We start from the raw sequence: 288358 nt of genomic DNA, 5'->3' as shown, positions 1-288358 counted from the left end.
CACATGGCATAAAAGCACCCTAATAGGTGGGCCGAATGCCTGGGTCCACAACCAGTGTCTGCGGATCACACCACTGCCTGTGTTATGTGCTGGCCCAGGCCCTGTCCAAGACGCAGGCCTGGATGCCTAGTGCCATGCACCTGGACCTTCGCAAGCACCATCAGCTAACACATCCACTTGGTACAGATGTCTATACCCCAGGCCTTTGAACGAAAGCGCAGATACCCAGCCACTCATCCACAGACCATAGCACTAAATGCGCACCTTTCCAAATTGCTGGCCCTGGAAATCTTGTCATTTAGGCTTGTGGACACTGAGGCTTTACACAGCCTAATGTCGGTGGCTGTCCCATGGTAATCTGTCCCCAGCCGCCAAGATTTTTCACGGTGCAGTCCCAGCCTTACACCAGCATCACCCGTAACATCACCTGTGCCCTGACCAACGCAGTTATTGGGAAGGTCCACTTAACGACTGACACATGGACAAGTGCTTTTGGCCAGGGACGCCACATTTCCCTGACGGCACACTGGGTGAACGTTGTGGAGGCCGGGAGCGAGTCGTACCCTAGGATTACTACTACCTTTATACCATTAAAACTTACAAATAACTTCTCATCTCTCATTCCTGTGGTGGAGAGGACGAGCAAAATGGTGCAATACCAGAAGGTCCTTGTGGAAAAATTGCTCCAAATATTTCCAGCTGACAACGCTGGCTGCAGAGTGCGTAGTTCCTTGGCCAATCGAGGAGGGGAGATGAGGGGAACACACAGCAGTTCCAACAGAGGCAGGGCAACACTCTTCAAGGCCTGGGACAGTTTTATGACACCCCGCCAGCATCCTCAACCTGATGTGCGGCCTAGTGTCACAAGGAGGGAAATTTTTCGGAAGATTGTGAAAAAGTACGTAGCAGACCATATCAGCGTCCTCAGTGATCCCTGTGTGCCTTACAACTATTGGGTGGCCAAGCTGGACACGTGGCACAAACTGGCGCTACACGCCTTGGAGGTGCTGAACTGCTGCCAGCGTTTTGTCAGAGCGCGTATTTAGTGCTACTGGGGGCATAATAACTGATAAGCACATCCGCCTGTCAACTGAAAATGCTGACCGGTTAACTCTTATAAAAATGAACAAGGCCTGGATTGCCCCTGACTTCTCTACTCCACCAGAGGAAAGCAGCTGAACATAAAGGCACTCTAAATGTGGCTTTTATGGTGTTTTGAATACACTGTATTCCCATGCACCCCTTCCACCACTAAAAAGGGTATATGGTTCAATCTCCCTTTTCTCGTCCTTCTCCTCCTCCATCATATCAAAATGCTTATTAGGCTGCCCTCCCTCCTAATGTTTTATAGGGTCAGCTCAGCAGCGGGCCCTCACCCATAATGTTTTAGAGGGTCACCAGCAGGCCCTCACCCATAATGTTTTTGAAGGTCACCAGCCGGCCCTCAACCATAATGTTTTAGAGGGTCAGCTCAGCAGCAGACCCTCACCCCTAAACTTTTAGATGGTCAGCTTGGCTGCAGGCCCTCGCCCACAATTTTTTTTAGATGGTCAGCTCTGCAGCAGGCCCTCGCCCCTAATGTTTTAGATGGTCAGCTCGGCAGCAGGCTCTCGCCAACAATATTTTTTAGATGGTCAGCTCGGCAGCAGGTCCTCACCCCTTATGTTTTATATTGTCAGCTCAGCAGCAACCTTCACCCCTAATGTTTTAGATGGTCAGATCAGCAGCAGGCCCTTGCCCCTAATGTTTTAGAGGGTCACCAGCAGGCCCTTGCTCCTAATGTTTTAGAGGTTCACCAGCAGGCCATTAATCATAATTTTTCAAGGGTGTGTATGATGCCCTCCTCCTAATTTTTGGCAGCCCTTTACCTTAGTGCATGGGCTTTATAAGTGTAGGAGTCCCACTACCTGAACAATTGTACCACAATGTGAATGAGCTTCTCCTTTATGTGATATACAGGTTGTATCGGAGTGCCTCCTCACTGTAATTTTTGGCAGCACTTGCACTTTATATACAAGTAAATATACAGGAAAGAATGTTTCCTAACAATTTTTCCTCTAAAATCGATTTTATCTTCGGTTTGGTGCGTATTATTGTCAGTCTGTAAAAGTGGCGTACTACTCGGACAGCATCGTTCCCAGCAGCGACCTGGGAGTCCAAGATGCATCCAGACATCCTCCCCATGCTGTTCCAGAACCATTTCAGTGGTGTTTCCATCAATTTATGACCTTTTCCTATGAACCAGACACCCTCCCCTCTTCAGAGCAGGGGGTGCCTGGTTTAATGCTCTGGTTCTCCCATTGACTTCCATTGTGCTCGGGTGCTTTGTAGAGCACCCAATCATCCTAAAGTGTTCTATTCGAGCATCAGAGCACCCAAGCACTTTGGTGCTCGATCAACCCTATCTATTAACATTTTATATAGATATACTTCTGGCAGTGGGTTGGCCACTCCCTGAAAATCGATAACCATAGTGGGGTGTGCCACTATATCTGCATTATATATAGCATTCTGCAATTACAAACTTTATTGAGATTATACACATTATCACAATAATGTGACTTATTAGCCATAATCCTAAAAGGGTGAATTGTCAGACCTGCCAGTATTGGATTGGAAACGTATAATTTCTTGGTAAATTTGGCATACACATACTGTATCATACAGACTGCACTTCCTAATGTAGTGTAGGTTAGATAGAGATATAGTATAGTGTAAGCTTTTGCTGTCTGTTTCGTCTGTGAAAAAAAAAAAAGTTTTTTTCTGTGTTTTTAGTGTTTCGTGTGGGTAGTGATTAGTGTCAGCGTCTTAGGCTACTTTCACACTTGCGTTCGGGGTTCCGCTTGTGAGCTCCGTTTGAAGGCTCTCACAAGCGGCCCCGAACGCATCCGTCCAGCATTTTACACATGAGCCCAATGAGACATCACCTCTAAAAAAAAGAAAAGAGGTCTGTTCTAATGTAAATACATCTCTACATGAATATCGTCATTAGTTTTTTTTTGTATAGTCACGCAACAACCCTGAATATCATAATACACAACATCTACAATAACTGAGAAAACCATGTATCCACACATAACAGATTGTGCATTTGCTATTTCCATACACGTTTGCTCTATTCCACAGTAATATCACTAATAAATAAATGCATTTACACATCTGAAGCTGGTGTTTAATTGACCTACTATTTTAAGAACATAAAAATATCTCTGCTAACATGAAGCATGTATATTACCCATTAGGGTCACCTTCAAGCACCTTGCCTGTTTTAACTATATAAAACATGATATACTAATATAAAATGATGTATCTCATATCTCTAATAATACCAAAGTAGTATCAATAAAGACAATTTATTGCAAAAAAAAACATAAGAAATATAAAAGCTGTCCACAGATATCTATGTTTGTGTAAACTGATTGTGTTGCTTGGTTACAGTCTGTTACTATAGTCTGAATTTATTATTGTGTACTTTTTGTTCTCTTTCTGGCTTTGTGTGCCTTTGCTCATGTGAAGGCAATGAAAGCATATAGCACTTTATTTGTAAAACGGAGGTGGCTATCACGACATCTGTTCATGTGTTCCATTGTATGCTGTGTGGGTTGGTTGCCGGATACTGGATGTGTGTTTTTAGGGTCATGTGTCGGTGTGGCAGTGCACATCTGCCTCTGTCTCATGCGTACTGGCCGTGGATACTTGTGATGTCACATGGTATGCCATGTGGCCCGGTTGCCATTTTGTCCATACTGGCCGCGGATACCTTGTGGTGTGAACATGACCATCATGTATGTCTCTCCTTTCTATGCAGCAGGGCAGGGGCTAATCTCCTCTTACTTGCTGTGTGTTCTGTGTGCCATGTAAATGTTAACCTCTTCCCGACATGCGCCGTACATATACGGCATACAAGGAAGTAACAACCCGACATGCGCTGTGATTAGGTGGGTGCAGAAACTGGCACTATAGCTGGAAACGCTGATGCAGGCAGATTAACCCATTGGATGCCATGGTCAAATCACTTTACAAAAAGTCAAATGTACGCCAAAATGGTACCAATAAAAATTAACTCAGCCTGCAAAAAAAGAGCCTCCATACTAGACAATCGTCAGAAATTTTTTTAAAACTATGAAACTATGTCTTTTAGAAAATGCTGACACCAAAACAATGTTTTGTTTTTTTCAAAAATGCTTTGTGTAAAAGTGGTAAAAAATATATACTGCATATATAAAATTAGTATCTTTCTAATCATACTGACCAGCAGAATAAAAATAACATGTCATTTTTCCCACACAGTTCCCAAAAGGCAATGGCAGAGTTGTCGCCTTTTCTTTATCCTGCTTCCCAAAAAGCTAAATGAAAAGTGATCAAAAAGTCGTATGCACCCCAAAATAGAACCAATGATGATTACAACTCATCTCATACAGCAACATCGAGAATAAAAAAAATAAAATGTATGGCTGTCAGAGAATGGCTGCACTGGTACTACAGAGGCTGTTCAAAAGCAACATGGTGCTTATTAACCGATCCATCAAAATCTGCGCAGCACAAGCCAAACGGTGGTTTTTGCCTTCTGAATTATGCAGCGTACCCAAACAGCATATTATCTTTATTAGGTTACTGAATATTATGTTAGGACGATCAGAAAACTTTTTGTCACCTTAATGTTGATCTAGGTGCTCAGGTCCACCCAAGCCATCGAACAGATGTGAAGCAACTTTGAGGTTTACTGGCTCTCAGTCAGATGACAGCTGGTTTGGAATGTCTTATAGGTCTCAAGTACCACAAGGCTGCCATTGTAAGGTATGCTGACTGTTATCTGTCTCATGGATAGGTTGTTGGCTTGCACATACCTGGCTTTTGGCGTATAGCCTTTGTGTGGCTGTCTATTGTATGTCATAGGTAATAGGAGTCCAAGACACATCTAGCCCTCCTCTTAATGCTGTTTCCTAACCATTTTGATGGGGTTTCCATTAATTTCTAACCTTTTTTTGTGAACCAGATACCCTGTCTTCTTCAGAGGGTATCTGAAGATACACTGCGATGTGCTGAGCATAGCAATGCTCACTCAACACTATTAATATTTCATGTTCACAGTCAAGTGTTTCTAAGTTCTACGAAACGTTTGTTGCTTTAAAGTGCTCACTAAACCTCTAGAAAAATGTATTTGAGGATGTAGTTTCCAAAATGGGGTCATGAGTTTCTACTGTAGAGATACCTTACGGTCTCTGCAAATGCGACATGCTTCCCGAAAACCATGCCAGCAAAATGTGCCCTGCAAAATTATATGGCACTCCTTCTCTTCTGAACCCTGTGGTGTGCCCATACAGCAGTTTACAATCACATACGGAGTGTTGTCGTATTCAGTAGAAATTGTGTAACAAATTGTAGGGTCCTTTTTCTCATGTTACCCCTTGTGAAAATGAAAAATTGTTTATTCATTTTTAATTCTATGAAATGCCTGTGGGGTCAAAGGGGTCACTACACCTCTCAATAAATTCTATGAAATGAATAGTTTCCAAAATGGGGTCACATATAAGGGGTTTACACTGTAGTGGTACTTTAGGATCTCTTCAAATGTGACATGGCACCCAAAAATCATTCTACCAAAATCTGCGCTCCAAAAATCTTCTGGCACTCCTTCCTTTCTGGTCCCTGCGGTGAACCCAATCAGGAATTTGCAATCACACATTGGGGGCTGCTGTGTTTAGGAGAAAATACTTAGCAAAATTTGGGGTGCTTTTTCTCTGCTCAACCCTTGTGAAAAGGAAAAATGGGGGGGGGGGCTTATGCAACATTTCATTGGAAGAAATTACATTTTTCATTTTTTAAAAGCCAAGTGTTTCTAAATTTTATGAAACACCTGCATGGTCAAACAGGTCAATATATCTCTTATTAAATTCCTTGAGGGGTTTAGTTTCCAAAAGGGGTTTCTAATGTAGGTGTACCTTAGTGTCCCTTCACATGTGTCTTGGTACACAAAAAGCATTCCAGAAAAAAACATATCGCACTCCTTTCCTTCTGAGCCCTGTGGTGTGCCCATACAGCAGTTTACGACCACATATGGGGTGTTTCTGTAAACTTCAGAATCATGGTAATAAATATTGAGTTTTGTTTTGCTGTTAACCCTGTTTCATGTGTCATGAAAAAGCAATCTCAGAATTGCTAGGAAAAAGTAAATGCCATCCAAACTTATTACCGCATAAAGTGACGCATGTCAGATTTGCAAAATTTGTCTGTGTCAGGAAGGGTAAAAATGACAGTGTCCTGAAGGGGTTAATCCCTCTTTCTGTTTGTGTGCCTGTCTAGTCCTTGCCAGTCTGTAGTGTCCGTTGTCATGTCTGACCTTACCCTGTCTGCGTTAACTGACACTGAACAGCTGAAAAAAAAATTTCAAAGCATCTCTTCTTAATGATCCGTGAAACACGGATGCAACACGGATGGCATCCGTGTTGCATCCGGGGTTTTTACGGACACATAGACTATAATGGACGTGATAGAGCATGCATCCGTGCTAAAAACACTGACCCACGGACCGCGCTAAAACACTGATGTCTGAATACACACATTAAAATGAATGGGGACGTGTGCTGTCCGTGGAGAACATGTACAGCACATGTCCGTGAAACACTAATGTGTGACTGAGGCTTTAGAGAGAGTTCACATAAACGTTATTTATCCGTTTTTCAGATCCATCAGAAGAAGAGAAAAATAAAGAAAAAAAAACTGATTCTGTAAAAAAGAAAAAGGATCCTATGCATCAGTTATTCATCCTATGCATCAGTTATTCACATTTGGCATCTGCTTGAGCCATTACAGTTCTGTCTCAGATCCATTTCTTTAGATAGAATTAAAAGTAATGCATGCAATAATTTTTTTTCCATCTAAAAAAATGGATCTCGGATGGAAATGGCTCAAATGGATGCCAAATGTGCATACAGTAAGTATCCGCGGCCAGTATGTAGAAAAAGGCAACCAGCCCGCACGGCATACAATGGAACACATGAACAGATGTCAAGACAGTGGCTAAAATGGTACGTTTCCAAAAAGCCTACTCTTCAGTGATGCAGGTGTAAAGCTAGCAAGTTTTCCGAATTTTATCCATTTACCTCTGAGAACCAAATTCAAAAGCAAGAAACCCATCAGATCATGCAGTATTATAACATTGCGGTACATGTCTGCAGCCATAGGTGCTGTAGATGACAGCCTTTCATATCAGGAAACCATTCTGCTACGCTAGTAAAAAATTGATTTAGTACATTTACGTGTTAGTAGCAGAGTTACTATTGTTTTATTTCTCTATTTGTTTGCATAGTGGAAGTGTCTGGTAACAAGCAATCTGTGTCGGTCATTATTATAGAAGGGTAAATAAAGCATGATAAATTTGCTTATCGCGGCCTGTCATCTCACAGATGTTTAGAAGTGAAGCAGAGCATGAATAAGGCATTACACCCGTGCCAAAGACACATACAGGACAAATGTGAAGAAAAAAAATGTATAGAAGAAACAGACAGCACTGAAATTAGACATGGGCACACTTTTGGGAAATTAGTTTTGTGTCGGATTGCAATCAGGTCTGAATAAATTGGACCCCAAATCAAAAGTGTTCAGACTGCCCAGAGGCAGGACTGTATACAACCACTATCCAGCTCTAAGCCAGCATTAGAAATGTCAAAGTGACAGCAACATACATAGCCATGGGTAAACAGATGGTAGCCGGTGGTAACAAACAGCCTGTTTAAGGCACTGCATTGCCATATTTATATATATTTTTTTAATAAAACGGTCAAAAAATTATCCTATTTTGGTGGCAAGAGGGCTTCTTCTCGGTCTTCTAACCTGTAAAATGGTGGCTGCAGTTTTGAGTGATTTGTCTAATATGAATTGCAAACATTTGAGATTCTCTAGAATCCGAATATTTGGGGAATTCATAATAAATTCAACTTATATATAATTGAATTGGTTAAAATGATGCACTCATATGATAACTTGCATCACTCGTTCTGTGCCATCTGATGCAAGGCATAAAAGATTTTCATTGAGAGGAGTAGGTATTATTGTGCCCGTTGAATGGGTCTGCACTGGTCCCTATTCTCTGGCTGAGCATCCAAAAATACCCTACCACAAGCATATGGAGGCACTGTAAACATCAATTTATCATAGAAGCAGTTGCATCTTAAAGAGGACCTTTCACCGATTCTTACCCTATGAACTAACTATACAGACATGTAGAGCGGCGCCCGGGGATCTCACTGCACTTACTATTATCCCCGGGCGCCGCTCCGTTCTCCCGCTATGCCCTCCGGTATCTCCGCTCACTAAGTTATAGTAGGCGGAGATACCAGTCCCTAAGTTATGGTAGGCGGAGTCTGCCCTAGCGCTGGCCAATCGCAGCGCAGAGCTCACAGCCTGGGAGGTTATTTTCTCCCAGGCTGTGAGCTCTGCAATGCGATTGGCCAGCGCTAGGGCAGACTCCGCCTACCATAACTTAGGGAACGGAGATACCGGAGGGCATAGCAGGAGAACGGAGCGGCACCCGGGGATAATAGTAAGTGCAGAGAGATCCCCGGGCGCCGCTCCACATGTCTGTATACTTAGTTCATAGGGTAAGAATCGGTGAAAGGTCCTCTTTAACTAGAGATGAGCGGAGTTCTCAAAAATTCGATTCAGTTGCTTCACCGAATTATACAAAAGAATTTGGTTTGTGATGAATTACTAAGTCACAAAGTGCATTTTTGTGTAAGTAGCAGGTGCAATGACAGGGAACGGCAATTATTCCCAATCAGTTCCTATGGCAATCCGGGGACTTTTGAAAGCTCTCATGCCTGCCAGTCTTAACTGCCTGTTAAGCTCTGCTGCAGAAAGACCATATAATCCACACAGACTTTCCTAGACAGCCCCCTTCCCCAGGGGACTAAAAATAAAAGTAAAAAAATAGAGTTCTTAAAAATAAAAAATAAAAAAGTATTAAATATTTATATGCAGCGCCAACCTATTTCACAATACTTTACAAGTTGGAAATTTAAATAATCCCCATTTCCCAATTTTACATATAAAATACATAACATAAACATTAGTGTTGCTCGAGCACCAAAGTGCTCGGGTGCTTGAGTAGAACACCTCGGGATGCTCGGGCGCTCTACAGAACACCCGAGCACAATGGAAGTCAATGGGAGAACCAGAGCATTAAACCAGGCACCCCCTGCTCTGAAGAGCGGAGGGTGTCTGGCTCATAGGAAAAGGTCATAAATTGATGGAAACACAACTGAATTGGTTCGGGAACAGCATGGGGAGGATGTCTGGATGCATCTTGGACTCCGAGGTCGCTGCTGGGAATGATGTTGTAGTAGTACGCCACTTTTACAGAATGACAATAATCCGCACCAAACTAAAGATAAAATCGATTTCAGAGGAAAAATTGTTAGGAAACATTCTTTTCTGTATATGTACTTGTATATAAAGTGCTGCCAAAAATTTCAAGGAAGAGGCACTCCGATACAACCTGTATATCACATAAAGGAGGGCCTCATTCACATTGTGGTACAATTGTTCAGGTAGTGGGACTCCTACACTCATAAAGTGAAAGAGCTGCCAAAAATTACAAGGAACCGCCACTCCAACACATGCTTTATTACATATAAAGGAGGGCATCATACACACCCATAAAAAATTATGATTGATGGCCTGCTGGTGAACCTCAAAAACATTAGGAGCAAGGGCCTGCTGGTTACCCTCTAAAACATTAGGGGCGAGGACCTGCTGCTGATATGACCATCTAAAACATTAGGGGTGAGGGTCTGCTGCTGGGCGGACCATCTAAAACATTATGGGTGAGGGCCTGCCTCCGAGCTGACCATCTTAAAAATTTTGTGGGTGAGGGCCTGTTGCCGAGCTGACCATCTAAAAAATTTTGTGGGCGAGGGCCTGCTGCCGACCTGACCATCTAAAACGTTATGGGCGAGGGCCTGCTGCCAAGCTTACCATCTAAAAAATTTAGTGGGCGAGAGCCTGCTGCCGAGCTGACCATCTAAAAATTTTGTGGTCGAGGCCCTGCTGCTGAGCTGACCAACTAAAAATTTTTGTGGGCAAGGGCCTGCTGCCGAGCTGACCAACTAAAAAATTTTGAGGGCGAGGGCCTGCTGCTGAGCAGACCATCTAAATAATTTGGTGGGCGAGGGCCTGCTACTGAGCTGACCATCTAAAATATTTTGTGGGACAGGGCCTGCTGCCGAGCTGACATCTAAAAAATTTTGTTGGCGAGGGCCTGCTGCCGAGCTGACCATCTAAAAATTTAGGGGTGAGGGTCTGCTGCTGATGGAGGAGGAGAAGGAGGACGAGAAAAGGGAGATTGAACCATATACCCTTTTTAATGGTGGAAGGGGTGCATGGGAATACAGTGTATTCAATACACCATAAAAGACACATATAGAGTGCCTTTATGTTCAGCCGCTTTCCTCTGGTGGAGTAGAGAAGTCAGGGGCAATCCAGGCCTTGTTCATTTTGATAAGAGTCAACCGGTCAGCATTTTCAGTTGACAGGCGGATGCGCTTATCAGTTATTATGACCCCAGCATCACTAAATGCACGCTCTGACAAAACGCTGGCAGCAGGGCAGGTCAGCACCTCCAAGGCGTAGAGTGCCAGTTGGTGTCACGTGTCCAGCTTAGACACCCAATAGTTGTAAGGCATACAGGAATCACTGAGGATGCTGACACGGTCTGCTACGTACTCCTTCACCATCTTTCAAAATTTTACTCTCCTTTGTGACACTATCCACACATCAGGTTAAGGGTGCTGGTGGGGTGTCATAAAACTGTCCCAGGCCTTGGAGAGTGTTGCCCTGCCTTTGTTGAAACTGCTGTGTGTTTTCCTCGTCTCCCATCCTATGTCGCCCAAGGAACTATGTACTCTGCAGCCAGCGTTGTCAGCTTGGAGCAATTTTTCCACAAGGACCTTCTGGTATTGCACCATTTTGCTCGTCCTCTCCACCACAGGAAAGAGAGATGAGAAGTTCTCTTTGTAGCAGGGGTCGAGAAAGGTGAACATCCAGTAATCGGTGTTAGCCAAAATGCATACAACGCGAGGGTCACGAGAAAGGCAGCCTAACATAAAGTCAGCCATGTGTGCCGGAGTCCCAACAGACAAGACTTTGCTGTCCTCATCAGGAGGATGACTCTCAATCTCCTCATCCTCTTCTACCCATCCACGCTGAACAGATGGAATCAAGCTTCCATGGGTACTACCCTCTGTAGCGGAGGCAACCGTCTCCTGCGCCTCCTCCTCTTCCTCATCATCATCCAATTCACGCTGAGAAGACGAACTGAGGGTGGTCTGGCTATCACCCTGTGTACTTTCTTCCCCCATTTCCACCTCTTCCACATGCAAAGCGTCCACCTTAATTGTGAGCAGCGAGCGTTTAAGTAGACATAGAAGTGGGATGATTACACTGATAATAGCGTTATCACCGCTCACCAGCTGTATTGATTCCTCAAAGTTGCAAAATACCTCACAGAGGTCATACATCAATGCCCACTCGTTGCTTGTGAAGATCAGAAGCTGACTGGAAAGGCTACGACCTTGTTCCAGCTGGTATTCCACTACTGCCCTCTGCTTCTCACAAAACCTGGCCAACATGTGGAATGTGGAGTTCCAACGTGTGCTCATGTCGCACAACAGTCGGTGAGCTGGCAATTGCAAGTGCTGCTGCAGTGTTGCCAGACCGGCGGAAGCTGTGGATGACTTGCACCTTCACCTGTAGCTCAGGCAAATAGGGGTAGGTTTTGAGAAACTGCTGAACCACTAGGTTGAACACGTGGGCCAGGCATGGTATGTGTGTGAGCTTGCCGAGCTCCAAAGCCACCACTAAGTTACGGCCATTATCAGACACAACCATGCCTGGTTGTAGGTTGAGTGGCCACCTGCCACAGCTCTGCGGCGGTGTGCTGTTTGTCACCTAAGCAGATCAGTTTAAGCACGGCCTGTTGCCATTTCCCCAATGCAGTCCTACTCTGCTTCCAGCTACTGACTGATGGGTGACTGGTGCTGCAAGATGATAATTCTGAGGTGGAAGTGGAGGAGGAGGCAGAGAAGGAGAAAGGGGGTTGCAGCCACTAACAAGTCCCTTTGAGCATATTTCCATACTAGTTTTTCACCCCTATATGAATAGCTAACCCGGGTCTGAAAGCCCCACAGGGCCATTTCCCTGTTACTACAGGGTCATCTAGGGTTATCCATTTTAGGGCTAGGTTCCGGACGGGGCCACCCCTTGCGGGGATAGGACCCGTGTTAGGAGGCACTTTAGGGCTTAATAGGCCAAGTAGGGCATTACCAGGGACAGACTTTTCCCTGTGGCCCTCTTGTACAAAGTGACCGCCAACTGGAGGACGTATCCAAATGTGAGAACACCTCCTCCTGGGTACTGGACTTGAAGGTCCTCTCGTCCACCACCGGTAAGACCCACCCTTATCTCGCCTTACGGCATGTCTATAGACCACGGCAGACTTACCACGGTCTCCATTTTTTGTTTATGTCTATAGGTCATACAGTCCACCTCCCGCCTCATTCGGAGACGTGAACGTGTATCTGACCCTCAGGCGACCTGCCACTTAAGGTCCCCTGTTGTGTGTCTTGTTTGTCTGTTAGGAATTCTCTTCCCATCATTGGGACCTTTAATTATCCTAATAAAAGTTAGGTTTTAATACGTCACTACCCCTTTTATTCACATAGTTCCAATTAACGAGTAGTTATCTGGGGGGTGCTATCGCACCACCCCTAAGGGACCACACTTTGTATTTCTTTAAAAGCACTTGTCCATGTGTCAATCGTTAAGTGGACCTTCCCAATAACTGCGTTGGTGAGGGCACGGGTGATGTTACGGGACATATACTGGTGTAAGGCTGGGACTGCACCATACCACGGGACAGCCACCGCCGTCAGGCTGCGGAAAGCCTCAGTGTCCACAAGCCTAAATAGCAACATTTCCAGGGCAAGCAATTCGGAAAGGTGGGCATTTAGTGCTATGGCCTGTGGGTGGGTGGCTGGATATTTGCGCTTTCGTTCAAAGGCCTGGGAAGAGTAGGCAGTGGTGTGACGCGCAGACACTGGTTGGGGACCCAGGTGTTCGGCCCACCTATTAGGGTGCTTTGATGCCATGTGTCGGATCATGCTGGTGGTGGTAAGGTTGCTAGTGTTCACGCCCCTGCTCATTTTGGTACGGCACAGGTTGCAAATGACAATTCTTTTATCGTCCGCACTTTCCTCAAAAAAGCATCAGACTGCGGAACACCTACCCCTTGGCAAGAGAGATTGCCGCAAGGGGTGCTTCGGGAAACAGTTGCGGGCCTGTTTGGTGTGGCCCATCTTCTCCCTTTTGCCACCCCACTGCCTCTTCCAGCCTGTTGCGGTGCTGCGGATCCCTTCTTCTCTGTACTGCTGTCCTCGCTTGGCTTGCCACCTTCCCAGGTTGGGTCAGTGACTTCATTGTCCAGCACCTCCTCTTCCACTTCCTCACTCTGGTCATCCTCCTGACTTGTTGACCTAACAACAACCTTACTTATTGACAACTGTGTCTCATCCTCATTATCAACCTCTTGAGACACTAATTGCCGTTGACTTATTGGCAACTGTGTCTCATCATCATCATCCACCTTGTGAAACACTAATTGCCGTTCCCCACTGTCATCTTCTTCTGACTGTGGATGCTCCAGAGTTTGGGAATCAGGGCACAAGATTTCCTCATGTCCCTCTTCAAGTGGGCTTGGTGAGAGGCTCAAATTAAGGAATGGCGATGAAAACAGCTCCTCGGAATATCCGAGTATGGGATCACTTGTTTGCCAAGACTCTGCATGGTCAGGGCCGTCTTTACCAAGGGGCAAAAGGGGCAGCTGCCCTGGGCCCAGTTGCTCCTGGGGGGCCCAAGGCAGCTGCCTCTTGAGCCCTGCTAGCTACTGCCCCGGGTGTCAAGCTGTCAGCTACACAGGGGTGCTGCCGTGCTTGCTTGCACTGAGTCCAGGCATCATGATCGCACTGTGTTAAAGTTGTGATCAAGGACCTTAATGACATCATCACCATGTGACCAGTAACCTAGCAATTACTGGTCACATGGCTATGAGGTCATCACAGGTCCTACCAGGAGTGTTCTGTGGAGCTTTTTTGTGTGAAGATTACATCAGAAACAGGTGACAGGGGCTGTTATGTTAATATACTGTAAACTACTGTATAGTGGTGGGCTGTATACTGTGTGGGGGCCTGTATACTGTGGGGGACTGTATATTGTTTGGGGGCTGTATACTGTGTGGTGGGCTGTATACTGTGTGGGGGCCTGTATACTGTGGGGGGCTGTATACTGTGGGGGGGGGCTGTATACTGTGTGGGGGGGATGTATACTGTGGGGGGGGCTGTATATTGTGTGGTGGGCTGTATACTGTGTGGTGGGCTGTATACTGTGTGGGGGCCTGTATGCTGTGGGGGGTGGGCTGTATACTGTGTGGTGGGCTGTATACTGTGTGGTGGGCTGTATACTGTGTGGGGGGCTGTATACTGTGTGGGGGCCTGTATACTGTGGGGGGGGGGGGCTGTATACTGTGGGGGGGCCTGTATACTGTGGGTGGGCTGTATACTGTGTGGTGGGCTGTATACTGTGTGGGGGCCTGTATACTGTGGGGGGGCTGTATACTGTGGGGGGAGGCTGTATACTGTGTGGTGGGCTGTATACTGTGTGGTGGGCTGTATACTGTGTGGGGGCCTGTATACTGTGGGGGGGGGCTGTATACTGTGTGGTGGGCTGTATACTGTGTGGGGGCCTGTATACTGTGGGGGGGGGGTGGCTGTATACTGTGGGGGGTCTGTATTTTGTGTGTGACTGTATACTGTGTGGGGGCCTGTATACTGGGGGGGCGCTGTATACTGTGTGGTGGGGTCTGTATACTGTGTGTGACTGTATACTGTGTGGGGGCCTGTATACTGGGGGGGCGCTGTATACTGTGTGGTGGGCTGTATACTGTGTGGGGGCCTGTATACTGTGGGGGGGGCTGTATACTGTGTGGTGGGCTGTATACTGTGTGGGACTGTATACTGTGTGGGACTGTATACTGTGTGGGACGGTATACTGTGGGGGGGCTGTATACTGTGGGGGGGCTGTATACTGTGGGGGGGCTTGTTTACTGTGGGGGGTCTGTATACTGTGGGGGGGGCTGTATAGTGTGGGGGCCTGTATAGTGTGGGGGGGCTATACTGCTGTACTGTATACTGTGGGGGTCTGTATACTGTATACTGTGGGTGCGTTTTAGTGTGGAGTGCTATAATGCTGTACTGTATAGTGTGGGGGGCTGTATCGTGTATAGTTTGGGGTGCTGTATACAGTGAGGTGTTGTATACTGTGAGGTGCTGTATACTGTGGGCTGCTATACTGCTCTACTATATACTGTGGGGTACTGTATAGTGTGGGGTGCTAAACTGCATACTGTGTGGTGCTGTATACTATAGGGTATATACTGTGGGGTGCTGGGGTGCACTGTAACACTAGGGTAAGCCGAGCCCTGGTCTCCTTCCTGCAGAGCGGTGCCCACCTCCAGCCTGAGCCCAGCTGCCCAGAGCACTGATCCTGAGCCGCTGGAGTCTTCAGAACTTGAAGTATTTACAGTCATTCACTGTACTCTACCAGATGTGTGAATTTTTTGTGTGTGTGTTGTGGTGGAGGGCGTGATTGCCTAAGGTGTGGGAAGGCGGGATACAGTGGGCCCAAGTAAATTTTTGCCCAGGGTCCAATCAATATTAAAGACGGCCCTGTGCATGGTGGGTGGAAGGAGTATCAGGGTGAGGATTCTGTTGACCAGACTCTTGTCTACTGAGACTGTACTTTGTGGAAGACAGGGTGGTGCTTAACCAACTGGAAGCATTATCTGTTGCAATCGGACCGACCACCTGGTTGCACTGGTCTGACTTCGAGAGTGGTGTCCTCCGCTGCCCTGCAAACTGGGACATGAAGCTAGGTATCTTGGATGAGTGTGTTTCTTATCCTCTGGTAGCAGGCACAGTTTCACTGCGCCCAGGGCCATGGCCTCTGCGCATCATCAGCACGGCAACTTCCCCCTCCCAGTGCTCGCCTTGCGCATATTAAATGGTATATATCCTTGCAAGTGTGTCACACATACAGTAGTGCAGGTTTTGGAAGTGTATGCTCAAATAAAGTACACAGAATGTCTCAGATATTTTTAGGATGCGCGCAAGTTAAACAGGAGGTATAGCGCAAGTAATGTCGCTGTCACCACCGCCTAATAAAAAATTACACTAAATGAATGTCACTGATATTTAGGTTGCACAAACGTTATACAGGAGGTATAGCGAAAGTAATGTCGCTGTCACTACCGCCTAATAAAAAATTACACTGAATGAATGTCACTGATATTTAGGATGCGCACATGTTAAACAGGAGGTATAGCGCAAGTGAGGCTACTTTCACACTGGCATTTTGGTTTCCATTTGTGAGATCCATTCAGGGATCTCACAAGCGGTCCAAAACGGATCAGTTTTGCCCTTAATGCATTCTGAATTGATAAGGATCTGCTCAGAATGCACCAGTTTGGCTCCGTTCCGCCTCCATTCCGCTTTGGAGGCGGACACTAAAACGCTGCTTGCTGCTTGCTGATGAAACTGAGCCAAACGGATCCGTCCTGACACACAATGTAAGTAAATGGGGACGGATCCGTTTTCACTGACACAATATGGCACAATAGAAAACAAATCTGTCCCCCATTGAGTGGTGTTCAAGACGGATCCGTTTTGGCAATGTTAAAGATAATGCAAACGGATCCGCTCTGAACGGATGCATGCGGTTGTATTATCTAAACGGATGCGTTTGTGCAGATTCTTGACGGATCCTCACCAAACGCGAGTGTGAAAGTAGCCTTAGGCGGTGGTGACAGCGACTTTTGGGTCTAGTATAAAAGCTAAAATATTCCTATTTCACTCCCTACACTATCTCTTCCTTCTGCCCTCCAGCTGTCCCTGACTAAGACTGAGCCGAACACGTGTCATTGTGTGCTATATGGCACCCGATGAGGCGTTCCGGCCAGCCAATCACTGTAATGCCAGTAGTCAACATGGCTACAGCATTACAGAGAATGGCAGTACTTACCTGCACGTTTATTGACTGCGTAGCAGCCAACAAACGTGCAGGGAGCAGACTCGAGCATCACCCTCGAGCACACGCGGTATTCGGCCAAACACGAGTAAAATTTGTGTTCGGCCGAGCATGCTCGCCCAACACTAATAAACATACATACATTTACATAACAAATAATTATATCTCAGCATCCAAAAATGTCTGCACTATTAAAATAAAGCATTCATCCTGCATGGTCAATGCTGTATTGAAAAAAAAAGTAAAATGGTCAAATCACTATAATTGTTTTGTCACCTCACCCACTAAAAAAACTAATAAAAATGATCAAAAAGCTCTATAAACCCAAAATCTTACTAATAAAAACAAAAGCTTACCCCTCAAAAAAGAAGCCCTGACAAAGATCTTTACACTGAAATAAACTTATGGGTTCCAGAATATGACGATGCAAAGAAACGTTATTTTAAGTAGCAAAATATAATCCAAACTATATAAATTTGGTATTGTCATAATTGTACAGACACAGAGTAAAGTAGTTACGGTATGTCACTTTCAGCACACAGTGAAAACAAAGAATTTTTTTCCCTAATTTTGAAAAAAATATATGGTAAATTAAATAGTGGCATTAAAAACAGCTTTTTCAGTTAAGAAAAAAAAAAAGTTGGATTTCTGTACGACTGTCACATTGCAGTTGCAGCATGTCGCAGTGCAACACCATTGACTGTCATTATAAGAAATGTTGTGCGACAAATGTCACAATGTAATTTTATCCTTTTTGTCGCGAGACACATGACGCTGTGTAGCCCGAGCCTACAGGTTTAATGACTACTTGAGTTTTTAGAGTCCTGATAATCTTTCTTGGTGTTAAAACCATTGGAACTACACTGCTCAAAAACATAAAGGGAACAATTAAACAACACAATGTAACTCCAAGTCAATCACACTTCTGTGAAATCAAACTGTCCACTTAGGAAGCAACACTGAGTGACAATCAATTTCACATGCTGTTGTGCAAATGGGATAGACAACAGGTGGAAATTATAGGCAATTAGCAAGACACCCCCAATAAAGGAGTGGTTCTGCAGGTGGTGAACACAGACCACTTCTCAGTTCCTATGCTTCCTGGCTGATGTTTTGGTCACTTTTGAATGCTGGCGGTGCTTTCACTCTAGTGGTAGCATGAGACGGAGTCTACAACCCACACAAGTGGCTCAGGTAGTGCAGCTTATCCAGGATGGCACATCAATGCGAGCTGTGGCAAGAATGTTTGCTGTGTCTGTCAGCGTAGTGTCCAGAGCATGGAGGCGCTACCAGGAGACAGGCCAGTACATCGGGAGACGTGGAGGAGGCCATAGAAGGGCAACAACCCAGCAGCAGGACCGCTACCTCCGCCTTTGTGCAAGGAGGAACAGGAGGAGCACTGCCAGAGCCCTGCAAAATGACCTCCAGCAGGCCACAAATGTGCATGTGTCTGCTCAAATGGTCAGAAACAGACTCCATGAGGGTGATATGAGGGCCCGACGTCCACAGGTGGGGGTTGTGCTTACAGTCCAACACCGTGCAGGACGTTTGGCATTTGCCAGAGAACACCAAGATTGGCAAATTCGCCACTGGCGCCCTGTGCTCTTCACAGATGAAAGCAGGTTCACACTGAGCACATGTGACAGACGTGACAGAGTCTGGAGACGCCGTGGAGAATGTTCTGCTGCCTGCAACATCCTCCAGCATGACCGGTTTGGCATTGGGTCAGTAATGGTGTGGGGTGGCATTTCTTTGGAGGGCCGCACAGCCCTTCATGTGCTCGCCAGAGGTAGCCTGACTGCCATTAGGTACCGAGATGAGATCCTCAGACCCCTTGTGAGACCATATGCTGGTGCGGTTGGCCTTGGGTTCCTCCTAATGCAAGACAATGCTAGACCTCATGTGGCTGGAGTGTGTCAGCAGTTCCTGCAAGACGAAGGCATTGATGCTATGGACTGGCCCGCCCTTTCCCCAGACCTGAATCCAATTGAGCACATTTGGGACATCATGTCTCGCTCTATCCACCAACGTCACGTTGCACCACAGACTGTCCAGGAGTTGGCAGATGCTTTAGTCCAGGTCTGGGAGGAGATCCCTCAGGAGACCGTCCGCCACCTCATCAGGAGCATGCACAGGCGTTGTAGGGAGGTCATACAGGCACATGGAGGCCACACACACTACTGAGCCTCATTTTGACTTGTTTTAAGGACATTACATCAAAGTTGGATCAGCCTGTAGTGTGTTTTTCCATTTTAATTTTGAGTGTGACTCCAAATCCAGACCAATGGAGGGTTGAAAAATTTGATTTCCATTTTTTTATTTTTGTGTGATTTTGTTGTCAGCACATTCAACTTTGTAAAGAACAAAGTATTTCAGAAGAATATTTAATTAACTCAGATCTAGGATGTGTTATTTTTGTGTTCCCTTTATTTTTTTGAGCAGTGTATAAAACTCGACTCAAGGCTCATTTTTTGGAGTGTCTGTCATGGTTTGTGCATGTTTTCTTTTTTTGCAACGAATTTACACCATTTGTTAAATTGGCCACACAAAATACCTATAGATTTTTCAATCTAAAGACTAATCATATTTATTATATTTATTACAAAGATTTTGTCAGTTTGTACTCCATCAGTGACTAGAGTACACTTGAAACATTTTAGTGACTTTTTCCAATGATAAATCTGGCTAAAATGTATCTATTGCACAAAACATCTGAATGTAAACTTCCTGGCATGACGCACACCTTCCTAAAAATGGTGCAAATATGTCTAAAATTTGACACACATGCCTACTCCACTGACAAAACAGGCAAAAATCACTCCACTATTTTGGCACAGTGCACTTGCTGCCTTACCCCCTGAGATACTTGAATTGTGTGCAGATAATTGGGTTCATTTACTAAAGACATGCTTGTCTTGGTGAAAATCTTGCTGGATGAAAACGGGAAGAGTTTATTAAGAGGTATGCAACTTTTGCTGCCCATGCACCAGAACCAAAAACTTCTCCAGCCAGGATCAGATTTAGGACTCATGGGACTCATGCACATGACCATGAGCGGCCCTGGAAACATAGTCCATGTATCAGCCGCAGCTCCCAAACTGACCGAGTAATTTATGATAGATTTCTGATCTTTGGGCTATTACATTGTACTCACATCATCATGTAAGTTCACTGCAGTAGCCCAGTCTTCAAATAGGAACTGACTGAATCATAAATAACTATAATACAGTCAGTTTGGGCCAGGAACATGCGGCCGGCACAAGGACTGTGTTTACAGGTACGCTCAGTCATGTGCATGAGCCTTAATGGTGTAATATGCACCAGTTTTCTGGCGCACATACTGTAAAATCAGTCGGGCCACAGAGTGTTAAGGATGTTGGAGAAAGCTAAAAAGTCGCAAATTTTGTCTCAAACTAGCACTTGCAACCTAATTTGTGAGTTTTCTATTCTAGAGCACTGCTGAAGAGCCATAATAAGTGTCCCCATTGTGTCATGATCAAAGCTAAAGCTTTAAAATGTATAGTACCTCTTTTCTATGACATATACCTGATGGCATAAATGTCTGTTGTCAATTAAAGTGACACTATGATGAATGACAGTCCTGGTGCTGGGGATGCTACTTTTTGCAAGATTCTTTGGAGAATTTAGCTGAGGCTGATCAGAGGCTATGAATAAGTTACACAATGAATAAGGTTTACCTTAACTAATTAATTAGTTATATAGAATAACTTACACAATGAATAAAGTTTAACTACCTCAGGTAGCCCAATGGTCAGAAGAAAAAAAGTTGTCACAGTCTCTTTACTGGCACACCACTATCCATGCCCATGACAGCCCCTATACACACAAATTTGTTCTGGCATTTCTTGCTCTCTAAAAATGCCATAGAAACTGCTCAATTTTTTTTTCATACTGAACACATTTTGTTATTGCATTTTTTAGCAGTGTTTTCTTTTCTAAACAACTGGATATCTTTTGGTTGAACTTGATGGACTTATCTTTTTTTAACCGTATTAACTATGTAACTATGTAACTGTGTGAACCATGTTTTTTCCACCAGATTTTCCTAAGAGAAAAGATGGCAAAACTTCAGAAAAAACTTCAAGAGCTCCAGCACACTGGGTTTTTAAAAAAATTAAAAAGGACCGACAAAAACGCAACCTAATTAACAGAAATTTAAGTTTAAAAAAAATGGTTGTGTGTGCCATGTTGCATGTTTCTCATGTACTGTACTTTTCACTACAATCTGGAGCTGGAGTTTTTACCACAAAAAATGCTCCTAAAAATACAAGTGCCCAGTGCTCCCCAACTTACTTGCATCTGACTCCTCCCCTCTGTATGATCCAGCCAGCCCTGTATCCTTGTGTCATCATTCTCATCTCCATTGTTAATCCAGAGCCTTATCGTTACCATAAATTATATAGTTCTACTCCCATCCTCTGCACTGGCTCCTTAGGGTTCAAACACATACAATTGTTGAAAATGTTTACTCTACCAGAAAAACTTTTTTCTGGTGCAGCACATTGCATTTCTGGTGCAGCTCCAAGTGTGGAGACTGAGTATTCAATCACACTGCTGCTGTGGGCCTCCTCTTGCTTTTAGCCCTCAGGCAGTGGCACAGAGGCTGAGTGATCACCTTGCCCCTGCTATCCTTGTGCTATCTGTGGCGTTAAATAGGAGTCGGACTGCAGGTACATGATACTACTCAATCTGCGCTCTGCAACTGGTACTATTTGGATGTAAGGATTAACAAAAATAACAGTTCTTTTGTTTAGACCATGATAAATATGGAATTTCTCACCATGAACTTTATCCTTTTCAGAGGTAGGTATCTTCCTCCAAGGCTGTACAGTATTTTTCCTTTCTTCCACTTCACTGCCTAGACACTAAAGGGGTAATTTATTAAGACTGGCATTTTAGACTCTGGTCTTAATACCCCTTTAGCTGGTGGTGGATTTGCTGAATTTATGTAGAGGCACTGGCCTGTCTAAATCTATGCCTGTTTCCTTGCTGGCGTAGATTTAGACCATTTTCTCATCCACACCATGAACCCCCTTTTTAACCCTGGCGTGAGCAGGGAAAAGACTTGCAGTGCTAATAACCTTTGCGTATATGTGTTTGTAAATGACCCCCTTAACTCCTCACACTAAGTTCTAACCACAACCTATGGGGAGAGTGAGAACAGCCCCGCCTAGTGAGCTAATGCAACGCCCAACAGCGACAAAGGGTCCCTTGAAGAAATATTCGTGACGCCTGTTGCAGTGAAGCAATAACGGGACAGAGTCCCTTAAAGAAATGGTGTTGGTGGTGGTGTTTTGGATCTGGTCAAGGTACCAGGTACATAGGTTGATGTACTGCTCCAAATTAGTAGAAAATTGTCTTAGCGTGCACGGAGAAATCAAACTCTGACACACCCATTGGAGTCAAAAGTAAAAATATCTACTTTATTGTAAGTGTTCACACAGAATATACCCTCCCGGTGTGAGGTGACTAAATGTGGTGCATTTTATTGGTTACTGTTTATTGGTTAATCTTACACTTCCTTTCCATCAGGCTGACTTAAGAAATCAGCTAACAGCGCAGCTCCGCAGCCCCCTCTCACTGACATGTACCTAGGGCTTTGGAATGCGGTCCTTCCCCCTCCCATCTTCAAGATAGTGGGAAAGCTGTGTGCGTGCCTGGTGGTCCATCCAGGAAGCAGGATGTTTCTACTAAGCAGTGTCTGAGCAGTGTGACGCAAGTGTATAAAACAAGCAAGTATCCCTACTGTCTCAATAGTCCATAACAGTCCCACCTTGGAAACTTGATTGTAGGCTTTCCCTAAAGTCTAACAAATCCACTGGCCTGCCCTTCGTATCCTCTTCACCTGCAGTGGCAACAACTTATCTCTAATAGATAAGCTCCCAATTTCAGGGCTTATGATAGTACCCCGGGATTCATCTTACCCTGTCTCTGCACGGCATCATAGCTGGGAGGGGGAAACCATGTTGAATTGTGTTTCCCTTTATTCTTCCTCATCGTAGAGAAGCATGATAGGTTGTTCTTCAGTTTTCTTCATTCTTTTTGAAAGACGGGTCACACAAGTAAGAACAATCTTAATTACCATATATATCACCAATAGTATTAGGGCTACCTGTAATATTCCTTGGATAATTCCCATGAGCCAACCCCCAATACCTTTAAACCAGTTGGCGGGGTTAAGGAAGGAGAAGGTCCACCATATATCTTTATCAGCTTTATGTGCGTCCAGCCATTTATCCCTTAGATCCGCGATTTTCTCTAGACCCACCTTACATTGCAAATTATCCTGCGGGTCTATGTAATGGCAACAAGCGGGTCCCACAACCTGGCACATACCTCCATCTTTAGCTGTACCATAGTCTAGAACTAATGTGTGTTGGTTGGTGACAACAATCAACTGGTTCTGCACGATGTTTGAGGTATTCATAAGTCTCATGACTTCCCATATTTGATCATCTAGATAATCAGTTGCTACCACCAAATGATCCCACATCTGCATTACCATGAGATATATGAAAAGGGTACTGAAAACTTTATTGGGAATGCTCATTTCTACAACATGTGGCTTACCATTTGGTCTGGGTGTGTTATATTTGGCCCTACGGTACAAGGTGTGTTTTAGGAATAGCATTTATGTCAATTCTAGAGTGTGGTACTATAAAGGTGGTAGGAGTAAGCCTGGCAATGGTGCACAGTTCAGTGACATTCTCAGATAACCATTTGTACGGTTTGTGTCCACAAACTAAATATGTGTCATCTGGAACTGCCACTGCTGTGCTATTGAATAATTGGGTAATTCATTTGGCTAATTTTATCCCTTTCGCCAGCTCATATTCTTTTAACTGACCTTCGGTATTGTTAGCTAATGTGCCTGTCAGGAGATCCTGTACAGTACGGCGGTTACAGGGTAGGTCTTTTCCGTTCTCGGCATCTACACCAATACACTGCACATGGCTGTCTGTTTTTGAGTCATTGCAACCTGAGTGTATGTGTGGACTAAATGTCATGGTTTGTACTTGGAGAAAATAACAGTGTGTCCAACATTAGCCCAGTATCCCTCTTGCCAGAGGGTAGAGCTTTGATCTATCAAGGGTCCTAATCAGCTTATCATGAGCCATGGGGCATCTGCCCACCCTGCGACAGGCAAGGGCACTTCCCTGTCCTTGTCTTTACTGGATTTAACTTGGTATATGTTAGTGAGAAAGATAGTAGAGTTAGACAGGTCAATCAGTTCAGAAAGGTCCAGGGGTATTGCAAAATAAGGCATACTGGCTGAGCTCACGGGACTGTGGGTACAGATCCAACAATCTCTCAGAGTTTCAGTCTCCTTCAACCCCATGACTAGAATTTGATGGTGTCGTATCAGTGAATTGTTCCATTCATCACCCAGTGGCGTGAACACTGCAGATATGCCTACGGTCAAAGTCATGATAAGTAGGTGGATTCTCATGGCTTATTGTTCCGGGGTTGTCAGGACAGCCTTTACTCTTTTAGAATGTGAGGCGTGGATCCAGATGGGTCTCACTTCGTGTTTCACGGAAGTTGGGGTAGTCAACAGCACTTGGTAGGATCCCTTGTATCGTGTTTTGAGGGTGCTTCTGATGTGTTTCTTGACTACCACACACTCTCCATATTTCAGAGTGTGCCTTCCTTCTAGGGAGTCTGGATCTGGAATGGAAGAGAGAACTTGTGCATGTATGTTAGACAATTGTTTGCTCAATGCTATCACATATTTTGCAACAGATTCATAATGCATTTGTAGCTGCTACAGAAAATACTGTCCCATTCGTGGCCCTGTCCCAAATAGGATCTCGTATGGGGTCAGTTTGTGTGGGGGCCTTGGTGTGTGCCTAACTGAAAAGAGTGCTATAGGCAAGCACTGAACCCAATTAAGCCCTGTCTCCCTGGTCATCTTCAGCATTTTTGATTTCAACACCCTGCTCAGTCTTTCAACTTTGCTGCTGCTTTGGGGTCAGTAAGGGGTGTGAAACGCTAGGTGTGACCCTACCATCTTCCAGACCTCTTGTGTTAGACTAGCAGTGAATGCTGGGCCCTGATCACTCTCAATGACCTCAGGTACCCCGAACCTGCAAACAATTTCCTGCATTATTTCTTAGCAGTGGTGGTTGCTGTCTGGTTTCGGACGGGGTAGGCTTCTGGCCACCTAGAGAGCAAGTCTATCACTACTAGCACATATTGAAACCCTTGGCACATTGTCATCTGGATGTGGTCTATTTGGATCCTTTGGAATGGGTACAGAGCTCTGGAAAGGCACTTGGTTGGCGTGGGTTCAATCCTGCCTGGGTTGCACTCGGCACAAATGAGGCAAGACTGGTTATGTCTTACCAGGACCAGGGTGATTCCTGGGGCCACCCATATTTTGTCAATTAGTTCTTTCATGATGGTTTTGGATTGGTGGGTGGGCCCATGGGCCACTGAGGCTATTAAGGGATAGAGGGCTCTGGGTAGGCACACTCTCTTTCCTTGTGTCCAGACTCTTCTTCGAGGGCTGATCCTTTCAACCAGGTTTCCTTTTCCATGGGAGTGGCCTGTTTCTGCAGCTGTCCACAAAGAGAGTCCAATGTGAGTTTGTCAGAGGAGTGTCTTGGACTGATGGTGGTGTTCCTACTTCAGCTTCCATCATTGTGATGCAATCATGATCTGGTTCCTTGTAAAGAGAGTCGGTTGAGGTTCATAGTTCTTCCTGAAGATCCTCTTCAGCATGTAGATCAATAAAATCTTCAGAATCTCCAGTATACTGCCCCCTTGGAAGAGGAAGGAGTGCAGCAGGGTTGAGGATGTGGCATCTCTGAATGTTGACATTATCTCGCATGAGCAGACTACACTGGAGCCGGGGGTGGCGCTGTGCAGTGAGGTGTTTAGGTTGAGTCTGCTGAAGGATGGCAGAAATGTCATGGGGAGCCAGAATAGTGAGGGGGTGACCAAGCACAACGTCTGATGTGACATCCAGAAGAGAGCTGGCAGCATGGACGGCTCTGACACAGGAAGGGACGGCTCTGGCTACGGGGTCAAGGCGCTTAGAATAGTAACCCAGGGATTTATTACGGCCACCATGAGTTTGAGTAAGGACTCCAGTCGCGTGGCCCTGACATTCCATGATATACAGTTGGAAAGGAAGTTTGTAGTTGGTAGCTCGGAGATCCTGAACCATGCAGTAAATAGGAGGCTTTCCCTCCTCCCTCTTCTTCCAGACTGGGTAAATGGGCAAATTCCAGGGAAAGATAGTGATTTTGATTGCCCTATTCTGCAGGAGGGCCTGCACTTGGAGTGTAATAGCATCCTGTTGTGAGACAGAAAGCGGATATTGCGCTTTGTATGGCAGGACCTTCAGGGTCACAGTGACTGGTGGGACATTGAGGCGTTCGAAATCCTGGGGTCCTTTGGCCCATAGGGTATCGGGGATGAGGGGCAATATGGTTTGCAGCGAATATGAATCAGTGACCTGAAAAGTTGTTAATGCAATGAGGAATCAAGTTTCTTCCGGGTATAGGTCTGTACCAAGGGTGACCATCCTATCCTCTCTGAACTGTATGTTAGCTTGGATTTTCTGCAGAAGATCAGAGCCTAACAGATTGAAGGGGCATGTTTGGCTGACAACAAATTGCGACATGACTCCTGTTGGAAGGCGGAGCCGAGGGCTTTTGGTCTGGGAGAATCCAGGGCAAGTGACTGAGAGTGGCTTGGCAACGGAGTTATTCTGCATGACCCCTTCTAGTCCAGAACAGGGTAATTGAATGTCAGTGAGCCAAGAAGGAGGTACGGCAGCCTCACAAAAAACACTGTGGGCTGCAGCAGTGTCTACAAGGAAGGAAAGTTCCTTCCCTGCCACCTCGAGGATGAATCAAGGGGCGGGACCGACAGGAGGGGCAGAGACTGCCATACATGGAGTGTCCCACTCTCTGCACTGGTTTGACAGCATCCTATTGCGATGAGGGAGGCAGAGTGTCTCCCTGTCGCTGTTGACTGGTTGGCCACAGATGTCTGCTACGGCAGTAGAGATGTCCTAAACTATTCGCCAGCGAATAGTTCCCGGCGAACATCGCTTGTTCGCGTTCGCCGCGGCGGGCGAACATATGCGATGTTCGGTCCGCTCCCTATTCGTCATCATTGTGTAAACTTTGACCCTGTACATCACAGTCAGCAGACACATTTCAGCCAATCAGCATACCCTCCCTCCCAGACCCTCCCACCTCCTGGACAGCATTCATTTTAGATTCATTCAGAAGCTGCAGTATCACAAATTTGACTAAGTTGTAATCGCGATGCGATTAATACAGGTTATATTAATCGCATTGCGAATTCAACTTTGCTGGGTTCCTAATGGTTGGCGTTGCTATGGCTGGTGTCACCCGGTGCGGTAGAAAATGGTGTCACCCCTGCCCCCCCCCCGAAGCCATAATAAAGAGAAAGTCACTAAGTCATCTCCAGTCTTGGTCTATGTGCTGATATTTGATTGGAGCTGACTTCTTATTTTCTCTTTTGCACATAAACGTTTAAACTATATTCCTTAGTAAAAATGACCAGTCCACACCATGTGGGTCTATATTTATGAGGGCCCCCCTGAGCAAAGATTAGTAAATGTGGCCGGGTGGCCCCAGCCCACAGTTCAACCCAACCCCTTATGTCTCCTGGCCTGGGGCCGTCTCTATAATAATCCACCAGTAATTTATGAATGGGGTTAGGTTATTAACTTATTATTATTGGGGTATTATTAAAATAATTTGGTCTATAAAGTCAGAGCCGCTCTACCTACCTCCTCCTCCCGGCACCAGAGACTCCTGCAGGTCAGCTGCCGCGGCGCCCCACCACTCACCAGGCTGCAGTGAGTCACACCCCTGTCCCCCTTTACCACGTGACGGCGCGACGTGCTTGCTTGCTTGCGAAGTTTAGAAGTTGAACTTGTGAGTGAGAACTCCTGCGCCGGCGGGCCGCGGGTGACACCCCATCAGACTGGTGTCACCCGGTGCGGCCCGTACCCACTGCACACCCCTCGCAACGCCACTGGATCTAAGTTGTAATCGCAATGCGATTAATACAGATTATATTAATCGCATTGCAATTACAACTTAGATCTGAGTTCCTAATGGCTGTATTGCTTTAATTGACGAATATAGCACTATATTCTCAAATCTTCATTATATTCTAGCAATACAACCATTAGGAACTCAGCTCTAAGTTGTAATCGCAATGCGATTAATATAACCTGTATTAATCGCATTGCGATTACAACTTAGATCTGAGTTCCTAATGGATGTATTGCTAGAATTGACGAATATAGCACTATATTCTGAATCTTCCTTATATTCTAGCAATGCAACCATTAGGAACTCAGCTCTAAGTTGTAATCGCAATGCGATTAATATAACCTGTATTAATCGCATCGCGATTACAACTTAGATCTGAGTTCCTAATGGTTGTATTGCTAGAATTGACGAATATAGTACTATATTCTCAATCTTCCTTATATTCTAGCAATACAACCATTAGGAACTCAGCTATAAGTTGTAATCGCAATGCGATTAATATAACCTGTATTAATCGCATTGCGATTACAACTTAGATCTGAGTTCCTAATGGTTGTATTCCTAGAATTGCCGAATTCAGCACTATATTCTCAATCTTCGTTATATTCTAGCAATACAACCATTAGGAACTCCGATCTAAGTTGTAATCGTAATGCGATTAATACAGATTATATTAATCGCATTGCGATTACAACTTAGATCTGAGTTCCTAATGGTTGTATTGCTAGTATTGACGAATATAGCACTATATTCTCAATCTTCGTTATATTCTAGCAATACAACCATTAGGAACTCAGATCTAAGTTGTAATCGCAATTCGATTAATATAACCTGTATTAATCGCATTGCGATTACAACTTAGATCTGAGTTCCTAATGGTTGTATTGCTAGAATTGACGAATATAGCACTATATTCTCAATCTTCGTTATATCCTAGCAATACAACCATTAGGAACCCAGCTCTAAGTTGTAATCACAATGCGATTAATATAGGTTACATTAATCGCATTGCGAAATTAACTTACCACACTCTACGTCAACTACGTAATTTTCCATGGGAGTTTTGCCATGGATCCCCCTCCGGCATGCCCCGTCCCCTTGAAACAACTTTTCCATCACTATTGTGGCCAGAAAGAGTCCCTGTGGGTTATAAAATTCGCCTGTCTATTGAAGGTCTATGGCGGTTCGCCCGTTCGCGAACAGTTCCGGAAATCCGCGTTCGTGACATCTCTATACGGCAGTTCCGTTTGATGTGTCCGGGCTTGCCACATCCATAACAGACACGAGGTGGCGGGCGTTCTCCAATATCTTCTCCTGTCATTACGGCTATCACAGCCGCTCGCATTTTCTTAGTGTTGCTTTCCAAGCCCTTTGCAATTTGTTCCAAGACTTCCAGGGTCAGGAATTTCCACTCAGGACGACAGGTCACAAGGGCTTTGTTTATCTCTGGTCGCAGACCATCGACAAACTAGCGGGCCAGGAGTCTGAGGTGTACAGCTTCATTCTGTCTGAAACTCATGTCCTTGTAATTCTACTTGACTCTCTGAGCAAATCTCTCAACAGTTATGTCACATCGTCTCTCGCACCTACTGGGGCCATCTAGAGAACTCTGCATAGAGTAATCACTGGACCTGATGAAACTTTGAGTCCCAGACAAGCAAACTCTGGGGTGCTGCGGACCGCTCTCCCCCTTCTGTGATCGAGTCAGACAACCGGGCTGCACTCCGATACAGGCATATAGGAGAACTCTCTGTGTCTCAGTCAGTGAACAGAGTCTTCACAGTTTTTAAATACAGTACATCAAGGCTTTAAAACACATGGGGTTCTTACTTACATGCCCTCGAGGACGCCCCAAGCTGACACGGCACCCCTCCCTCAGACAGGCACGGATGGACTACACCAAAGGACACATGGAGGTAAGGTAACTCCTACCTCTTATAACGGGCTGCAGTCCCGGTGTCCGTTATTGAGGTCCTCCTTGTCTGGTCATTGGGGGTACTGGATCAGGGGGTCATGTCTTTCGAGCTTCATGTTGGGCAGCCCTGTTTTGGATCTGGTCAAGGTACTAAGTAGGTTAATGTACTGCTCCAAATTAGTAGAAAATTGTCTTAACGTGCACTGAGAAATCAAACTCTGACACACCCATTGGAGTCATAGTAAAAATCTCTACTTTATTGTAAGTGTTCACACAGGATATACCCTCCTGGTGTGAAGTGACTAAATGTGGTGCATTTTATAGGTTACTGGGAAACAATAGCAAGCATTCAATGGATTAATCTTACACTTTCTTTCCATCAGGCTGACTTAAGAAATCAGCTAATAGTGCAGCTCCGCAGCCCCCTCTCACTGACATGTACCTAGGGCTTTGGAATGCGCTCCTTCCCCCCTCCCATCTTCAAGATAGCAGGAAAGCTGTGTGCATGCCTGCTGGTAAAGTATATCCAGGAAGCAGGATGTTTCTACTAAGCAGTGTCTGAGCAGTGTGACGCAAGTGTATAAAACAAGCAAGTATCCATACTATTTCAATAGTCCATTACATGGTACCCAGGTGTAGGAATGGCCGAGTGGTAGAGGGTGGTCTACAATGTCCCTTACTGTTTTGTATGTGTCACGGTGCTCCTACCTTGATACCGCTGGACCTCAGGCGTTGTCTTCCAAAGCAGCAAATAAGGGGGGTATTTAACTTGGGGATGAATAATAAATTGAGTCCAGACCTTGTGATGAAGTTCAATAACAGCTTTACTTGGCATAAACATTTCTCCAAATGGTTTACAGACTTTGTCTTGGTTCCAGCAGGCTTTAGCATTAAAACTCTGGCAGGCAAACTCGTCTCTGCTACATCTGTTGCTCTCTGGCTTTGCTGTACTAACAGGGTAGCTGTATAATTTAGGCTACTTTCACACTAGTGTTACTTTTTTCCGGTATTGAGATCCGTCATAGGGTCTCAATACCAAAAAAAAACACTTCCGTTTTGTCTCCATTCATTGTCAATGGGGACAAAACGGAACCGAACAGAACGGAATGCTCCAAAATGCATTCAGTTCTGTTCTCATACCGGATAGCAAACCGCAGCATTTTGCTTTCCATCCTGGTATGCGGAGCAAGACGGATCCGGCATAACCCCCAATGCAAGTCAATGGGGACGGATCAGTTTTCTCTGACACAATCTGACACAATATAAAACAGATCCATCCCCCATTGACTTTCAATGGAGTTCATGACGGATCCATCTTGGCAATGGGCAATGTTAAAGATAATACAACCGGATCCATTCATAATGGATGCAGATGGTTGTATTATGTCACGGATGAGGTATAGGAGGAAACACCAAACAACCAGGAGGGAAAGCCACTAGGCCTCAATGCTAGGGACAGGAAATGGTCACCTGCTAGTAACCCTACTCCTGGCCCTGACTCCTAACCGTATGGGCACCCCTTGAAGGTAGAAATGCCCATACTTTGGACCCTTGAGACCCTAATGAGCCCTAAGAATATTGCCAGGGCTGAGTCAACCCATTTCTTCCCCGATGAAGGAACAGGCATCTCCCTGAGGCCTAGTAACAACAAGCAAGGAAGGGAAAACAAAACACAAACAAACGCGACACTTAACTTCTGTAGTGATGGACGAGCAGGAAGGCCAGAGACAACCTCACACCAGCACAGCCAAACCCAAATGACGCTATCTACCGCACAGTCAGAAGGGTGGGGCAACACTAAATAGGGTAAAGTAATGAGTACTAAGCTACACCTGAAACAGGGGATGAGGTCTCAAACAAACACTGAATTAAGAGTAATAAAAGAGGCTGTTAGATTCCGCCATGCTCCGCCAGTCTCCTTGATCTCCTGAAATCTGTCACAGAAGGAACCGTGACAGTACCCCACTTCAACGGGTGACCTCTGGGCACCCAGGACCGACCTTATCAGGATGAGCTCTGTGAAAGGGCTTCACAAGACGATTAGCATTAACATCGGCCGCTGGAACCCACATACTCTCCTCTGGTCTGTACCCTTTCCAGAGGACAAGATACTGGAGGGATCTATGGAGAACTCGGGAGTCCACAATCCTGTTGATCTGAAATTCTAAATTACCGTCCACCATGACAAGAGCGGGATGCAAGGAGGACGGCTCAACAGGTTTGACACATTTTTTCAACAATGACTTATGAAATACATTATGAATTTTTAAAGCCTGAGGAAGATCAAGACGGAAGGCTACAGGGTTAACAATGGCAATGATCTTATATGGACCAATAAATCTTGGACCCAACTTCCAAGAAGGTACCTTAAGCTTAATGTTTCTTAAGCTTAATGTTTCTAATTCTCCACACAGAATCACCCACTCTCAGGTCCGGACCATTCATACGTCTCTTGTCAGCCACACGCTTATACTTGTTGCCCATCTTTTTCAGGTTATTTTGAATTTTCCTCCAAATAGAAGACAAAGAAGAGGAAAATCTTTCCTCCTCAGGAATGCCGGAAGTTTGGGAACCAGAAAATGTACCAAACTGCGGATGGAACCCTTATGCCCCAAAAAACGGAGACTTATCAGTGGACTCCTGTCTACTCTTATTAATGGCTAACTCAGCTAACGACAAGAATGAAGACCACTCCTCCTGATTCTCCAAAACAAAACATCTCAAGTAAGTCTCCAGATTCTGATTAGTGCACTCAGTCTGTCCGTTCAACTGAGGATGAAAAGCAGAAGAAAAGGACAATTATACCCCCAGTCGAGTACAGAACTCCTTCCAGAATCTGGATACAAACTGAGTCCCCCGATCAGACACCACATCAGAGGGAATGCCATGTAGTTTCACAATGTTATCAATGAAAACCTGTGCAAGTGTTTTGGCATTAGGTAGAGCAGATAATGCTATGCAATGCACCATCTTACTAAAATGATCAACTACCACCAGAATCATGTTTTTTTCCCATAGAATTCAGTAAATCCGTGTTAAAATCCATGGACAAATGAGTACAAGGTCTTGGCGGGATGGGTAACGGAAGAAGGGATCCGGAAGGCCAAGTATGTGTCACCTTAGCATGAGCACAGGTACCGTACAACAGGCTGACACATAGTCCTTAACACACTTACGCAGCTCCGGCCACCAAAATCTACGAGAGATGAGATCGACAGTGGGTCTGCTCCCAGGGTGTCCAGCAAGCACTGTACAGTGATGTTCCTCGAAAACCTTGTGACGTAATTCGGGGGGAACAATTTACCCGGAGGACAAGAGTCCGGTGCATCCTCCTGGGCCTCTAACACCTTTGCCTCAAGATCAGGATATAGGGCAGAAATGACTACACTTTCGGACAAAATAGGACTATGATCTTTAGAATCACTCCCTTCAGGAAAGCTGTGTGAAAAAGCATCTGCCTTGACGTTCTTAACCCCAGTGCGGTAAGTGATAATGAAGTTAAAGAGGACCTTTCACCTGGAAAAACATTGTGAACTAAGTATGCTGCCATGGAGAGCGGCGCCCGGGGATCTCACTGCACTTACTATTATCCCTGGGCGCCACTCCATTCTCCCGTTATGCCCTCCGGTATCTTCTCTCACTAAGTTATAGTAGGCAGTGTCTGCCCTTGTCCTGTGGGCGTCTCCTTCTCCTAGGCTGCAGCGCTGGCCAATCACAGCGCACAGCTCACAGCCTGGGAGGTTTTTTTCTCCCAGGCTGTGAGCTGTGTGCTGCGATTGGCCAGCGCTGCAGCCTAGGAGAAGGAGACGCCCACAGGACAAGGGCAGACACCGCCTACTATAACTTAGTGAGAGAAGATACCGGAGGGCATAACGGGAGAACGGAGCGGCGCCCAGGGATAATAGTAAGTGCAGTGAGATCCCCGGGCGCCGCTCTCCATGTTAGCATACTTCGTTCACAATGTTTTTCCAGGTGAAAGGTCCTCTTTAAATCTGGTGAAAAACAATGACCATCTGGACTGCCTTGGGTTCAGTCGCTTAGCCGACTCCAGGTAAGTTAGATTTTTATGAGTAGTAATCACCGTAATAGGATGAATTGCTCCATCTAACCAATGAGGCCATTCCTCAAAAGCCAACTTAATGGCCAGCAATTCTCTATTACCCACATCATAATTTCTTTCAGAAGTCAAGAGTTTTTTGGAGAAAAAAAGCACATGGGTGCCATTTACTAGGTGAAGGACCCTGCGACAAAACTGCTCCCACCCCTACTTTGGACGCGTCAACCTCTACAATAAATGGCTGTGACACGTCCAGTTGCACCAGAATAGGGGCTGAAGCAAAACATTCCTTCACAGTAGAAAAGGCTTGTAATGCCGCATCAGACCAAACAGCAACATCAGCACCTTTCCTAGTCGTGTCTGTTAAAGGTTTAACCACAGTCGAATAGTGAATTTACGGTAGTAGTAGTTAGTGAACCCCAAAAACCACATAAGCACTTTCAGATTTTCGAGTCAATCCCAGTCCAATATGGCACAGACTTTCTTGGGATCAATATGAAAACCTGAGGATGAAAACATGTAACCCAGGAATTGCACTTCCTGAACTGCAAATACACACTTTTCCATCTTAGCATGCAACTTATTCTTCCTTAGGATCTGTAACTCCTGTCTCATATGATCCTGATGAGTCTCCATGTCTGGAGAATAAATTAGTATGTCATCCAGATATACAACAACAAACCTCCCCACTAGATGATGAAAGATGTCATTGACAAAGTGTTGAAAAACTGCTGGAGCATTGGTTAACCCAAAGGGCATGACCAGATTCTCAAAATGACCTTCAGGGGTATTAAAAGCCGTCTTCCATTCGTCCACCTCCTTGACCCTTACCAAATTATATGCCCCCCTCAGATCCAATTTAAAGGACACCTTGGCACCGACAATCTGATTAAACAAATCCGGAATTAAAAGAAGGATCATGGGCGGTAATACGGTTGAGCTCACAGAAGTCCAGACATGGCCTAAGAGTACCATACTTTTTTTTTACAAAGAAAAACCCAACATCCACTGGGGATTCAGATGGTCTGATATGTCTCTTCACCAAACTCTCAGTAATATACTCTCGCATGGCCTTTCTTTCGGGTTCCGAAAGATTATACAACCGAGATATGGGCAGTTTAGCTCCGGGAATTAGATTGACGGGACAATCATATTCCCGATGCGGAGGAAACTCCTAGTTACCACTCTCAGAAAATACATTAGAAAATTTGTAAATAAAGGCGGGTACAGTTTTAGTGGTAACCACAGAGAATGATGTATTAAGACAGTCTATGTAAAATTCACTCCAATCGAGAATCTGTCTCGCTTGCCAGTCGATGGTCGGGTTATGTTTGCTTAACCGCTTCACGTCCGCCCATAGAATATAAACGTCCTATTGGTGGACGTCTATTTCTGAAAGCACGTTTTAGAACGTCCTTTCAGAAATAGCAGCTGCACGCTAATCGTGCAGCTGCTGATCGGGTTGCCCGCTGTCAGTGACAGCAGGGCAACCCTAAGACAAGGCAGGGACAGTGCCCAGGTGTCCCTGCCTTCCGGATCGCTGCAGACACAGCGCTCACCGAGCGCTGTGTCTGCAGAGAAGGAAGCGATATGCGCTTCCTGTTCCGGCCCGGCAGTCATGTGACCGCCGTGACCGGAGTGTGCAGGAGCTGTGTGAGGTCTCTCAGAGACCTCGATCAGCCCTGCTCTGAGGCTGTACAGCGCTGGATTGCTGCTGTACAGCCTCTCTAGGGGTGCATTTGTCCTGTAACTGGGGCTACTATGTCAGCCCCAGTTACAGGAGAAATCAACAGTGAAAAAAAAAGTGAAGCAAATGTCCCCCAGAGGTCTTGTATGACCTTATGGGGGACGAAAAGTGTAAAATAAAAAAAATAAAAATAAAAGGTTGAAAATAAAAAAATAAAAAAAAGTTTCACATGTAAAAAAAAAAAAGTCCCCAAGTAAGGAATGAAAAAAAAAAGTTAAAAATAGAAAAAAAAAAAAAAAGTATACATATTAGGTATTGCCGCGTCCGTAAAAACCAGCTCTATAAAAATATCACATGACCTAACCCCTCGGGTGAACACCGTAAAAAAAAAAAAAAAAAACTGTGTCAAAACAAGCAATTTTTGTCACCTTGCATCACAAAAGGTGCAGCACCAAGTGATCAAAAACGCGTATGTCCCACAAAATAGTACCAATAAAACCGTCACCTCATCCTGCAAAAAATGAGCCCCTACATACGAAAATCTCTCAAAAAATAAAAAAACTATAGCTCTCAGAACATGGACACATTAAAACATAATTTTTTTGTTTCAAAAATGCTATTATTGTGTAAAACTTTAATAAATGAGAAAAAGTATATATATTAGGTATCGCCACGTCCGTAACGATCTGCTCTATAAAAATGTCACTTGACTGAACCCCTCAGGTGAACGCTGTAAAAATAAATAAATAGAAACTGTGCTAAAACAACCAATTTTTTGGTCACCTTGCCCCATAAAGTGTTATAATGAATGATCAAAAAATCATATGTACCCAAAAATAGTACTAATAAAACTGGCACCTTATCCCCTAGTTTCCAAAATGGGGTCACTTCTTGGGAGTTTCTACTGTAAGGGTGCATCAGGGGGCTTCAAATGGGACATGGCATCTAAAAACCATGTGGAGTTCCTTTTCTTCTGCGCCCTGCCGTGTGCCCATACAGCAGTTTATGACCACATGTGGGGTGTTTCTGTAAACCGCAGAATCTGGGTAATAAATATTGAGTTTTGTTTGGCTGTTAACCATCGATGTGTTAAAGAAAAAAATTGATTAAAATGGAAAATCTGCCAAAAAAGTGAAATTTAAAAATTTGATCTCCATTTTCCTTTAATTCTTGTGGAACGCCTAAAGGGTTAACAAAGTTTGTAAAATCGGTTTTGAATACCTTGAGGGGTGTAGTTTCTACAATGGGGTCATTTATGGGGGTATCCACTATGTAGGCCCCACAAAGTGACTTCAGACCTGAACTGGTCCTTATAAAGTGGGTTTTGGCAAATTTTCTTATAAATGTGAAGAATTGCTTCTAAACTTCTAAGCCTTCTAACGTCCTAAAAAAATAAAATGACATTTCCAAAATGATGCCAACATAAAGTAGACATATGGGGAATGTTAAATAATAAATATTTTATGAGGTTTCACTTTCTGTTTTAAAAGCAGAGAAATTGAAATTTAGAAAATTGCGAATTTTTCAAATTTTTGGGTAAATTTGGGATTTTTTCATAAATAAAGGTGAAATATTTTGACTCAAATTTATGATTATCATGAAGTACAATGTGTCACCACAAAACAATCTCTGAATGACTTGGATAAATAAAGGCGTTCCAAAGTTATTACCACATAAAGTGAGATATGTCAGTTTTGCTAAATTTGGCCTGGTCAGGAAGGGGGCAAATGGCCCAGATGGCAAGTGGTTAAGAATAGTAAGCCTAAAACCAACGGAGCAGGCAGACCCTCCAGCACAAAACATGAAATGGCTTACTTATGAAAATCACCCACTTTTAAATGGATGTCATTCACCACCTGCGACAAGCATTTTTGGGTAAGAGGTGCTGAATCGATTGCAAAGACAGAAATACATGTCTCTAATGCACTAGTAGTCAACCCATGAATATGAACAAACTGTCCACCAATCAGGTTAACCCCTGCCCTACTGTCGATAAATACCTCGATTTCCACAGATTTGGACTCTAGTGCCACCTCGGCAGACAGAAGAAATCAGGTACTACCAGTAAATGACAAAAGTAAGTTTTCTTGCTCCCCACCCACACCACCAATAGTAATTTGGGGATTAAGCGTTTTTTTTGTTGTTGTTTACACCTTGACGCTGAATGTACGGACAAATATCCCCTTTTTCCACAACAAAAACAGACTCCCTTCCAGGGTCGTACATAGAAATCACTGAGACCCATAGCAAGAATCTGAATTGGGCCCCCCTAACCCTGCCCACTACCCACCCATTGCCCATCCCACCTCCTGTCCTGGCTCCTACCCTGCCACACCCCCATTTGCCAATAAAGAAATGTATACATGACCTACTGAATCTTTTTTTTTTTTCTTTATTAACCAACTTTTATCATCCTTAGGCTACATGCACACGACCGTATGTTTTTTGCTGTTCACAATTTGCGAATCCGCAAAAAAAAACGGATGACGTTCCGTTTGGCACCCATTTATTTCGCGAATCCATTGTAATAATGGCTATCCTTGTCCGCAAACTAGAAAAAAATAGGACATGCACTATTTTTTTTGCGGGGCAACGGAACGGACATACTGATGCGGACAGCACACGGTGTGCTGTCTGCGTTTTTTGTGGACCCATTGAAATGAATGGGTTCGCATCCTATCCGCAAAAAAAACGTAACGGACACGGAAACAAACAACGTTCGTGTGACAGTGCTGTATGGGAGTAAGGATCTCACTGGGGCTGCAGTGAGCCATGTACTGCACACATTATTGCTCCTGCCTGTCTGCTTTGGTAAAGCTGGGCATAGATGGGCTATGTCGGGCTTTAGCAGAGTGGGCACAGGACAGTGGACACAGCGCTCGATATGTACGCGAGCACAGCTGAACGAGTGCAGGGCAGGTGCCCGCATACATATCGCTCCTCCTGCCTGTGTCCACTGTGCTAAAGCCTGACATATCCCATCCCCACATCTTAACCCCTTTTCTACCAGCGCCATTTTGTGTTGAGTGCACATATGAAGCCATCATATTGTGTGGGGACACATAAGGGGCACCATACTGTATTGGGGGCACATAAAGGAACATCATATTATGTTGGGTGCACATAAAGAGGCACTATACACTGCGTGCAGAATTATTAGGCAAATGAGTATTTTGACCACATCATCCTCTTTATGCATGTTGTCTTACTCCAAGCTGTATAGGCTCGAAAGCCTACTACCAATTAAGCATATTTGGTGATGTGCATCTCTGTAATGAGAAGGGGTGTGGTCTAATGACATCAACACCCTATATTAGGTGTGCATAATTATTAGGCAACTTCCTTTCCTTTGGCAAAATGGGTCAAAAGAAGGACTTGACAGGCTCAGAAAAGTCAAAAATAGTGAGATATCTTGCAGAGGGATGCAGCACTCTTAAAATTGCAAAGCTTCTGAAGCGTGATCATCGAACAATCAAGCGTTTCATTCAAAATAGTCAACAGGGTCGCAAGAAGCGTGTGGAAAAACCAAGGCGCAAAATAACTGCCCATGAACTGAGAAAAGTCAAGCGTGCAGCTGCCAAGATGCCACTTGCCACCAGTTTGGCCATATTTCAGAGCTGCAACATCACTGGAGTGCCCAAAAGCACAAGGTGTGCAATACTCAGAGACATGGCCAAGGTAAGAAAGGCTGAAAGACGACCACCACTGAACAAGACACACAAGCTGAAACGTCAAGACTGAGCCAAGAAATATCTCAAGACTGATTTTTCTAAGGTTTTATGGACTGATGAAATGAGAGTGAGTCTTGATGGGCCAGATGGATGGGCCCATGGCTGGATTGGTAAAGGGCAGAGAGCTCCAGTCCGACTCAGACGCCAGCAAGGTGGAGGTGGAGTACTGGTTTGGGCTGGTATCATCAAAGATTAGCTTGTGGGGCCTTTTCGGGTTGAGGATGGAGTCAAGCTCAACTCCCAGTCCTACTGCCAGTTTCTGGAAGACACCTTCTTCAAGCAGTGATACAGGAAGAAGTCTGCATCCTTCAAGAAAAACATGATTTTCATGCAGGACAATGCTCCATCACACGCGTCCAAGTACTCCACAGCGTGGCTGGCAAGAAAGGGTATAAAAGAAGAAAATCTAATGACATGGCCTCCTTGTTCACCTGATCTGAACCCCATTGAGAACCTGTGGTCCATCATCAAATGTGAGATTTACAAGGAGGGAAAACAGTACACCTCTCTGAACAGTGTCTGGGAGGCTGTGGTTGCTGCTGCACGCAATTTTGATGGTGAACAGATCAAAACACTGACAGAATCCATGGATGGCAGACTTTTGAGTGTCCTTGCAAAGAAAGGTGGCTATATTGGTCACTGATTTGTTTTTGTTTTGTTTTTGAATGTCAGAAATGTATATTTGTGAATGTTGAGATGTTATATTGGTTTCACTGGTAAAAATAAATAATTGAAATGGGTATATATTTGTTTTTTGTTAAGTTGCCTAATAATTATGCACAGTAATAGACACCTGCACACACAGATATCCCCCTAAAATAGCTAAAACTAAAAACAAACTAAAAACTACTTCCAAAAATATTCAGCTTTGATATTAATGAGTTTTTTGGGTTCATTGAGAACATGGTTGTTGTTCTATAATAAAATTAATCCTCAAAAATACAACTTGCCTAATAATTCTGCACTCCCTGTATTGTGTTGGTGGCACATAAGGGGGCATCATGCTGTGTGAGGAGCACATAAGGAGTCATTATTCTGTGTTTGGTGCACATATGGGACATTATATTGTGTGCAGGGCACATAAGGGGGCATTGTACTGTGTGTGGAACACATCAAGGGTGTGTGCGTCACATAAGAAGATAGTTATAGATTGCAGGAGGTAGGTATATACTGAATGTCTTTGATTAGAGCCCCACACATAAGTTATCTTGGTGTGCCACAAATGCCAAATCTACCCCTGACTAACACAAGAATTGTGCTCGCTACAGACATTAACATTTTGACAGAAAGATCCACAACCATTCTAATGTATATGAGGTCTCACAGACAGTCCGGGAAGACCTACTTTTGAGATTACAGAGGCTCCAGAGCGGTCCTTCAGTCTGGGCCGGGGCTGGACTGCACTGACTGGCTGACGTGAGTGTCGAGGGCCTGAGGCAGATGGCGGGCAGCAGTGATGGCCAGTTCACCGTGTTCGCCTGCAAACACATGCGGGCTGCCATCTTAAATCACAAGTCCGGCGAGGCACAGGTAAGCCGCAAGCCGGTCTGAAACAAATGCGGTCACCGGGAGCAGGCAGTTCCGAGAACAGCCAACGGGGGCCTTCATCGGGTTATTCTCGGAACTGCCTGCTCCCGGTGACCGCATTTGTTTCAGACCGGCTCGCGGCGCAGGCACAGAACACAAGTGGGCGGGCCACGGGCCACCTCAATACTGCGTACCATGAATAAACTTTGTCTTGTGCAGAGTGGGAGTAGGGGGCGGGGCCTTCCATGCTCTGCGGGCCCCCCTATGCCGCGGGCCCCATAGCAACGGCGTGTTCTGCCTATATTGGCAGTACGCCACTGCTCCCTTCATATGACCAGAGCTCTTACCAGCAATCCCAGGAGTAGCTCCCCCCAACTGCATAGGCTCATCATAAGGCATAACCACAGGTGTCTCTTTACCATAAGTGTCAAAGGAAGCTGCCACCTTGTTTAACAGTACGTCCTGAGGGTGAGGACCCTTAGATCTCCCCCTCAGGCATCTATCCAGAGGTACAGCAAGGGACATAGCTTTCACAGTGTGAGTGTACAGTACAACAACGCTTATATAGGACGCTGTGTATAGCATATCTGCCCACTCCTCTCCCTGCAAGTAGTTTTGTCTCCTCAGTGGCCGATTTTCATTTGCAGATGCATCACATCATAAATCATAGTATTGGTGGATGCCCTACAATTGATAGGGGTTTAGTACCTTGTAGACTATACTTTTTGGCAGAGACATCTCCTCTATTTGTCCCGTACCAAGGGATAGGGGTAGGAGGATACCATTGACCAAGTCTGGTGCCAATTTGTTGCATTTATAGCTGCACAAGGTATAACCCCTATTGAGATCATTATCTTGCATAGTGATTCACTCTCGTTCCAACCTTTTAATGTATATCAATAAAGTTCAACATTTTAAACTATATGATATCATTCAGATGCTCAAGAAAACGCACCTTCAGTTTTCTGGTTGTACTGCCTATGTAAGCTAAATTGCATAGTGTGCACATGATCATATACACTGCCTGTGCAAAAAAATAAGTTGCCACCATAAAAAAGCCTTTAGCTTTGATTACGGCACGCATTCGCTGTGGCATTGTTTCGATAAACTTCACAATGTCACAAGATTTATTTCCATCCAGTGTTGCATTAATTTTTCTCCAAGATCTTGCAGTGATGATGGTAGAGTCTGACTGCTCCACAAAGCCTTCTCCAGCACATCCCAAAGATTCTCAATGGGGTTAAGTTCTGGACTCTGTGGTGGCCAATCCATGTGTATTAAGCAATGTATTGCTGCATTTGTGGGAGGGAAGGCTGATTACAAGGCTAATTATAGGCACCTGTGGGCCCAGGCTGGCTGATTACTAAGCTGATTATACGCACCTGTGGGCCCAGGCTGGCTGATTACTAGGCTATTTATAGGCACCTGTGGGCCCAGGCTGACGATGATTCAGCTGATTTCACTACTTCTGAGTCAGCTCTAGGATACAGCAGCATGGTGTGGAGGCTCCTTACGGCTGGGCGATGGCAGAATGTCTCAGGAGGGCGCTGGTATTCATGGTAGGATTGGAGTTGTTTGTACGGGACCCACGCTGCGGTCCGCGACATGTAGCGCTCTGGGATGAAGCAGAGTTTGGGCGCTGATGGTCGAACCATGGTTGTTTGTATTGTTTGTCCGGCTATTCAGAGGCCTGGTGGGGCCATTGCATACAGTTATTGGGGTAGCATGTGCTTAGAGTAAGCATGGTTGTATGTTTTCTGATACCTGGTTTACATGCGGGGCGCGTGTCTGCAGTTGGCTCAAGCAGGTGTGCTGGGTTTAAGTGATGGTAAATGTGGATCAATGGTCGATTAAAAAAAAAGGGGGGGGGGACTTAGTATAGTCTGTCCAGCTTGTGGGGGGCTATTACATATGGTTATTGGTGTAAGCATGTCCCTAGAATAGGTATGGTCACATGTTTTCTGGTGCCTGTTACATACGGGACGCATGTCTCCAAGCTACGCACGCTGTGTTTAAGTGATGGTATTTTATTCATTTGGAAGGGTCATGGATCAATGGAAAAAAAAAACCTCCTGCAGCATCATGTGGAGGTTCGTTTGCGCCTGGGCAATGGCAGAAGGTGCCAGGCGAGTGCTGGCATTCATGGTAGGATCGGACTTGGTTACACGGTCCGTGACTTGTGGCGCTCTGGGGCGAAGGGGGTTGGACGCTAAGGGTCAAATGATCGTGGTTAGGATTGTTACCTTCAAAGCTACGTCCGTGTGTCTTCATTTACATTTTGTCCTATACACCATTCACTACTAAGAGCTGCGGTCATACGTCCGCTGTTGCATTACATTAATACTCTGCTCACTTTCAGATTACATTCACACGGCTGCTTTATACCATGCTCCTCATGCTCATACTCAGAGCTGTGCCCATACCATGTTTTAGGCACCACTCACATCCAGAGCTGCATTTACCCACTTGTTCTTACATCATGTGTTCTACTCTGCTTCCACTTAAAGCTGCATTTCTTTTCATCGTTACATAATGGTTATTCTTACTAGGGCTATCAGCACACCGCTCTGATACTGCTCTTCCGATAAACATAGCTGCTTTCGGTTCTTTCCTCGGTGGTTTGTTACATTCCTTAGGCCTATCTTTTTTTGGTTTACTTGGGGGGGGGGGGGGGGGAATTGGTGGTGTTCTTTAGTCCTGGTTTGCATTCACTCAGACTGGTCTCTTTTACTTCTCGTTCGCATTCACTCAGATTGATCTCCGCCCCAGTTAACCAAATAGCTCCCTAGCGGTCAGTGGGCCAATAGGAGTAATAGGAGTAAGTTCCTACTATGTTTTCACAGTTGTTCATTCGTTTATCACGACAAGGGTCTTTTCTTAGCGAATTGCAATACCTCTGGCTCTTGTTTTTCTCCCATCTGTTTCAATTTCATGGTTCGCGGTTGATTTAAAGGGATTCTGTCATCAGTTTTCAACCCTGTCCGCTAAACATATGCTACTGATCAGGGCCTCTTCACGATTCCTAATGTGTGCTTATAAATGTCATCTGTGGGCTTATTTAGCTAAAAAACAGCTTTTACTAACCTGTCAGTCAAACAAATAAGGTGCCCAAGGGGATGCGAAGCGATGCCAGGTGCCAGCCGCACCCGCCGCCGTTCGTGCCCAGCGCCGCCTTTCCGGACTTCTGCGCCGCCTCCTAATCCTCTGTGCTGCCTCTCACTCTCCCTCCCTCCCCCCTCCTCCTGCTGTAAGATCTCGCGCATACAGGGGTTGAGCGAAGTGCCGGCACATGCGCACTTCGCTGTAAGAAGCCGAATGGAGAAGTCCGCACGGGCGCATCAGGCAGAGGCCTGTGCGCACGCGCGAGATCTTACAACAGGAGGAGGAGGGGGGAGGGAGGGAGAGCGAGAGGCGGCACAGAGGATTAGGAGGCGGCGCAGAAGTCCGGAAAGGCGGCGCTGGGCACGAACGGCGGCGGGTGCGGCCGGCACCTGGCATCGCTTCACATCCCCTTGGGCACCTTATTAGTTTGACTGACAGGTTAGTAAAAGCTGTTTTTTAGCTAAATAAGCCCACAGATGACATTTATAAGCACACATTAGGAATCGTGAAGAGGCCCTGATCAGCAGCATATGTTTAGCTGACAGGGTTGAAAACTGGTGACAGAATCCCTTTAATGTTTCGTTCATGCAAGTGGTTTGGATCACTAATGTCTATGCATTTTCCATTCTGTCTGGCTCATGTTTTAATTACTTATCGTCACTGTAAGGTCATCCAGGTCAGTCTCTTGGCTTCGGGGGGCCTCATGGCTTCGGGGGCCTGATGACCGTTCTTCATGTTATTCGTTAGGGGTACAATATGGTTGTAGGCTGGTTAGCATCCTAGGTTTATTGTCGGAGAGGGTCATGGTTATGCGAGTCCCCAAGTCATACTGGTGCTGCATAAGTGGTTAAAAAAATAAAATAATAATAATAATAATTTTTATATAAATCCGCCATTAGAGTCTCGCACGCATGGCTCTGCCATTAGAGTCTCTCACGCATGGCTTCTCCTTTTCAGTGTTACATATGACTCCGCCATTAGAGTATAAATAATAATAATAATAATTTTTATATAAATCCGCCATTAGAGTCTCTCACGCATGGCTTTGCCATTAGAGTCTCTCACGCATGGCTTTGCCATTAGAGTCTCTCACGCATGGCTTTGCCATTAGAGTCTCTCACGCATGGCTTTGCCATTAGAGTCTCTCACGCATGGCTTTGCCATTAGAGTCTCTCACGCATGGCTTTGCCATTAGAGTCTCTCACGCATGGCTTTGCCATTAGAGTCTCTCACGCATGGCTTTGCCATTAGAGTCTCTCACGCATGGCTTTGCCATTAGAGTCTCTCACGCATGGCTTTGCCATTAGAGTCTCTCACGCATGGCTTTGCCATTAGAGTCTCTCACGCATGGCTTTGCCATTAGAGTCTCTCACGCATGGCTTCTCCCTTTTAGGCTGGTTTCACACGGGCGTTGCGGGAACACCTGCGATTTTTCCGCGTGAGTGCAAAACATTGTAATGCGTTTTGCACTCGCGTGAGAAAAATCGCGCATGTTTGGTACCCAAACCCGAACTTCTAAACAGAAGTTCGGGCTTGGGATCGGTGTTCTGTAGATTGTATTATTTTCCCTTATAACATGGTTATAAGGGAAAATAATAGCATTCTGAATACAGAATGCAAAGTAAAACAGCGCTGGAGGGGTTAAAAAAAAATTATAAAATTTTATTCACCTTAGTCCACTTGATCGCGGCCCGGCATCTCCTTCTGTCTCCTTTGTTGAATAGGACCTGTGGTGAGCATTAAGTACAGTTACATAACCTTTGATGACGTCACTCCGGTCATCACATGGTACGTCACAAGATCTTTTACCATGGTGATGGATCATGTGATGCCCGTAGTGACGTTTTCAAAGGTCCGGTAACTGTACTTAATACTCACCACAGGTCCTATTCAACAAAGGAGACAGAAGGAGATGCCGGGCTACGCGATCAAGTGGACTAAGGTGAGTTAAATTTATTTTATTTTTTTTAACCCCTCCAGCGCTAGTTTACTATGCATTCTGTATTCAGAATGCTATTATTTTCCCTTATAACCATGTTATAAGGGAAAATAATAATGATCGGGTCTCCATCCCGATCGTCTCCTAGCAACCGTGCGTGAAAATCGTACCGCATCCGCACTTGCTTGCGGATGCTTACGATTTTCACGCAACCCCATTCACTTCTATGGGGCCTGCGTTGCGTGAAAAACGCTGAATAAAGAGCATGCTTTTTCTGCCTTCGGACCCGCTCACATGGCTCGGTCATCTGTGGCTCGCAATACAATTTTCCCCTCACCCATGACGGCACCCTGTGCGACTCAGGACCTCCCATCAGGACAGGAAACCTGAGAAGATAAAAAAGGACACACCCCCACCTAACACCAGTTCAGGTTTCCTGTCCTCCGGATGGGAGTTCCTGAGAAGCAGCGCAGCAGGCTCGCTGCACGACATACCTCCAAAGAAGCACCAGCGCTGGGGGGGGTCTGTGGCCAGATGCCGTGGGAAGACCTATCCCTGGGGAGCGGTAGTTCTGTGGCCGTGCTGGAAGCCGCTCCCCACAAGTCTGCCTGCGCCCGCACTCTCTACCGGTCCTGCGGGGAGCCGCTGTGGCCGTGTTCAGGCGGCTCCCCGCGCTCGTCACGCTGTATGCCCGGTTTCAAGATGGCGCCCGCGCGTCCAAGCGCATATGCGCATGTGCAAGGCCGTCCTTCACGGGGGCCGGCTGATGACGTCGGGGGGGCAGGGCTTCTCCCGGCGCGCAGGATCCGGAAGTGGAGAGCCGAGGCGCGTCCTTTAAGCCAGCGGGGGCACAGAGTTTATGTGCTGAAGTAGTGATCCAGCTTACAAGCATGTCGGAGCCTACAGATGGACGCGCTGAACCCCTGGAACCCTTGAGGCCTGCAAGTCCGGTACTGGTCCTAAGGACGGGGAAAGGAAAATTTCATCATGGGTGAGAAAGTTCCTTTTGCTTACTAATGACTAGAGTTGAGCGAACACCTGGATGTTCGGGTTCGAGAAGTTCGGCCGAACTTCCCGGAAATGTTCGGGATCCGAACCCGACCCGAACTTCGTCCCGAACCCAAACCCCATTGAAGTCAATGGGGACCTGAACTTTTGGGCACTAAAAAGGCTGTAAAACAGCCCAGGAAAGAGCTAGAAGGGGTGCAAAAGGCAGCAACATGTAGGTAAATCCCCTGCAAACAAATGTGGATAGGGAAATGAATTAAAATAAAAATTAAAAAAATAAAAATTAACCAATATCAATTGGACAGAGGTCCCATAGCAGAGAATCTGGCTTCACGTCAGCAGAGAATCAGTCTCTTCATGCCATAGCAAAGAATCTGGCTTCATGTCAGCAGAGAATCAGTCTCTTCATGCCATAGCAGAGAATCTGGCTTCATGTCAGCACAGAATCAGTCTTCATGTCATAGCAGAGAATCAGGCTTCACGTCACCCACCACTGGAACAGGCCACTGTCACATATTTAGGCCCCGGCACCCAGACAGAGGAGAGAGGTCCCGTAACAGAGAATCTGGCCTTATGTCAGCACAGAATCAGTCTTCATGTCATAGCAGAGAATCAGGCTTCACGTCACCCACCACTGGAACAGGCCACTGTCACATATTTAGGCCCAGGCACCCAGGCAGAGGAGAGAGGTCCCGTAACAGAGAATCTGGCCTTATGTCAGCGCAGAATCAGTCTTCATGTCATAGCAGAGAATCAGGCTTCACGTCACCCACCACTGGAACAGGCCACTGTCACATATTTAGGCCCCGGCACCCAGACAGAGGAGAGAGGTCCCGTAACAGAGAATCTGGCTTTATGTCAGCGCAGAATCAGTCTTCATGTCATAGCAGAGAATCAGGCTTCACGTCACCCACCACTGGAACAGGCCACTGTCACATATTTAGGCCCAGGCAGAGGAGAGAGGTCCCGTAACAGAGAATCTGGCCTTATGTCAGCGCAGAATCAGTCTTCATGTCATAGCAGAGAATCAGGCTTCACGTCACCCACCACTGGAACAGGCCACTGTCACATATTTAGGCCCCGGCACCCAGACAGAGGAGAGAGGTCCCGTAACAGAGAATCTGGCCTTATGTCAGCACAGAATCAGTCTTCATGTCATAGCAGAGAATCAGGCTTCACCTCACCCACCACTGGAACAGGCCACTGTCACATATTTAGGCCCAGGCACCCAGGCAGAGGAGAGAGGTCCCGTAACAGAGAATCTGGCCTTATGTCAGCACAGAATCAGTCTTCATGTCATAGCAGAGAATCAGGCTTCACGTCACCCACCACTGGAACAGGCCACTGTCACATATTTAGGCCCCGGCACCCAGACAGAGGAGAGGTTCATTCAACTTTGGGTTGCCCCGCAATATAATGGTAAAATTTAAAATAAAAATAGGATTGAATGAGGAAGTGCCCTGGAGTAGAATAATATATTGTTAAGGGGAGGTAGTTAATATCTAATCTGCACAAGGGATGGACAGGTCCTGTGGGATCCATGCCTGGTTCATTTTTATGAACGTCAGCTTGTCCACATTGGCTGTAGACAGGCGGCTGCGTTTGTCTGTAATGACGCCCACTGCCGTGCTGAATACACGTTCAGACAAAACGCTGGCCGCCGGGCAGGCCAGCACCTCCAAGGCATAAAAGGCTAGCTCTGGCCACGTGGACAATTTGGAGACCCAGAAGTTGAATGAGGCCGAACCATCAGTCAGTACGTGGAGGGGTGTGCACAGGTACTGTTCCACCATGTTAGTGAAATGTTGCCTCCTGCTAACACGATCCGTATCAGGTGGTGGTGCAGTTAGCTGTGGCGTGGTGACAAAACTTTTCCACATCTCTGCCATGCTAACCCTGCCCTCAGAGGAGCTGGCCGTGACACTGCTGCGTTGGCGACCTCTTGCTCCTCCTCTGCCTTCGCCTTGGGCTTCCACTGGTTCCCCTGTGACATTTGGGAATGCTCTCAGTAGCGCGTCTACCAACGTGCGCTTGTACTCGCGCATCTTCCTATCACGCTCCAGTGTAGGAAGTAAGGTGGGCACATTGTCTTTGTACCGGGGATCCAGCAGGGTGGCAACCCTGTAGTCCGCACACATTAAAATGTGGGCAACTCTGCTGTCGTTGCACAGGCACTGCAGCATGTAGTCGCTCATGTGTGCCAGGCTGCCCAGAGGTAAGGACAAGCTGTCCTCTGTGGGAGGCGTATCGTCATCGTCCTGTGTTTCCCCCCAGCCACGCACCAGTGATGGGCCCGAGCTGCTTTGGGTGCCACCCCGCTGTGAACATGCTTCATCCTCATCCTCCTCCACCTCCTCCTCATCCTCGTCCTCCTCGTCCTCCAGTAGTGGGCCCTGTCTGGCCACATTTGTACCTGGCCTCTGGTGTTGCAAAAAACCTCCCTCTGAGTCACTTCGAAGAGACTGGCCTGAAAGTGCTAAAGATGACCCCTCTTCCTCCTGGGCCACCTCCTCTTCCATCATCGCCCTAAGTGTTTTCTCAAGGAGACATAGAAGTGGTATTGTAACGCTGATAACGGCGTCATCGCCACTGGCCATGTTGGTGGAGTACTCGAAACAGCGCAACAGAGCACACAGGTCTCGCATGGAGGCCCAGTCATTGGTGGTGAAGTGGTGCTGTTCCGCAGTGCGACTGACCCGTGCGTGCAGCAGCTGAAACTCCACTATGGCCTGCTGCTGCTCGCACAGTCTGTCCAGCATGTTATGTTAATTACGCTGTAGCGCAGACAGGCGTGCAGCAGCAGGGTGTGAACGCCGGAAACGCGCACAGACGGCCTGCACTTTATGCAGTACCTGCTCAGGCCTTACCATCCTTAGAACGGCATTGGGCCCCACCAAATATCGCTGTAAATTCTGCTGGCTACTGGGACCTGAGGTAGTTGGTTCACTAGGACGTGTGGCTGTGGCAGAACGGCCACGTCCTCTCCCAGCACCAGAGGGTCCACTAACACCACCACGACCATGTCCGCGTCCCTTATTAGATGTTTTCCTCATTGTTCCCGTTCACCACAATTTTGAGAATGGCAAATTTGGGAATGCTTTTTCAACCCAGAACAAAAAGTCTGCTATTACGGTCACTACAAATAACTTGACCAGCTACAACAGTGCAGATTTGGTTGAATAGAGATGTGAGACCTTTTTTTTGCGCTGTGTGACAGGTATAGGTTTAATCACAGAATCACACTTCTATCAGCACGCTAGCGTGTGTCTTAGGTTTTTCTGAATGACACTATCAATACCTTCAATGTAAGATTTTCTTTTTGGGATAGATTTCAAGTAGGCCTCAAATACCAGAAACTAGTTATTTTGAGAATGGCAAATTTGGGAATGCTTTTTCAACCCAGAAAAAAAAGTGTGCTTTTACGGTCAATACAAATAACTTGACCAGCTAAAACAGTACAGATTTGGTTGAATAGAAATGTCAGGTCTATTTTTTAGGCGCTGGGTGACAGGCTCAACTTGCCCCTGATGTAATATATGGCCAAAAAATAACCACACTGTTGATGGTTAAATGCACTTGGGTGACACATGCTCAGCCTGCACCAGATGTAGTATATGGCCAAAAAATAATTAGACTGTTGATGGTTAAATGCACTTGGGTGACACAGGCTCAGCCTGCAGCTGATGTAGGATATAGCACAAAATAACCACACTATCGATGGTTAAATACACTTGGGTGACACAGGCTCAGCCTGCAGCTGATGTAGTATATGGCCAAAAAATAATCAGACTGTTGATGGTTAAATGCACTTGGGTGACACAGGCTCAGCCTGCAGCTGATGTAGTATATGGCCAAAAAATAACCACACTATCGATGGTTAAATACACTTGGTGATAGCTCGTGCTGGCGCACCACAAGTCACAAAATGGCCGCCGATCACCCCAGAAAAAAAGTGATCTAAAAACGCTCTGGGCAGCCTCAAAAAAGTGAGCAAGTCAATAATAGCACTTCAATGATCCACAGCTGCAGATCGATCACAGAATGAAGTCTTTTGGAGGAGTTAATCTGCCTAATCTCGCCCTAACGTCGCAGCTGCAACCTCTCCCTATACTGATCATAGCAGAGTGACGTGCGGCGCTACGTGACTCCAGCTTAAATAGAGGCTGGGTCACATGGTGCACTGGCCAATCACAGCCATGCCAATAGTAGGCATGGCTGTGATGGCCTCTTGGGCCAAGTAGTATGACGCTTGTTGATTGGCTGCTTTGCAGCCTTTCAAAAAGCGCCAAGAAAGCGCCGAACACCGAACCCGGACTTTTACGAAAATGTTCGGGTTCGGGTCCGTGTCACGGACACCCCAAAATTCGGTACGAACCCGAACTATACAGTTCGGGTTCGCTCATCCCTACTAATAAGCCTTTTTGTTCCCCACTAATACACACCAAAAAGGGCTTTCGAACATATAACTGCACCTCTGAACAGCAAATAGGCCCTTATATTTTTCCCCTTATACATGCCACAAAAGGCTTTAGAACATATAACTGCACCTTTGAACGGCAAATAATATATATGCCAAAAAGGGCATTATATAATATATGCCAAAAAGGGCATTAGAACATATAACTGCACTGCTGAACGGCAAATAGACCCTTACTTTTTTCCACTTATATACGCCAAAAAAAGGCTTTAGAACATATAACTGCACCGCTGAACGGTAAATATATATATTTTTTCCACTAATACACGGCAAAAAGGGCTGAATAAGCCCTTTTTTCCCACTAATACAAGCCAAAAAATGCTTTAGAACATATACAGTTGCAAGAAAAAGTATGTGAACCCTTTGGAATTATATGGATTTCTGCACAAATTGGTCATAAAATGTGATCTGATCTTCATCTAAGTCACAACAATAGACAATCACAGTCTGCTTAAACTAATAACACACAAAGAATTAAATGTTACCATGTTTTATTGAACCCACCATGTAAACATTCACAGTGCAGGTGGAAAAAGTATGTGAACCCCTAGACTAATGACATCTCCAAGAGCTAATTGGAGTGCGGTGTCAGCCAACTAGAGTCCAATCAATGAGATGAGATTGGAGGTGTTAGTTACAGCTGTCCTGCCCTATAAAAAACACACACCAGTTCTGGGTTTACTTTTCACAAGAAGCATTGCCTGATGTGAATGATGCCTCACACAAAAGAGCTCTCAGAAGACCTACGATTAGGAATTGTTGACTTGCATAAAGCTGGAAAGGGTTATAAAAGTATCTCCAAAAGCCTTGCTGTTTATCAGTCCACGGTAAGACAAACTGTCTATAAATGGAGAAAGTTCAGCACTGCTGCTACTCTCCCTAGGAGTGGCCGTCCTGTAAAGATGACTGCAAGAGCACAGCGCAGACTGCTCAATGAGGTGAAGAAGAATCCTAGAGTGTCAGCTAAAGACTTACAAAAGTCTCTGGCATATGCTAACATCCCTGTTAGCGAATCTACGATACGTAAAACGCTAAACAAGAATGGATATCATGGGAGGATACCACAGAAGAAGCCACTGCTGTCCAAAAAAACATTGCTGCACGTTTACAGTTTGCACAAGAGCACCTGGAAGTTCCACAGCAGTACTGGCAAAATATTCTGTGGACAGATGAAACCAAAGTTGAGTTGTTTGGAAGAAACACACAACACTATGTGTGGAGAAAAAGAGGCACAGCACACCAACCTCAAAACCTCATCCCAACTGTGAAGTATGGTGGTGGGGGCATCATGGTTTGGGGCTGCTTTGCTGCGTCAGGGCCTGGACGAATTGCTATCATCGAAGGAAAAATGAATTCCCAAGTTTATCAAGACATTTTAAAGGAGAACTTACGGCCATCTGTCCACCAGCTGACGCTCAACAGAAGATGAGTGTTGCAACAGGACAACGACCCAAAGCATAGAAGTAAATCAACATCAGAATGGCTTAAACAGAAGAAATTCCGCCTTCTGGAGTGGCCCAGTCAGAGTCCTGACCTCAACCTGATGGAGATGCTGTGGCATGACCTCAAGAAAGCGATTCACACCAGACATCCCAAGAATATTGCTGGACTGAAACAGTTCTGTAAAGAGGAATGGTCAAGAATTACTCCTGACCGTTGTGCACGTCTGATCTGCAACTACAGGAAACGTTTGGGTGAAGTTATTGCTGCCAAAGGAGGTTCAACCAGTTATTAAATCCAAGGGTTCACATACTTTTCCACCTGCACTGTGAATGTTTACATGGTGTGTTCAATAAAAACATGGTAACATTTAATTCTTTGTGTGTTATTAGTTTAAGCAGACTGTGATTTTCTATTGTTGTGACTTAGATGAAGATCAGATCACATTTTATGACTAATTTGTGCAGAAATCCATATCATTCCAAAGGGTTCACATACTTTTTCCTGCAACTGTAACTGCACCTCACAAGGGCAAATAAGATGTAGAAATATTTCCTTGTAATAAACCCTGTTAATGGCTGTATCAAACAGCACTTGCACCCCAATAACAAGAACAGTTTGATGGAATTACAGAGCTGTATAATGGCAATTTGGATCCGCAGATGTAATAGGTGTAATAGGATTGTTCCTATTACCCAGGCTGCAAACTCCCCTACTAAACCCTGTTCTGCTTTAATACTGTGTAATAATTCCTCCCTATCCTTTCCCTACACTTCTAATACTTTTTCTCTGAACTTCTATTGAGCAAAATATAGTTTTTCAAGTCTTTCCTAGCCAGGGGCATCGTTAGATCAAAACATCCAGGGCTTCAGGGAATGTTTTGTCCAGTTCCCCGAATGTTATGCTGGCCTGGTAGCATTTTTTTATTTATTTGGCTATTCCAGGGCTCTTTAATATTGGTTGGACCTGGGCAACCCACCACAGATCATCCCCCACCCCCCATCTCTTGTACTTGTTCCGCTGATCCACTACTTGCAGGTTGCGCAGGGTTGAGTTCAGTCACTTCAGTGCTTAATCCCGTCCTGCGGCGCGTGATCCCGCGAGAACCGCCGCAGGAGGTCACGGGTATCGCGCCTCAGGACGGGATTGAGCACTGAAGGGACTGAACTCACGCCCGCTCAGCCCGCAAGTAGCTGATCAGCGGAACAAGTACAAGGGGTGTGGGGGGATTGTAACGGAATGCCTAGCACCCCGACCGGGTACCTCAGTCTATAGATGCTCCTAGTGCTTCCAGACTACTCCAAGCACTCCACTTGACACCGTCAGCACTGCAGACCCCACGAACCGCTGAAGCTTGGTGGAGGTCTCGCCGTCTCCTACCCACCCTGGACCTACGACAAGGCTCCAGGCTCCAGTGGGTGAACCTCTCCTAAATCCAGAGACAGGAACCAGGAGCAAGCTCTTACAAGAGCTTATACTCAGGGGAGTATTGTGATATAGCAATCCCCAAGAGTGTAGTTATTCCATCCCCCAAACATGAGCCAAGACTTCATGAAGGTATAAAACAGGAACTCCTTTATTGAGGGCTACCCGCCCGTATTTATGCAGGTCCCCATCTGGTGGACACGCCCCTAGTGGACCAGAAGGAAGACTGCGACACAGGACAGATATGCAGCAACTCAGGATACACAGACACAACACATCCCCACAATGCATCATGGTTTCCTCCTCTCTGCCCTGGAGACACCCGAGGAGTAATCCAATTATCTCTCAAGTCAAAGGGAAATCGCCAATACACATGTGGGGACAACCGGACAGAAATCACCACCCCCCACAGCAAACACAGACATTTAACATATTCCCAGATAGCTCAAGTCTGAGTGCATATCATTAGGTGAATGGCACTCAGAATACACAAATACAATACAATTAGCTATCTGGGTACCCTCACATAACAAAATACAATTGCAAAGACAGATTTAAGCTGTGCGGCCGGTCTGTCTGCTCCTTTAAAGTTAGTATGGGCCATAATCCTGAGGCAAGAGGCTGATAAACAGGCCTCTCCAAAACCCAGTGGCGAGGTTGGTTTTGCCACACATCTCCCCCTCCCAGGGAAGACTAACCAGATACCTGAGTTAGTCTGGCAGTCCACCCACAACCCAATACTGGACCTGTTGAATTTTGGGGCCTGGCTCTGTTTTGTATGTCCCCAGCTGTTGAGTGGGCATCTGCGACTCCTTGCTTCCTTGTGGTTCTCTAGCTTGGAGCTGTAGGTACTTGGTTGGCAGAGGCCGACTGCGCTCTGCCCAGATGCCAGCTCTTCCGCTGGGGTAGCCAGTGGGAAGTCTGGCTCTGGAGAAAAGGATAGGGGAGGGCAGAGGCCAGCGGCGCTCTGCCCTGATGCCAGCGCTTCAGCTGGGGTGCATGGTGCCAACTCCTGCTGGGTAGTAACTGAATGGTTAGGGCAGAGGCCAGCGGCGCTCTGCTCTGATGCCAGCTCTTCTGCTGGAGAAGGGTCAGTGGGGTTTAAAGCCTTACCCACTACCCTCAGTATTGGACTGGGAGAGAGCTGTGGAGGGGGGCTATCACTTACCCCCTCCTCTGGATACCCCATCTGCCGCTGGGGAGAGAGACCAACTGTCTCCCCTCCCTGTAGAGTATACTGCCGCTGGGTAGTGAGACCGGCTGTCTCCACTACCAGTGATTCTGGTTGTTGCAGAGATGAGGGACCGACGATCTCCTCTCCCTGTACTACCAGTGGCAGTTGGGGATCTGGGCCGCCTGCCCAGCCACCCTGTTGGGACGGTGGAGTGACTACGGTCCCATCTCCACCTGCCGACTGGGGTTCCTCCCAGTACCAGTCTATTAAGTCCCCTACCTCCACAGTTGGTGAGGAAGTAGGGGATACCTCAGCTGTGACCAGGGGAAGGGCTGAAGGTCTGGGCCTGGTATCCAACTGTCTTGTATCTTGTACTGGGCTTGAATGGAGCGAAACAACTGTTCATAATCTTGCTCCAGCTCCCACTCCCTTTGGACCAGAAAGGTCAGATCTGCCCTCACCCTACTAGTTGTAGGCCAATTGTGCAAGTCCCACCTGTAGTCAGTAATGTCCCAAAATCTAGACTCTTCTGTGCTCCCAAAGTCAATGTCTTTAAAAGACTCCCACAATAACCCAGGGCAATTATATTCCTCACCTTCGGGCTTGGCGTACTCCTCCATCCATGGAGACTGTCGTACTGTGTCCCACCATAGTGCTTGGTAAGCGTCATCCAGCCAGGTTTCCTGCCATACCAGTGTCTCAAGCTCTGACACCCACTCCGTCAATGGTTGCTCTCCCAGTAGAGGTAGTCGCAGCGCCAATCGCATTCGCAATCTCTGCTCCTCACTGGGAAGACTCTCACCCCTCCGCCGCTGCACGTCCTCCAGGACCTGGTGCCATACGCCTTTCCGTTCGGCATCCCTGTAATCCGGGTGATCTTCCTCATGGAATGCTGTGCAGGAACCAACGAAAATGCAAAAATAGAAAATCGCAAGGGTTAATTGAACTGGCTCATTTTTGACATTGCTGATGGTCACCTCTTGTAAGCTTAATTCCTGTGAATGGGAAGTCTCGGAAGAAAAAGTAGGACTGGCAACTTGAACTAAAGGTGCAGCTTCTTCTGTCAACCTAGTGAAGAAATGTGTGAACTTTGGTAGGCTTTCTATGCTGGACTTCCACTGGGATAAAAGCATTTCATTATTGCATTCAAAAGTCCTGTTATGATATCTTTTTGGTGTCACAGACAGAAAGAATGCTTTAAAATGGTCGTGTCACCTCATCAAATGGCATTTATCATGTGGACAAAGTTAATACAAGGCACTTACTAATGTGTGGAACCTGCATTCCCAGAATTTAATGGAGGCCATTGTGGCACCAAAAGTGGTATAATATAGTGTGGGCTCAGCATGCATGTGGAACCTGCATTCATTGAATTTAATGGAGGCCAGTAAGGCACCACTGCAGGTAGTATTTAGTGTGGGTTCCTGTACTAAAGAGATCGCCTTGCCGGTGGTAGAGCATTAGGATATGTTCTATAGTAAATATGGTACTATTGTATTTATTATTTGTGTTTGCAGAGTGTTGCATTATGTTTATTTTTGTACTCTAAAAAAACATTTCCCGAACTCGGGTTTGGTTCCAAACTCGGGAAATGGTTTTTTACAGTACAAATTAATTTATGAAGTTATTGCGCGAAGCCTCGCGAGACTTCGTGAAGCAATAACTTCGGCATATAGGAGACAATACATTCTAATACTGTACGGAGCTCCTGCTCCGTACAGTGTTAGAACGAAGTTTTATGCGAATCGACTTCGGATGTTTCATTTGAAGTCGATTCGCTCATCCCTAGTACTTACTAATGTATTGTGATTGCCCATATCGCCTCTTTTGCAGGCTGGATTAATTTTTTCATCATATTATACTCGTTTCCAGAGGTTATGACCACTGCTGCGGTGCAGTTACGAGTTGGCCGGGATGGGAGTTGATAAAAATAATTGCCTATGCGTGCTCCCATTGTCCCAGCCACCAGAGAGGCGGGCTCTTTTTCTGATTGTGTGCAAGCATGACCACCGCTGCTGAATTGCAGGGTGGTTGTAAGTTTGTAACCCCTCGAGTAGTGTATAATGTGATGGAATGCATGTAAACGCCTTGTATTAACTTTTTCTACATTTGCTTCATTTGCTGAAGTGAGACACCCCCTTTAAGTATCCACATTTCACTAAACATCAGTATAAATGAGTGAATCGAAGTTGACGAAGTGTAATTCGATCTGAATTTCAGGAGAAATTCGATTCGCACCAAATCCGAATTTCCTCACGCTTCGTGGTAACGAATTGCATTTTTTCCTAAAATGGCTGCTGAACGTGTTAGGACATGGAGAAAGGAACTCTGCGAACGAAGGATCATCCACAATGCCATGCATGCAGCCAATCAGCAGCCAGCCCTGTTATGTCACAGCCCTATAAATAGCCTCAGCTATCTTGGATTCAGCCATTTTCCAGTGTACTTAGTGCAGGGAGAGACGTTAGCAGGCGCTAGGGACAGTTCTAGAAACAGGGGCGTTGCTAGTGTTGGAAAACATCCGGGGCACAAGCCCACTGTGTTGAAATTGCACATTAAAGGCATGCTTAAAGGGGTGTTCTGGTTTACGCAAATGAAGTGCAGTACTGCAGACTGCAGTCATTATACAGGGTGGGCCATTTATATGGATACACCTTAATAAAATGGGAATGGTTGGTGATATTAACTTCCTGTTTGTGGCACATTAGTATATGTGAGGGGGGAAACTTTTCAAGATGGGTGGTGACCATGGCGGCCATTTTGAAGTCAGCCATTTTGAATCCAACTTTTGTTTTTTCAATAGGAAGAGGGTCATGTGATACATCAAACTTATTGGAAATTTCACACGAAAAACAATGGTGTGCTTGGTTTTAACATAACTTTATTCTTTCATGAGTTCTTTACAAGTTTCTCTTTGTTTACAGCCGTTGACATGTCGCCGAGGTTAACACGTGAGGAGCGGATAGAAATTGTGTTGATGTCTGGTGAACGCAGTAAGGGACATTGCAGCAGATTTCAATGCAAGACAACCTACGAGACCACCCATCTCCCATGCTACAGTTAGCAAACTGCTTGCTAAGTTTCGTGAAACTGGTTCAGTGTTGGATTTGCCAAAATGTGGACGCATGAAATCTGCCTCTAATGAAGATACATCAGTGGCTGTCCTAGCTTCATTCAGCAAGAGCCCACAGCGTAGCACTTGCCGCATGTCACTGGAGAGTGGCATTAGTCGAACATCCCTTCAGCGGATATTAGCTACTCACAAATGGCACCCTTACAAACTCCAGCTACTGCAGCATCTCAACGAGGATGACCCAGATCGGCGCACTGAATTTGCAGAATGGGCAAAATAAAAATTGGAACAGGACCCTCAGTTTGCGCAGAAGATTTTGTTCAGTGATGAGGCAAACTTTTATGTGAATGGTGAAGTTAACAAACAAAACCACCGCTATTGGTCTGACACTAACCCACATTGGATAGATCCCTCCAAGACTGTTGGAAGAAAAAAATTGATGGTATGGTGTGTTATATGGGGTACAAAGATAGTGGGGCCATTCTTCATTAATGGAAACCTCAAGGCCACTGGATATGCGAAATTGCTACATGATGATGTGTTTCCCTCTTTATGCACTGAAGCTGGCACGTTCCCTGAGTTTTTCCAGCAAGATGGTGCACCACCACATTATGGGTGTCAGGTCCGAGCATTCCTAGATGAACAGTTTCCTGGAAAGTGGATTGGTCATCGTGGGCCAGTTGAATGGCCCCCAAGGTCTCCCGATCTGACCCCCTTAGACTTTTATCTTTGGGGTCATCTGAAGGCAATTGTCTATGCTGTGAAGATACGAGATGTGCAGCACCTGAAACTACGGATACTGGAAGCCTGTGCTAGCATTTCTCCTGCGGTGTTGCTATCAGTGTGTGAAGAGTGGGAGAAGAGGGTTGCATTGACAATCCAACACAATGGGCAGCACATTGAACACATTTTATAAGTGGTCAGAAACTTGTAAATAACTCATGAAATAATAAAGTTACGTTAAAACCAAGCACACCATTGTTTTTCTTGTGAAATTCCCAATAAGTTTGATGTGTCACATGACCCTCTTCCTATTGAAAAAACAAAAGTTGGATTCAAAGTGGCCGACTTCAAAATGGCCGCCATGCTCACCACCCATCTTGAAAAGTTTCCCCCCTCACATGTACTAATGTGCCACAAACAGGAAGTTAATATCACCAATCATTCCCATTTTATTAAGGTGTATCCATATAAATGGCCCACCCTGTATTTAGAATTGCATATGATGTAGTGGGGAGCTGTAAAAAAAAATCCAAATCGGGTGGAATTGGAAAAAAAATGCAATTCTGCCACAGTTTTAGGTTTTGTTTTTGTCTTTTATGGTGTTCCCTATGCGGTAAAATAAACCTGTTACTTTCATTCTCTAGGTCAGTACAATTACAACAATACCACACTTGTATAGTTTGTCTTGCATTTTAATACAAAAATAAATAAAAACCTTTAAAAAATTCATTTTTTTATTTTCATGACCATATTCTGACCCCTATAACTTTTTTGTATTTATGTAGCTACACTGTACATCCACCATGGGTCTCTGCTGTTTGAAACAGCAGAAACACGGCAGCTACGGAGCTTCTGCAAGAGCGTGCAGGCACCATCTTTAAAGTGACAACTTTCACCATACATAAACAGCGGAGGTCGCCAAGGGGTTAAAAGATTTTGATTTTGCTCAAAATGATGACAAAGTCCCTAGTTGATTTACTGTTCAGATACCACACAAAAATTAAATATACAGGGTGATTTAAAAGTCTCAGGACACCCTTTTATTTCAAAAACTAAAGGGAAAATAAAATATCTGAATACCACAGCAAGCAATGGCCACCATCTTAAAAGCCGCCATATTGGATCAAGAACAATTTATTTCCAATAGGAAGGGGATCATGTAGCATATAAAAGACTAGAGCTTTCTCAGAAATCGATTGACACAATCTGTGGTTCAAAAGTTATCAACACAGAAAGTTGCAACAACAACTAGGAACGTTCCCTGTGATGCACAGCTATTTGACATGTTCAATGTGTTGCCCCTGGTTTTAAACACAGAACTTAGATTTTTGAAGTTATGAACATTCTGTGTTGCTGACTTTTGAACCACAAAAGATATTGCAAATCTGATTGCGTCAATCGATTTCTAAGAAAATTCTGGTCTTCTTTTATATGCTACACGACCCCCTTCCAATTGGAAAAATTTGCCCTTGATCCAATATGGCAGCTTTCAAGATGGAAGCCATGTTATGGACATAAGCTAAAAGATAGGCCCCCTCACGCATTACTTAAATGGGGTATTCAGATATTTCAGATATTTTGTTTTGACTCACCCTGTACAGAGAAAATACATAAATTGACTAGTTTATTCAGTAAGCCGTGATTCTGTGTTCTGCTTTTGTTGTACACTCTTTGAAAAATGAAACAAGTGTGCTCTTAGTAGTGATGGACATCTCTAGGGAGTTAATATTCACAACCATTTAAGAGAGCATGAGAAAAGCTGAACACATCAGCTGAGACAGTGATTGATGTAATGAGAGAAGACTGTAAGTATCAAGTATGCAGACCTGGCAGAAATTAGCAAAGAGGCTAAAAACTGGCACAACCACTGACAGTGCTAGTCGGGAATTATGTGCTCTTGAAGTACAGCATTGGAGAGCAGTTGGGGTTGTGGACTTTTGGAAGAGTCCTAGGCATACTTACTGCTCCCCAGTGCTGGATTCTCGCTCCTATACTCAGTGGACTCAGCTGCTTCTCTGTGCTCCCTGATGTAAACTTACATTTTGATGCTGATGCAGTCAATACAGTTGGTGGCTGCAGCAGTCAGCTGCACCCCTTTCGTCACGTGACCATTTAATATGATGAATGATAAGCAGGTCACCACTGCAGCCACCTAGTGGCTGCAGCAACACCAAAACAGACATTTATATCCTGGGAACGCAGTAGGGCAACCAAAACAGAGAAGAGAAGGAACGAGGAGCCAGCGCTGGGAAGCAGTAAATATGTATCCCTTCGCAGATCTGCCCAAAAGGTGCCCAACCTATTTAAGGATAATTGCTATGATTTGTCATTTAATTGAATGCAATCAAGCAATAATAGGGCATTCAGCTAAACTATTTGAGCTCCATAATGGCAACTTTCTTGGCCAGATTTGATGGCACTGTTTGATCCCGTAAGACTAGGCACAGGTAGCCCACTACATAGTGAAGGCAATCGATCCACTAGGAATCCTCTCAGTGAGGTACATTGACAATCTACCCCCACGCCGGCATGCCCATTGATAGAAGAGACTGTTGTTCTCCGTGAGCACAGCAGCCTACCCTTAGACCAGTGACAACACATACATCAGTCATATGGCTTAGGTGCAATTCAGTCCCATTCAAGCTTGATGGGGATGAGCGTCAATGCCAAGCACATTCTACATCCAATGTATGGCGCTGTGTGTACTAAGCTGCAAAGAGACCACGGCGCTCATGCAGCCTGTTCAAAGAGCTGATCAGCAGGGGGGCCAGGCATCAGACCTTTAAGGATAACGCCTCATAAATATACAACACTTGGCCCTGGGCTTTAAACATTCGTCATCATCAGAGACAGTCTAGGATCCTGAGAGGACAGAAGTTTACAATTGCTTCTGTTATGTCAATTGCAGCCTATGAAGCGCTCAATGCCACTGCCCAGATTGAAACTTATGATTACAGGACCACTGGGTGCTCTCCAACATAACTGAGCTGGTTGATCTTAGCAGAATGACATTACCTCTGACAGTGATTGATGTAATGAGAGAAGACTGTTTTTCCCTGTAACTGGGACTCCTATGGAAGAAGTACCACGATGGAGAACAACCCTCACTAGGTTAAACAATGACGTCTATCTTCTTTCATGTAGCCTTTTCAATTTGTACATGATGCTACTGAACATACCTACAAAAAGGACTCATTGTGTCTTTATAACATCTGAGAGGATCCATTATGTTACAGGATAGTCAATGAACCTGTGTTTTTTTTTCCCTTCAAATCTGAATGGTGACCTTGGAGAATAAGATGAATGTATATATTTCTGAAAAACTAAAGAATTAAATTAGTCATAGCTTTTTGGAGAAATGTATGAAATTTCTGATACAGTTTCAAGGGCAGGTTTACTGGGGACAAGGGTACCTGGATGATCCAAATACTCCAGGTACAAAGATTGGTTGCAGAATTTTGTTAAAGGATAACTGTCATATTTTTTATTTTTTTGCTAAAGTGTAGGGCAAGTGATAGGTAACAATTTTGCAATAGATTTTATTTAGCCAAAACATTTATTTTTGGTAGAAAACTGGGGCTGGAATGGCCCTTAGCAGCACTCATCAAAAGAGCGTTGCTAAGGGCCATCCTTCTCTGATTAGAAAAGACGGGCTGTGCAGCCAGACGCTATGCTTCTGCCTCCCGTGCTTCCCTGGGAGACAGAAGGCTGGGCACAGGAGTCTTAGTAGTTAAAATTACATTTATATTCCCCCTTTCTATGCAATCTAATGCTCCGTTACATTCACTGGCCTGCGATCCCTGTGATAATAATTCATGAATCAGCCGCCGGAAGTAGAAGCACTGTGCGCAGTGAGCCGGGGGCTGCTTCATGAATTATTATCACAGGGATCGCAGGTCAGTGAAGGTAAAGGAGCATTAGATTGCATAGAAAGGGGGAATATAAATGTAATTTTAACTCCTAAGACTCCTGTGCCCAGCCTTCTGTCTCCCAGGGAAGCACGGGAGGCAGAAGCATAGCGTCTGGCTGCAGAGCCCGTCTTTTCTAATCGGAGAAGGATGGCCCTTAGCAACGCTCTTTTGAAGAGTGCTGCTAAGGGCCATTTCAGCCCCAGTTTTCTACCAAAAATAAAAGTTTTGGTTAAATAAAGTCTATTGCAAAATTGTTACCTATCACTTGCCCTACACTTTAGCAAAAAAAATAAAAGAAATATGACAGTTATCCTTTAAGCACCAGCACCAAGTGACTGGCTGTCATAGTTACCAAGACCAATATATTGTATATTAAAAATCTGTGTTAAAGGGGTTGTCTGGGATTGGGGACATTGGTCTAATAGTAATCTACTGACATACACATTACAAACATGCATGCACTACCTTTTGAACATATTTCTCAAGCCCCGTTTTCATCCAGTAAATTCTTGGCCGGAAGTGAGTATTTTCTTGTCTTCAGTGACGTACCGGGTCCCTGGCAGGTGAGCAAAGCCTCCTCTTCCGCTGCTCAGGGAGCCCGGTGACGTCACTGGCCACCTAAGTAATTATGCAGAGATGATGGAGGGGCGGTAACTAGGCCGTCCGACATCGCTCTAAGCCCCTCCAGTCCGGTGACGTCACCGGGCATGCAGCTTTATAATGAATGGAGGCAGGAGGATGAATATGTATGAAGGGGCAGATCCATGGGGGAGTGGACGATGTACAGGATGCATGAATATGTATGAGGGGGGCTGGTGCAGGGACGTGATGTTAGACAGTAGAAACCAGGAGATACCGCCCTGCACTGGGACCCACAGTGCAGTGCGGCAGGAAGTGATCGCACAGATAAACAGATATGTAAACAATCTGTTGGGGACTGTAGGAGCCATGCTCCAGTGTAAAAGCTACCTAAAAACATATTGGGAACATAGACTCAGCTACTAAAGGTGAGTAAGATGTTTTTAAAAAAATAAGTTTGATCCCGGACAACCCCTTTAAGTTGTCTTTTAGAGAGACTGTCAATCCATGTATTTGGTCCAGATCTGTTTGCTACCTTCTCTTTCCAACATCTCCTACAGAACAAAAAAAAAACTGTCATTGCAATTTCTGCTCTAGTGTGATTGTAATTGGATATACTGGGATTAAAATAAAAGTGAAGCTCAACCCTTAAATGGTGCTCTACAATAATTTTTCTATATACTGCTCCTAGTGGTATGAATCTGTCCCCACAATACAGGCTTAGACAGCTATGAGATTTGATTTTATGCATTACAAACATGAGAAGAAATTGTCTTTACACAAACACGAAAGTCAAGTAAACTGGCCTTGTCTGAGCATGAGACGTCAGGTTTATCTGATTCTTATATCATTGTTCATCTGACATCCAATTTATTTCTCTTTATACCTTCTATCTGCTTTCCTTCCATCAAATGTTACAGCACTATCTCTTCACAGACAGTGATACCAGTCACGTAATTTCTCTTCACTTTTGTCTAAAAAATCAAGCGCATTATCTTTAATGTCTGTAATTGTAGAAAATAAGTCTAGTTTCATTCTCTAAGGGCTCATTCACATGAACGTGTGCTGCCCGTTGCCGTATTGCGGACTTCAATGGGTCTGCAAATCCGGAGATGCGGAACGGAAGCACAGAACGGAACACTACAGAAGCACTACGGAGTGATTTCTGGGGTTCCGTTCCGTGCCTCCGCACCGCAAAAAGATAGAACTTGCTCTATCTTTTTGCAGAATGGATGGATCGCAGACCCATTCAAGTGAATGGGTCTGCGATCCCCATACGGCTGCCTCACGGACGGTGCCCGTGCACTGTGGCCCGAAGTTTGCGGTCCACAGCATGGGCACCGGCTTCATGGTCGTGTGAACAAGCACTAAGGCAGGCTTTCTCAACTCTGGTCCTCAGGACCCACCTACCTGTCAGGATTTGAGAATATACCACAGAATGAATACCTGTGGTAAGTCCTGATGAATGGACACTAAGTATATCACCTGCTCAATACTAAGGAAATCCTGAAAACATTACTGGTAGGTGGGTCCCGAGGACCGGAGTTCTCCTATGGGAAATGGAACCTTATTGTTACCCGATGGCCAATCCACTGGCATGATGCAAATTTAACCCGGACATAACCCCATTTTCACCCCCCTATCACGCTGTGCCTCTTTATGTGCCCCCCCCCAACTGAAATGTGCCCCCATTCATTTTAATTCCTGGTGGTGTGTGTGGACACATAATCGTTGCCCGGCCCGCCCGCCGCCGGCCGGCCACTGAGAATGGGGACATAATTGTGCCTGGAGTGAATAGAAACATAGAATGTGTCGGCAGATAAGAACCATTTGGCCCATCTAGTCTGCCCAACATACTGAATACTATGAATAGCCCTTGGCCCTATCTTATATGAAGGATGGCCTTATGCCTATCCTATGCATGCTTGAACTCCTTCACTGTATTTGCAGCTACCACTTCTGCAGGAAGGCTATTCCATGCATCCACTACTCTCTCAGTAAAGTAATACTTCCTGATATTACTTTTAAACCTTTGCCACTGTAATTTAAAACTATGTCCTCTTGTAGCAGTTTTTCTTCTTTTAAATATTCTCTCCTTTTTACCTTGTTGATTCCCTTTATGTATTTAAAAATTTCTATCATATCCCCTCTGTCTCGTCTTTCTTCCAAGCTATACATGTTAAGGTCCTTTAATCTTTCCTGGTAAGTTTTATCCTGCAATCCATGTACCAGTTTAGTAGCTCTTCTCTGAACTCTCTCCAAAGTATCAATATCCTTCTGGAGATATGGTCTCCAGTACTGCGCACAATACTTCAAATGAGGTCTCACTAGTGCTCTGTAGAGCGGAATGAGCACCTCGCTCTTTCTACTGTTAATGCCTCTCCCTATACACCCAAGCATTCTGCTAGCATTTCCTGCTGCTCTATGACATTGTCTGCCTACCTTTAAGTCTTCTGAAATAATGACCCCTAAATCCCTTTCCTCAGATACTGAGGTTAGGACTGTATCACTGATTTTATATTCTGCTCTTGGGTTTTTACGCCCCAGGTGCATTATCTTGCACTTATCAACATTCAATTTTAGTTGCCAGATTTTTGACCATTCCTCTAGTTTTCCTAAATCCTTTTCCATTTGGTGTATCCCCCCAGGAACATCAACCCTGTTACAAATCTTTGTGTCATCAGCAAAAAGACACACCTTACCATCGAGGCCTTCTGCAATTTCGCTGATAAAGATATTAAACAATATGGGTCCCAGAACAGATCCCTGAGGTACCCCACTGGTAACAAGACCATGGTCTGAATATACTCCATTGACTACAACCCTCTGTTGTCTGTCCCTCAGCCACTGCCTAATCCATTCAACAATATGGGAGTCCAAGCCCAAAGACTGCAATTTATTGATAAGCCTTCTATGTGGGACAGTATCAAAAGCCTTACTAAAGTCTAGATAAGCGATGTCTACTGCACCTCCGCCATCTATTATTTTAGTCAACCAATCAAAAATATCAATAAGATTCGTTTGACATGATCTCCCTGAAGTAAACCCATGCTGTTTTTCATCTTTCAATCCATGGGATTTTAGATGGTCCACAATCCTCTCCTTAAGTATGGTTTGCATTAATTTCCCCACTATTGATGTCAGGCTTACTGGCCTATAGTTGCCTGATTCCTCCCTATTACCTTTCTTGTGAATGGGCAGAACGTTTGCTAATTTCCAATCTTCTGGGACGACTCCTGTTACCAGTAATTGGTTAAATAAATCTGTTAATGGTTTTGCTAGTTCACTGCTAAGCTCTTTTAATAGCTTTGGGTGTATCCCATCAGGCCCCTGTGACTTATTTGTATTAATTTTAGACAGGTGACTTAGAACCTCTTCCTCTGTAAAGACACATGCATCAAAAGATTTATTAGTCTTCCTTCCTAACTGAGGTCCTTTTCCTTTATTTTCCTTTGTAAAAACTGAACAGAAGTATTCATTGAGGCAGTCAGCTAGTTCTTTATCTTCTTCCATATACCTTCCTTCTTTTGTTTTTAATTTGTCTATTCCTTTTTTTTGAATGGTGCGGACTGCACCTGCGTGTCCACCACTCCATCCATTCCCTATGCATGTCTACATTCTCAGGATCGGCAGGGATTCCAGTAGTCAGACTCCCACCTATCTGCTTGTTATCCCCTATACTGTGGATATATAAAACTTAATGAGATGGGAAAAACCCTTTAATCCCTTCCCGCTTCAGGACGTATGCATATGTCCTTGCAGCTGCAATGTTCACACAACTGGACGTATGCATTCGTCCTGCATTCTCACTGCACCTCGAGATCGGTGTCAGAACCTGGCTGGTTGCCATGGCAACAGGTAGCCAGTGGATCTCACAGGTGAACTGTCATAATATACTGACAGTTATACTATGCTGCAGTAAAGATGGCCACAGGCCCAGCTAAAGTTGGCACACCTTTTGCACTTAGAATAACATTAAAGTGCAGAAACTCCTATCATTTTGACAGGAACCCCTGCTCTTACTTAGCAGCCCTAGATGCTCGAAATGGGTCAATGTCCCCAATTCTATTATACCTGTTTGAGTATGGAATGTTTTTAACCTTTGAGGGCTTTCATACTAGAGTTTTTTTTATTTATGGTGTATGGATTATACAGCAGACACCTGCCAGCAGTGGCTATGGTCAGAGATCATGGACATTTCATCAATTGTGACCACAGCATTTGAGGGGTCATTTACTTGGAGTGTTGTGTTCCCGATGCTTGAACTGCCCATTGCAGTCTAAAAATAAAAACTAAAGAATAGGCTTGAGCGAACCCGAACTGTAAAGTTCGGGTTCGTACCAAACTTTAGGATTTTTGGACCCTAGCGATATGCCCCCAATGTATGAGATGGGAATACCCCTTTAAGTTCATTATGCTTCTCTCTCTATGAGTGAGGAATTGCCTATCCATGTCTACAGGAAAGAACAATGCCTCTGTCTTATTTTTATTAACTTTAAATGGGTTGTCCAGAATCTTTATATCAATGGCCTATCCTCAGGATAAAAACACAGCAGATGAATTTTAATGTTGATTAATGTAAAGTAATTCACCTAGGTTGCCGTAATCCTATTTATGAATATATAGAACATTTGTGGTGGCAAAGTTAATACAAGCCACTTACTAATGTAGTGTGATTGTCCATATTGCTTCCGTTGCTGACTGGATTCATTTTTCCATCACATTATACACTGCTCGTTTCCATGTTTATGACCACCCTGCAATGCATCAGTGGTGGTCGTGCTTGCACACTACAGTATAAAGCACTGGCTTCTCTGGTGGCCGGGACTGTGGGACCACACATAGGCTAGTGCTTATTCCCATAGATTGCATGGTGGTCATAACCATGGAAACGAGCAGGGTATAATGTGATGTGAAATTAATCCAGCGACCATAGGAAGCAATATGGATAATCATAATACATTAGTAAGTGCCTTGTATTAACCTCCTCTAGTCTACATAATAAATGCTATTTGCTTAAGTAAGACAACCCCTTTGAGAGAAATAAAAGTAGAGCCAGCAGAAGAAGAGAAATACTTGGACGTTCTGTCACAAGTAAGCTAAGCAGAAGTAATCAATGTCAGGCAGCAGCTACAAAAGCACATAAAGTATTAGTGTGAATGAAAAAAGAGATAAAAACAAGTGATTTCAATATAATAATAGGGCGGGTTCACACTTGCATTAGGGGATTCCGCTATAGATTCAGTTTACAACGGAATATAATGGAATTCCCGATTAGAATACAAAACTGAAGCCTTTAAGAGGCATTCCGTTTTGATCCGTGATAATAGAAGTCTATGGGCAAGCATAACGGATACATCTGGTTTCCACTATGCTGGACAGAAAACAAGTACGCGCTCAAGCGGATGAGGTAAGTATGATTTATTTTTATTTTTCTATTGCCATTTCAGGGAAAATCTCTACCACAAAGGACGAGGAAATTCGGCTTTGCGGCGAATCAAATTTTCCCTTCGTGGACTTTGATTCGCTCAACACAAGTGCTTTATCTTATAGCAATTGACATTGAGGTTTATATCAATCTAATAATTACTGTTGTATAATTGCTTTGAGAAAGGTTGAACTTGATGAGCTTGTGTCTTTTTTCAAGAACAAGTAAATGTAGGAATAAATAAAACTGACGCAGAATAAGTCTCCCTGCACTCTCCTCTCCAATATTCTTCTATGAATAATTTTCAGCAACACTGTCCTTAGCGCATGAGCGCTTGCCACATCTCTCCCTATTATCAGCTCACAGTACAATGGCGGAGACCTCACGGGATGAGGATTGTATAGGGCTGTGACATCACAGGGGATATCTATTTGCGGATTGGCTGGCTGCATGGCATGATGGGTGATCTTGCGCCCTGAGCTTCTTACTTTCACTTTGTAACACTGCAGCTGTCATTTTAGGAAAACCTGATTCGTTACCACGAAGCGCAATGGAATTCAGATTTGTTTAGAATTAAAGTTTTCCTAAACTTTGGACCGAATTCCACTTCAAATGCTTTGTTTCGCTCAACACTAATTAGGAACATAAGAATGTTATTTCTTGGCAGGTTTAATTGAATCTATTTAATTTGTTCGCATTGTTCTGAGAAACTCCATACTTTAAGCAGCAAATAGAAATATTTTACAATGTAACATTAACCTCTTCTGTTAAGACAAGTACATTTACCAGTTACTGTAATTATTTTCTTCAATAAGCTGCTCATATGAAATGTTTTGTACAGTTTGAAAATCTGTAAGAATCATCAATGAAAACACTTGCACATTAACATTTTTTCGTGCCTTGCTTCTTGCATTTTTTTTTATAAGCACTGTACATATAAGAATAAATGCTATATAGTGTAAAATCAGATAATTCACTAGGTTTCCAAGGCAATGCCACACACTGCATTGTGTATGGAATATATGATCATAGCTTAGTGTCAGTTGCTATGCCAAACGCACATCTGTCTTTAAGCTACAGTCATTTCATTTGTTTTACTATATTTATATGGTACAGAACTGGGCACAGTCTATACCAATTAAGCATACAGTGTATTGAAATGATCCTATATTTGATCCAAATGATTTTATATTTTATATTGTGCTAGCAGAATGACCCGGCGTTCAATGGCTATGTTATCTATTTATTTATAGTGAAGGGAAGCAGAGCTCCCGAAACGCGTCTGGGCTGGATCGCTGTTATAAAGAAGAAAATACCTCCGCAATAATTTGCATGGCCATGCGAGATATTTAATAACCTGGAAAAGACCGCTACTTTGTTTATGCTGCTATAGATCACGTGATCGGACTAACCCGGAAGAGAACCTCAATTCCCGCGAGAAGTTCACGAAGCAGCGTGCAGAGCCCGGGCAAGCGGCATCCTACGACACCCGCACCGGATGAGAGGAAAGTTTGGGACAGACACGAGGAAGGTAAGATCCTGTTACCCCTGCAATCTGCCTCTATACCGATAAAGCCGGCACTATATTGGAGATCAGATACGAGGTAGGTAAGAATCTACTACCTCTGCAATCTGCCCTTATACGGGTTAGGCCGGCACTATATTGGAGACCAGCAAACGCCAAATCTAACTAATCTATATGATACTGAATGACGTCACTGGAGGTGCCTTTATCCATTATCCAGCACCAATTGCTGTAAGAGACAATTGAATAGGAACACTTATCAAGGACATGGAGTGAACATAATAATATATATCAACACATTATTACTGGAGCTGTATTAACTGATTATTCAACTGTTCCAAGAAACAGCTGAATGGAACCAACCAATTCAAGCTATTGACTGAACCTATATCAAAAGTCACGCATACTGAATAGGCCTAATGTGTATTTATACATACTTACGCGAATTATGAACACATGTCAACTGTTTATATGAAACTGTTTATATGAAATTGTTTATATATGAAATTGTCTATACCGTTTTATCCTTCATCTAACAGTATATTATTTTATTGTATTTTAATATTTTAGTGTTTAATTAAACTTTTAATTTCCAAGTGCCATTTGTTGAGTGCTCACCCTTATCTATTCTATATCTATTTATTTATGTTTGTGTGTGTGGTTAAAAGATATCTACAGTGTCCCCCTTAACAGTGACCTCCACAGTGGCCTGCCACCTTAACAGTGACCTCAACAGTGGATCTCCCCCTTAACAGTGACCCCCCAAAGCGCCCCACCTCTTAACTGTGACCTCCACAGCAACCTTCTCCCTTAACAGTGACCTCCACAGCACCCCACCCCTTTAACAGTGACCTTCACAGCACCCCACCCCCTTAACTGTGACCTCCACAGCAACCTTCTCCCTAAACAGTGACCTCTACAGCACCCCACCCCTTTAACAGTGACCTTCATAGCGCACTGCCCTCTTAATAGTGACCTAAACCAGTGAAGAATAATGGCTGAGTTGTTATGGAAACCTGGTGTAAAACTGTGTGTATGTCAGTGACTGAAAGACCTGCAAGCTTCAGTGACTGAAGGACCTGTATGTCATTGGCTGAAGGACCTGCAAGCTTCTATTGGTAATACAGGTCATGTGATGGTGACATATTTGCATTTTTTGGGAATATCTCTGAAACGGTACATCCTAGAGAGCTGGGACCCTCTCTAAAATCTTTCTAAGCATGTTATTTACCGATATGTAAAATTTGGTGCAGATCGGCCAGTTGTTTGGCCCTGCATAAAGAACAGACAACAAACACAAAGACAACAGACAGAAATTAATTTATATATATATATATATATGAGAGTAATAAGAAAAACACTCAAAATTAGTTAGTTAGAACCTCAGATGAACAACACCTGATACATTACACCTAGAGATGAGCGAATCAAAGCTGACAAAGAAATGCGAATTTCCTCGCGCTTCGCGGTAACGAATCACATTTTTCCTAAAATGGCTGCTGCACATGTGAGGACATGGAGAAAGGAAGTCTGGGAAGGCGGGATCACCCAGACATGCATGCAGCCAATCAGCAGCCAGCCCTGTGATGTCACAGCCCTATAAATACGGTGGCCATCTTAGAGTCAGACATTTTCCAGCGTTCTGAGTGCAGGGACAGATGTGAGAAGACGCTAGGGACAGCAATTGGAAAAAGAAACTGAAAAAAACGATTTAGAAGTGCAGGGAAGGATAGAGAGGAATCATTTAACAGCATCTTAGTGCAGGGAGAGACATCAGAACGCGCTAGGGACAGTGCTAGAAAAGTGATTTACAAGTGAAAGGATAGGGAGGAATCATTTCACAGCATCTTAGTGCAGGGAGACGTCAGAAGGCGCTAGGGACAGTGCTAGAAAAGTGATTTACAAATGCAGGGAAAGAATATTTGGGGATCCAAATAGCCATTATACAGCTCTGTCATTCCAACAATTTGTTCTTGTTATTGGGGTGCAAGTGCTATTTTAAAAAGCCTTTAGTGGCCTATTTCAGTACAAAAAGAAAAATATATTCTCAGTTCACTTCTGCAGTTATATGTGTTGAAAGCGTTTAGTGGCCTATTTAAGTACAAAAAGGAAAAAATCTATACGCATTTCACTGAAAGCAGCTGGCCCTGATGAAGTTCCTGGAAAAGTCCTAAAAAACTGTGCTAAACAGCTGAAAACAGTGTTTACCAGTATGTTTAACAGCTCACTAGAGCAGGCCATTGTCCCCACTTGCCTGAAGTCCTTCACAATTGTCCCAATTCCAAAACAGGCAGGGGTGAAGACCTTAAGTGATTATCGCCCGGTGGTTCTCACTCCTATTGCTATGAAGTGCTTTGAACAACTTGTCCTCAGGCACATGAAGAGCAAGATCTGCACCTCCATGGACCAATACCAGTTTGCTTACAGAGCACATAGGTCAACTGAGGATGCTGTATCACTTACCCTTCACACTGCGCTGTCACACCTGGAGCAGAGAGACAGCTATGTGCGGATGCTGTTCATTGATTACAGCTCGGCCTTTAACACCATCCCTCCCAACAAGTTGGCAACAAAACTGAACAACTTGGCTCTCAGCTCACACCTGTGCAACTGGATACTGGATTTTCTTACAAAAAGACCACAAATCGTACGCATGGGCAAGCACTTCTCTTCATCCTTAACACTAAACACTGGGGTACCACCAGGCTGTGTGTTGAGCCCTCTCCTTTACTCCCTCTTCACAAATGACTGTAAACCTATTCACAATACCAATACCATTATAAAATTTGCAGATGACACGACCGTGATAGGCCTAATCTCCAACAATGATGAAACAGCCTATAGGAAAGTGTTTGAGAATCTAGATAGATGGAGTAAGAACAACAACCTCATACTCAATACCAAGAAAACAAAGGAGCTAATTCTGGATTTTAGGAAGAAGAAACAAAATGGGCACCATCCCATTAGCATTAATGGCGGAAACGTGGAGATAGTTCAAAGTTTCAGATTCTTGGGAGTTCATATTAGTCAGGACCTGATGGGATATATGTGACTCCATTTTGTCTCATTTAGCCACGTGTATTACATTTGGTTAGTGCACTACAAAACCTCCCTTCCCCCTATGGAATGTGAGACACTTCCTTAAACTGTTTCAAGAAATCCATACATTCCTTAGTTTGAAAGTATGAACAGTCCAAGCCATATAAGGTCATCTGGCTCAAGTGTCTGCTAGCTCATGTGTATATACCTGATTGGTCAAATGCTGTTACTATGAGTCAGCTATTATGTTAATGCAGAGCTTATGTGTGACCATACTATTGGTCAAATACTAATGCTAACATATGATTGGATGTAAAGGAAGCTCAACCCCCTCTATTAAAACTGTTTGCCAGCTGTGAATAAACCAGAATGGGTTAGAACTACACACGGTTCAGTGCTATCTTCTTCATTCTCTCGGTACCGGTTAAGACTTAATTCAAGCTGATCCCTGAAATCATGTGTCAGGGACACACCGTTAGGCAAGAGTAAATTTTCCTAACAGTTTTGGGGGCTCAGTTTCCGGGATTGGGAGGGTCAACTCTTCAGGTCTACAGTGAAAGACATCAATTCTTGTCCGCCTTGGACCTGGGAGCAATGACCAAAAATCCCATTCAAGTAAGTCGAACCATCTATTTATGATTTCAGTGGATTGCGATGTCTGGGACACGCAAATGTTGATTTTAAGCGGCTCATATCATAGGGTCCATATCGTTAGGTAAAAATGTTGATTATAAGAGGCTTAGTAAGTCCATATCATTAAGAGATAGTGCACTATATATAAGAATAATCTGTTCCGGAAACAGAAGGATACAAGCTTGAATTAACTCTTATGTATATATAGTATAATTATTTTAGAAGTATTAAGATTATCTGTCTGTGTGAGATGTTGGCCGAGTGGTAAGTTTACGGTCGCATCCCGCTTTGAAATCATTCTGTTTCTATCACTGCCAACATGTAAACTTTGTTGCACGGTCTAGTCCCACAAATTATTTCCTAGTTAACACATGAGTAGACAATTGGGCAGGATGTGAGAATTGACAGTTAAAATGTGAAACAGAATGTTATGCCCGGCTGGCAACAGGGATGAAAATCTGTAAAAATCTGTTAGAAGCTTACAGACTGGTTACATCAGAACTCCCGTGATTGTGAAGGGGGGCTATAGTGAGTGACAAGACACAGCAGAGTCAGGAAGTTAATTCATGGCAAGGGAAAAAGTGTCTCAGTGTTTGCAATTAGAAAGGGCTTGTGTTAAACGTTCAGAAATGAACTGGTTAAGTTTTGTTGCCCTAATGATCTGTGTGTGTTTAAATAGTGACGATTTATAGTCCTAGAATTAGAGATTACAGCACTAAAAGATGGACAGTTAATGCATAAGTGTATTGATAATTGAAATTAGAGAAATGAAATGAGCAGCATTTCTTATTTCAAGATGGAGGATTTTGAATCCTATAGAGAGAACAAAGGTTGCCATGAGGCATCCCTCCCCCCCCACCACATTCCAAAATGTCACTTGTAGTCCTACAAGAACTTCTTCTTGTTCTGTCTGGGATGTGTTTTCAGAGAGAGCCCCCTCCCATCTCACCCCCCTCCTCTGCTCAGGAATTTCATATGGGGGTTGAGGGGGGGAGGGGGGCTGCTAATTGGTAAATGCATCAGCAGAATGTGAAGATACTAACCTGTGTTATTTCTAAGATATTCCAGACAGGGCTCCAGTATTGGATTAGATCTTTCCCAATTGTATGTTCTGATGGTTTAAAATGTGCCTGCAGTGATGATGCTAATTGGAAGTGTCCAAACGTATCAATCTAAGGTTGCACCCATTCTAAGTCCTTATTCAGATATGAGTAAAAGTTTGAGGAACATGTGGTACAGCTGAACGTCTTGATGTATTGCTTTACTTCCCCTGTTTGAACACTCCTGAAATAAGAGACGCAAAACAAGAGGAAGTAGAAGGCGTAGTTATATAGAATAAGGGGCATGTGTATAACACTAAACAAAAAAAACTACATGGCATATAAGATGATTTGTTAATTTTAACAAAATGACTGTATGATTAACATGTATATTGTTTTACAGTGACAGACCATCAGCAATTCTGGGTGTGGTATGAATATCTGCTTCCCGGAAAGCTGTGTTTGTCTGTGCTGCAAATTTTGGAATGTAACAAAGAGATTGTGTGATTGGGTGAAAGATACATGATTCAGTGGAATGTGAATGGGTGTGGCTCTGAGTTGTATGTACGTAGCAGAGCTGTGTGTGCAATTCATATTCTATGTGTAAGGGCGTGGTTATGAGCTGGTTTGTGAAGATGAGTACATGAAAATGTATATGAATGCGTATGGTATACGGTATTTGTTTTTAAATATGCGCATTAAGAATTTTATTTTATTTTCTTGGAAGTTTTTGGGTTTTTTATTGGTACCAACAGCATTGATCAAGCTGTACATTTTTATTTCAATGAAAAGTTTTTATGGGCCCTTTGTGTGTTCATGTCTGTATTGTCAGATCTGTTTGTTTCAATGTTTGCAGTTACATGTTACATGTTCAGTGTTGTGCTTAACATCAGAGCTCTGCTCGTATGGACAGCTAAGATACTAATGGCAGAACAGAAGACAGACCAAAGCGTCCACCAAAAGGGGTGGATTAGGTGACTCAGAATGAGAGGAAGGAAATGTGAGCCCTCTATGGGAATAAATGGGGTACTGACAAGGACATACAGAACAGATTCCTTACCAGTAGAAACCATGGACAGGGAATACATCATGTCATGTATTTAGCATTATACTAGATTGCCCAGTCAGCCTATTAGGGAGAGATTTGTTCATTAAGCTTGACTTGCAGGTATCAGCAAAGACTCAGGGCATAAGAGTACACTCAGATCTCATTCCAGTCTCTACACCAGTGCCACTGATTCTTGCAAACATACAGGACCACCCAGAATAACATTAACCCTGCATTATGGTCCTCAAATGAATATGACACAGGATTCATATATTGCACACATTACAAAGCTACTGTGAAACCAGGTGTCACCTCAGTGTTCCAGAAACAATACCTGCTGTAAAAAGAGAAACTTGATGGGCTTAGGCCAATGATAAAGGAATTCCTGCAAAAGGGAATCCTGGCAGAGGTGATTTCACCCTACAGCACGCCCGTTAAACCAGTGACAAAGGCAGATGGTACTACCCGCTTTGTACAGGATTTAAGGGCCATCAACAACATCATTGTGCCTATAGCCCCTGTTGTACCTGATGTCACTTAATCATTATCTGCCATTCCAGCAGACACAGTTTGGTTCAGTGTGATAGATCTGAAAAATGCTTTCTTTTCTATCCCAGTTGATAAGATAACCAGACTACTTTTTGCTTTTTCCTTTGACAGACGCCAACTGACCTGGTGCAGACCCCAGGGATATGCTGATTCACCTGTAGTGTACAGCATAGTCCTCCAAGCGATGTTAGAATCATGGTACACCCCCCAAGGTTCTGTGTTGCTGCAATATGTTGATGATTTGTTACTGTGTAGCATGTCAGCGGAGGCCAGCATTCAGGATGGTTTATCACTGTTATAATGATTGTCAGGATGTGGTCACAAAGTGACACTTAAGAAAATGCAATGGTGTAAAATGCAGGTTGAATACTTGGGCTTTGTCCTCACAAAAGGTGAACGGAGAATCAGCGCAGAAAGAGTCCAGTCTATTGCGGGTTTGGTCGCCCCGCACACCAAGAAGGAAATGTTATCTTTCCTTGGTATGATAAACGGTAGACAATGGATTACTGATTGCTCCCACTATTGACAATGTTTTGAGGCAAGCCACTCTGGATGGAAATCCAGATTTGATTAAATGGTTTTCTGAAATGTACAATGCATTTGATTATTTGAAATGTTTACTCATGTCGAGCCCAGGGCTGGGCCTCCCTGACTATAATATGCCCTTCCACATGTTTGCACGCCAAAATTGTAAAACCATGGTGGGTGTACTGACACAAGAAAACGGAGGCAAGTTGCGTCCTTGTGTGTTTTTCTCTAAGGTAATGCCCACCCCTGTTCAAGGGATGCTGGCATGTCTGTGTTCTCTTGCAGCCTGTGCTATGATGGTAGAGTTGATAACTTCTTTCACAATGTGACATTACACCATTTTTCACACCACTCATGATGTTGTAGGCCTACTCAAGGACATCCGCACTCAACACAGCAGGCAGCTGAGCTTATTGCACTCACTAGGACATGTATTCTACATGCTGATAGACCTGTCACCATTTATACTGAGAGTAGGTACACACATGGGGTAGTGTGGGACCATGGTATGATCTGGCAGAGGAGAGGATTCACGGCAGCAGATGGTAAGGATCATGTCTCACAGGGCAATGCGCTGGCAGTTAAGATGGCGAAATGAGTGGCCAAAAGCAACCTCACAGGTTTGTATAACCATTGGGAGATGCCATGTTTGGCACCTCCAACCCCTGAGATGTTGCAAATGCTTACTGATCTTCAGTGGTATGCCACTGAACAGGAACAGAAAGACTGGTGTTATCCAGTATTGCAGAAAAATCCTGAGATAGGATTAGAATTAGTCTGCAAAGAGGGGAAGTTATGCATTCCCCCAATATAGTGCTTCCATCTTAAGTAGCACATTTCCACAGAGTAGGACATAAACAGCATTGAGATACTCATGGGTAGGCCTTTCCCCACACCATGGGCAAGACGCCCCCTGGTGGTGCAGGAAGGGGACTTGGACCTGATCAGAGAGAAGTCTAATCTGATCAAAGTCCTCAGTAAAACTGAAGAAAAAGTGGCTTGTAAGTCTCCTTCTCTTTCACAGGAATCAACCCGTCCATTCCGGATAGGCGACCAGGTGATGATCAAGATCTTAAAGAAGGGAAAGGAACCAGGAAGTTTCACCTACGGACAACCCACCGAGGTAGTCGTGATCACCAGAACAGCAGTCCTCACTGAACAATCGCCCACGTGGATCCACGCCACAAGGATTAAGTTGGTGAAGAAAAGAGAGGTACTAACGGGGGCAGATAGCCCTGACCTCCAACGAGGCCCAGAGGTACTAACAGAGGCAGACAGCCTTGACCTCGAAGAAGATACAGAAGGGGTACTAACGGAGGCAGACAGCCTTGACCCCCAACGAGATGACGCAGTCGGGAAATTCCTCGAGATGGCTGAGATGTAGTGCCTTAATAATTGTAATTTTGTGTCTCCTACTTACTGTCCCATGGCTGTGGAACAGACAGATATACCTGGAAACAGAATGCAGAGGGGAAGACAGTCTATGCAAGACAAAGGAGAACTTATGGCTGTACCTGGCCAAAACTCTGAACTTAACTGACTTTTGTCTCCAAACCACTTTATCGGCATCTAACATTTTTGAGACATGTCTGGTAGCGGTCCCCACCCCAGTAGATGTATGGACGGAGCTACTACGTTCCCAATGGAATGACGCAGATATGGAGGATCATGATGTTAAATATGGATATGTAAATCCTTATCATGCTTGTTATGACTGTCCTACATATGAGACTCTGCAAAGTAATATGATAGAAGTAATTACAGGTCTTGTCACAGCAGCAGAAATATGTTATAACTTCACCTGTGATGAGACACTATTGCCTCCCTGCATACAAGCAAAAATGCAGAACAAGACTAAACCAAATATTTGTGATAGAGATTTAGGTAGTTGTAAAAAGATAGTATCAGAAAAAAATGTGCAATGTAATATTACAAAAACAGTACCATCCCTAGACAAACATGTACCTCTACCAGCAGGATGGGTATTGGCCTGTGGGAATACTAGTTACACATACATACCGGCCAATATTACAGAGGGACCCTGTACAATAGCCAGGTTGACATTAGCAATGATACCACTATTCCCAGCAATGCAGATACGATACACGAGAGACACTTCCCTACAGTTACCAGAAAATTGTGATTATAATGTGAATCTCCTCTCTAGATCAGAATATATGAGTTTAGGGGTATCTTTGATAGGAGTACCAGGGTTGGCCATATATAACCACAGGACAATATCAAAACTTGCCTGTTTTATGGTAAAACAGATAAATGTCACTAGTACAGTTCTGCAAGATATGCTGCTGGATATACAATCGTATGAAAAGGCTATCTTGCAGAATAGGGCAACTATTGACTATTTATTGTTCCAACATGGTGTAGGATGCTCAGAGTTCGCAGGGATGTGTTGTTTCAATTTATTAGATCACTCCCGTGGAATAAAAGATAAAATAGGCCAATTAGAGGAGATGAGAAAACATATAAAACAGGATGTTGACCAAGGTTGGTGGGACTGGCTTTTTGGCTGAATACCTGACTTTGGTCAAATAAGGTATGTTTTAGGAGTGGCATTTGCCGTGGTCGCTGCAATAGTGGGTCTCTGCTGTTGTCTGCAGTGTGTGCCCTCCCTTCTAGCCATATGTCAAAAGGTGGCCGAAAGAGGGGTACACTCAACATCCCTCTATACTCCGGTAGAGGTAGAAGAGGTAAACCCAACCTCAACAAAGCCTGAGGATTATACTCCTGAAGGGTATATGGAATATCTAAAGGCTTACAACCAAGGAAGAGCAGAGAAAGAACCATATAGTATAAGGTATATATAAGGTTCTAAGAGGGGATTTGATGGGATATATGTGACTCCATTTTGTCTCATTTAGCCACGTGTATTACATTTGGTTAGTGCACTACAAAACCTCCCTTCCCCCTATGGAATGTGAGACACTTCCTTAAACTGTTTCAAGAAATCCATACATTCCTTAGTTTGAAAGTATGAACAGTCCAAGCCATATAAGGTCATCTGGCTCAAGTGTCTGCTAGCTCATGTGTATATACCTGATTGGTCAAATGCTGTTACTATGAGTCAGCTATTATGTTAATGCAGAGCTTATGTGTGACCATACTATTGGTCAAATACTAATGCTAACATATGATTGGATGTAAAGGAAGCTCAACCCCCTCTATTAAAACTGTTTGCCAGCTGTGAATAAACCAGAATGGGTTAGAACTACACACGGTTCAGTGTTATCTTCTTCATTCTCTCGGTACCGGTTAAGACTTAATTCAAGCTGATCACTGAAATCATGTGTCAGGGACACACCGTTAGGCAAGAGAGTAAATTTTCCTAACAGGACCTGTCATGGATAAAAAAACACAACAGAAATTACCAAAAAAGGCCTTCAGAGGCTTTATTTTCTGAGGAGTCTGAAGAAAGCACAACTCCCAAAACAGCTGCTAGTCAATTTTTACAGGTGCACCATAGAATCTGTTATCACATACTGCATTACAGTGTGGTACTCCGGCTGCTCTTCTGAGGACAAGAAGACCCTCAAGCGCATCATCAGAATTGCTGGCAGAATCACTGGTACTCAATAACCATCACTGGATGACATCTTCACTGCTCGCTGCAGCAACAGGGCAAAAATTATCTGCAGGGATCCAACTCACCCCGGCCACAGCCTTTTCATTCCCCTACCCTCTGGTAGGCGTCTTAGAGCCCTACATGCCCGCACCACTAGGCTTAAGAACAGCTTTTACCCCAAAGCAATCAGTCTCTTAAATGCTCAGAGACTATTGCCCCTTCCTAGGATAGAAACTACCACAGACTGAAAGTGACTGCTGCATTCATGAACCCATGATGATCTCTTGTCTGCAGTGGTGTCTGAATCAGTGTGTATATATACTCATAAGCACTTCCTACTTTGCTCTTGATATATATATGCTGTGAACTGTGAATAGTAATGCTTTCTAGTGCAATGTTTTATTTTATTTTTTATTTTTTTCTAGTGTAATGCTTTAGTTTAAATGTCAGTTCTTGTTCCTCTGTCCATGGCATCTAGGATTGCTCCAAACAACATTTCATTGTATTGTACATTGTATTGTACAGTGACAATAAAGGCATCTTATCTTATCTGTTGCAGTTAATTGTAGTGAAAGCGTTTAGTGACCTATTTCAGTACAGAAATAAAAATATATACGCTGTCATGATGCGCTCTGTGTGGAAGCGTGGACAGCCGGGGAGCGCTCGCGTCATCAGCGCGCCTGGCGTCGCCAGCTCCCATTGTAACCAGAAGGGGGCTGAGCGCCGATCGTCTCACTCAGCACTCGGCTGCATTAGAACTCAGGAGTAATGTGACGCTGGCCAAGTCACATGACTCCACCAGTGCCCTATTTAAAAAGGCAATCTGCTGGCCACAGATTCCCTGTTATTGAGGTCCTGTTATTGAGGTCCTTCCTGCGATATACTTACCTGGTTTGTTGTTCCTGCTTGGCTTCAGATTTCCCGTCCGTCTCATCCTTTGGTCTTGGTGTTCCCTCCTGGTTTTGACTTCGACTTCTCCTGACGATCCTCTGCTTCCTCCTCCGGTACCTTTCTGCTCTCTTGGTTATTCACACGGCTTGTTTGACTTCCCTGTTGCATATGTTGTTTGTCTTCCCTGCACTTTCCTAGCTAAGGGTTTGTCGACCACCCTCTGTGTGTGTGACATATGCACTTGACTGTTGCAGTTATTTGTGGTGAAAGCGTTTAGTGGCATATTTCAGTACAGAAAGAGAAATATATACGCACTTCACTGTATTTGAGGTGAAAGCATTTAGTGGCCTATTTCAGAACAAAAAGAAAAATATATACACATTTAACTGTTGCAGTCATTTGTGGGGAAAGAGTTTAGTGGCCTATTTTAGTACAAAAAGAAAAATATATACGCACTTCACTGTTGCAGTTATTTGTGGTGAAAGCGTTTAGTGGCCTATTTCAATACAAAAAGAAAAATATATACCCACTTCACTGTTGCAGTTATTTGTGGTGAAAGCATTTAGTGGCCTATTTCAGTACAGAAAGAAAAATATATACGCAGTTCACTTCTGCAGCTATATGTGTTGAAAGCTTTTAGTGACGTATTTCAGTACAGAAAGAAAAATATATACGCACTTCACTGTTGCAGTTATTTGTGGCGAAAACATTTAGTGGCCAAGACCCTCTCCATCTTTGTGCACCACAGGATGTCCTCCTTCCTATCCATGATGACTAGGAAATCGTGTTGTTTTCCCTGATGAAGAGACCAGGGCCTGGTAGTTATGGTTTGAATCTTGATGAACTTTGTGACTCTTCCGTGCTCCAAGCAATCTTGAAGCTTTTTCTTCTCATGGTCTGTAGCTACTAGAGGCCTGTTCATGCCAGGCAGATTCCCACAGAAGTATCTGGCTCGATGAGCAGCCAATACTGTTCTTGCATCAATATTGACAGGATTCTTCTCCAGGTGGAGAGATATTGTTTTTTGGAATGCTTTCTCCATCACAACCACGTCATCAAATAACCAGAAGACTGGCCGATTCTCTCCTGTCTTAGGCAACATTAAAAAAATTTATTAAATTTATTAAATATTTAATATTAAATGTAGCCAAAACTTGATAAAAATTATAAGAAACTAAACTTAAATTCGCCAATATATTATCCCAATCTTCGATGGAAATTCCCTGACAATCAATTTGCCAAGCCTTCTATGTCGGAGAACGTGTATTATTAAATCGTGCAGTGCCGAAGTGGCCTCATCATGCTGCTACCACCTCCACAATCTCTCGTCGTCGTGCTATTCTGTGGCCTCCTCATGCTGCTGACACCTCCACAATCTCTCGTCATAATGCCCCTCTGTGGCCTCCTTATGCTGCTGCCACCTCCACAATCTCTAGTCATTGTGCTACTCTGTGGCATCCTCATGCTGCTGACACCTCCACAATCTCTCGTTACCATGCTACTCTGGCCTCCTCATGCTGTTGACACCTCCACACTTTGTCGTCGTGCCACTCTGTGGCCACCTCATGCTGCTGCTACCTTCACAATCTCTCGTCGGAATGTTACTCTGTGGCCTCCTCATGCTGCTGACACTTCCACAATCTCTCGTCATAATGCCCCTCTGTGGCCTCCTTATGCTGCTGCCACCTCCACAATCTCTAGTCATTGTGCTACTCTGTGGCATCCTCATGCTGCTGACACCTCCACAATCTCTCGTCATAATGCCCCTCTGTGGCCTCCTTATGCTGCTGCCACCTCCACAATCTCTAGTCATTGTGCTACTCTGTGGCATCCTCATGCTGCTGACACCTCCACAATCTCTCGTTACCATGCTACTCTGGCCTCCTCATGCTGTTGACACCTCCACACTTTGTCGTCGTGCCACTCTGTGGCCACCTCATGCTGCTGCTACCTTCACAATCTCTCGTCGGAATGTTACTCTGTGGCCTCCTCATGCTGCTGACACTTCCACAATCTCTCGTCGACGTGCCACTCTGTGGCCTCCTCATGCTGCCGCCACCTCCACAATCTCTTATCGTTGTGCTACTCTGTGGCCTCCTCATGCTGCTGACACCTTTACAATCTCTTGTCGTCGTGTTACTCTGGCCTCCTCATGCTGCTGACACCTCCACACTTTGTTGTCGTGCCACTCTGTGGCCTCCTCATGTTGCTGCCACCTACACAATCTCTCATAATCATGCTACTCTGTGGCCTCCTCATGCTGCTGCCACCTCCACAATCTCTCATTGCCATGCTACTCTGGCCTCTTCATGCTGCTGACACCTCCACACTTTGTCATCGTGCCACTCTGTGACCACCTCATGCTGCTGACACCTCCACAATCTCTCGTCGTCGTGTTACTCTATGGCCTCCTCATGATGCTGACACCTTTACAATCTCTTATTGTCGCACTACTCTGTCCTCCTCATGCTGCTGACACCTCCACAATCTCTCGTTGTCATGCTACTCTGTGGTATCCTCATGCTGCTGACACCTCCACAATCTCTCGTCGTCATGCTACTCTGTGATCTCCTGATGCTGCTGACACCTCCACAATCTCTCGTTGTCATGCTACTCTGTGGCCTCCTCATGCTGCTGACACCTCCACAATCTCTCGTTGTCATGCTACTCTGTGGTATCCTCCTGCTGCTGACACCTCCACAATCTCTCGTCATCGTGCTACTCTGTGGCCTCCTCATGCTGCTGACACCTCCACAATCTCTCGTTGTCATGCTACTCTGTGGCCTCCTCATGCTGCTGCCACCTCCACAATCTCTCATCGTTGCGCCTGTCACATCTGTGACAGGTCCCAAAAGGTCTGAAAAAATATCTACGCATTAGTGATCTGACAGCCTCTTTTGGTTTCACTTTGTCTGTGTGTTGCTGGTATGTCCACACCTCCTGTTCAGGTGTGGATCATGTGACCTTTACCTCGCCCTATTTAGTCTGACTTTTCCCATCACTCCTTGCTTGGGATAGCTTCATTTGGAGTGTGGTTCATGTTGAAGTCCTGTTTATCCTTCATCCTCTGAAGTTAAGTGTTCAGCTTGTCGTGTTTTGTATTCCCCCCCCCCCCAGTTGTTTACTAGGCCTCAGTGAGACGCTAGTTCCTTCACCAGGGAAGGAACAGGTGGTCTCTGCCCTGTCATTATCTTTAGGGCATCTGAGGGTCACCAGAGTTTTCTAGGTTCCCGTGTATGGGTTTCTCTACCATCGAGTGGTGCCCATACGGATAGGAGTTAGGGCCAGGAGCATGGTTTTATAGGTGATGACCCTTTTCCTTCCCTAGCGGTGAGGCCTAGTGTCTTTCCCCTTCCTTCTTGATTGTCTTTTGGTGTTCTCCCCTACTACATCCGTGACATTATCCCAAGCCCATACCGCCATTTTTGTTCTGATCTGTGCAGCTATAGATACTATGTCTGCACTGGTCGATCAGATGCAAAATCTGACTTTGGAGGAAGCAGACCTCCGCGCAACTGTCTTTCAGATTCAGAGTCCACAAGCTGCCGGTTCTGGTGGTGGGTCCCAGGCCTGTCCTGAACCGAAGGAGGCTCTCCCGGACAGGTTTTCCGGGGCTAGTGACAATTTAATCCGGTTCAGGGAGTCATGTAAATTATACTTTAAGCTGCGCCCATACTCTTATGAGGATGAGTGTGGGTAGGATTATTTCATTGCTTAAAGAGGACGCCCAATCTTGGGCTTTTTCTCTGCTGACCGGATCACTGTCCCTCCGGTCGGTAGATGAATTATTCAGAGCATTGGGTCTCATCTACGATAACCCGGATCGGATCTGCTGAGGCATTACAGGTAACGCTACATTGTGATTTTACCTGTTCTTGTTTCAGCATACTCACCTTTTGCCAGCTTTCCCTTCCTTTCCCCTTGTGGTTAAGGATACCATCTATAGGACCATATTCTGGCTATCGGGCAAAGCTGGGCAGTCCACAACTAGGGAGGGTGCAAATAGGGATACTGTGGCAGATAGGAGGGAGGATATAGTGAGAGACAGGGCTGTCTAGGGATATTGACCCAGCGCTGTGTCTTTCTACCTTGGTACCTGGCTACCCTTCACCCTATCTGGTTACTTTAACACTGTCCCTTTTTGGGCCCTTCCCATCTCCGCCCATTTTTTATAGGAGAACAGTGTAACTAGTGGCAACTATTTAGTATTGTTAAGTTTAGTAGGGCCCATTATTTTATCTACAAACATTAATAAATGTTATGTTTTAAAATTCAAATAAGCTACCCATTTATTGTGAAGTCTATTACTTATTTAAGGGTTTAGCCATATGGTTTCATTATAGTTTGACCAACTACAATTGGTTGTGTAACAATAATCTCTCAGGCCGAGACCAAGTTACAGAGTTTGCGGCAGGGAGATCGTTCCGCAGGAGACCTATTGCTCTGAATTTAGGAGATGGGCTACCGATACTGAGTGGAACGATCCTGCTCTCCGCAGCCAATTCTGTCAGGGCCTCTCTGAGAGACTGCAGGACGCGTTGGCCATTCATGAAAATCCTGTGTCATTGGAGGCAGCTATGTCCCTTGCTGTACGTCTAGATAGACGCCTGAGGGAGAGATCTAGGGGTCCTCACCTTCAGGACGTACTGTCCAATAAGGGTACTGCTTCCTTTGACACTTATGGTGGAGAGATACTGGTAGTTGCGCCTTGTGATGAGCCTATGCAGTTAGGAGGAGCTACTCCTGGCAAAAGCTTGGGTCATGTGAAAGGAGTCTGCTTTTATTGTGGCAAGAAGGGAAATTTTGTGAATATTTGTCCGTACTTGCAGCATCAAGGTGTAAACAAAAAGAAAAAAACCTTTTAATCCTCAAATTACTGTTGGTGGTGTGGATGGGGAGCAAGAAAACCTACATTTGTCTTTTACTGGTAGTACCCGTTTTCTCCTGTCTGCCGAGGTGGCGCTAGAGTCCAAAACTGTGAAAATCGAAGCATTTATCGACAGTGGTGCAGGAGTTAACTTGATTGATGGAGAGTTTGTACGCAATAATGGGTTGACTACTAATGCATTAGAGAAAAGTATTTCTGTTTTTGCAATTGACTCACCTAAAAATGCCTGTCGCAGGTAGTGAATGACATTCATTTAAGAGTAGGTGATTTGCATCAGGAATCTATCTCCTGTTATGTATTGAAGGGTCTGCCTGCTTCGTTGGTGTTGGGCTTACCATGGTTAAGCAAACATAACCCTGACATCGACTGGTAAGCGAGACAGATTGTCGATTTGAGTGATTTTTGCATGGACAACTGTCTTAATGCATCATTTTCTATGGTGGCCACTAAAACTGTACCCTCGTTCATTTCAGAATTTTTTGATGTTTTCTCTGAGAGTGGTAATCAGTAGTTGCCTCCGCACCGGGAGTATGACTGTCCCTCCAATCTTATTCCCGGAGCTAAATTGCCCAAATCTCTGTTGTATAATCTTTCGGAACCCGAAAGAAAGGCCATGCAAGAGTATATTACCGAGTTTGGCAAAGGGACATATTAGACCATCCAAGTCCCCAGTGGCTGCTGGGTTTTTCTTTGTAAAGAAAAAAGATGGTACCCTGAGACCATGCCTGGACTTCCGTGAGCTCAATCGTATTACCGTCCGTAATCCTTACCCTCTTCCTTTGATTCCGGATTTGTTTAGTCAGATTGTCAGTGCCAAGGTGTTCTCTAAGTTGGATCTGAGGGGGGCATATAATCTGGTAAGGATCAAGGAGGGGGATGAGTGGAAGACCGCATTTAATACCCCTGAGGGTCATTTTGAAAACCTGGTCATGCCCTTTAGGTTAACCAATGCTCCTGCGGTTTTTCAACACTTTGTCAATGACATCTTTCATCATCTGGTGGGGAGGTTTGTCGTTGTATACCTTGATGACATACTAATTTATTTGCCTGATATGGAGACTCGTCAGGATCATGTGAGACAGGTGTTACAGATCCTAAGAGAGAATAAGTTGTATGCTAAGATGGAAAAGTGTGTATTTGCTGTACAGGAAGTGCAATTTCTGGGTTACCTGCTCTCATCCTCAGGTTTTCGTATGGATCCCGAGAAGGTCCGTGCTGTGTTGGACTGGGATCGACCCGAAAATCTGAAAGCGCTTATGCGGTTTTTGGGGTTTACCAACTACTATCGTAAATTTATCTTGAACTATTCATCGGTGGTTAAACCTTTAACAGACATGACTAGGAAGGGTGCGAATATTTCTGTCTGGTCTGATGCGGCATTACAGGCCTTTTCTGCTGTGAAAGAATGTTTTGCTTCGGCCCCTATTCTGATGCAACCGGACGTGACTCAGCCATTTATTGTTGAGGTTGACGCGTCCGAGGTAGGTGTAGGAGCAATCTTGTCGCAAGGTCCTTCACCTAGTAAATGGCGCCCATGTGCATTTTTCTCTAAAAAACTCTCTACTGCTGAAAGGAATTATGATGTGGGGAATAGGGAATTGCTGGCCATTAAGTTGGCGTTCGAGGAATGGAGGCATTGGTTGGAAGGAGAAATTCACCCTATTACAGTAATTACGAATCACAAGAATCTGGCCTACCTGGAGACGGTTAAGCGACTGAACCCAAGGCAGGCCAGATGGTCATTGTTTTTCACCAGATTTAACTTCATCGTCACTTACCACCCTGGGGTTAAGAACGTCAAGGCGGATGCTTTGTCACGTAGCTTTCCTAGGAAGGGGGGGGGGGGTGAGGCTAATGACCCTAGTCCCATTTAATCTGAAGCGGTAGTCATATCAGCTATTTATCCTGATCTTAAGGCCAGGGTGTTGGAGGCACAGGAGGATGCTCCGGACTCTTGTCCTCCGGGGAAGTTGTTTGTTTTCTCCGAATTCTGTGATTCTGGTGGTTGTAGATCGTTTTAGTAAAATGGCACACTTTATTGCATTACCTAGTCTACCCAATGCTAAAACTCTTGCACAGGTGTTTGTCGACAACATCATGAAACTACATAGCATTCCCTCTGATGTGGTGTCCGATAGAGGCACTCAGTTTGTTTCCAAATTCTGGAAAGCGTTCTGTACTCATCTGGGTGTACAATTGTCCTTCTCTTCGGCTTTTCATCCTCAGTCGAACGGACAGACGGAGCACACTAATCAGAATCTGGAGACTTACTTGAGATGTTTTGTTTCAGAGAATCAGGAAGAGTGGTCTTCATTTTTGTCGTTAGCTGAGTTTGCTATAAATAACCGTAGCCAGGAATCCACTGATAAGTCGCCGTTTTTTGGGGCATATGGGTTCCATCCACAGTTTGGTACATTTTCTGGTGCTCAAAATTCCGGCATTCCTGAGGAGGAATGATTTCCCTCTTCTTTGTCTTCTATTTGGCGGAAAATCTAAAATAACCTAAAAAAGATGGGCAACAGGTATAAGTGTGTGGCTGACAGGAGACGTATGAGTGGTCCGGACCTGAGAGTGGGTGATTCTGTGTGGTTGTCTACAAGAAACATTAAACTTAAGGTATCTTCTTGGAAGTTGGGCCCAAGATTTATTGGACCATATAAGATCACTGCCATTGTTAACCCTGTAGCCTTCCGTCTTGAACTTCCTCAGGCATTGAAAATCCATAACGTATTTCATAAATCGTTGCTAAAGAAAAGTGTGTCGAACCTGTTGAGCCGTCCTCCTTGCCTCCCGCTCCTGTCATGGTGGATGGCAATTTAGAATTTCAGATCAGAAGGATTGTGGACTCCCGAGTTCTCTAGAGATCCCTCCAGTATCTCGTTCATTGGAGAGGGTACGGACCAGAGGAGAGGATGTGGGTTCCAGCGACCGATGTTAAGGCTAGTTGTCTGGTGAGAGCATTTCACAGAGCTCATTCTGATAAGGTCGGTCCTGGGTGCCCGGAGGTCACCTGTAGAAGGGGGGGTACTGTCATATCTGTGACAGGTCCCAGAAGGTCTGAAAGATTATCTACGCATTAGTGATCTGACAGCCTCTTTTGGTTTCACTTTGTCTGTGTGTTGCTGGTATGTCCACACCTCCTGTTCAGGTGTGGATCATGTGACCTTTACCTCGCCCTTATTATCGGACTTTTTCCATCACTCCTTGCTTGGGATAGCTTCATTTGGTCTTGGAAAAGCTGGAGTGTGGTTCGTGTTGAAGTCCTGTTCATCCTTCATCCTCTGAAGTTAAGTGTTCCGCTTGTTGTGTTTTGTATCCCCCCCCCAGTTGTTTACTAGGCCTCAGTGAGACGCTAGTTCCTTCACCAGGGAAGGAACAGGTGGTCTCTTCCCTGTCATTATCTTTAGGGCATCTGAGGGTCACCAGGGTTTCCTAGGTTCCCGTGTATGGGTATCTCTAACTTCGAGAGGTGCCCATACAGATAGGAGTTAGGGCCAGGAGCAGGGTTTTATAGGTGGTGACCCTTTTCCTTCCCTAGCGGTGAGGCCTAGTGTCTTTCCCCTTCCTTCTTGTTTGTCTTTTGGTGTTCGCCCCTACTACATCCGTGACAGTGCCATTCTGTGGCCTCCTGATGCAGCTTCCACCTCCATACTCTGTCATTGGGTCAATCTGTGTTCTCCTCATGCTGCTCACACCTCACCACTATGTCATATGTCCTCTCTGTGGACTTCTCATGCTGTTCCCACCCTCCCCACTTCATGACTGGTCCACTATTTTGGCTTTCAGCCTGGCTGACATCATCGTTTATTTGACCTTTCTTCTAATCTGTCAGAAGGAAGAAAAAATGAGACGCACAACAGATTTTGTCTGTGTAGTAGCTGTAAGGCCTGTATGGTCCCATCAGAATTGGCTTATGATTTGGTAGCCAAAAGAAAGCAGGAGTGGGTACAAAACAGAGAAGAAATGAGCAAATGCTGACCAAGTGAAGGCGTATGCTCCACAGACAGGATCCGTTTTTTGTGGGTTATTGTTCTGACGGATCAGAGGAAGGGCAAATTAATCAGTGACATCCACACAAACCTACTTCTGACACCCTCTCCACTCTGTCAGGGGGGCTCTACTTGTATAAGAGTTTAATAGAACAGGTTCTGTAGACATCTATGTGGAATCAGCTGACGACGGTGTAAAAGGAGTGCGCTTCTTCTTGGTGCTAACATTGACATGTAAGGTTGAGTTCATACTTGATTTATTTGGTCAGTTTTGGTCCCGTGACTGCCCAAATAAGTGAAGTGTGCAGTGATTCTAAGTGCGACGCCTGTCATCTGCATGTCATACAGACTCGCAGTATTATTTCACTACCAAAGCAGACTCCCTATGCGTGTTACTGCAAGGCACAGTGTTCTACACCACTATAAAGGCTCTCTTCAGCCAGGAAATAGCAGTTTTTTAACGTAATTCGCCATGAATAAATTCAGATCGAACCAAATGTTTACAAATAGAAACTGGCGAACCGACGAATTGAATTTTTGTAAAATTCGCTCATCTCTAATTACACCGTGTAATTATTAATTTAAATTTTTTTTATAAAAATGCAGAAGCTGTGTATGAAAAATGAAGTACAACCTTACCGCTTCTATAGGAACTAAGACGATAAGTAGCAGACCTTGGTTAATTAATAAACAGCAAGTGTAGCCACCTCTATAAAAGCAGATGTTTTGGCCGTTTGCTGGTCAGGATCATTCAGTTGAGTGTTAAAGTGTACCTAAACCTTCCATATACTTTTATTAAAGTTTATTGTAAATACAATGACATTTATTTTTCTAATATAGTTTATTAATTTATGTTTTTTTACATTTTTCCAAGCGAAATAAGCACCTGAAGTTCAGTTGCCCATTGTGCTTTAGAATCCGTACTCCCATACAGCGTTGTGTACGGGAGTATGAACTTCAAATTGGTCATTGATGTCTTAACTCCTTGGGATCATAATAAGGTGTACCTAACCTTTCCATATTCTTTATTAAAACTTATCGTAAATGCTATAAAATGTATTTTTGTAATATACTATATTTTTTTTATGTTTCCCAGTGAAATAGCTACCTGAAGTTCAGGTGCTTATCACGCTTTAGAGTCCGTACTCCCATACAGTTCAGTACAGACTCCCCTGTGGCCCCACTAAGTGTTGTACAGGCTAGAGCAGTGGTCGGCAAACCGCGGCTCGCGAGCCACAAGCGGCTCTTTAGCCCCTTGAATGCGGCTCTTACAGGTGCGGGCTCCCACATAGCTGAAAAACCAACCCCTCCTGCTGATTTGTGAAGCATGCACTACAGTCTTCTTGCCTGTGGAACGCATTTGCGTTCCGCAAAGATGGAGAGGGCATGTACATCTCATATAACATGTCCATATTTCCTCCCACTATTAGCGCACGCGCATCATCACACAGGAAGTCAGATTAATCGCCTTCACTTGGGTGTACACACCTCCTTCCAAACGTCGGAACGTGCTGCGTCACAACATGAAGTGACGAGGGTAGTGAAAGTTCCCGGGTAGGGAAATATAACGGAACACCGCCGCAGGCGCTTGCTGTGCTACAAACGTGACGGCATAGTAGGCATAGTCAAGTGTGCTACCTCCTTCTACAGGTGACTCTCATTAATTACTTGGCATCATCATTTACATGGCATGTAAACTATTTAAACAGAAAAAGTAATATAATAGGCGTGCACACCTTGCACTGGCTCTGCATACAAGTTTAATAAAAGTAAAAAATGATAAAGATAAAATGAAATAATATTCAAGATCAATATAACAGAAAGTACATATAAAAATATGTAAAAACACACTCTAATAGTCCTCACTGGTACTGTTGACGCAATAAAAATATAGAAAACATGAGACAAAAATCATTTATGTCATGCCCAAAGTCCGATGTCAACATAAAAAGTGCAGACTCCAAAGGCAATGCAGTGACGTATTATAATTCACCAATGGACAATGCAATGATGAAACTGTAGAAAGATGAGATATTGCAGTTTAGTTAATAAGCCCCACAAAAATAGGGTGCCGCCTGAGGCAATTTCAATATAGTGTGCCTTTTGCGGCTGATAGTCTTTTTATGTTTTCACCTTACAGTATCTGGCCCTCAGCTCGCTTGCTCTGCTCTAGTATCTGCACAGGCTATTAACAGAGACATCGCTCCTCTGCCTGTGTCTGTTATGCTAAGGCCAACATAGCATATCTATGCAAGTTTTAGGAGGGCAATGCTGGTACAGGAAGGAGAAGTGATGCTCCAGCCTGAACAGCACTCAGTGGAGCCACAGGGGAGTCTGTACTCTACATAGAACTTCAGGTACCTATTTCACTGGGAAACATTTTAAAAAATATAGTATATTATAAAAATAAATTTTATAGCATTTGCAATAAGTTTGAATAAAGAATATGGAAAGATTAGGTACAGCTTATTATAATCCCAAGGAGTTAAGACATCAGTGACCAATTTGAAGTCTACCATTCTAAACTGAGAAAGAATATTCACAAGTAGAAAACATTCAAGACAGCTGACAATATTCCCAGGAGTGGATGTTTCAGCAGACTCACCACGAGGACACACTGTCTAATGCTCAGAGAAATTGCAAAAAACTAAGAACTACATCTAAAGGCCCCTTTACACTGCCTCAGCATCGGGCAGATAATAATTGTGCAAACGTTCGTTAGCTACCATGTAAATGTGTCTCCGATTACGATAAAAAAGACAACAGCGGTTCAGTGGCTAAAAGATGGAAAGATCTGTAGTATATGTGACACAGTTAGAGGTTTTGTCTGGCAAGGCAGGTATTTTCCTCCCAGCATGTGCTGCTGGGCTGATTTACAGCCAGGTGAGGTCAAATACCAGACCGGATTTTAGGTGCCGGTCCGGGTTTTGGCAGCACCTGGCTATCCTTAAATAGGCAGCTGGGCTGAGAAGCGAGGTCTCTGTGTTGGGATCTGGGAGCCTTGTGTCTGGATGAAGGCTTGCTACCAGGTTGGTGCTGCTATCAGCAAAGACTCTTTGAGGCAGAATTGCTGCATGGTGTGAATTACCACCAACACCACAAGGTGACTTTTTGTTTGATTATGACTGCTTGTTTTGTCACTTACCTAAAGTGTGAATAAAACACTGAAGTGTTTGATCCAAAGAACTTGTTGTTGCCTCTATACTGCTTCCGCTAATCCTATCTACCAGAGCGAAACCCCACAATTGGTGGAGGATGCAGGCATGAGCAGTGAGGCTGGCGTGAACGCCGATTTTTTTTTGGTTTCTGAATTTTTCAGGCACGGTTGTATGTTGTACATTAAACCAGCTGTATTACATCCAGTGCCCCATTACAAAATGGAGGCTGTTGTCAAGGCCCTCATAGAGGAAAGCAGTCTGTGCCACGATTCCTAAGATGAACCCCGCAGACGAAATCGAAATCTACTTGGCGATGTATGAGAAAGTGGCCATCAGGGAAAAGCTACCCCGTGACCAATGGGCTGAGGTCGTCATTCTGTTCCTGGCATCCGATTCCTAGTGGGTGTATTTCAACTTGCCGGACGATCAAGCGGCCGACTACCAGAAAGTCAAAGGTGAGATTCTGGCAAGACTGGGGGTGAATGTGTTGGTCTGGGCCCAGCGGGTGCATCAGTGGGGGGATAAACCCAGCTGAGCCTGCAATACCCACTCGTGCTGAGTCCCACTGCTATGCTGGATCTTATGTTAGCCGATATGTTCTGGAGGGCTTTGCCATACCCTCTCCAGCACTGGATCGGTCAGGTGTCTCCTGGCAATGCTCTTGAGAAGGTGGACCTGGTGGAACGCTATGAAGCTACCAGTAATCTAAAGGAGGGTTCTGTTGGGAGGGCGGTCGGCAAACCCCGGAAATCTCCAACCCAGGCCCGGAGATTTGAGCCGATAAATCCCGCCCGGAATGTACCCACGGCAGACCTATCTCTGCTGGCGGTGTCAGGAGCCTGGCCATGTAAGGGCTGACTGTCCCCATCGGGTGGAGCCCATGGACACACACTAACTATAGCTACCGTCAGCCGCTATATGCCAGGAGGCTACTGTACTCAGGAAGTCTGGTGACCCTAGTAAGGGCTACCCTTCTGTGGTCCCCTGAGTATACTGGCCAGAAAGTCGGGGTAATGTGCATCCACGGAAACTTAAAAGACTGCCCCACACTGGTGTCTCTAACTATGGTGGCCGGTAGATGGACCTACAAATCGCCACAAATCTACATTATGAACTCATAATAGGGAGAGACTTCCTGGGCTTCCCGGCAATGTGGCCTTCTAAGAGAGTGACTGATACCCATGAGACAGGGGTAACCCTAGCAGAGTGGCCCAGCTCAGGGGGGAGACCAGAACCCTGGGAACCTGAGACCGAAGGGCCAGCGGTAGGGGTGAGCGCCACTTCGGTGGAACAGGGGGAGACAACCCCGCTAAGTGTGATGGTGGGAGACGTTGAGGACCTCAATGTCTCTGGGGAGAATTTTGGTACCACCCAACGTCGGGACCCAACCCTATCCCGCACCTGGGAAAATGTGTTAATAGTAGATGGTGAACCACAACAACCTGGGGCAGTGTCAGTGTTTCCCCGTTTTGTGGTTCATCAGGATATGTTGTATTGGGTAAACCAACTACGGGGTGAGCCTATTGAACAGTTGGTGGTCCCCAAGGCTTATTGCAAGCTTGTGTTAGATCTAGCCCACCAACACGTTCTCCGTGGTCACCTGGGGCTGCAGAAAACTCAGGATTGTATTCTACAGCGGTTTTACTGGCCCAGCATATTCAAAGAAGTGGGAGAGTTTTTTAAGTCTTGGCCTGACCTGCCAGATAACTAGCCCCCAGACACATTTCCGTAGTCCCCTAGTACCTCTCCCGATTATTGAATTACCGTTTGACTGAATAGCTATTGACCTCATAGGCCCAGTACTGAAGTCCGCCAGAGGGCATCAACACATATTAGTCTTTCTAGACTACGCCACTGGGTACCCGGAGGCGGTGCCACTGTGACATACCTCGGCCAAACTCATAGCTAAGGAATTAATGGAGATGTTTTCCCGAGTAGGACTACCTAAAAAGGTTCTGACCGACCAAGGGACCCCTTTTATGTCCAAGGTGATGAGAGAACTCTAAGTTGCTGCACATAATACAGCTACGGACATCCGTTTACCATCCGCAAACAGACGGTCTGGTAGAAAGGTCTAACCAAACAAAAAACATGTTGAAAAGGGTGGTAGTTAAAGATGGGAAGGACTGGGACCTCCTTCTGCCCTACCTCATGTTCGCAGTGCGAGAGGTACCTGTCACCGCCAGTTCTGTGAGAAGGTCTGTTAGACGTTCTTCTCTACCTCTTGCATGAGGTTCTTTGTTTTGGTTTCACTTTGTCATCTCCTTTCCTTCTCCCAGCTGTCACCTATTTACACTAATTGTCTCCCTTTATATTCCCTCCCATACTGCCTCACTTTGCGGTTTATACTTCTTCCTGGATGAGTTGTTCACTGCTGGAGGCTGATACTGCTGATTCCTCAGATGAGTCCTTTTCCTTTATTTGTGTTTCTTTGCTGGCTTGATTCTAGGTGACCCTGACTCCGTCCGTATTAAGTGCAGGGAGCCGGTGGTTGTGTCCCCTCACTATTATAGGGTTTTCAGGTGTCACACAGTATAAGGTACGTGGGCATGCAATCGTCTACCATAAAGACCTTTGCATGGGCATAGCAGTCAGGGAGAGCTCTAGGGGTTTTATAGGGCTTACCCATATGCTCCTTAGTTTGTGATCAAGCCAGTCGGATGTTTATTTATAAGTTCCAGCTTTCTGCAACACCATCCGTGACAGTACCCCAGGCCTCAACTGGGTTCCCGCCCTTCGAACTGCTAAATGGCAGACACCCTCGCGTTCTCTTGGACATAGCCAATAGTGTTGATCACGAATATTCGAATTGCAAATTTTTATCGCGAATATAGATATTTAAAAAATTCTAGATTTTTTTATATTGCGAATTTTTGTAATGCAATTTTTCAATTGCCGAGTAAAAACATGATTCCTCCCTGCTTCTTGCTTGTGGGCCAATGACTCATATAGAGCAATTTAGCTAATATAGTGCTATAATCTTTTTTTTCAATATATGAAATTTTTTTCCAATCTGAATTTCAGATGAGAAAAAAATTACAACTATTAGACAAAGAAGATTATAGCACTATATTAGCTAATAGCACTATATTAGCTAAATTGCTCTATATTCTTTTTTTTTGAATATTCGCTGTATTGCTATATATTCTTGTTTTAGAATATTGCGAATATTCGAAAAAACAAATATATTCGATATAGTGCTATGACTCATTGGCCCACAAGCAAGAAGCAGGGAGGAATAATGTTTTTGCTGATAAATATTCGCATTATGAAAAATTCAAATTACGAAAATTTGCATATTACGCGATCATTACCTTGTTGATTTTTCGAGTAAAAAATTGTAGAATATAACAAATATTCGAATTTGCGAATATTCGCCGAATATTCTACAAAATATTCGTGAAATATTGCGAATTCGAATATGATCCCTGCCGCTCATCACTATTTGTAACACTAACAAGTAGGGATGAGCGAACCCGAACTGTATAGTTCGGGTTCGTACCGAATTTTGGGGTGTCCGTGACACGGACCCGAACCCGAACATTTTCGTAAAAGTTTGGGTTCGGGTTCGGTGTTCGGCGCTTTCTTGACGCTTTTTGAAAGGCTGCAAAGCAGCCAATCAACAAACGTCATACTACTTGCCCCAAGAGGCCATCACAGCCATGCCGACTATTGGCAGGGCTGTGATTGGCCAGTGCAGCATGTGACCCAGCCTCTATTTAAGCTGGAGTCACGTAGCGCCGCACGTCACTCTGCTATGATCAGTGTAGGGAGAGGTTGCAGCTGCTGCTGTTAGGGAGAGATTAGGCAGGGATTTACTCAGCAAAAACACTTAATTCAGTGATCGATCTACAGCTGTGGATCATTGAACTGCTGCTATTTAATTGCTCACTGTTTTTAGGCTGCCCAGAGCGTTTTTATGTCACTTTTTTCTTGGGTGATCGGCGGCCATTTTGTGTCTTGTGGTGCGCCAGCAATAGTGTGGTTATTTTTTTGCTATATCCTACATCAGGGGCTTGGCTGTGCTTGCTATTTTATTGAGGGGTAAAATACAATTGGCCAAAATAGCAGTACCCTAAATCTGGTGTTTCAGCTGTGGCTAGCCAATTGCAATACTGTCTGCTGTCTGCCGAAGGACAGTTTTTGTTCTGGGTTGAATACAATTCCCAACTTAGCAATCCCCTAAATATTTTTTTTCTGCTGTATCAGGCCAAGTTTAAATTGATCCATAAAAGGGTATATTAGATTGAAGGTGCGGATAGTGTCATCCTCAATAACTTCACACGCTACCGTGCATTTCCAAGTCTAATTCTGTCCGTAAACGTATACCGGTCATCCAGCGCCTAAATACTAGGCCTACAATTTATATTCAGCTAAATCTGTTGATACTGCTGTGGCTGGTCAATCTATTTAGTGTCTGCCAAAGCACAGTTTTTGTTCTGGGTTGAAATACAATTCCCAACTTAGAGCAGAAACCACAATTTTAGGGAATTACTATCAGGCCAAGGTTAAATCTATTCATAAAAGGGTATATTAGATTGAAGGTGCGGATAGTGTCATCCTTAATAACTTCACACGCTACCGTGCATTTCCAAGTTTAATTCTGTCCGTAAACGTATACCTGTCACCCAGCGCCTAAATACTAGGCCTACAATTTATATTAAGCTCAATCTGTTGTTACTGTTGTGCCTGTATTAGTGTAATACGGTACCTAAATAGATAGTCAGATAGTGTTAGGTGCCTGTAAAAAAAGGCCTGAATTTGAATTCAATACATTGGGCCAAATAATTTTTTTCTTATTGTGGTGAACGGTAACAATGAGGAAAACATCTAGTAAGGGACGCGGACGCATTCTGCCACAGCCACACGTCCTAGTGAACCAACTACCTCAGGTCCCAGTAGCCAGCAGAATTTACAGCGATATTTGGTGGGGCCCAATGCCGTTCTAAGGATGGTAAGGCCTGAGCAGGCACAGGCATTAGTCAATTGGGTGGCCGACAGTGGATCCAGCACGTTCACATTATCTCCCACCCAGTCTTCTGCAGAAAGCGCACAGATGGCGCATGAAAACCAAGCCCATCAGTCTGTCACATCACCCCCATGCATATCAGGGAAACTGTCTGAGCCTCAAGTTATGCAGCAGTCTCTTATGCTGTTTGAAGACTCTGCTGGCAGGGTTTCCCAAGGGCATCCACCTAGCCCTTCCCCAGGGGTGGAAGAGATAGAATGCACTAACGCACAACCACTTATGTTTCCTAATGATGAGGACATGGGAATACCACCTCAGCACGTCTCTTATGATGACGAAACACAGGTGCCAACTGCTGCGTCTTTCTGCAGTGTGCAGACTGAACAGGAGGTCAGGGAGGAAGACTGGGTGGAAGACGATGCAGGAGACGATGAGGTCCTAGACCCCACATGGAATGAAGGTCGTGCCACTGACTTTCAGAATTTGGAGGAAGAGGCAGTGGTGAGACCGAGCCAACAGCGTAGCAAAAGAGGGAGCAGTGGGCAAAAGCAGAACACCCGCCGCCAAGAGAGTCCGTCTGCTACTGGCCACCACCATCTGGGACCCAGCACCCCAAAGGCAGCTTCAAGGAGTTCCCTGGCGTGGTAGTTCTTCAAACAATGTGCTGACGACAAGACCCGAGTGGTTTGCACGCTGTGCCATCAGAGCCTGAAGTGAGGCATTAACGTTCTGAACCTTAGCACAACCTGCATGACCAGGCACCTGCATGCAAAGCATGAACTGCAGTGGAGTAAACACCTTAAAAACAAGGAACTCACTCAGGCTCCCCCTGCTACCTCTTCTGCTGCTGCCGCCTCGGCCTCTTCCTCCGCCTCTGGAGGAACGTTGGCACCTGCCGCCCAGCAAACAGAGGATGTACCACCAACACCACCACCACCTCCGTCACCAAGCATCTCAACCATGTCACACGGCAGCGTTCAGCTCTCCATCTCACAAACATTTGAGAGAAAGCGTAAATTCCCACCTAGCCACCCTCGATCCCTGGCCCTGAATGCCAGCATTTCTAAACTACTGGCCTATGAAATGCTGTCATTCAGGCAGGTGGACACAGACAGCTTCAAACAGCTCATGTCGTTTGCTGTCCCACAGTATGTTGTTCCCAGCCGCCACTACTTCTCCAAGAGAGCCGTGCCTTCCCTGCACAACCAAGTATCCGATAAAATCAAGTGTGCACTGCGCAACGACATCTGTGGCAAGGTCCACCTAACCACAGATACGTGGACCAGTAAGCATGGCCAGGGACGCTATATCTCCCTAACTGCACACTGGGTAAATGTAGTGGCGGCTGTTTGGCGCACGTCCTTCCGCCGCCAAGGATCGCAGGGCAACATTCTTTGCCTCCTGTTGCCTCCTCCTCCTACTCGGCTTCCTCCACCTCTTCTCCCACCTGCTCATCCAGTCAGCCACACACCTTCACCACCAACTTCAGCACAGCCCGGGGTAAACGTCAGCAGGCCATTCTGAAACTCATATGTTTGGGGGACAGGCCCCACACCGCGCAGGAGTTGTGGCGGGGTATAGAACAACAGACCGACGAGTGGTTGCTGTCGGTGAGCCTCAAGCCCGGCTCGGTGTTGTGCGATAATCGGCGAAATCTCGTTGCAGCTCTGGGACTAGCCGGTTTGACGCACATCCCTTGCCTGGCGCATGTGCTGAATTTGGTGGTGCAGAAGTTCATTCACAACTACCCCGACATGTCAGAGCTGCTGCATAAAGTGCGGGCCGTCTGTTCGCGCTTCTGGCGTTCTCATCCTGCCGCTGCTCGCCTGTCTGCGCTACAGCGTAACTTCGGCCTTCCCGCTCACCGCCTCATATGCGACGTGCCCACCAGGTGGAACTCCACCTTGCACATGCTGGACAGACTGTGCGAGCAGCAGCAGGCCATAGTGGAGTTTCAGCTGCAGCACGCACGGGTGAGTCGCTCGGCGGAACAGCAACACTTCACCACCAATGACTGGCCCTCCATGCGAGACCTGTGTTCCTTGTTGCGCTGTTTTGAGTACTCCACTAACATGGCCAGTGCCGATAACGCTGTTCTCAGCGTAACTATCCCACTTCTATGCTTCCTTGAAAAAACGCTCCTGGCGATGATGGAAGAGGATGTGGCACAGGAGGAGGAAGAGGGATCATTTCGTAGGGTTTCTGGCCAGTCATTCCCAAGTGGCTCCGAGGGTGGATTCCTGCACCCACAATGACTGGGCCTCCATGCGAGACCTGTGTGCCCTGTTTCACTGTTTCGAGTACTCCACCAACATGGCCAGTGGCGATGACACCGTCATCAGCGTTACAATACCACTTCTATGTCTCCTTGAGAAAACACTTAGGGCGATGATGGAAGAGGAGGTTGTAACGGTCGCGTACACACACACAGGGGGGAGGGAAGTGACCACTGCGCTCCACCCTTACCCCTGGCCCTGCCTACTTGCCTCGCGAGTCCTAATGACAGGGGACAACTGGACGGCAATCCCTAACTTGGAGTAAGTGCAGGGATGACAGACAGACAAACAACAGGAAGTGAACGGACCGAGTCAATACCAGGAAAGCTGCAAAGTACAAATGGAGCAAGCAGAGAATTGTCAGGAGAAGCCGGGGTCATAAATACCAGGAGAGCAGAGAAGTACAAGAGGAGTCCTAAGAGAGTAGTCAGGTGGGAGCCGAGGTCACAATACCAGGACGGATGCGCAGTACAGGAGGATCAGGCAAAAGGATGGTCAAGGAACAGGATCAGGTAAGTATTCAGCAGTCCAACAAATAGCCAGTAACCTAGAAATTAACAGGCAACCTGTAGCCAGCAGGCTGCCTGTATTTATAGTGGGGAGTGAGGGTCATGTGACGTGGCCAGCGTCACATGACCGACAGACCAACCAGTCGAGCACCGAGTGATCAGCTCGGCGCTCAAGGCAGACTTAGGAGCAAGGAGCCACCCAGCTAGTAAAGCCACCCTGGGAATGAGGTCAAACACAGAACCTCATTCCAAAAGCTAAGCAACAGTTCTGCGGGCAATGGGGGACCGAGTGCACCTTCGGAACCCTGTGACAGAGGTGGCCCAGGAGGAGGAGGAGGAGGAAGAGGGGTCATTTTTAGCACTTTCAGGCCAGTCTCTTCGAAGTGACTCAGAGGGAGGTTTTTTGCAACAGCAGAGGCCAGGTACAAATGAGGCCAGGTACAAATGTGGCCAGCCAGGGCCCACTACTGGAGGACGAGGAGGACGAGGAGGAGGAGGATGAGGATGAAGCATGTTCACAGCGGGGTGGCACCCAACGCAGCTCGGGCCCCTCACTGGTGCGTGGCTGGGGGGAAACGCAGGACGATGACGATAAGCCTCCCACAGAGGACAGCTTGTCCTTACCTCTGGGCAGCCTGGCACACATGAGCGACTACATGTTGCAGTGCCTGCGCAACGACAGCAGAGTTGCCCACATTTTAACGTGTGCGGACTACTCGGTTGCCACCCTGCTGGATCCACGGTACAAAGACAATGTGCCCACCTTACTTCCTGCACTGGAGCGTGATAGGAAGATGCACGAGTACAAGCGCACTTTGGTAGACGCGCTACTGAGAGCATTCCCAAATGTCACAGGGGAACAAGTGGAAGCCCAAGGCGAAGGCAGAGGAGGAGCAAGAGGTCGCCAACGCAGCTGTGTCACGGCCAGCTCCTCTGAGGGCAGGGTTAGCATGGCAGAGATGTGGAAAAGTTTTGTCAACATGCCACAGCTAACTGCACCACCACCTGATACGGAACGTGTTAGCAGGAGGCAACATTTCACTAACATGGTGGAACAGTACGTGTGCACACCCCTCCATGTACTGACTGATGGTTCGAGCCCCATTCAACTTCTGGGTCTCCAAATTGTCCACGTGGCCAGAGCTAGCCTCTTATGCCTTGGAGGTGCTGGCCTGCCCGGCGGCCAGCATTTTGTCTGAACATGTATTCAGCACGGCAGGGGGCGTCATTACAGACAAACGCAGCCGCCTGTCTACAGCCAATGTGGACAAGCTGACGTTCATAAAAATGAACCAGGCATGGATCCCACAGGACCTGTCCATCCCTTGTGCAGATTAGACATAAACTACCTCCCCATAACCATATATTATTGTACTCCAGGGCACTTCCTCATTCAATACTATTTTTATTTTCATTTTACCATTATATTGCGGGGCAACCCAAAGTTGAATGAACCTCTCCTCTGTCTGGGTGCCGGGGCCTAAAAATATCTGACAGTGGCCTGTTCCAGTGTTGGGTGACGTGAAACATGATTCTCTGCTATGACATGAAGCCTGAATCTCTGCTATGGGACCTCTCTCCTCTGTCTGGGTGCCGGGGCCTAAATATCTGACAATGGACTGTTCCAGTTTTGGCTGACATGAAGCCTGATTCTCTGCTATGACATGAAGACTGATTCTCTGCTATGACATGAAGACTGATTTTCTGCTGACATGAAGCCTGAATCTCTGTTATGGGACCTCTCTCCTCTGCCTGGGTGTCGGGGCCTAAATATCTGACAATGGACTGTTCCAGTGTTGGTTGACGTGAAACATGATTCTCTGCTATGACATGAAGCCTGAATCTCTGCTATGGGACCTCTCTCCTCTGCCTGGGTGCCGGGGCCTAAATATATGACAATGGACTGTTCCAGTGTTGGGTGACGTGAAGCATGATTCTCTGCTATGACATGAAGACTGATTCTCTGCTGACATGAATCCTGAATCTCTGTTATGGGACCTCTCTCCTCTGCCTGGGTGCCTGGGCCTAAATATCTGACAATGGACTGTTCCAGTGTTGGGTGACGTGAAGCCTGTTTCTCTGCTATGACATGAAGACTGATTCTCTGCTGACATAAAGCCTGAATCTCTGTTATAAGAACTCTCTCCTCTGTCTGGGTGCCGGGGCCTAAATATATGACAATGGACTGTTCCAGTGTTGGGTGACGTGAAGCATGATTCTCTGCTATGACATGAAGACTGATTCTCTGCTGACATGAATCCTGAATCTCTGTTATGGGACCTCTCTCCTCTGCCTGGGTGCCGGGGCCTAAATATCTGACAATGGACTGTTCCAGTTTTGTGTGACGTGAAGCCTGATTCTCAGCTATGACATGAAGACTGATTCTCTGCTATGGGACCTCTCTCCAATTGATATTGGTTAATTTTTATTTATTTTATTTTTATTTTTATTCATTTCCCTATCCACATTTGTTTGCAGGGCATTTAACTACATTTTGCTGCCTTTTCTGCCCTTTAGCCCTTTCCTGGGCTGTTTTACAGCCTTTTTAGTGCCGAAAAGTTTGGGTCCCCATTGACTTCAATGGGGTTGTCCACGTGGCCAGAGCTAGCCTCTTATGCCTTGGAGGTGCTGGCCTGCCCGGCGGCCAGCGTTTTGTCTGAACGTGTATTCAGCACGGCAGGGGGCGTCATTACAGACAAACGCAGCCGCCTGTCTACAGCCAATGTGGACAAGCTGACGTTCATAAAAATGAACCAGGCATGGATCCCACAGGACCTGTCCATCCCTTGTGCAGATTAGACATTAACTACCTCCCCTTAACCATATATTATTGTACTCCAGGGCACTTCCTCATTCAATCCTATTTTTATTTTCATTTTACCATTATATTGCGGGGCAACCCAAAGTTGAATGAACCTCTCCTCTGTCTGGGTGCCGGTGCCTAAAAATATTTGACAGTGGCCTGTTCCAGTGTTGGGTGACGTGAAACATGATTCTCTGCTATGACATGAAACCTGAATCTCTGCTATGGGACCTCTCTCCTCTGTCTGGGTGCCGGGGCCTAAATATCTGACAATGGACTGTTCCAGTTTTGGCTGACATGAAGCCTGATTCTCTGCTATGACATGAAGACTGATTCTCTGCTGACATGAAGCCTGAATCTCTGCTATGGGACCTCTCTCCTCTGCCTGGGTGCCGGGGCCTAAATATCTGACAATGGACTGTTCCAGTTTTGTGTGACGTGAAGCCTGATTCTCTGCTATGACATGAAGACTGATTCTCTGCTGACATAAAGCCAGATTCTCTGCTATGGGACCTCTCTCCAATTGATATTGGTTAATTTTTATTTATTTTATTTTTATTTTTATTCATTTCCCTATCCACATTTGTTTGCAGGGGATTTAACTACATTTTGCTGCCTTTTCTGCCCTTTAGCCCTTTCCTGGGCTGTTTTACAGCCTTTTTAGTGCCGAAAAGTTTGTGTCCCCATTGACTTCAATGGGGTTCGGGTTCGGGACGAAGTTCGGGTCGGGTTCGGGACATTTCCGGGAAGTTCGGCCGGACTTCTCGAACCCGAACATCCAGGTGTTCGCTCAACTCTACTAACAAGTCACATGACACCTTGGAGACCAGGTTTCCATAACAACTCCATTTTTCTTTACTGTTATAGGTTACTGTTAAGGGGGCGTGGTGGTGTGGAGGTCACGGTTAGAGGGGCAGGCCACTGTAGAGGTCTCTATTATCGGGGAGGGCTGCAGTGGAGGTCACTGTGAGTGGATGGGGAGCTGTGGAGATCACTCTAGAGGTCACTGTTAAGGGGGGACCACTGTTGATTTCACTGTTCTGGGAGATCTGTGGATGCCACTGTTAAGGGGGGCACTGTGGATGCCACTGTTAAGGTAATCACTGTGGGTGTCATTGTTACGGGGCCACTATGAATGTCACTGCTTTAGGGCCACTGTGGACTTCACCATTATGGGATACTGTGGATGTCACTGTTATGGGAGTACTGTGGATGTCACACAAATAACAAATTAAATAGACCCATGTAAAGCCCTGTAGTTGTACTTTGAATGCAGTGCTGGATTATATCATTGATGTTAGAGCATGGTTTACATGGTTTTGTTTAATCTCTTCCAGGCAGCCACATTATTTTTCTCGTTATAGCAAAATGAGGGCTTTATTTTGTGGGATGAGTTGCATATTTAGTGGCACTGTTAAATGTCTCATATAATGTATTGAGAAACTATACTAAATTATTTATGGGGTGTATTGGAAAACAAATGCTATGCTGTCATATATATTATTTTATTTTTATTAATTTTTTTCAGAGGCAGCAGTACTAATAATGTTTTTTTTTTGTTTTTTTTTAATTGCTTTAATTTTCATATGATAAATGGACCTTAGTGGGTACTGCTCTCCTTAGGGAGACCAGCTGTGTATGGAGACAATCGCAATTCTCCATGGGAAAATGATATGCAAAGATAATGATATTTCATTGGGAGATACCTCTGTGCATATAATAAATTGTAAAGTTTTTAAAATTTGTAATATGCCTTTAATTTTAAAAATCTTATTAAACTTTTCTAGAGGACTTGAACATGTGATTGCTTGTACAATGCACTGTAACAAATCTTTTTTGCAGTATATTGCACCTGTGGCATTATCTTATTACATTTTGCCTCTGGCAGAGTGCAATGGGATCAATAAGATGTCAGGCCTGGGGGTCTTCAGTTGGCCTCCAGCTGCTATTACGTTGAATCATGGGAAGGGGATGAGCTGGGGACAGAGGGAGACCACTCTCTCTGTCTAACCAGTCAGATGCTTTGATCAGCAACCACGGCCCCTGAGGATTAAAAATGGCTGGCATCAGAATAATGTTGCAGACAAGTGTTGGGTGTATAAGGCTTGTTTCAAACTAGCATTAACCCAGCATTAACCCTTTCAATACTGGGTGATTCTCAATTTTTTTCTTTTTCATTTTTTACTTCCAGCCCTCCCAAAGCCATAACTGTTTTACTTTTTCATTCACATAGCCATATGCGGGCATGTTTTTTGAGGGACAAGATGCAATTTCTAATGGTACCATTTATGGTTGCATACAATGTGGTGTTATTTTTATTCTATGGGTCACAACGATTACAAGGATACCACAACATTTTGGGTTGTGTATGACTTTTTTATTGCTTTTTATTCAATTTTTGTGGGAGGTGAAGCAACCAAAACACATCGAATTGGCCATTTATTCCCCTTTTGCGATTTACGTTTTTTATGTTTTAATAGTATGGGTTTTTTCGCATGCGGCAATGCCTATGATGTTAATTTTTGTAAATATCTATGTGTTTTTATTTTACTTTTGGGGAAAGGGGAGTGATTGGAATTTTTATATTTTTTTTAATATTTTTAAAAACTTTTTTCATGGTGATCCATGGGGAGCCAGAGCACAGTGGGGAGTGCATGCTCCCGTTCTTTTACTTCCCAGATTACTTCGCATATTTGATCACCTGACGGGTTAAATGTATACGTTATCATCGATCGTATACTTTAAGAGGACCTTTCACCGATTATTACACTATGAACTAACTATACAGACATGTAGAGCGGCGCCCGGGGATCTCACTGCACTTACTATTATCCTGGCGCCGCTCCGTTCTCCTGCTATGCCCTCCGGTATCTCCGTTCACTAATTTATGGTAGGCGGAGTCTGCTCTTGTTCTTTTGTAGCGCTGGCCAATCGCATTGCAGAGCTCACAGTCTGGGAGAAAATAACCTCCCAGGCTGTCAGCTCTGCGCTGTGATTGGCCAGCGCTAGAGCAGAACAAGGGCAGTCACCATAACTTAGTGACTGGAATCTCTGCCTACTATAACTTAGTGAGCGGAGATACCGGAGGGCATAGCAGGAGAACGGAGCGGCGCCCAGGGATAATAGTAAGTGCAGTGAGATCCCCGGGCGCCGCTCTACATGTCTGTATAGTTAGTTCATAGTGTAATAATCAGTGAAAGGTCCTCTTTAGTCTTGGGTGGTTGCTGTTTACAACAGCGGGCACCCGGCGGCTATGGCACCCGCTCCCCTTGTAAGCGGGCTCTATTTTTAAATGCTCAACTGCCAATGTAAATTTACGTGGAGCAGTTGTAAAGGGGTTAAAATCTTCCAGCAGGCTGTCCCAGTACAGGAACAGCCTGACGGAGTTCATCATATACTGTCTGCACCTCTGCTGCAATCATAGTTTTTTGGCACTTATGTCAGAAATAAGCCAGTTCCCCGCCAGGGGCTTGACGGTGCTCCTGACCATTCCAGCTATGCTGGATATGATCAATTCTGGCATAACTAGAGAAAGATAGTTACGTTTGCAATCATAGAAGTGTTTGCAGAACTCTGTCAATACAGAGGACAGACAAAGGTAAGTGACATATATAGATCCTATGGTGCCTGAGAACTGTTATAGATAATAGGTTGAACTGTGGGGGGAAACTATTTTCTGAAAAATATTGCTCAGTATGAAGTTATTCTTCAAAATAAAATGATTCCATGTAGCAATGCACAGAAAACCTGACACTGCAACCTTCTTTTAAATTAAACCAATGCTTTTAGCAAAGAACCTTGATTCCAACATCTTTTGAATGAATGGTATTAACAAGAACAAACTTCAAAAAATAAAATACTTTGTGTAACATTCTTCATTGTTTTCGAGTCAGTATTGTGGTGACAGCAGGATGACACTGTTGGGACACTAGGGTGGAGAGGATGATGCAAAAATGAGGAATCTAAGATGTCTGCATGACAAACTTTGCAGAGATGGAACATGGCTGAAGGAAGTCGACATGATGGTCTTAAGGCCATGATGGTCCTAAGGACTCATGCACACGGACGTTGCCCAGCCGTGGCCGCATTGTGGCCCGCAATATGCAGGCACCGGCCGTGTGCTCCCCGCATCACAGATGCGGACCCATTCACTTGAATAGGTCCGCAATCCGGAGCTGCGGTGCGGAATGTTGGCAAAGAAGCACTACGGAGTGCTTCTGTGGTGTTTCTGTCCGTGCCTCCGCACAGCAAAAAATGTTAACATGTTATATTTTTTTGCGGTGCGGACGGATCACGGACCTATTCAAGTTGAGGACCGCAAATTGCGATCCACAATGCACGGAACGGCCGCACAATGGCCGTGTGCTTAAGGCTTAATAGAGAAGATGAGGAAAGAGAATTTTTAGATTGGAGGAGATGTCACTGGATGTAATATTTATTTTGCTCACTGAGCGCTGACATATTCTGCAGCACTCTACAGGCATTAGCATCACTTGCTGTCCTCAGTGGAGCTTACAGTCTAAGTTTCCTATCATTATGTCTTTTGAGTGTGGGAGGAAACCAGAGTACCTGGAGGAAACCCACGCAAATACGGGAAGGACATACGAACTCCAGATGTTGTCCTTGTTCAGATTTGAATCTAGGACCCCAGCGCTGCAAGTCACCAGTGCTAACCACTGAGCCACCATGCTGCCTCTGAATTAGGTATGTAGTGCTGTATTCCCCTACCGAAAGACAAAGCAGGATTCTGAAGGTAGGTCTAACTATGTGCTGTGGCTCATGTCCAGTGGCGGATTACAATAGGGACGTTCGGGTCGGCAGCCCCGGGCCCAGCACCGCTGGGGGGCCCAACGCTGACCCGAACGCCCACATACTGCTGCGGGGCACGGGAGCGCATAGCTCCCTGTCCCGTCCGCGATCACCGCCATAGGCTTCAGGCCTTGAAGGCCTGAGGCCTATGCGGTAGAGAAATCCCGGCGCAGGCGTGCGTGATGACGTCATCGCACGCCTGTGCCGGGACGCAGCACTGTGACGCGCCTGACTCTGCGAGCAAGCGCCCGGCCCTGGACATACAGTAGGTGAGTATTTATCTTTTCATTTTTTTGTTCATTTTTAATTTTTTTATTTCATGTGCCTACTTTGGGGGGGGGGGAGGCACACAGGAGGACATATTAGGGAAGTTAAATCGAGTACATGGGGGGGTAATGTGGGGGCTGTATGGGGCCAAATTATTATGGGCGGGAATACTATGTGGGGGCTAATTACTATGTGGGGGCAGTGTGGGGGCAAATTGCAATGTGAGGGCAGTGTGGGGGCAAATTGCTAAGTGGGGGCTGTGTGAGGGCAAATTGCTGTGTGGGGGCAAATTGCTATGTGGGGGCAGTGTGGGGGCAAATTGCTATGTGGGGGCTGTGTGGGGGCAAATTGCTATGTGGGGGCAAATTTCTATGTGAGGGCAGTGTGGGGGCAAATTGCTATGTGGGGGCTGTGTGGAGGCAAATTTCTATGTGGGGGAAAATTGCTATGTGAGGGCAGTGTGGGGGCAAATTGCTGTGTGAGGGCAAATTGCTATGTGGGGGCAGTGTGGGGGCAAATTGCTATGTGGGGGCAGTGTGGGGGAAAATTGCTATGTGGGGGCTTTGTGGGGGCAAATTTCTATGTGGGAGCGGTGTGGGGGCAAATTGCTATGTGAGGGCAGTGTGGGGGCAAATTGCTATGTGAGGGCAGTGTGGGGGCAAATTGCTATGTGGGGGCAGTGTGGGGGAAAATTGCCATGTGGGGGCGGTGTGGGGGCAAATTTCTATATGGGGGCAGTGTGGGGGAAACTATTGTGTGTGGGGAAATTGCTATGTGGGGACAAATTACTATATGGGGCAGTGTGGGGGCAAATTACTATGTGGGGGCAGTGTGGGGACAAATTACTATATGGGGCAGTGTGGGGGCAAATTACTATATGGGGCAGTGTGGGGGCAAATTACTATATGGGGCAGTGTGAGGGCAAATTACTATGTGGGGGTAGTGTGGGGGCAAATTACTATATGGGGCAGTGTGGGGACAAATTACTATATGGGGCAGTGTGGGGGCAAATTACTATGTGGGGGCAGTGTGGGGGAAATTGCCATGTGGGGACAGTGTGGGGTAATTTCTATGTGGGGGCAAATTACTATGTGGGGAAAACTATTGTGTGGGGGCACTGTGGGCAAATTACTATGTGGGGGCAGTGTGGTGGAAATTACTATGTGGGGGCAGTGTAGAGCAAATTACTGTGTGGGGGGCAAACTACTATATGGGGTCAGTTTGGGGGAAATTACTGTGTGGGGGCAAATTACTATGGGGGGATTTCTATGTGGGGGCAGTGTGGTGGAAATTACTATATGGGGTGTTGCTATTGGGGAGGCACTGTATGGGCAATTCTATTATTTTTGGGGACACTATACAGGGATTATTGCCTGGAGCACAATATAGGGTGTTATTATTACTGGGGGCACTCTAAGGGACATTATAGCTGCTGTGGACACTATAGGAACATTTGGGGTAATTTATCAAACTGGTGTAAAGTAGAACTGGCTTAGTTGCCCATAGCAGCCAATCAGATTCCACCTTTCATATTTGACAGCTCTTTTGGAAATCCAGTTCTACTTTACACCAGTTTGATAAATTACCCCAATTATGTCTATTAGGGTCACTATTTTTTCAGCAGTATAGTTCCTTGGGCATTCGGGGGCACAACGGGCACAGTATTGGGGGTGGCAGCAGGATGACGATGTGGGGACACCAGGATGAAGAGGTTGATGGAAATATTGAGAAATCTAACGTATCTGTGTTACAAACTGTAGAGACGAGATGTGGCTGAAAGAATTTGCCATGGTGGTCTGGGTAAAATGGAGGAGAAGAGGAAAGAGAAGGTCTACATGACAGGAGATGTCCCTGGATGTAAGAGGTATGTGGTGCTGTATTCTCCTCCATGTCTTTTTTATTACAATTATATGTATTTTAAATTTGGTGACTACATTTTTCAGTTTAGGACCCAATTTGGGGTATTTTATTTTAGTCTGAAGATGTCATATGGCCTAAGAAGAGACTGTGGCGCCCATGAAGCACCGCAGCCTCTTCTTACAAAAAAAAAAAAAATGGGGGGGGGGGGGGGCAAGTTTGGTAGACAGCCCCGGGCCTATCATGCACTTAATCCGCCCCTGCTCATGTCTCACTTCCACAGAAACGAGGAGGAGGAGGACAGAACGTGGCAGATGGCACATTCCAGATGGGAAGCTTTTAGGGAGGTATTTTGTGCTGATGTGACAGTATACTGTTTTGCATTGTGGTATTTGCTTCTGCTGGAGCAGTATTTTGCTTTGCTGGGGCAATATATTGTGTTGCGCTGTGGAATTCAGTTCTGCTGGAACAGTATATTGTGCTACACTGTGGTATTTGGCTCTGCTGTGGCAGAATTTTGTGCTACATTGTGGTATTTGGTTTTGCAGGGGCCTTATATTGTGCTGCACTGAGGTGTGGCTGCTTTGCTAAATTTTACAAAAAACATTTTGCTTAGTGATGAATTACTTCATCACAGAGCGCATTTCTTTGTAAATAGCCGGTGCAATGACAGGGAACAGCGATTGCGCCAACCCCCATCATGAACCCCTCAGATGCAGTATTCATCACTGATTGCAGCATCTGAATATCCACATTAAAGCATTTTACTGTTTGCAAATTGAAAACATTTTTTTAATCATACTTACCTAATCCATTGGATCGCGAAGAGGCCGACGTGGCCATCTTGCTTGAAGATCCAGCATGAAATCTTGTGCGGCGCATGATGTCATCTCGTCGGCCGGCATGGTGACTTCATATGTTACCACACACAAAATTTCACATGCGGTCTTCAAGTAAGAAGGCAGATGCGGCCTCTTCGCACTCAAATAGATGAGGTAAGTATGATTTTTTTTTTTTATTATTACCGCCATTTCATGAAAATCGATTCATTACCACAAAGCACGAGGAAATTCGGCTTTGCTGCAAATCGAATTTCTCCTGAAACCTCTGTGTGCCTCAAATGTTTTATTTTATGTATTGTGCATGAGCCCTTATTGTCAGCCCTTATCAGCACAGATGTAGGCTGTTTGTGTTGGGCTGAATTTAAAGGGACACTGTCAGAAATGAGTAGTATTTTGTTTTTTTGTTTTTAAACACGATATTCACAGAATATGTATTTTTTACTTTTTTTATTAGAAGTTTTGGCTATTTGTAGTTAAAGAGCCTGGACAGAAAGTTGAATACATGGAATGACTTCCAAAAAATTATATCCATTCCATTCTGTTTTTTGCTTTGTTTTGGCTTTTTTTTTGTTGCAAAAACAAAAACACACAGAATATTCAGATATAGGCTGTTAATATGTGATACAAAATTTTGATGGAAATGTCTCTTTAACCAAAAGAGCAAGGTTGTATATTAACCTTTCAAAAATGAGCATCACTGGCGAGATTATTGTAGCCTAAGAATGGATGACATCCGTATGCCACCCGTTTTTTTTAATCCATCGTAACAATGCCTAAAACGGACAAGAATAGGACATGTTATATTTTTTTTGAGGGGCTACGGAACAGACATACTGATGCGGACAGCACACGGTGCGCTGTCTGCATTTTTTGCGAACCCATTGAAATGAATGGGTCCGCATCCTATCCGCAAAAAATGCGGAACAGACACGGAAGCAAGCAACATTCGTGTGCATGTAGCCGAAAACTATGATTTTTTGCTATTGCTTTGCTTTCCTTTATAACCTATAGGCCTCCTGCACACGACCGTATGGCTTTTTCAGTGTTTTGCGGTCCGTTTTTCACAGATCCGTTGTTCCGTTTTTTGTTTCCGTTTTGTTTCCGTTTCTGCTCCGTTTTTCCGGATTATATAGATAAAATTGGGCTGGGCATAACATTTTCAATAGATGGTTCCGCAAAAAACTGAACGGAAACGGAAGACATACGGATGTTCTGTTTTTTTGCGGACCCATTGACTTGAATGGAGCCACGGAACGTGATTTGCGGGCAATAATAGGACATGTTCTATCTTTAAACGGAACGGAAAAACGGAAATACGGAAACGGAATGCATACGGAGTACATTCCTTTTTTTTTTGCGGAACCATTGAAATGAATGGTTCCGTATACGGACCGTATACGGATCGCAAAAAACGGCCAGTGAACGGGAAAAAAAGCGGTCATGTGCAGGAGGCCATAGGAGGATTTGGATCAATGCTGCTCCAAGTATCCATTTAAATATTGCTAAAACAATAATTGCTGGTGACCAGCATTGATTAGCAATGAATTAACCATGTCATGCAGTCATCAGCTTCAAAGCCAGTAGGTCATTACTAATACCATTATGTATCAATCCTGGAAAATGATAGACAGACCACTCATGACAGGGCAAGCCAAAAATCTATCTTTAATAATGACCACAATTTATATGTAGACTTTACTCATAGTTTCCTGTCAAAATCAATTATTTGGAGAAAATGGATGAATAACGGACTGGGTTCTAGTGCCCCCAAAAGTAAAAATGCAAAACTACAGTTAATAAATAATAACAAACATATTTTTCATAATCTAACTTGTTGTTAACTAAAATTGTTTGGAATAATACATTTTATTTCGCCAGATGTAAACATACAATACAATATATGTAATACAAAGTATATACAATATACATATTCCAGTATTAAGCAGCAAACCAAAACTCTGTGCCTAGTGTTGTACAATGTACAATGGCCAACAATGTACAATAACACTCCAGTATCAAATATCACATTTCTGCATTTACAATATTTAAAAGAAAAACGGTACATTATTTTACTTTACTTTTGGTTGTTACAGACACAAAATGGATTATTCATATACAGCTGACAACTATATACATTTATTACTTAAATCTATAAGATTATATTTGTACTCAATACTTATATTACAGTAAATATAACACACCACTCGAATACTGAATGTGTGTACGTAATAATAAATTCATAAAGTTCCTAGGCAAGTTATGGCACAAGTCTTACTAAAATCTGTCATTGAGAATTCTCAAAATGAATCATACTGCAGATGTTATCTGAGTAAACCCTTCATTGGTCCCACCACTTCCTTGAGGTGTGTAGGAAGTCATCTCCACTGCTAGTCATACTGGCTTGGTAGTCCGCTCCCCATCCCTTGTGTAGGCTGGATCATGTACAGTGTTTCCAACTCTGCTGTTTCCTTGCCGATCCAGTCTTAGTTTTGAAGGAAAGCAAAAGTCTTTGAAACATCTCTTAAAATTTTCATCGAGGAACGCATACAAGATTGGATTTAAACTGCTATTAGTGTAGCCCAACGCAATGCAGAAATAATAGATTGAGCTTACAGCAATGCCTTGTGGTACATCTACAAGGGTTTCAACCAGCACAAAAATGTGAATTGGGGTCCAGCATATAATAAATACGGCTACAACAACCAGCACAAGTCTTGTTATGCGCCGGAGATTTCTGTCTTTTTCCCGAGATCCGGAGAGTAGACGAACACTTTTTAATCGCAGGATCATTAAGGTATAACAGATAGTGATAATAAACACGGGAATGACGAATGCAAAGATGAATACGCAGATTTTCATCACTGTGTCCCAGTACCAGTAAGGAGTTGGAAATTGAAGGGCGCATTCTATGACACCTGAAAGGGTACAAAGAAAATTCAAGTCCATCAGATTTGCAGAAAGTAACAAACTGGTGCGCCCACGGGCAAATAATCAGTTCTACAGACCAAGTGTTTCAAGTGCTATCTTATGTCAAAAGGGTTCTCCTGACTACGGATATTGATGACCTATCCTCCAGACAGGTTATCAATATCAGATCAGTGAGGGTCTGACACCCAGCACCCCCAGTGTTCATATATATAGGGGCAGCATTGAAAACTACATAGTGCATAGATGGAGTGCTTTAGCTGAGTGTTTTTTATTGGTCAGGGAGGTCACACCTGAGTTTATGTTTCCTTAGAGTTAGATATCTCTATCTGCCTTTGTACTGAAATTTGTAGGAAAGTCCAGCATTCATGTATCCAATAAAATCCAGGCTTCCTTTTCCATTCAGGGTGCATTAGGGCAAAACTGATCCATTTTTGACCGCTTGTTAGAGCTCTGAATGAAAGTAGCCTTACACATTTCAGACCTACATGAGGACCTTACATAACCTATGTAGGTCTGAAACATGTAAGTCATGTGTTTTTTTTTCTTTAATCTTGGATTATGGTGATTTCCAAATGAAGCCTGGATTTTACCTTATATGTGAATGCTGGACTTTCCTTTGATTATTGTTGTATCCGACCTCTGTTGGCATCTCAACTTGAAATCCGGTGAGCTGAGCGTTTTTAGTGCATGCTTCTATATTAAAAACTGTATTATTCTTCAAATATATTTACATTAACATTGCAAATGAAGAAGGAAAGCAATAGCAGGTGTATTATGTGTTGGCACAGAACATTATTTTGTGTGATAAAGCACACAGCTCGCATCTGCAACGTCTAGGCCACATGTCTTCCTCTGATTCACAATAGAGCAACCAAGCATAAGACATCCTGGCCACTAAGACCACCAAGGCCATATTTGTAGTAAGATTGTTATAATTAGTTTTCAAGGTTTTCTCTTAAGTGGAATATAATGATGCACAAATACACATTCCTTGGATATTATGATATAGCAGTTCAGGGTGAAGGACGGCATTCAGCAGAAAATGAGAACTTGTAGTGAACGTTTACTCACAAAATAGAATTTATCACACTACAGGAGCATGAAATCAATTTACAAGATTAGAACAACCGCAAAGCTCAATTTCAATCAGTCCACGTTTATAAGAACAGTTGTACAAAGGCAAAAATATGGCCTATTCAAGTTAAAATGGAGCTAGATTAGTTACCCACTGATACATTGCACACATTTAGTCCAATTTTACATTCAATCATGTTCTTATTTACAGTAGAGGAATTAAAGTAGATTACAGGCGGGTTGGTAGGTGGTAATTAAGGTGGCCAATACATTAGTCCAGGTGCATTACTAGGTTAAAACATTCGGGGCCTGGGCCCCTGATGTTTTTTCTCAGACCCCGAATGCCCTGCCTGTCGGATAGATATAGACCTGATCAAAAGTTTAAGACCACTTGAAAAATGGCAAAAAATCATATTTAGCATGGCTGGATCTTAACAAGGTTCCAAGTAGAGTTTCAACATGCAACAAGAAGAAATGGGAGTGAGACAAAACATTTTTTTGAGCATTCAATTTAATGAAAACAACAAATAAACTGAAACAGGCTGTTTTTCAGCTGATCAAAAGTTTAGGACCACACCTCCAAAAAAAAACTAAACCCCCCCAAAACTTTTGATCAGGACTGTACAACTGTATTGCTGTCCTCAGGATGGCAATACAATTGATTCTAATGCCCTGCAAGAGCTGAAGGACTTGTGATGACATCACAGTCCATGTGATCAGTTCTAGATGCAGTAGCTGAAAAGGACCTGGGATGATGTCACCATCATAGGACCAGTGCAAGAGAGGACGGCTCAGCAGTGAAGAGAAGTCCTGGGAAGAAGCTGTGGTGAGGTCTGCTACATGAGGAGAGGTTAGTGAAGGGGTAGATTACTCAGTGTGAGAAGCAGAGCAATGTTGGGAGTTGTAGTTATTTAACTGGGACTGTATGTTAGGGCTGAAGGGAGGGAAGTTATTTACATGGGACAGTGGGATGGAGTGATGTTTTTTACATGGGACTGAAAGTTGAGGGGGTGATGTTATTTATATGGGAATGCATGTTGGAGATGGCTGGGGCAGGGTTATGTTATTTACATGGGACTATATGTTGAAGGCAGCTGGGGAAGGGGTGATATTATTTACATGGGACTGAATGTTGAGGGGGTGATGTTATTTACATGGGACTATATGTTGAAGGCGGCTGTGGGAGGGAGTGATATTATTTACATGGGTCTGAATGCTGAGAGGGTGATGTTATTTACATGGGACTGTATGTTGAAGGCGACTGGGGAGGGGGTGATGTTCTTTACATGAGACTATGTTGAAGGCGGCTGGGGAGGGGGTGATGTAATTTACATGGCACTGTATATTGGAGGGGGTAGGAGAAATAGTATCATGTTATTTACATGGGACTGTATTTTGGAGGGGGCTGCAGATAGAGAGGGGTGTTATTTACATGGGACTGTATATTGGAGGGGGCTGGAGAGATGGTGTGAGGGTATTTACATGGGACAACTATGCCGGAGGAGGGAAATGTTATTTACATGGGACTTTATGGTGGAGGGGCTGAGGAATTATAATTTCTGAGGACAATAAACGGAGGAATATAACTACAGGGGGCACTGCAGGGCGCATTATAAATACTGGGGGCGCTTCAGGGCGAACATTATAACAGTAGGGGACAATATAAATACTGGAGGCACTTCAGAGCGAGCATTATAATAGTAGGGGGGTGATATAAATACTGGGGTACTTCAGGGTGAGCATCATAACAGTTGGAGGCTTTATAAATGCTGGGGGCACTGTGGGGGGCATTTTAACTCTTAGGATACTGGAGGTTTTTTCGTTTTTGCGTTTTCATTTTTCTTCTCTATTTTCCTTGAGCCATAACTTTTTTATATTTTTGGTCACATAGCTGTATGAGGGCTTATTTTTTGCGGAAAAGGTTGTACTTTCTAATGCCACCATTAATTATGGCATAAAATGTAGTGGGAAGCGGTAAAAAAATTGCAAATTGGGTGGAATTGGAAAAAATGCAATCCCTCCGCCGTTTTACGGGTTTTGTTCCCACAACGTTTTGTTTACAGCAAAACTGACCCATGCCCTTCAGTTCGATTACAACTATACCCCATATGTATAGGTTCTTTATGTCTAAATAGTGTAAAAATAAATGTAAACTTTGATAATTGCTTTTTTTTACATCATCATATTCTGACCCCCACAACTTTTTTATACTTATGTCTACTGAGCTGTTTAGGGGCCCATTTTTTGCAGAACAACATTAGCAGTTTTTATTTATACAATTTGGGAGTGTGCGTGACTTTTTGATCACATTTTATTACATTTTTTGGGTAAGAGAAGCAATGAAAAAATGGCAAATTGACCATTTTAACCCTTTTTTCCGTTACGCCATTCGCCATATCTGAATTTTTTTTTCTATTTTAATAGTATGGGTGTTTTCAGTCACGGTGATACCCATGATATTTATATTTATTGTTATTCAGGTTTTTTTTTTAGATATACGAAAATGGGGTGATTTAAACTTAAATTTTTAGTATTTTTTATATATATACACGGGAATGACAAATGCAAAGTATGACGAATATTTTTGTAATTTTTTTGTGATGATTTTGTGGCTCATATATGAGCCTATAAATTACACGTATGTTTTTAAATTTTTCATTTTGGTCTATCAGGGATTTAAAAAAATGCCATTTAAACAAAATTTTGCTAATTTCTTATCCTGGCCTGCCATCTGGTGGTGAAAATAAGAATTACAGCATGAACACTTTCAGCCTCATCAGCAAGGCTGAAAGTGTTCAGCGTAAGTGCCAATGCCCCAATTGGCCACACGGGGCATCGGTAGGAAGCCCTTGTTTTTGTGCATTTAGATGCCGTGACCTTATTTGGTCACGGCATCCAAAGCATTTAATTACTACGATCGGCATTTTCGTGATCCTTCTCCCTGGCTGTGACGCTCTCCTCTGTGATTGGATCCCGGCACAGCCAGGGAGAAGGAGACGCCCATTGAGAAACCTTGGTGTCTCCTCCTCCCTGTTCCGATGCTCAGTATTAGCATACTGAGCGAGAAAACTGCAGGGGGGCACAGCGAGGCATAGGAGCGATATTTCTAAAAATCAGGCAGGGTGGCAGCATCAGCAAGTACCCCGCAAGTAAAGGTATTTATCTCAATTAATAAAAAAGCATGAAAGCTCCTCTTTAAAAAAAGATTGTACGTAGACAAAAGATATCTCTTTGAAGGAATGGAACATAATGATCTTTCATCTATCACTAACTTTTATTGAATATATGATACCAGTTTGAACAACTGTCCAGTATGTACTAAAAGTATATGTCTGCAAAACAAATGTTCACAGATGTTTTTTCAACTGCTGTCCATCCATTAACCGAGTTCTGTCTAATGTGTATGGCCCCATTAAGTCTTACGGCTAACACATATTTCTGCTAGTATGAAAGATATGCCATTCATGCTGTAAAATATTACTTGCTGGTGGGCAGGGAGCACTTATTAACTTTGGGGGTCCGATCTGAGGTGTGATTGGGGGTCTGAACTGGGGTGTAATTAACATTCAGGGTAAGATCTGAGGTCTGATTATTTTCCTCCTTTAAAGCCTATGTGTGTCTTATGGGCAGGTGCATCTTATAGGGCAAAAATAAAATGTACAGTACAGACCAAAAGTTTGGACACACCTTCTCATTCAAAGAGTTTTCTTTATTTTCATGACTATGAAAATTGTAGATTCACACTGAAGGCATCAAAACTATGAATTAACACATGTGGAATTATATACATAACAAACAAGTGTGAAACAACTGAAAATATGTCATATTCTAGGTTCTTCAAATTAGCCACCTTTTGCTTTGATTACTGCTTTGCACACTCTTGGCATTCTCTTGATGAGCTTCAAGAGGTAGTCCCCTGAAATGGTTTTCACTTCACAGGTGTGCCCTGTCAGGTTTAATAAATGGTATTTCTTGCCTTATAAATGGGGTTGGGACCATCAGTGGCGTTGAGAAGTCAGGTGGATACACAGCTGATAGTCCTACTGAATAGACTGTTAGAATTTGTATTATGGCAAGAAAAAAGCAGCTAAGTAAAGAAAAACGAGTGGCCATCATTACTTTAAGAAATGAAGGTCAGTCAGTCAGCCGAAAAATTGGGAAAACTTTGAAAGTAAGGGCTATTTGACCATGAAGGAGAGTGATGGGGTGCTGCGCCAGATGACCTGGCCTCCACAGTCACCGGACCTGAACCCAATCGAGATGGTTTGGGGTGAGCTGGACTGCAGAGTGAAGGCAAAAGGGCCAACAAGTGCTAAGCATCTCTGGGAACTCCTTCAAGACTGTTGGAAGACCATTTCAGGGGACTACCTCTTGAAGCTCATCAAGAGAATGCCAAGAGTGTGCAAAGCTGTAATCAAAGCAAAAGGTGGCTACTTTGAAGATATGACATATTTTCAGTTGTTTCACACTTGTTTGTTATGTATATAATTCCACATGTGTTAATTCATAGTTTTGATGCCTTCATAGTCATGAAAATAAAGAAAACTCTTTGAATGAGAAGGTGTGTCCAAACTTTTGGTCTGTACTGTATGTATAAATAAAAAAAAATATATAAAAAATAAAAAAATATATATAAATATATATATATAAAAGGAAAAGTGTGGCAGCACCAATTCACAAAATACAATGGCGGGTGCTATGTCCAGGATTGTCACTGCTTACCCACAGGTATGTAGATGAAAACGGACAGCACATCCAGTAGAAAACAGTGGAAGTTTATTGGGCCACGGTGGCACAAAGAGGCGACATTTCGGCTCAAAACACAGAGCCTTTCTCAAGCCTCAAGGAATAAACTTCCACTGTTTTCTACTGGATGTGCTGTCCGTTTTCATATATATATATATATATATATATATATATAAAACAAAATTCCGCCAACTAAGAGAGGCCATAGGCCTAACTAACTGGGACAAAATCCTCAAAAATAAAAATACAGCCACAAAATAGGATATTTTTAAAACCATCCTAAAATCTAATAGTTAGAGGTACATACATTATGGGAATAAAAGGTTAAGGAACATGAAAAAAACTATGTGAATAAATAGAATTGTAAAGAAAGCAATAAATGACAAAAAGAAAGCATTTAAATCACTAAAACAGGAGGGTAGAGAGGAAGCATTGAAAAACTTTAAAGGGAATCTGTCACCTGCTTTTACCATTTTAAGCTGTGACCATCGCTATGTTCACTAAAGTACCTTATTTCCAGCAGTCTTCTTTTTACTTTATTTCATTTTGTCCTTCTGATATAAAAGCCCTTTTTATGATATGCTAATGAGGCTCCAAGGTGCCCAGAGGGGCGTTTTTTTCCCTCTCCGGTGCCCAGTGACGCCCCCCTGCAGTGCCCAAGAACACCTCCTGATCCTGAAATAACCTCCCACAGCTCGGCAAACGGTTCCGCCCCCTCCCCACGTCATAGTCTACCTTCTAGAAATGCCCGTTCTTCTTCCTGTCGGCGGCCAGAAAACTTGTGCAGGCGCAGTACCGCCTGTGGCCTGCGCCTGCGCGATCATCAACCTCCTGAGGGCAACAGCCTCAAAAGTCTCACTGGGCATGCACCGAGCCCAGTGATGTAACCTGAGCGCTGTTGCCCTGAGGAGGTTGATGATTGCGCAGGCCGCAGGCGGTACTGCACCTGCGCGAGTTTTCTGGCCGCCGACAGGAAGAAGGACGGGCATTTCTAGAAGGTAGACTATGACGTGGGAAGGGGGCGGAACAGTTTGCCGGGCTGTGGGAGGTTCTTGGAACCTCATTAGCATATCATAAAAAGGGCTTTTATAACAAAAGGACAAAACAAAATAAAGTAAAAAGAAGACTGCTGGAAATAAGGTACTTTAGTGAACATAGCGATGGTGACAGGTTAAAATGGTAAAAGCAGGTGACAGATTCCCTTTAACCACCTCCGGACCGCTGTACGCACAGACGCGTCCTGGAGGTGGTTGATTCATTCCTCCTGGACGCATATACGCGTCCTCTCGCGAGACGCGAGATTTCCTGTGAACGCGCGCACACAGGCGCGCGCGCTCACAGGAACGGAAGGTAAGAGAGTTGATCTCCAGCCTGCCAGCGGCGATCGTTCGCTGGCAGGCTGGAGATGTGTTTTTTTTAACCCCTAACAGGTATATTAGACGCTGTTTTGATAACAGCGTCTAATATACCTGCTACCTGGTCCTCTGGTGGTCCCATTTGTTTGGATCGACCACCAGAGGACACAGGTAGCTCAGTAAAGTCCCACCAAGCACCACTACACTACACTACCCCCCCCCCCCGTCACTTATTAACCCCTTATTAGCCCCTGATCACCCCTGATCACCCCATATAGACTCCCTGATCACCCCCCTGTCATTGATTACCCCCCTGTCATTGATCAACCCCCTGTAAAGCTCCATTCAGATGTCCGCATGATTTTTACGGATCCACTGATAGATGGATCGGATCCGCAAAACGCATCCGGACGTCTGAATGAAGCCTTACAGGGGCATGATCAATGACTGTGGTTATCACCCCATATAGACTCCCTGATCACCCCCCTGTCATTGATCACCCCCCTGTCATTGATTACCCCCCTGTAAAGCTCCATTCAGACGTCCGCATGATTTTTACGGATCCACTGATAGATGGATCGGATCCGCAAAACGCATCCGGACGTCTGAATGAAGCCTTACAGGGGCATGATCAATGACTGTGGTGATCACCCCATATAGACTCCCTGATCACCCCCCTGTCATTGATTACCCCCCTGTCATTGATCACCCCCCTGTAAAGCTCCATTCAGACGTCCGCATGATTTTTACGGATCCACTGATAGATGGATCGGATCCGCAAAACGCATCCGGACGTCTGAATGAAGCCTTACAGGGGCATGATCAATGACTGTGGTGATCACCCCATATAGACTCCCTGATCACCCCCCTGTCATTGATTACCCCCCTGTCATTGATCACCCCCCTGTAAAGCTCCATTCAGACGTCCGCATGATTTTTACGGATCCACTGATAGATGGATCGGATCCGCAAAACGCATCCGGACGTCTGAATGAAGCCTTACACGGGCGTGATCAATGACTGTGGTTATCACCCCATATAGACTCCCTGATCACCCCCCTGTCATTGATCACCACCCCTGTCATTGATCACCCCCCCTGTCATTGATCACCCCCCCTGTCATTGATCACCCCCCCTGTCATTGATCACCCCCCTGTCATTGATCACCCCCCTGTCATTGATCACCCCCCTGTCATTGATCACCCCCCTGTCATTGATCACCCCCCTGTCATTGATCAACCCCCTGTCATTGATCAACCCCCCTGTCATTGATCAACCCCCCTGTCATTGATCACCCCCCTGTCATTGATCACCCCCCTGTAAGGCTCCATTCAGACATTTTTTTGGCCCAAGTTAGCGGAATTATTATTTTTTTTTCTTACAAAGTCTCATATTCCACTAACTTGTGACAAAAAATTAAATCTCATATGAACTCACCATACCCCTCACGGAATCCAAATGCGTAAAATTTTTTAGACATTTATATTCCAGACTTCTTCTCACGCTTTAGGGCCCCTAGAATGCCAGGGCAGTATAAATACCCCACATGTGACCCCATTTCGGAAAGAAGACACCCCCATGTATTCAGTGAGGGGCATATTGAGTCCATGAAAGATTGAAATTTTTGTCCCAAGTTAGCGGAACGGGAGACTTTGTGAGAAAAAAATAAAAAATATCAATTTCCGCTAACTTGTGCCAAAAAAAAAAAATTTCTATGAACTCGCCATGCCCCTCATTGAATACCTTGGGGTGTCTTCTTTCCAAAATGGGGTCACATGTGGGGTATTTATACTGCCCTGGCATTCTAGGGGCCCCAAAGCGTGAGAAGAAGTCTGGTATCCAAATGTCTAAAAATGCCCTCCTAAAAGGAATTTGGGCCCCTTTGCGCATCTAGGCTGCAAAAAAGTGTCACACATCTGGTATCGCCGTACTCAGGAGAAGTTGGGGAATGTGTTTTGGGGTGTCATTTTACATATACCCATGCTGGGTGAGATAAATATCTTGGTCAAATGCCAACTTTGTATAAAAAAATGGGAAAAGTTGTCTTTTGCCAAGATATTTCTCTCACCCAGCATGGGTATATGTAAAAAGACACCCCAAAACACATTCCCCAACTTCTCCCGAGTACGGAGATACCAGATGTGTGACACTTTTTTGCAGCCTAGGTGGGCAAAGGGGCCCATATTCCAAAGAGCACCTTTCTGATTTCACTGGTCATTTACCTACTTACCACACATTAGGGCCCCTGGAAAATGCCAGGGCAGTATAACTACCCCACAAGTGACCCCATTTTGGAAAGAAGACACCCCAAGGTATTCCGTGAGGGGCATGGCGAGTTCCTAGAATTTTTTATTTTTTGTCACAAGTTAGTGGAAAATGATGATTTTTTTTTTTTTTTTTTTTTCATACAAAGTCTCATATTCCACTAACTTGTGACAAAAAATAAAAACTTCCATGAACTCACTATGCCCATCAGCGAATACCTTGGGGTCTATTCTTTCCAAAATGGGGTCACTTGTGGGGTAGGTATAATGCCCTGGTATTTTAGGGGCCCAAATGTGTGGTAAGGAGTTTGAAATCAAATTCTGTAAAAAATGACGAGTGAAATCCGAAAGGTGCTCTTTGGAATATGGGCCCCTTTGCCCACCTAGGCTGCAAAAAAGTGTCACACATCTGGTATCTCCGTACTCAGGAGAAGGTGGGGAATGTGTTTTGGGGTGTCATTTTACATATACCCATGCTGGGTGAGATAAATATCTTGGTCAAATGCCAACTTTGTATAAAAAAATGGGAAAAGTTGTCTTTTGCCAAGATATTTCTCTCACCCAGCATGGGTATATGTAAAAAGACACCCCAAAACACATTCCCCAACTTCTCCCGAGTACGGAGATACCAGATGTGTGACACTTTTTTGCAGCCTAGGTGGGCAAAGGGGCCCATATTCCAAAGAGCACCTTTCTGATTTCACTGGTCATTTACCTACTTACCACACATTAGGGCCCCTGGAAAATGCCAGGGCAGTATAACTACCCCACAAGTGACCCCATTTTGGAAAGAAGACACCCCAAGGTATTCCGTGAGGGGCATGGCGAGTTCCTAGAATTTTTTATTTTTTGTCACAAGTTAGTGGAAAATGATGATTTTTTTTTTTTTTTTTTTTTCTTACAAAGTCTCATATTCCACTAACTTGTGACAAAAAATAAAAACTTCCATGAACTCACTATGCCCATCAGCGAATACCTTGGGGTCTATTCTTTCCAAAATGGGGTCACTTGTGGGGTAGGTATAATGCCCTGGTATTTTAGGGGCCCAAATGTGTGGTAAGGAGTTTGAAATCAAATTCTGTAAAAAATGACGAGTGAAATCCGAAAGGTGCTCTTTGGAATATGGGCCCCTTTGCCCACCTAGGCTGCAAAAAAGTGTCACACATCTGGTATCTCCGTACTCAGGAGAAGGTGGGGAATGTGTTTTGGGGTGTCATTTTACATATACCCATGCTGGGTGAGATAAATATCTTGGTCAAATGCCAACTTTGTATAAAAAAATGGGAAAAGTTGTCTTTTGCCAAGATATTTCTCTCACCCAGCATGGGTATATGTAAAAAGACACCCCAAAACACATTCCCCAACTTCTCCTGAGTACGGAGATACCACATGTGTGGCACTTTTTTGCAGCCTAGGTGGGCAAAGGGGCCCATATTCCAAAGAGCACCTTTTGGATTTCACTGGTCATTTACCTACTTACCACACATTAGGGCCCCTGGAAAATGCCAGGGCAGTATAACTACCCCACAAGTGACCCCATTTTGGAAAGAAGACACCCCAAGGTATTCCGTGAGGGGCATGGCAAGTTCCTAGAATTTTTTATTTTTTGTCACAAGTTAGTGGAAAATGATGATTTTTTTTATATTTTTTTTTTTTATACAAAGTCTCATATTCCACTAACTTGTGACAAAAAATAAAAACTTCCATGAACTCACTATGCCCATCAGCGAATACCTTGGGGTCTCTTCTTTCCAAAATGGGGTCACTTGTGGGGTAGTTATACTGCCCTGGCATTCTAGGGGCCCAAATGTGTGGTAAGGAGTTTGAAATCAAATTCTGTAAAAAATGACGAGTGAAATCCGAAAGGTGCTCTTTGGAATATGGGCCCCTTTGCCCACCTAGGCTGCAAAAAAGTGTCACACATCTGGTATCTCCGTATTCAGGAGAAGTTGGGGAATGTGTTTTGGGGTGTCTTTTTACATATACCCATGCTGGGTGAGAGAAATATCTTGGCAAAAGACAACTTTTCCCATTTTTTTATACAAAGTTGGCATTTGACCAAGATATTTATCTCACCCAGCATGGGTATATGTAAAATGACACCCCAAAACACATTCCCCACCTTCTCCTGAGTACGGAGATACCAGATGTGTGACACTTTTTTGCAGCCTAGGTGGGCAAAGGGGCCCATATTCCAAAGAGCACCTTTCGGATTTCACTCGTCATTTTTTACAGAATTTGATTTCAAACTCCTTACCACACATTTGGGCCCCTAAAATACCAGGGCATTATACCTACCCCACAAGTGACCCCATTTTGGAAAGAATAGACCCCAAGGTATTCGCTGATGGGCATAGTGAGTTCATGGAAGTTTTTATTTTTTGTCACAAGTTAGTGGAATATGAGACTTTGTAAGAAAAAAAAAAAAAAAAAAAAATCATCATTTTCCGCTAACTTGTGACAAAAAATAAAAAGTTCTATGAACTCACTATGCCCATCAGCGAATACCTTAGGGTGTGTACTTTCCGAAATGGGGTCATTTGTGGGGTGTTTGTACTGTCTGGGCATTGTAGAACCTCAGGAAACATGACAGGTGCTCAGAAAGTCAGAGCTGCTTCAAAAAGCGGAAATTCACATTTTTGTACCATAGTTTGTAAACGCTATAACTTTTACCCAAACCATTTTTTTTTTACCCAAACATTTTTTTTTTATCAAAGACATGTAGAACAATAAATTTAGAGCAAAATTTATATATGGATGTCATTTTTTTTGCAAAATTTTACAACTGAAAGTGAAAAATGTCATTTTTTTGCAAAAAAATCGTTAAATTTCGATTAATAACAAAAAAAGTAAAAATGTCAGCAGCAATGAAATACCACCAAATGAAAGCTCTATTAGTGAGAAGAAAAGGAGGTAAAATTCATTTGGGTGGTAAGTTGCATGACCGAGCAATAAATGGTGAAAGTAGTGTAGGTCAGAAGTGTAAAAAGTGGCCTGGTCTTTCAGGGTGTTTAAGCACTGGGGGCTGAGGTGGTTAAGGAAAAAAATTGAAAATGTAAAAAGATAAATAAAAGCAGCCAAACTAGAGACCGAGAGATTAATTGCCAAAGAGAATAAAACGAACCCTAAAATGTTCTCCAATTATATAAATAGTAAAAAGTATAAATCTGAAGGTGTCGGCCCTTTACAGAGTAATGAGGGGGGAGATGCAAAGAGCGATGAGAAGAAAGCAAAGCTATTAAATATTTTTTCCTCCACTGTATTCACTGAAGAAAATAAACTGTCAGATGAAATACAGAATGTAAAAGTAAATTCCCCATTAAAAGTGCCCTGTCTGACCCAGGAAGAAGTACAGCGGCATCTTAAAAAGTATTGAGTGGCATGGGCAATATTCGATTTTGCGAATATATGGGCGAATATTCGTCATATATTTGTGAATTCGCTATCTTCGTTCACATATTTTTTTTTCATTAATAAAATCGCAATGTAAAATTCCTTTAATTCGCATGCGCAAAAAGGGGCGTGGCCTAGCAACTGTTTTCGACTTACCTAAAGTTTGAGGCGATTGGAAAAGATGGTCGGAAGCAATTTTCGAGACAGTGAGGAAGAACTGATCACTGTAAGTAATTTCACATTACACAAGTGTATTTGATTACATTTCACATGCATGTCAGACCAATCGCTTTATTTGCAGTTAGAGTGTTATAAAATATTTGTGATTGCGAAAATCGCCACTTATGATCCAAATATTTTTTCACGATACATATAACTTTACTTTTTATCAGGCCTAATAGATATTACTGAGTGGTGCACTAAGTATTGTTGTAGCATCACAACACTATGTCTGTAGAATGTACGTATGGACAGCATAGAAATATCTCTCACATGCACATTGCACATCCATTTTCCTGCCATACGTACTGTACACTATATACCCCCCACACACACACAAAAACACAGTCTATAGATTAGAGTTTGTGTCCTGTTGCTCAGGACTCAGGAGAAGCTTTCTTTGTCTTACCGCTAGTATTTGCTGGTTCATTTAGAGTTACTCAGGGTGCACCACGGGAAGGCGAACCAGCTGTACACCCCATACCGTACTGTAACTTCACTAGACAGGTACATCTCTGCTCAGCTTGTCAATATCCGATTGCTCAGACCCCACACACATACAATCGCAATACAATCACATCTTATAACGGTAACATTAAATCTAATATTTCCCTTTCGAAGACAAAATACTTTTAGATATCTTGCTGAGGACAATATTTACAATACTTGTATTTTAAAAAATTGGGATTATATGCTTGCATCTGTATCCTGCAGCGCATGTTGGAGCGGGGCTATGACCGGACCTGGGTCCACGCTGACACGCAGGCCATTGTGAGTGAGATCCGCTCCGAGCTCAAGAGGAAGTTTAAGGGCAATCACCCTAGGATGGCCATATTTTTTTTAAAAATGGTTGAATTTGAGGAATTCGGAGCGGATCAGAGAGATCCGTGACAGAAAATGCCCAGGTACAATACTTAAATTACTTTTGTATCTCTCTCAAACACTCTGTAATGTGTATATATATAGTTATGAAAATAAGTATTTCATCCATTTACAAATGATTACTTATTAACTGGTTTGACATGTAGCAAATCAGCCGGTTACATCGTACATCTCTACCTCGCCATGAGTATATATATATATATATATATATATATATATTTATACACACAGCGAGGTACAGATGTATGATGTAACCGGCTGAGTGATGGACGAACATCGGCCGGGGCGGTTCACGAATGCGTGAACAAGATTAAATGTTCGCGAACCACAAGTTCGCGGCGGGCCTCATTCACTTTAATGTCAGGCGAACCTGAAAAACCTTCAGCTCATATTTGCAGCCAGCAAATACTTAGTAGAAGTGCACAAATAGTCTCACAACATGGACAGTGACATACTAGAGGGGGATCAATGACATATATGCCAACAAATAATATGTATCTTAATCAGTGGACATTTTTATGCATCTTAAAGGGATATTCTCTGAAAATGTGCACTGTTGGAGCCTAGAACATTTTTATTTTAGGCCACGGGAGTACGGGCCTTAAAAATTAGGCATTCACCTGACATAAAAGAAATTCTCATTATGTGGCTCGAGGTACATTATGCGGTCAATAGATAAAATTTTTACTGAAGGCCACTGGACTACAGGCCCCAACAGACAGAAAAGATCAAGTGATTATGTGGCCAAAGGTATATTACACAGTCAATGGATATCAATTTTACTGCAGGCCAGTACAAATACAAGTCAAATATATACTGTATGTTTAAAAGAACTAAAAATATAAAATTGGATTAAAAACATGGTTAACGAAATCCCCCCTCTTGGAAAACTAACTTAATGATAATAGTTGAATTTTGATAACACATGGTCGTCACTGGTGTTGAATTCCTTCGAGGCCACAAAAATTATGCATTCACCTTACAGAAAAGAACAAGTAAGTGTGTGGCTGGAGGTAGATTACATAGTCATTGGATATCAATTTTACAGCAGGCCAATGGACTACAGGCCCCAAAAATTATGCATTCAGCGGACAGAAAAGAACAAGTAAGTATGTGGCTGGAGGTAGATTAAACGGTCATTGGATATCAATTTTACAAAAGGCCAGTGGACTACAGGCCCCAAAAATTATGCATTCAGCAGGAAGAAAAGAACAAGTAAGTATGTGGCTGGAGGTAGATTACACGGTCATTGGATATCAATTTTACAGCAGGCCAGTGGACTACAGGCCCCAAAAATTATGCATTCAGCGGACAGAAAAGAACAAGTATGTGGCTGGAGGTAGATTACACGGTCATTGGATATCAATTTTACAGCAGGCCAGTGGACTACAGGCCCCAAAAATTATTCATTCACCGGACAGAAAAGAACAAGTAGGTATGTGGCTGGAGGTAGATTACACGGTTATTGGATATCAATTTTACTGCAGGCCAGTGTATTACAGGCCCCAAAAATTATGCATTCACCGTACAGAAAAGTTCAAGTGATTATGTGGCTGGAGGTATATTAGACAGTTAATGGATTTCAATTTTACTGAAGGCCAGTACAAATACAGGTCAAATACATATGTTTAAAAGAACTAAAAATATAAAACTGGATTAAAGACATGGCTAACGAAATCCCCCCTCTTGAAAAAAAAACTAATGGTAATAGTTGAAACACGTGGTCGTCACAGGTGTTGAATTCATCCGAGGCCCAAAACATTAGGCATTCAACGGACAGAAAAGGCCTTTTATGCCTCATTATTTACATAAGACATGGACCATTCTTTGTTCTTGGTGTTGTAGGATATGTGTGGGCTTGCATGAGGAAATTAAACATCAATCAATTAAACGTGGTCATCATAGGTGTTGAATTCCTCCGAGATCCATGCCTCATTCATTTTTATAAATGTGAGGTAGTCCACACTGTCGTGAGCTAGGCGAGTGCACTTATCGGTCACTATTCCCCCCTGCTGCGCTAAACGTCCTTTCGGACAGGACACTGGACGAGGGGCAAGCCAAGAGTACCATGGCAAAGTGTGCCAGCTCTGGCCACAGGTCAAGCCTGCACACCCAGTAGTCCAGGGGTTCCTCGCTTCTCAGAGCGTCCACATCGGCCGTTACCCCGATGTAGTCGGACACCTGTCGGTCTAGGCATTCCCTGAGGCTGGATCCGGAGGGCGGCTGTCGATGGGTTGGATGCAAGAATGATCTCATATCCGAAGTGACCAGCACATCTTCAAACCGCCCTCTTCTTGCATGCGGTGTTGGATAGGTACCTGTACCTGTTTCTATGTGAGTGGAAATTCCTCTGCCAGCGCCCGCAAAAGCAGAATAAAGCATTTCTTGAAGCAAAGCCTGTAAGTGCTGCATTCTGACAGCCCTCTGTGATGCTGGTAACATGTACGCCATTTTGTGTTTGTACCGGGGGTCTAAGTACATTGCCACCCAGTACTGGTCCTTGCCCTTTATGCTTTTTATATGGGGGTCCCTCTTCAAACACTGGAGCATGAAGGCCCCCATTTGCACTAAACTGGAAGTGGTGGAGTGGCCTGGCTCCTGCTCATCGTCTAGGATAATGTCGTCCTCGGTCTCCTACCCTCAGCCATGGACAACACCAGGGAGACCAGTAACATTTAAGGCATGCTCTTTTTGCTCCTCCTCTTCCTCCGTCCGGCACCATCTTCCTCTGACTCCACTTCAGACTCCTGTTGACTTGTCTCAGATGGAGTAGCCCCCCTGGGAATTGATCCAGCATTGCGAGTTCCTCATCTTCCTGCTCCTGCTCCTCGACGGCTTGATCAATGACAAGACACAATGCACGCTCCAGAAAGAAGGCGTAAGGTACGATGTCACTGATGGCACCCTGGCTGTGACTGACAAGTTTGGTGATCTCATCAAATGGCCGCAGAAGTCTGCATGCTTTGCACATGAGCAGCCACTGGCGCGGTATTAAAAAAACAAGCTCCCCAGATCCTGTCCTGTCGCAGAGTTCGTACAGGTAGTCGTTAATTGAACATTTCTGATGGAGCAGCCTATCAAGCAAATAGAAGGTGGAGTTTCAGCGGGTCAGGCAGTCACAAATCAGATGTCTGACGGGCAGGTGGTGTCGCTGCTGAAAGTCAGCAAGGCAAGCCATGGCTGTGTAAGATCTTCTAAAATGGCCAGAGATTTTCCTGGCCTGCCGCAAGACGTCCTGGACCCTGGGGTATTTGGCAACAAATCGCTGCATGACTAAGTTCAGGACATGTGCCATGTTCAGGACATGTGGCATGTGTGTCTTTTTGCCCTGTTTCAGCACGTTCAGCAGATTAGCACTGTTGTGTGCCAGAGATGCATTCACTTGCCGCCGGACATGGCCATATACCTCCGGGATGCCCTTCTGGGAGAAATATTTCCTTCCGTGGATCTTCCATTGCGGTCTGCCAATCGCCACAAATTTTCTAAAGGCCTCTGAGTCCACCAGATTATATGGCAGTAGTTGGCTGGCTAGCAGTTCCAACAAGCCAGCAGTCAGCCATTGGGTAAGAGGGTTATCCGACGTCATCATCTTTTTACGTTCGAACATTTAGGCCACGGAAGCCTGCCTTTTGCCAGATGAACGTGACGATAGCAGGGTGGAAGGTGGAGTGGAGGAAAAATGGGAGGAGAGAGGAGAAGGAGAAGAGGCAGGACGTGGAGCGCTGGGAGTGTGGCTTTGTGGGTTCTGACTGGGCTCAGTGATGGGAGGCCAGGTGCCTTCTTAAGGCGGTGGTCCCTAGGTGAGTGTTGGGCTTACAGCACAGGCTGCAGATGGCAACACTATTGTCAGCAGCAGACATGTTAAAAAATGCCCACACTGCAGAGCCATGTGTCGACTTCCTGGGAGCGCTAGATGTGACCATGCATGGTGGATAGCTCGTTCCAGATACATTAGCAGTCTGCTTTTTGCCTCCTGTGCACTGTAAGTTCTGCCTGCTTCTCCTCCCTATCTGCTGCTCTGTCTCTCCCTCTGAACTCCCCTCATTTTGCTCTTGTGGGCACCCATGTGACATCCATCGACACGTCATCATCGCCACCTTCACCACCACTGACATTAGAGATCTCGGAGCAGCAACAGCGGTGACCACTCTCCTTGGGCTGATCTGGGTTCTGTCGTCAGACTGCTGCGGGGCGACCGTTGATACCTCCTCTTCCTGATCCGATACCAAGAATGGCTGCACATCGGTAAGATCTTGGAATGGATGGGAAAATAATTCCTCTGACTCGAGTGGAGGGGACATGGTGGTGGTGGTGGTGTATTTGGGGGTGCACACAGCAGAGACTGTGAGAAGAGTGAAGAGGGTGCAGATAGAGAGGATGAGGAGGGTGCAGAAGCGGAAGGCTGAGTGAGCCACTCAACCAACTCTGGTGCGTCCTCTGACGTAATCTCACGCACCTTCTGCAACTTCCCACTTAGGCTCCGGCTTGGTACACCTGCCCGACCCCTACCACCCCTGCGGAATGGCCTACCTCTTCCTCTGCCTGTAATTTTCAAAATGACCCTGTGACAAAGGTCCCTATAGAAGAGCAGTATTTGTGGAAGAAGGTATATCACACCCCTGCCTCAATCAGTTTTTTGGGGGGGCAACTGGTATATCACACCAGTAGAAATTATTTGGTCCAATAGCGTTTGTCACTCTTTGTAGCTGCGGTAATGCAGCAGAACCGCACACAAATGCTGCACCTCCCAAATGCACTATATATAAAGTATATTATAGGTACAGTATATAATATCACACCCCTGCCTCAATCAGTTTTTTTGGGGGGCAGCTGGTATATTACAACAGTAGAAATTAGTTGTTCCAATAGCATTTGTCCTTCTGTATTGCTGCGGTATCAGCAGAACTGAACACAAATGCTGCACAATACAAATGCACTATATAGAAATTATATTATATTACGCTGTCAACAATCAGCCTGTGAGGTGGCAGGCTGTTGTCCTGCTGCAGTTTGAACAGGGACGCGGTGGCGGTTGGCGAGAGCGTCGGAAGTGGCTGGCAATCCTACGTACATGTTGCACGATGTTGCTCAACCTTGGGTATGTGCATAGGAACTTCTGTACCACAAGGTTGAGGACATGTTCCATGCAGGGCACGTGTGTTACACTGCCAGCATTGAGTGCGGCGAGGAGGTTGCTGCTGCTGTCACAGACAACCATACCTACCTGGAGCCTTCGGGGTGTCAGCCACTTGTGGACCAGAGCCTGGAGGGCAGCGATGCTTGCTGGGGGGCTCAGCAGCGGTGGAGACAGTGGCTTGAGGGAGAGCAGCAGTTCTCCCCCGGACACCCTGGGGCGGCATCACAAACTGAGATGCAGTCACATCTGTTGATCCCTCCCCGGCTCCTCGGAGGGACACCCAATGGGCTGTAAAACTGATGTATCGTCCCTGCCCATGTCTTCTGGTCTGGGCATTCATTGTCAGATGCATCCTGTCGCTGACAGGGTGATCCAGAGACAGGGATACATTCTGCACAATGTGCTGGTGTAGGGCAGGGATGCCGGTCCTGGCAAACAAATGTTGGCTGAGACACACCATCTGGGTTGGGCCTGCTCCAACATCTCCTGGAATGGATTGCAGTCCACAATATTGACGGGCAGCAGATTTTTGGTGATAACCCTTGCCAGGAGCCCATTGAGTGAACGCACGCATCGGTCCCCGGGAGTGAAGGGCGCGGTAAGTTCAAATGTGTCGGCAACCGGCGGCTGGCACCAGACGGCAGTGGAGGCGATGGAGGGGGTTGCAGAGGGGGCAGAGGACTGGCTTCCGGTACCAATACCTTTAGGAGAGGGAGTGGGGGAGTGGGAATGCATTGTTGGAAGGGGTGGGGTGGCTGCAGGAGCAGTTGTTCCCTGCGCACTGCTGCTGCCGCTGCTGCGACCACCATGCATCTGTTCACACTCCCGCCAGTGGTTGACTCTCAGGTGCTGGGTAAGGGCAGTGGTACCCAGCCGAGCAACAGACCTCTCTCTCCTCACCGACCTCCTGTCAGATGGGGTGGTGCTGGCTCGCCTGTTCGGGCTCGGTGCGCACAGGTGGAGGCGGCACCTGCTGCTGCTGCTGCCGCCGCCTCCTGCTGCCATTACCAGTGGAGCCCCTGCCACTGGGCTCCCTGGTGACCTGATGCACTGTTTGCCTCGGGTACCTCATCAGTGCTGCTGTCATCTGACAAGAGAGGTGGCACCCATTCTAAGTCACCCTCCTCTTTATCCCCTGTAATGTCAGACCCAAGGCTGACCAGTGGTTGACTGAGGGGAACAGCAGACGTGGAGCCCCTGACCTGGCTCTGTGTATATAAATCTAATTTACATTCTATTTTTGAAATGTTTCTGTGGGGATTCAAACTCTCAACCATCTACATTAAAGAAAAGAACCTTAACCACTGGGCTATAGAGCTCAATGCTAAGTCATTGCTGAAGAACCTCATAGAAGTTTCTCTTGTATAATACAAGAGAAACTTCTGTGCGGTTTTTTAACACATGAGAAACTTCTATGAGGTTTTTCAACAATGACTTAGCGTTGAGTTCTATAGCCCAGTGGTCAAGGTTCTTGCCATTTATGTAGAAGGTTTTGAGTTCAAATCCCCACAGAAATTTAAAAAAATAGGGGCTAAATAAAACTTAAATACACAGGGTGTCCCCAACAGTGAATTTTTTTTTTTTTATTGAGAAAAAAAATAGGGCAAAACGTAAAATATGATCAATAACACCCGTATTAACCCACACCAACCTTTTTAACTTGTGTAACCAGTATTTTTAAAATGTTTCTGTGGGGATTCAAACTCACAACCTTCTACATTATAGGTAAAAACCTTAACCACTGGGCTGTATAGCTCAATGCTATGTTGTTGCTGAAAAACCTCATAGAAGTTTCTCTTGTATAATACTACACAAACATTTTACAAACAGAGGCCAAATAAAACTTAAATGCAGAGGTGTCCCCAATAGGGAAAAGTTTGATTTTATTTAGGAAAAAAATTGAGCAAAACGTAAAATATGATCAAATAACCCCCATATTAACCCACACCAACCTTTTTGTGAAAGATCGCAACCCTAACAGCACCCCCAACTCAGGACCTCTACAGGCTCACTCACTGCAGCAAGCTAAGCCTCATCAGGACTCACTTCGTAAAAAAAAGTTTTTTCTTTTCATTGCGATATTCTGACCCTCATAACTTTTTTATAGTTATGTCCACGGAGATGTGTGGAGGCTCATTTTTTGTGGGACAATCTGTCATTTTTGACAGTACCTTTTTGGGTTGTGGATCACTTGATCACTTGGGAGATGAAGTTATAAAAAAACCCGAATCTTCCTTTTTAAAAAAAAATAATTCTGTTATGCCATTCACCATATGGGCAAACATTTTTTTATATTTTAATAGTATGGGCGTTTTCGCATGCAGTGATGCCCATAATGCTATTTTTTTTTTTTGTTTCCATTTTATTTTGGGGAATGGGGGTGATTTTAATTTTGAAGGTTTTTTTTATATTTTCAAAACTTTATTTTCTTTTTCTTTTTACTTTTTGTTAAGTCCCCCAAGTGGACCACAACTTACAATCATCAGATGTAAATTGCTCCATTATTCTGTATAGAAATCACTATCACAGTTCAGTGCTGCCATCTAGTAGCCTGAACTGGGATATACTAACAATGAGCCTGGAAGCCTAGTACAGGCTGCGGCTCATTTTTAGAACAGGGTCCTTTCCCCGATCTCCGCTGGGGGAAAGCGTGCCTGAAGAGAAATCCCGGTTTTTAACACTCTCAGATGTCGTAAGTGAGGGGATCTCATTGCTTTGAGGGGAGGGGGCATGTGGCGTATTCTAGGGCCATGAGGGTGAAGAACTGTGTGAGGAGCTTTATGGGGTGTAAATCTGTGAGGGAAGGCCGGAATCGACAGAATTTAACTGTGTTGTTAGTCCATTATTATAAGATTTGGTGCCCTACTTTTGATTTTGCCCAGGACCACATTTTGTCTAAAATCAGCCCTGAGTACAGAGATCTCTCACATCATCTATTTATACCCAGGACTGTGACTGTGACGAAGGGACATCCTCTGTGTCTGGAGGAAAGAAGGTTTCTACATAAACATAGAAAAGTATTCTTTACGGTAAGAGCAGTCAGACTATGGAACTAGTGTAAAAATATTACAGGCTATAGCTACTAGAGAGGGGTCGTTGATCCAGGGAGTTTTTCTGATATTCAGATATATACTAGCAGAAGGACCTGACTTCGCACGGGTATATTTTATCTATTTCATTTAATATTTATGTGTGTCGAAAGTATCCCCCATAACAGTGAACTCCACAGCCCCCCACCCCTTAACACTGACCCCCCCACAGTGCCCCGCCTCCTTAAAAATTGGACCTCCACAGCAGCCCATCCCCTTAACTTTAACATTTACAGCAGCCCGCCCTTTTAACAGTGAGTTTCACAGAATCCCACTCCCTTGACAGTGATCTCTTCAGAGGCCCACCCCTTAACAGTGACCTCAACAGCACCCTGCCATTTAACACTGACCTCCATAGGGCACCGTCCCCTTATCTGTGACCTCCACTGTTCCCTGCCCCCTTAACAGAGACCTCCACAGCACCCATCCCTTTAACAGTGACTGCTACAGTACCCTGTTCCCTTAACAGTGACCTCAACAGTATCCCACTCCCTTAACAGTGACCTCACAGTACCCTACTGCCTTAACAGTGACCTACACAGCAGCTGCCTCTTTTACAGTGGCCCCTGCCCGCATAACAGTGACCTACACAGTGCCCGCCCCTTTAACAGTGACTTCCACAGCGGCCTGACCCTTAACAGTAACATCCACAGTGAACGCCCCTTTCACAGTGACTGCCACAGTGCTGGACGCTTTAACAGTGAACTCCACAGCAGCTGCCCATTTAATAGTGGCCCCTGGCCCCTGCCCCCTTAACAGTGACCTCTCCAGCGGCCCGCCCTTTATTTGTGACCGCCACAGTACCCCGTCTCGTTAATATTGATTTCCATAATAAACTGTCCCCTTAACAATGACCTCCACAGCACCTGTTCCCTTAAAATGTGACCTCCACAGCACCCTGCCCCTTAATACTGACCTCCCTAGCAGACCGTCCCCTTGAATGTGACCTCCACCGTTGCATGCCCCCTTAACATAGACCTCCAAAGCACCTGCCCCTTTAAGAGTGACTGCCACAGTACCCTGCTCCCTTAACAGTAACCTCCACAGTACACTACTGCCTAAAATGTGACCCCCACAGTGGCTGCCCCTTTAATAGTGACCTCCACAGTCCCCTGCCCCCTTAACAGTAACCTCTTCAGTGTCCGCCCCTTTAGCAGTGACCTCCACAGCATCCCGCCCCCTTAGCAGTGACCTACACAGCACCTGCCCCTTCAACAGAAACCTCCACAGCGGCTGCCCCTTTAATATTGACCTCCACAGTACCCCATCTCCTTAACAGTGATTTCCACAATAACCCGTCCCCTTAACAGTGACCTCTACAGCACTCTGCCCCTTAACACTGACCTCCATAACGGACCGTCCCCTTAACTGTCACATCCACAGGGCTGGGTTGTTATGGAAACCTGCAGTAAAACTGTGTGTATGTGGATCTGAATTATCTTCATCCACCAACATACCCTTGATGTCCTTTCGTGCTGAGGCACCCTATGCAGAAAGAACCAAGACACCAAACCAGCACCAATCAATATACCAAAAAGGCTGTCTATTAGAATTGTGCCTAATGTAACACAAAACAACAAAGTGAGCACCACCATTTCTCCTTTATTCACCTGGGCAGTACCTATTTACCCAATGAGCACCTCCTCTCTTTCTATATTTTGGCCATTTTGAGGGTTAGTTGATCAGTCATTGTCCATTTATTTTTTAATTTTAATAATTTGCAGTGTATTGACTAATATTTTCAAATTGTTTTATGTATTTAATCAAGAGGCATGTAATGGGATTGACTTTAATAGCATTTTTACACAGCAGGCCAATTTACCAGAACTGAACACAAAAATGTAAGACCTTAAAGAGGTTGTGAAACCCTACAGACCTGTGGTGCTCTGCTGGGCTCCCTAGATGTCAGCATCTGGTTTGACATTGCCACCGCCAATCACTGGCCACTGCAGTGCCTGGCTGCCCTTACGTCATGACAATTGGTCACATGATGCAACGGGATCCGGTCTCTGCCACGGCCAGTGACTGGCTGCGGCCATGTCAAGCTGGATGTTGACATTGATGGAGCCCAGCAGAGCATTGCAGGCCTGGAGGAGAAGGAGCTGGGAGCCAGCACCGAGAAGCAGGTAAGTTATCTTCCCTTTACAGGTCCAGCCAAGTGGAGGTGGGAATGCAACCCCCCCCCCCCTCCCCCATTCTTTCACAACCCCTTTAAATGTATATTATAAATAATGTAGTAAGAAAAGCTGAAAAAAGTAATCACTGACTTACCAAATACAAATGACTAGCATGCTCGTAACTTTTTCAACACTAATAAATTATCACACATTGATTACTGCAAATTGTATTTCAATAAAAGAGCTGGGAGAAGAAAACTAATTAAAGTGAAGACAAAACAGTAAAAAGCTTCCCAAGAGGGTCTGAAAACAAGATTGAATTTGTTTGAATTCATAGTTAAACTGTGATAAACAATTGCCTGCTTATCTTTAGATGTAAGAACAGAGATTATGCTTAAGTGACCGTCTTACAGTAGCAAGACAAAAGCAGGATTAAAAAAAGATAATACCCTCCATGAAAAACTGGTAAATAAAAATATTCACCTGTAGACTACAACTTCTACATGTTGTATGGAGGATTGACAAATGTGAGCAATAGGACATGATCATCCAGCCGACTGTTATTGAATGTGTATGGCAGCCTTTTCCTATCTAAAAATGACAAAGTTCAATAGATTGCAAGATAAATAGATTGATAGGCAACCTATTTTGTATACGGTACGTTGCAAAAAGAAGTTTCTACATGTATTTATTGTATATGTATAACACTAAAGGGGTTGTGCAAGAATTGGGGAGTGGGGTTTGGCAACCCTCCCCCCCTTTACCAAACCTATAAAGGGAAGACTAGTTACCTGCTTCCTGGAGCTGGGTCTCCGCTCCTTCTCCTCCCAGTCTGTGATGCTCGGATGGGCTCCTCCAATGTAAACATCTGGTTTGACATCGCCACAGGCAATCACTGGCTGCAGTGGTGACCGGCTACCCTTACGTCATGACAAATGGTCACATTAAGCAAGGGGATCTGGTCACAGCCGAGGCCATTGATTGGATGTGGCGATGTCAAACCGGATGTTTACATGGAGGGAGCCCAGTGTAGCATCGCAGGCCATGAGAAGAAGCAGTGGGAAGCCAATGCCGGGAAGCAGCTAAGTAATCTTCCCTTTACAGGTCTGGAAAAGTGAAAGGGGTGTTTCCACCCCCCCCCCCCCCCCAATTCTTGCTCAACCCTTTGAAGTTTATGTCCATAATAAAGCAAAACAAAAAGTCTGCAGATATACAGGAAACATACTCACCATCACTCATTTTGGTGCCTCCAAGTGCAATGGCAGATATTCCGACAGAGGATGAAAGCAGCCAGATGCACACGTTGATGAATTTTGCTTTTAAAGGTGTACGGAAATCCAGTGCTTTTACAGGATGACACACTGCAATGTATCGGTCAACACTCATCATGGTTAAAGTGAATATACTGGTAAACATATTATAATAGTCAATCGATATTACAATTTTACACAAAATGTCTCCAAATGGCCAAGAGTTCATTAAGAATTCAGTGCTTTGAAAAGGCATTGTGGTTGTGACGAGGGCATCGGCCAATGCCAAATTAAATATATAAATGTTGGTTGCAGTCTTCATTTTGGTATATCTGTTGAGAGAAAACGTAATTGAAACTCAATTAAAATGATGAAAAATCTATGTATTACAGTGCCTTGAAAAAGTAATTATACTCCTTGAACTTTTCCACTTTTTTTTCATGTTAAAACCACACATTTAAATGCATTTTATTGTGATTTTATGTGATAGAAAAGCACAAAGTACTGTAGCAAGTATGTGAGAATTGAAAAGAAAATGAAACTGTCACGGCTTAGTGTGGTAAATACACTCCACACTCAACACAGAAGGGAAGAAAAAAGGTATTAGGCCTGGGACCTAGGGAAAGAGAAATGGTCACACCTAGTGAGTCCCTACGCCAAGCCCTGACTGCTATCAGTATGAACAGACCTTGATGGTAGGAATGTTCATACGCAGGAACCTAAGCCCAATCTCACCCTGCAGATAGTGTCAGGACACGGATGGCCTATTCCTTCCCAGATGAAGGAATAGGAGACCCCCTCAGGCCTAATATCAGGAGGTAGGGGAAAACAACAAACAACAAAGAAGATACACTTAACTTCCCGAAGTATGCGGACAAGCAGGAACTCAGAGAGAACCAACACCAGGACTTCCACAAACAAGTAGCTATCAACCGCATAGCATGATGGGTGAGCCCAGACTAAATAGAGGGGAAGGAATGACCACCTAAGCTACACCTGAGACAAGAGGTGTGGTCATCCCTAGCAACAACACAGAAAGGTGAAATCATAGAGGCTGTCAATCACGTGCAGCCAGTCTCCTCGATCTTCTAGTCCCTGTCACAGGCGGGACTGTGACAGTACCCCTCCTTCTACCAGGGCCGGATTAACGTAGGGGCTGATGGAGCTGCAGCTCCAGGCCCCTACCATAAAATAGGCCCATCCGCCAGCCAAAAGGCCGTCGGGAGCGGCCCGCGCTAAAAGTCCTCTGTTGTACACAGCGCAGCGTCACACTGCGCACAGACAATGCAGAGACGCTCACCTCACGTTGGCAGCAGGGAGCCTGAGGGAGGGACTGGGAGGAGCGTAATATGATCCTAGAGTGGAAGCTGCTTCTGCCAGCCCCTCCCCTCCCCGCCCACCAACCAATCAGAGCTGAGGCAAGGCAAGCACTAGCAGCTCTGAGTCCTCTGAGTAGTGCAGGGAGTCTAAAAATAGAAATGAATGGAATGAGTCTCAGGTTAATAGAATCTAAAGATCCGATTAGTTAGAGACTCATTCGATTCTTTGAGTTAAAAGAACCGTGAGTCAGAGTCTAGAACAGGTTACACTGAGGCTGTCGGCTGATGCTTTTGTTGCAGCAGTGATAAGATTAAGGGACAGGAGCAGAGAGATAAGAGAAGTGACAGATGACACAGAGTTTAGATTACAGGTTGAATTAACCCTTTAGGATCAAATTGGCTTCTCAGGAGATATATATGTTAAAGGCATCTCGTTCAGTAGCTATATAACTAAGGGTGGGTTCACATCTCCTTTATGGATTCCGTTAAGTGGGGACTGCGGGGACTATTTTACTATCAGCCAGTGACTGTGTTACTGTAATACTGTTATCAATTCAGCACATAGTTTTCCCTTTGCGTGCATTCACATTTCTGTTCACTTGGTTCGTTGTACTACTGTCAGTGTCAGACTGTTGTCACTGTGGGTAACAATGCACAATAAACAACAATGCACACCACAGTGACAGCTCCTGACTCCTGTCCTGAGTCCTCCTGTCTGGCGTCAGCCTCAGCTTCCCTTCACTATCACTATAATCAATCACTCTTCCTGATCCTGACTCACTCATTAGAGAGCTGAAGAGCGGACTGAGTCAGCAGCAGCAAGTGAATCGAATGGATAGCATCTGCGCATGCGCACCGGCACCTAGAGTCTTCAGTTCACTTGCGAGTCAGCTCAGCAGTCAGTGACTCAGCAAGTGAACCGAAGATCCGATTCATCTGAAAGATCCGAACTTCCCATCACTACTGAGGTCATATCCGGCGGGCCGCGGCATTACAGGAACAGCACCAGCTGCTCTGACGTCCTGCCTCCGGATGTACGTCCAGGATATCCGGCGGCAGGACGTCAGAGCAGCTGGTGCGGTTCCTGTAATGCCGGCCCGCCGGATATGACCTCAGTGCGCCTGCGGTTATCCCTCCTGCACGCTGCGCTGTGTACAACCTGCTCAGCAGTTTCGACCAGCACACGGCACACAGCGCTCAGCCACACCAGCCCGCGAGACAGAAGGAGCTTCTGGAGCAGGGCAGGTATCAGATAAACTCATCCAGTTGGAAGGGAGGGCAATCATAGTGCTGTTATGATTTATGGACACAGCTCTCAGCATGCTTAGCCAGCCTTCTATCTGGCTTTGCATCTTGAGAGTCACAGTCCACAGGCTGTTTCTGAGCCTGTGGACTGTGACTCTCAAGAAGCACAGCCAGATAGAAGGCTGGCTAAGCATGCTGAGAGCTGTGTCCATAAATCATAACAGCACTATGAAAATTACTGACTGGCTAAGCATGCTGAGAGCTCAGTCTAAATAACATAACACATTAAAGAAATCAGGCTCGGACTGGCCCACAGGGGTACAGGGGAATCCCCCGGTATGCCCCTGAGCAAGGTGGGCCCCTAGTCTCCCACCCCCTGCACAAGTGGCACATAATACAGTAGACTTACTGCACTACATACATATATACAATGTACAGCACCTCAACCAGTCTATGTTCATATAAAAAACTTGTTAAAATATGTATTATATTTGAATGTATCCGTATGGTGGGCCCCCAAAATAAATTTTACTGGTGGGCCCTAGGTACTCCAGTCCGACACTGAAAGAAATTACTGTTTCTAGCTGCTAGTCCACAGCAGCTAGAAACAGTAATTTTTTTAAAGGGATTCTGTCACCAGGTTTCACCCCTGTCAGCTAAAAATATGCTGATGTTCAGGGCGTCTTCACGATTCCTAATGTGGGCTTATAAATGTCATCTATGGGCTTATTTAGCTAAAAAAAACAGCTATTACTAACCTGTTAGTCAAACAAATAAGGTGCCCAAGGGGATGTTAATGGATGCAAGGTGCCGGCCGCACCCACCGCCGCTCGTGCCCAGCGCCGCCTTTCCGGACTTCTGCGCCGCCTCCTAATCCTCTGTGCCTCCTCTCCCTCCCTCCCCCCTCCTTCTGCTGTAAGATCTCGCGCTTGCGCACAGGGCTCTGCCTGATGCGCCCGTGCGGACTTCGCTCAACCCCTGTATGCGCGAGATCTTACAGCAGGAGGAGGGGGAGGAGGGAGAGCGAGAGGCCACAGAGGATTAGGAGGGGGCGCAGAAGTCTGGAAAGGCGGCGCTGGGCACGAACGGCGGCGGGTGCGGCCGGCACCTTGCATCCATTAACATCCCCTTGGGCATCTTATTTGTTTGACTGACAGGTTAGTAAAAGCTGTTTTTTAGCTAAATAAGCCCACAGATGACATTTATAAGCCCACATTAGGAATCGTGAAGACGCCCTGAACATCAGCATATTTTTAGCTGACAGGGGTGAAACCTGGTGACAGAATCCCTTTAATGTGTTATGTTATTTAGACACAGCTCTCAGCATGCTTAGCCAGCCTTCTATCTGACTGGCTAAGCATGCTGAGTGCTGTGTCCATAAATCATAACACAGTTCTATGAAAATTACTGTTTCTAGCTGCTGCTGTCCACAGTCCACAGCAGCTAGAAAACAATAATCTTCATAGTCATGTTAAATGATCACTATAGAGGGGGGCGCATGCGCGTGACTCACGAGGAGGACATGCTTCCGTGAGCTCCGCTCCGCTTATCGAGATTACCTTGTTCTAAGCGCCTTTTATTAGGCTCCAATAAGCCTCAGAACCGATGCAGGGATCCCCGAAGATGACCCGCACCAAAGGGAGGTCGAGAATTCCGGGCACCCCAGTCCCGTCACAAACTTTGCCGTTATTCCGACAGACCAGACAGACTGTCATGGCGGACGCTCCACCAGAACCCGCCAGCCCTACATCATCAGACGGTGGCGAACCCGCGCCGGACACGGCAGCTCTTAATACAGGTCAGAATGATCTATACAAGAATATAGCAGCCCTGTTTAAAACTGAACTATCCCAAGCTGTCTCTGAATTTTCCCGCCAAATTCAAGATCTGGGAAATAGAGTCTCCGACTTAGAGACAAGAATGGACGATATGTCCGATGCATTGGGCCGTGATAAAGAGGACATTACCTCCCATGATACTCATCTGATAGAGCTAGAGCTCAAACTCGAAGACCTCGAGAACAGGTCCAGAAGGGGCAACCTGAGGGTCAGGGGCCTCCCAGAATCTTTCACCGATCTGCAAGCTACCCTTACCACCCTGTTTACGGCCCTGCTTCCTCAGACAGAAATCAATCTCCTGAAGATGGACAGAGTCCACAGGGCTTTGGGGAAACCTCGTAGCCCGGATCTCCCTAGAGATATTATCCTTAAGTTTCACCATCCGGAATCAAGAGATAAAATCCTATCTGCAGCAAGGGACCTACGTGAGTTACCTGGACTTCCAGCTTCGGTCCATCTTTATGCGGATTTGGCACCGTCCACACTCCGTAGACGCCGTGAGATGAGACCAGTCACACAGTCCCTGCAGAAAGCTCACATTCGATACAGGTGGGGATTCCCCTTTAACCTGTCATTTCAGCTGAACTCTCGCCTTCATACAGTTCATTTACCGACGGAGGGGCTAGAAGTCTTGCAACGAGCAGGGATTCCCTGTGAACCTTAAGCTCATTTATCCTCCTCTCCGAAAACTCAAAGGCCAGCAAGAGTTTGGACCAAAGTCCCTGCAACTCCGAGTGGATTGAATAGATCAAGAATCACTTGAACTCTCCCTATCAGGGAAGTAGCAAAGTCCTGTACCTCATCAAGCGGTCTCATAAGGATCTCTTGTTGTTCATCGCCCTCTAAATTATAAGAGGCCAACCCTTTTGTTTTTTCATGTTGTCCCTGTTTATGGGTTATTGTGAGAGAGTAACGCTAGCCAATTACAGGCTGGCTCTCTATTCGCTTTTCCCACTTATGATTGTTTTGTGTTATGGGCTTATTAGCTCTACTTTTAGTTTTACGTTTTTTTATGTTAATCTGCTGTTTAACAGTATTGTTCTACTTTTTTTGGAGACTTGGCTTAGGAATTCACATTATAATGTTCCAGGGGGAGATGTTATTAAGGTGTAGTTGGCCCTGGGGGCGGATGACGTCTGGCTTCCTCCTCAAATTAATATTTTGACCCTACCTTGACATCATGTGTAAGGTACTCACTCATAATGTGAGGGGTCTAAACTCCCCTCGAAAGAGAAAAACAGCTTTCTCCGTATATGTTAAACACAAGCCCGATGTCATCTGCCTACAGGAGACTCATTTCACTCCCACATCCCATCCTAGGTACTTTCATCCACAATACTCCACTTTTCATTCCTCTGCTTTTACCTCAAAATGTAGAGGAGTAGTGACACTGCTGAGAAATTCCTTCCCTTTCACTGTCTCCCAAACATGCATTGACCCGGAAGGGAGATACGTAATTTTAGTAGGGACATATAGGGATGAGTCTCTTTGCCTAGTTAACTCATATGCCCCTAACGAGGATCCCATTACCTTTTTGAAAATTTTTTGGAAAAGTGATTGATTCCTTTATTTTTCATAAACTAGTGTGGTGTGGGGATTTTAACTTTACTATCCATCCTGTACTAGATCGCTCCTCCCCTCCTTCTACCGTGCGCCCAGCGACACTGACAAATAGAATCCAGCGAGTCTTTCAATCTCTATCCCTAGCTGACACCTGGAGAGAACATAAGGGCACACAGAGAAGTTACACTTTTTATTCATCAGCTCATAGGGTGTACTCCCGCTTAGACATGATTTTATCTTCCACCTCTCTCCTTCCATACATGTCTTACTCCAGACATGTGGTCTCCTCTTGGTCAGACCATGACATGGTTATCTCAGATTTTACGGTTCCACAGATTAGTTCTACTCCGTTTCATTGGAGGCTAAACGAATCACTCCTAACTCATACAGCACAATTTACTCAATTGCAGGACGAACTCTCAAACTTTTTATCTGAGAACGTTTCTCACGAAATCAATCCTATGACATTATGGCTAACTCACAAGGCCTTCATGAGGGGCAGGTTGATAAGTTTGGCCTCCAGGAGAAAGAGGGAACGCTCTCAAGCTCAAGTTGGGCTGGAAGCCAAACTGAGCAGACTTGTCTGGGCTCATCAAAGATCCCCGTCTCTTTATTTGCTTAAGGCAATTAAAGATGTTAAGCTACAACTTAACATGATTCTCACAAATAACACAGAAAAAGCCCTTAGATGGACAAACTCCTTCTACTATAGGTACGCCAATAAGCCAGATAAACTTTTAGCCACCCAACTAAAAAATAAACAGAAGATCAACCACGTTTTTAAGATTAGTACAAGATCTGGCCAAACCACCTCCAATCCTGACACTATCTACACTGCATTTCAGGAATTTTATACGCACCTTTATTCGGCCCCTCTAGGAGATTCTAGTCCACAGATAAATGAGTTTCTGTCATCAGTTCATCTCCCTGCCTTATCCCCAGAGTCCCAATTAGAACTTAATAAACCGGTCTCAGCAGAAGAAGTGAAATTTGTTATTAACTCCTTAAAATTAGGGAAAGCCCCAGGCCCAGATGGCTATTCAGCCTTATACTATAAAAAGTTTGACCCTCTACATATCCCACATATAACCAATTATTGTAACTACTTGATGCAAGGATCTATCCCTCCAGAAGAATTTCTAAAAGCTTCTATCACAGTCATACCTAAGCCTAACAAAGACCCTCTACTCATCTCCAACTATAGGCCGATTTCTTTATTAAACATTGACAACAAACTCTTCACTGCTATCTTGGCAGCGAGAATCAATAGACTCCTTCCAAGCCTTATCCAAGACCAAGTTGGATTCATACCTGGTAGGGAAGCCCCCGATAACATCAGAAAAATACTTAACATTATCCAAAACTCAAATAAATCTAAAACCCCACTAGCCTTATTGGCTCTAGACATTGAGAAGGCCTTTGATTCTGTTACATGGTCGTATCTTTACAGTACACTCTCGAAAATGGGAATTAAGGGTCCCTTCTTAGCAGCCATCCAAGCTCTTTACTCTAAACTGGAGGCTTATCTTAAATTACCCTCTACTTAGGCTACTTTCACACGAGCGTTCGGGTGTCCGCTCGTGAGCTCCGTTTGAAGGGGCTCACGAGCGGCCCCGAATGCATCCGTCTGGCCCTAATGCATTCTCAGTGGAGGCGGATCCACTGAGAATGCATCCGCCTGCCAGCGCTCAGCCTCCGCTCCGCTCAGTGAGCGGACACCGGAACGCTGCTAGCGTTCGGGTGTCCGCCTGGCCGTGCGGAGGCGAGCGGATCCGTCCAGACTTATAATGGAAGTCAATGGGGACGGATCCGCTTGAAGATGACACTATATGGCTCAATCTTCAAGCGGATCCGTTCCCCATTGACTTTCAATGTAAAGTCTGAACGGATCCGCTCAGGCTACTTTCTGACTTAGAAAATTTTCTAAGTTATAATGCAGACGGATCCGTTCTGAACGGATGCAAACGTCTGCATTATCGGAGCGGATCCGTCTGATGAAACATCAGACGGATCCGCTCCGAACGCTAGTGTGAAAGTAGCCTAAGGCCACTCATATCCCTATTAGAAGGTGTACGAGGCAAGGATGCCCACTGTCCCCAGCCTTATTCGCTCTAGCCATCGAACCCCTAGCTGCTCACATAAGATCCCACCCTGATATTAAAGGTTTGACAGTAGGGGGAACAGAATATAAACTCAATCTCTTTGCAGATGACCTTATGTTAACCATAACCAACCCCATTATTTCCTTCCCTTCCCTGTTAAAGCTCTTAGATTCTTTCACCAAAGCGTCTGGCCTCTCCATTAACCATACCAAATCTGAAATGCTTCTATGTAATATCACCTCCTCCACCAGGTCTTTACTCACACAAAAATTCCCTTTCCAAAATAGACCCCAATATATCCCCTATTTGGGAGTTATGTTGCCTAAGACTCTGGACACAGCATATAGGATCAATTATTTTCCCATGTATAAAAAGATTCGACAGGACTTGGCGACTTGGCAATCCCTACAGGTGTCATGGGTGGGTAAGATAAATATCATCAGAATGGTGGTTCTTCCGAGACTCCTTTACTTATTTAGGGCCTTGCCAATCCCAGTTCAGGTAAGGGATCTGAGATCAGTTCAGAGAGATATAATGAGATTCATATGGGCTAATAAGCGTCCTCGTATATCTAAGTCGGTAATGTTTAGACATAGATCTCAAGGGGGGCTATCAGTACCAGATTTAGTAAAATACTACCAAGCAGCTAGATTGGCCCAAATGTTTTTGACCCACTTAAATCCACAGGCCCACCCTCTATGGATTCCACTTGAACGCTCCATTCTTCTCCCCTACACTTGGAAAGCACTGATCTGGAATACTGCACCTATTCCTCAAGCAGTTCGTAATAACTCCCCCCTGACTTATTATTCGCTGATTCTTTGGAGGTCAGTTAGGTTTAAATTTACCCTGCAATCCAGGCCTTCACCTTTACTGAGCATTGTAGGTAATCCTGCTTTCCTTCCGGGCCTTCAAGGACATAACCTTAATTGGTGGTTATCTAACCAACTGTGTACTCTCCACAAATTTCTTGTTAGAGGTAAACTAATATCCCTTTCTGATTTCAAAGAAAAATACTCACCTCCCGCAGGAGAACTTCTCTTCATAAACCAGTTTTTTTCTTATTTCAGGTCTATGCAGATTCCCAACCATAATGTAGAATTTTCCCCCTTTGAGCGTTCTATTAATTTCTCGCTATATAGGCAGGGTCTCCTGTCAAGAATGTATGATGCCCTTAACTCCATCCCAGAAGGCCACAAATTAGCATATATGAGAGCCTGGGAGGGAGACTTGCATCAGGAATTCTCTTCTTCTAAATGGTTCCAGCGCTCACTAACCCTTACGAAGGGTTCCTGGCAGGTTACGCTGGCGGAAACCTCCATAAAAGTACTACATAGAACCTATCTGGTCCCAACAAGGCTGCATAATATATATCCCGAGATTTCTCCTATGTGTTTTAGAGGATGTAATGCGGAAGGAACCATGCTACATACATGGTGGTCCTGCCCTGTGGTCAAGCGGTTCTGGGTCCAAATAACAAACTTGATATCTTCTGTCCTGGATTGCAACTATCCCCTTACGCTACCACTATGCATTCTGGGAGATAAACCTCATTGGCTAACCTTTGCCAGATTTAAACTTTCTCAATATATATTAATAGCTGCTAGAATCCATATAGCTTACAAATGGCGATCTAACTCGCTTTCTTACCAAGTTGTTATTGAGAGGATTAATAAGATCATGGTATCCGCTCTGACACATTTCTAACGTTCGAGAAAGTCTGGGAACCTTGGCTATCATCCTCCCATGCCCCAGATTTGCGATATAGTATTTCTCTTTGATCCTAATACCTTTGCATACCAGAGCTATGTCACTGAATTGTTGCACTCTCTCCTTATGTTTAGGAACTACTCTGTCCCTTTTAACATGCCAAAACAATGTACATTGTGATATGCATTTCTCCAAGAATTGTTAATGTTTTTGTATAACATATTCTTTTATTTACTAATGATTATACACTCACCTAAAGAATTATTAGGAACACCATACTAATACGGTGTTGGACCCCCTTTTGCCTTCAGAACTGCCTTAATTCTACGTGGCATTGATTCAACAAGGTGCTGATAGCATTCTTTAGAAATGTTGGCCCATATTGATAGGATAGCATCTTGCAGTTGATGGAGATTTGAGGGATGCACATCCAGGGCACGAAGCTCCCGTTCCACCACATCCCAAAGATGCTCTATTGGGTTGAGATCTGGTGACTGTGGGGGCTATTTTAGTACAGTGAACTCATTGTCATGTTCAAGAAACCAATTTGAAATTATTCGAGCTTTGTGACATGGTGCATTATCCTGCTGGAAGTAGCCATCAGAGGATGGATACATGTTCTCATTCTGTTTACGCCAAATTCGGACTCTACCATTTGAATGTCTCAACAGAAATCAAGACTCATCAGACCAGGCAACATTTTTCCAGTCTTTAACAGTCCAATTTTGGTGAGCTCGTGCAAATTGTAGCCTCTTTTTCCTATTTGTAGTGGAGATGAGTGGTACCCGGTGGGGTCTTCTGCTGTTGTAGCCCATCCGCCTCAAGGTTGTGCGTGTTGTGGCTTCACAAATGCTTTGCTGTATACCTCGGTTGTAACGAGTGGTTATTTCAGTCAACGTTGCTCTTCTATCAGCTTGAATCAGTCGGCCCATTCTCCTCTGACCTCTAGCATCCACAAGGCATTTTTGCCCACAGGACTGCCGCATACTGGATGTTTTTCCCTTTTCACACCATTATTTGTAAACCCTAGAAATGGTTGTGCGTGAAAATCCCATTAACTGAGCAGATTGTGAAATACTCAGACCGGCCCGTCTGGCACCAACAACCATGCCCGCTCAAAATTGCTTAAATCACCTTTCTTTCCCATTCTGACATTCAGTTTGGAGTTCAGGAGATTGTCTTGACCAGGACCACACCCCTAAATGCATTGAAGCAACTGCCATGTGATTGGTTGACTAGATAATTGCATTAATGAGAAATAGAACAGGTGTTCCTAATAATTCTTTAGGTGAGTGTACATACCTATCTATGCCAAAATCCAATAAACGCTTTTTGAAACTTAAATGATCACTATAGTGTCAGGAAAACAAATCGGTTTTCCTGACACTATAGTGCCCTGAGGGTGCCCCCACCCTCAGGGTCCCCCTCCCGTGGTCCCCCCCCATGTTGCCACGATAGACGCCAAATGAAGGGGTAGTTGCAGGAACAAAATACCTTAATAGTATCGATAAAATATATATGTAATTAAGACACTGAGTGCAGCTCCATAAAAAGGCCCAACAAAATCCTCAGCACCAGGCCCATGATGCTCTTAATCCGGCCCTGCCTTCTACGGGTGGCCTCCGGACACCCAGGACCGTCTTTATCTGGATGAGCCCTGTGAAAAGCTTTTACAAGACGATTAGCATTAATGTCGGCTGCTGGAACCCACATCCTCTTCTCTGGTTCATAACCCTTCCAGTGGAGGGATTTACGGAGAATTCGGGAGTCCACTGTCCTGGCTATTTGAAATTCTAGATTACTGTCCACCGTGACAGGCAAGGAGGATCGTTCAACAGGTTCAACATATCTCTTCAACAATGAGTTATGGAACACATTATGAATCTTCAAAGCCTGAGGGAGTTCAAGACGAAAGGCAGCCAGGTTAACAATGGCAATGATTTTATATGGACCAATAAACCTTGGACCCAACTTCCAAGAGGGTACTTTCAACTTAATGTTTCTTGTGGACAGCCATACAGAATTACCCACTCTCAGGTCCGGACCATTCATACGTCTCTTGTCTACGAGAGATGAGATCGGCAGTGGATTTGCTCCCAGAGACATAAATCAGAAGGAACAAACAACTTCCCCAGAGGACAAGAATCCGGTGCATCTCCCTGGGCCTCCAACACCTCTGCCTTAGGCCTCATGCACACGACCGTTGTTTTATTCCGTGTCCGTTGTTCCGTTTTTCGTGATTTTCTGCGGACCCATTGACTTTCAATGGGTCCGTTGAAAACTTGCCTATTGCACCGTTTGTCATCCGCGTCCGTGATCCGTGGTTTCAGCCCGTCAAAAAAATATAACCTGTCCTATTTTTTTCACAGAAAACGGTTCGCGGACCCATTCAAGTCAATGGGACTGTGAAAAAACACGGAGGCACACAAGATTGTCATCCGCGTCCGCGTCCGTTTTTTTTCTATCATTTGCATGGTAAACTTAACTTAGACTTTTTTTTACTTTCCTTCATGTCTGGTGATCCTCCAAAAATAACGGAAGACACACGGAAACAAAAACGGAAACGGATCACGGAACAACGGAACCCCATTTTGCGGAACGGAACACAACAACGGTCGTGTGCATGAGGCCTTAAGGTTGGGATATAGAGCTGATATGACTACCCCTTCAGACAATATCGGACCAGGATCTTGCGAATTACCCCCCAGGGAAGCTACCCAACAAAGCATCAGCCTTGATGTTCTTAACCCCAGGGCGATAGGTGACAATAAAATAAAATCTGGTGAAAAACAATGACCATATGCCCTGCCTAGGGTTCAGTCGTTTAGCCAACTCCAGATAAGCCAGATTTTTGTGGTCAGTAATAGGATGAATAGCTCCTTCCAACCAATGAAGCCATTCCTCAAAAGCTAACTTAATGGCCAGCAACTCTCTATTACCCACATCATAATTACTTTCTGAAGCCAAGAGTTTCTTAGTGAAGAAAGCACATGGGCACCATTTACTAGGTGGAGGACCCTGCGAAAAAAACAGCTCCTACCCCCACCTCGAATGCGTCAACTTCCACAATGAATGGTTGTTACACATCAGGTTCCACCAGTATAGGAGAAAAACACTCCTTCACCGCAGAAAATGCTTGTAATGCAGCATCAGACCAGACTGAGACATTCAAACATTTCTTAGTCATGTCCGTCAAAGGTTTGACCACAGTCGAGTAGTTCAAAATAAATTTACGGTAGTAGTTGATAAATCCCAAAAACTGCATAAGTGCTTTCAGATTTTCGTGTCGATCCTAGTCCAACACAACACGGACCTTCTCAGGATCCATACGAAAACCTGAAGATAAGAGTAGGTAACCCAGGAATTGCACTTCCTGAACTGCAAATACACAATTCTGCATCTTAGCATACAACAATTTATTCTCTCTTAGGATTAGAGTTGAGCGGACACCTGGATGTTCGGGTTTGACGGGTTCGGCCGAACTTCAGAAAAAAGTTCGAGTTCGGAACCCGAACTTGACCCCGAACCCCATTGAAGTCAATGGGGACCCAAACTTCTGAGCACTAAAATGGCTGTAAACATGTCATGGAAAGGGCTAGAGGGCTGAAAATGGCATCAAAATGTGGTTAAGAGCATGGCAAGTGCTCTGCAAACAAATGTGGATAGGGAAATGACTTTAAATAACATAAAATACGTAAAAATAAAAAAAGGTAGCCTACACTGTTTTTTGGTTTTAAATTATTATTATTTTTTTAAATCAGGTTACACCCCAAAACATTGGGAAATATAACCTGTGATAACCCCCTCCAGTCGTGCTAAACACATGTTCAGACAATACACTGGCTGCAGGGCAGGCCAGCACCTCCAAGGCGTAAAGGGCAAGCTCAGGCCATGTGCCCAATTTGGAGACCCAGAAGTTGCAGGGGCTGACCCCTGTCAGTCAGTTCGTGTAGGTGTGTGCACACTTACTGCCCCACCATGTCACACGTCCCCGTGATGTTCCCCGTGATGTTCATGATCCAATTTGATATCTGCTCTATCAACTTTCTATGTTCTTTTATGCGCCTACCATGGTGATCACTGTTGGCGGGGAATCAGGGTTCCACGCCGGAGAGGGAGCGTGAGAAAGAGAGACCACATCCAAGGGAGGTATAATTTTTTCAAATTTACAATTATTAAGCGGAATTGTGGGACAAATTATTAAAGCTTAAAAGTGGGACAACTTTTTAAAGTTTAAGAATTGAATGAAAGGATGTGGCTTGCATTAATTAATGAAGAATTTATAAAATTTTATTCCCTGTCAACTATGCAGAGCAGGGGTTTCTATCCGGCAAAATTTGAAAAATGTCACCTGACAGTGTATTTGACGATTTTTTTAAATTTATGTTCCTGTCACCTATGTAGAGGTGCCCCAGTGACATCCACCATCCATTTGGATATCTTCTCTATCAACTTTCGATGTTCATTTCTCAGCCTACCATGTTGATCACGGTTATTGGCGAATGAGGCTTGTACGCCGGAGAGGGAGCGTGAGAAAAAAAGACTGAATTTAAGGGACATAAATTAATTTTAAAAAATTGGGATCGAGCGGAAATATGGGAAAAGCTATTGAGGCGCAAATGTGGGACAAATTACAGAAGCCCAAATGTGGGCCAAAAGAGTAAAGCGGAAATATGGGAAAAGTTATTGAGGCAAAAATGTTGGCCAAAAGAGTAAGGCGGAATTGTGAGACAAATTATTGAAGCGCAAATGTGGTACAACTTGTTAAAGTTTAAGCATTGAATCAAAAGAGGTTGCACGCATCAATTAAAGAAGCATTTCAGAAATTTTATTCCCTGTCACCTATGCAGAGCAGGGGTTTATTCACGTCTAAAATTGTATAATGTCAACCCAAGAATGTAATAGAAAAATTACAGAAATTTATTAACCTGTCTACTTGGCAGAGCAGGGGTCTATGACAGAAAAAAATTGTTTGTCACCCTAAAATGTAAAATAAAAATTATTAAAATTCATTAAGCTGTCAACTAGGTAAAGGAGGGGTATATTACACCCAAAAATTTGTGAATTTCACCCAAAAAATGTAAAAGACAATTTTTTTTTTTTTTACTAGAAGAAAAAGTATGGTATCAGCGCAGGAATAAAAGAACACATGGGGTAAAGTCAAGTAGCAATAATAAGTACCTGTTGTAATCGGGTATAAGTTGAAATTGCTCCTAGTAAATTGAATCTTCACAGTGCTCGATAGTGCAAGATAGATAGCGAGTCTTCCTGCTCAACTTCAAAAATCGCGCGCGTCGCTCCGGCCGGCAGCTGGCGCGCGTACGAAGGAGCGTGATGGTAAGGGAATCCGAGAAGCGTAGCGTGTGACGTCACAGCTATAGTACGGGTACTTCCAAGGACCAAAAAACCAATCCTACGCGTTTCGAAGTCAGCGGACTTCTTCGTCAGGGACGATTGTTACAATCAGTCCTGTGGAGTAAATAGGATTCCGGTTCCCATGGTAACTGCTAAGCATTCCAGCGCTGTGATTCTAGATCTGTGTATCAAGGAGCTATGAGGTATGTTCCAATGGTTCAGGGATTCAATTTCTCTGTCTGTGGAAGGTCTGATATTTGCGCTGTTATTTAGGCTATTAGGGGTATTTTATTATGGTTATTTTATTATGATTTTTATTAAAAAGCAAAAAGTTCCATTTCTTGGTTTAGACCCCTTGGGGCTAGGCTGTTCAGTCGGAAAATCCACTTGCTCTCACAACGTGACATGTGTTGTATAAAATCTCCACCTCTTATATTCGGTTTAACCCTTTCGATACCCCCAAATATAGAGCCAGAAAAGGTGCCCCCATGGAATTCGGTGTAGTGACGGGACAAGGGGTGTCCCTCATACTTTTTACTTATATTTTTTAAATGTTCACCCAATCTGATTTTTAGTTCCCGTTTGGTTCTCCCTACATAAAGTTTCTGGCAAGGACATTTAATAAAATATACTACTCCCCTAGTGCTGCAAAAGATATACTGATTCATTTTGTAGGTATGATGAGTGTTACCTATCTCTGTTATAGGGTATTTAGTTAAACCGAGTTTTATCCTCTTGCAATTTTTGCATAATTTACAGGGAAAGAAACCTCTCCGTCCTATTTGGCTGTTTTTTTTAGGGTAGCTAGATGATCTGCATGAGGGGGCTATCATGTTAGCTAAATTCGAAGCCTTCTTGAAGATGAATGTTGGATGTGCCGGAATTTTCTCCCCTATCATTTTGGGAAATGCTACGCCAGAGACCCAGAAGTTGAAGGGGGCAGACCCATCATCCAGTACGTGTAGGCGTGTGCACACATACTGCTCCACCATGTTGGTGAAATGCTGCCTCCTGCTAAGACGTTCCATATCAGCTGGTGGTGTTGGTTGTTGTGGCATGCTGACAAAGCTTTTCCACATTTCGGCCATGCTAGCCCTGCCTTCTGAGGTGCTGGCGGTGCCCCAGCTGCGTTGGCGACCTCTTCCTCATCCTCTGCCTTCGCCTTGTGCTTCCACTGTGCCCCCACTGTCAGGTGGAAATGCCACCAGCAGCGCGTCTACCAGCATGCGCTTGTACTTATGCATCTTACGATCACGCTCCAGTGATGGAATTAAGAACGGTACATTGTCCTTGTAACGGGGATCCAGTAGCGTGGCCACCCAGTAATCAGCACAAGTTAGAATGTGGGCAACTCGGCGGTCTTTGCGGATGTAATCGCTCATGTGTGCCAGGCTGCCCAGAGGCAACGAAAAGCTGTCCTCTGTGGGAGGTGTATCGTCTGTGTCCTCTGAATCCCCCCAGCCACGCACCAGTGATGGCCATGAGCTGGCCTGGGTGCCACCCTGCTGTGAACATGGTTCCTCCTCCTCCATCTCCTCCTCCTCATCCTCCACCTCGTCATCCTCCAGAACTGTACCCTGGCTGGACAATTGTGTACCTGGCGTTTGTGGGTGCAGGAACCCACCCTCGGAGCCACTTGGGAATGACTGGCCGGGAACCCTACGAAATGATCCCTCTTCCTCCTCCTCCTTTGCCACATCCTCTTCCATCATCGCCAGGAGCGTTTTTTCAAGGAAGCATAGAAGTGGGATAGTTACACTGAGAACGGCGTTATTGGCACTGGCCATTTTGGTGGAGTACTCGAAACAGCGCAACCAGGGCCGGTGCAAGGATTTTTGTCAACACAAGCGAATCTATTTTGGCGCCCATTTTTTGCCCCCCCCCATCATTTCACATTTCTGCCCCTCATGATTCATGTCCATTTCTTGCCTCCCCCCATCATTCACATTTATGCTCCTCATGATTCATGTCCATTTCTTGCCTCCCCATGTGCTAATATCATAGTGCCATCCTCTCCCCCTGCACCCTAATGTGCCAGTATCAACTGCCTCTCTCCTCCCCCCTCCATGTGCCAGTATCATGGCGCCAATAGCCCCCCGGCAGTAAAGTAACAGTCCGGTATTTAAAAAAAAAAAATAATAATTTTTTATACTTACCTCTATGTCAGCGATGCGATGCAGGCCTCATCCTCTTCCGGCCTGTGTTCCCACCAGCCTCTAGTGTTGAAGATTTGGTGCTCGTGTTCTTATTTAGCCTGTCTTTCAGAAAATTTATAGAGCGAACGGCACGCAGCTGACAGGCTGTGAGCTAAGAGACCCTGGTGTATTTAAATCTTATTTAGCATGTCTTTCAGAAAAGTTTCTCCTGGGATTCAAACTCACGACCTTTCACATCAGAGGCAAGGCATTTACCCACACAGCTATGAGAGCTTTACAGCCAATTACTTATATATAGAACTTCTACTGTAGATAACTTTAATACCTAGTGTACATCCATACACATGACAGCTGCCCCAGTACACTGTGTATGGATGTAGCAGAGCTGGGTGTGTTGGGGCAGCTGTCATGTGTATGGATGTACACTAGGTTTCAAAGTTACCTACAGTAGAAGTCTTCTTTTTTTATATATAGCCAGTAACTGCCTATACAGCTATCATAGCTGTGTGGGTAAATGCCTTGCCTCTGATGTGTAAAGGTCATGAGTTCGAATCCCAGGAGAAACTTTTCTGAAAGATTTAAAAACACCAGGGTCTCGTAGCTCACAGCCTGTCAGCCTGCCCCAATTCAGCACATGTGCCAGAAAAGGGATGTGTGTCAAACTGGCTAGTCCCAGAGCTTCTACGAGATTTTACCCATTATCGCACACCACCAGGCTGGGCTTGAGGCTCACTGGCACCAACCACTCATCGGTCTGTTGTTCAAGGCCCATCTACAGCTCCTGCGCGGTGTGGGGTTTGTCCCCCAAACAGATAAGTTTTAAAACTGCCTGCTGTCGTTTACCCCTGGCTGTGCTGAAGTTGGTGGTGAAGGTGTTACGCTGACCGGAGGAGGAAGCAACAGGAGGCAAACTGAAGTGCCCTGCAATCCTTCTGTGGTGGAAGGACATGCGCCAAACTGCTATCCGCTTCAGGCCCAGCCGCCACTGCATTTACCCAGTGTGCTGTTATGGAGATATAACGTCCCTGACCGTGCTTTCTGGTCCATGTATCCGTAGTGAGGTGCACCTTGCCACAGATGGCGTTGCGCAGTGCACACCTGATTTTGTCCCCTACTTGGTTGTGCAGGGAAGGGATGGCTCGCCTGGAAAATTTGTGGCGGCTGGGCACGACGTACTGTGGGACAGCCACTGCCATAAAACCTTTAAAACTATCCGTCTCCACCAGACGGAATGACAGCATTTCAAAGGCCAGTTATTTAGAAATGCTGGCATTCAGGGCTAGTGATCGCGGGTGGGTAGGGGGGTACTTCCTCTTCCTCTACAGCGTTTGGGAGATGGCGAGCTGAACGCTTCCGTGGGACATTGTGGAGATGCTTGGTGACCCAGGTGTTGGTGTTGCTGGAAGATCCTCTGTTTGCGGGGTGGCAGGTGGCACTGTCACTCCAGAGGTGGATGAAGAGGCCGAGACTGCAGCAGAAGAGGAAGCAGGAGGAGCCAGAGACCTTTCTTGGTTTTTGAGGTGTCTACTCCACTGCAGCTCATACTTTGCACTTAAATGCCTGGTCATGCAGGTTGTGCTCAGGTTGAAAACGTTTATGCCTTGCTTCAGGCTCTGATTGCACAGCGTGCAAACCACTCGTGTCTTGTCATCAGCACATTGTCTGAAGAACTGCCACTCCAGGGAACTCCTTGGAGCTGGCTTTGGTGTGCTCGGTCCCTTGCTGCGGTGGGCAGTAGCAGGCGTACTGTCTAGGGGATGGCTGCTCCGCTTTTGCACCCTGCTCCCTCTTCTGCTGTGCTGGTGCCTCTGTGGGACCACCACCTCTTCCTCCGAACTACACAGGTCACTCGCATGACCTTGATTCCATGTGGGGTCGAGGACTTCATCGTCCTCCACATCATCTTCCAACCAGTCTTCACCCCTGCCCTCCTTGTCGGTCTGCACACTTTTGAAAGCCACAGCAGTTGGCACCTGTGTTTTGTCATCATCCGAGACGTGCTGCGATGGTCCTCCCATGTACACATCTTGAAACATAAGTGGTTGGGCATCGGTGCACTCAATCTCTTTCACTTCTGGGGCAGGGCTAGGTGGATGGCCCTGGGAAACCCTGCTAACAGAGTCATCAAAAAGCAGAAGAGACTGCTGCAAAACTTGGGGCTCAGACTGCTTGGCTGATTTGCAAGAGGGTGAGGTGAAAGACTGATGGACATCGGCTGCAGGTGCCAACTCTGATCTTTCAGCAGGAGACTGGGTGGGAGACAATGTAAAGGAACTGGAGGCACTGTCAGCAACCCTATCTACTATCGCCTGTACCTGTTCTGGCCCGACCAAATAATGCTGAAGGTTCTGTCGCCTACTCTCACCTGAGGAAGATGCTTCACTTGTGCGTGTAGCTGGCACAGCTGGCACAGATCGACCACGTCCTCTCCCTGCAACAGGAGCTCCACCAGCAGCACCACGACCGGGGCCACGTCCCTTATTTGACGCTCTCCTCATATTTCTCAATTTTAGGATCTTGCCCAAAATGGGTGTGACAGATGCAGCAAAGGCTGCAAATTCAAGTTTTTTTTCCCCCTAAATAGGTGGGGTTTTTTTTATAGCAGAATAGAACAACAGTATCTAAAGGGTGTATCTCACAATGACAGAAGCAGCAAAGGCTGCAAAATTAAGATTTTTGCCCAAAATGAGTGTTTATTTAATAGCAGAATAGAACAACAGTATCTAAAGGGTGTATCTCACAATGACAGATGCAGCAAAGGCTGCAAAATTAAGATTTTTGCCCTAAATGGGTATTTTTTTAATACCAGAATAGCACAGCAGAATCTAAAGCGTGTATCTCACACTGACAGATGCAGACAAGGCCGCAAATTAAGTATTTAGCCCTAAATGGGTGTTTTTTAAAACCCAGAAAATTATAGCTGTATTTTGTTCTTAAATTGCACACTGACTAATGCGGCAGAGGCCCCAGATGGAGGGTATTGCAAAAAATTGGTGTTTTTAAAAACCCAGAAAATTATTGAAGTATTTCAACCTTGTTTTAACAATAACAGATGCAGCAAATAGTGCAATATTAAGTGCTTTGGCCAAAAAGGGTGTCTTTTTAATAATAGAATATGACAGCAGTATATAACGTTTGAATTTCACACTGACAGATGCAGACAAGGCCACAAATTAAGTATTTTGCCCAAAATGGGTGTTTTTTGAAACCCAGAAAATTATAGCTGTATTTCTAGCTTAAATTGCACACTAACTAATGCGGCAGAGGCCCCAGATGGAGGGTATTGACAAAAAAGGGTGGTTTTGAAAATCCAGAAAATTATAGGAGTATTTCAAGTTTGTTTTTAACAATCACAGATGCAGCAAAGGTTGCAATATTAAGTACTTTGCCCAAAATCGGTGTTTTTTTTTACTAACAGAATATAACAGTAGTATCTAAAGTGTGTAGCTCACACTGACAGATGCAGCAAGGGCTGTAAAATTGAGTATGTTGCCCAAAAAGGGTGTTTTTTAAATTGCACACTGACAAATGCTGCAAAGGCACCACATGTAGGATATTGTCAAAAATGGGTGTTTTTTTAAAACCAGAATATTATTGCAGTATTTCAAGCTTGGATTTGAATGTCACAAAAGCACATATGCTGTGCTGGTGCACTGAGCTTGCATAAAATGGCCGCCGCTGCCCACCTAACTAACATACGGATAAAAGTTATTTTTCTCTGCAACAGGGCTCAGTGCAGGGGAAAAAGATTGTGCACTGCACCCACAAAACTAAATCTATGTAGATCGCTGAGTTAACAAGCACTTCACATTAAAGATTCTTTCCTATTCTCTCCCTCACAGCAGCAGCATCCTCTCCCTACACTAAGCACAGCAGAGTGACATGCAGCGCTACGTGACTCCAGCTTATATAGGGGCTGGGTCACATGCTGCACTGGCCAATCACAGCTATGCCATTAGTAGGCATGGCTGTGATGGCTTCTAAGGGCACAGAGTTAAACGCTTGTTGATTGGCTGCTCTACAGCCTTTCAAAAAGCGCCAATAAATCACCGAACACCGAAACCGAACCCAAACTTTTACTGAAATCTTCGGGTTCGGGACCAGGGTCCAAAAATCCTAAAGTTCGGTATGAACCTGAACTTTACAGTTTTTTATGTTAAACACTTTTTTTTAGGAATTTTTAGCTACTTTTTGTTGTAATTTTTCATGTTATTATCTATAGTACTACACAAAAAAGTCATGGAAAAATATTGCAAAATGCTTTCAAAAATAGAAAGGTTAATAGTTAATTTTTTTTATTTAACCCCTTAAGGACTCAGCCCTATTTCACCTTAAGGACTTGGCCATTTTTTGCAAATCTGACCATTGTCACTTTAAGTGCTGATAACTTTTAAACGCTTTGACTTATCCAGGCCATTCTGAGATTGTTTTTTTGTCACATATTGTACTTCATGACACTGGTAAAATGAAGTAAAAAAAATTCATTTTTATTTATAAAAAAATACCAAATTTACCAAAAATTTGAAAAAAAATTGCAAATTTCCAAGTTTCAATTTCTCTACTTCTATAATACATAGTAATACCTCCAAAAATTGTTATTACTTTACATTCCCCATATGTCTACTTCATGTTTGGATCAATCTGGGAATGATATTTTATTTTTGGGGGATGTTACAAGGCTTAGAAGTTTAGAAGAAAATCTTGAAATTTTTCAGAAATTTTCAAAAACCCACTTTTTAGGGACCAGTTCAGGTCTGAAGTCACTTTGTGAGGCTTACATAATAGAAACCACCCAAATATTACCCCATTCTAGAAACTACACCCCTCAAGGTATTCAAAACTGATTTTACAAACTTTGTTAACCCTTTAGGTGTTGCACAAGAGTTATTGGCAAATGGAGATGAAATTAGAGAATTTAAATTTTTGGGCAAATTTTCCTTTTTAATCCATTTTTATCAGTAACAAAGCAAGGGTTAACAGCCAAACAAAATGCTATATTTATTGCCCCGATTCTGTAGTTTGCAGAAACACCCCATATGTGGCCGTAAACTACTGTACGGGCACACAGTAGGGCGTAGAGGGAAAGGTGCGCTGTATGGTTTTTGGAAGGCAGATTTTGCTGGACTGTTTTTTTTGACACCATGTCCCATTTGAAGCCCCCCTGATGCACCCCTATTCACTTTTTTGGCAGATTTTCTATTTTAATATTTTTTTTACAGTTACAAAGCAAGGGTTAACAGCCAAGCAAAACTCATTATTTATGGCCCTGATTCTGTAGTTTACAGAAACTCCCCATATGTGGTCGTAAACTGCTGTACGGACACACAGCAGGGCTCAAAGGAAAGGAATGCCATACGGTTTTTGGAAGGCAGATTTTGCTAGACTGTTTTTTTGGACACCATGTCCCAATTGAAGCCCCCCTGATGCACCCCTAGAGTAGAAACTCCAAAAAAGTGACCCCATTTTAGAAACTATGGGATAGGGTGCTAGTTTTATTGGTACTAGTTTAGGGTACATATGATTTTTGGTTGCTCTATATTACACTTTTTGTGAGGCAAGGTAACAAGAAATAGCTTTTTTGGCACCGTTTCTTTTTTTTGTTATTTACAAAATTCATCTGACAGGTTAGATCATGTGGTATTTTTATAGAACAGGTTGTCACGGACGCGCCGATACGTAATATGTATACAATTTTTTTATTTATGTAAGTTTTACACAATGATTTCATTTTTTAAACAAAAAAAAATCATGTTTTAGTGTCTCCATAGTCTGAGAGCCATAGTTTTTTCAGTTTTTGGGCGATTATCTTAGGTAGGGTCTCATTTTTTGTGTGATGAGATGACAGTTTGATTGGCACTATTTTGGGGTGCATATGACTTTTTGATCGCTTGCTATTACACTTTTTGTGACATAAGATGACAAAAAATTGCTTTTTTTACACCGTTTTTATTTTAATTTTTTTACGGTGTTCACCTGAGGGGTTAGGTCATGTGATATTTTTATAGAGCCGGTCGATACGGACGCGGAGATACCTAATATGTATACTTTTTTTTTTATTTATGTAAGTTTTACACAATGATTTCATTTTTGAAACAAAAAAAATCATGTTTTATTGTTTCCATAGTCTAAGAGCCATAGTTTTTTCAGTTTTTGGGCGATTATCTTGGGTAGGGTATGATTTTTGCGGGATGAGATGACGGTTTGATTGGTACTATTTTGGCGTACATGCGACTTTTTTGATCACTTTATTACCTTTTTTGTGATGTAAGGTGGGCAAAATTTCAATTTCCTCATAGTTTTTATTTTTTTATTTTTATGGCGTTCACCGTGCGGGGAAAGTAACATGACCGTTTTATAGATAAGGTCGTTATGGACGCGGCAATACCTAATATGTGTAGTGTATTTTTAATTTTTATTCAGTGATAAATGTGGTTTTTTTTTCACTTTTTTTACATTTTTTTGACCCAGACCCACTTGGTTCTTGAAGATCCAGAGGGTCTGATGTCTGTATAATACAGTACAGTACACTATATAGTGTATTGTACTGTATTTTACTTACACTTTGTCTGAACAGATCTATGCTTTTAGCACAGATCTGTTCAGCACCATGGACAGCAGGATGCCTGAGAAGGCGTCCTGTTGCCATGGGAACCTTCCCCGTCTGCTCAGTTGTGGCCACAATCTACAGAACACAGATCCCAAGCCCGAACTTCTGTGAAGAAGTTCGGGTTTGGGTACCAAACTTGGCGTTTTTTCTCACGCACGTGCAACTACGCGATCAAGTAGACTCGGTGAGTTAATTTTTTTTTATTTTTAACCCCTCCATCACTATTTTACTTTGCATTCTGTATTCAGAATGCTATTATTTTCCCTTATAACCATGTTATAAGGAAAAATAATACAGATCGGGTCCCCAGCCCGATCGTCACCTAGCAACCATGCGTAAAAATCACTTCTATGGGGCCTGCGTTGCGTGAAAAACACAGAATATAGAGCTTGCTGCGATATTCACGCGACGCACAAGTGATGCGTGAAAATCACAGCTCATGTGCACAGCCCCATAGAAATGAATGGGTCCAGATTCAGTGCGGGTGCAATCACCCGTGTGAAAGGGGCCTAAAGGTGGAAAAAGTTCTGAAATGATTTATCTTTGTCTCATTTTTTTACATCACAGAAACCTGACATTTTAACAGGGGTGTGTACACTTTTTATATCCACTGTATATTGTTATTATTTAAACACTTTTTTTTGCTACTTTTTGTTGTAAATTTTCATGTTATTATCTATAGTACTGCACAAAAAAGGCATGGAAAAATATTGCAAAATGCTTTCAAAAATAGAAAGGTTAATAGTTAATTTTTTTTATTTAAACTTATTTTGCAGCAGGACAATGATCCCAAACATACAGTTTAAAGCACATCTTGTTCGTTTCATTTCAAATCCATTGTGTTGGTGTATAGAGCCAAAAATGTTAGAATTGTGTCCATGTCCCAATATTTATGAACCTGACTGTATGTTCTCCATACCTGCCTAAAACCTTTGTACAGTACTATATTATAAAAAAAAAACACATACATTTATGTAGGTCTCGCAGTGGCCTAGTAATATTTTGAGACTTCATATTCTGTACAGGTAACTTTTCATTAGCCATTGCATTTTCATCACAGGCAGCATTACAGTGAAATATATAATCTTTTTATAGATAACACAGGATCCACCATTCACAATAGGTGATATCACAGCTCATCTTCTCCTTGCTGGCCTCTGAACAGGTGAAAAGACAAAGAAAAAAAAACTGAAGTTTTTAGCAAAAAAAAAAGAGTGTTAGTCAAAAGGACCTTCCCGGGAGCCCCTGAAGAAGGTCTCAGGACAAACAGGCAGGGCACCTACAGGGAGGAGAAGATAGTTAAAAGTTTATACAGAAGGGTGTATTCGATGACCGTCTGCCAATGACGGCTGGATGAGTAGGTTAAACTACTGCAGGAATGAATGAAGGGGCAAAAAAGTGAAGAAGCCATCCAGGACGGCACCAAGTCCCCTATTGATCAATACGTGAAAACTATTCGATCCAATTAGGACAGAATATTGGTAATAGAGAATCAACCGTGGAAATAATAAATGAACTTAGTAAGATCGAATATCTTAGTGGGATCAATTGAAATAGAAGAAGGTAAAATACAGTAAAATCACATGAACAAGACTCACTTCACTGAGGAGGAGGTCTAAGGGATAAAAGCGAGACACCCAATAGACACAACCTCCCCCGCCGGGATTGCTCGTAATGTGACAGATCGGATATCGTGGTCGAATCAGTTGAAATAGACAAAGATAAATACAATAAAATAAAATGAAATAAAATGACTCACTTCACTGAGGAGGAGGTCTATGGGATAAACTCCAGACACCCAATAGACGCCACCTCCCCCGCTAGGATCGCTCATAGTGTGACAGGAAGAATCACAGAAGTATCCAAAAAGGTACTTCCGTTGGTTTCCTTTTATTTGAATCTCAGTTGGGCTCAACGTGTTTTGGGGGTTTCAAAGTCCCCACTTCTTTAGGAGCAGTCAAGTAAAAAGTAGCAGAACATAATGCTATAATAAAGTCACTTACCAATAGGCCTTATATATTATGTATCATGTGGTCACCTATACATGTGGTGGGGATGGAGGGAGGGGGGATAGACGTTATTTCCGGTGTGAACCCGGAAGGGATGCGTTCCAGTGTGGAACGCATATCTAAAAAAGATAATTTATTGAAAAAAAAACGTTGGTGGGATAGTTACATATCATTGGTGGTGTTAGTGGGTATCTAAAGATCACCTACAGCTCTGGAAGAGGGTGAGATGAAGATAGATCTAGCATGCGAACAGGACGGAGGCGCACACAGATGCAATAACAAAAAGTGCAAGTGCTATGACATAATAACTCAAAATAGAAAACAAAATAAATATTTCGTCCTCTAATATTTCCAGAAATTCACTTTTTTAGATACAGTCAGGCCCATAAATATTGGGACATCGACACAATTCTAAAATTTTTGGCTCTATACACCACCACAATGGATTTGAAATTAAACGAACAAGATGTGCTTTAACTGCAGACTGTCAGCTTTAATTTGAGGTATTTACATCCAAATCAGGTGAACGGTGTAGGAATTACAACAGTTTGCAAATGTGCCTCCCACTTATTAACGGACCAAAAGTAATGGGACAGAATAATAATCATAAATCAAACTTTCACTTTTTAATACTTGGTTGCAAATCCTTTGCAGTCAATTACAGCCTGAAGTCTGGAACTCATAGACATCACCAGACGCTGGGTTTCATTCCTGGTGATGCTCTGCAACTGTCTTGAGTTCCTGCTTGTTCTTGGGGCATTTTCCCTTCAGTTTTGTCTTCAGCAAGTGAAAAGCATGCTCAATCGGATTCAGGTCAGGTGATTGACTTGGCCATTGCATAACATTCCACTTCTTTCCCTTAAAAAACTCTTTGGTTGCTTTTGCAGTATGCTTTGGGTCATTGTCCATCTGCACTGTGAAGCGCCGTCCAATGAGTTCTGAAGCATTTGGCTGAATATGAGCAGATAATATTGCACGAAACACTTCAGAATTCATCCTGCTGCTTTTGTCAGCAGTCACATCATCAATAAATAGAAGAGAACCAGTTCCATTGGCAGCCATACATGCCCATGCCATGACACTACCACCACCATGCTTCACTGATGAGGTGTGTTTAGGATCATGAGCTTCCTCTCCTTCTCCATACTCTTCTCTTCCCATAACTCTGGTACAAGTTGATCTTGGTTGATCTTCTCATCTGTCCATAGGATGTTGTTCTAGAACTGTGAAGGCTTTTTTAGATGTCGTTTGGCAAACTCTAATCTGGCCTTCCTGTTTTTAAGGCTCACCAATAGTTTACATCTTATGGTGAACCCTCTGTATTCACTCTGGTGAAGTCTTCTCTTGATTGTTGACTTTGACACACATACACCTACCTCCTCGAGAGTGTTCTTGATCTGGCCAACTGTTGTGAAGGGTGTTTTCTTCACCAGGGAAAGAATTCTTCGGTCATCCACCACAGTTGTTTTCCGTGGTCTTCCGGGTCTTTTGGTGTCGCTGAGCTCACCGGTGCGTTCCTTCTTTTTAAGAATGTTCCAAACAGTTGTTTTGGCCACGCCTAATGTTTTTGCTATCTCTCTGATGGGTTTGTTTTGTTTTTTCAGCCTACTGATGGCTTGCTTCACTGATAGTGACAGCTCTTTGGATCTCATCTTGAGAGTTGACAGCAACAGATTCCAAATGCAAATAGCACACTTGAAATGAACTCTGGACCTTTTATCTGCTCATTGTAATTGGGATAATGAGGGAATAACACACACCTGGCCATGGAACAGCCGAGAAGCCACTTGTCCTATTACTTTTGGTCCCTTAACAAGTAGGAGGAACATATGCAAACTGTTGTAATTCCTACACCGTTCATCTGATTTGGATCTAAATACCCTCAAATTAAAGCTGACAATCTGCAGTTAAAGCACATCTTGTTTTTTGTTTTTTTTTCATTTCAAATCCATTGTGGTGGTGTATAGAGCCAAAAATGTTAGAATTGTGTTGATTATCTATCTATTATTTATGGACCTTACTGTATCTATCTACTGTGTATTTTTGTATTTTTGTTTGTTTATCACCATTTATTCATTTACTGAAAGTCAAATGTAGGTACATATTTATATATTTATGTTTATCAATATGCTATATATATGACCATATTTCCCCTTTTTTTTAAAAAAACTGACTTTTATCTATCTAATGAGCGAATCATACACACACTTTCTAGATGACCATGCTAGATCCATCTTCATCTCACCCTTTTCCAGAGCTATAGGTGATCTTTGGATACCCACTAACACCACCAATGATATGTAACTATCCCACCAACATTTTTTTCCAATAAATTAAATTTTTTAGACATGCGTTCCACAATGGAACGCATCCCTTCCGATTCACACGGGAAAGGAAGTCTAACCCCCCTCCCTTCATCCCCACCACATGTTTAGGTGACCACATGATACATAATATATACTGTATTTTACCTTCTTCTATTTTAATTGATCCCACTAAGACATCCGATCTCACTAAGTTAATTTATTCTACCTCCACGAAAGATTCTCTTTTACCAATATTCTGTCCTAATTCGATCGAATAGTTTTCACGTATTGATCAATAGGGGACTTGGCGCCGTCTTGGATGACTTCACTTTTTGTCCCCTCTGAACAGGTCATAGAGCATGCTTAGAAAATTCTCCCATAGAAGTCTATTGTGTCTTTGGCCCAGGTGGCTGCTCCAGGTCTTGACATATTTCAGCCTAGTAGCCAGTGTGTGAAAACTGCATGATTTCCTTTTAGAGAGAGAAAATATTACAAAGACATCCACAGAAATTAGTTTAAAATAACAGTCTAGTCAGGAAAACTTCATCTCAAAAGGATGCTGCTCTGAAGGTGAGATGATAGAGTCAGAGGAAACTGCAGGATGCTATATGTTCAATGAATAAGTGGCTAGGAAAAACCTAATTCCTAACAGGGCATATGGTTAGCTGAAACAACTACATTTAGTCTATTTGACGGATAGTGCTCAACCATGTTTCAAGAAAATATGAATACAATGTCCTATTTTAAAGGAGTTTTGCAGAAAACCAAAAATGTGGCTACTCTTATAGGTATTATCCAATTGGCTCAAACACATAGAAAACAAAAGTGGGTAGTTTTATTCTTGGCAACCATTTGTGGAGATTATGTAATTTTTTTTAAAATTTTTTATGTATTTATTCCAAACAATTTTTCTAGCTGCCGAAGAACTCTTTGTCTGTGTGAGATTAAATAATACAGTACACTACAGTACATAACAGTGAAGGAGTTGATATTGATGGCCTACCATCAGGACAGGTCATCAATATCAGATCGGCGGGATTAATGAGGCCTCTTCCTAGGCCAATGACATCACATTCATTGGTAACATGGACTAGGTGCAGCTGAGCCCCTTTCGAGTGAATGGGGCTGAGCTGCTATACCAAGCACAGCTGCTGTTCAATAGATGGTGCTGTGCTTCGTAAGCTGCAACCTCCTCAAACAACTGATTGCCGGCACCATGCCAATCTGATATTCGAAACCTATCCTGAGGACAGGTTATCAATATTAAACATCCGGAAAACCCCATTAAAGTATATAGCTCTGTACATCAGGGCACGTCGTTCACATAAGCTTCTGTTTTAGCCAATTAGAGGCATAATATCATTTACGCTATAAAAATCAATATTTAATAAAGCAAACTAAACTTGGCATTAACACTATGCGTTAACAAGCTGTCCGCTTAGCTGTGCAGCTGTTTTATTGCTTAATCTATTAAGCCTATCAAATCCCCGACTAAGCCAAATAAAATCAATGTTTTGCTCTTTAATTTACTTGTTTGTTGCTTGTTGTTTTTTTTTTTCTTATAGTACAGCGTAAACTATTATTAAAGAATCAGATAGAGGCTCTTGTGTATTTGTGGGTTGCCTGCCATCTTGATTCCTTTTCCCCTCAGATATGGTTTTCCTAATGAATCCTACATTTCCCATCATGCCTGGCTTTGCAGAGACAGAGGGGCAGAGTCTCACCACGCTGCACTGCGCTGCGTCCTCTGAGGGCAGCCATGACAGGTGAGTGACACACAACTGCTGTTCCCTCACACTGCAGGCTCTTTATGTATTCCTACATGATCCAACTTGAGCCTGTCTCCTCTGTCTGTCCTGTCATCTCTCTGCCCTATTAGCTTTTACATGGAGGAGGCAGAAAGACCAGTGTGAAGCTACATCTCATAGAAATACATGGAGTCTACACAGATAGTACAAACAGGCAGTGTGGGTCAGGAGGTTTATATATCACTGTATCCACTCTCCTACTATATGTCTGCACTCCTGGCCCTTTAGATAGAGGAGACATTATATCTTCAACAGAATACAGGGACATACAAAGAAAAATGGAGAGAGGGGAGGGGCCTGAGAGCTGGCAGGAGGGATTTGATTGGTCACAATGTCATCCTGTAGTTCACAGGAAGTCAGCCACAGTGGAGAGACTGAGCTCCTGTTGGGGGACATTTATCAAAACTGGTGTAAAGGAAAACTGGCTTAGTTGCCCATAGCAACCAATCAGATTCCACCTTTCAGTTTTCAGAGTTCCTTTGGAAAATGAAAGGTGGAATCTGATTGCTTGTCAGGGGCAACTAAGCCAGTTTTCCTTTACACAAGTTTTGATAAATCTCCCCATGGTTTCAGACTGGAGATCACATGGCCAGGTTCCCATAATAAAAAGGTTCAAAATATATGTATGCAACTAAGTCAGTAAGTGAATGACGAGTTATAAATATACATAAAATAAAAAAAACAGAGTCTTTCTTTAAAGTAGATTTGAGCTGTTACATGGTAGAGCCAATGGGCATGATTGCCATCCAAGTTGATTATTGTACAGCCAACTGTAAAGACTGTAATGATTAGAGTTTGCCAAATTTATTAAACAGGTCATTGAAGTCTTGAATGAAATACCAGTATTGGTTTAGACAGATCTAGCATTCCACAGCTTTTCAGCTGATGCCTACTATCCTTGCCAACAATATGCCATTGTGATCTGTTTGTGTACAGCATTGCCTTTCTTGTACAACATTGCAGGGATCAGCTATGTATTACGTTTGCACTAACTAGTGACTGTTTTAATAATTGGTTTACCCTTAAAGAAATGCTGAACACAATGGAAAGATACATAATGCTCTGCATGGTACGTGTATGGTGCATTGATGGCACGCTTCTAGGAGTTCAGCTTCCACCATAAGCAGGGGACATCAGTATACAACTGCCAGGGTTGGAGTGCTGCATCTAAGGGGTTTGACAGTCCTATACCCTCCAACACAATTCCAGGTTGCCAATTTTTGCTATGTTAGCCAAGGCAGTCTCATAGTGGCCCCTTATAACTGCTGTATTGAATGAGTTAAAATGATCACCAGCAACCTGTACTAGAATATGAGCAGGACTGGTTTCCACCACGTGCAGAGCTGCCTAGGAGGGTGATGGGGCAGGACCTCACTACACACTATGCTCTGGCACTTGCATATACTACTTATTGGTGAGTGTTCCTGTCAGGCTGTAGAGCACTGTAGTGTGTAGTGAGGCCCCAAGCAATCCTGTTCACATTCTAGGACAGGTTGCTGGCGGCCATTTTAAATAGTTTCCAGTGAACCCCTTTAAGTCCCTTAGTAGTGTATTACCCTGTGGGCAAAACATATAAAAAAAGTAATAAAATGTTTAAAAAATGCCAACAAAAAACACAAACGTGTTATTTTTTGCAGCATGGTGAGCATTGCAAATTTTTACATTTATCAGAAAACAAACCAAAAAAGGCTAAATCCCCCCCAATCCCATAGAAAATGCAACTCATCAATCAGAAAACAAGACATGTCATCCTCTACCTCCCTACTATTGTCTGTACTGTGTCTGACTGTAAGATAACTGGCTGCCAAAGAAGCTTCCCTCCTCTGCTCTGTCTGCAGTAGGACACAAATATAGTTAAACCTGCCCCCTCAGTCATTCATCAGCTGAAAATGGAACTAATTAGCAGACAATTAACACTGCAGCATTTTAACAGGAAAATCCTAAAAGACTGACAAACAATAGGTCAAGTTTAACCCCTTTTTACTTCAATCATTAATTTTTTTCCTTAGTGTTAGGGTTCATGCACACAACCGTATGTATATTGTGGTCCGCAAAAAATATGGATGACATCCGAATGCATTCCATATTTTGTGTAACTGAACAGCTGACCCTTCATTGAACAGTCCTATCCTTGTCCGTAATGCGGACAATAATAAGACATGTTCTATTTTTTTGCGGAACGGAGATACGGACATACGGAAACGGAATGCACACAGAGTAACTTCCGTTTTTTTTGTGGACTCATTGAAATGAATGGTTCCGTATTAGGTCCGCAAAAAAAAATGGAACAGACATGGAAAGAAAATACGTTTGTGTGCATGAGCCCTTATCTTTACAACCAAGACATCTTTGATCTTTAGGACCATGCAAACATTTTTATTATGTCAGAACTAATAACTTTTTAAATATATTCTTATCACACCAGAAAAATGTAGTCTTTTTAATTTTTGAGGGCAAGTTGTAATGTAACACCCCAGAGCTGTGTTACTACATGCCTCTACCCCGCTACCATCTTCTAAGAGCTTTTATATTGTCTTGCATACAAAAACCATGTTAAATTCAATTGTTCCCTGTAATTTTCCAGGTTGACCAGCAGATGGCAGCAATGCATCGGCCAGGTATTAGTCCTAGTTTAGTTTATCTAAGCTGGAATGGATTATTCCAGCTTAGCTCCCCCTCCGTGGAGGTGTGGACTGTTCCCACATCCTGCAGCTTGGGTGGAGAAGGAAGTTAGAGTCAGTGTAGCCCTGCTAGGGGTTATGTGTGTGTGTAGGAGAACCCCTGCATAGGGAAGAAAGCCAGGATCTTGTCTCGGCTGAGACATTGATCACCTCCCCAGCCTGAGAACCTTCAGCCTCAACTGGATGAGAAGAAAGCAGACAATCTCCAGAGTTCCAGTAAGAAAGCATTCCCTGAGAAACTACCTGTGAGTAAAGTCCAGAGACCTAGGAGAAGCCATATCCTCCTCAGCTAGTCTGTCCCCACAAAGCAGAAGATATAGAAAAGTGCAGAAGCTCAATTCCTGCCACAGTTACAGCGCTATCAAGCAGATGTCCTATCCTGCAAGCTCCCCACATATCAAGCAGAAGCATTTATTCCTGCCAATGATTGCTAAAACCTGCTGGGACCAGAGACCAAAGCTGTATACTGCTTTTATCTGTAAAGAATAAATCAAGTCAAGGCAACTGGACTTACTGTTTACAGATATACCATGACCTGGATAAATGAGAACCTTCACAGATGTATACTGCTTGGATATAAGTTATCTTCGGTAAAGAAATGTTTGTACTTCACCTAAAGGTCTGGACATCATTTCTGCTGCAAAATTCCTCTATTACTCCTACTATCACTACACTCAAATTTATTGCAAGTGAGCCAGGAGTCCAGCCGTACCCAGGTAGGAGACACCGTTGACACAATTATCACCATTATTATTGCTAACAGTATGCATGATCCTGACACAAAAAAAACTTTTAGAAATCCTGCAGAGAACAAAGGGGTTAATCTCCTCCTGATCTGCTCCATCTTTGGCTGAGGGACCTAGCTTTGCCAAAGTGGGCTGAGCTTAATCATTTTGTCCTACTGCAGACAGCATGAAGGCTCCTGCTGAAAATACTTGCCTTAGGATGGGTTCACATCTGCGTTCTGAACTCCTGCAGTCTGTTCCATCATATCTGGCATAGACGGATACCACCGTGCACCACCAGATCCTTGTTCACTGTAATGGAATCTGCCAGTAATACGGCCATTTTCTGGCATATATGTCGATTTTTTTTGCGTGTAGCATTTTTTGTCTGGCACGTACACCAGATTACAGTGCCGGAGTTCACAACACAGATGTGAACCCAGCCTTACAGCTTGTCAGAGGAAAATGAGGAAGAGGAAGGGGGCATGGATGACCTCCTGACGCACAGAGGGACATTTCTTTATATATTTCTCAGCTTTAACTGTAATATGTGACAAAATAGTACAACGAGAAACAGAAGATGGATGGGAGTGCAGTGCTAGGATGTTTTTGTGTATGTTTGTGTGCATTTTCAGTGTTTAACCTACCTTTAAACTCTGTGTTTGAATAACGTGTTCTCTCTCCCAAATCACTAAAATCTCAAATTATACTGACAATATAATAAATACCTTTACTGATTGAATACAATAAGCCCATTTAAAAGATAATCCTCTTATTTGTAATTTTCTCTAAACCAAGCAACTGTGCCACTGAGACGATGTATACTCTGATAAGAAAAAGGGAACCAAATAAGCTCAGAGTAAACATAGTTTGAACATGGTACTAGCCAAATCATAATGTGAACCGTTTTATTGAAGTGAAAGTGCTGATATATTATTTTGTGGTCAAAGATCATAGTCAGAAGCTTGCCATAGACTGGCTGCTTCATTCTGACCAGTAACCAGGGACGTACATTAAAAGAATTATGCAATGATGGTAAATGTAGTCTATGTGCAAAATGATTCTACTGTCATTCATTTGTAAATGAGTGTTTTCTTGTATAAATGTTGTTAGATATTGTACAACTACCTAGAAACATTCAAATCTCATAAACTTTTGATATGTGTAGAAAATGTGTAACATGGATTGTAGAGCCTGAACCATGCCGACAAAAATGACGTCAAACAGCGAATGTATCACGAGAGATAAAGCCACACGGTCCAAAGATACTTGTGTCTGATCTACGGACTGGACAAATGTATCCATTAAATACCTAGACAATTGGTAGTCAAAAAAGATAAGCCTGGATAGCACGAATATTTAGATATACCATGCTTGTCAGAGTAACCCTTTAACACCTAAAGGACTCAGCCTTCTTTCACCTTAAGGACCAGGCCATTTTTTGCAAATCTGACCAGTGTTACTTTAAGTGGTGATAACTTTAAAACGCTTTGACTTATCCAGGCCATTCTGAGATTGTTTTTTCCTCACATATTGTACTTCATGACACTGGTAAAATGGAGTAAAAAAAAAAAAAAACATTTTTATTTATAAAAAAATACCAAATGTGCCAAAAATTATCAAATTTCCAAGTTTCAATTTCTCTACTTATACAGGGAGTGCAGAATTATTAGGCAAGTTGTATTTTTGAGGATTAATTTTATTTTTGAACAACAACCATGTTCTCAATGAACCCAAAAAACTCATTAATATCAAAGCTGAATATTTTTGGAAGTAGTTTTTAGTTTGTTTTTAGTTTTAGCTATTTTAGGGGGATATCTGTGTGTGCAGGTGACTATTACTGTGCATAGTTATTAGGCAACTTAACAAAAAACAAATATATACCCATTTCAATTATTTATTTTTACCAGTGAAACCAATATAACATCTCAACATTCACAAATATACATTTCTGACATTCAAAAACAAAACAAAAACAAATCAGTGACCAATATAGCCACCTTTCTTTGCAAGGACACTCAAAAGCCTGCCATCCATGGATTCTGTCAGTGTTTTGATCTGTTCACCATCAACATTGCGTGCAGCAACAACCACAGCCTCCCAGACACTGTTCAGAGAGGTGTACTGTTTTCCCTCCTTGTAAATCTCACATTTGATGATGGACCACAGGTTCTCAATGGGGTTCAGATCAGGTGAACAAGGAGGCCATGTCATTAGATTTTCTTCTTTTATACCCTTTCTTGCCAGCCACGCTGTGGAGTACTTGGATGCGTGTGATGGAGCATTGTCCTGCATGAAAATCATGTTTTTCTTGAAGGATGCAGACTTCTTCCTGTACCACTGCTTGAAGAAGGTGTCTTCCAGAAACTGGCAGTAGGACTGGGAGTTGAGCTTGACTCCATCCACAACCCGAAAAGGCCCCACAAGCTCATCTTTGATGATACCAGCCCAAACCAGTACTCCACCTCCACCTTGCTGGCGTCTGAGTCGGACTGGAGCTCTCTGCCCTTTACCAATCCAGCCACGGGCCCATCCATCTGGCCCATCAAGACTCACTCTCATTTCATCAGTCCATAAAACCTTAGAAAAATCAGTCTTGAGATATTTCTTGGCCCAGTCTTGACGTTTCAGCTTGTGTGTCTTGTTCAGTGGTGGTCGTCTTTCAGCCTTTCTTACCCTGGCCATGTCTCTGAGTATTGCACACCTTGTGCTTTTGGGCACTCCAGTGATGTTGCAGCTCTGAAATATGGCCAAACTGGTGGCAAGTGGCATCTTGGCAGCTGCACGCTTGACTTTTCTCAGTTCATGGGCAGTTATTTTGCGCCTTGGTTTTTCCACACGCTTCTTGCGACCCTGTTGACTATTTTGAATGAAACGCTTGATTGTTCGATGATCACGCTTCAGAAGCTTTGCAATTTTAAGAGTGCTGCATCCCTCTGCAAGATATCTCACTATTTTTGACTTTTCTGAGCCTGTCAAGTCCTTATTTTGACCCATTTTGCCAAAGGAAAGGAAGTTGCCTAATAATTATGCACACCTAATATAGGGTGTTGATGTCATTAGACCACACCCCTTCTCATTACAGAGATGCACATCACCTAATATGCTTAATTGGTAGTAGGATTTCGAGCCTATACAGCTTGGAGTAAGACAACATGCATAAAGAGGATGATGTGGTCAAAATACTCATTTGCCTAATAATTCTGCACTCCCTGTATAATACATAGTAATTGTGGCGAAACCAACCTCGCCACTGGGTTTTGGAGAGGCCTGTTTACCAGCCTCTTGCCTCAGGATTATGGCCCATACTAACTTTAAAGGAGAAGACAGACCGGCCGCACAGCTTAAATCTGTCTTTGGAATTGTATTTTGTTATGTGAGGGTACCCAGATAGCTAATTTTATTGTATTTGTGTATTCTGAGTGCCATTCACCTAATGATATGCACTCAGACTTGAGCTATCTGGGGATATGTTAAATGTCTGTGTTTGCTGTGGGGGTGTGACATTGTGTGTTTGGGTGGTGATTTCTGTCCTGTTGTCCCCACATGTGTATTGGTGATTTCCCTTTGTCCTGAGAGATAATTGAATTGCTCCTCGGGTGTCTCCAGGGCAGAGAGGAGGAAACCATGATGTATTGTGGGGATGTGTTGTGTCTGTGTATCCTGAGTGCTACATATCTGTCCTGTGTCACAGTCTTCCTTCTGGTCCCCTAGGGGCGTGTCCACCAGATGGGGACCTGCATAAATACGGGCGGGTAGCCCTCAATAAAAAGTTCCTGTTTTATCCTTCATCATGTTGAGGCTGGTGTTTGGGTAACTGATCGACACTGGGGGATTGTTATACGCTGGGAGATTTGCTATACTCCCCTGGCTATAACTACTAGCTCTTGTAAGAGCTTGTTCCTGGTTCCTGCTCTCTGGAGTTAGGAGAGGTTCACCCACTAGAGCCTGGAGCCTTGTCGTAGGTCCAGGGTGGGTAGGAGACGGTGAGGCCTCAACAAAGCTTCGGCGGTTCGTGGGGTCTGCAGTGTGTACGGTGTCAAGTGGAGTGCTTGGAGTCCTCGGAAAGCACTAGGAGCATCTATCGACAGAGGTACCCGGTCGGGGTGCTAGGAGATCCGTTACAGTAATACCTACAAAAATAGTTATTACTTACATTCCCCATATGTGTACTTCATGTTAGGATCATTTTGGAAAATACATTTTATTTTTGGGGGACGTTACAAGGCTTAGAAGTTTAGAAGTAAATCTTGAAATTTCTCAGAAATTTTCAAAAACTAACTTTTTAAGGACTAGATCAGGTCTGAAGTCACTTTGTGAGGCTTACATATTAGAAACCACACAAAAATGTATTGAGCATAATTAGACATGTACATTGGTGAAAACAAATGATGGGGGAAAAGAGGACCCCCAAGGGTAGCTGCACCCAAACCCCTGTTATACAAAGACCAGCTAGGAGCACCAACTGGACAGAAGCCCACCAGATCTATGGGAAATAACAGTATTAATGACAAAAAAACACCATTATCCTAAACCCAATCTTGTATGGAAAAGGGAATAGGAAATATACAGGGACAGTCAAATTGTAAATACTGAACCCTGCTCCTAGTCCTGTGAAAGATGATAATCTCAATTAAATAGACATAAACTACATATAACACCAAGACTGGACACAGGAATCAGGTAACATAAAGATAAATGGTAGTCATAAGTACAACAATCAGTATAAATTACCCATGGTGAACAAAAAGCCCGGGGCTCCCGGCACTACTGCTACCTCGACACACGTTTCGCCAACACACTGGCTTCGTCAGTGGTCTATGTTTATGGCTAAAAAGTGGGACTAGACCTGGATTTTGGCTCATTTATTATGTGCAACACTTGGAAATGTCCCAAAGTTGCAAAAAAGTTGCATCCTACGCCAAGCAGTCTAAGATTAAGTTATATAACACAATGCAGTTCCAACAAATACATAAAAAATTGTGCACCATTTCAAATATTTTGTGCAACCACACAATGCAAAATTAGACTTAAGAATGACATGAAAAGAATCTCAAATGATAAATTTTCCCCCTATGTATTTCCTTCAGGAAATATCAATCTAGTTATTATCTATAAACTGACTGTATATTAAAAATTTGATATCTATGTAGTAAAATTATATGTAATTCAACATTCACTATAATGCTAAATCAAATGGTATAAAGCAAGGACAGACCACTAAAACAAATCAACTACAAGAGGAATTTCCTGCCCCCTCGGTTACTACTAGAGTTGGGTGAATTTCTTAAAATTCAATTTGGGTCAGATTTGCCCTTCCGCTTCAGGTCTGAATAAATTCTACCCAAATCAAATCTCTCTCCCACCTTCCCTTTCTCTCTCACATTGTTAGCTTAGCCCAAAGAATCCAGTGTTTTCCCTGAGCTACTGGTGATGCTGGACAGCTCCCTTGCTAAATATATTGTATAAATCCTTACCATGTTTGCCTGATTAACCCAATCACTGGACGTCTTATATAAGCCTGGCTCTAGCAATTCCACCTTGTCAGATTATTGTTCTGCCTGTCTTTAGTATACCATAGCTAATTGCAATTCTGCTGCCATCCTCTGAGACTAAAGCTGACCATATATTTTAGATAGCTGTTGTTCAAGCAGCTATCTCTCCCACCTCCCATCACCAAGCTTGGCTTGTTCTGAATGGGAAGGAGGGAATAAGCTGCTACCAGACACCTTCAAATAGCTGATGTTTATTCTCATTGGGGAATAATAGGCAGGCCCACATTAGATGGTCATTCAGTCCCACTGAAATCAGCAGGTTTGGCAGGCAATAATTTATAAGCGCATGGTCAGCTTAAGTGCTGCAATTATTGGTGCAACCACCTTTGGCTAAGGATTGATTAAGCTTCTGTCCTACTCCTTACTAACATTACTATGCTCAGCAATGTACTGAACTCTGGCTGATAATAGACCTCTGCAATTACTAATATACTAACCTTGGCTTGTTTCTAACCTCTGTCTGTTGTTACCTTGAACTAATAGAGCAATTATCCTGATCCTAGACCGTTAAATGTTGTGCCCCAATACTGCCTACTAAAAATGGAACAGATTTTATCCTTGATCCATGAAATGGATAAACATGTGATTAGATCATCCAGGGTTGATTTGACCCATTAGATCACCAGAGGATCCTCCAGAAAATCTAGCAGTTTTCATTTTGGAGCCTACCTCCTATTTCACTTTTCAGGATAGATAGAGATATAGCACACATGAGCTTGTCATTTGGTATAATATGTTGTATTATGACAATGTTACTATCATCTATGATTTTCCGTAGGGCTATAGGCAAACTCCTATTTACAAACATTAAAATCCTAAATAGTGATGAGCGAGCATGCTCGGCCGAATACCTGTTCAACTCGATCATCGCTATGCTCGGCACATGACGGAACTCAGCAGAGTACCACATGTGCTCGAGCGGCATGCTCGAGTCTCCTCCCCGCACGTTTCGCAGCTGCGAAGCAGCCAATAAACGTGCAGGTAAGTAGTGCCATCACTGTAATGCCAGTAGCCATGTTGGCTGCTGGCATTACAGTGATTGGCTGGCCAGAACGCGTCATCGGGTGCTATATAGCACCCAATGAGACAGGTTCGGCTCATTGCGAGTCAGGGAGAGCTGTGTTTAGGAAGGGACAGATAGTGTAGGGAGTTTGTGATCGCAATATATTTCAGTGAATAAAGTTTCAAAGACCCAAAAGTCCTTTTAAGGACTAGTGTGTGTGGTGGCAGCAATTCAATTGTGCAAAGTTGTACTCTAATAATTTTTTTTATACTTTGCGAAATAGCGATTATTTTGCTATATAGAAGGTGTCTGCAGTCACTTGTGACATCTGTGCAGCAATACCTTCTGTGTGTCAGGGGCAGAGATAGGAAGAATATTAGTGAAAACAATATTTTTTTCCCCATAATCCACATTTTTGCTGTCAACGGTGTAATATTGTGTGATCTGCACTTCAATACATTGTGTGGTTGTCTGGCCCAGATATAGGGAAAAAAATTAAAATACAGAAAAAAAAAATTCTCCCACAATCTGTCCACATTTTTGCTGTCAACTGTGTAATCCGTGAATTGTGTAATCTGCGCTTCAACACCTTGTGTTGTTGTCTGGCCCAGATATAAGGAAAAAATAAAAATACAGAAAAAAATAATTCTCCCATAATCTGTCCACATATTTGCTATCAACGGTGTAATCTGTGAATTGTGTGATCTGCGCTTTAACACCTTGTGTGGTTGTCAGGCCCAGATATAGTGAAAAATATAAATATAAATATACACTACATCAGAAAACAGTGTCTGTACCACAGATTTCAATAATCTGGGCCTAAAATAGTGTCCCTATTCTGTGGTGTTCTGTGACGTATACAGTACGCCATCCGAAAACTCTTTCTTCTGGGCAAATTCCAATAATCTGGGCCTAATATAGTGTCCATACTCTGTGGCTGTCTGTGACATATACTGTCCTGCATCTGAAAACACTTTCTTTAGGGTAAATTCCATTAATCTGGGCCTAATATAGTGTCCATATTCTGTGTGTTTCTGTGTCATATACTGTCCTGCATCCGAAAAACGCAGGTGTGAAAGTAGCCTTACTTTTCCAGCGACCCTCGGGTTATATGCATTTTAGATAACATGGATTACTGGGTATTCACCCTTCTCAACACCCGCTACAAAGAGAACTTTTCATCTCTCATTCCTCTGGTCAAGAGGACGAGCAAAATGGTGCAATACCAGAATTTTCTATCTGACAACGCTGGCGGCAGAGCCCGTACTTCCTTGGCCAACCGAGGAGGGGAGACAAGAGGAACACACAGCAGTTCCAACAGAGGCAGGGCAACACTCTCCAAAGCCTGGGACAGTTTCATGACACCCTGCCAGCACCCTCACCCTGATGTGCGGCCTACTGCCACAAGGAGAGAAAATTTTTGGAAGATGGTGAAGGAGTACATAGCAGACCGTGTCAGCGTCCTCAATGATACCTTAGTGCCTTACAACTACTGGGTGTCCAAGCTGGGCACGTGGCACGAACTTGCGCTCTACGCTTTGGAGGTGCTGGCCTACCCTGCCGCCAGCGTTTTGTCTGAGCGTGTATTTAGTGCTGCTGGTAGCATTATAACAGATAAGCGTATCCGCCTGTCAACTGAAAATGCTGACAGGTTGAATCATATCTAATTTTTTAGAGGGTCCGCTCACCAGCAGGCCCTCACATCTAATTTTTTAGAGGGTCCGCTCACCAGCAGGCCCTCACATCTAATTTTTTACAGGGTCTGCTCACCTGCAGGCCTGCAACTTAATGTGAATGAGGCCCTCCTGTGATATACAGGTTGTATCGGAGTGCCTCTCCCTTGCAATTTTTGGCAGCACTTGCATTTTATATACAAGTAAATATACAGGAAAGAATGTTTTCAATCAATTTTTCCTATAAAATAAATGTTTTACTTTGGTTTTGTGCTTAAAACCTTAATTAGATTGTGGGCCTGGTGATCACTTTAAGCCCTTTTAAGCAGCATCAGAAGCAGCATGGTAATAAAAATGAGTGGCAAGGTGACATGATGTGGAGATAGCAGCATGAGGAGGCCACATAGTGGCACAATGACAGAGTCTGGATAAAAGACTGAGGCCTCAGATTGTTTAGAAAGATGCAGATGGAAACCATCTGTGGAGCTGTATCACGGTCACATGCAGATTAATGCAGACCAGGGCCGTAGCTATAGGGGAAGCAGGGTAACCTGCAGCTTTGGGGCCCTGACCTAGAAGGGGCCCATCCAGGAGGAGGAGGACTAAAGGATTTGGTCAGGGCCCCCTCAACAGTATTACACAATGAAATTATATACAGTGACAGTGTATAAAACTAATGGAACAGCTGCCGGCCCTTGTCTGAGAGAGCGATCTTTACTAGCCACAGGAATGGGGGCAGCATGAAAGGAAGGGGTCGCTAAAAAATTACTGTGGGATGGAGCCCCATTCAAAAATTGGCTGTGGGGCCCAGTCATTTCTAGCTACGCCACTGATGCAGACCACAAAAGCAAGTTGGGTTTATCGATTACAAAACCATAATTAAATTGTGGGCCTGGTGATCACTTTAAGCCCTTTTAAAACTGCTTCAGCAGCAGCATCATGGTGATAAAAATGAGTCGCAAGGTGATATGATGTGGAGATGGCAGCATGAGGAGGCCACATAGTGGCACAATGACAGAGTCTGGATAAAAGACTAAGGCCACAGATTGCTTAGAAAGATGCAGATGGAAACAATCTGTGGAGCTGTATCACGGTCCCCTGCAGATTAATGCAGCCATCAAAATCAAGTTGGGTTTGTCGGTTCCACCTCAGCTCACCTGCAGGCCCGCAACTCAAATCTTTTACAGAGTCAGCTCACACGCAGGCCCTCAAATATAACTTTTTAGAGGGTCAGCTCAGCTGCTGGCCCTTGCATATAATGTTTTACTGGGTCAGCTCACCCGCAGGCACTAGCATATAATGTCTTACAGGGTTAGCTCACCAGCAGGCCCGAACCTAAAATCTTTTACAGGATCAGCTCACCTTCAGGCCCGCAACTCAAATATTTACAGGGTCAGCTCACCTGCAGCTCACTTTGTTAACTTTGATTCATTCAACACTATTTATAATCCCCATCCCTGTTCTGTCCATTAAACCCACATATCTGCCTGGAATGCTCCCCAAATAGCCAGACACTCCATTTGATGCATATTTGCATAAGCCTTCGCAGTCTGATTCGAGAAATGCAACTGTTGGCAAGTATGGTCTAACCTAGTGAGCTATTATAACTCTCAGAAGAGAAAGTCACATGTAAATCTTGCTATAGTGCAGCTGTAAAGCATTTGGACCTTTAAGCATCCCGTTTCTCTTATCAAAATATAACATTTATGTTCATCATCAAACTTAATATGAATTGATTTGACCTTTTCTTAAAGGGGTTTCTTAGGATATTTTCTTTAAAAATACCCCTTCACCTTGTGTGTCTTGTGAAGAGAGTTATGCAGTATCCCCACTGCAAGGGTCAATGTCACTGTATTTTATGCACTATAATACTATATGTCTCACAGGCTGTATATGGAGAGAGTGGGAGGCCCTAGCTACTGTTTGCTAGTCTGGGCTGGCACCACCCCTTCCACTATAGGATGAAGTGAAATCAATGTAGTATGAGCTGTGGATGAGTAAATAGCCAGGGAGAAGAGCTGATCAGGGAATACTTCACCCTGTAAGTAGCAAAGTGACAGCATATTTGCCAGCTCTTGAGGGAAAGAGTTACTGAAGACAGCAGAAAGTTCAGTGGCCATTGCTGTGTATCTGTCAGAGAATGGTAACACACTTATACTGAGGCTACAGACTTCCCTGCACACTGGTGGAAGCAAATAAGCTTCAGGTCCCCCATCATGTCAACAGGACAGAAAGGGCCCTCTGTTCAGACTGTATGCCACCGAGGATACTGGGGATACATATATATGGAGATAGAGAAATTTACACCTTTGTCTGCGAAAGGGGATATTGTAAAGCCTGACTGAAAAGAGAGAAAGACCACCAGCCTCCAAAACACAGCCTTTAGAGCTGAATATGCTGATTGAAAAGACTGCATTTCACATGTACAGTGTGAACCATCCATTGAACTGCTTCAGTAATTATAGGGGATTGTTACAATAAACCAAGTCTCATCATTAACTCACACTTCAGGAAGCCCTGCCTTGCACCTCAAAACCTAACATCACCAAGGGCACCGTGAACTACTATCAGGCAGAAGATTTACAAAAGCCTGGGAGTTCCCCGAAGGGACTAAAGATATGCCCTTCTCCTCAAGGTCCAGGTAGCGACATAACAAGGACTGCCACCATGAGTACAACTACTCCCATCCTTTCTACCTTCTCTGTGGCTCGCTGGAGTTATACTTACCTTTGGGCCTGTCCACGCCAAAATTCTGGCCCTCACCTGTAAACCTCCTTCTCAGACAGAGTCACATGTGCTGCTACAGCCAATGATTTGCATTTGTGGTGAAGTTTTCCCAAGCAGCACTTGGCAACTGAAGGTCCCAAAAAGACAGCCAGGGAACCACGGAGCCCAAACCGAGTGGTGAGGAGCAGGCAAGTATAGTGATCTACATAGGTCCCACTGGGTGGGGACAGGTAAATTAAAAATAAAAAGTTCTGGAAAACTTGTTTGAATTAAAATTTTACTGTGATATACATCTTACAGTAAGTACATACAATAAATACTGTTAAATCTTATTCAATGTAAAAGCTAATGTGTTATTCTCTAACATGTTTTCAATAAATTAGAACCAATGCTCCTGGTTTCAGCTTAAACAGCTTAAATACTGATTCATAATGCTGACCAAATACTGACCATTTGAAAGTGGCCTTTGGCTACGTTCGCATCAGAGTTGTCTCTATATTTCTGTACCGTCAAGGGAACAGAAAAAAAAGCTGATCCTGTTTTATTCTGCGCATCAGTTGTGCTCAGTTTGCATCAGTTTCTGTCCGTTCTGTCAGCTTTCTGTTATTTTTGACAGGAGAAAAAGTACAATAACTGAAACCCAACAGAACAGATACTGTACAAACTGTTGCAAACTAAGCACAACTGATGCTCAAAATAAAACAGATGCATTTTTTCTTCATTTTTATTTTCCTCCGATGGAACAGCACAGTGCTGATGTGAACTTAACCTGGTGGTGAACAAACATTAAGGTTAACACAAATCACAGATTCGACACATTAAATACTGGCATCATGAAACATACCTCAAAGGAATTTTAATTAATGTCATAAGTGTTTCCAGATAGGTAAAGGAAAAAATGTGGAATCACTTTATAAATTGCATTCCTAAAACAAATGCAACAACTTTTTAAAATGTAAATTAGTCTGCAGTTAAAAGGGAGTGCTTATAGACCTTGACAAGCTGTTGGACTTGGCCAATTGGCCAACGGAAAGAAAACACGGCCTCCAACAAAAGAGTTGTTACGTAGTTAAAACAATGAAAAGGATTATGAAACTCTTTGAAGATGGAAATCCAATTGTGGAGTGTGGCAAAGGTGTTGACTGTTCCCAAGGTGTAAATTTTGATGTAAGTATAAATATAATTGGAAGACTGGAAAAAGAAAACACCTGGGTATACCAAGGAAGACGCTAAAAAGTCATGAGAGATAACTCAAAGCAATATGCCTTGAAAACAGAAGGTGTAGCAAAACACATGAAAACCAAAAGGTCACTGGGGGGTCATTTAGTAAAGAATGGTGTTTCACACCAAGGTCCTAGTGAAAAAAAAGAAACTTGTACGCCTCTTAATAAGTTTGTCAGATATTCTGCTGTCCCTGTGCCAGAATAGAAATCTACTCCAGCCAGGAGCTCGTGTAGATTTCTGGTGTAATGAGTACTGTCGTAAAAGAAAAAATAAAAATCATACATTTTTACTCAGCACTTGCAACAAAATTTGCAACTTTAACAAAAAAAAATTTACTACTTGACATCCAATGTTTGTTACAGAAATACAAGGTACCAGCAGAATGAAAATGGGACTCATATATAGAGAAGCCAAAAACAGAAAAAATAGAGCTAATACCGAAACAGAAGAAAAGGTTAGGGTGGGTTCACACTAGCGTTATGGAGTCCGTTATGTCTTTCCGTTATAACAGGGTTATAATGGAACATAACGGAATCAATAGGATGGAATGCAAAATGGAAGCCTTTAAGAGGCATTCCATTTTGCTCCGTCCTAATAGAAGTCTATAGGAAAACATAACGGATCCGTCTGGGTCCCGTTATGCAAGACGGAAAACATAGTCCTGTCGACAGTCCTGTTGTTTTACATAGACTTCGATTAGGACGGAGAGCCTTTTAATGGCGTCCGTTTTGCATTCCGTCATAATGCAAGTCTATGGGCAGCAAAACGGATCTCTCCTTCTGTCTTATGGATTCCGTTATGTTCCATTATAACCCTGTTATAACGGACTCCATAACGTTAGTGTGAATCCACCCTTACACTGGCTAAAGAGAGGCAATCCTGGAGTGTGGATTTGAACAGTGGTATTTACCCATTCATGTATTATATGAGGTTGCATGCCAGGTAAAGGACAAGAGGATGCCAATCATTACCAACCAACAGTAAATGCACAGGTGTGCATAGAATTTTTGGTTCTGTCCTCAGAAAATAGGCTTGATGACAATGAAGTACATGTTCAACTCAATGATTTGGCCAACTGTAGATTTAGAAAAATTGGTTCATGACTAGGATCCATCTTCCAAAACCAATCTGTCAACTGCTCTTTGATAATGTTTACCATTAAAGAAGTCCATGTTTCAAAGCATTTAAGCCACCATAAAAGTCTGAGAAGGAGCAACCACACTGAGCAAAAATATAAACGCAACACTTTTGGTTTTGCTCCCATTTTGCATGAGCTGAACTCAAAGATCTGAAACATTTTCTACATACACAAACCACTCACCCACACGACGCCACACGCGCTGTCTGCCATCTGCCCTGAACAGTGAAAACTTGGACTCATCCATGAACAGAACGCCCCTCCAACGTGCCAGACCCCATCGAATGTGAGCATTTGCCCAATCAAGTCGGTTACGGCGATGATCTGCAGTCAGGTGCAGACCCCGGTGAGGACGACGAGCATGCAGATGAGCTTCCCTGAGACGGTTTCTGACAGTTTGTGCAGAAATTCTTTGGTTATGCAAACCGATTGTTGCTGCAGCTGTCCCAGTGGCTGGTCTCAGATGATCATGGAGGTGAACATGCTGGATGTGGAGGTCCTGGGCTGGTGTAGTTACACGTGGTCTGCGGTTGTGAGGCCGGTTGGATGTACTGCCAAATTCTCTGAAACACCTTTGGAGATGGCTTATGGTAGAGAAATGAACATTCATTGCACGGGCAACAGCTCTGGTAGACATTCCTGCAGTCAGCATGCCAATTACACACTCCCTCAAACGTTGCGACATCTGTGGCATTGTGCTGTGTGATCAAACTGCACATTTCAGAGTGACCTTTTATTGTGGGCAGTCTAAGGCACACCTGTGCAATATTCATGCTGTCTAATCAGCACCTTGATATGCCACACCTGTGAGGTGGGATGGATTATCTTGGCAAAGGAGAAGTGCCCACTAACACAGATTTAGACAGATTTGTGAACAATATTTGAGAGTAATGGGTCTTTTGTGTATGTAGAAAATGTTGCTAGTAGCTCCTTACCCCCCTGAAGAAGCCGCATCTCGCGGTGAAACATGTTGGGGGAGCTGCACCATTAGTTTTTAATGATTATGCAGGGCAAAAGAAATGAATAATTGAACGGCGATCTGCAGACGCCGCTTACATAAGCACTTTACAGGGGCAGATATAGCGCCATATGAAGGGTATTCAAACCAAAGAGCGACAGCTGTAAAAGTGTCTGATGTCGGCTGACATTACAGACACGCATCTCGCAAATCGTTGCTAGAGATAACTAACTCCTTAGCTCATATACAATTAGGCAGTGGACGCTAAGCCTATAAGTCCCCCATTAGTACCTGCCCAGCATATGGTATTTTAAATTTATATGTTTTTGTGACTAATCTGTTTATTAAAAGAGAAATAAAAGTTATATTTTAAATGGAAAATTAGTGAAAAGACCAGAAACAGGAAATATAGTCTCTGACTATTGAAACCGTACCCTTTGACCTCCTGGGTCCAGTGGATCACTTGAAATAATATAGATCTTGAGTTCAGCTCATGCAAAATGGGAGCAAAACCGAAAGTGTTGCTTTTATATTTTTGCTCAGTGTAAGAACACATTGTAATTTTTTGTTTTTGATGATTCCATAATTTTTTCCTATACTTGATCTGTTAAAAAGACTGATAGGAATCAAGTTTGACCTACTTGGGACATCAGAAGATAATAAAGAATGTAACACATGCAAGAATTTTATTTTACATTGTAAATCTTGCAGTAAAAAGGCTAAGTAACATGTAGTAGTAACTAGTCACTACTATTTATCACATTTAGTGATAATATCGTGTTCCTGTAAAAGAAAGGAAGAAAGCGTTCACTTACCGTATAATTACAAACATAACCAGAGCATTGCCCACCAAGCCAATGACAAAAACCATGGAGTAGACTGCTGTAATAATGACAGAAATTGTAGGAGAAATAGTGGTGTGGTTGCTGTCTTGTGTTGGTGACACTGTGTAATCAGTGACATTCTCATAGTCACCCCAGCCCACGAGCAAACTGGAGTTAGGATAGCAGATGGAGGTGCAGACAGGTATGCAACCTGGGGAGCATGTAGTACCCATTGAAGTTCTCTTTGGGTCAACCTCCTCCTCTCGAAAAATATGTACTGGAGATTCCATTGGTGCTGAGCCGCTGAAGGTCTGAAAAACACTGTATATATAAAAACAATAGTTAGCAATAATTAGAGATGAGCGAATTTCATATTTTGAAATTCGTTCATGCTTCGTTTGGTGGTAAAAGCAGAATTGCGTTATGGATTCCGTTACCACGGACCATAACGCAATTCTATGATGGAATGCATAACGGAATGCCTTTAGAGCCATCCCGTTATTCATTCCGTCATAATAGAAGTCTATGGACTGCAAAACGGATCTGTCCCGTTTCCGTTATGCAGGGGAGTCCTTTCCTGCATAACGAAAATGGGACGGATCCGTTATGCTGCCCTTAGACTTCTATTATGACGGAATGAATAACGGAATGCCTCTAAAGGCATTCCGTTAAGCATTCTGTCATAGAACTGCGTTATGATCTGTGGTAACGGAATCCTCAACGCAATTCTGCTTTTACCACCAAACTAAGCGTGAACGGATTTCATAACATAAAATTCACTCATCTCTAGTAATTATTATTTACTTTTTAAGCAGGAGAAAATAATCCATATTATTAAAGCAACACACTACCATCAAAAACTATCACATTAATAGTCTATATGTAAATATTATATATATATATAAAAAAAAATCTTTTTTTATTATTGTTATTTTTTTTAGTTATTTACAAAAAATAGGTGGATGCTTTTCTGGATATCATTTTTGGAAGTCACTCCATATATTCTACTTCCTGTCCTGGCTCTTTAACTTCCTCCTCTGTTTGGACTTTTAGCATGGCAAATGGTCTTGCTTGACTTTCTAACCCAGACCATTCACGGTGACCAGAGAGAGAAGGGGGTGAGTGACTCAATTAGAGCATCACACATTACACTGATAAGTACTGTAACAATGCTCTTTTGTGAGCATCTTTATCTAGTCTTATCGAGAGAACAATAAAGCTGACATACTGTTTACTATCTACTGCAATATTAGCAGATAACATCTTCCCTTCCCAGCAGCAGTAAACTAAATAATGGACAATATTTAATATTCAGCATAGTACTGCTGAAATTCAAAACAGCCGAAAATGATTTAAAAAAATGTTTCTATAAATGCTGAGTTTAAAAAATGTGCCTTTCTGATAGTAGTTTCCCTTTAAATATAATATTAATTATTTTACTCTTAATTCTCTATTAGCATTTCAATTAAAAAAATGACAAGTCATTATAACATTCAATACAGTAGCGCAAGACACATACACAACAGCATTTCACATAACAGATGTAACAGAAAATATTAAAGAAATCACTGTGTTGCAGCACATGGAGTCCCTGCTGCTCCACTGCACACAGCACAAGTACATCTTAGCAATCCTTTCATCAAGTCTTAGACATCAAATTTTTCATATTTTCAATTGAAAAGCCAGCCACAGAGAGAAAGATCTGCCCTTGATTGGAGCAGCATAATAATATTTTTTTTTAACTTGCATCAATAGAGATTAAAAAAAGTAACATTAAAAATGGAAAATAGTTTCCCGTGTGAAGTTTACTATCTTTCAAATCTCTCCAAGTGCATTGTGATCGTCTTTAACTTGTGGGGCCTAAAATGACATGATTGAAAAGAAGATGATGAAGAACTTAATAAAATCAATGCTATACTGTACTTATACTATGACAAAGAACATGCTTTACTCCCTTCTGACTTAAGGGCCCTTTACACGGCCGACAATTGAACAGATCATTTCCAACCAGCATTACTAGTAAGGCTCGTTAGCGATGATCTGGCAGCGTAAATGCACTGACAAATGAGCAAAATGCTTGTTCATTGGGTAATTATTTTTTTGTGCAGCACAAAAAATTATCTCTTCTCAGTGGAAGATCGTGCAGTGTAAACACGATCTGCTGCTGGGAAACAACATGACAGTATGAGGAAGAATGATGGCATTAGCAATCTCTCCTCCCCATACTCTGGAGGAGATAAGTGCATGCAAATGCACTTGTCTCCTCCACTAGCGATCAGCAGATTGTCAGGAAGGAACGCTTCATTCCTGACAATCTGTTGGATCGTCGTCCCGTGTAAAGGGACCATAAGATTTTATTTGCTTCCACATCTGCTGATCAGCATTGAATGAAGAGCGGTGACTGGTGGCTCCAACAATGGATCGCGTTGAGGTGTCACCACATGTTACTGCTCTCTTGGAGGAGATGGTAAGGTGTGGTGCACACTAATGGGAAATAAGCCTAGAGAGTCACGGTCTGCAGTAAACCACTGTGCTTCTTTATTGTTGGAACTCTAGTGTAAAACAAGACAGGCAATGCTCTGAGCAGGCTTCTCCAGTCTCCACCCTGGCATAAGAAGGTTATGTGCTAAGGAAAGGCCTGAGCTAGATGTCTCTCTCACTCTCAGAAGGCTGATGGCCTACAGTCTGCGGATAAGTCATTGGGCAGGGTATCCCTGTCTCAGTGTCTTCTTCTGGTCACTCATGCAGTCTAGGAGAGTCTCTCCCACTAAACACTAGTGCCTATCTGCAGACTACTACAGGCTCTGATTGCTTAACTTTTATACAGTTACTAACTGATCTAGAATCTTCTAGTGGGAGGGGTGAAGCTGGAGAAGCACAGCCTAACAGAAACAATGTTGCAGTTCAAGGCTGCCATAGAATTGTATTGTACCTCAAGACAGGTGAATAGGAATGACTAAGCAGTTAAGAGACGAAATTAATCTTCTGACTGTGCAAAACGAGACAGTCAAAAGTTCAAAAAATTTAGCTCTGCATAGTCCCTTATGGTAATTGTGAAAAATTACTAGTTTCTCAGTTCATAGACTGGAAAGCCCCAAAGTCTCCCAGTATTAGCAGCATTTGTATTAGCATTAACTCTTTCGACTATGCAGTGCAAATGAACAGGATATATTACAATAAACATATAAAATGCAGTTCAACAATATGAAACTTTTTAAGTGTAAGCATCACTATAAATCACAGTGCAAATTAACCCTTCAAAGTGCACTAAAGTGGATCTGCTTTCCGTAGAACCCAGTCACGTGACGTTCCTCTTCTGAAATTCCAGGTTCCACTAATGGCATGTCCTTTACCAGGTTTAGTTCTGAGCAGGATGTTACTTCCACTGTGGATGGGGCTGTAACTATTCCTCTCCCAGGAACATGTGCAATCTCCTGAAACCACCTCGTCTGATTTTCAGGATAGGGTTTTCGGAAGAAGAGAATCACATAATTGGGTTCTTAGGAGGCCTTGGGAAAATAAATACTATACAGATCTTCTCCTACAGGGGTATTCTGTGTAATTAAGGTGGCTTTGCAGGACTAACTAGTAATGTCTATACTGATTGTATTACTTTAGCCCTGGTCCATAACCTAATTTATCAACATTAGAAAAGATGTCACTTTCAAGGCTCTGTTCACATCACCTTAATTGCTTCTTTATAACATATGTACGCTGGGACATACAGTACTCTATATGCTAAACGGATGAGTAAACCAGTTGAGATACAGTGGAATTAGTCACCAATAGGATCCCAGTGGAAAAAAAAAAGTATAAGTTTAACTTATATGCATGGAATAGTATAGTCTGCTATACAACTGGCTAATGTAATCCTGTGGAAATGATTGGCAAGTACAGTATGTTGGAAGCTTTCCTGGTGCACACGCCAAGCAAAAAAACATGAAATGAGCCTAGCCTTATGTAGTCTTTCTCTTGGGTCAATAATATAAAGACTAAAAAAAAAACTAGAACCAACACAGATCCTTGCTATATGCTACTACTTATCCTTTTACAATAATTTTTGGTCCCTTAATTTCAATAAAACATACAGTACCAAGCAGCTTTTAAGCTGTCAAAGGCCCAAGTAATCCATCCAGTCTCTTAATTACACTAGTCACATGGCGCTTAGTTGGTTAAAGTGCCTGTCCTTGTTGCTCTCCGACATTTTAGTTTCAATAGTTTTTTATTTTATCAGCACTATGAAACAAAAGATAAAGAAGCAACTAAGTGTGGACGCAGCCACATTATATTTATGAATATATATGAACAAATTAGCAGTTCAGTGGACGCAGCCACAATTTTAGTAATAGCGTGAGGTAATGGTACAACAAACATATTGGACACAGTAATGGTACATGCTATTTATAAAGCAGGTGTAGCACTAAGGTATCTACATAGATGCTGCTTACCCAGCGCAATCGTGAAGCGGTTTCGGACAATAAAACAGAACAGAGCAGTCACTAATTTGGTGACCGCCGAACAAGTCGAATCATAACCAGGAGCTGTGGAAGGCCACAGAACAAAATAGGCACAGTGACACCTAAGAAGAGAGGAGTGAGAGCAGATGAAAAGAAGAGGAAGGGGAAAGACAAGAGGGAAAAGACTTGGGGAGCTTCTAGTTGCATTTTCGTCGTCTCAACGGACAGCCAAGGTAACATATAGCAGGAGGAGTAGAAAGTGCTATGGGTCCACCCACTCCAGGCCGCTTGTCTGAATTTGATAGGAATAATTGATGAGGGTAAGGAGTGTTCGTATCTGCAAGTCTGGTTGATCTCTTGTATGACTTCGGAAACAGAAGGAGGGGCCGGGTTTTTCCAATGTCTGGTAATGACCAGTTTAGCGCTGAGCAGAATATAGCCTGTGATGTGTCTATGGGGAGGAGGGATCTCATTAATACCTAGAAACAGCAAGGCTAACTCTGGGCAAGGGTCCACCCTGTGGTCTATTAGGGTAGAAACAAGTTGGAAGATGTTTTTCCAGTACTCAGTAAGGATGGGGAAGGACCAAAGAATATGGAGCAAGGATCCACCTCCGCAACAATCCCTCCAACCATAAGGGGAAGTGGAGGGGTAAATTATATGAAGTCTCTGGGGGGTAAAGTACCAGTGGAGAATGGTTTTTAGACCTGCTTCATAATGAGTTACGCATTTAAAGTTTGACACGATAAATCCTATGGCAGCAGTCCAGGATTCATCAGGGAAGGTCTTATTTAGTTCCTTTTCCCATCTATGGATGGGAGGGGATTTAATGAAGGTAGCTTTATCTCCCAGTAAATCATATAGGTGTCTCGTGGAATGTCGCTTAAATAGGGAGGGAAATTGAAATAGTCGCAGGATGGACGAGTTGACCTGTGGGGGGGATTGTAAGATCTTTGAAAGGAAGTGTCGGAGTCTTAGATATGTATAGAGTTCAGAATGAGGTAGAGCGAAAGCGCTTTGAAGAGTGGCAAAGGGAAGAAGGGAATGGTCTTCTATCATTTGGGAAATAGTGTCAATCCCTTTATCTCGCCATGACGCTAGGCTGATGTCGCGTACAGACAGTTCAATCGCGCGAGTGGAAGCGATTTTAAACAATTGAGTCGACGTATCTTTCGATGTGTTATGAATGTTGGTCCAAAGGGTACCAGCATGTGATATTGTAAGGAAAGGATGTGCAGGGGAGGCAGGGCCCCATAACAGATGAATCAGGTAATCTCTAACAGGAACTTGTTTTAGTGCATGAAATTCAATCTGCTGCCACGCTTTTCCGTTATTAGACGCCCACCATTCCCTAGTAAAGGAAAGGCCTATCGCTACAAAATAATCTTTAATGTCAGGGAGACCCGCCCCGCCGGCACGTTTTCTTCTGGTCAGGAGTTCTCGAGCCACTCTAGGTTTAGAATTTCCCCAGATATATTTGCCCAGCAAAGCTTGAGCTCTTTGAAAGAATGCAGCAGGGATCGGAATTGGGAGGGCCCGAAAGATATAAATAATTTTCGGTAGGGTCATCATCTGGAAAGATGTTATCCTACCCACCCAGGAGACCATCTGCATAGAGAAGCTCGCGAAGTCCGTGGACATGGTGGTTAGAATAGGAATGTAATTCCGCGTGTAAAGTAGAGAACAGGGCGAGGTGATCTTAACTCCTAGATAAGAAATCTCCGAAGACTGCCAGTCGAGGTCAAAAGAGGCTTTTAAAGTGGCTTGATCAGAGGGCGAAATGTTTATAGGAAGGGCCTGCGATTTTGAACCGTTAATCTTATAATATGAAAGGGATCCATAATGGGAGATTACATTGAGTGCGGCTGATAGGGATTGTGAGGGATTTGTCAGAGTAAGTATGATGTCATCTGCGTATAGGGTAATAGTATGGGATCTGTTACCAACCACAACTCCAGAAATGGTGGGTAAGGCTCTAATATGTTGTGCCAATGGCTCTAGCGCAAGGATAAATAGGAGCGGGGATAGGGGACATCCCTGCCTTGATCCATTCGTTATTATGAAGGGGTCTGAAAGGATTCCATTGATCCACACTTTCGCCGATGCATGGGAATATAAGCTGTTAATAGCACTAATTATCTGTCCCGAAAAACCCATCCATTTGAGAGTAGAAAAAGCGTATTCCCAGTGTAAGCGATCAAACGCTTTTTCAGCGTCCAGGGTCACTACAAGCATAGGAAGGGTATGCACTTCTGCAAAATTGACCAAGTCTACTATGCGCCTGGTGTTGTCAGAAGCTTGTCTACCTGCCACAAAGCCGGTCTGGTCTGAGTGGATCAGGGAAGGGAGCAAAGGAGAGAGTCTGCTTGCAATGAGCTTGGCAAAAAGTTTGATATCAGAATTTAACAATGAGATCGGCCTAAAATTTTGGGGTATATCAGGTGTCTTACCAGGCTTGGGTATAGTGACTACTAGTGCCTCGAGAATATCTGCAGGGAAGGGGTCGCCTTCCATGACGCGGTTGAAAAGTTCTAATAGGTGAGGAAGGAGATCAGGTAGGAAGTGACGAAAGTATTCATTTGACAAGCCGTCAGGGCCTGGAGACTTTCCCAGCGGCAGAGACGAGACTACTTTAGTCAGTTCCTGAGAGGAGATAGGGGCATTAAGGGACTGGAGCTGTGAATCAGTAAGGACGGGCAGGGAAGCTTTGGAAAGAAATTTGTCTACTAGAGCCGAATAGTTTTGTGGAAGTGGGGTATGATCTTTTAAGTTATATAGGGATTGGTAATATAGTTTAAATTGATTAGCGATGTCTCTTGGGTCCAGTAATTTTGCTTTAGTAACCGGGTGGAGCAAATACGGGATTTTTGATTTGGACTGTTGCTTTTTAAGCTGCTGGGCTAAGAGACGACCCGCTTTATTTGCTTGGAAATAGAATTTGGATTTCATTCTAAGGAGAGACTTGTTGTAATTTTGAAGGAGTAAAGCACTCAGTTTATTTCGCGCAGTTCGGAGGGAATTGGAGCCCTGTAATGTAGGGGAGGTTTTGTTAATACTCTCTAGATTAGCAATCTCTCTCAAGGTTAACGTTATTTCCCTCTCTCTTTGCTTCTTTAAGTTAATGTTTTACTTAATCAGGGAACCCCTCATAAAAGCCTTATGGGCTTGCCATAATATAAAATTATTCGAGACGGAGCCAACATTAAATTGAAAGAACTCGCGAAGGTGTGCAGATAGTTCTGCAGTGTGTTTAGGGTTATTAAAGAGAAAAGTGTTATTTCTCCACACTGGAGCTCTATGAGATTGAAATTGTTCATCTAAAGTGATCGTGATGGGTGCATGATCAGACCACTTTATTAGGCCTATATCCGTGGAAAGTGTGTGGAGTAGAGAGGTGTGGTCAACCAGGAATAAGTCTATCCGGGAATATGAGAGATGTGGGGCGGAGAAAAAAGTATAATCTCTCTCCATGCTATGTTGGGCTCTCCATATGTCAGTCAATCCCTCCGACTGTAAAAAAGAGGCTATTCCTGTGTCCGCCCTACGGGAAGAGGAGGTAGAATCAAGGGCAGTTTGGAGGACAGAATTAAAATCCCCACAAATAATCAATTTACCTTGCTTAAGTGAGTTAACTTGTCGCATTACTTTATGTAAAAATGCTAATTGATGTGAATTAGGGACGTATACATTGAGTAGAGTGTACACTACATTGTTTATGGAGCAAACTAATATGACATAACGGCCAGAAGGGGCCGATTTGGAGGTAATTGGGGTAAACGCTACTGTGTTTTTAACTGCAATGAAAGTACCTCGTTTTTTCCTGGAGAAGTGTGAATGGAATATGTTCGAAAAGAGACGGTGGTGGATTCGAAAAGCGTCAGCCTGGAGTAGGTGGGATTCCTGCACACACAGCACATCAGCATGGGAAGTTAAAGCTTCAGACCAGAGATACACTCGCTTCTGGGGGCAATTAAGGCCTTTGACATTAAGGCTCATAATATTGAGACCCATCACTGTATGAAAGAGATAACCTACAAGTCAGGAGAACAATGGAGATGCAACGTTAGATCAATATATCACAAATATACAATATCAGGCAGGTTGTACCCTGAAACTACTGGACAGGTATCACATACACAGGGGAAAATAGGAGAGGTAAGGTTAAAGCAGTGAGAAGAAAGAGGGACAGCTAGGACAGAGAGGGAAAGCCAAGATGTTTAAGGCAATAAGTCACGTCACCCAGATGGATTAGGGGCGAAAGTCCAACGCCAGTGCCAACGAGGTAGAAGGACAAGTAGAAGCAGGCAGGAGGTTGCACCGGTCTCATGAGGGCTGCAGAAAAGTGGCCCAGTAGTGAACATCATATCCTTTAGCAGTTCTGCCATCAGGTGGAGCACAATGATCTCAGATAGTCCGTCCCGTACAGGAATGATGTAGACAGGGGGAGATTTTACATTCAGGTTGCTGAAGAGGATGGATGAGACGTGTGTAAAGCAGGGCGATCACTCCCAGTGGATTTTGAGGAAAGAGGGATACCCCAAAGTTGGAGGAGTTGCTTTCCTTCATCGAGGTTTTTGATCGCATGAATTTGTCAGTTTCTACGGATGAGCAATTTCAGGGGGTAGCCCGACTTATAAGGGACGTCATTATCTTGGAGAGCCGTAGTAATAGGCATTAGCTCTCTGCGCCGTCGAAGCGTGAATCTTGATAGATCAGTGAAGAGCTTGATCTTCTGGTAAGGAGCAGGAAGCGGTTGCTTCTTTCGCGCGGCTGACATCATAGCTTCCTTGGTGTGAAAGAAATGGATCCGCGCAAGGGTGTCGCACGGGATGTGTGGCCCTAAGTGAGGGGGTTTTGGTATTCTGTGGGCCCGATCAATAATCATGTCAGATACTGGGATCTGCGGTAGAAGCATTTTCATGAGGCCTTTCAAGTATGGTTGCAGTTCCTCAGGGGCTACTTCTTCAGGAATGCCTCTAAACTTTATGTTATTTCGCCTAGAGCGATCCTCCATATCTGCCAACTTTAAATTGATGGCCTCAAGCTGGTCAGCCATGTCATTGTGTGCGTCTATGATCTCATTTTGGGATGACGCAAATTCACTCATTTTTGTTTCAATATGGCTAATTTTGCCTTCGGCTGACTGCATCCTTGTGAGAATAGGGTTAAGCAGTTTCTCCATATCTGTATTAAGGGAGAATTTCAGGGCCAGCAGCATTGCTTTTAGAGAGTCTTCAGTGACTATTTTATCAGAGGTAGGGAGCTTGTGTCAAGGGTCATCAGGCTGACCAACAGTGGATGATTTGCTGTGCAAGTCACTGACCTGTTTTCCAGAGGAACCGGAGGGACCCAGGGTTAATTGGTGGGAGTCACTGAGTTGCGGCCATGTGAGGAGACCAGCGCTGTCTGTGGGAGATCGGGCGCCATCTTGATCCGCATGTGCGAGATCTGTTATTTCGGCAGGGGTCGGAGGAAGGGATGGCTGAGATCCATGGAGGAGGTAAGTGAGTCCCAGATGGTCCGGTGGGGACAGAGAGCGGGACACAGGTGCAGGCGATGGACCGCTGAGAGGAGAAGCCTGCGGGGATTCAGTGATGAGGCCGGCACCATCTTTCCCTCTGCCTCTGGTGAAGAAGGAGTCCACAGTCCCGTATTGTAGCTTGGGTAGGGATCTCTTAGATTTCCGCATAGTAGCTGGGGACAGTAGGGAAGGCAAGAGACAAATAAATCTTCCACCCAGTAGTTTTGAAGCAGGGCCTGCTGTGTAAATGTCGCTGCGGTGCAGGAGCTCCTCTTTCATGCAGCCATCTCGGTCAGCAGCCAGGCCACGCCCCAATCGCTCTCCGACATTTTAGTTGCGTCCGTGTTCCATACAATGATTCTTGTTTTAGTGTGAATTATTTGTAACTATATGGTGTATATATCGTACCTCTGTGAATACTGAATTTAAAGTGTACCTAAACCATAACATACTTTTCATTAAACCTGTTCTAAATGTGATGAAAATGAATTTTGTAATATACTTTGATACTTTTTTTTAAAAAACTTTTCCTAGCAAAATAGGCGCCTTTCGGTACAGAGCAAGAGTTCCCATACCACATCGCTGCTCCGCCTGTGCCTGCTCTGCTGAAGCCTCAAGTGCTACGGATTTTACCAAGGAGTTGGCAGAGGTGACGGGTCAAACACCTCCAGACATACATGTTAGATTTCCGTTCTTCTGATCCGTCAGAAGAAGAGAGAGAGAAAAAAAAAAAACAGGATCCTGTAAAAAATGGATCCTGTTGCATCAGTATGCATAGGATCCGATTTTTTAGATGGAAAAAAGAACTGCGTGCGTGACTTTTTTTCCCATCTAAAAAACGTATCTCAGACGTAAATGGCTCAAATGGATGACAACTGATGCAGCAGGACCCGTTTTTTTTTTACAGGATCCTGTTTTTTTTCTGTCTCTCTTCTTCTGACGGATCAGAAGAGCGAAAAGCTAAACGTAAACGGTGATGTGAATGCACCCTTAGCAGTTTGGTCTAAAAACATTTCCAGACCCTTGAATGCCAGCAAGGCTTTAGAAAAGCAGCGCTGGTTCAGGCAGACCAACCTGCACATCGCTAAGTACAGCCAGGGGGGAATCTGTACTCCCATTCACAGCAGTGTACAAGAGAACGAATTCTAAAGCACAACAGGAACCTGAAAAGTAATAATTTAAGTACCGTACATTACAAAAACCATTACCATCACTAGAACAGGACTTAATAAAGTGTATGTGAAGGTTTACGTACACTTTAATCAGCAAACTTTAATGTACAGAATTGTGTAGAAAAATATGAATGACATAGGGTTGACTGTCCTTTTTATTAATTCCACAATAACTCTGTTAATACAAATAGTAATACTATAATTTCAGTCTACTATGCATACAGGTAAACACATCTCAGACTATGACCCTTCAAAGAGGACCTGTCGGCTCTGATGCCATGTCTGTTTTAGTAACCACTTGCATTCTCTGTGCCATAATAATTCTGGAACATCTCTTTCTATGGCTATATGTTGTTTTGTCCCTCTATTATTCTGGCTAGATGATTATGAGTGAATTGGTAGCAGTCCCCGATAAAGTTCCATCTGGGATTAGATAATGTCAGACCCAGATGGACCTTTATTGCAGACTGCTGGCAGTTTATTCATAATTTTTTGTAGGAATAATAATAGATCAATGGCACAACATAGAGCCATAACAATAGACGTTCCAGAATTGTTATGATACAGCGAATGCATGTAGTAAACCCACTTCTCTATAATGTATGTGTCCTGTACACCCTGCATAATCTCTGTAGCTTGAAATCAAATTTTATTCATAAAGTTTCATTTTGTTTATTTCTTCAATAAAAATAGACTATATCTCACACGATAGCCCATTTATCCTCTTTTTCCATGAGAAGTTATTTGCAGTGATGGAAAGTACAAGAGACAGCAGTATATTTCGAGTAGCAGTGTTTTATGACGGTAGATTTTGTACGTATAACTCGGTTAGCTTCTGTGATGCAGTGAATAACATTGTGTCATGATACTGTGCATCGCTAGGACTGCAATCATAATTGCCGGCTACTTGATGCATAGGAAGCAATGAGGTAGGTGCTCTATACAGTACAAGCATTAGAGGAGCAGAGACAGAAAACAGAGCAAGTCAACAGCTTTTCTATTGAAGAGCTGATCTACTGTATTCACGTGCTTTACTTGGCAGGAAAATGACTTAGGAGCACATTTTAGTGAAGATGCATGCCGACTCATTTATTCAACCACCAAATAACAGTTTTACCCGAGTCCAGCTCGGGCAGTGGGAAAAGTAGCTAACTGGAGGGGGGGGGGGGGGGCTGCTTTAGATGCGGCTTTCTCCTGAATGGTAGCAGCTAGAAACATGCAATTGGTCTTGTTTGAAAACTGAGATTCCAGCTAAAGTCCAAGCAACAGAGGAGAAATGGGATGTGCAGTGGCTCAATATTAATGACTTATCAGACTGGTAGGGGGGCTGGCCATGTCTTCAAAATTACTTGCAAGTTGTCTCCTTTGCAGAGGCGGTTCATTGTAATTACAGCTGATCAACTGGGGTGCCAAAAGGTGGATTCCTGCCGATCTTATATTGATGACCTATCCTGATAATGATGTCCTCTCTGGTGTTCCTATACCTAATGTATATAGTGAAGTATGTTTCCTGTTTCCTGATGTACAGTGCCATGATAGTGCATGTTGAAGGGAGACTTGAATTAGTAAATGATATATGATCTCATACTGGAAAGGGGCATAGGAGGTCGAATAAACACATGACAGATTTTAGGCCGTTAAGAACAAGGCCTAGTTTGGTATTTAAGGCTCTGTGATGAATTTTTTTGTCTTTTCAAAAGCCTCCAAGTGTCTGCTGTGAAAAACAGTAGGCATCCAGAGGCTAAAGCACCTGCTCAGCTTCTGAGCGGGTGCCGCGTTTAAACCCCAAACTTCATGCTTAATACCTTCCTGATGCAGTAATTTTCCACTTTTGCGTTTTTTTGCAGGACAAGTTGTACTTTCAAAGGCCTAGATTTAATCTTGCATAGGATGTATGTAGTGTACGGGGACTGTAATGCCCGTCACTACAAAAGTGTCACTTGGTGTGCTGTCGTCCCTCCTTAATTATGGGGAAGTTGGTATATGTCATCTTTATAAATTGTCATGTAATGTAATGCTATGTATTTCCCTGTTACTGTGAAACTTGCATGTACAGGCCTGCTAGGGGTGTCATTCCAGCTTCTAGTCACTAGAGGGAGCTAGGGAGCCCTAGTTTATATAAGGCCCAGACAGGGAAGCAAAAGGGAGTCTAGTCTAAGTGTCTGTCTAAAGCTGCAGCCTGTAGTCTGAAGCTGGAGCTTAGACTATGTCAGAGACAAGTCCAGGCCTGAAGCCTGCGGACCAGGAGAGGGTATTGCAGTCCCTATAACCGGGTTCCGAATCCAAGTAGAAGGTTCCCCTCCTGAATATATATATATGCAGAAGCAGGAAGACCACTGTTCAGAAGCTTCTAGAGTCTGAGGAAAGAGGGAGAGAGACAGAGGCAAAATCCAGAAAAGCAAGAGGTACTCAAGATAACAGAGGAGGTACTTTATAAAGCTAAAACCAAGGATATACGCCAGAGTTAAGGTATTGGGCCTTGGAGAAGATTTGCTATGTTCCAGGATCAGTCAGAGATAGAGTGCAAGCTCCTGTACTGCAAGTCCTGTGTGTTTAACACTCTGTAGTCACCTTGCTCAATCTGTATTGCCTGCATCGACCGTATTGAAAAATCAACTGTATGCAAAGGAACCGTGCTTCCGTTAATGTCTCTATATGAAAACTACTAAAGTTGGAGTTCTGTTTTAACATCACGGTGTTCCTCATTTATTCCTGCTATCAGCAAACGGCGTGCCACCGTTTAATTGGCACTGGCGTCACGAACATTTTCCTACCATCACCTGCCTATGCAGAGAGTCAGCCGTCTCAGGTTAGTGTCTATTGTACTACTACACCCAGAAACACTATTAAACACAACTTGAGTACGCTGCACCTCTCTTTTGGCGTCACAAACAGGATACGCACGCTTTCTAGTGCAAGGAGCGTGAACTTTGTGCCTTATACAGTTGCCCTGTGACCAAAGTGACAAATTGCCTGTTTATTTAAAGTGGACTTTGTGAACTGAAAAATATACCCAAAGTGTTCCTAAAACCTCCAAAAAAGCGCTGTGCAGTGTTGCGCTATCAAGAGGAAGGAAATCGCCACATCGGAGTGTGGTTTTGTGGACTTTTCATCATCCTGCTTGCTGTCAGTGAATAGACAGCGTTTCTTGCTAAAGATGGCCGCTGAGGCTACTGAAATAACTGCTGCGTCATCTTCATCCCGAAAAGGCGGGAAAAATTGGCGCCTTTCTGAGGAAATAGCGGGAAGGAGTTCAAGGTCAGGCGCCACTGCTTATCTGGACATTTGCATGTCTGCCAGCATGGACACCGCCTTCCATATACTGGAATACCTGGGGGGCGGCCTCCCAGTGCGAGGGGAGGAGCTGGCTGATTTAATTGACGCGACCCTATCGCTCTCCGGAGAGGGATCGAGCATGTTGGAAAGTGAACAGAGCGTTGCAGCAGCGTCCGCGCCTGACATACCAGAGATGACTGATATTGGTGTAGAGCCAGAGGAGGCTCCACCGGCCTACTCTCCAGGACCGGAGAAACCCGCCTGCCGCCCAAGGGAGAAAGAACCAGAGCCCTGCTATGGCTCGTGGAGAGACTTCTTTCAGCCCTCTTTCAAATGGTCCTCACTCATGGCGGAGATCCGGGAGGCCGCAATAAAGCGAAATACCAAGACCAAGATCTACTATGAAGAGTTGACCAAGACAATTCATGAACGACACACCAACACCCAACCCCGCCTGGAAAGGAGAAAGGGAGTGGTGGTGTCCTTTGACAAAACCCGTGGCTACGGGTTCATCCAAGATTACCTGACTGGCAGAGACCTATATGTTAACAGAAGGTCTGTCAAAAGAGACTACCTCCCGTCCTATCAGCACAGCCTCCGCGAGGGAGAGGAAGTGGAGTTCACCCCTGCCGAGAGCCTGAGAGGCCCTTATGCCACTGCCGTGACCCGTCCCAAGCGAGAACCGGAGGACTGGGAGGCAGAAGAAGAAGACTACTCTGGCTGCGAGCGGGAACCGGAACGCTCTCCAGAGTCTGCCCATCACGCCTTCCAGGAGCGGAGCTCCTTCATTGGGCCTAACGTCTTCTGGCAGCCAACCGTGTTGGAAAAATGGGTGAGCCCTTACCCTTCCCCCGAGCTGCCTCGTCGGGAGAAGACCATGCAAGAGATGGAAAATCTAAAGGGACTTCGAAATACCTTTGAGAACATCCGGAGGGGTCGGAGACCCGATGCATCACCAGAACCTGCAGAGGCCGAGTCCGTGCCATCGGTGATTGTACCTGCGCCGGCGGCGCCAGCAGATGACCGCGACTCTGACATGGAGAGCATCGGTGAGCAGATTGTCCGGCTGGAGGAGAAGTTGCGGCAGCTGCGCAAGATCGCGACCGCCAGGATCGAGACGCCGCCGAAGAAGGACGAGGTAAGGGTGCCTGTCACCACCCGTAGACTACCTTCTGCTGCCACCGCTCCGCCAGTGCCCCAAAGAAGACCCCCTGTTGCTGTGAATTGCTGCACAGAGCCCACCGGACCGCTTGAGGCGGCGGTATCCACTCCAATCCATGCCACCATTATCATGCCGGGACCGGTACGGTCCACCCAAGGGTTTACCCCTAGGCCCATGGGGCCAATACCTATTAGGGGCCCCTTTACTCTGCAGCTGCCCCCTAACACCGTTATGTGGGCCCATCCTCCTGTAGAGGACTACTACAGGCCATATTTGCCAGCAGGGTCAAGTGATTATGATATGCCTCTGTAAACCAGCCTGCTAGGCCTTTTGATTTATTTCATCAATGAATGAGGGTATTAACCCTTCCAGGACAGAAGTCCTATGTTCCTGGTCGTTTGTGGCGACTGCCAGTTCATCCACGGCTCAGTGTTAGGTGTTGACCACTGAAGTAATAAAGCCAACAAAGCCAAGTTTGTTTCCAGGACCTCCTGCCTGCTTTTGCTACCCCCACGCCAAGTTGTGCCTGTTCCTTAGTTGCACCTTTTACCCTTCACCCCCTTTTCAGGTTGATCAGGGGTATTACAGCACTTGTTTTATATTCTACAATTTTATTGTGCAACTTCATACTAAGGAACCGTGCCCGGAGACAGACTCAAAAGGACCTGAGCCTCTGAGATTTTTGCTCTTTTAAAAGGAAATGTGCCCAGAGATGGACTCCACCGCATGAGAGCCTCTGTGATTTATAGGAAAATAACCTGGGTACGGACTCATGTTTGTTCTTTGAGCCTCCAAGAACTTTTATACTGTTTTATCTATTTTGCTGTTCTATTATGGACTTATTCATTGTCATGGACTATCCTGGTTATAATGTTACGCTGTGCCAGGTCAGCGCCCCAGTTCCATTCACTATCCTGAGAGAAGAGAACGACGCCCCTTGTCATCACCCTTCACCTTTGCCAATTGGACCTGATATGAATGTAAATGCAGATGAATTACATGTATGTATGCCTGCATGTCTCTTTTTTCTGTTTCAGGTAGAGATTCCAGTTGGGCGAGCCCTGATGAAGTACGAGGTCGTACTCAGCTTAAAGCAGTGGGGTATGTAGTGTACGGGGACTGTAATGCCCGTCACTACAAAAGTGTCACTTGGTGTGCTGTCGTCCCTCCTTAATTATGGGGAAGTTGGTATATGTCATCTTTATAAATTGTCATGTAATGTAATGCTATGTATTTCCCTGTTACTGTGAAACTTGCATGTACAGGCCTGCTAGGGGTGTCATTCCAGCTTCTAGTCACTAGAGGGAGCTAGGGAGCCCTAGTTTATATAAGGCCCAGACAGGGAAGCAAAAGGGAGTCTAGTCGAAGTGTCTGTCTAAAGCTGCAGCCTGTAGTCTGAAGCTGGAGCTTAGACTATGTCAGAGACAAGTCCAGGCCTGAAGCCTGCGGACCAGGAGAGGGTATTGCAGTCCCTATAACCGGGTTCCGAATCCAAGTAGAAGGTTCCCCTCCTGAATATATATATATATATGCAGAAGCAGGAAGACCACTGTTCAGAAGCTTCTAGAGTCTGAGGAAAGAGGGAGAGAGACAGAGGCAAAATCCAGAAAAGCAAGAGGTACTCAAGATAACAGAGGAGGTACTTTATAAAGCTAAAACCAAGGATATACGCCAGAGTTAAGGTATTGGGCCTTGGAGAAGATTTGCTATGTTCCAGGATCAGTCAGAGATAGAGTGCAAGCTCCTGTACTGCAAGTCCTGTGTTTAACACTCTGTAGTCACCTTGCTCAATCTGTATTGCCTGCATCGACCGTATTGAAAAATCAACTGTATGCAAAGGAACCATGCTTCCGTTAATGTCTCTATATGAAAACTACTAAAGTTGGAGTTCTGTTTTAACATCACGGTGTTCGTCATTTATTCCTGCTATCAGCAAACGGCGTGCCACCGTTTAATTGGCACTGGCGTCACGAACATTTTCCTACCATCACCTGCCTATGCAGAGAGTCAGCCGTCTCAGGTTAGTGTCTATTGCACTACTACACCCAGAAACACTATTAAACACAACTTGAGTACGCTGCATGTAGTGAGTAGCAGGAAAAATATTACAAATCGGGTGGAATTTGAATAAAAACACCATACCGCCAAAGTTTTACAGGTTTTATTTTTACAGCATTCACTAGGCAGTAAAACTGACTTGTGCTCTTCAGTTTCCGGGTTAGTATGATAACAACTATATTACATTTGTATAGTTTTTCTTGCATTTTAATACTAAAAAAGAAAGAAAAACTTTTGAAAAAAAATATTTTTTTCTTTTCATCACCATATTCTGACCCCAATAACTTTTTTTTCTATAGTTATGTCTACGGACATGTGTGAGGGCTCATTTTTTGCAGGACAATCTGTAGTTTTTTCATAATTTTGGGGAGTGTATGGTATTTTGAACACTTTTTATAAAATGTTTTGCGGAGGTAAAGTGATGAAAAAAAATCTGCAAATTATCTAGTTTTTTTCCATTACGCCATTCAACGTATGGAAAAGTATTTTTATATTTTAATAGGATGGGTGTTTTCGCACGCAGCGATCCCCATGATATTATTTTTTTAATTTGTTTATTTAATTAGATTTTTGGGATTTGCAGTTTTATTTATTTTTTGATAGGTCACCAAGTGTAATCCAACTTGCAATCAGATTGATAATGAAATTTGCTCCATTATGCTATACATAAAGCTGTCACTATGATTCCGTAGAAGTAAGGTCAAGCAGAGGCACATAGCATTATAAATCATGAGAATGCTGTGCGCTCATGCAAGTCCAGAACGCAGGATCACGCTCACACAGAACCCCATCAGACCTTCATCAGACCTCTATTTCAGACCCCCATACTTGACCCCCATCAGACCTCAGATCAGACCTTAAAAATAAATATTCTCTTACCTCTCCTGCACCGCAGCTCTGCTCCAGGTCCAGCGTTCTCTTTGGAAGTTGTGCTCCCCTGTCTTCTCTGGCCCGCGCTGCCCAGTCACCTGACTGCGTGCAGCGTCGGGTCATAGTGCGTGCACTACGTCATGACGCTGTATGTGGTCAGGACAGTGCATGCGTGGCCCCAGGAAGGAAGACCAAGAAGGGTGAGTACAAGAAGCACTCACAGCACTTTACTTCCCTCTCCCAGCACCTAATGCATACTAGTAAGTGCTTCCATAATTGAAGCGCTCACTAGTATTCACTTTATAAAACACAAAGCCATTTCCCCCCCCCCACACACACACACTTTTAGGGGGAAAAAAGCATGTCTTATAAATCGAAAAATACGGTAATTAATGCTAGAAACACCAGATACTTATGCACTTGGCTGGTGACCACAGATGCCCTCCTGAGTTAAAATGTATTGCCATCCTCAGAACAGTGATACGGTTAAATACTGGGACGGGGCAGCAGTATTTTGTGCTGCACTGTGGTATTTGGTACTGCAGGGGCAGTATTTTGTGCTGCACTAAGGTATAGCTGGCCCCTGCCTACGTCTGTTGTTCCTGCCTACAGGTGCTGCCCCACCTTTTGTCACTCTGATCTACAACATGGGACAACTTTTAGTTTTTTTTTTTCCAGGGCCACTTTAAGTTCCTAGTCCGCCTCTACACTCCTGACCTCTGCACAGGTCACAGAGCATGCCTAGAAAACTCACCCATATAAGTCAATGAGTCCCTTTCTGTCAATTGTGTCTATGGGCCATGGTGGCTGCTGTAAAGCATATCTCTAAATGCTGTTATAAGGATTCTGTCACCTGGATTTTAGTGACAGAGCTTTTAACATCATCACATCAGTCTGCTCGTTTTGTATTAAAATATACTAGTATTACTGCCCTGTTTTTCTGCTTTGTCTAGAAAATCGCTTTTATTAATATGGTAATTACCTGTCCCTCCGGCCGTTGGAGCCCAGACGCGCCCCTTCTCCTGGAGCCCAGCACCGCCCCACTGCTAATTTATTCACTCCTAATTGCCAGCTGGCGCATGTGCAGTGCGTCCTGTGAGGCCGATTCCAGGCGCTGACATGTGTATCCACGGAATGCATTCGATGAGCCATAAGCTCGAGCATGCGCCGTGGATACACATGTCACAGTAGACATGAAATATATAAAATCCAAAGGTTATCATTTACAAGTTTCAAATGTAACAGTGCTCTTACTCAAAGTATTTATGCTGTGAGTAAGAATGTTATGCTCGAAATGCGTAAGCAGTAACGTTTGGATTTTATATCTTTCAGGATGGTTCTTTTTCATATGATTTTTTTTCTCATTAGCTTAGTTTTTTTAAATTTCAGAAAATCGCCAAGGGCAGCCTAGTGGCTCAGTGGTTAGCACTATTGCCATGCAGTGCTGAGGTCTTAGGTTTGCATTCAACAAAGGGCAATACCTGCAGGGAGATTGTATATTCTCTCCATGTTTGCATGGGTTTCCGCTTACATTCTAAAGACTTACTGATAGGGAACTTAGGTTATGAGCTCCTCCGGGGACAGCAAGGAATGATAATGTCTGTAAGGGTCCATTCACATGTCTGCAACTTGGGTCTGGATACATTTTTTTATTCATTTTCAATGCGGCCGGAACAGATGCGGACAGCACACTATGTGCTGTCTGCATCCGCACTTCCGGATCCGCACTTCCGGATCCGCACTTCCATTCCCGAAAAAAATAGAACATGTCCTATTCTTGTCCGCAACTGACAAGAAAAGGCATTTTCTATTATCGTGCCGGCGATGTGCGGTCCGCGAAATGCAGAACGCACATTGCCGGTGCAATTTGTGGACAGCAAAACACTTACCGAAGTCTGAATGGACCCTAAGGCGCAGCAGAATATGTCAGCACTAAGAGAATAAAATAATAATATACTGTATTTTTCACCCTATACGACGCACCTACCTATAAGACGCAAGTAGGCTTCAGAGGAGGAAAATAAAAAAACTATTTTGCATTAGACTTCAGATGAGATCACCAATCACACCCCCAATGTTAATCAGACCTCAGATCAGACCCCCAATGTAATTAAGACCCCCATTCAGACCTCAGATCAGACGCCCATTCCGAATGACCCTTAATTAGAGCTCAGATCAAAGCCCCAATATGAATAAGACCCTCAATCATACCTCAGATGGGACCCCTAATATGAAAAAGTCCCCCTTTCAGACCTCAGATCCGACCCCACTGTTAGTAAGACCCCCAATCAGACATCAGATCAGACCCTCAATGTTAATAAGACCCCAAAAGAGACCTCAGCTTAGACACCCCAATGTTAAAAAGATCCCCAGACATCAGATCAGACCCCCAATGTTTTTAAGACCCCCAATCAGACCTCAGATCAGACCCCCAATGTTCATAAGACCCCCTAATCAGACCCCAGATGGGACCCCTAGTGTGAAAAAGACCCCCCTTTCAGTCCTCAGTTCAGATTTCAGATCAGACCACCAATGTTAGTAAGACCGCCATTCAGACTTCAGATCAGACGCCCATTCTGAATGACCCCCAATCAGACCTTAGATCAGAGCCCCTAATGTGAAAAAGTCCCCTTTCAGACCTCAGATCAGACGCCCAATCTGAATGATCCCCATTCAGACCTCAGATCAGATCCTCTTGTTATTCAGAGCTCAGAGCAGACAAAATAAATCAACTTACCTCTCTTGCTCCGGATGCTGCCACCGCTCCTGAGATCCATTGCTTTTCCTGGTCTTCCTGTCATGTTGTGCTGTGACCCAACGTCACACAGCGTGAGGTCACAGAACGCGCCGACATCCTTACACTGTGCGCTGGTCACAACAAAGCATGAGGAGCCCTGCAGGAGAAGACCAGGAAGTGGTGAGTACAGAGCCAGAGCTGCATTTACCGCTCCCCAGTCCTGATGTGCTAATGAGTGCTTCGTTAGTATTTGCCCCATAAGATGCGCCCCCCCCCCTCCCAAAGAACCTCTTTAACCCCTTAAGGACATAGGACGTACCGGTACGCCCTATTTCTCGAGTCCTTAAGGACCAAGGACGTACCGGTACGTCCTGACTTAAAATCAGAATTCCGGCGCCGCGGGGGTTAATCGGAACGGGACGCCGGCTGAAATCATTCAGCCGGCATCCCGTAACAACGCAGGGGGGGTCATTTGACCCCCCCCCGTATCGGCGATCGCAGAAAACCGCAGGTCAATTCAGACCTGCAGTTTTCTGCGTTTCCGGTCCATTCGGGTGTCCTGTGACCCGATGAACCGGAAAAAGACTGCGATCGGTGGCGTAATAATACACCACCTATCGCAGTACGAGGATTTGGAGAGGTGGTGCCGGCCCTGGTGCTGAACGCCGCTGTCCAGGGTGCTGATTGGTGCAGGGGAGAGAGGCGCGAGATTCAAACTTCCTGCGCTCCTCTCTCCCCTCCTCTTCCTGTCCAGCACCCTGACCGTGCAGCATCGTCCAGCACCAGCTCCTGCGTCCCCCTAATCGGCATACATCACCCTCCTGCACCCATCGCCACCCAGGTAGGTTAGGGTCAGTGAGGGAGAGGCACCGTTAGGCAGGGAAAGAAGGGAAAAGTAAGTTAGAAAAAAAAAAAGAAAAAGTACTTTTATTCCAAACTTCCATCTATCCATCTAACCCTAACCCAGACCCCCCCCCCTTGCCACTTGCCAACACTTTCCAGGTGTGGTCCCCCATACTGGAAAGAAGGGACGAACCCAAAAAAAGTGCAGAGTGTGTCACAAGAGGGGGATACAGAAGGACACCACTACTCAATGTGACACGTGCCCCGATCATCCGGGCCTCTGCATTATCAATTGCTTCAGGGAGTATCACACTTCCATGGAGTACTAAATTTTTATAATCCCCAACAGTCCACTAGAGAACATAAAACACTATGGCTCTCAGACTTTGGAGACACGGAAACAATTTTTCTTTCCCCAAAAAATATTAGTTTTAGTGCAGGCATCCTCAAACTGTGGCCCTCCAGATGTTGTAAAACTATAACTCCCAGCATGCCCAGACAACCTACAGCCATCAGCAGGGCATGGTGGGAATTGTAGTTTTACAACATCTGGAGGGACGCAGTTTTAGGATGCCTGCTTAGTGTTTCCAAAGTCTGAGAGCCATACATATTGGGCATCGTGCGTAAAAGTCGTCGCTATAAAAATAACTTTTGACCAAACGCCTCGGATGAACGGTGTTAAAAATATTAAATAAAAACTGTGCCAAAACACCCATTTTTGGGCAAAATTTCAATTTGAATCCATTTTGCCGGTAATAAAGCAAGGGTTAACAGCCAAACAAAACTAAATATTTATTGCCCCGATTCTGTAGTTTGCAGAAACACCCCATATGTGGTCGTAAATGGCTATATAGCCGTACGGCAGGGCATAGAACGAAGGGAACTCCATAAGGTTTCTGGAAGGCAGATTTTGATGGACAGTTTTTTTTTTTACACCATGTCCCATTAGAAGCCCCCCTGATGTAGCCTAGACTAGAAACTCCAAAAAAGTGACCCCATCTAAGAAACTACACCCCTCAAGGTATTCAAAAGTTACTTTACAAACTATGTTAACCCTTTAGGTGTTCCACAAAACTAAATCGCGAATGTAGAAACAATTTTAGAATTTAATTATTTTGTTACATTGCCTCAAAAAAGAGTAAAATAGAGCAACCAAAAATCAAATTTACCCCAAAAATAGTCCCAAAACAACAACCACCTTATCCCGTAGTTTCCTAGATGGGGTCACTTTTATGGAGTTTCTACTCTAGGGGTGAATCAGGGGGCTTGAAAGGGTACATGGTGTAAATAAACCAGTCCAGCAAAATCTGCCTTCCAAAAACCATATGGTGTTCCCCTTCTTCTATGTCCTGCCGTTTAGCCAAATAGTAGTTTACGACCACATATGGGGTGTTTCTGAAAACTACAGAATCAGGGCAACCCCTTTTGAGTGTTGTTTGGCAGTTAACCCTTGTTTTACTCCTGGAAAAAACTGATTATATTGGAAAATTTTCCCAAAAATTGAAATTTCAAAATTGTTTCTCCATCTGCCATTAACTCTTATGGAACACTTAAAGGGTTAACAAAATTTTTAAACCCAGTTTTGAATACCTTGAGGGGTGTACTTTCTTAGATGGAGTCACTTTTTTGAAATTTCTATTCTAGGGGTGCAATAGGGGGCTTCAAATGGGACATGGTATAAACAAAACCAGTCCTGCCAAATCTGCCTTCCAAAACCCATATGGTGTTCCCCTCCTTCTATGTGCTACCGTTCGGCCAAACAGTAGTTTACGACCACATATGGGGTGTTTTTGCAAACTACAGAATCAGGGCAACCCATTTTGAGTGTTGTTTGGCAGTTAACCCTTGTTTTACTCCTGGAAAAAATTGATTATATTGGAAAATTTTCCAAAAAATAGAAATTTCTAAATTGTTTCTCCATCTGCAATTAACTCTTGTGGAACACCTAAAGGTTTAACAAAGTTTGTAAACCCAGTTTTGAATACCTTGAGGGGTGTACTTTCTTAGATGGAGTCACTTTTTTGAAATTTCTATTCTGGGGGTGCAACAGGGGGCTTCAAATTGGACATGGTATAAACAAAACCAGTCCAGCCAAATCTGCCTTCCAAAACCCATATGGTGTTCCCCTCCTTCTATGTGCTACCGTTCGGCCAAACAGTAGTTTAAGACCACATATGGGGTGTTTTTGCAAACTACAGAATCAGGGAAACCCATTTTGAGTGTTGTTTGGCAGTTAACCCTTGTTTTACTCCTGGAAAAAATTGATTATATTGGAAAATTTTCCAAAAAATAGAAATTTCAAAATTGTTTCTCCATCTGCCATTAACTCTTGTGGAACACCTAAAGGGTTAACAAAGTTTGTAAACCCAGTTTTGAATACCTTGAGGGGTGTACTTTCTTAGATGGAGTCACTTTTTTGAAATTTCTATTCTAGGGGTGCAACAGGGGGCTTCAAATGGGACATGGTATAAACAAAACCAGTCCTGCCAAATCTGCCTTCCAAAACCCATATGGTGTTCCCCTACTTCTATGTGCTACCGTTCGGCCAAACAGTAGTTTACGACCACATATGGGGTGTTTTTGCAAACTACAGAATCAGGGCAACCCATTTTGAGTGTTGTTTGGCAGTTAACCCTTGTTTTACTCCTGGAAAAAATTGATTATATTGGAAAATTTTCCAAAAAATAGAAATTTCAAAATTGTTTCTCCATTTGCCATTAACTCTTGTGGAAGATCTAAAGGGTTAATAAAGTTTGAAAAAACAGTTTTGAATACCTTGAGGGGTGTAGTTTCTAGAATGGTGTCATTTTTGGGAGGTTTCTATTATCTAAGCCTCACAATATGACTTCAAACCTGAACTGGTCCATAAAAAGTGGGATTTTGAAGATTTCTGAAAATTTCAAAATTTGCTTCTAAACTTCTAAGCCTTGTAACATCCCCAAAAAATAAAATATCATTCCCAAAATGCTACAAACATGAAGTAGACATATGGGGAATGTAAAGTCATCACAATTTTTGGGGGTATTACTATGTATTACAGAAGTAGAGAAACTGAAACTTTGAAATTTGCTAATTTTTCAACATTTTTGGTAAAAATTGTATTTTTTTATGCAAAAAAATTTACTTTTTTGACCCAATTTTAGCAGTGACATGAAGTAAAATATGTGACGAAAAAACAATCTCAGAACGGCCTGGGTAAGTCAAAGCGTTTTAAAGTTATGAGCACTTAAAGTGACACTGGTCAGATTTGCAAAAAATGGCCTGGTCCTTAAGGTGAAAATGAGCCCGGTCCTTAAGGGGTTAAGGGCAAAAAATACAGTAAGTCTCTATTCCTCAAGTCCCCACTTCTGATGCCATTAATAAACTTAAAAAAAATACATATACAGTACAGACCAAAAGTTTGGACACACCTTCTCATTCAAAGAGTTTTCTTTATTTTCATGACTATGAAGGCATCAAAACTATGAATTAACACATGTGGAATTATATACATAACAAACAAGTGTGAAACAACTGAAAATATGTCATATTCTAGGTTCTTCAAAGTAGCCACCTTTTGCTTTGATTACTGCTTTGCACACTCTTGGCATTCTCTTAATGAGCTTCAAGAGGTAGTCCCCTGAAATGGTTTTCCAACAGTCTTGAAGGAGTTCCCAGAGATGCCTAGCACTTGTTGGCCCTTTTGCCTTCACTCTGCGGTCCAGCTCACCCCAAACCATCTCGATTGGGTTCAGGTCCGGTGACTGTGGAGGCCAGGTCATCTGGCGCAGCACCCCATCACTCTCCTTCATGGTCAAATAGCCCTTACTTTCAAAGTTTTCCCAATTTTTCGGCTGACTGACTGACCTTCATTTCTTAAAGTAATGATGGCCACTCGTTTTTCTTTACTTAGCTGCTTTTTTCTTGCCATAATACAAATTCTAACAGTCTATTCAGTAGGACTATCAGCTGTGTATCCACCTGACTTCTCCTCAACGCAACTGATGGTCCCAACCTCATTTATAAGGCAAGAAATCCCACTTATTAAACCTGACAGGGCACACCTGTGAGGTGAAAACCATTTCAGGGGACTACCTCTTGAAGCTCATCAAGAGAATGCCAAGAGTGTGCAAAGCAGTAATCAAAGCAAAAGGTGGCTACATTGAAGAACCTAGAATATGACATATTTTCAGTTGTTTCACACTTGTTTGTTATGTATATAATTCCACATGTGTTAATTCATAGTTTTGATGCCTTCATAGTCATGAAAATAAAGAAAACTCTTTGAATGAGAAGGTGTGTCCAAACTTTTGGTCTGTACTGTATATATATATATATATATATATATATATATATATCAAATTGATGTACTTATAATGACCTTATTGCAAACTTTGGTTTACTCTACTCAAAGGAAACCTGTCACCATGAAAATGTACTGTAATTTACCAGCAGCATGTTATAGAGCAGGAGGAGCTGAGAATATTAATATTCATTTAAATTCATGCTCTTTCTGGGCCTTTAAACCAAGGAGGCTGTCCTGTCAGCTATTGACAGCTATCTTTGTATTCCCAGTCATAGAGGGAAGGCTGTCAATCACCGATGGGACCACCTCTTTGACTTTGAAGTCCTGAATGAGCAGGAAATTAATTGAATAAAATAAAACACCATGTTCAGACACCGTGACAGGTTCCCTTTAATTACAGTTGCACAAACCTTCTAGTATAAATAAGAATACTTATCAAGATCTAGTATCACATCTGAAGCACTCTTACAAATGTACAGAAATACGGCTGCTTTCTCCTAGTAACAGGAGTACGTGAGTTGTTCCCAGTATTGCAACTCGGCTATACTAAAGTAAATTAAAGTGAACTGCCACAAAGCCTGGGGTGTGGCACTATTTTTGGGAAAAAAATTTTTTTTTCTACTACCACATAACCCCTTTAACTGAAAAGTTCATATACACTGCTCAAAAAAATAAAGGGAACACTTAAACAACACAATGTAACTCCAAGTCAATCACACTTCTGTGAAATCAAACTGTCCACTTAGGAAGCAACACTGAGTGACAATCAATTTCACATGCTGTTGTGCAAATGGGATAGACAACAGGTGGAAATTATAGGCAATTAGCAAGACACCCCCAATAAAGGAGTGGTTCTGCAGGTGGTGACCACAGACCACTTCTCAGTTCCTATGCTTCCTGGCTGATGTTTTGGTCACTTTTGAATGCTGGCGGTGCTTTCACTCTAGTGGTAGCATGAGACGGAGTCTACAACCCACACAAGTGGCTCAGGTAGTGCAGCTTATCCAGGATGGCACATCAATGCGAGCTGTGGCAAGAAGGTTTGCTGTGTCTGTCAGCGTAGTGTCCAGAGCATGGAGGCGCTACCAGGAGACAGGCCAGTACATCAGGAGACGTGGAGGAGGCCATAGGAGGGCAACAACCCAGAAGCAGGACTGCTACCTCCGCCTTTGTGCAAGGAGGAACAGGAGGAGCACTGCCAGAGCCCTGCAAAATGACCTCCAGCAGGCCACAAATGTGCATGTGTCTGCTCAAACGGTCAGAAACAGACTCCATGAGGGTGATATGAGGGTCCGACGTCCACAGGTGGGGGTTGTGCTTACAGCCCAACACCGTGCAGGACGTTTGGCATTTGCCAGAAAACACCAAGATTGGCAAATTCGCCACTGGCGCCCTGTGCTCTTCACAGATGAAAGCAGGTTCACACTGAGCACATGTGACAGACGTGACAGAGTCTGGAGATGCCGTGGAGAACGTTCTGCTGCCTGCAACATCCTCCAGCATGACCGGTTTGGCATTGGGTCAGTAATGGTGTGGGGTGGCATTTCTTTGGAGGGTCGCACAGCCCTCCATGTGCTCGCCAGAGGTAGCCTGACTGCCATTAGGTACCGAGATGAGATCCTCAGACCCCTTGTGAGACCATATGCTGGTGCGGTTGGCCCTGGGTTCCTCCTAATGCAAGACAATGCTAGACCTCATGTGGCTGGAGTGTGTCAGCAGTTCCTGCAAGACGAAGGCATTGAAAAACTGGCCTGGTAAGGCCTCTTGCACACGACTGTATGCGCTCTGAGACATACGGTCCGTGAGCGGGCATATGTCCCGGAGCGACATTGATCATGCGCACGGGAGAACACAGCATCATAGATTACAATGATGCTGTGTATGTCAGGCCACCCGCGGGGCTATTGTCCCAAACTCATATGACCTTATGAGTGCGGGACAATAGTCCTGCAGGTGGCCTGACGTGCACAGCATCATTGTAATCTATGATGCTGTGTGCCCCCGTGCGCATGATCAATGCCGCTCTAGGACATATGACCCGCTCACAGACCGTATGTCTCGGAGGGTATACGGTCAGGTGCAAGAGGCCTAAGGAAGGGGGATAAACACTCCAGTAATGAAGTAGTTAAAATAAATAAAATAATAATTATAATAATAATAAAAATGCACTATAGTAAAACATCCACTGCGTGATGGACAGCATCATTATCATCAGCACTGGTCTGTTAAAAATTAAAGAAGAATCCTTAGTCTCATTAAGGTCATACTTGTCAATGGAAATGTGCTAGTGCAGTGCAATCATTTTGTGACATACTGATTTTTTGACCAACCCAAACCTCCAGCTTACTACATAGTTGTCACCTCTTAGGGTTGATTGATCTTAAATGCAGTAGTTTGAAACAAAGGGTCCTCATTAATAATAGCTGAAGTCCAACTAAATTATTAATACTGTAACTCCTCTGGGATTCAATGTTCATTTTATGTCAATAAATCTATTTTATGTGTCTTTCTAACTTCTTTTTTGTTTACTGCAACTTCAAGGTCCTTATATGTTTTAATCAATACAGAATGTCCATAATTTCACACACTCACCAGTCTAAATAATGCTCTTTCAGCTTTGCGAAGTACGAAGGATATTTGGTAATCTTGAACATTTTCTAGACTAGAATCTGCTTTAGGTGCATGCATTTGCATTATGCAATTATGTTGCTTCAATAAATTAGCCTGGTAATCTGCATCCATGTCTCGTATGACCTCAGGTCCCATAGCAGTTCTTTCTGTTTTTGCAAATTAAAGACAAAAACAAACACATTAAAGGGCTTCTGTCACCCCACTAAACCTTTTTTTTTTTTTTTTTTGCTTACTTATAATCCCCACACTGCGATTTATGCCTACATAATCAAATTAATCATTTTGGTCTTGTAGATTTTGTTTAAAACATGCTTTTAAAATATGCAAATTACCTTGCTACCAGCAAGTAGGGCGGCTACTTGCTGGTAGCAGCCACATCCTCCGATCCTAAAGACACCCCCTCCGCATGTTGATTGACAGGGCCAGGGAACGTAATCATTCTCTGCTGGCCCTGCCTGTTAGCATTCAAAATCTGGCGCCTGTGCCGCGGCCGTACCTGTCTTCAATTGGCGCAGGCGCACTGAGAGGCGGCCGCTCCATCCTCAATGTGCCTGCGCCGGGTGTAGATGTGACGTCATCGGCGCAGGCGCATTGAGGATGGAGCGGCCGAGCGAGCGGCCGCCTCTCAGTGCGCCTGCGCCGATTGAAGACAGGTACGGCCACGGCGCAGGCGCCAGATTTTGAATGCTAACAGGCAGGGCCAGCAGAGAACGATTACGTTCCCTGGCCCTGTCAATCAACATGCGGAGGGGGCGTCTTTAGGATCGGAGGATGCGGCTGCTACCAGCAAGTAGCCGCCCTACTTGCTGGTAGCAAGGTAATTTACATATTTTAAAAGCATGTTTTAAACAAAATCTACAGGACCAAAAAAAAAAAAAGGTTTAGTGGGGTGACAGAAGCCCTTTAGGGACCATACGGTGAAGACAGAAGTGGTTTATAACTGCTTCCATTTTGTTTGGTGAAGCTAAGGCTAGTTTCACACTAGCGGTTGTATACCCTGCAATGCCAGAATACAGAGAGTATTAGCAGTACAAGCGCTAGTGTAAAACCAGGCATCGGATTCAGTAAGTTCCCTCAGGTTCTTCAGATCCAGTTGTTAATAAAAACAGCGGCAGCTGGAGATGGGAGCTTCCATTCCATAGTTTAGCTCCTTAAAGAAGACGTTTTCATCTGGCAAAAAATTCTGAACTAAGTGTCATGAGCAGTACAGCGGCGCCCAGGGATCTCACTGCACTTACTATTATCCCTGGGTGCCGCTCCGTTCTCCTGCTATGCCCTCCGGTATCTTCGATCACTTGGTTATAGTAGGCGGAGACTTAGGCAACTTGGTTATAGTAGGAGGAGACTGCCCTTGTTCTCCTGGGCGTCTTCTTCTCCCAGGCTGTAGTGCTGGCCAATCGCAGCGGGAGGTTCTTTTCTCCCAGGCTGTGAGCTCTGCGCTGTGATTGTCCAGCGCTACAGCCTAGGAGAAGGAGACTCCCAGGAGAACAAGCAATGACATGCATGCTGCTGATTCTGTGTAATTGAATCACTAATTGAAAAGGGCATGTTCAAAATAATAGCAGTGTGGAGTTCAATGAGTGAGGTCATTCATTCTTTGAAAAACAGGTGGCAATTATTGCCCTTATTTAAGAAAGGAAGGCAGCAAATGTTGGAAATGCTGGTTACAGTGCATTTCTCTCTGAAATTCTGAGGAAAATGGGTCGTTCCAGACATTGTTCAGAAGAACAGCGTACATTGATTAAAAAGTTGATTGGAGAGGGGAAAACATATAAAGAAGTGCAGAAAATGATAGGCTGCTCAGCTAAAATGATCGCAAATGTTTAAAAATGGCAACCAAAACCTGAAAGATGTGGAAGAAAGCAAAAAACTACCATTCAAATGGATAGAAGAATAGTCAAAATGGCAAGAACGCCTATGTGAAGCCAAGCTATCTACAAAAAGCCCCCGCAAAGTCCCACTGTTGAAAAAAACACATGTACTGAAGAGGTTACTATTTGCCAAAGAGCACATTGACTGGCCTAAAGAGACATTTTGTGGACTGATAAAAGTAAGATTGTTCTTTTTGGGTCTAGTGGCTGGAGACAGTTTGTCAGATGACCCCCAAACACTGAATTAAAGCCACAGTACACTGTGAAGACAGTGAAGCATGGTGGCGCAAGCATCATGGTATGGGGATGTTTCTCATACTACGGTGTTGGGCCTATTTATCGCATACCAGGGATCATGGATCAGTTTAAATACTTGAAGAGGTCATGCTGCCTTATGCTGAAGAGGAAATGCCCTTGAAATGGGTGTTCCAACAAGACAACGACCCCAAACACACCAGTAAACGTGCAACATCTTAGTTCCAGACCAACAAGATTGACGTTATGGAGTGGTCAGCCCAATCCCCGGAAACTTCTGGGGTGACCTCAAAAATGCAGTTTCTGAGGCAAAACCAAGAAATAGAGAAGAACTGTGGAATGTAGTCCAATCATCCTGGGCTGGAATACCTGTTCACAGGTGCCAAAAGTTGGTTGACTCCATGTCATGTCCATGTGGATCTCCAAAACAGATGTACAGCAGTTCTCAGAAACAGGGGTTATACAACTAAATATTAGTTAAGTGATTCAAAGGAAAGCAAAATCTTCAAACATTTTTCAGTTTATATAGTGAATGTTTGAGTTTGTTAAGAAGAATATAAACACTGCTATTTTTTTAAACAGTCTAATCACTTTTCTTAAATTTTTCTAGAGGAACACAAATTTGATATATTTTTCTTCATGTTTTGATTTGGAATAGAATGTGTAGTGTTCCCAATGCATTTGTGTGTATGGAAAAAAAAAGTTATTAGAAGGATTTTGAGCTTTATTCACTTTTTTAAACACACTGCTATTATTTTAAACACAACTGTATATGTTGTATTTCTGTATGTGTACCATGTATATGGTGTATGTATATGTAAACATGTGTCGTGAGGCCACGCGTCCGCCGTTGAGTAGAGAAACTGCTAAAAATTTGAATCCCACCCCTGTGTAAAACTAACCTTACATAGTACTCATGGACCGTTATGTAGTGAATAGAGGAAGCGGTAACATGCCTCTATTGGACCTGGCAGATCTAGATGAGTTCTACCAGTGTTGGCACCAGAGGGGACTGTGGATAAACAGTCAGCAGGATGTTACCAGTCAGGGGTGTGTTCCCACATGCTGCAGCCAGGGGCATAACTAAAGGCTCATTGGCCCTGGTGCAAGACTTCAGCTTGGGCCCCCCATTCCCTCAGTGCTTTGTGGCAAGGGGCAGGGGTGCACCTAGCCTTTCTGCTGCCTGAGGTAAAAAATTTAACTCCCCCCCCCCCCATGCCAAATTTTCAACCTAACCCCTTCCCTCCAGCCCTACTGTTAAAGACTTGAAAACATTACAAACAGCACTACAAAACATACAGGGTAATATAGCACCACATACCTCTTACATCCAGTGACATCTCCTCTCATGTAGACGTTCTCTTTCCTCTAATCCTTTCAGAACAGGCCATGATGATTTCTTTCAGTCATCTCTTATCTCTGCAGAGTTTGACAGACATCTTAGTTTCCTACTTTTCTATCATCCTCATCTTCTGAACATCCCATCCTGCCACCCCAATACTGTGCCCACTGTGCTCACCAATAGTATACTGCAGAAGCAGTCCCCCTGAAAATACTAGTACCACAATATTTGTGTAGAAAGTTCAATAATTATTGGAACAGGGTGCCCTATAAAAATAACTGTGCCTAGAAAATGGTGCCCCCAAAAATAATTGTGCTAAACTGTGCCAGGATGCCCCCCACTGTAAGAGTGCTCCCCGAAGTTCCACCAATAGAAATAATTATCTCCCAGAGTGCATAGTGTTAATAGTGTCGCCGATAGTAATAATGTCCCATTGTGCCCATACTAATAATATTGTTCCCCATAGCCACCCCAGTACTAATACTTCTCCATATAATGTGTGCCAGTAGAAAAATACCCCTATAATGTGCACCAGTGCAAAAACGACCCCATTATAATGTGCATCAGTGCAAATACCCCCTTGCAATGTGCGCCGGTACAATAAATATACCCTTATATTGTGTGCCAGTACAAAAAATACTCCCTTACCTTTCAAATCAGAGCCCCATATCAGACCTCAGATCAAACCCCCATGTCAGATCCTCAAATCAGACCCCATACCAGATCCTTAGATCTGACACCCATATCAAACCTCAGATGAGACCCCATCAGACCTTTGTGTTAGGTCCCGCATATCAGTCTTCAGATCAGATGCCCTTTAGACCTCTATGTCAAACCCCCATATAAGAACTTAGAGGAGACCACAGTTTCAGACCTCAGATCAGACCCCAAATATACCTCCATTTTAGACCCCCCCCAATATCAGACCTCAGATCAGATCGTCATTAGACCTCCATGTCAGACCCCCTCCAATATCAGACCTCAGATCAGAACCCCTTTAGAGCGTCATGTAAGACCACCATATCAGGCCTCAGATCAGACCACCTTTAGACCTCCATGTGAGACCATCAGAGCAGACCTCAGATAAGACCCCCTTTAGACCTCCATGTCAGACCCCTACATCAGACCACAGAGCAGGACTCCGTGTCAGATCACCCCCATATTAGACCTCAGATCAGATCTTAAAATTAATAAATTAACTTACTTCTCCTGTTCCGCGGCTCCTCTCCAGGCAGTCTCCCCTGCATTCTTAGCTCCTGGTCTTCTCTGGGCCCTGACTGCCTGTAGAGTCAGATCATCGTGCGCCCACTACATCATGACACTGTATGCAGTCAGGACACTTCACCGCAGCACCCGGAGAAGAACAAGCAGAGAGAGGTGAGTGCCAACAGAGCTTCACTCCCTTCACCTCCTGCAGACTAGCGAGCATTTCCATAATGGAAGCGCTCACTAGTATTCACTTTGTAAGATACACTGCATCTTATAAAGGGAAATATACAGGGCCACTGGCTTAGGGGACAGTCACAACTGTGACAGCTGCGACCCATATTTTCAAGGAGAATACATGTATTTACTTAAAAAAGGCAAGGCAGAAGTGGTGAGAAGTTCTCTTTAGAATAGTTCCCCAGTTTCATGTTAATAAAGCTTAAAGTGGGTTATCGGTATCTGATCCATGGGGGTCAGACACCAGGCATCCCCACCGATCAGCTGTTTGAAGAGGAGGTGGCACTCCATGCAAGCGCTGCTTCCTCTTCATTACACTGCCCGTCGTCTCCCTTGCAAGGCCTGACATAGTGTAATTCCAAGCACTCGCTCCTTTCATGTGAATGGAGCGAGCACTTGTAATTTACACTGTACCTCTGAGACTTCCGAGATGACGAGCAGTGTAATGAAGAGGAAGTAGCGCTCGCATGGAGCACTGCCTGATCTTCAGACAGCTGGTTTCGGACCCCCACCGATCAGGTATTGATGACCTAACCTGTCCTCAGGACAGTGATACAGATGGCTGTGCTGCAGGGCAGGGGAGAAGAGTCTCCCTTCCCCGTTCCTCTGATAGGCTGCAGGCAGCTATCAGAGGCCAGTGTAGGCGGTATGCCGCCTGAGCCGTTCAGCACGGGACACAGGCCACAAGAGGCCTGCATCGCATTGCTGCCAGCCTCATAGACGTGAGTATATGTGTTTATTTTTTTTTTATATGGCACACAATGCAGGAGAGGAGCACTATGGGGGCATCTAGGGCACTCCTTACTGGCACATTATTGGGGGGCTCTATGTGGGCATGAAAGTAATATTATATATGGGGGCACTATGGGGGCATCTAGGGGAACGCCTTACTGCTCAATTTAAGGGGGCATTTTTCTACTGTCACATTTCAAGAATTATTACTACAGGGGGGGCATTTTGGTGGGCTTTATTACTACTGGGGGACTGTGGGGAACATAATTACTAGTATGGGCACTATGGGAGCATTATTACTTCTGGGGCACAGTGGGGACATGTTGGGGGCACTGTAGGGGCAGTATTACTACCAAGTGTGCTCTGGCAGAGAATGATTAGTTGGGACTTTGGGGAGAACTATTATCATTGGGGCACCCTGGGTTTATCTGTTTCTTCAGTATAGTATTGGGGAGCACAGTAGCACAGTAGGATGATTTGTCCAGAAGATGGGAGGATGATGGAAAGTAGTAAACTAAGATGTTTTTTGTCAAACTGCAGAGACGAGAGATGGCTGAAAGAAATCATCATGGCGGTCTGTACTGAATGGAGAAGATGAGGAAAGAGAACATCTACATCAGAGGAGACGTCACTGGATGTAAGAGGTATAGGGCGCTGTATTACCCTGTATGTTCTGTAGTGATATATGTAATGTTAGGAGGGAAGAGGTTAGGTTGAGAATTTGGTATGGGGGGGCACTGTTTACATTTTTGCCTTAAGCAGCAGAAAGCCTAGGTGCACCCATGCTCATGGGGAACATATCACTACTATCATTGTCTGCACTAGCACACCTGACCCCTGTCAAACTGAAGGTGGACAAGCAGGACCACAGCATGGCAGTGGCAACATGGACAGAAGGACCCCTTCAGCGGGGAACATGTAAGTATGCTTCTCTCCGCAGATCAGGAGATGTGAGCGGGTCTGGCCCATATACCCTGAAGGTGGAAAACGCCTTTAAGCTAGTTGCACACTAGCATCTGAGATCTGGCAGGCTGTGCCGGCAGGGAACAACCTGCCTGACCTTTGCACACTCCGGCATTGCCAGAGGTTTGTATAGCTCCGTCCAGCCCTATTCCGGCAAATATGCAGAGAATCAGCCAGAAGAAGCCACTAAACGCAGCAGTTTTCTTCCAGCCAATTCTTGCCATATTTGCCAGATCTCTACCGGTCCCCATAATACTGAATGGGACAGGGCAGAGCCTTACAAACCTCTGACAATGCCGGAGTGTGCAGAGGTCTGGAACAGCCTGCAGGATCTCTAACGCTAGTGTGCTAGTGTGATGCTAGCCTTAGACTGTGTACTAATATTCCATATGTAATCCATAAATCTTTCTCCTTTCTCCATTGATTCTCTCAAATGCAACTCTCTCCAAATCTTAAAACTGGCAAATCAATTTTACTATAATGACTCAAGACATAGCAGTATTCTGTCAATAAACTATTACAAATTAGTGCTAGCCACAAGCCCAACAAATCAATTTTAGATATAGGCATTGAAGTATATTTACCTGATGAGTTTTTCAGTCATTTCTAGAAATGAGCGAATTTTTCCAAAATTCAATTCGCCGGTTTGCCGAATTTTTTGGGGACAATTTGTTTCGATCCGAATTTATTCGCGGCAAATCACATTAAGAAACGGCTATTTCCTGGCTGCAGAGAGCCTTTATAGTGATATAGAGCACTGTGCCTTGCAGTAACACATATAGGGAGTCTGCTTTGGTAGTAAAATAATACTGTGAGTCCGCATGACATGCAGATGACAGGCGTCGCTCTTAGAATCACTGCTAACTTTACTTATTTGGGCAGTCACATGGCCAAAACTGACCAAATAACTCAAGTATGAACTCAGCCTTACAGGTCAATGTTAGCGTCAAGAAGAAGCACACTCCTTTTACACCGTCGTCAGCTGATTCCACATAGATGCCTACAGAACCTGTTCTATTAAATGCTTATACAAGTAGAGCCCCCTGACAGAGTTGAGAGGGTGTCAGCAGTAAATTTGTGTTGACGTCACTGATTATTTTGCCCTTGCTCTGATCAGTCAGAACAATAACCCCCAAAAAACAGATCCTGTCTGTGGAGCAAATGAGGTGCAGAACAGCATGACACCGCCATGCCCTGCACATGTGGTATGCTGGTGGGGAACTGTGAATTGTCCCTGCAGTGGAGGCTGAGGACACGGTGGAGGATGAGGAGGCAGAGGCGGACGTTGTCGAATGACCAACGGTGTGAGAACATGGAGGCGAAAGCGGCATCACCAGGCGAAGTTGCTGGTGTGGCTGTGCATGAACCACATTAACCCAGTGGGCTGTAAAGGACATGTATTGTCCCTGACCATAGTTACAGCTCCACACGTCGGTGTTGCCGTGCACTTTAGCAGACACCGACAGGCTCAAGGACTGGCGCACCTTCTGTTCTACATATGCGTGCAGGGCTGGTACTGCCTTTTTGGAAAAGAAATGATGGCTTGGGACTCTCCACCTCGGCTCTGCACAAGCCATCAGTTCTATGAAAGGTGCAGAGTCCACCACTTGGAAAGGGAGGGACTGCAGCACCAGCAACTTGGACAGGAGCACGTTCAAGCTTCTGTGCCATTGGATGAGTGCACGCATACTGTTGTCTCTTGGCAATCACTTCGGTGATCGATTGCTGACGGAATGACTGACGAGGAGTAGGAGGGCAAGGAGCAGGAGCATCAAGACCAGCAGATGATGGTTAGGACAGACAGCTCCCTTTGGCTGAGGTGGTGGAGCCTTGACTGCCTGAAATCGGCTGCATGCCACTGCTGTGGCAGGCTGGACCACCACATCGGAGCCACGGTTCTCCCAGGCCACTTTATGGTGAAACTGCATATGTTTCGCAGTGCCGTGGTGCCAACATTGGCACCCTGGCCACACTTCACCTTCTGCCCACAGATTCTACATATGGTCATGTACACCTCGTCCGGCGGCTTAACAAAAAACTGCCACACCGCCGAGTAGGTGATTTTACCCCCGAAACTATGCACTAACTGACTGCTACCACCGCTACCTTCGTGAAGACGTGCATCGCTACTTTCCGGGCAGGTAGGCTCCTGCGAAGCGGGTGGTCTACCCCAGGCACGTTTGGATACCGACCTCCCACTGCTACCACCCTGCTGACTTCCGGCCACACTAGCGACTTGCTAGCTCCGCCGCTGCCTCACGGGCAAGCTGCCACCGTCTTCTCCCGATGATGAAGCCCCTTCGTCAGAGGGGGTGAAGACGTGATAACGTAGTTTTGCTACATCGCTACTCCCTCCGACCGTTCTCCCCCATGCCCTGTATAATCGTTTTCTTGATCTCCCCGCTTCGTCTATTCATTTATAGGGAATATGGGACAGAAGGTTAAAATTTCTCAACTTTATAAACTGTTGCTTAAAACACGATTTAATAATACACGTTCTCCGGGACAAAAGGCTTGGCAAATTGATTGTCCAGGAATTTCCCTCGAAGATTGGGATAATATACTGATAATTTAAGTTTAGTTTCTTATAATTTCAATCAAATTTTGGTTCAGTCTAATATTTTAAATAGAATTTTTCTGGTTAACATGCACCCGAAAGGCCTTTATGGGGGCAGTGGACATCTTTTTTTTTTTACTTTCCACGATGACTCAATAAAGTGTTGCCTAAGACAGGAGAGAATCAGTTATGGTTATTCGAGAACATGGATGCGATAGAGAAAGCATTCCAAAAAACGATTTCTCTCCACCTGGAGACGAATCCTGTCAAGATTGATACAAGTGCGGTATCGGCTGATCTTCGAGCCAGATACTTCTGGGGGAACCTGCCTGGCATGAACAGGCCTCTAGCAGCTACAGACAATGAGAAGACAAAGCTTCAAGGTTGCTTGGACCCCGGAAGAGTCGCGAAGTTCATCAAGATTCAAACCATAAACCATAACTACCTGCCCCGGTCTCTTCGCCAGGGGAAAAATCACTAGTTCCCAGTCATCATGGATGGGAAGGAGGACATCCTGTGGTGCACGGAGATGGAGAGGGTCTTGGGATTCCTCCTGCACTATGTGGACGTCTCAGAAATGAACTGCTGCTTCCGACAGAAGCTCCTGGGAAGGTCATAGAGCATCCCGGTCATCCGGCATCTATTCGCCCCGCTGAAGGATTATTTTGAAAGTGAGTAGAAGCCACACAGAGCCCCCACGCTGCAGATTTATCATGGAGACACCGGATTTTATAATATTACATTATTATATAAAGAAAAAAATAATGAAGCCCCTATGTCACCCGGCTCCCAAGTGCGATCAGCTACATCATCATCATCGAGTACTGTCTGCATGTCACTGATGTCCTCCTCAACCATCTGACTGCTCGCAACACCAGCTCCCACACCACTCTCCTCATCACTACTTGCCCTCTAATACATGCCACAAAAGGCTTTAGAACAGATAACTGCACCGCTGAGCGGCAAATATATTTTACTTTTGCCACTAATACACGACAAAAAGGGCTGTAATTTTAGCACTTCACCACAACAGATAATAAGCCCTTTTTTCCCCACTAATACAAGCCATAAAATGCTTTAGAACATATAACTGCACTGCACAAGGGCAAATAAGACGTATAAATATTTCCTTGTAATAAACCCTGTTAATGCCTGTATCAAACAGCACTTGCACCCTAATAAGAACAGTTTGCTGGAATTACAGAGCTGTGTAATGGAAATTTGGATCCCCAGTCAGTGCAGCAAGGTGTAATAGGATTGTTCCTATCCCCTACTGAACCCTGTTCAACATAAATGATGTGGAATGATTCCTCCCTATCCTTTCCCTACACCTTGAATAATCTTTCCCTGCACTTGTAAACCATTTTTTCTAGCACAATGAAATTTTTTCTAACACTGTCCCTAGCGCCTGCAGACGTCTCTCCCTGCACTGGTAAATGGCAAAATTTAAGATGGCTGCAGCTATTTATAGGGCTGTGACATCACAGGGCTGCCTGGCTGCTGCCTGGCTGCTTTCATGGCATTATGGGTGATCCCGCCTTCCCAGAGTTCCTCTCTCCATGTCCTCACACGTGCAGCAGCCATTTTAGGAAAAAATGTGATTCGTTACCACGAAGCGCGAGGAAATTAGTCTTCGGTGTGAATCAAATTTTTCCTGAAATTCGTATCGGATTCCACTTCGTCAGCTTATTCATTCGCTCACTTCTAGTCATTTCTCACTAACCCTGTGGATAAAAAAGAACTATGCAGGGTGTTTTTCCTACATATATGCATTTGGATATATATCTTTCCCATTTCCTGCTGTTTTGCACTTTTAATTTCAATAACTGCAAAAAATTAGATAAGGTTTATTCTGTGCACAAAGCGCTCACTTGACACAAGTTCAATTTTTCAAGGCAGGATCTCCAATATTGCTCTTGTGATCATGAGATGAAGACAAAATCATAACTGCTTTCATGATTGACGAAGCTTTTGTGTATTTCGATACGTTTATAAAGGTTTCTGTGAGCTTATTAATATGTGCACCTGCATCAGTGATCCTTGAAAAAGCTGAAGCACTGTAAAGTACCATCACTGAAACATCTATAAAATGAAGGCCATGTGCTAAAAGGTTTACTGTGGACAATTCTCTACAATGAAGTAAACAGAAGTTTCATCTGCACAAAATTAGAATCAAGTAGAATTTTTGCTTCTTTAGGGATATAATTAAGACTGTATAAGACAATATTTCTCAATCACAGCTTACTAGAACCTTTGGGTTCTAATTAGGTTTTTTCAAGAACTCAGCAGAAGTGAAACCTGCCATTTCTACAGTAGAGGTGGACACAATTTTAGAATTCATGGTAAAGTAGTCAACAAATATCAGCCATAATATAGCACTGGGCAAGAATTATAGAATGCTTTATCCCCAAAACCTAGCTTTTAGAGGTAGGAAAGGAAGCTGAGGTTAAGGGTCCATTCAGACGGCTGTAGTGCTTTGCGGATCCGCAAAACAGGGGTAACGGCAGTGTGCATTCCACAATTTGCAGACCGCACATGGCTGCACCCATAAAGGAAAATGCCTATTCTTGTCCGCGATTGCGGACAAGCTCTATCTTTTCTGTGGAGCCACGGAACAGAACCACGGATGTGGACAGTACATGGTGTGCTGTCCGCATCTTTTGCGGCCCGATTGAAATTAATGGGTCCGCACCCATTTTGCAAAATTGTGGAACGGGTGCGGACCCATTCATACGGCTGTCTGAATAATCCCTAAGGCAGAGTGACAACAAATTTTATTATTTTCCCTGAGCAATATGAATAAGAAACATTGACACATGACTTTCACATGAGTTTTTTTTTATTCTATCAGGTATTAACTATAGTCACTCTTATCTGTACGTAAATAGGTATCTCCAAGGAAAGAGAACCATCTTGACAGCACTACCTATTGAAAGTGGTTCCCTATGAGTAAAGATCCAACTTTTCAACAAGCCTTGGGATTTGATAAGGGAATATAGCCAAGCCAGGTACCCTAGCCAGATTCATAGACAGCTGTTTCAGGGTGGCTTGCCCCTCATCACTATGAAGTAGGATTCTGGCAGGTTCAGTCCAATGCCTCGGAAGTGGCTTAGGCAGGGTGCTCAATCTCCTTAAAGAGACCAATTCTGTATAGAGACTTATTGCTCCATTGGAAACAAATATGCAAAGAAGTATCTCCTAGGAAAGAGAACCATCTCGCCAGCACCACCTTTTGAAAGTGGCTCCCTATGAGTTAAGATCTGACTTTCTAACAAGCCTTGGGATTTGACAAGAGAACATAGCGAAGACAAATATCCACCCGTAGACAGTTGTTTCTGTGTGTTTACCCGTCATCCATATTAAGTAGGATTCTGGTTAGCTCAGTGTAATTCCTTGGAATCAACTAGGCAGGGTGCTGAATCTCCTTAAAGAGACCAGCCGTGTATGGAGACTTGTTGGCAATGCTTAATGGGAAACTAATATACAAAGGGGTATCTTCCAGAAAACAGATATATTCCCTTGTCAAATCCCAAGGCTTGTCTGAAAGTTGGATCTTGACTCATAGGGAGCTAATTTTAACAGGTAGCACTGGTGAGATGGTTCTCTTTCCTGGGAGATACCTTTTTGCATATTCTTTTCCCATGGAGCACTGCTAATAAGTCTCTATGCCAAGGAATACTTTCAGTAACACTCCATACAGGACTGGTCTTTTTAAAGGGTTAATCTAGCTGAGTAAAACAATACCTTGTATTTTTATTGTAGGTGTTTGCAGAAATGTACACTTTGACCACTCACATCTAGCGCTGTCAATCTGCAAAATGCTGACACCTACAATAAAAATACAAGTATTGTTTTACTCAGCTGGATCGACCCCACCAGGCTACACAGCCTGTTTAATAGGGTTGATCCTGCTGACAGAGCCTCTTTAAGATTAAGCACCCTGCCTAAGCTATTCTGCGTTGTATTTCAAAAGTTTTACAAATTGTTTAAAAGTAAAAAAAAAAAGGTACCAAAAGTTCAAATCTGGATCATAATTCACTAGACATCTCATTTTGCGACCTTTGTGTCACTGAACTGAAAAGTCTACATTTATCATTTATTTTAGACCACAGAAGAGACAGAAGCCCATTGAGGGGTGAATTAGTGAATGCTTAGGGTTCCACCTCTACAGTACCAGTTAGAATGACTATAGACTTTGCTCGGCATCTAACTGAACATGACATTTGAAAGGACTATTTTAAGCTGTACTTTGTCGTATAAAGTTCCCCCAAAACTAGGTATAACTGTATATGAGCATCTTATAGATACCCGTGTTTAAATTGCATCAATTTAATTTTAACCCCTTAGTGACCACCCACACGCCTTTATACGGCGGACACTAAGGGGCCTTAGGCTGGGCCGCTGGGACTTTATTATGGTTGCCCAGTCTAAGCGCTGCACAGGTCCCCCGTGCAGCGGGGGGTTGGGGCCCTGCTTTAACAGCCCGGACCGGCAGGAATGCCGATCCGGGCTGTTTAGCACTTTACATGCCACGGGCAATGGCACCCACCGCATGTAAAGTGCTGACAGAGGGAGCAAACTTTATTTACCGTTCACGGCCGCAGTTATATGTATTAAAGCCTTTTTTTTGGCATGTATTAGTGGGGAAAAAGAAAAAGGGCTTATTAGTAGAGTAGAGCGGACACCTGGATGTTCGGGTTCAACGGGTTCGGACGAACTTCACAAAAAAAGTTCGAGTTCGGGACCCGAACTTGACCCCGAACCCCATTGAAGTCAATGGGGATCCGAACTTTTGAGCACTAAAATGGCTCTAAAAATGTCATGGAAAGGGCTAGAGGGCTGCAAATGGCAGCAAAATGTGGTTAAGAGCATGGCAAGTGCTCTGCAAACAAATGTGGATAGGGAAATGACTTAGAATAACATAAAATACGTAAAAAAGAATAATCTTAATCTAGGAGGACGATGTCCATGTGGAGTAGGAGGTTGGGGAGGCAGTGGATGTGGCGGTGTAGGTGGAAGCGGCGGTGGAGCAGGAGGAGGTAGCCTACACTGCTTTTTGGTTTTAATTTTATTTATTTTTTGTTTAAATTAGGGTACACCCCAAAACATTGGGAAATATAACCTGTGATAACCCCCTCCAGTCGTGTTAAACACACGTTCAGACAATACACTGGCTGCAGGGCAGGCCAGCACCTCCAAGGTGTAAAGGGAAAGCTCAGGCCATGTGCCCAATTTGGAGACCCAGAAGTTGAAGTGGGGCAGACCCATCAGTCAGTACGTGTAGGCATGTGCACACATACTGCCCCACCATGTCGCATGTCCCCGTGATGTTCACGATCCAATTGGATATCTTCTCTAACAACTTTAAATGTTCTTTTCTGCGCCTACCATGTTGATCACGGAAAGCGGCGAATCAGGGTTCCACACCGGAGAGGGAACGTGAGAAAGGGATACTACATCCAAGGGAGGTCCATGGATGAAATTCAATGTGATCGAGCGGAAATGTGGGACAAAGTATTGAAGCAGAAGCTTCTAAGTTAAGGATGGGGCGCGCGGCAATTACCCACTCCTGACTCGGGGAGGTAGTGACGATAAATAACAATACAGGACTCTTAAGATGCCCTGTTATTGGAATGATTATTAAAAAATTATAGGGAATGTCACTGGGGTATTTTGGATTTTGAAATATTAGACAGGAGAGGCCCTGCTGCCGCTTTGTTGACTCTAGATAACTTCTGCCTGATCGCAAGTCCCAGTGACGTTCACGATCCATTTGGATATCTTCTCTATCAACTTTCGATGTTCTTTTCTACGCCTACCATGTTGATCACGGTTATCGGCGAATCAGGGTTCCACGCCGGAGAGGGAGCGTGAGAAAGAGATGAATGGATGAAATTAAATGTTGATCGAGCGGAAAAGTGGGACAAATTATTGAAGCCGAATCTTACAAGTAAAGGAGGTGGCGCGCATCAATTAAAGAAGAATTTTTTAAATTTAATTCCCTGTCACCTATACAGAGCAGGGGTTTGTATAGTTTGTATATGGCAAAATTGGTAAAATGTCACCTGACAATGTAACAGACGTTTTGAAATTGATGTCCCTGTCACCTATGCAGAGCAGGGGTTTAATCACGGCAAAAATGGTCAAATGTCACCCAAGAATGTAACAGACAAATTAGTGAAATGTTTTTACCTGTCTACTAGGTAGAGCAGGGGTATAACACACGCAAAAATTGGTGAATTTTACCCGAATATGTAACAGACAAATTAGTGAATTTTTTTTACCTGTGTACTAGGTATAGCAGGGGTATATCACAGCCCAAAATTGGTGAATTTCACCCGAGAATGTAACAGACAAATAAGTGAAATGGCATAAAATATGTATAAATTAAAAAAAATTATCTTGATTTATGAGGTGGAGGTCCATATGGAGTAGGAGTTTGAGGATGCGGTGGACGTAGCAGTGTAGGTGGAAGCGGCGGTGGATGAGGACGAGGTAGCCAACACTGGTTTTTGGTTTTAATTATAATTTTTTTTTTATTAGGGTACACTCCAAAAGAGTGGGAAATATCCAAAATACAACAATGAGCAATTGCGCTATAGTATAACAATGGGTAAGGCCGGTATACATGTCTATTCTGCACAAGGTACAGACAAGTCCTGTGAGATCCATGCCTGGTTCATTTTAATGAACGTGAGCTTGTCCACATTGGCTGTGGACAGGCGGCTGCGCTTGTCTGTGATAACGCCTCCTGCCGTGCTAAACACATGTTCAGACAATACCCTGGCTGCAGGGCAGGCCAGCACTTCCAAGGCGTAAAGGGCAAGTTCAGGCCATGTGGCCAATTTGGAGACCCAGTAGTTGAAGGGGGCAGACCCGTCATTCAGTACGTGTAGGCGTGTGCACACATACTGCTCCACCATGTTGCTGAAATGCTGCCTCCTGCTAAGACGTTCCATATCAGCTGGTGGTGCTGGTTGTTGTGGCGTGCTGACAAAGCTTTTCCACATTTCGCCCATGCTAACCCTGCCTTCTGAGGTGCTGGTGGTGCCCCAGCTGTGTTGACAACCTTTTCCTCATCCTCTGCATTCGCCTTGTGCTTCCACTGTGCCCCCGCTGTCACCAGCACCGTGTCTACCAGCGTGCGCTTGTACTCGCGCATCTAATGATCACGCTCCAGTGACGGAATTAAGGACGGTACGTTGTCCTTGTAACGGGGATCCAGCAGCGTGGCCACCCAGTAATCAGCACAAGTTAGAATGTGGGCAACTCGGCGGTTGTTGCGGAGACACTGCAGCATGTAATTGCTCATGTGTGCCAGGCTGCCCAGAGGCAACGACAAGCTGTCCTCTGTGGGAGGTGTATCATCTGTGTCCTCTGTATCCCCCCAGCCACGCACCAGTGATGGCCATGAGCTGGTTTGGGTGCCACCCTGCTGTGAACATGGTTCCTCCTTCTCCATCTCCTCCTCCTCATCCTCCACCTCGTCATCCTCCAGAACTGTGCCCTGGCTGGAAAATTGTGTACCTGCCATTTGGTGCAGGAACCCACCCTCGGAGCCACTTGTGAATGACTGGCCGGAAACCCTAGGAAATGATCCCTCTTCCTCCTCCTGTGCCACATCCTCTTCCATCATCGCCAGAAGCGTTTTATCAAGGAGGCATAGAAGTGGGATAGTAACACTGAGAACGGCATTATCGGCACTGGCCATGTTGGTGGAGTACTCCAAACAGCGCAACAAGGAACACAGGTCTCGCATGGAGGCCCAGTCATTGGTGGTGAAGTGGTGCTGTTCCGCAGACTCACCCTGCTGCTCGCACAGTCTGGCCAGCATGTGCAAGGTGGAGTTCCACCTTGTGGGCACATCGCATATGAGGTGGTGAGCGGGAAGGACGAAGTTACGCTGCAGCGCTGACAGGCGGGCAGCAGCAGGGTGAGAAAACCCGCACATACGGCACGCATTTTATGCAGCAGCTCTGACATATCGGGGAAATTTTTAAGGAACCTCTGCACCACCAAATTCAGCACATGCGCCAGGCAAGGGATGTGCGTCAAACCGGCTAGTCCCAGAGCTGCTACGAGATTTCGCCCATTATCGCACACCACCAGGCTGGGCTTGAGGCTCACTGGCACCAACCACTCATCGGTCTGTTGATCAAGGCCTGTCCACAGCTCCTGCGCGGTGTGGGGTTTGTCCCCCAAACAGATACGTTTTAAAACTGCCTGCTGTCGTTTACCCCTGGCTGTGCTGAAGTTGGTGGTGAAGGTATTACGCTGACCGGATGAGGAGGCGGTAGAGGATGAGAAAGCGGAGCAGGAGGAGGAAGCAACAGAAGGCAAACTGAAGTGCTCTGCAATCCTCGGTGGTGGAAGGACATGCGCCAAACTGCTATCCGCCTCAGGCATAGACGCCACTGCATTTAGCCAGTGTGCTGTTAGGGAGATATAACGTCCCTGCCCGTGTTTACAGGTCCACGTATCCGTATTTAGGTGGACCTTGCCACAGATGGCGTTGCGCAGTGCACACCTGATTTTGTCCCCCACTTGGTTGTGAAGGGAAGGGATGGCTCGCCTGGAAAAGTTGTGGTGGCTGGGCACGACGTACTGTGGGACAACCACCGCCATAAGGCTTTTAAAGCTCTCCGTCTCCACCAGACGGAATGACAGCCTTTAAAAGGCCAGTAATTTTGAAATGCTAGCATTCAGGGCCAGGGATCGCGGGTGGGTAGGGGGGTACTTCAACTCTCCATCTCCCAAACACTGGAGCAGAAGAGGAACGTTTCCGTGGGATATTGTGGAGATGCTTGGCGACCCAGGTGGTGGTGTTGCTGGCAATTCTCTGTTTGTGGGGTGGCAGGTGCCACTGTCACTCCAGAGGTGGATTAAGAGGCTTAGACTGCAGCAGAAGAGGAAGCAGGAGGAGCCAGAGACCTGTCTTGGTTCTTGAGGTGTCTACTCAACTGCAGCTCGTGCTTTGCACTTAGATGCCTGGTCATGCAGGTTGTGCTCAGGTTTAGAACGTTTATGCCTCGCTTTAGGCTCTGATTGCACAGCGTGCAAACCACTCGTGTCTTGTCATCAGCACATTGTCTGAAGAACTGCCACGCCAGGGAACTCCTTGGAGCTGGCTTTGGTGTGCTCGTTCCCTTGCTGCGGTGGGCATTGCTGCTCCGCTTTTGCACCCTGCTCCCTCTTCTGCTGTGCTGGTGGCTCTGTGTGACCCCCGGCTTTTCCTCCGAACTACACAGGTCACTCGCATGACCTTGATTCCTTGTGGGGTCGAGAACCTCATCGTCCTCCACATCATCTTCCACAGAGTCTTCACCCCTGCCCTCCTTGTCGGTCTGCACACTTTCGAAAGCCACAGCACCTGTGTTTCGTCATCATCCGAGACATGCTGCGGTGGTCCTCCCATGTACTCATCTTGAAACATAAGTGGTTGGGCATCGGTGCACTCAATCTCTTCCACTTCTGGGGTAGGGCTATGTGGATAGCCCTGGGAAACTCTGCTAGCAGAGTCATCAAAAAAGCAGAAGAGACTGCTGCATAACTTGTGGCTCAGACTGCTTGGCTGATTTGCAAGGGAGTGAGGTGAAAGACTGATGGACATCGGCTGCAGGTGCCAACTCTGATCTTTCAGCAGGAGACTGGGTGGAAGACAATGTGAAGGAACTGGTGGCACTGTCAGCAACCCAATCTACTATCGCCTGTACTTGTCCTGGCCTCACCATTTTTAGAGCCGCATTAGGCATGACCAAATAACACTGAAGGTTCTGTCGCCTACTCACACCTGAGGAAGGTGTTTCACTTGTGCGTGTAGCTGGCACAGATCAACCACGTCCTCTCCCTGCAACAGGAGCTCCACCAGCAGCACCACGACCGGGGCCATGTCCCTTATTTGACACTCTCCTCATATTTCTCAAATTTAGGATCTTGCCCAAAATGGGTGTTTTTTTAATAACAGAATATAACAGCAGTATCTAACACGTGTATCTCACACTGACAGATGCAGCAAAGGCTGCAAATTTAGTATTTTGCCCAAAATTTGTGTTTTTTAATAACAGAATAGAACACCAGTATCTAACGTGTGTATCTCACACTGAAAGATGCAGCAAAGGCTGCAAATTTAGTTTTTTGCCCAAAATGGTTTTTTTTTTTTATAACATAATAGAACAGCAGTATCTAACGCATGTTTCTCACACTGACAGATGCAGCAAAGGCTGCAAATTAAGTTTTTTGACCAAAATCAGTGTTTGTTTTTTTAAACCCAGAGTATTACTGCAGTATTTCTAGCTTGTATGTCACACTAACAAAGGCAGCATAGGCCCCAGATGTAGGGTATTGCCAAAAATGTGTGTTTTTTTAAACCCAGAAAATTGTTGAAGTATTGGAAGCTTGTATTTCACACTGACAAATGCTGCAAAGGCACCAGATGTAGTATATTGCCAAAAATGGGTGTTTTTTTTAAACCCTTAATATTATTGCAGTATTTCAAGCTTGTATCTCACAGTCACAGATGCAGCAAAGGCTGAAAAATTAAGTATTTTGCACAAAATTAGTGTTTTTTTTTTAAATAACAGAATAGAACAGCAGTATCTAACGCATGTATCTCACACTGACAGATGCAGCAAATGCTGCAAATTTAGTTTTTTGACCAAAATGGGTGTTTTTTTAAACCAGCATATTATTGCAGTATTTCAAGCTTGTATGTCACACTAACAAATGCAGCATAGGCCCTAGATGTAGGATATTGCCAAAAATGGGTGTTTTTTTTAAACCCAGATTATTATTGCAGTATTTTAAGCTTGTATTTGAATGTCACAAATGCACATATGCTGTGCTGGTGCACTGAACTTGCATAAAATGGCCGCCGCCGCCCACCTAACTAACAGACGGATAAAAGTTCTTTTTTTGTGACACTAGGATCAGGGCAGGGTAAAAAGATTGTGCACTGCACCCACAAAACTTAATCTATGTAGAGTTAACAAGCACTTCAGATTAAAGATTCTTTCCTATTCTCTCCCTCACAGCAGCAGCATCCTATCCCTACACTAATCAGAGCAGAGTGACATGCAGCGCTACATGACTCCAGCTTATATAGTGGCTGGGTCACATGCTGCACTGGCCAATCACAGCCATGCCATTAGTAGGCATGGCTGTGATGGCTTCTAAGGGCACAAGAGTAAAACGCTTCTTGATTGGCTGCTCTGCAGCCTTTCAAAAAGCGCCAATAAATCGCCGAACACCGAACTCGAACCCGAACTTTTACTGAAAAGTTCGGGTTTGGGTCCAGGGTCCAAAAATCCTAAAGTTCGGGACGAACCCGAACTTTACAGTTTGGGTTCGCTCAACCCTACTTATTAGCCGTTGTATGGTGAAGTGGGAAAATTACAGCCCTTTTTGCCGTGTATTAGTGGCAAAAAAAGTATCATTTGCCAGTTATATGTTATAAAGTATTTTTTTGGTGTGTATTAGTGGGGAAAAAGAAAAAGGGCTTATTAGCCATTGTGTGATGAAGCGAGAAAATTAAAGCCCTATTTGGCGTGTATTGGTAGCAAAAAACATAACTTTATTTGCCCTTCATGGCTGCAGTTACATGTTCTAAAGCCTTTTTTGGCGTGTAGTAGTGGGGAAAAAGAAAAAGGGCCTATTAGCCGTTGTGTGTAAAAGTGAGAAAATTAAACCCCTTTTTGGCATGTATTAGTGGCAAAAAAAATATTATTTGTGGTCGGATAGGCTATCAGAAAGGTGAACCTAACCTATCTAACCCCTATCTACAACAAGCAGTGGAGTTATGCCATGACTGCCGTGGTAGGGCAGCCTAAAGGGGCCAAAAAGAGCAGTCCTTGTTTAGAGTAAATATATACATACCGTTACGACACCCGATTTTGAACGGAAAAGACCTTTCACGATGAAGGTGCGGAATATACTGTATATATCACAGTGACTTCCATCTACCTTACCTCTTTGTCATGTGTACCGCCACATCGTTCTTGGAGATGGTTAATGCTGATGCAATTGAAAGAGTGGCTGGTAACCAGGAACCATTTACTCCTATGTTGACTAACATATGACCATATTACGAGTAGGTCTGAATCCTGAGAGCTGCAGACTGAAACAAACAATGGTGAATCTGTTGGAAGGGCCTAGATGAACTCCAACCATCTGCCAAGGGCCCTGATCGGGGACCAACTGTTCCTGGTGGCAAAATACTTTACCTCTACTTATTCTTCAGGCCACACTTTCTATTAAGGGCCCAAAAGTCAGAACATGGCGTCTGCTGTCTTACTGTAGTAGTAAATTGAGTGAAATGTGTAAACCCACCAGGCCTGGGGAACCATCCAGAGGAATACATGGCTATTTCGATTAACGAGCTAATGTTGCCTGTAATAAGGACAGAACGTACACAATACCTGCAGTTGTGACAGAAAATGCTTACGGTCGTGATAAACTATGTATGCTGCGCCTGTAGTCGTGATAGGACTTGTCGTGTCAAAAGACATGACAGACTTCGTAAACTGTGCCTTATTACTGTACCTCCTACTGGAAGATGGACCGATACCCAGGACTTAGGCCGGACACCGACACCCTCAGCCCGAGTTTGTAGATGAAGTAAGCATGCCTGGGAGAAGATGATGTCCACAAAGGCAGGCTTGGGATGACTGCTTATAAAGAAAACAATGAAAACCCAACAACCTAGAAAATAAAAAGTCAGGGAAAACAATAACGTGAGTGAGACTCTAACGGCACAAGCCACAGATGAACGAGACATGCGAGCGGGTCTGAAGGCAGAAAAAGACATGGAACTTACTTGTTGTGGGACCACGCAGCCGGCCTCGAATGGCGGAGTTATGTGTGTAAAATTTAAACGGAGAAGCCATGCGTGAGAGACTAATGGCGGAGTCATATGTAACACTAAAAGGGAGAAGCCATACGTGAGAGACTAATGGCGGAGTCATATGTAACACTAAAAGGGAGAAGTTGTGCGTGAGAGACTAATGGCGGAGTCATATGTGTAAAACTAAAACGGAGAAGCCATACGTGAGAGGCTCTAATGGCGGAGCCATGCGTGAGACTCTAATGGCGGAGACATATGTAACACTAAAAGGGAGAAGCCATGCGTGAGAGACTAATGGCGGAGTCATATGTGTAAACCTAAAAACGGAGAAGCCATGCGTGAGAGACTCTAATGGCGAAGCCCTGCGTGAGAGGCTCTAATTGCGGAGTCATGTGTGTAAAACTAAAACGGAGAAGCCATGCGTGAAAGACTAATGGCGGAGTCATATGTGTAAACCTAAAAATGGAGAAGCCATGCGTGAGAGACTCTAATGGCGAAGCCATGCGTGAGAGGCTCTAATGGCGGAGTCATGTGTGTAAAACTAAAACTGAGAAACCATGCGTGAGAGACTCTAATGGCGGAGTCATATGTGTAAACCTAAAAACGGAGAAGCCATGCGTGAGAGACTAATGGCGGAGCCATATGTAACACTTAAACGGAGAAGTCATGCGTGAGAGACTAATGGCGGAGCCATGCGAGAGGGACTCTAATGGTGGAGCCATGTGTAAAACTAAAACGGAGAAGTCATGCGTGAGAGACTAATGGCGGAGCCATGCGAGAGAGACTCTAATGGTGGAGCCATGTGTAAAACTAAAACGGAGAAGCCATGCGTGAGAGACTCTGATGGCGGATTTTTTTATTTATTTATTTTTTTTTTAAACCACTTATGCAGCACCAGTATGACTTGGGGACTCGCATAACCATGACCATCTCTGACAATAAACCTAGGACGCTAACCAGCCTACAACCATATTATACCCCTAACGAACAACATGAAGAACGGTCATCGGGCCTCCAAAGCCATGAGGCCCCCTGAAGCCAAGAGACTGACCTGGATGACCTTACAGTGCCGATAAGTAATTAAAACGTGAACCAGACCTAATGGAAAATGCATAGACATTAGTGATCTGAACCACTTGCATGAACGAAACCTTAACCAACCGCGAAATTGAAACAGATGGGAGAAAAACAAGAGCCAGAGGCATTGCAGTTCGCTAAGAAAAGACCCTTGTCGTGACAAACGAATGAACAACTGTGAAAACATAGTAGGAACTTACTCCTATTGGCCCACTGTCCACTAGGGAGCTATTTGGTTAACTGGGGCGGGAGATCAATCTGAGTGAATGCGAACCAGAAGTAAAGGAGACCAGTCTGAGTGAATGCAAACCAGGATTAAAGACCACCACCCATTTTTTTTTTTCTTCTTCTATTTTCTCCTCTCTCTTCCCCCCAAGTAAACAGAAAAAGGTAGGCCTAAGGAATGTAACAACCACCGAGGAAAGAAACGTAAGCCTGAAAAGAAAGCAGCTATGTTTATCGTAAGAGCAGTATCAGAGCGGTGTGCTGATAGCCCTAGTAAGAATACTGAGTAACCATTATGTAGCAATGAAAAGAAATGCAGCTTTAAGTGGAAGCAGAGTATAACATATGATGTAAGAACAAGTGGGTGAATGCAGCTCTGGATATGAGTGGTGCCTAAAAACATGGTATGGGCACAGCTCTGAGTATGAGTATGAGGAGCATGGTATAAAGCAGCAGTATGAATGCAATCTGAAAGTGAGCAGAGTATTAATGTAATGCAAAAGCGGACGCATGAACGCAGCTCTAGTAGTGAATGGCGTATAGGACAAAATGTAACTGCAGACACACGGATGTAGCTTTGAAGGTAACAATCCTAACCACGATCATTTGACCATTGGAGCCCAACTCCCTTCGCCCCAGAGCGCTACAAGTCACGGACCGTGTAACCAAGTCCGATCCTACCGTGAATTCCAGCACTCGCCTGGCACCTTCTGCCATTGCCCAGGCGCAACCGAACCTCCACATGATGCTGCAGGAGTTTTTTTTTTTTTAAATCGACCATTGATCCACATTTACCATCACTTAAACCCAGCACGCGTAGCTTGAGCCAACTGCAGACACACGCCCGCATGTAAACCAGGTATCAGAAAACATACAACCATGCCCACTCTAAGCCCATGCTACCCCGATAACTGTATGCAATGGCCCCACCAGGCCTCTGAATAGCCAGACAAACAATACAAACAACCATGGTTCGACCATTAGCGCCCAAACTCTACTTCATCCCAGAGCGCTACATGTCGTGGACCGCAGCGTGGGTCCCGTACAAACAACTCCGATCCTACCATGAATACCAGCGCCCTCCTGAGACATTCTGACGTCGCCCAGCCGTAAGGAGCCTCCACACCATGCTGCTTTATCCTAGAGCTGAGCCAGAGGTAGTGAAATCAGCTGAATCATCGTCAGCCTGGGCCCACAGGTGCCTATAAATAGCCTAGTAATCAGCCAGCCTGGGCCCACAGGTGCGTGTAATTAGCCTAGTAATCAGCCAGCCTGGGCCCACAGGTGCGTGTAATTAGCCTGGTAATCAGCCAGCCTCGGCCCACAGGTGCGTATAATTAGCCTTGTAATCAGCCTCCCCTCCCACAAATTCAGCAATATATTTGCTTAATACTTGCCATTCAGCGGTGAAGTTCGATTGTACTACAGTCATTTACGGAGTGTATTAATAAGATAAATACATACTTCCTATTAGCCATTCTGCTGTGAATTGTTATTGCTATATATTTTTTTTTGGGGTGTATTAATAGGAAAAAGAATACGTCTTATTAGCCGGTCTGCAGTGAACTGACATTGTTATACAGCCAATGTTGGGGTGTATTAATGAATACGTCTTATTAGCTGTTCTGCGGTGAATTTACATTGTCATACAGACATTGTTGCCCTGTATTAATAACAAAAATAAGTATGTGTTACTAGCCATTCTGCGGTGAATTTACATTGTCATACAGCCATTGTTGGTGTGTTTATTAATAGGAAAAATAAGTACATCTTATTAGTCGTTCTGCTGTGAATTTACATTGTCATTCAGTGCTGAAATTTTTGGGTGAAACAGCCTTTTTGGGTAAAATTGATAGGTGATCGTACACTTTCTTCTGTAGGGACTGAGTAATTGTGTCGATTAGCCATTCATTGGTGAAATTTGTTTGTGATACATCCTTTTTTGGGAAAATTGGTCGCTGAATGTATACTTTTTTCTGTAGGGACTGAGTAAGTGTGTCGATTAGCAATTCATTGGTGAAATTTGTTTGTGATACAGCTTTTTTTGGGAAAATTGGTGGGTAGCTGTAACTACGGTCAAGGACAATATATGTCCTTTATGGCCCACTGGGTGAATGTGGTTCCTGCCCAGCCACACCAGCAACTTGGCCAGGTGACGCTGCTTCCGCCTCCACGTTCTCACGCCGTTGGTCCTGCTACAATGTCCACCTCTGCCTCCTCATCCTCCACCATGACCTCAGCCTCCACTGCAGGGAAAATTCACAGTGCTCCTCCAGCATACCACATGTGCAGGGCATGGCGGTGTCATGCTGTTCTACACCTCGTTTGCCTGGGCGGACGGAGTCACACAGGGGAGGAACTGCTCCGTGTCCTTCATCAAGAAATCAAATCCTGGCTTTCTCCGTGACAACTCATAATCGGAACCATGGTGACCGACAACGGGAAGAACATAGTGTCGGCGCTGCAGCAGCAGAACGGCGTCCCCCAACATACGCTGATATGCGATGTTTCCACCCATTGGAATTCCACCCTACATATGTTGGACTGACTATACAAACAGAGAAAGGCCATAAACGATTTCTTGATGATCCAAGAGTACAGATGTACTCTCCTGCGTAACTTCGATGTTAGCCAGTGGCAACTCATATGTGACACCTGCTGTTTGTTCGTGCCCTTTGAGGAGGCCACTTTATTTGTCAGTCGCCAGGACTACGGGATGAACAACGTCTTTCTACTGATTCATATCCCGGAAAAGATGCTGGTAAATCTGGCTGGTCAGGGGACTGGAGATGTGGTGCCTACATCTCACGGCCACATGAGCCCTGTGGGTGCTGAACTGGAGGAGGAGGACATTGGAGCACAAGCAATATGTAGCGAAATGGGTGGTTTTTATACGCAGGTGACAGGAGAGAAGGAGCAGCTGGAGGAGCAAGAGGGAGATGAGGAAGACGAGGCAGATGACCCAGGCACACCTTGGCAGTATGCAGCAGTGGAGATGGAGGCAGGGAGTCCCTGTGAGTCACTTGGGCAAATGGCCTGATGCATGCTCACTTGCTTGCGTAGTTACAGCCAAATTGTCACCATTCTCCAGAGGGATGACTACTGGCCCTGCACCATGTTAGACCCTCGCCACCCGGCCAAAATGGGGGCCTTTTTTACACCCACTGAGAGGGAGGACAAACTGAACTACTATAGAGACATCCTATGTAGTCAGTTGGCCGCTGCCTATCTGCGCCATCGTCCATACTCTGACAGGTCTGACCAGGGATGCCCTCTGCGCTCATGTTCCACTGCAATGGCTGCTGGGTGGCGGGTGGCAGGAGCAGTACCAGCTCCATCAGCAGCAGCTTGAGTCTAGAGTCGCTGATGAGCAGCTTTTTTTTCGCCCGCCTACTGAAGAAACTACTCACCAGCAGCTGGACATAGAGCAGAACCTGAACCAGCAGGTGGTGGCATACTTGGAGTGCACCCTGCCACCCATCATCAAAGATCTGCTGGACTACTGGGCAGCCAAACTGGATTTGTGTCCACAACTGGCCAAGTTTGCCCTGGAAAAGCTGTTCTTCCTGGCCAGTAGTGTGGCATCAGAGAGGGGGTTTAGTGCGGCGGGTGGCCATAGTTACCCCAAGGAGAACTCGCCTGTCCACCCAAAATGTGGAGAGACTGACCTTTGTCAAGATGAATCAGGCATGGATCAGCCAGGATTTCCACCCACCAATGCCTGATGCATCAGATTAGATCATCCATGCTGCCTCACCCACACCTTGACAAAAGAGACCGATTTCTTCTGGCTACCTGCCTCAGCTACTATTCTGATGCTGCCACCCACCTGATGCCACACATCTGAGGCCAAGTGCTCCTTCTTACACCCACCATTGTCAGAGAGTACTGGGTCACTCTGTGGCCTCCTCATGCTGCTGCTGCCACCTCCACACTCTGTCATTGTGCCACTATGTGGCCTCCTCATGCTTCTGCTGCTGCTATCTCAACACTATATCACTGGGTCACTCTGTGGCCTCCTAATGCTGCTGCTACCTCAACACTATGTCACTTGGTCACTTTATGGCCTCCTCATGCTGCTGCTGCCACCTCCACACTCTGTCATTGTGCCACTATGTGGCCTCCTCATGCTGCTGCTGCTGCTACCTCTACACTATGTCACTGGGTGATTCTGTGGCCTCCCCATGCTGCTGCTGCTGCTGCTACCTCATCACTATGTCACCTTGCCACTCTATGGCCTCCTCGTGCTGCTGCTGCTGCTGCCACCTCACCACTATGTCACTGGGCCTCTCTGTTCCACTCTGTTCTCCCCCCCCCTCCCCACTCCATGACTGGGCCACTATTGTGCCCTTTTGGCCTGGATGACATCACCATTTATTTGACCCTTCTGATCTTTCAGAAGGTAGGAAAAATGAGACACACAAGGAATCCTGTCTGTGTAGCAGCTGTAAGGCCTGTATGTTCCCATCAGAATTGGCTTATGATTTGGTAGCCAAAAGCAGGAGCTGGTATAAAACACAGAAGACATGCATATATTTTATTCACGTGTTATCTGTTTTGGATCCACTCCTGTTTTTTGTTTTTTTTTGTATTAGCAATACTGATGGATTACTGACCAAATGCTAACCGAGTGAAGACAGGATCCGTTTTTTGAGGGTTATTGTTCCGACGGATCAGAAGAAGGGCAAAATATTCAGCGACATCAACACAAACTTACTGCTGACACCCTCTCCACTCTGTCGGGGGCTCTACTATGCGTCTAAGTATTTAATAGAACAGGTTCTGTAGACATCTATGTGGAATCAGCTGACGACGCTGTAAAAGGAGTGCTTTTCTTCTTGACGCTAACATCGACCTGTAAGGCTGAGTTCATACATGAGTTATTTGGTCAGTTTTGGCCCAGTAACTGCCCAAAAAAGTGAAGTGTGCAGTGATTATAAGAGTGAGGCCTGTCATCTGCATGTCATACTGACTCACAGTATTGTTTCACTACCACAGCAGACTCCCTATGCATGTTACTGCAAGGCACAGTGTTTTACACCACTATAAAGGCTCTCTGTAGCCAGGAAATAGCTGTTTATTAACGCGATTTGCGGCGAAAAAATTCTGATCGAATCGTTTCGGAAAATTCATCGAACCGGCCAAATCGAATATTTGAAAAATTCACTCATCTCTAAACAGGACATCAGCAGCATGGGACTGGTTGGACTGTGGAAGACAGCTGCACTCTTTCTTTGTTTTTGTTTTTTTTTCACACGGCCATTGTTTACCATCAATGGGGTTGTTGGCTTCTAGGCCAGATTACTCATTTAACTCCTTTAAGGCTATAGACTTTGTGTGCAATTTTAATTTTTATTATTGTACTAAAAAATGTTTCTTTTTAATTGGTCTTTAAAATTAATCCCTGTCTCTGTACAGCTTTGAGTTTCTCTAGTAGCAGATTCTGAATTTTCACTCTGTTATATCAGGCAACTCAACTGACGGCTCCTTATTTCTGACCTCCTAAGCACTAATTATAGCTCAATTCTTATCTTACTGCGAAGAATGTGGCTTAAATAAGTGTTTATGACCTTTAGAGATAAGGTTTATTAAATTACCTGCACAATGTGAAATATAACCCTTTGTGACAGAATGTACAGAGTGTAATTTTTAGCACATAATGAGTGAAATGCAACCATTAAAAAAAGGTCTCCGAATGTGTACATAGGGGATCATTTACTATACTGAAATACGCCTAAATTAGGCGTATTTCAGGCGTAGATGGTGGCGCAACGGTTAGCTATCTTTGCCCCGCTCACGCCAGGTCTAAAATTGTGGGTGTGGCGTGGGTGGGGAAGGGAATGAGCTGGCAGGCCCAGCTCATTCACCATTTTCTATGCCTGTTTTAAGCGTAGAAAATGGTCTAAATGTAAGACAGCTAGGAAGCATTTTGTTTTTTCCTGTTCCATACATTTTAGAATTTCCAAGCTTGTATTGTATGCAATATTAGATGTTGCCATTAGTTCAACTTGTCCCACAAAAACAAGCTCTCATATGGCTATGTGAAAAAGACTATACAGTGTGAATTAAAGGGAACTTGTTGCCAAGAAAATATAGTGCAATCTGTAGGCAACATGTTATGAAGTAGAAGTACAGTTGCTGAGCAGACTGATATATAGTTTTATGAAAAAATATTCAGTAAGACTTGATTTGACAGTAACCCATGTATGCTTAGTCATGCAAAGTTGCTGTCAGTCACTGGTAGAACAGCTTAGGGTACTTTCACACTAGCATTTTTATTTTCCCGTACTGAGTTCCATCAGTTTTATCCTAATGCATTCTGAATTGGGAGCATTCCGTTAAGTATGCATCAGGATGCATCAGTTCAGTCCATCTTATGTTTTTTGGCCGGAGAAAATACCACAGCATGCTGCAGTTTTCTCTCCGGCCAAAAATCCTGAACACTTACCGGAATGCCGGATCCGACATTATTTTCCATTGAAATGCATTAATGCCGGATCCGGCCCCAAGTACTCTGGAAAAAAGGATCCGTTTTTGTTGTCTGCGCATACGCAGACCTTTAAAAATGTGAAAAAGATAAATTCCGGATTCGTTTTTCAGGATGACAACCGGAAAGACAGATCCGGTATTGCAATGCATTTGTCAGACAGATACGCATCTAGCAGTGTTAAGTTGTAATACACTTTTTTTTGCCTGTTTCAAAGACTACTGCATTGTGGGTGGTGCACTGCATTGTGGCAGTGCAAGGCTTCCTGGGAAAGAGAAGTCTCCATGACACAGTACAGATCTGCCCTATGCATGTCTCATTCTCAAACTCCACCATCCTTGTAAATGCATATCTGGTGAGAGATCTACCTTTCTTTCAGGGACATCTTGTTATGCAGAGCTGTTCAGTTATTTATAATTGTTACTCAGGGAGTTGTTACTACTGTTAGCTAGCCATTCAATCCTATGTATAAGCAGCCATTTTGCCATCTACTTTCACTCATGACTGTTAATGTTAAAGTACATGCTATGCTATGCTTAATACTTATATGTGTTATTTGTATTCTTGTAGTTTTACCAATCAAATGTACAATCTCTCACTCACGCGCACCGCGCAGAGAGTACAACCTGTTGACCAATAAACAAGTTAGACTACAAAGAACAGTTCTCTTATTTGGAAGACAGGAATGGTTTATGCTGAATGTCAGACTGCACACTGTGTGAACGTTTATGAAGACAGAACAGCTAGGAACGTCCAAATGACTCCTAAGCATAGGAAGATCATGGATTTCAAAGAATAAATTACATGTTTTACTAAATCTTTTTTCTATTATGCTATTGATCTGCTCAGCTCATCCTGCTCTATAACATGCTGCCTGAAGTTTGTACATTTTTTTTTTTTTTTTATCACATCATGGGATTACTATTTTATAACTTTTTTTTAAAGTTATTTATTAGCATACACCTGTATGCTAATACATTATGCTCTGTGTCTCTATGACACAAGCCTCTGCTAGTACAACATTAGTGTGCCCTAACAGCAGGATAACTGGACAGAGAGTTGGGGTTCTTTCTAGGTCTTCAGCTCCCCCAGTCTCCAATCAAGTCACTGGAAAACCCGGTGACTTGATCGTAGGACTAATCCCCTTTAATCACGTTGTAATCATGGAGTGCAGCAATCAAAGGTTTAACAGCCGGGATCAGAGCTTCCTCTGATGCCAGCTGTGAAGCAGTAGACTGCGCTAAGAACCAAATCTTTTAGTAACAGCTGGTTATTAGTGCAGGAGAGCTCCAGGAGTGGGCAACCTATTTCAACTACAGCAATGTCAAGGGATGTCAATGCAGATTGAGGACCTAGATCACCATGGTTGCTGATGCTTAGATGTAAAATTGCTAACTATACAGCTTAAAGAGGACCTTTCACCAGAATAAAACCTCTAAACTGACTATACAGACGTGTAGAGCGGCACCCAGGGATCCCCCTGCACTTACTGTTATCCCAGGGCACCGCTCCGTTCGCCCGGTACAGTCTCCGGTATCTTCATAGTTAGGCTCCACCCAGGGGAACCTGACAGCGTCTCTTTCTCCTATGCTCTAGCGCTGGCCAATCACAGCGCTCAGCTCATAGCCTGAGAGTTTTTTTTTTTCTCTCAGGCTATGAGCTGAGCGCTGTGATTGGCCAGCGCTATAGCATAGGAGAAAGAGACGCCGTCAGGTTCCCCTGGGTGGAGCCTAACTATGAAGATACCGGAGGCTATACCGGGCGAACGGAGCGGCGCCCGGGGATAACAGTAAGTGCAGGGGGATCCTTGGGTGCCGCTCTACACGTCTGTATAGTCAGTTTAGAGGTTTTATTCTGGTGAAAGGTCCTCTTTAAATTTACAGGTGGGTTGCAGTTAGAGGCCGTGAAGAGCAGTTTCTCAGGGTGCAAGGGTATAAGTTAGGGTGCATTCACATCATCGTTTAGCTTTCCGTTCTTCTGATCCATCAGAAGAAGAGAGAGAGAAAAAAAAAACAGGATCCAGTAAAATAAAAAGGATTCTGTTGCATCAGTTGTCATTCGTTTGAGCCATTTCTGTCTGAGATCCATTTTTTAGTCGGGAAAAAAAGCCCTGCATGCAGTACTTTTGTTTCCATCTAAAAACAGGGATCTCAGACAGAAATCACTCAAACAGATGACAACTGATGCAACAGGATCCATTTTTTTACAGGATCGTGTTTTTTTCCTCTCTCTCTCTTCTTGTGACGAATAAGAATAACGGAAAGCTAAACGGTGATGTGAATTCACCCTTGTACTGTTATATCAGGGCCCCTGAGCCTTTAGCTACACCTATGCATTGAAGAGCTTCTTCAACAGCAACTTGTCCACAGTTAAGTTTTCATTGTAGCTGTTGGTATTACTCCAATTTTTCTAGCATTATATTTAGGCCTCATGCACACGACCTTTGTTGTGGTCCGCATTCAAGCCGCATTTTTTGCGGCTCGGGTGCAGACCCATTCCCTTTAATGGGGCCACAAAAGATGCGGACAGCACTCCGTGTGCTGTCCACTTCTGTTGCTCCGTTCCGTGGCCCCGCAAAATAAATATAGCATGTCCTATTCTTGCCCGTTTTGCGGAAAACAATAGGCATTTCTACAATGGGCCACCCGTTCCGTCCCGCAGCTTGCGGAAGGCACACGGGCTGCTTCCGTTTTTTGCGCATCCGCGGTTTGCGGACCACAAAAAATGGCACGGTTGTGTGCATGAGGCCTTAGATGAATGACTTCTATTTAGCATGAAAAATATGTGGCTGATGCTTATTGTCCTTCACCCAACAAAGCTGGCTCTGTGCAAACCTTTACTTACTTGCTTACCTAAATTTCATGAAAGTAAAGGAAAAGATCAGATTTTCTTGCTGCTTTTCAAGTACTTTTAATCATCTTTTCGTGCTTTTAAAATTAAGTTTTATTTAATTTCTCCAAAGCATCTGAAACAGAGCAATTACAAGTATTTCTGCATCTGTGAGACCTAAATGATACAATTATCATGTAATTTATCCAGCACAGTGAACGCCACAAAACAAAATGCCAGAATTGCAGTTTTTTGCTTATCCACCATCAAAAAAAGGGGATAAAAGTGTTCAAAGCATCATAAATACCCCCAAATTTTACCAATAAAAGCTACCAGTCGTCCCACAAAAATCAAGCTATGACATAGCTCAGTAGAAAGAAAAATAGAAAAAGTTATGGGTCTTGGCATGCAGCAATGCAAAAACATTTTTTTTAGTTTTTATAGTGGAAAAGTAGTAAAACAAAAAAAATAAAAAATACATATGGTTGGTATCGATGCAATTGTACTGACCCAGAGAATAAAGTTATCATATTGCAATTTTTTCAATTTCCCACAGAAAGAGTTATGGTACTTTCACACTAGCGTTATTCTTTTCCGGTATTGAAATCTGGTAAAAGGTCTCAATACTGGAAAAAAATGCATCAGTTTTGTCCTAATGCATTCTGAATGGAAAGCAATCCGTTCAGTATGCATCAGGATGTCTTCCGTTCCGTCCCTTGTATGGTATTTGACCGGAAAAAATACTGCAGCATGCTACGTTTATTTTCCGGCCAAAATCCCGGAACAGTACCGCACTTGCCAGATCCAGCATTAATTTCCATAGAGATGTATTAATGCTGGATCTGGTACCAAGTGCTACGGAAATTGCTGCATCGCCGGATCCGGTTTTCCGGTCTGCGCATGCGCGGGGGCTTTTGATCTTTGAAAAAACTAAATACCGGATCCATTATTCCGGATGATACCGGATGAGACAGATCCGGTATTTCACCAGATCCATCTAACGGATCCGGAAAAAAAGGCTATTAGTTTGTACACGGCTTGCCGGATTCTAACAACTCTAGTGTGAAAGTACCCTTAATGAGTTAATCAATTAGTTATATGTATGCCAATATGGTGCATTCATAACTAAAACTTGTCCCTCACAAAAAAAAACATACAAGTTCATATGGCCACATTGACGAAAAAATAAAAAAGTTATACCTCTTGGAATGCAATGATAAAAAAAAGTACTTTGTCACTAAAGTACTAAACAGACTGGTCATTAAGGGGTTACATTTTAAAAAAAAATCTATCCTCAGTCATCCATACGTGATTGCTGGGAGTCTGACTCCTGGCACCCACACCTCACAGCTGTTGGAAGAGGCCATGGTGTTTGGGCTAGTGGCCTGTGATCAGGTTCAACAATCACATAGGCTTTGTGCAGCTCAGTTGCATTCAGAGATTGAGCTGCAATACCAAGCACAACCGCTATACAATGTACAGCAATTTGCTTTGTACGCTATAAAAAGGCTACAGTGCTCATCTGAGCTCTGCAGCCCCTTCCAATAGCAGATCAGCAGGGGTGCTGGGAGTTGGACTCCCATTGTTCAGATATTAATGACCTATCCTGAGGACAGGATATATTTATTTCTCAGAAGACCCCTTTAGGGTAATTTCTGTATTTCCCATTTTAAAACTAATAGGTGGCAGCAATTATACATGTTTGACTAGTCATTCAAAACATCTATAAAACCTTCACTATACTGGAGGGACCAGGAGGGAACACCCTTTTTTCATAAAATAAAATTTAAGGATTTCAGAGCTGCACCTTTGTTAGTCTGATATTGTGTAAAGTGCAAGGACATATAGATAAAAATTAAATGGCCACTAACTGTTCACACTACTTTGCATAAATCAACAATACATGCGAATTTAAGAAAAAAAATCCTTATTCTCCAGTTATCAGCAGTTTTTTTCCTCTACCTACCCCTTTCCTAAATTAACATTCTCTCTGAAGTCTCTGATTATTTCTTTCTTGTGATACCAAGACTGGCTGCTTACTGAAGGATCAGATTACATCATCCCATAGACGTCTATGGATAGGGAAGGGCTGAGTGAGTAGCTGAGTGAGCAGACAGAGAGAAAGACAAGCATGACTCAGCAGCTAATAGCGATATATATCACCCAGGTGCTTTATTTACATCACTACAGTTCAGTACTTCTCTATAATTTCACATATGGTGCTGTATCCAGGTGTTTCCAGCCCAGGGACAATTGACAAGTATAGATGTAGCCTCCAGAGGTGAAAACTGCTAAAATAAAATAATATTCAGATGTGTATTTACTTACCTTTCCTCTTGGCTATACATGTCCTTATATGTGTGCCATGAGATGACCAGCTGATTAAAACCACACTAGCGTTCAGGAGGTCTCTCTGGATACGGCATGGCTGAAAGCTATGTGAATGCCGTCTGGCCCAATTAACTATAATGGGGACCGGCGGACATCTGGCCACAACCTGAATAATATACCAAGAATCGGTCGGATAAATACAGCCTGCCAGATCTCTTGTGTGAGCCTAATTTCACGATATTGTGTCATGAGATGTCTATCATGTGTCTATGTGTGACCACCCAGTGGTTGTGTTGTCGATTGCAGCCTGTGAAGGGTTTAGCTAGCATGATGTGATATTGTGTTAAACGTGTTTCATGAGAAAGAGTCCTTAAACTAATCATGATTAAGCTAGTGTGTGTGAAGTTGATGGTGTCTTATCGACAAGCATGAGCTTGATGCCAATAAATCATGTGTTTCCATATTATCAATGGCCTTATTGTCATTCTATATAGCCTTCCTTTGCCAAGCTACATCATTCCCATTAATGGGTAAACTGCAGTAAGTATTGTTTATGGTAAAGGAAGGTAAAACATTCATTATTTCTATGATTGACAAGTTTCATGGGAATGGAATTACAACTGCAATACCTGCTTTGTGTCCTCTAACGTCATCGACTTATTTTTATATATCCATTTCTACTATGTTACCAGTTTAAAGCATGTAAATACTCGACAGCTGACATTTGTCATAGTCTTTCATTTGGATGCCACATTAACAAATGCCAGATTAATATAAAAATATATGAATAATATCTTATAATGAAATAATACAATGGTAGGTTAAGGAGAATTCACATGACTATCAATTATTAGTATTGTCCATCTATTAATTAGATGTATTTATAGTTCCTGTTACATACATAAGTGTATACTAGAGTAAAGACTAGTTGTGTACCTATGGAAACTAAGAAGTTTAGAAGAAAAAGAACTAGGTGGTTAATCGTCACTGATTATTGTCACCATGGTTAGCACGCACAACTGTTCCCAATGACACAAGAGGATACAAGTGCCTCTGACATCAAGATCAAGCACTTCGCTAAGTAGATTGCAGCTCAGTCTCTTTTAATGTGGATGGAGTAAATAATTCTTTACAACACGTCTTCCAGCAAGATCTTAACTGAATGTGTTACAGCATACCAATGTGACAGTAATGCACAATTGTCTCCGTCCCTTAGAAAGCGGGTACAGATCAGTTCTACATTACTGGTGGCAGTAATACTAAACTGGTCACTTCTCTCTGCTTTTGCTATTCTTTGCTATCTCCTATAGCCAGATCTCACACTTTCTTTCAGTACTTCATCATAGCGTTACTATATATATATATATATATAAATGACATTCCACAGCCAAAACGTAATACACAGCGAACGTATTAGAAGCCAGTAGAAACTATGCACATCTTATGCATACAGTTAAAAATATATACAGTTAGCACGTATGTCTAGCTGTCATATAGATATTGTCTCATTACTTCTAGAATACAATATACAGAGATGTCTAGGGTTCCTGCTGGACGTAGTTGAGCTAAGTGCTAAATTTGTTACTTGGCAAAACTCATATTGATACCAGAAAGAACGCCATAAACATAGCAGATATAGATAGAACACAAAATCTTAAAGAAAACATTTATATATATATATACCATTTTCTGTACTACATTTGCACATTTACATAGTGAAGATGGGGAATGATAGATGGAAATTACCTGGCAGCTTTGGAGAAGAGGAATGAGATGCTCTTGCTGGAGATGTGCTTGTCTCTCAGTGGCTCCTCTCCTGACACCCTACAGAGAAGAGACGACCTCCCTGCTGAAGTCTATGTTAGGCTTCCATGCTTCCTTTTCACATGTAATCTATGTTACTTTCCTGCTCTGTCTCTCAGCTTCTCCCTTCACTAGGCTAACCTCATGGTAACACTTTTCTCTGCTTGTGGTTCGCAGCCCCTCCTCCCCCCTTTGCCCCCCCCCCCCCCCTCTAGATCTTTGTCTGAAGCAGCACTCTGCTCTAGCACAGCTCTCTGATGGTTGGAGGTATCACAAGCTATGACACTATGACATCTGCCTGCCAAGTGCAGAAAAAAGCCAAAAGGCATGGCATCCACCCAGGAGCAATAGCTCATTTTTGTGTTTCAATTAAAACGTTACATTTTATTACAAGTGTGAATATGAAGAAATATGTTGTATAGCATATCCTCCCCCGCCGTGTGTGCTGCACAATGAATCCTACTATTCATATTGCTGCGCATTACTAAGGTCAAGATTATTCTGAATTGCAGCATAATGGTAGCCCTGAGATTGCTACCTGTTGCTATAGTTGCATAGTGAACTATTGTAAAGAATCGAAGCATAATTTCCCCTATAGTAGACTGTATATTACTTCGATGACAAGTACCACAATTTGAGGGGCGGGGGGATGTATAAACAGCAATTAAGTTATTCAGATTCTATACATACTACATTACTTTACCGCATCGTCTGGGTGTTTCACAACAAAGGTTAATCACTGACCTCCTGTGGAGTGAATAAAGCTTTGATGGCACCAACCTCTTCTAATAAGGGAAGAGGAAAGTTCCTGTGAGCACCTACTTGTTGGCCACACTTGATGGAAATATTTGAAAAGGACAGGTCTCCTCTTTTGTCCTCCCCACCTAGCTTTGCAACGCACGATAGGTGGCTCGGGTCCTTTTAAGATGTGATAAATGTAATTTTATGTGACGCCCGTTGCATTCCAGCAACGAGGGACTAGGTCCCTCTATGTAGAAGGTGATGGTGGAACCCAGGTGTAGGAATGCCAGAGTTGTATAAGGGTGGCCAAAGACGTCCCTCTAGGAGTGGCTTTGCACTTGTGACGGTGCTCCTACCTGGATAACCGGGAACCCCAAGCGTGGTCGTCTGCATCAGTGATGATAGGAGGAATAGCTGAGGGATTTGAAGAATTAATTGAGTCCAGATTTGTATTAAAGTAATTAACAGCTTTACTTGGCATAAACTTTCACCAGGGAACAATCTTCCAACTTTATCTTGGTCATCAGCAGATTTTGGCATTAATTCTGGCAGGCAAACACAATCAGCTCTGCTACATCTGTACTCGTTCAGCTCTACTATGCTGGCTGGATTAAATAGAAACTTTTTCCTTTCTTATTTTTGCTGTATGCTGCGACTTAGCTTTCTGTAGTCTGACTCGGTCTTTATCTTTATTGGTATCTGTCTCTATCCAGGAAACTTCTCCTTCTGGCTTCTGAAGCTTGCAGCTTGGGCCTCTATGCCCAGAAGAGCTGAAGGTGTGCTCTGCTGGCTAGCATACGACCTTCCCCTTGCAGGGGGTACTCTCTAGAGAGGGCTAGAATGGAAAGATAAGTTTCATTCTATGTAAACTAGCTCTGCCATAGGTGCCGCCATCTGCTGGTGAACCAGGCACATTACACTTTAACAGTTGCAAAATAGGAAATACATATACACATTATGCAGGATCAGATAGTTGGTGTGTGCAAAAAGTAGCAATGTCACTCTGGGGTATTACAGCTCCCCAGTCACCCTTACAATTGCAAATAGTTTTCAGTTAGTCTTTATTAAACGTTTTCAACAGTTATACTTCTACAGCCTTCACCTTCAGTGCATTTGAAGACAAGCAGGCTCACTGCTCCACACTGATTCCATCAAGGAGCTGCTCTGTTGGCTTGATCTGCAGCCCTTATCTCTGAACTCCTGACAGCTCATAAACATTGATTTAGGCAAAATTCTTTACCTACAAGGAATGTTTAGGAGCTAGCTGCAGACAGTTTCAACGTGAAGCAGTGAGGATGCTTGTCTTCAAATGCACTTAAAGTGACGGCTATACAAGAATAACTATTAAAAAATGTTATTAAAGACCAATCAAAAATTATTTTAGGCCAAAATTAGTAGAATGCAATATTTAAAAATAAATGCCCCCAACAGTGCCCATAGTCTTTAGGATATGGCAAAAATTTGCTGGCCCAAACCCCATTCTTCCAAATTATTCACAAAACACGGCCCTCTTCAAAGTTTAAAGTCAGATCCCCAATATAGATCTCACATCTTTGACAGAGAAGGACAAAACTCAACTTAAAGATACATATATAGAATCAACACTAAACACACTTGAACACATTACAAATAATGTCAAATTCCTTGCAGGATCAGTTTCTTAGGATGACAGTATGACAGCTCTATTGTTTTCTTGAAAGGCCTAGATAAAGATGGCCACAGAAGAAGTTTGCACTTAGCAGTGTTATGTGTAATGCTCTCATTGAGTCACTATGGGGTTCTCTTTCTGACCACAGTGAATAGTCTGAGTAAAGTAGTCAAGTGAGGCTTTATGCCATGCCTAAAGTCCAAACAAAGGAGGAAGAGCAAGGATAGAGAGTATACATGGAGTGATGTGAAAAAGTTACACCCAGAAAACCATTCAACCATCCACACTTCCTTATCTCTACTTGAGGGCTCACTCCTTTCAACTTTTAAACTCTTCTTCAACAAGCCAAATAGAACACTTAAAGATTTTTCTCACTGTTGTGAAGGGTTGTACAAGGTACCCCTGTTCACTTGGATGATATATTTGCAGGGCTGCCATCAGAAATTTTGGGGCCCCTTACACAGCTCAAGGCCTGGGCCTCCCCTCCGTGGCCCACTCCTACTCCGCCTCTTTAGAATCCGCCCTGACTTCGCCTCCCTGCCCCCCTCCACCCCCAAGGACCCACCCTAGTCTGCGCTCCAGTCTGTGGACTCTAGTCTTTTATCTCGCCGCGATCTGGTTCCTCCTAGTCCTGGCTAAGGCTACCACTTCCCGCCGCCGCGCCTGTAAACCAGAATTGGCGGCGCGCAAACAGGACTGGTGCAAGGATTTTTGCCACCCTAGCCGAAAGCTAATTTTGCCGCCCCTCTTGACTCAGCCCATTGACCATGCCCTTTGACCTGCCCCTTTTTTGTCGGCCACCTATTTAATGTTTGTTGCATGAAACATTTTACTTGACCAGCTAATTTTAGATATGCTAGATATTCTTGGTGGTCATCTGTGCCATTTTGGCATCAAAACATTACATGACCCTACACTACATTACATTATTGACAACTGAAAGTTTTTACCTTGACTAGTGGTGGCCTAGGTGTGTTTATCAGCAGGTCTGCTCCAGTCACTGTTATGGGGGATCTGTGGATGGCACTGTTATGGGGGATCTGTGGATGACACTCTTATGAGGGATCTGTGGATGGCACTGTTATGGAGGATCTGTGGATGACGCTATTATGGGGATCTGTGGATGACACTGTTATGGAGGGGGATCTGTGGATGACACTGTTATGGAGGATCTGTGGATGACACTATTATGGGGGATCTGTGGGTGACACTATTATGGAGGATCTGTGGATGACACTGTTATGGAGGGGGATCTGTGGATGACACTGTTATGGAGGATCTGTGGATGACACTATTATGGGGGATCTGTGGGTGACACTATTATGGAGGATCTGTGGATGACACTGTTATGGAGGGGGATCTGTGTATGACACTTATGGGGGGGGTCTGTGGATGACACTGTTATGGGGAATCTGTGGATGACACTATTATGGGGGATCTGTGGATGGCATTGTTATGGGGGATCTGTTAATGACACTATTTTGGGGAATCTGTGTATGGCACTGTTATGGGGGGATCTGTGGATGACACTTATGGGGGGATCTGTGGATGACACTGGTATGGAGGGGGATCTGTTGATTACACTTATGGGGGGGATTTGTGGATGACACTGTTATGGAGGGTGATCTGTGGATGACACTGATGGGGGGGATCTGTGGATGACACATACCGTATATAGCATCTTATGCTACATGTGTCATCCACAGATCCACCCCATGACAGTGTGATCCACAGATCCCCCTCCATAACAGTGTCATCCATAGATCCCCCTCTATAACAGTGTCATCCACAGATCCCCCTCCATAACAGTGTCATCCACAGATCCCCCTCCCTATAACAGTGCCGCCATCCATAGATCCCCCTCCCCGCCACTCACAGGAGTATACATTTATAAACTGTAATCCATATCCTGCAGTAACTTTAACTTTAAATCAGCGCTCATCTCTTTACTACCTAAGGCCTCTTGCACACAAATGTGTGCGCCCCGTGGTCATGCTGTGGCCTGCAAAATGCACGAGCACAGTCCGTGGGGCAGCCGCAGAGGATTGCGGACCCATTCACTTTAATAGGTCCCCGATCCGGCCATTTTGCAAAAAGATAGGACATGTTCTATCTTTTTGTGGAACGGAAGTACGGGACGAAACCCCACGGAAGCACTCCGTAGTGATTCCGTAGGGTTCCGTTCCGTGCTTCCGTTACTTTCTGCACCATTCTGCATCTCCGGATTTGCGGACCCATTGAAGTGAATGGGTCCGCATCCGTAATGCGGAATGCCCACGGAACGGTACCCCTGTATTGCGGATCCGCAAATACGGTCCGCAATACGGCAACGGGGAGCACACGTTCGTGTGCAAGAGGCCTTACACTCAGCTCCAGTAACAGGCAGTGCGGGCAGCAGCGCTCACTGACTGATGTCACGCGCCTGCGCCGCCTAGTTAACAATAGAACTAATAAGCAAAATACTGTATGTTCCAGCTGCTGCTTAGTAACAGTAGACACTGCCTGCAGGTGACAATTCTGGATCCATACTCCGTACACATAGGGGACATGTGATAGAGGAGCATATTCTTAAAGAGAACCTGTTAGCATTCCTGACACATCTGTCAGTAAATACATGTATTCCACATGAAATAACAATTTTAAGCATCTTTTGTTGGAACCCTGCATTATGCTATTCTTCTGTGATTTCTATTGGAACATAATTAATGTTACATATTAGAAACTAGGTTATGTTATATTTAGAGATGAGCAAAGCGCTCAAAATTAAAATTCAGGATCAATTTGCCCAAATTAGTCAAGCGATTCGATCTGGGTCCAGATTGATTCTATCCAAATCAAAAGTGCTCTAATTGACCTGGAAACTTATGTATGACACTCTGAGGTCTCCTCAGGCTCAATTTTTTATTCTTTTTTTATTTTTATTTTATTTTTTTATTATGTGCCCAAATCGAATCACCTAAAATTTTGATTCGGAGTCATCATCGTCTTTCCAATCTATATTTTAATTGTAGTAACTATTCTGTGGTAAAAGGTTGGGAAGTACTCTTATATGTTACACAGAGCTGGGTTTAAGTAAAGCAAAATGCAATTCCAATCTAGAACTGTAAAAGGAAGTTCTTTATCATCTGTTCATTTTGAGAAGATTAAAGGCTATGGTCATTTCTAATATCAATAATACTAGTCAAATAATGTATAGGTGCTCAATGTGCTTTATTGTAGGTGCACACATGAGGCCGCCAAACAAATTATCAGGGTGCACTGGTTAACTTCTCTTGTTTTTAATTTTAATACAGGTGTAGTAGGTTCAAGCAAATGTTTAGTGTGCTACATTAATAGCATAGCATGTTAAATGCTCTTATACTATTCACATAGCACAGTCGTTCTCATTCTAAATGAATGAGTGGCATGCTATGAGAATGGTGTAGGCAAGACTTAATGATGCCACAGTGTGCCATGCTGATTGTATTGGCTGCTGCTATATCTGCATATTTAGAGAAACAGCGGACCAATAGATCAATGGTGTAATAAGTAACCATAGGGTTGCACAGTAAAACTAAGAGTTGGGCCGCTTACCACCATGACCAACTTCTGTGCCATGTATCCCGCCTTAATGCATAGACCTAATGTACAATTTGGTAGTAAAACCAAATTAGAGGGGTTCTTTGGGCCTGTACTTCCTGTAAAAATTCTCTTTCTGATAACCTGTGACTGCAGTAGTCAGATGTCCGTGTTGGATCATGTCACTGCTGAAGGCCAGGATACAGAATCTAGAGGGCGACCTGGAAAATGTCAGAATGGCAGTGACACAGAATTGGTAAGGTTAGATTTTTTTTTTATGTTTAGGTGGCTGGACAACTACTTTAATTTGCCACTAGATGATAAGTATTTCTTGGGGTTCCCACCACTGAGCCCTAAGCAGGATGCCTGCTGGGAACACCACTGATCGCTTAATGGAGTAGCAATTGGTCATGCAAGGTGTCACTCCATTCAAACTCCAGGAACTGATGGGGATCCTGTGGAAAAGTTATGAGTGTTGTCCATAGAAAAAACCTTTTAAGCCATGTGTTGCATGGATTTCTTTAATAAAATCATTATTCTAAAGTCTCATGTGAATCCCCAGGCCACGGGGATACATATGGAAGAAGAGCACAAATCTGGTTTTCATCACCACACAAACACATCCCACCACTAAAGTTCTGCTTATTTCATGGCAATAAAGATATTCTTTATTAAATCGAGTCTGTCACCAGGAAATTCACTATTAAATGGGTTGTCTCATCTCAGAAATTGGTGGCATAGATACAGTCAGGTCCATAAATATTGGGACACCCACACAATTCTATTATTTTTGGCTCTATACACCACCACAATGGATTTGAAATGAAACAAACAAGATGTGCTTTGACTGCAGGCTGTCAGCTTTAATGTGAGGGTATTTACATCCAAATCAGGTGAACGGTGTAGGAATTACAACAGTTTGCATATGTGCCTCCTACTTGTTAAGGAACCAAAAGTAATGGGACAATTGGCTTCTCAGCTGTTCCATGGCCAGTTGCGTGTTATTCCCTCATTATCCCAATTACAATGAGCAGATAAAAGGTCCAGAGTTCATTTCAAGTGTGCTATTTGCATTTGGAATCTGTTGCTGTCAACTCTCAAGATGAGATCCAAAGAGCTGTCACTATCAGTGAAGCAAGCCATCATTAGGCTTAAAAAACAAAACAAACCAATCAGAGAGATTGCAAAAACATTAGGCGTGGCCAAAACAACTGTTTGGAACATTCTTAAAAATAAGAAACGCACTGGTGAGCTCAGCAACACCAAAAGACCCGGAAGACCACGGAAAACAACTGTGGTGGATGACCGAGGAATTCTTTCCCTGGTGAAGAAAACACCCTTCATAACAGTTCGCCAGATCAAGAACACTCTCAAGGAGGTAGGTGTATGTGTGTCAAAGTCAACAATCAAGAGAAGACTTCACCAGAGTGAATACAGAGTGTTCACCACAAGATGTAAACCATTGGTGAGTCTCAAAAACAGGAAGACCAGATTAGAGTTTGACAAACGACATCTAAAAAAGCCTTCACAGTTCTGGAACAACATCCTATGGACAGATGAGACCAATATCAACTTGTACCAGAGTGATGGGAAGAGAAGAGTATGGAGAAGGAAAGGAACTGCTCATGATCCTAAGCATACCACCTCATCAGTGAAGCATGGTGGTAGTAGTGTCATGGCGTGGCCATGTATGGCTGCCAATCGAACTGGTTCTCTTGTATTTATTGATGATGTGACCGCTGACAAAAGCAGCAGGATGAATTCTGAAGTGTTTCGGTCAATTTTATCTGCTCATATTCAGCCAAATGCTTCAGAACTCATTGGATGGCGCTTCACAGTGCAGATGGACAATGACCCAAAGCATACTGAAAAAGCAACCAAAGAGTTTTTTAAGGGAAAGAAGTGGAATGTTATGCAATGGCCAAGTCAATCACCTGACCTGAATCCGATTGAGCATGCATTTCACTTGCTGAAGACAAATCTGAAGGGAAAATGCCCCAGAAACAAGCAGGAACTGAAGACAGTTGCAGTAGAGGCCTGGCAGAGCATCACCAGGGATGAAACCCAGCATCTGGTGATGTCTATGCGTTCCAGACTTCAGACTGTAATTGACTGCAAAGGATTTGCAACCAAGTATTAAAAAGTGAAAGTTTGATTTATGATTATTATTCTGTCCCATTACTTTTGGTCCCTTAACAAGTGGGAGGCACATATGCAAACTGTTGTAATTCCTGCACCGTTCACCTGATTTGGATACCCTCAGATTAAAGCTGACAGTCTGCAGTTAAAGCACATCTTGTTTGTTTCATTTCAAATTAATTGTGGTGGTGTATAGAGCCAAAAATTTTAGAATTGTGTCGATGTCCCAATATTTATGGACCTATCTGTATGCCACCAATGTCAAATAGATGTGGATCCCACCTCTGGGACCTGCTCTTATCTCCAGAATGCGACACCCGAAGTTAACGGAGAGTAGGCACACATGCGGGGCCACCCTCCATTCTTTTCTAGGACAGTTCCGAAAATAGCTAAGCACTTGTCCAGCAGTCCCACAGAAGTAAATGGTCCACACGGTCCGCTCTCCATTTCTATGGGACTTCCAAAAAAGACAAACGCGCTCAAGCGATTATTTTCTGAGCTCCCATAGAAATAAATGGAGAGAATGCCGGAGCTATCTGGCATGCCACCAGTGTCCGAGGTGATACAACCGCTTTAAACCAGGCACACTGCCTTGTATGCCGAGGTGAATGTAATGATACCTTTCACATAGCAAATTTAAACTCATATGCAAATGAGCAGTTAAGTGCACTGAGGGCAGACCCAAGCCACTCCGTGTACCCTTGCTCCTTTTGCTTCATCTGCCAGCCCCTCTCTCTCCTTCTAGATTGACAGGGCCAGGTTACTACATAGTCATGTCGCCGGACCTTGTCAATCAAGAAGAGGGAGCGGTTGGCAGGTTTATCTTAGTGGGTATGATGGATGATAAATTTGGTCCTAGATTTATGGCACATTTTATTTGTCTTACTATGCACCAGAATTATGCATGACACCCTTTTCTTCTAAGTCATGCCCACTTGCTGAGCGAGGCGCAAAAATTGTCTTCTGACATATACATGGCTTGTGTCAGATTTCTGTTTCACATATTCTTTCACTTTGCTTTCAGTCTAGCTTTTATCCCCCTCCCAAATGCCATAGATTGGAGCTAGGTGCTTGAAAATTTGATTATTTGCAGTTCTTAGCGATACCTGCTACTTCCTCGATTTGCATAACCTTATAGCTTATGTTTTTTGGTGTTGCAATTTCCATGTTGAGGAATGCATTAGGCTACTTTCACACTCGCGTTTTGGCCGGATCTGTCATGTATCTGCAGCAAAAACTGATCCGTTACAATAATACAACCGCATGCATCCGTCATGAACGGATCCATTTGTATTATCTGTAACATCGCCAAGACAGATCTATCATGATTTCCATTGAAAGTCAATGGGAGACGGATCCTTTTTATATTGTGCCGATCAGTCTCTATTCCGCTCTGGAGGCAGACACCAAAACGCTGCCTGCAGCGTTTTGCTGTCCGCTTGACGAAACTGAGCCAAATGGATCCATCCTGGAACAAAATGTAAGTCAATGGGGACGCATCCGTTTGACTCAGTTTCGTCAAGCGGACAGCAAAACGCTGTGTCCACCTCCAGAGCGAAATGGAGACTGATTGGAGGCAAACTGATGCATTCTGAGCAGGTCCTTTCCATTCAGAATGCATTAGGGCAAAACTGATCCGTTTTGGACCGCTTGTAAGAGCCCATGACGGATCTCACAAACGGAAAGCCAAAATGCGAGTGTGAAAGTAGCTTTAATTGTAAACATGCATATTAAACATAAGCAAATTTTCCAAAAATTGGATTCGCCGGTTCGCCGAATTTGTTTTGAAAAACTTGCTTTGATCTGAATATATTCGCAGCAAATTATATTCAAAAACTGCTATTTCCTGGCTGCTGAGAGCCTTTATAGTGTAGAACACTGTGCCTTGCAGTAACACGCATAGGGAGTCTGCTTTGGTAGTGAAATAATACTGTGAGTCAGTATGACATGCAGATGACAGCGTCGCTCTTAGAATCACTGCACACTTCACTTATTTGGGCAGTCACGGGGCCAAAACTTACCAAATAACTGAAGTATGAACTCAGCCTTACAGGGCGAAGTTAGCGCCAAGAAGAAGCACACTCGTCGGCAGCTGATTCCACATAGATTTTATCAGAACCTGTTCTATTAAACGCTTATACAAGTAGAGCCCCCCAGACCGAGTGGAGAGGGTGTCAGCAGTAAGTTTGTGTTGACGTCACTGATTAATTTGCCCTTCCTCTAATCCTTCAGAACAATAACCCACAAAAAACGGATCCTGTCTGTGGAGCACACGTCTTCACTCGGTCAGCATTTGCTCAATAATCCATCAGTATTGCTAATGCCAAAAAAAAACAGGAGTGGATCTAAAACAGAGATGACGCTTGAATGGAATATTTCCATGTCTTCTGTGTTTTGTACCCACTCCTGCTTTTGGCTACAAAATCATAAGCCAATTCTGATGGGACCATACAGGCCTTACAGCTACTACACAGACAGGATCCGTTGTGCATCGCATTTTACCCTCCTTCTGACAGATCAGAAGAAAGGTCAAATAAATGATGATGTCAGCCAGGCCCAAAAGCCAAAATAGTTGACCAGTCATGAAGTGGGGACGGTGGAAACAGCATGAGAAGTCCACAGAGTGGACCTATGACATAGTGGTGAGGTGGAAGCAGCATGAGGTGACCACAGAGTGGCCCAATAACAGGGTCTGGAGTTGGCAGCAGTATAAGGAGGCCACCGAATGACAGAGTCTTGAGGTGGCAGCAGTATGAGGAGGCCACCAAGTGGCACAATGACAGAGTCTGGAGGTGGCAGCAGTGTGAGGAGGCCACAGAGTGGCAATATCACTGAGACTTTAAGATATCTAGGAGGGGATTGTATATGTATGTCACTGTGACATATATAGGGCACCAAGTGGCAAAATGACCGAGTCCGTAGGTGGCAACAGCAGCGGCATCAGGAGGATACCACAGAGTGGCAAGGTGACATAGTGTGGATATGGCAGCAGCAGCAGGATACCACAAAGTGACCCGGTGACAGAGTGGGGCGTTGGGTGGCAATACCAGTACCCGCTAACGAAGGTGGGTGAAAGAAGGAGCACTTGGCTTAAGATGTGTGGCATCAGGTGGGTGGCAGCATCAGAATAGTAGCTGAGGCAGGTAGCCAGAAGAAACTGGTCTCTTTTGTCAAGGTGTGGGTGAGGCAGCATGAATGATCTAATCTGATGCATCAGGCATTGGTGGGTGGAAATCCAGGCTGATCCACGCGTGATTCATCTTGACAAAGGTCAGTCTCTCCACATTTTGGGTGGACAGGCGAGTTCTCCTTGGGGTAACTATGGCCTCTGCCACATTAAACACCCACTTTGATGCCACACTACTGGCAGGACAGCTTTTCCGGGGCAAACTCTGCTGTTTGTAATCAAGTAATCTTTTCCTCAAAGGGATTCTATGTGCTCGCTCTACACAAAAAGAAGAAAGATCATAATCTGATCCTAATGTTCGCACCAACCACTTTTGCACAAAATCTGCAGGGTTATCTTGTCCTACCCCCTCCAGAAACCCCAGCAACCTTATATTATTCCTCCGGGATCTATCTTCCATCTCAATCAGTTTGTTTTTTAACCCAAGACAATCTTGCTCCACCCCCACCAAGCGATTTTTTGTTAAGCTCAACTACTTATTCACACCCGCTGTCTCCAGCTCCAAATCTTTCATTTTGGCTCTTAGTTTTATGATTTCATCCCTAATTATAGTGATGTCCCCCTGTAGGGCCGCCATTGTAATTGTTAATTGCGATACAGTACTATTGGTCTTGTTCACTGCTCCCAGAATTTCAGCTAGTTTATTATTGACACCCTCAAATCCTTCCCTTTCCGCCTCTTTAGGATCCACGGAAGCCAACATTGCCGTAGCGGTCTTGTTTCCCGCTGCGTCAAGGTGGCCTCCCGTTTTTTGGGACCCCCCTAGTTTTTGGTGTGGGTGACCGCAGAAATTTATCTAAACGTGCTTGGGGACTGGTCCCGAGGTCACCTTTTGGAGGGCTTACCCCCCCCCCCCCCCCCCGATTTCCGAATTTTGGGGGGCATAGTAACCCAGTATATTACAGCGCTATCAAACCGCATGACCAGAGTTTACGTTTTCTAATACACAACCTAAGGGAGAGATGTAAGTTCAATTCATGCAAAATGTGTCAAAGGCATACAACTATGACCAGCTTTTCAAAACGTAACAATCAACAAAGTATTGCAGAGAGAGAGAGAGGTTAAGCTGAGTATAAGCGTAAATGTTATTATAGCAGAAATATAAATCACTCCATTCAAACCGGAAAGTTGACAGTTAGTTTCTGTTAAAGCGTATAGTAGGGTCCGAGGTTAAGTAGAAGCATAAGTGTTGTTATTGCAGAAGTGTAAGTCACTCCATTCGAACCGGGCGGTCAAGAATTAGTTTCTGTTAGAGCATGTAGGGGGGTCCGAGGTTACATTGCCAAGAGAGGAAGGAAGAAAAAAAATAAAATAAAAAACAGGTCCACAGACATCCCACAGTGGATCAGGGCGACCCCAAAAGAGCTCACCAACCTTCAGCCCTTTACTCTCAGCTTTCAAGGGGGAGACAGCGTAAATACAGAACACAGTGGGGTGAGGGTCTCTCCCTCTCTCACAGGGAGCCCCTCTTCAACCCCGTCAGGTGCAGGCAGGCGCAGGGGTATAGACAGCCTATTAATTACACAGCTGGGGCAGTACAGTGGGCGGCTCGGCGGCCGTAGACGGACTTGGGGCACTCTTGCTCGCACCAAGTGCGCTCTTCTGCTCTTCCGCCCGTGGCACCGATATCCTCAGGGCCACAGGGGGATCCTGCTCCGCACACCCGCTGCCCAAACCGGTGCTTAAAGGGACTACGTAATTTCGTCCAATGTCTGTGACTTTATGACACCAGGTTAACTCCACTCTGAAAGCAAGAGGGCAGAGCATCGTGCCCCCCAAAAGACGGGAGCACCTCTGTTTCAACAGCACCAAAAAACGCGGGCGTTACATCTCCACGGGGTTTTGGCGATCACCCACCACCCGCACAGCACGGGCAAAGAAAAGGTCAAATGCCACCGGACCACAGACGTGGATCACACCTCACCCAGACATCCGAACCTCAGGTCGACCATCCAATAGCTCACCAACAGCAGAGCGACGTCAGCTGGAGATCACCTGATAACACGGGCATCCTTCAGCGTCCACCCGGTACAGCAGGGGCAAGGAGGCAATGCAGGAAAGCGCACCAACTTCAGCCGGCGTCCCTCCAGGAGAGGCGGTGGAGTGGTAAAACATAGAAGCAACGATTCTGGGGTGGGCAGTGGGACGATGTAGAGTCCAGCAAGGAGCGGGGCGAGGGGGCGGGGCCGCCGCACGTCCTACGTCATGCCGCTACGTGTCGAGGCAGCCTCCCCCCAGAGCTCTATTAGCTAGATTAGTTTGCTCTAAGGACAGGGATTGGGTACTTATACGCAAAAGAGAGATCGATTGCAGGATAAAACTTACCAGGAAAGGTTAAAGGACCTTAATATGTATAGCTTGGAAGAAAGAAGAGACAGAGGGGATATGATAGAAACTTTTAAATACATAAAGGGAATCAACTCGGTAAAGGAAGAGAGCATATTTAAAAGAAGAAAAACTACCACAAGAGGACACAGTTTTAAATTAGAGGGGCAAAGGTTTAAAAGTAATATAAGGAAGTATTACTTTACTGAGAGAGTAGTGGATGCATGGAATAGCCTTCCTGCAGAAGTGGTAGCTGCAAATACAGTGAAGGGGTTTAAGCATGCATGGGATAGGCATAAGGCCATCCTTCATATAAGATAGGGCCGGGGGCTATCCATAGTATTCAGTATATTGGGCAGACTAGATGGGCCAAATGGTTCTTATCTGCCGACACATTCTATGTTTCTATGTTTCTAAGACCAGCCTTCATGGGAATGATATCCAAATATACCCGGATTGTTGTCGCGAGATACAAAACAAAAGACATTCTTTTCTTGATGTGAAAAAAAGGTTAATCTCTGCCCATATACAGTATGCGATGTTGTATCCGGCCAAACTCAGGGTTGTCTATAACGACTCCGTGCAATTTTTTTCTACCCCTACAGAGGCCGTACAGTGCCTTGATTTGATCGGTGTTTAGCCCTTCCCGGGACTTTTTAATCTATATTCCAATCCGTTTGTATGTTTTCATGTTGGCTATATGTCGGTGGTGGGAGGAGCAGGGGCGGGACTGGGAGTGGGGTTAGGCGATTGTGGAAGAGGTTGATGGGGATAAGATTCTCTGTGAACCAAAAGGTGGGTTTAGGTAAGGGTATGGGGTGGGGGGTGGGTATCGGGGAGCGGGATGGGGTGGCGGGGTTAGCTGCTGTCGCGGGGCCTAGGGGACCTCTCCCTCCCCCCCTGCCGGTCTGTAGACGATTTCGCTCTGCGATTGTTTATAATGACGCGTAGGGTTCTGTGTTGGAATGTACGTGGGTTGGGGTATAGAATTAAAAGGACAGTGGTGTTTGACGTTATGGCCCGGCACCTTCCGGCAATAGTGGCTTTATTGGAGACGCATGTAACGAATGAGACGCTCCCCCAATTAAAGAGGCCTTTGGCGAAATTGGAATACCACTCATGCCTCTCATCATATTCGAGGGGTGTGAACGTGTATATCCATCATGGGGTAGACTTTCATCCGCTGGATGCTCGAGTGGATAGGGCGGGTCGTTATGTTTTCCTTTATGGTCAGTGGAATGGACAGGAGACTATCTTAGCTTTAATCTGTGTCCCTCCTCCTTTTGCATCCACTGTTCTATCCTTGTTGCCTACGTTTATTTGTAGTAAACCCCCGTGCCCGATGTTGTTGGTGGGTGATTTTAACTTAGTTTTGGATCCGGCGCGGGACAGGGTATCTCTCTCCTCTAAGCAGAGGCAGACTCCATCTTTGTTGGGCATCATCACTCGGGAGTTAGCCTGGGTTGATGTTTGGCGCTATTTGTAAGGTGAAAAAAGTCTATTCATGCTTTGGCCGGTCGTATAGGTCAATGTCCAGAATCGACTTAGCCTTTGCAAATGCGGCTATGCTATGTCTGATCAAGTCGTGAAGATGAAATACGAATTGCATGGAATCTCCGACCATTCTCCGGTTCTGCTTCTGCTCAGGGGGTCGGGGTTAAACACACGTCCAAATAGAGCCTTTAGATTGAATCCGTATTGGCTGGAGGTTATTGGAGAGCGGGAGTTGATCAATGAGGAGATCCTGGAATTCTGGCATCGTAATGAGGGCTCCACCCATATTCATTTTGTATGGGACGCTTTGAAGGCTTATATCAGGGGCCTCTACTGTAGTAAAATTAAAAGACAACGAGTGGAATTCCATAAACAGGAAAACGCAATGTGGGAGAAAGTTAGGAGGTTGCAGGGGGCATTGACTAAATACGGCACAGACACACTTCGCACACAACTGAAAGAAGCTAATTTACAATACAGGTCTCTTATGGTAAACAAGGCCCAACATAAACTTTTTTTCAAGGACAAAGACGCTTTTGGGAGGAGGGGAAAACAGGTAAACTGTTAGCTGCATTGTTAGCTAACCAAAGGGGTGCGACCAAAATTAGGCATATTAGAAATACTCATGGCCAGATAGTGAAGGACCCGGATCTGGTCAGACAGGAATTCGTCAATTATTACTCTACTATATATAGACCCGAAACGGCATGTAGATCTTCTGACATAGATGATTATTTGGACCAATTAGAAATGCCCTTCCTTTCCCCTCAGGAGACTGGAATTCTTGATCACCCTCTACAACAGGCAGAATTGGAAGACGCTCTTCGGTCGATCAAGCATAACTCATCCCCTAGGGCCGATGGTTTGCCATTTGAACTATATAGATATCACGCTAAAGTACTTCTCCCTATTTTGTTACAGGTGTTAGCCGAATCCCACAGATATGGATCTCTCCCTCCATCTTTCAGGAAGGCAATGATTATCTTAATTTTTAAAAAAGATAAGGACGAATGTGAGGTTGGGTCTTACAGGCCCATATCACTCCTTAATACTGACTATAAGATCTTTGCAAAGTCTCTAGCAAATTGTTTGAAACGGGTGATTGCAGCCCTGGTTCATCCTAATCAAACAGGATTTATACCTGGGAGACAGATTCAAGAGAATCTGTATGGGACGTACTTGAACCTATAGGTAGGGGGGGTCCTGACCACTCTATCCTGTCCCTGGACGCTGCCAAAGCATTCGACAGGGTAGAGTGGTCCTTCCTGTGGCGGACTATGGCACACTTTCGATTGGGGTCCACCTTTATTGCAATGACCCAACTGTTATATACACAACCAATCGCTAGAGTTAATATTGACGGGGTTATTTCCTTCACGCTTGAGCTTCAACGCGGCACGAGACAGGGATGCCCCCTCTCCCCCCTATTATTCGCGCTATTTATGGAGCCGTTGGCTTGCAGGATCCGCCTGGATGGTCAGATTCGGGGGTTCGGGGTAGCAGGAGAGAGCGATAAAATCAGGCTCTATGCAGACAACGTTATTCTGTTTTTGGATCAGGGTTGGAAGGCTGTCCCCTATGTTATGCAGGTGATAGAGGAGTTTAGTGAACTGTCCGGTTATTTAATTAACTGGGCTAAATCTTCACTCCTCCCGTTAAATCGAAAGGCCCCCGACGGAGGCTCCCGGGTTCGGATTTTGTCTAGGGATGACTCCCTGGAATCACTGGGGATCAGAATAGGTCTTCCCATAGGTAGATTTTATGAGTTAAATCTTTCCCCGGTAATAAATAAAGTGAAGGGGAAAATTAGAGCCTTGCAAAAATTTGCAATATCTCAAACGGATCGTCTGGCATTAATAAAAATGATTATATTACTGCTGGTTCTGTTTCCGATCTGTGCTTCCCCCATCTGGATAGAGGATGCCTTCTTTTATAGATTGGAAGTTCTATCAAATGATCTAATTTGGGGGAGGAAGAGGGTTCGCATAAAGCAGAGGTATTTGTGGCTGAGTCAGAAGGGGGGTTATCAGTCCCTTTCTTTCAAGGGTATTTCTTCTCTGCGCAGCTACAAAAATGCTGTAATGCTGGTGAGAGTGCATTAGGGCAGTATTTAAATAGGGTATCAGGTAGGCCAGTGGACAATATTCTCATCCATTTAGAAACTGCACACTTTCTTACTTTGGACACTAGATGTTTAATTGCGAGAACACTACAGAGGGTTTGGGACACATTAAAAATGACTTTGCAGGTGCGACACGCTTTTCATTTCACTCCGTTGTGGGAGAACCGGATTTAGGGGAATTTTTTAAAATAACTGACCACACCTATTGGAGTTCTAAAGGTATCACTAGAGTGGCTCATCTGTTTGTCGCAGATCGTTTCAAAGCTTTAGGGGACTTAAACTTCACAAACACTTTTTTAGATCAATTTATGTATGCATGTTTAAAACACGCCTATGATGCTACACTAAATAAAACATATATGATCCCTAAACAACAAACATTCTTTGATTACATTTTTCTCCAAGTAGGGAAAAAGATTAAAATGGCACAAATGTATTCAAAAATGCGATATTCATTGTCTGCGGTTTATCCCCTTAAGAGTACATTTACATGGGAACAAGAATTAAAAACCTCCCTTCTCCCCTGGTCACAGATTTTCAAAAACGTAAAAAAGGTATCATTGGCAGCCAGCTATAGATTAATCCAATTCAAGACCGAGGTCGTGACTTTTCTTGTCGAAAGTGCAACAGACCCAATGTTGGGTACATCCATCTTTTATGGGAATGCAGGGCGATAAAGCGCTTTTGGGAGCAAGTATTTACAGCAATGCAGGCGGATTCTCCCCAAGCTTGTGCACCAGATATGATCTCGGTATTCTTGGGCTATCATACACCTGATAATCCTAACCCTTTTGATTATTGATTAGATTGGTTGAGGGGTTGTTTGATAGCAAAGGTTCTGATAGTCAAGAGATGGGGTTCTAACATGTCCCCGGTGTTTGAGGAGTGGTGTCGGATTATGTCCCAAATAAATCTGTACAAGGAGGTTGAGAGGCGAAGCAGGTGAACAACGCACGTTCGCAGAAGTGTGGTGAATTGAGGCGGACGGGTCGGGGGGTGAGGTGCGGTGCTAGGGCTACCAGCGACAGCAGCTAAGGGTTAAGAGGGGGGAATAGCGGGGTGTAAAGGTATTAAACTTGTTTATACAGTGTTGGATTTAATGCTATCATTTATGTTAATGCGTTTTTGACCTATTTCCGCATTCTGTTTTTCTTTGGTAATTATTAAAAATAAAAAATTTATTAATTTAAAGAAAAAAAGTAATCTTTTCCTACACTTGTAAATCGCTTTTCTAGCAGTGTCCCTAGCCCCTTCTGACGTCTGTCCCTGCACTAAGATGCTGTGAAATGATTCCCCCCTATCCTTTCCCTGCACTTGTAAATAATTTTTTCAGTTTTTTTTATCACAATCAGGTTTTTCCTATTGCTGTCCCTAGCGCCTTCTCACATGTGTCCATGCACTCAGAACGCTTAAAAATGGCAGAATATAAAATGGCTGCTGTATTTATAGTGCTGTGACATCACAGGGCTGGCTGGCCACTGATTGGCTGCATGCATGCATGTCAATCTGGGTGATCCCACCTTCCCAGAGTTCCTTGCCCCATGTCCTCAGTCCTCACACGTGTAGCCGCCATTTTCCTGAAATTCGGATCGATTTCCACTTTGTCTGATTCGATTCGCACATCTCTAATGCACATCATGGTAAATGGTACTGATCACCAAAGAATTTAGTTATATTATTATGAGGCCGCAACAAAGGGCGCTATTGGGAGGCTGGCATTCTACAGTGTTTTTTAGCTCTGCTGTATTTTCCCCCCAATGCTCTATGAAAAGAAGTCAGTAGAATCTGTCTGAACAAAATAAAAAAGCGGAACAACTAAGTATTTACAACCTTTCATATTGATTTGAGTTGTGGAATACTGTAAATATGTTTTACAAAAGTGGAGGTTTCCTTGACGCTCTGCACATCATCCCCTCTGTGAATCTACAGAGCTTGTCAGTTTACACAGAAGTCTACTGGTTGCTGCCATTATTAATATATGTCATGTTGACCATGACCGATCTGCAGGCAGCGCCTTATAGAGGTGGAGGAGCCGAGCAGACTGATACAGTACATAGTTTTGTGGGAAATGTGCATGATTAGGAGTCCAGGGAGCAAAAAAATGAAATAAAATAAAAGTGAAAAAATTAAATGAAAGTTAGACCTTACAGCTGGAATTGCACCTGACATTGAGATACCATCCGATAATAGCTGAATACAGTGGGCTCGTCAGAACTAGAGATGAGCAAGTTTGGAAATATTTAATTCGGCAACTTCGGCCACTCTGCCTTAGGGTATGGCCACGCGAAGCGGCAGTGCTGCGGGCGGGTTTCGGCCATGCTGCAGTGAAGAACCTTGTGGCCAATTAACTTGTAGCTGTCTTTCATGTAATAATGAAGACCACACTGTATAGTCGGTCCTCATTGTTAATGACCACACAGCACCTTTAATGTAGTGATGAGCAGCATAGGCAATATTTGTTTTCGCAATATTTAGCAAATTTTTGGCCTAATAATCGCAATAATTTAGCAAATTCTAGAATTCGTGATCTCTAGTCATTATTTTCTTGATTGCAAAAATAGGCAATGTAATAAGAGCGTATTGTACGCGCAATACAGGCGTGGCTCACTTTTGCTACATTTTTCAAGCTGCTAGACGTTTCCTGAGACTGGAGAAAATGCACAGTACAGTAATTCCTATCACACTACCTAACACCCTGCACTGGAACCTTTCAGCTACACTATATCACTATCTAACCTACACTGACTATCTCCCACTAACTATCTGTATTATATATATGAGCTAACTAACTATCTAATGTAATTGAATAAGGATCCAGATGACTCAGCAAAGCACAGAGCACAGCAATGACACTGCTCTCTCTTTCTCTCTCAGAACTGCAAAAAACAGCAGAGAATGGCTGCTGGGGAGTTTCTTATATAGTAGGGGGTAGGCAACTTTCCTATTGGTTGCTAGGGATGTTGCTAAGCTCAGACAAAGATATTACAGCCTTAACATTGTCCCACAAGCAAGAAGCAGGAGGGTACTGATGAAAAAAAATCTAGAATATTCGCGATTAAGAAAGATATAGCACTATATTCAACATCTTCGTGAATACTCAAAGTGCCTATATTCACGATAAAAATTCGCGATTAGAATATTCGCGCTCAATACTACTTTAATGCACCTTTAAACAGTGGCTGTTGCTGATATGGGGTTTGGTTGGTTAGGCGGTGGCAAAATTAGAGCAGTTTCTAGGGAATTTTGCCAACAGGGCGAACGTTAACCCCATCAAATAACACTGACAATGTTGCAGTACCATGGCTACCAGCACGGTCCATATAACTATATACAAGAAGATGTATAACTTATACCAGCTGTACATATAAGTATACAGTATATAAGAAATGTGTCCCAACTGTACTAGTATGCTGCAGGCAACCTACTGTAGGCAGCCTGCAGCAGACTAGCGCCAGCGTTCATTATAAACGGTTCATATTGATAAATTATGGCAGGGGCAGTGTTAAATACCTGGGGTTCACATAATAAAACACTTTATCCAGCTCACCTTCCTGGTCAAATATGTTCACCCGACTCTTGAAACCTTAGGGCTGGGTCCCCTTTGCAATCAGCAAGAAACTTGGAAAAGAAATGGTTCCGGATTCAAATAGAGATCCTCTTTAAAACTTCTTCTTTATTTAACATTCATTTACAGCAGACAGCCACTTGGTACACAAGACAAGTTGACGCGTTTCGGGTACTAGACCCTTAGTCGTAACAATACAACACAGTGAAACACAAAAATTTTAATGGATTTTAAGCCCACCCCTCCAAGCTTCTGGGGAGGAGAGCACCTTTTCATTGGTTGTTTCACTGCGTTGAACACCCATCATCTAGACTGCTAATCACAGAGTAGATGTCCTTCACATTGTGCTGAAACTCTCAGACCCATTAACCCCAAATGGGGTGTGCCTAATTATATTTGGCTAGAAAATGGAAGGAAGAAAAACCGCACAATGTGAATGATGTACTACATATAAAAACATATGGTGACATTACTAAAATGACCTTATTCATGCCAATGGATTCTCAACATAAGGGATCTGTTTGTTGCCCCTGGGAGGATGATATATATAAATAAAATTAAATATAAATATAAGAACATTACCTCCTTTCGGCAATTTTACTGGTAGATGTACATACTTAAATACCTGGGGCCCTGAGCTGTGTGGACACTTAGAGCCGATACTGCAGAGACAAGTCAGGCAGAGGCACTGGACTGACTGTGGACGCTGGCATCCGCGCTCCACTCCCACCTGCTGCAGTTAACAGTTTCATTGGACACAGCCTGGATCATGACGTTGTGATGTCACGTCATGCAGCGCACAGCACACTGGGCCATTGGAATACTTAAAGCAACCCTGTAGCCACTAAAAAGGAGAACTTCTGTTCGTCTGTCCTGGCCTTGCACCAGACAAAGGACCAGGAATATGAAAAACTGAGGTATGTATGGCCACCTGGCGCCCCTTCTACTTGCAGGAGTGATCTGCCCTTTGCGGTGGCACCCCTTGCCCCGGCTCTAGAAATGGCCCAAGACACAAAATGCAAATTATTGCTTTTCTGGCCTGCAATCTCCTGCAGGTTATTTGACAGTAAACACATAATAATAATCAGCTCTGACATACCCATTTCTCCAACCCCAGCACTCTGCTGCCCTACCGGTGGGAGCTCTTCTTCTGCGATCTGCCTTTCCTCCTTTTCCACATCATCTAATATTGATGAGAATATGTCATCAGGAACCTCCAGCTCCTCTTCTCTATGTGTCTTGCTGACCTTTCTAGGACATGGAGACTTTGAAGGATGATTTGAAAGAAGTAAAGCCAATAAAAGATAAGGTTGGTCATCATTAAGACCTGGTCCCCGTAAGGGGTGCTGACTGGATAGTATTGGTTGGCACGCAGGCACTGAAATAATAAGGGCGTCCATCTTATTGGTATTGAATTACATATCTTAGTTTATGGCTGATGTAGGAATAAGTAAATGTAAGAATAAATAAATAAAAATGATGCAGAATGAGTCTCCCTCCAAAATCCCTGCACTCTCCCTCTCCAATTTTCTTCTTTTAATCGTTTTCAGCAACATTCTCCCTTGCACATGAGCAATTACCATGTCTCTCCCTTTGCTTAGCTTACAAGACAATGGCGAAGAATGTGGAGGATGAGAGTTTTATAGGGCTGTGACATCACAGGAGATAGGCTAGCTACACGGCATTATAGGTGATCTCACGTTCCCGGGCTTCTTACTTTCACTATGTAACATGTGCAGCCGCCATTTTAGGAAAAACTGATTTGTTACCACGAAGCTCGAGAAAATTCAGATTCGTTGCAAAACAAGGTTTTCCTAAAGTTCGGACCGAAATCCTCTTCAAATGCTTCACTTCGCTCAACACTAGTCAGAAACATCAGTCCAGTGCTGCTTCTTTGAACTTCATAAACCAGACTTTTTTCATTCATTGCCATGTGATGTTTCATTTCTTCCTACAACAGATAAAGTCTAACAAAATGTATGTGAAAGAAAGTGTGAAAGTTTCATCTTAGTCAGTACACTGTAAGCCATAGACGAGTGTATGAATTCTATTAGAAGTGATAATTCTTGTACAATGACTGTGGCTGAATCTACTTTTACCCCACGCTGTAATATAATTTAGTCTAAAGCCAATAAAAAGAAGTTATTAGAGTCTTGTAGTGTAGCTAATATCATGTAGTTTGTTCAATTTTCACCTGCCGTTTTGAGGAAGATCTGACACTATCAAAATAAATGAAAGGGGTCTCTAATGATATTTCTGTGAGCGAAGCAGTCTTCTCGCAGCTTAACAAGCACAGTGCCATACATTGTATAGCGGCTGTGCTTGGTATCACAGCTCAGCCCCATTCACTTCAATGGGGCTGAGCTGCTCCTAGGCTACATGAAAGATGAACGTGTCATCACTGGCCTAGGAAAGCTAAGAGAAGGCCATGGCACTCACAGCGCCGCTGCATTCTCAAACAGCTGATCGGCAGGGGTGCTGACCTGAGTGTCAGACCCCCACCGATCAAATACTGATAACCAATCCTGATGATAGTTAATTAGTATTAAAATCTTGGGAAAACCCTTTAAGGCTTTTTCACAATGATTGTTAGGAATGGTCAGATGATGCAAATTCCAAAGCTTTAAAAATACCTAAACTTCTCTAACCTTGTCCCAAAAAACAGCAGCCATGGGTTCTTCTAAGCAGCTGCCTAACAATCTGAAAATGAAAATAATTGAAGGCCCACAAAGCAGGAGAAGGCCATAAGAAGATAGCAAAGTGTTTTCAGTTTGCCATTTTCTCAGTTTGAAATGTAATTAAGAAAAGGCAGTTAACAGGAACAGTAGAGGTCAATAGAAGGTCTGAAAGACCAAAAAAAGGATACTTTTAGACAGGTCAATGCGCGGCCATAACAAGCACTGACTGACTTCTAAGCAAGTTGATTAGCCTTTATTTAAAGAGCCTTCTCACCAGCAAAAACAGCATGGTAGTCCAATGATTGTTGCCAAAATTGTTTGTCCAACCTGCAGATTAAATTGTCTTTCTTATGAAGGCTCATCCACCCATTCATTGACCCATAAAAAAGGGTTTTAAATTCCATTATATATAGCCAATTTCTTACAGTACAGTCACAAATACTGACTCCTGTTTCCACCCGTTTATTTTTGTTATGCATTTTCTACTTTCAATACACATTACTTTGAGTTTCCAATCCTGACTCTTTGACATCTTCCTTCATCTACTCAGATGTCTTTACAGTACCTTTAAAACCTTCTCATTCTGTTTATATGTGCACCAACTGTTACCGACACAACTTACGGGTAATTCTTCTTGGATTTTCTTCTTGGAGTTTTGTAATGCTTTCCATTGTTTCAATTGACAAATCTATGGGACCATGTTTTTTTTTTTCAATTAATCAAGTCCAGCAGCTGTTTATGATCTGTAAGCATCTCTTCTCAACTGCAGACTTAGGATGTTATTACACACTTGGCAAAGTGTTAAAAACCACTGTCACATAATGCATAAACTTAAAATGAATAGACTTACAGTATTTTGCAATGAAACTGCTTTTGTCTAATTGTTATGATCGCCAAACTTAACTGCTGCGTGGTCCAGTGTATTCCTCCTGGTCATACATTTAACAGGGATGTCTCACTTCAGCAAATGTATCCATGTTGCCTCCTTTCCTGGCTTAATTCATTTATTCATTTTTCCATCACATTATACACTGCTCATTCCCAGGGGTTACAACCACCCTGCAATCCAGCAGCGGTGGTCGTGTTTTCACACTACAGAAAAAAGTGCAGGCATCTCTGGTGGCTAGGACCTTAGGAGCATGAATAGGCACATTTTCAAACACAATTACTTTTACTACAACCTATAGTAATGAATATTCTAAAATTTGTGTCCTAGTTAAAAAATAAAACATCTACCAGTTCTTAATTTTGATGAAGAATGGAGAGATATTGTCACAGTAGGAATCAGATTGTCTGCATGAAGAGCCCCCGCGTTAGAACAAAAAATAAGTCTCAGTTTGTTTTTCGATCAGGTTACATCCAAACCAGTTTGGTTACACTATAGAGCTATAAATATGTAGCTATTAGAGTTGAGCGGACACCTGGATGTTCGGGTTCGGCAGGTTCGGCCGAACTTGAAAAAAAATTCGGGTTCGGGACCCGAACTTGACCCGAACTTGACCCCGAACCCGAACCCCATTGAAGTCGATGGGGACCCGAACTTTTGGGCACTAAAATAGCTCTAAAATAGTCCTGGAAAGGGCTAGAGGGCTGCAAAGGCATCAAAATGTGCTTAAGAGCATGACAACTGTTCTGCAAACAAATGTGGATAGGGAAATGACTTAAAATAACAAAATACAGAAAAATTTAAAATAACAATCTGGATCTAGGAGTACAAGATTGAGGAGGCGGTGGATGGGAAGATGTGGCGGTGTAGGTTGACGTGGCGGTGTAGGTGGAAGCGGCGGTGAAGGAGGAATAGGTAGCCAACACTGATTTGTGTTATTTGGACATATAACAAAATAAAACTAAGAATAAGTGCACTTGAGTACAAGAATGGATGGTTGAGGCTAGTATAAATGTCAATGGAGAACATTCAAAACAAGGTCATGTTACCAGTGGGGTTCCACAGGGATCTGTACTGGGACCGATTTTGTTTAATATCTTCATAAGTGATATTGCAAAAGGCCTCGCTGGTAAGGTTTGTCTTTTTGCTGATGACACAAAGATAGGTAACAGGGTTGATGTTCCTGGAGGGAAACGCCAAATGGAAAAGGATTTAGGAAAACTAGAAGAATGGTCAGAACTCTGGCAACTGAAATTTAATGTGGATAAGTGCAAGATAATGCACCTGGGGCGTAAAAACCCAAGGGCAGAATATAGAATATTTGACACAGTCCTGACCTCAGTATCTGAGGAAAGGGATTTAGGAGTAATTATTTCAGAAGACTTAAAGGTGGGAAGACAATGTAATAGAGCAGCACGAAATGCCAGCAGAATGCTTGGATGTATAGGGAGAGGTATAAGCAGTAGAAAGAGTGAAGTGCTTATGCCGCTGTACAGAACACTGGTGAGACCTCACTTGGAGTATTGTGCGCAGTACTGGAGGCCATATCTCCAGAAGGATATAGATACTCTAGAGAGAGTTCAGAGAAGAGCTACTAAACTAGTACATGGATTGCAGGATAAAACTTACCAGGAAAGGTTAAAGGACCTTAATATGTATAGCTTGGAAGAAAGAAGAGACAGAGGGGATATGATAGAAACTTTTAAATACATAAAGGGAATCAACTCGGTAAAGGAAGAGAGCATATTTAAAAGAAGAAAAACTACCACAAGAGGACACAGTTTTAAATTAGAGGGGCAAAGGTTTAAAAGTAATATAAGAAAGTATTACTTTACTGAGAGAGTAGTGGATGCATGGAATAGCCTTCCTGCAGAAGTGGTAGCTGCAAATACAGTGAAGGGGTTTAAGCATGCATGGGATAGGCATAAGGCCATCCTTCATATAAGATAGGGCCGGGGGCTATCCATAGTATTCAGTATATTGGGCAGACTAGATGGGCCAAATGATTCTTATCTGCCGACACATTCTATGTTTCTATGTTTCTATGTTTCTACTCTGCACAAGGTACGGACAAGTCCTGTGGGATCCATGACTGGTTCATTTTAATAAATGTAAGCTTGTCCACATTGGCTGCGGCCTGTGATAATGCTCTCTGCCGTGCTAAACACACGTTAACACTATACACTGGCTGCAGGGCAGGTCAGCACCTCCAAGGCTGACAAAGCTTTTCCACATTTTGGCCATGCTAACCCTGCCTTCTCAGGTGCTGGTGGTGTCCCAGCTGCATTGGAAACCTCTTCCTCCTCCTCTGCCTTCGCCTTGTGCTTCCACTGTGCCCCACTGTCAGGTGGGAATGCTATCATCAGCGTGCGCTTGTAGTCGCGCATCTTCCGATCAGTAACAGATGTTTTCACTAAATTTAATTCCCTGTCAGCAATGCAGAGCAGGGGTTCATTCACGGCAAAAGGGGATTCATGTCACCCAGCAATAGAACAGAGGATTTTGAGAGATTTAGGCCCCTGTCACCCAGGCACAGCAGGGGTTCATTCACGGCAAAAGGGGGTTCATGTCACCCAGCAATAGAACAGAGGATTTTGAGAGATTTAGGCCCCTGTCAGCAATGCAGAGCAGGGGTTCATTCACGGCAAAAGAGGGATCATGTCACACAGCAATACAACAGAGGATTTTGAGAGATTTAGGCCCCAGTCACCCAGGCACAGCAAAGGTTCATTCACTGCAAAAGGGGGTTCATGTCACCCAGCAATAGAACAGAGGATTTTGAGAGATTTAGGCCCCTATCAGCAATGCAGAGCAGGGGTTCATTCACGGCAAAAGAGGGTTCATGTCATCCAGCAATAGAACAGAGTATTTTGAGAGATTTTCTCCCCTGTCAGCAATGCAGAGCAGGGGTTCATTCACGGCAAAACGGGGTTCATGTCACCCAGCAATACAACAGAGGATTTTGAGAGATTTAGGCCCCTGTCACCCAGGCACAGCAGGGGGTGATTCACGGTAAAAGGGGGTTCATGTCACCAGCAATAGAACAGACGATTTTGAGAGATTTAGGCCCCTGTCACCCAGGCACAGCAGGGGTCTATTTACGGCAAAAGGGGGTTCTTGTCACCCAGCAATAGAACAGAGGATTTTGAGAGATTTAGGCCCCTGTCACCCAGGCACAGCAGGGGTTCATTCACGGCAAAAGGGGGTTCATGTCACCCAGCAAAACAACAGAGGATTTTGAGAGATTTAGGCCCCTGTCACCCAGGCACAGCAGGGGTTCATTCACGGCAAAATAGGGTTCTTGTCACCCAGCAATACAACAGAGGATTTTGAGAGATTTAGGCCCCTGTCACCCAGGCACAGCAGGGGTTCATTCACGGCAAAAGGGGTTCATGTCACCCAGCAATAGAACAGACAAATTTGAGAGATTTAGGCCCCTGTCACCCAGGCACAGCAGGGGTTCATTCACAGCAAAAGGGGGTTCATGTCACCCAGCAATAGAACAGAGGATTTTGAGAGATTTAGGCCCCTGTCACCCAGGCACAGCAGGGGTTCATTCACGGCAAAAGGGGGTTCATGTCACCCATCAATACAACAGAGGATTTTGAGAGATTTAGGCCCCTGTCAGCAATGCAGAGCAGGGGTTCATTCACGGCAAAAGGGGGTTCATGTCACCCATCAATACAACAGAGGATTTTGAGAGATTTAGGCCCCAGTCACCCAGGTCCAGCAGGGGTTCATTCACGGCAAAAGGGGGTTCTTGTCACCCAGCAATACAACAGAGGATTTTGAGAGATTTAGGCCCCTGTCACCCAGGCACAGCAGTGGTTTATTCACGGCAAAAGGGGGTTCATGTCACCCAGCAATAGAACAGACAATTTTGAGAGATTTAGGCCGCTGTCACCCAGGCACAGCAGGGGTTCATTCACGGCAAAATAGGGTTCTTGTCACCCAGCAATACAACAGAGGATTTTGAGAGATTTAGGCCCCTGTCACCCAGGCACAGCAGGGGTTTAGTTTTTAGTGCACTAAAATTGGCATTTTTTTTTATTATAATGGCTATAAAATAGTCTTTGAAAAGGCTAGAGGGATGTAAAAGGCAGTAAAATGTGCTTAAGAGCATGGCAACTGCTCTGCAAACAAATGTGGATAAGGAAATAGCTTAAAATGAAATAAAATAACAAAAAATTACAAATTATTAACCTGCAACTCAGAGAAGGAGGTGGATATGGAGTCGGAGGTTGAGGAGGCGGTGAATGTGGTGTTGTAGGTGGAGGCAGCAATGGAGGAGGAACAGGTAGCCAACAATGTTATTTTTTATTTTTTATTGGGGTAGGTAGCCCCCAAAATATTGGGACAAATAAAAAAAAAGAAAACAAGAATCATTGCACTTGACTTGAGTACAAGAATGTATGTTTGATGGTGGTATAAATGTCTATTCTGCACAAGGTACAGACAAGTCTTGTGGGATCCAAGCCTGGTTTATTTTAATGAACGTGAGCTTGTCCACGTTGGCTGTGGACAGGCGGCTGCGGCTGTCTTTAATGACGCCTCCTGCCGTGCTAAATACACGTTCAGAGAGTACACTGGCTGCAGGGCAGGCCAGCACCTCCAAGGCATACAGGGCAAGCTCTGGCCATGTGGACAATTTGGAGACCCAGAAGTTGAATGGGGCAGAACCATCAGTCAGTACATGTAGTCATGTGCGCAGGTACTGTTCCACCATGTTGTTCAAATGCTGCCTCCTGCTAAAACGCTCCATATCAGCAGTTGGGGCCGCTGTTGCGGCGAGGTGACAAAGCTTTTCCACATGTCGGCCATGCTAACCCTGCCTTCTGAGGTGCTGGCGCTGACACAGCTTTGTTGGCGACCTCTTCCTCCTCACCTGTCTTCGCCTTGTGCTTCCACTTGTCCCCCGGCGTCAGTCGGGAATGCTCTCAGGAGCGCATCTACCAGCATACGTATGTTGGTGGAGTACTCAAAACAGCGCAACAGGGCACACAGGTCTCGCATGGAGGCCCAGTCATTGGTAGTGAAGTGGTGCTGTTCCGCAGTGCGACTCCCCCGTGCGTGCTGCAGCTAAAACTCTACTATGGCCTGCTGCTGCTCGCACAGTCTCTCCAGCATGTGCAAGGTGGAGTTCCACCTGGTGGGCACGTCGCATGAGGCGGTGAGCGCGAAGGCCGAAGTTACGCTGTAGATCAGACAGCCGAGCGGCGGCAGGATGAGAACGCCGGAAGCACGCTCAGATGGCCCGCACTTTATGCAGCAGCTCAGACATGTCGGGGTAGTTGTGAATGAATTTCTGCACCACCAATTTCAGCACATGCGCCAGGCAAGGGATGTGCGTCAAACCGGCTAGTCCCAGAGCTGCAACGAGATTTCGCCCATTATCGCACATCACCAGGCCGGGCTTGAGGCCCACTGGCAGCAACCACTCATCGGTCTGTTGTTCTATACCCTGCCACAACTCCTGCGCGGTGTGGGGCCTGTCCCCCAAACACATCAGTTTTAGAATGGCCTGCTGACGTTTACCACTGGCTGTGCTGAAGTTCGTGGTGAAGGTCTGTCGCTGACCGGATGAGGAGGTGGTAGAAGAGGAGGAGGAAGCCGGGTAGGAAGAGGAGGCAACAGGAGGCAAAGAATGATGCCCTGCGATCCTTGGCGGCGGAAGGACGTGCGCCAAACAGCTCTCCACCTGGGGCCCAGCCGCCACTACATTTACCCAGTGTGCAGTTAGGGAGATATAGCGTCCCTGGCCATGCTTAATGGTCCACGTATCTGTGGTTAGGTGGACCTTGCCACAGATGGTGTTGCACAGTACACACTTGATTTTATCTGATACTTGGTTGTGCAGGGAGGGCACGGCTCTCCAGGAGAAGTAGTGGCGGCTGGGATTGACGTACTGTGGGACAGCAAGTGACATGAGCTGTTTAAAGCTGTCCGTCTCCACCAGCCTGAATGACTGCATTTCTAAGGCCAGCAGTTTAGAAATGCTGGCATTCAGGGCAAGGGATCGAGGGTTGCTAGATGGGAATTTACGCTTTCTCTCAAAAGTTTATCAGATGGAGAGCTGAACGCTTCCGTGTGACATTGTGGAGATGATTGGTGACGGAGGTGGTGTTGTTGGTGGCACATCCTCTGTTTGCTGGGCGGCAGGTGCCAACGTTCCTCCAGAGGCGGAGGAAGAGGCCGAGGCAGCAGCAGAAGAGGGAGCCCTTTCTTGGTTTTGAAGGTGCTTACTCCACTGCAGCCCATGTCTCGCATGTACAGTACAGACCAAAAGTTTGGACACACCTTCTCATTCAAATAGTTTTCTTTATTTTCATGACTATGAAAATTGTAGATTAACACTGAAGGCATCAAAACTATGAATTAACACATGTGGAATTATATACATAACAAACAAGTGTGAAACAACTGAAAATATGTCATATTCTAGGTTCTTCAAAGTAGCCACCTTTTGCTTTAATTACTGCTTTGCACACTCTTGGCATTCTCTTGATGAGCTTCAAGAGGTAGTCCCCTGAAATGGTTTTCACCTCACAGGTGTGCCCTGTCAGGTTTAATAAGTGGGATTTCTTGCCTTATAAATTGGGTTGGGACCATCAGTTGCGTTGAGGAGAAGTCAGGTGGATACACAGCTGATAGTCCTACTGAATAGACTGTTAGAATTTGTATTATGGCAAGAAAAAAGCAGCTAAGTAAAGAAAAATGAGTGGCCGTCATTACTTTAAGAAATGAAGGTCAGTCAGTCAGCCGAAAAATTGGGAAAACTTTGAAAGTAAGGGCTATTTGACCATGAAGGAGAGTGATGGGGTGCTGCGCCAGATGACCTGGCCTCCACAGTCACCGGACCTGAATCCAATCGAGATGGTTTGGGGTGAGCTGGACCGCAGAGTGAAGGCAAAAGGGCCAACAAGTGCTAAGCATCTCTGGGAACTCCTTCAAGACTGTTGGAAGACCATTTCAGGGTACTACCTCTTGAAGCTCATCAAGAGAATGCCAAGAGTGTGCAAAGCAGTAATCAAAGCAAAAGGTGGCTACTTTGAAGAACCTAGAATATGACATATTTTCAGTTGTTTCACACTTGTTTGTTATGTATATAATTCCACATGTGTTAATTCATAGTTTTGATGCCTTCATAGTCATGAAAATAAAGAAAACTCTTTGAATGAGAAGGTGTGTCCAAACTTTTGGTCTGTACTGTAGATGCCTGGTCATGCAGGTTGTGCTAAGGTTCAGAACGTTAATGCCTCGCTTCAGGCTCTGATGGCACAGCGTGCAAACCACTCGCGTCTTGTCGTCAGCACATTGTGTGAAGAAGTGCCATGTGAGGGAACTCCTTGAAGCTGCCTTATGTGTGCTCTGTCCCTGTTGACGGTGGCCAGTAGCAGGCGAACTGTTTTGGCGACGGCTGCTCTCCTTTTGCACCCTGCTCCCGCTTTTGCTACGCTGTTGGCTCGGTCTCACCACTGCCTCTTCCTCCAAACTCTGAAAGTCAGTGGCACAACCTTCATTCCATGTGGGGTCTATGACCTCATCGTCCCCTGCCTCGTCTTCCACCCAGTCTTCCTCCCTGACCTCCTTTTCGGTCTGCACACTGCAGAAAGACGCAGCAGTTGGCACCTGTGTTTCGTCATCATCAGAGACGTGCTGAGGTGGTATTCCCATGTCCTCATCAGGAAACATAAGTGGTTGTGCGTCAGTGCATTCTATGTCTTCCACCCCTGGGGAAGGGCTAGGTGGATGCCCTTGGGAAACCCTGCCAGCAGAGTCTTCAAACAGCATAAGAGACTGCTGCATGACTTGAGGCTCAGACAGGTTCCCCGATATGCACGGGGGTGATGTGACAGACTGATGGGCATGGGTTTCAGGCGCAACCTGTGCGCTTTCTGCAGAAGACTGGGTGGGAGATAATGTGAACATGCTGGATCCACTGTCGGCCACCCAATGGACTAGCGCCTGTACTTGCTCAGGCCTTACCATCCTTAGAACGTCATTAGGCCCGACTAAATATCGCTGTAGATTCTGGCGGCTACTGGGACCTGAGGTAGTAGATTCAGTAGGACGTGTAGCTGTGGCAGAATGGCCACATCCTCTCCCTGCACCAGAGGCTCCACCAACACCAACACCACAACCATGACCGCGTCCCTTATTAGATGTTTGCCTCATAGTTAGCGTTCACAATGCAAAGTAAAAAGTGGTTAAGTATGTTAAAAATAATTAACCGCCAATATAAACCCTGATGTAGGGTATTGCACAAATTATTATTTTTTACCTCTATATGATAGCGGTATTTGTGGCCTAAATGTGACAGTCACTTATGCACGTGTAATCCCAGATGTGCAGTATATTAGAGGATTTTTTCACCCTAACCAAAAAGCTGTATTTCTGTCCTAAATGTGACAGTGACTTATGCACGTGTAATCACAGATGTGCAGTATATTAGAGGATTTTTTCACCCCAGTATGCCAAAGCCGTATTTATGGCCTAAATGTGACAGTGACTTATGCACGTGTAATCACAGATGTGCAGTATATTAGAGGCTTTTTTCACCCCAGTATGCCAAAAAGCTGTATTTCTGTCCTAAATGTGACAGTGACTTATGCACGTGTAATCCCAGATGTGCAGTATATTAGAGGCTTTTTTCACCCCAGTAACCAAAAAGCTGT

At 44.2% G+C, this 288358-nt stretch overlaps 1 protein-coding gene across 1 annotated transcript; it reads right to left on the bottom strand.

Annotated features, from left to right (window-relative positions):
* Positions 1-114578: 114578 nt before the first annotated feature.
* On the bottom strand, positions 114579-218625 carry OPRK1 (opioid receptor kappa 1). Its single transcript, XM_040432115.1, has 4 exons — positions 218549-218625; positions 189567-189896; positions 141029-141381; positions 114579-115510 (listed from the first exon to the last, which is right to left on the bottom strand). Exons 1-4 carry the CDS (start codon positions 218608-218610, stop codon positions 114987-114989), a joined length of 1269 nt encoding a protein of 422 aa, XP_040288049.1. The 5' UTR covers positions 218611-218625; the 3' UTR covers positions 114579-114986.
* Positions 218626-288358: the final 69733 nt, after the last annotated feature.

This window comes from Bufo bufo, chromosome 5 (assembly GCF_905171765.1).
Source record: "Bufo bufo chromosome 5, aBufBuf1.1, whole genome shotgun sequence".
NCBI classification, from domain to species: Eukaryota; Metazoa; Chordata; class Amphibia; order Anura; family Bufonidae; genus Bufo; species Bufo bufo.
This window is presented reverse-complemented; position numbering and strand designations above follow the sequence as displayed.

Bases quoted from the DNA above. Each gene is read 5' to 3' on its own strand.
- OPRK1 (XM_040432115.1), bottom strand. From the start codon at position 218,610: ATGTTCAAGATTACCAAATATCCTTCGTACTTCGCAAAGCTGAAAGAG. The intron at 189,897-218,548 runs GTGAGTGTGTGA...TTATATATACAG, and splicing joins AAAGAGCATTATTTAGACTG to TGTTTTTCAGACCTTCAGCG. The intron at 141,382-189,566 runs GTAAGTGAACGC...TTCTCTCAACAG, and splicing joins GTTATGTTTGTAATTATACG to ATATACCAAAATGAAGACTG.